The 226,433-nt window shown below is 48.6% G+C and overlaps 3 protein-coding genes and 1 long non-coding RNA gene across 14 annotated transcripts; 3 read left to right on the top strand and 1 right to left on the bottom strand.

Moving 5' to 3' along the window:
• The first annotated feature begins 25,184 nt into the window (after window positions 1–25,184).
• LOC116749479 (retinal rod rhodopsin-sensitive cGMP 3',5'-cyclic phosphodiesterase subunit delta-like) lies at window positions 25,185–25,902 on the top strand. The gene has a single exon (XM_032623867.1). The coding sequence runs from the start codon at window positions 25,272–25,274 to the stop codon at window positions 25,794–25,796; it is 525 nt and encodes a 174-aa protein (XP_032479758.1). The 5' UTR covers window positions 25,185–25,271; the 3' UTR covers window positions 25,797–25,902.
• An 8,201-nt stretch (window positions 25,903–34,103) lies between these two features.
• SPTB (spectrin beta, erythrocytic) lies at window positions 34,104–159,084 on the top strand. Its single transcript, XM_032618660.1, is given in 42 exon segments — window positions 34,104–34,307; window positions 90,664–90,862; window positions 108,440–108,591; window positions 109,865–110,038; window positions 111,028–111,119; window positions 111,518–111,598; window positions 111,896–112,011; window positions 112,384–112,496; window positions 113,321–113,508; window positions 115,303–115,420; window positions 116,517–116,675; window positions 117,593–117,895; window positions 118,828–118,978; window positions 119,590–120,457; window positions 121,517–121,654; window positions 126,275–126,449; window positions 126,451–126,492; window positions 126,494–126,526; window positions 126,528–126,659; window positions 126,661–126,681; window positions 126,683–126,949; window positions 126,951–127,037; window positions 127,499–127,701; window positions 127,792–127,882; window positions 129,582–129,728; window positions 131,097–131,360; window positions 131,726–131,932; window positions 132,374–132,463; window positions 136,020–136,298; window positions 136,876–137,006; window positions 137,957–138,161; window positions 138,412–138,786; window positions 140,187–140,431; window positions 141,536–141,674; window positions 142,141–142,225; window positions 142,989–143,185; window positions 143,496–143,545; window positions 144,051–144,129; window positions 153,614–153,876; window positions 155,912–156,085; window positions 156,302–156,344; window positions 156,489–159,084. Coding segments are annotated over 41 exon segments (6,993 nt in total). The 5' UTR covers window positions 34,104–34,307; window positions 90,664–90,714; the 3' UTR covers window positions 156,657–159,084.
• Window positions 159,085–161,335: 2,251 nt separating this feature from the next.
• On the bottom strand, window positions 161,336–204,069 carry PLEKHG3 (pleckstrin homology and RhoGEF domain containing G3). Of its 11 annotated transcripts, none has more exons than XM_032618689.1 (19): window positions 203,829–204,069; window positions 176,804–177,184; window positions 175,541–175,638; window positions 174,291–174,360; window positions 173,971–174,017; window positions 173,713–173,863; window positions 173,491–173,622; window positions 173,085–173,267; window positions 172,781–172,945; window positions 172,434–172,520; window positions 172,179–172,212; window positions 171,739–171,831; window positions 169,153–169,242; window positions 168,661–168,699; window positions 168,201–168,220; window positions 167,433–167,747; window positions 166,637–166,750; window positions 163,153–164,545; window positions 161,336–162,704 (listed from the first exon to the last, which is right to left on the bottom strand). In XM_032618689.1, exons 2-19 carry the CDS (start codon window positions 177,143–177,145, stop codon window positions 161,965–161,967), a joined length of 4,113 nt encoding a protein of 1,370 aa, XP_032474580.1. In that variant the 5' UTR covers window positions 177,146–177,184; window positions 203,829–204,069; the 3' UTR covers window positions 161,336–161,964. The 11 variants fall into 11 exon arrangements, with proteins under 11 accessions (XP_032474580.1, XP_032474588.1, XP_032474575.1 ...); XM_032618697.1 differs by lacking the exon at window positions 203,829–204,069 and adding an exon at window positions 199,492–199,570; XM_032618684.1 differs by lacking the exon at window positions 203,829–204,069 and adding an exon at window positions 188,246–188,342.
• LOC116746969 lies at window positions 203,566–204,748 on the top strand. The gene is made up of 2 exons (XR_004347934.1): window positions 203,566–203,882; window positions 204,601–204,748. It is a non-coding gene; the product is annotated as an uncharacterized LOC116746969 (long non-coding RNA).
• Window positions 204,749–226,433: the final 21,685 nt, after the last annotated feature.

The raw sequence follows: 226,433 nt of genomic DNA, 5'->3' as shown, positions 1-226,433 counted from the left end.
GTGGACTCTCAACCACTGCGCCACCAGGGAAGCCCTATGACGCACTTTTAATGTGGCAGATTGAACTGAGATGTGTTGTAAGTACATCCTGCACACTAGATTTGGAAGACAGTATAAACAAGGTAAACTATTTCATTAGTAATTTTTATATTGATACATGTTGAAATAATTGTGCTAAAATATATTATTAAAATTAATTTCACCTGTTTCCTTTCTTTAATCTGGCTACCAGAAAATTGAAAATTACACAAATTATATTTCTACTGGATGGGGCTGGTCTATGCAGTTCTCTCTTGATCCACTTTTAAATGTGTCATAATTATTCCAGCAACTTTATTTAATTTTAATTAATTTATTTTTGGCTGTGTTGGTTTTTCTCTAGCTGCGGCGAGCGGGACCTACTCTTTGTCGCAGTGTGTGGGCTTCTCATTGCAATGGCTTCTCTTGTTGCGGAGCACGGGCTGTAGGTGCACGGGCTTCAGTAGTTGTGGTGCGCAGGCTCAGTAGTTGTGGCTCACGGGCTCTAGAGTGCAGGCTTAGTAGTTGTGGCGCACGGGCTTGCTCTGCATGTGGAATCTTCCCGGACCAGGGATTGAACCCGTGTTCCCTGCATTGGCAGGCGGACTCCCAACCACTGCGCCACCAAGGAAGTCCTGTGTCATCTGTTTTTAAAGCCTAATGCAGACTTAATTTTACTAACCACTGTATCTGTTTTATTCAGTTCTATAGACATTTGTTGAGTGCCTTCACTGCAAGGAACGGTGGCAACAACAGAAAGATGAGAAAGACTTTGTCCTACTCTCCAGATCTTCACAATAGAGTCTGAGAGATAAAATTAGCACAAATACCTATAATTACTAGCAGACTGTGTTATAAGAGCACAAAATGGAAAGACTATTTCCAGGTGAGGGATTGGGAAAGAGGAATTTAGGACTTGAAGAATATGTAGGATTTCAAAAAGCAGAGAGTTTTTAGTATACGAATTCCAGGTGGACAAATGCAAGGAGTTTGGATTTTACTCTGCATGTAACAGGGAGCCCCTGAGAGTTTGAGCAGGAGAGTAATAACAGAACTGTGGTTTAGGAGGATTATTTTAGCATTTTATTGGGTTTGCTTGGAACTGGTAGAAATTGGACATGGAAAGGCAGACCCTAACAGGAACCACAAGGGGGAGATATATAGCTTTCTGCCTCATCACTAATAAAAAAACATGTATAATTTTAACAATTAAACAAATAGAAAATTACGCTGCAGTCAAAGATCTCAAAGAGTAGGTTTTGGGCATGAACTGATTTAATTTTCTGAGGCATGAAAGGCAATCTACATATTTACCAGCATCGTTTTTACCTTCCCAGAGTGATATAGTATCTTGTTACTAAAATGAGCAAGTGAATAAAAAGGTCATCTTATTCATAGGCACAAAAATTCAAGAGCTAAAGGCTATCCACCCAGTGAAGTTCTCTGGGTGTCATTCCCAGAAGGGAATGGTATGTGTCATTCCTTCCATTGTCTCGAGGAAAGTGTGAAGTAGGAGTGGTGAAGTAGGAGTGGTATTTACCTGGCCTCACCTGCCTGGGGTGAATGAATTAGCAGCAATCCTGGGTTGACCCTGTGAGCTCACGAGAGCCTGGCTGAAAGCAGGTACAACAGAGCTTCTGAAAGTTCAGGGCTGGCCTTTTTTTTTTTTCAGTTCAGTAGCCAAGTTGTACTTTCTTCCCTTTATGGTTCTCATAGCTATTCAGGTTATAAACTCCGGCTTTTAAATACATGGCATTAAAAAACAAGGGAATAGGATGAAGTGAGAGAGTAGCATTGACATATATACACTACCAAATGTAAGATAGACAGCTAGTGGGAAGCAGCTGCATTGCACAGGGAGATAAGCTTGGTGCTGTGTGACCACCTAGAGGGGTGGGATAAGGAGGGTGAGAGGGAGATGCAAGAGGGAGGGGATATGGAGATATATGTATAAATATAGCTGATTCACTTTGTTATACAGTAGAAACTAACACACCATTGTAAAGCACTTATACTCCAATAAAGATGTTAAAAAAAAAAAAAGCAATGGAATAGCTACTGTTTCATTTTATTCTGTTTTCTTCAGTTCTCCTCACTTTTTTTTTTCACATACAAATGATCATTTCCATATGCAATTTTAATGATTTATGTCAAAATCTCTGATGTAGTAGCCTTTGGGGAAATATTATCCCTCAAATCTTACATGGATTGGGATGGATTTAATAATCAAAATGTAAGAGGGTTTTAGATATGCTTTTATCTTATTCTATTTCTAATGTGTGCCCCAAGAATATAGTAAGACTCAGAGCAGACTTTTGTTCTCTCCTACCTATGTCGACTCTGAGAGGTGAAGGAGTTTGGAATTTTCGGAGAAGCTGAGGGAGTGAAGAAAGGGAAGTCAAGAGGCTTCTATTTTGTCCTGGAGAATGGCCAGCAGAGGGAGGGTTTGCTTCCAGGAAATTCAGGCACAAAATCCACAGGAGTCAAGAAGCTTGGGTAGTTTTGACTTGGAATGGAGAAGGGGTACATAGACGCTTCATGGTATACTTGGGAAATAACATGATGATATAAAGTTAAAATTTTGGGGACTTCCTTGGTGGTCCAATGGTTAAGACTTTGCCTTCCAATGCAGGGGCTGCAGGTTCGATCCCTGGTTGGGGAGCTAAGATCCCACATGCCTCGCAGCCAAAAAACCAAAACATAAAACAGAAGCAATACTGTAACAAATTCAGTAAAGACTTAAAAAAAAGAGGTCCACATTAAAAAAAATAAATAAAGTTAAAATGTTAGATTGCAGTCCTAATTGTATCTTAATAAAAGTAGGACCATAAGCAAGTCTATTTATTGGCTGGGCTTCAATGTTCTCGTCTGTAAAATAAAGAATATAACTACCTTACAGGGTTACTTTATAAAATGATACACAAATGTTTTAGATATATGAGTATATACATATGACTCAAGGGTGCCAAGAAAAAGAACTCTGGCCATAAGCACTAGGTTGTAGAAGAGAGGATATTAAATTAGGAAGAGGGGATTGGTAATGACTAATAGCCTGCCCAATGTGTGAATCTGTGTCTAGCTGAATTGGGTAATATGAGACTGTGTACTTTGACTAATTTGTACAAGGTGGTTTGCGTGCACTTGAAAAGACTGAGGGAACATGTTGGAGAGGACACCGTGGGGGAAGAATTGTGCTGGGGAGGGAAACCACAGGAGATGGGGAGAGAGCAAAAAGCCTCCTCCAGGAAGTTAGAAAGAGCTAGATAGGCTCCTCCAGTCTTAGAAAGTTACCTAAAGGCGCAAAGAGGCAGGAGCCTTCTCTGTAAGTGCTACTTTGGGTTCATACTTAATCAACAATTCCCAACCCTATTGCTGGTTCCTTGTACTTTTTTCTCTTGACAAAATCATCTTTGAGAATTAATGAGAAAGTATATACCAAAGTCTGAGAGAACTGAGGCATATATTTTTTAAAAATTTATTTATTTTTGGCTGCACTGGGTCTTCACTGCTGCACGCAGGCTTTTTCTGGTTGCAGGGAGTGGAGGCTACTCTTTACTGCGGTGTGCGTGCTTCTCATGTGGTGGCTTTTCTTGTTGCAGAGCACTGGCTCTAGACACGCGGGCTCAGTAGTTGTGGCACACGGGCTTAGTTGCTCTGTGGCATGAGGGATCTTCCCAGACCAGGGCTCGAACCCGTGTCCCCTGAATTGGCAGGCGGATTCTTCACCACTGCACCACGAGGCAAGTCCTGTGAGGCATATTATTAAACAACTATGTAAGACAGTGCCAAGAATGTAATAGAATCAATCTCATGTCACTTTAAAAGCTCTGAGATTCCCTATTGCCTTCAGGATAAAGACCAAGTTCCTTACTACAACATTCAAAACCTTTTAAAATTTGGTCCCAGTCTACTTCTCTCACTTCATGTCCTGCTACTTCCCACATCTCCTTTTGCTGTCCATTCTTTGTCGTCACACATTTCCTATTTGTAGCCTCCCCCAACTTTTTTTTTTTGCCGCACTTGTGGGATCCTGACCAGGGATCTAACCCGGGCCCCCACCGTTGGAAGCTCAGAGTCCCTAACCACTGGACCACCAAAGAATTCCCTCCCCAAACTTCTCATGGCCCTACCGTACCAAATTCTTCCAAGTCTCCTTTCGAGCTTTTTGTGTGCTGCTCCCTCTGCCCAGAGTGGCCCTATCTCTGCCTGTTGAAGTTATATTCAGTCTCTCAGACATGGTTCAAACATCACCTCTTCCAAGACTGGCTATTAGTTTCCTATAATCACACTTAATTCATTCTTCTATTATAGAAGGCACAGTCACCACTTGACTCTGAGCTTCTTGAGAATGATGCCTGTTTCCCAGCTCCTAGCATTATGCCTGACAGACAGTGGGTACTCAGTAATGTTTTTTGATTGGTTGCAAAAGCTGAACACACAGTTTCACCCATCCTACCACCTTACTCCCAATTTCATGGCCCAAAGCAGCCACCATTTCACCTGTCTCATTTAGACTTCACTGTGTTCACTCCGGGTCATTTGCTTTCAAAGATTTAAAAACAAATATTTTTTTTAGGAGAAGGAGTTTTTGGTTCAAAAGAAAATTTAATCCAATATCCTCTTCTTCAATTTACTCACCAAGGATTTATTGCTAAGTCATATATACATGCTGTGCCCACCAAAAGGAAGATTCTGCCTAAGGAACAGAAGCCTCAACAAAGAGAACAAACTACCCTAATATCATTCAATTTAACACCTCATTGCCCTCTAGGAAATGATCTGTAAATTTAGAGTTCAGTTTGTCACCTCAGTCCTAGAGATTTAACAATGTCTTTTCTGACTTCAATTGATTCTATACACTACTTTTTCTTTTGTGGGTGATTTGATCCATAATGGTTTGTTGATTTGGGTTGGAGGGAGTAGGTGACTCTCCTACCAATGTGGTTTCTTTGTCCTTTCTCACCAATTCAGTTAATACTTGAGATGCTTACATCAAAGAATCTTCCATCACAAAATTTTACATGGTGCTCAAAATGTAAATACACCTGGAAGAAGTAATATTATAACATTAAAGCTCAGGGATTCAATTTGATTCAATTCATGTAACGTTTGGCGTGCCCGTTCCCTACCTGCTTTCAAGCAGCTTACAATCTGGGGGGAAAGAAATCCCAATTCTAACAATATAGTGTAATAATTGCTCTTAGGGTTGCTATTGGGACCCAGAGAAAGGGCAAGCATTTCAACATGGGAGAGGCTGGAGTGAGAAGGGACACAGTGTCAGCAAAGATTTTCCAGAAGAGTTGATATTTCATCAGGCTTAAGCACTGGTGGACATTAGTGGCTGTTGGGCAGGGTGTTCTCTAGATGGGGGAACAACATGTGCAAAGATACAGAGGAATGGGAAAACAAGTTTGGAAGGCTGGTGTATAAAGTAGGTAACATTCAAGTGAAGGATAAAGTTTTAACCCTTAAGTCAGGGGCGGCTGACTTTATAATTATGCATAACACAGCCTTGGTGGAAGTTAACATGTAATAAAAAAATTCTTTTTCTTATTTCTTGGCCGTGTTCCGTGGCATGCGGGATCTTAGTTCCCTGACCACGGATCAAACCCTCGCCCCCTGCAGTGGAAGTGTGGAGTCTTAACCACTGGCCTGCCAGGGAAGTCCCTGTATTGAATTTTTAAATTGCTTACCATTTTTCCTAATATATATCAGCATCACATTTTCCACCAAAGTGGTTGCGTGAAGACATACATATGTGGATTCACATCCTAGCTCTGGCTCTTATTAGCCCTGTCACATTGAGCAAGGTACTTAACTTCTCTGTGCCTTTTTCCTCATTTGCAAACTGGGAATACATCTACCTCATCTAGTTGCTGAGTGAATTAAAGGAGATAATCTACTTAGCACAGGGTCTGATATATGTACTAAGTATTCAATACATGTTAGCTATATTGATGAAAATGAGTCCAGAGGATCTAATAAAGATATAAGAGCAAGTGGGTAGTAATCAAGGTATCGTAATTAACTAAAGCCCCAGAGAACCCCAGAGGTAGAAGGACTCTCAAGAAGTTATCTAATATAGAACTCTGCATCTAAGAAGATCAATGCTTAAATCAACAGTATTGGGCCCTGCCTGGTATCAAAGGCCCTAAATATATCTGAGGAAAGATGGTGTGGGAGAATAGAATAAACAAAATCTCAAGCAGAAAGAGGGAATGAGAGAGAAAGGGAAAAGGAAGCCAAATGATTGGACAAAGGGGATGAGAAATACATTTCAGTAGCACATCTGCCATTAGCTGCCTATTTCTGGCTTAAATTTTCCAAAACAGATGGTGACTCTATTTGAGATAATGAAATGAAAGGTTTGGGAACTCTAAGAGGTAATATATTCAATACTCCCAGAGAGGTCTAGGTATAAAAATATCCTAAGTAGAAGGAAGAAGGCCATCTCTGGGAATATTTGGGAGTCATCTTTTCCAAAGAGCTCTTCCTCAAACTCTGGAGAACATTTAGAGACTCCCTAGATAGATTACTATGTTTATTAAGACCAATGATGTCAGGAGGGGCTGAGAGATTGCTACCTGATAGAAGGGGAAATGCTAGGACAAAGGCGTACAGATGAAATCTCTCTGAGAACCAAATTTTAGAAAAGTAATCCAGGGCAAACTTCCTTGCATTATTCCGTGTAAAAACAGATAAATGCTGCCTGACGCTGGTCACCTACTTGGCAGGAGGCATTTTAGTAAGCCCCAAACCATCAGTAGTTTGAATGAAATGGTTTTCCTTCCAGGAACTTTTCAATATGCCCCCATACTCCTATGTGATTTTTTTTTTTTTTTTTTTTTTTTTTGCGGTACGCGGGCCTCTCACTGTTGTGGCCTCTCCCGTTGCGGAGCACAGGCTCCGGACGCGCAGGCTCAGCGGCCATGGCTCACGGGCGCAGCCGCTCCGCGGCATGTGGGAATCTTCCCGGACCGGGGCACGAACCCGCGTCCCCTGCATCAGCAGGCGGACTCTCAACCACTGCGCCACCGTGGAAGCCCTCCTCCATGTGATTTGGACTTGATGCTCTTTGGTAATATGACTCTCCATTACATATTTACTCCTGAGAGATGATTCTGTCCTAATTATTTCTTTCCCACGTGTCTTTCATTTTTCAGTTTGTGTTTTAGTTTATTTTTGGAGCCTAAGCTATCATGACTGCCTGCTGCCTTTTCTGTTCTTAGGCCTTCTTCCTTTTCCTCCTTTGGTTATTGGTAGTTTAGCAGGGATGATGCTAAGCGGGAGGCAGATGTTAATTAAGCAAAGCAAGTCAAGCAAATCTAAACTTCCAAATATTTGGTTTCAGGTTAGTCACAGCAGCATTTCTTAGATGTGGTTTTACTTTGATGTGAGTTATATAAAGCCTCTGGTTGGAGCTGTCAGCTTTCTTCTGTGTGGCGTCATGACAGAGCAATGGAAAGAGGATGTTGTCAAGATAGAGGGCAGGGACATTCCTAAGTAACAGGCAACAAGGCAGAATCGTATGACAGAGGCCACGACCTAACCCTCACCAAAATCTTGAGGAAATTTTCCGATGTAAATATATCTTTCTAGGGTCACAGGGAATTTTGGTCTTCCTGCCAGAATCATAATTGGGATGAATTTATAGCTTTTGTCAGTTCACTCCTAGCCCAAGTTTCACTGCTAAATACAGTGAAGACATCATCATGATGAACAAACAATTTTTAGAGTATATTATATGTGAGACACTGGCCAGGCACCAGGTGAACACAGAGGGAGAATACGTGATTTTTACTCAGAGGATTTACTGTCTTGAGGAGATAAGGCATGTACACTTAAATGCATACATTCACTTTAACAAACAAAGAAACGAAAACCTTCCAGACGACAACATACTGAGTGCCAAATGAGTAATATATAAGTAGCTGATCATATGCCTCAGTCTGTCCCAGTTTATGCCTGTTGTTCCAGAGTAATTGTGTCCCCTGTAACTCTCACACATCACAGTTTAGATGGTAAGTTAAATTGTGTATAGACCAGTGGTCTAAGAACTAAGGGGAGGGAGTCATTATCTATGGCTAAGGAACTTGGTGGGGAGTTCATGGAACTGGCAGAACCTGAGCTGGGCCTTGAAGGAAGAGTTAGGGCAGAGGCAAGAAGAGAGCACTCTACAGGAGAATACCAAGAACAAAGGTACCACCATGGATGTGGGAATAAAGACAGCCATGGCCGAGATTCCGGGAATACCATTCACATTATGTTTCTGTGAATGGTGCTCTCTGGGTTGTGCAAGTGTTGGCTCTAAGGATATGTCTTATTTGGGAAGCAATTGGAAGATTGCTGTAGTTGGAGAAGGGAATTTGTGTGAGGTAAGAATAGAAGCAAACAAAACACAGAGTGTGGAGAATATTAAAAGCTAGATCAAGAAATTTAAGTTTTATCCTGTGGTGGGTTGGAACTTAACTGAAGAGTTTTGAGCAGGAAATAATACCTACAACAAAATGGTTTTGGAAGATTAATATTCCCAAGTAACGTGTTCAGTGTACTGAAAGGAGAAGAAAGAAGGAGAAGAACTTGTTTCAGAAGTGTTGGAAACACCCAAGAGAGACGTGATAAGAGTATATAGTGGCGGCAGTAGAAAGGAATATGAGGAGACGGATTTGACAGAGTTTGCAAAGACAGGATTGATAGTGTGTTGGTAACTGGGTAATGATGCAAGGAGAGGGAACAGTCAAGAGTGACTCAAGATTTAGAACCTGAGTACTGAGAAAATGATAGGATCATTGATGAATGTGGCAGAGTTGAGAGAAGTTAGCTTTTTGGGGGATAGAGGAGCTCTCCTCCAGACATGATGAGTTTGAGATATCCATTTGGAAATGTCCAACAGGAAGAATTAGATTGGAACTTAGATAGTGACGGCTAGAGATATGGATTTAGGAACCCTGTGGAGTGTTGAATAATTGAATGAAAAAGTTTTCTCCTTCAAGATCAGAAATAGCAGACAGCCCAAATTATCACTTGGGTTGCAATTATACTTTGTAGAGTAGGAAGGAATACAACTTGTCAAGATTGCAGAATAGAGATCCCAGAGGTGGAAGGAAACAGAACAGTGTGTAGTCAAGAGGACCAAAGGAAAAGAAAGTTTCACACTTGAGAGGTTGATTTACAGAACCAAATGTTGGTCAAGGAGGAGGTCAAGGAGGACTAAGACAGAAAATTCATAGTTTTTGATGGTGAGGATGGTTCTTTGGAATTTATGATTTGATAGTAATTGTGGAAATGGGCTCCATGTTATAAGGGTTAAGGCATGAGAGATGATGATTCAAGAGACATAATAAATGAAGGCTGATCTTGTGAGAAATATGGCAGTAAAGGGAGGAAATAAATATGACAAAAATTCAAGGATAAGCCCGGATTAAGGAAGGATTTTTTAAAAGAATACGATAAGGAATTTATGTTCTGTGTTAGACTGTAGATAGCACTTTATTTGCTTAGAATAAATTCTGATTTTTTAAAACTGCTCATAGTACCTTTCTTCCTCAGAATTCCAAGAAAGAAGCTTACTAGAGCAAGGGAGGAAGAAAATATAGATAGGAAGAGAACTGGTAAGAATTCAACAGTTAGTCATCAACAGGTGATGAAAAATGGACCTAATCTCTTCCACATAGACGGGGCGCCTTTCTTTTCAGGCAGTAACTATATGTATCTGTAGCTGGGGCAGACATTTAAGTTAGGAGAGGATAGCTCTAAAACACCAAGGAGATTTGTTTTGTTTTGTTTTTTGGGAGGTTCTCTAAATCCCCCAATCAACCCCCAGTTAAAAACCTTCAGTGGCCTACAATTTCACAGCCTGACATCCATCCTGCTTTCTACTTCCTCGGCCACCATCCTAGGTCCACAATACTTCTCACCTTGACTGCTATAAATAACCTGTCTCTGTCTCTCCACTCCAGCTTTCCCTAAGCACCGCTGCCAGATTAATTTCCTAAAGCACAGTTCTGATCCTATCTGTGCCTTGCTTAAAAGCCTTCAACAAATTCCCATTGTCAACTGAATTAGTACAGGCTCCTCACCCTGGCTTTTAAAGCCAGCCACAGTAATGGCATTGGCTTACCCTTTCTGTCTTAATATTCACAATTTCCTTATATTCAAATTGATTTACAGCCATGAAAAAGAGGGACTCACTTTGTCTTTCTATCTGGAGTGGCCACGTAAATTTCTCTGTGAAAACAACAGGGGCTTCCCACAGAGAGGAAGGTACAAGAAGGTGTGGGGTCATTTTCCATGTCCTGTTCAATGTGATCTTGCTATCTGAACGCTTCCCAAAATATTGTGTTTGTAATTTGTATAGGGCATTTACCAGAGTCTGCATTACATTAGAGCATTTGTGTGCTTTTCTTATCTCCACCCTACGAGAGTGAATGCAGTCCGAGGACAAAAGTCATATGTCCTCATCTTTGATCCTCTCCAGGGTCTAGTACTATGCCTTGCACTTGGGGCATTCAATACATTAAAAAAAAAAATTCCCTGACTGTACTGAAAAGAGGTCATGGACCCTTAAATAACTCTGGCCTTTGCCCACCACCTCTCAGCATGTCCTTACCTGACGCCATGAAGATGCAAATGTTTTTATTTTTCATGTAGCAACTGCGTGTCCTTTACATGGCTATCATGACATTATATGTTGAATTATAAATAAATTATAATCTTTATAATTTATTAATTATAAACAGAGGAACTTTCTATTGTTTAACCTAGTGTGTACGTCATGTTCAACTTAAGGATTTATGTACATAGCTCTTGATAAATGTTTTAAAATAATTAATTTTAATGATAATCCATTTGTAGAGGGTTGTTTTATAAATCATGTTCTTGTTTAAAATTGAGGTATAATTGACATATAACATTCTATCGTTTCAGGTGTATAACAATGTTTCGATATTGGCATATCACATAAACATATATACAAATATCATATATATTGATATATATTTGTATAACAATATTTGTATATATTGTGAAATGATCACCACAATAAGTCTAGTTAAAATTTGTCACCATAAATAGTTACCAAATTTTTTATTTTTTTTAATTTTTTATTTATTTATTTATTTTTTTTTAAACATCTTTATTGGGGTATAATTGCTTTACAATGGTGTGTTAGTTTCTGCTTTATAACAAAGTGAATCAGCCTATACATATACATATTATTTTTTTATTTATGTATTTAACATCTTTACTGAGTATAATTGCTTTACAATGGTGTGTTAGTTTATGCTTTATAACAAAGTGAATCAGCTATACATATACATTTCAGCTATACATATCCCCATATCTCCTCCCTCTTGCATCTCCCTCCCATCCTCCCTATCCCAACCCCTCCAGGCGGTCACAAAGCACTGGAGCTGATCTCCCTGTGCTATGCGGCTTCTTCCCACTAGCTATCTATTTACATTTGGTAGTGTATATATGTCCTTGCCACTCTCTCACTTTGTCCCAGCTTACCCTTCCCCCACCCCATGTCCTCAAGTCCATTCTCTAAATAGGTCTGTGTCTTTATTCCTGTCCTGCCCTTAGGTTCTTCAGACCCTTTTTTTTTTTAATTCCATATATATGTGTTAGCATATGGTATTTCTTTTTCTCTTTCTGACTTACTTCACTCTGTATGACAGACTCTAGGTCCATCCACCTCACTACAAATAAACTCAATTTTGTTTCTTTTTATGGCTGAGTAATATTCCATTGTACATATGTGCCACATCTTCTTTATCCATTCATCTGTCGATGGACACTTGGGTTGCTTCCATTTCCTGGCTATTATAAATAGAGCTGCAATGAACATTGTGGTACATGACTCTTTTTGAATTATGGATTTCTCAGGGTATATGCCAGTAGTGGGATTGCTGTCGTATGGTAGTTCTATTGTAGTTTTTTTAAGGAACCTCCGTACTGTTCTCCATAGTGGCTGTATCAATTTACATTCCTACCAACAGTGCAAGAGGGTTCCCTCTTCTCCACACCCTCTCCAGCATTTATTGTTTGTAGATTTTTTGACGATGGCCATTCTGACTGGTGTGAGGTGATATCTCATTGTAGTTTTGACTTGCATTTCTCTAATGATTAGTGATGTTGAGCATTCTTTCATGTGTTTGTTGCCAATCTGTATATCTTCTTTAGAGAAATGTATATTTAGGTCTTCTGCCCTTTTTTGGATTGGGTTTTTTGTTTTTCTGATATTGAGCTGCATGAGCTGCTTGTAAATTTTGGAGATTAATCCTTTGTCAGTTGCTTCATCTGCAAATATTTTCTCCCATTCTGAGGGTTGTCTTTTTGTCTTGTTTATGGTTTCCTTTGCTGTGCAAAAGCTTTGAAGTTGGGCTTCCCTGGTGGCGCAGTGGTTGAGAGTCTGCCTTCCGATGCAGGGGGCATGGGTTCGTGCCCCGGTCTGGGAAGATCCCACATGCCGCGGAGCGGCTGGGCCCGTGAGCCATGGCTGCTGAGCCTGAGTGTCCGGAGCCTGTGCTCCACAACGGGAGAGGCCACAACAGTGAGAGGCCTGCGTACCGCAAAAAAAAAAAAAAAGCTTTGAAGTTTCATTAGGTCCCATTTGTTTATTTTTGCTTTTATTTCCATTTCCCTAGGAGGTGAGTCAAAAAGGATCTTGTTGTGATTTATGTCATAGTATTCTGCCTATGTTTTCCTCTAAGAGTTTGATAGTGTCTGGCCTTACATTTAGGTCTTTCATCCGTTTTGAGTTTATTTTTGTGTATGGTGTTAGGGAGTGTTCTAATTTCATTCTTTTACATGTAGCTGTCCAGTTTTCCCAGCACCACTTATTGAAGAGGCTGTCTTTTCTCCATTGTATATCCTTGCCTCCTTTGTCACAGATTAGTTGACCATAGGTGCGTGGGTTTACCTCTGGGCTTTCTATCCTCTTCCATTGATCTATCTTTCTGGTTTTGTGCCAGTACCATACTGTCTTGATTACTGTAGTTTTGTAGTATAGTCTGAAGTCAGGGAGCCTGATTCCTCCAGCTCCATTTTTCTTTCTCAAGATTGCTTTGGCTATTCGGGGTCTCTTGTGTTTCCATACAAATTGTGAAATATTATGTTCTAGTTCTGTGAAAAATGCCATTGGTAGTTTGATATGGATTGCATTGAATCTGTAGATTGCTTTGGGTAGTATAGTCATTTTCACAATGTTGATTCTTCCAATCCAAGAACATGGTATATCTCTCCATCAGTTTGTATCATCTTTAATTACTTTCATCAATGTCTTACAGTTTTCTGCATACAGGTCCTTTGTCTCCTTAGGTAGGTTTATTCCTAGGTATTTTATTCTTTTGTTACAATGGTAGATGGGAGTGTTTCCTTAATTTCTCTTTCAGATTTTTCATCATTAGTGTATAGGAATGCAAGAGATTTCTGTGCATTCATTTTGTATCCTGCTACTTTACCAAATTCATTGATTAGCTCTAGTAGTTTTCTGGTAGCATCTTTAGGATTCTCTCTATATAGTATCATGTCATCTGCAAACAGTGATAGCTTTACTTCTTCTTTTCTGATTTGGATTCCTTTTATTTCTTTTTCTTCTCTGATTGCTGTGGCTAAAACTTCCAAAACTATGTTGAGTAATAGCAGTGAAAGTGGACAACCTTGTCTTGTTCCTAATCTTAGAGGAAATGCTTTCAGTTTTTCACAACTGAGAACGATGTTGGCTGCGGGTTTGTCATATATGGCCTTTATTATGTTGAGGTAAGTTGCCTCTACACTTACCTTCTGGAGGGTTTTTATCATAAATGGGTGTTGAATTTTGTTGAAAGCTTTTTCTGCATCTATTGAGACAATCATATGGTTTTTCTCCTTCAGTTTTTTAATATGGTGTATTACAATGATTGATTGTGTATATTGAAGAATCCTTGCATTCCTGGGGTAAACCTCACTTGATCATGTGTATGATCCTTTAATGTGCTGCTGGATTCTGTTTGCTAGTATTTTGTTGAGAATCTTTGCATCTATGTTCATCAGTGATATTGGTCTGTAGTTTTCTTTCTTTGTGACATCTTTGTCTGGTTTTGGTATCAGGGTGATGGTGGCCTCATAGAATGAGTTTGGGAGTGTTCCTCCCTCTGCTATATTTTGGAAGAGTTTGAGAAGGATAGGTGTTAGCTCTTCTCTAAATGTTTGATAGAATTCGCCTGTGAAGCCATCTGGTCCTAGGCTTTTGTTTGTTGGAAGAATTTTTTTTTTTTTGCGGTACGCGGGCCTCTCACTGCTGTGGCCTCTTCCATTGTGGAGCACAGGCTCCGGACGTGCAGGCTCAGCGGCCATGGCTTACAGGCCCAGCTGCTCTGTGGCATGTGGCGTCTTCCCAGGTTGGGGCACGAACCCGTGTCTCCTGCATCGGCAGGCGGACTCTCAAGCACTGTGCCACCAGGGAAGGCCCCTGTTGGAAGATTTTTAATCACAGTTTCAATTTCAGTGCTTGTGATTGGTCTGTTTATATTTTCTATTTCTTCCTGGCTCAATCTTGGAAGGTTGTGCTTTTCTAAGGATTTGTCCATTTCTTCCAGGTTGTCCATTTTATTGGCATATAGTTGCTTGTAGTAATCTCTCATGATCCTTTGTATTTCTGCCGTGTCAATTGTTACTTCTCCCTTTACATTTCTTATTCTATTGATTTGAGTCTTCTCCCTTTTTTTCTTGATGAGTCTGGCTAATGGTTTATCAATTTTGCTTATCTTCTCAAAGAACCAGATTTAGTTTTATTGATCTTTGCTATTGTTTCCTTCATTTCTTTTTCATTTATTTCTGATCTGATCTTTATGATTTCTTTCCTTCTGCTAACTTTGGGGTTTTTTTGGTTTTTCTTTCTCTTATTGCTTTAGGTGGTTTACTTGAGATGTTTCTTGTTTCTCGAGGTAGGATTGTATTGCTATAAACTTCCCTTTTAGAAGTGCTTTTGCTGCATCCTATAGGTTTTGGGTCATCATGTTTTCATTGTCATTTGTTTCTAGGTATTTTTTGATTTCCTCTTTGACTTCTTCAGTGATCTCTTGGTTATTTAGTAGTGTATTGTTTAGCCTCCATGTGTTTGTATTTTTTACAGATTTTTTCCTATAATTGATATCTAGCCTCATAGCGTTGTGGTTAGAAAAGACACTTGATATGATTTCAATTTTCTTAAATTTACCAAGGCTTGATTTGTGACCCAAGATATGATCTATCCTGGAGAATGTTCCATAAGCACTTGAGAAGAAAGTGTATTCTGTTGTTTTTGGATGGAATGTCCTATAAATATCAATTAAGTCCATCTTGTTTAATGTATCATTTAAAGCTTGTGTTTCCTTATTTATTTTTGGATGATCTGTCCATTTGTGAAAGTGGGGGGTTAAAGTCCCCTACTATGATTGTGTTACTGTCGATTTCCCCTTTTATGGCTGTTAGCATTTGCCTTCTGTATTGAGGTGCTCCTATGTTCTGTGCATATATATTTATAATTGTTATATCTTCTTCTTGGATTGATTCCTTGATCATTATATAGTGTCCTTCTTTGTCTCTTGTAATAGTCTTTATTTTAAAGTCTATTTTGTCTGATATGAGAATTGCTACTCCAGCTTTCTTTTGATTTCCATTTGCATGGAATATCTTTTTTCATTCCCTCACTTTCAGTCTGTATGTGCCCCTAGGTCTGAAGTGGGTTCTCTTATAGACAGCATACATATGGGTCTTGTTCTTGTATCCATTCAGCCAGTCTATGTCTTTTGGTTGGAGCATTTAATACATTTACATTTAAGATAGTTATCAATATGTATGTTCCTATGACCATTTTCTTAATTGTTTTGGGTTTGTTTTTGTAGGTCTTTTCCTTCTCTTGTGTTTCCTGCCTAGAGAAGTTCCCTTAGCATTTGTTGTAAAGCTGGTTTGGGGGTGCTGAATTCTCTTAACTTTGCTTATCTGTAAAGCTTTTGATTTCTCTGTTGAATCTGAATGAGATCCTTGCTGGGTAGAGTATTCTTGGTTGTAGGTTTTTCCATTTCATCACTGTAAATATGTCCTATCCCTCCCTTCTGGCTTGCAGAGTTTCTGCTGATGGATCAGCTGTTAATGTTATGGGGATTCCCATGTTATTTGTTGCTTTTCCCTTGCTTCTTTTAATATGTTTTCTTTGTATTTAATTTTTGATAGTTTGATTAATGTGTGTCTTCGCATGTTTCTTCTTGAATTTATCCTGTATGGGACTCTCTGCACTTCCTGGACTTGATTATCTATTTCCTTTCTCATATTAGGGAAGTTTTCAACTACAACCTCTTCAAATATTTTCTCAGACCCTTTCCTTTTCTCTTCTTCTGGGACCACTATAATTCGAATGTTGGTGCATTTAATGTTGTCCCAGAGGTCTCTGAGGCTGTCCTCAATTCTTTTCATTCTTTTATTATTCTGCTCTGTGGTAGTTATTTCCACTATTTTATCTTCCAAGTCACTTATCCGTTCTTCTGCCTCAGTTATTCTGCTATTGATTCCTTCTAGAGAATTTTAAATTTCATTTATTGTGTTGCTCATCATTGTTTGTTTGCTCTTTAGTTCTTCTAGGTCCTTGTTAAATGTTTCTTGTATTTTCTCCATTCTGTTTCCAAGATTTTGGATCAGCTTTACTATCATTACTCTGAATTATTTTTCAGGTAGACTGCCTATTTCCTCTTCATTTGTTTGGTCTGGTGGGTTTTTACCTTGCTCCTTCATCTGCTGTATGTTTCTTTGTCTTCTCATTTTGCTTAACTTACTGTGTTTGGGTCTCCTTTTTGCAGGCTGCAGGTTTGTAGTTCCCGTTGTTTTTGGTGTCTGCCCTCAGTGGGTAAGGTTGGTTTAGTGTGTTGTGTAGGCTTCCTGGTGGAGGGGACTGGTGCCTGTGTTCTGGTGGATGAGGCTGGATCTTGTCTTTCTGTTGGGCAGGATCATGTCCGTTGGTGTGTTTTGGGGTGTCTGTGACCTTATTATGATTTTAGGCAGCCTCTCTGCTAATGGGTGGGGTTGTGTTCCTGTCTTGCTAGTTGTTTGGCTTAGGGTGTCCAGCACTGTAGCTTGCTGGTCATTGAGTGGAGCTGGGTCTTAGCGTTGAGATGGAAATCTCTGGGAGAACTTTCACTGTTTGATATTATGGAGAGCCAGGAGGTCTCTGGTGGACCAATGTCCTGAACTTGGCTCTCCCACCTCAGAGGCACAGGCCTGACACCTGGCCGGAGCACCAAGACACTGTCAGCCACATGGCCAGATACTTGGGGAGTTTCTTGCCTTTTGGGACGTCTGAGGTCTTCTGCCAGTGTTCAGTAGGTGTTCTGTAGGAGTTGTTCCACATGTAGATGTATTTCTGATGTATTTGTGGGGAGGAAGGTGATCTCCATGTCCTACTCCTCCACCATCTTGAAGGTCTCCCCCAAATGTTTTTCTTGTGATGAGAACTTTTATGATCTACTCTCGGGGCTTCCCTGGTGGCACAGTGTTTAAGAATCCGCCTGCCAATGCAGGGGACACGCGTTTGAGCCCTGGTCCGGGGTGATCCCACATGCCGAGGAACAACTAAGCCTGTGTGCCACAACTACTGAGCCCATGTGCCACAACTACTGAAGCCTGTGTGCCTAGAGCCAATGCTCTGCAACAAGAGAAGCCACCGCAATAAGAAGCCTACACACTGCAACGAAGAGTAGCCCCCACTTGCCACAACTAGAGAAAGCCCACACACAACAATGAAGACCCAAAGCAGCCAAAAGTAAAATAAAAATTAAAAAAGATCTACTCTCTTAGCAACTTTCAAATATGCAAAACAGTATTATTAACTATAGTCACCATGCTGTACATTATATCCCCAGAACTTATTTACTTTATAACTTAAAGTTTGTACCTTTTGATCACGTTCACCCACTTGTCCCACCCCCTACCTCCGCCTCTGGCAGCCAATTTGTTTTCTGTATCTATGATCTTGTTTTTTCTGTTTCTCTGTTTTAAGATTCCACATATGAGATCATACAGTAGTTATCTTCTTTGTCTCACTTATTTCACTTAGCATAATGTCGTCAAGGTCCATCCATATCGTCACAAATGGATTACATTCTTTTTATGGCTGAAAAATATTCCACATTTCTTTTTTTTTTTTCTTGCGATACGCAGGCCTCTCACTGTTGTGGTCTCTCCCGTTGCAGAGCACAGGCTCCGGACGTGCAGGCTCAGCGGCCATGGCTTACAGGCCTAGCCACTCCGCGGCATGTGGGATCTTCCCGGACTGGGGCATGAACCCGTGTCCCCTGCATCGGCAGGCAGACTCTCAACCACTGTGCCACCAGGGAAGCCCTCCACATTTCTTTATCCATTCATCCATTGATGGACACTGTTATGTTGTTTCCATATCTTGGCTATTGTGCGTGGGAGTGCAAATATCTTTTTGAGTTAGTGTTTTCATTTTCTTTGGATAAATATCCAGTGGTACTAAAAAGCAAAATTGCTGGATCATATGGTAGTTCTATTTTTAACTTTTTGAAGAATCTTCATACTGTTTTTCATATGGCTACACCAATTTACATTTCCACCAACAGAGCACAAGTGTTCTCTTTTCTCTACATCCTCACCAACACTTGTTATTTCTTGTCTTTTTGCTAATAACCGTTGTAACAGATGTGAGTGATATCTCATTGTGGTTTTGATTTGCATTTTTCTGATAATTGGTGATGTTGAGCATCTTTTCATGTACGTGTTGGTCATCTGTATGTCTAGGGTTTTTAGACTAGGATGGAACTGTATGTAAAATTATGTATAAAAATGTTCATTTTTCTCTGGGGAGAGGGTCCATAGCTTCCATCAGATACTCACAGGTGTCTATTACAGAGAAAAGAGTAAGAACCACTTTTATGAATTAATATATCTATGGAAATGTTTTTACTTTTTCCCTATTCATTTCTTACAAAAGAATTTTTTTAAGTGTCAGTAGTTGTTCTACAGACAATAGAACCAACACAGATAGAATCACTTAGAATAACTCCTAATGCTTCTTCCAAACCTCTACTGTCCTCACTTATGCTAAGTGTCTTGCTTTGGCTGGATTGAAGTACTGAATAATGCAGTCCCAGACATGGTGTACAAGGACCTCACCATCTGTCACAGACATCTTCCTCTCCTCTCCTTTTAGTATTAGGAGGCTTCTGCTGTTTTCACAAGGAATTTTTACTCTGGCACACACTATCAAAGTTCCCAAATGATCCCTTTTTTCTTATGCCAACACTTCTGGCTCATCCCGCGGTTTTGGTTAAGAGTTTAAGGGGAATAAAACCTCTTCTAACAGGGCCAATCTCAACACGAGATCATTAGCTTTTTCTGATGAACTTTAGAAAAAGGAAGTGGAAAGTAAACATTGAGCTTATTATTAAAAACCTGCTTCTTTAATTTTTTGCAAAAGCTATCTCTCTCTCTTGCTGATTATTAATGACTTTTTTTCTGTATCTTTCTCCTTTCTCTCTTATTTACTTTGGGATTCAATTCCCCCCAGCGACTTAGTTTAGTCATGTTCTCATTAGTGCAACTTCTACTCCAGCAGATTTCGTGGGCTTTCACATCAGTACATTTCCATATGATAAACTCCATTAACAACTCTGAACGTTCAGGAATAAGGAAGCAGTCATTCAGTACCATGGGCTCTACCTCACTTGCCCCTATCCTCTGATCCAACTTTCTTGGCTATCTTGGAGCTTCTTCATCAGATAATTCCATCAGCAGAAAATTAGGGCTGAGCTGTGGCAACAAAACTGATGGCTGAACAGACTCATTTCCTAGCAAGTACTGTCCATATATGTCATCGTTATCAGTAAAAAAAATATTTTTAGACCCAAGGAAGACATAATCCCTTAGAATGTTTTTTAAGCCATTTTTCAAATCGTGGTATAGATTTGTCCTGATAGGCTCATCTTTTTCTTCCAATCTCCAAGGCTTCTCCAGACATGATTAGGAGTATAGCATCATCTGGGTTATGGAATCAAAAAACTAAATGAGCCACAATAGACTATTTAATCTGACATTCTAAGTAATGTTTATCAACCTATACTGTATGTTGGTAGCAACTGGGGAGTCTTAAAAAAATTGACACTTGGGTCTCATCACCGAAGTTTCTGATTTAATTGGTTGGGGGTGGGGTTAGGCAGTGCAGATCTTTAAAAGCTAATATAGTGACAGGCAAAGTTGAGGACCAGCCGTCTAAAGTAATCAACAGGACCAACACAATCAGCTTCAATCAATGAAGCCAAAATAGTGCTATCTGCATGATGTCATAATTCTATTTTAAGACAGTAGAGAGCAGAGTTGACAAATTTATATAGAGATAAACTGTCTTAGGAAATAGCAATTAGTAATGTAATATTTAGGTAATCCAACGTAAACATTGTACTCTGTGGTCATCTTTTGTCACAAAGCTTTCACTTACTGCTAAAGACAGATTACTTTTTGTATGTTGGAATTTACTGGGAAATCCCTTACAGATGCGTGATCAATAGTGTTATTACATAATTTGTGCATTTTTCAGAGTGCAAAGTAACACTATTAATGATTCTGCCAGGACAGGTGTAAACCACGATTGACTTAGGTAAGGTGGGACATATGGTCACCCTATGGTCACCACGTCTTCTGTGGGATCCAGGAGAAGAGCTAGAATCTGAACATGGCTTTACGAATTAAAGTAACCAGTAGTAATTATGTACTTAAGCTGATTATTACAGTCTTCAGTATTATTTTTATGTATGTTCATCTATCACTGTTTAGGCACCTTGGGCAATTGAAAAAGAAACTAAAGACGTGCTTTTAGGTATCAGGAATTATACAGTCTGCTTGGGAAGAGAAGATTAATACCTCAAGCTGCTTTGATAAATAAAATGCAAGAACGTCCTCAAAAATTCTTTCAGTATCAAGGTGATGTGGCCTCATAGAATGAGTTTGGGAGTGTTCCTCCCTCTGCTATATTTTGGAAGAGTTTGAGAAGGATAGGTGGTTAGCTCTTCTCTAAATGTTTGATAGAATTCGCCTGTGAAGCCATCTGGTCCTGGGCTTTTGTTTGTTGGAAGATTTTTAATCACAGTTTCAATTTCAGTGCTTGTGATTGGTCTGTTCATATTTTCTATTTCTTCCTGATTCAGTCTTGGCAGGTTGTGCATTTCTCAGAATTTGTCCATTTCTTCCAGGTTGTCCATTTTATTGGCATAGAGTTGCTTGTAGTAATCGCTCATGATCTTTTGTATTTCTGCAGTGTCAGTTGTTACTTCTCCTTTTTCATTTCTAATTCTATTGATTTGAGTCTGCTTCCTTTTTTTCTTGATGAGTCTGGCTAATGGTTTATCAATTTTGTTTATCTTCTCAAAGAACCAGATGGAGAGATACACCATGTTCTTGGATTGGAAGAATCAACATTGTGAAAATGACTCTACTACCCAAAGCAATCTACAGATTCAATGCAATCCCTATCAAACTACCACTGGCATTTTTCACAGAACTAGAACAAAAAATTTCACAATTTGTATGGAAACACAAAAGACCCCGAATAGCCAAAGCAATCTTGAGAACAAAAAACAGAGCTGGAGGAATCAGGCTCCCTGACTTCAGACTATACTACAAAGCTACAGTAATCAAGACAGTATGGTACTGGCACAAAACCAGAAAGATAGATCAATGGAACAGGATAGAAAGCCCAGAGATAAACCCACGCACATATGGTCACCTTATCTTTGATAAAGGCAGCAGGAATGTACAGTGGAGAAAGGACAGCCTCTTCAATAAGTGGTGCTGGGAAAACTGGACAGGTACATGTAAAAGTATGAGATTAGATCACTCCCTAACACCATACACAAAAATAAGCTCAAAATGGATTAAAGACCTAAATGTAAGGCCAGAAACTATCAAACTCTTATAGGAAAACATAGGCAGAACACTCTATGACATAAATCACAGCAAGATCCTTTTTGACCCACCTCCTAGAGAAATGCAAATAAAAACAAAAATAAACAAATGGGACCTAATGAAACTTCAAAGCTTTTGCACAGCAAAGGAAACCATAAACAAGACGGAAAGACAACCCTCAGTATGGGAGAAAATATTTGCAAATGAAACAACTGACAAAGGATTAATCTCCAAAATTTATAAGCAGCTTATGCAGCTCAATAACAAAAAAACAAACAACCCAATCCAAAAATGGGCAGAAGACTTAAATAGACATTTCTCCAAAGAAGGTATACAGACTGCCAACAAACACATGAAAGAATGCTCAACATCATTAATCATTAGAGAAATGCAAATCAAAACTACAATGAGATATCATCTCACACCAGTCAGAATGGCCACCATCCAAAAATCTAGAAACAATAAATGCTGGAGAGGGTGTGGAGAAAAGGGAACACTCTTGCACTGCTGGTGGGAATGTGAATTGGTACAGCCACTATGGAGAACAGTATGGAGGTTCCTTAAAAAACTACAAATAGAACTACCATATGACCCAGCAATCCCACTACTGGGCATATACCCTGAGAAAACCATAATTCAAAAAGAGTCACGTACCAAAATGTTCATTGCAGCTCTATTTACAATAGCCCAGAGATGGAAACAACCTAAGTGTCCATCATCGGATGAATGGATAAAGAAGATGTGGCACATATATACAATGGAATATTACTCAGACATAAAAAGAAACGAAAAAAAAAAAAAAAAAAGAAACGAAATTGAGCTATCTGTAATGAGGTGGATAGACCTAGAGTCTGTCATACAGAGTGAAGTAAGTCAGAAAGAAGAAGACAAATACTGTATGCTAACACATATATATGGAATTTAAGAAAAAAAATGTCATGAAGAACCTAGGGGTAAGACAGGAATAAAGACACAGACCTACTAGAGAATGGACTTGAGGATATGGGGAGGGGGAAGGGTAAGCTGTGACAAAGCGAGAGAGAGGCATGGACATATATACACTACCAAACGTAAGGTAGATAGCTAGTGGGAAGCAGCCGCATAGCACAGGGAGATCAGTTCTGTGCTTTGTGACCGCCTGGAGGGGTGGGATAGGGAGGGTGGGAGGGAGGGAGATGCAAGAGGGAAGAGATATGGGAACATATGTATATGTATAATTGATTCACTTTGTTATAAAGCAGAAACTAACACACCATTGTAAAGCAATTATACTCCAATAAAGATGTTAAAAAAAAAAAAATTCTTTCAGGGTGACTTCCCGGCAGTCCAGTTTTTAAGACTTAGCGCTTCCACTGCATGGGGCATGGATTTGATCCCTGGTGTAGGAACTAAGATCCCATATGTGCAGCAAAAAGAAGAAAAATCTAATCTGATTAGGACTTAAAAAAAATTCTTTCAAGAAGCAGAATATGATAAATAAAAGAAATAATAAATACATTCATAAAAAATACTATCCTTAATTCTATATAAGCTGTCTTTGACTTAAGGTGATTCCACTTACAGTTTCCCACCATGGTCCCTACATACCTCTAGAACTTACAGCAGGCAAAGACCAGTTGACTTCCTGAGCTGCTTGTGGTCTGAACCTTAGAAATTGTCTTCCTTGTGAGCGTAGCTCCTCTCAGGTGCCCCCTCTAGCTTCTGGATAGTTAAGCTATACAGCCATTGACTCCAAATTGAATCAAGGAATTTAATTTTAGCACAGAAGACACGATGCAATTGGTGACAAGCAAATAACATGGAACTAATAAATTCAAGTTGGCAAGAGAAGGATCCCTCAAGTAGGGTGCATTAGAAGCTTAGCTCTTGGTGAAAGTCTCCTGCTGGGTGTGGCAGCCACACCTCACACTTTTTGAATGACAACTTCAGTGTTGACCTGTATTTAATTTATGATCTCCCACAAGATTTTGTTTTCCTACCTGTTTTCTACTTGGGTCAAAACTGTTAGTTACCATTTTGTATTTAGGAAGCTTATTCTTCCTCCTTTGCTGACTCAGTATGTATGAATCCCTCTTTGATTTAATCTACTTTCTAATAATTTTGCATTTTTTCAAAGTTGAGCGAAAATTGATAAATATCAAGATTGATTAGGCAACCTTAAGAAACTCAAATAAAGCACGAGTAGTAAAGAACACAAAGTTATGGGATTAATCTTGTCATAAGATGGTTAGCCTTGGATTGGGCCAGTCTGATGGCTTGATAAATCTTCCCCTTGTGCGTGGGATGGACTGGTAAGGGAGGGAGCATGGGTCAGGCAAATCCGCCTCCAACACGTGATGACTGAGATGATGGAGAAAAACAGATCAGCTGTGCCCAATTTGTGTAACAAGGGCTGTTTTTTACCTTCATGGCACACATTTATTTCATTATCTGAGTTGTTGATGAAAATATTCAGGCATTGTTTTTTTTTTTGGTTGGTTGGTTTGTTTTTGCGGTACACGGGCCTCCCACTGCTGTGGCCTCTCCCGTTGCGGAGCACAGGCTCCGGACGCGCAGGCTCAGCAGCCATGGCTCACGGGCCCAGTCGCTCTGCTGCACGTGGGATCCTCCCAGACCGGGGCACAAACCTGCATCCCCTGCATCGACAGGCGGACTCTCAACCACTGCGCCACCAGGGAAGCCCTCAGGCATTGTTTTCCTTTAGTTCACTGCTGTTTTGTCCTTGCCCTGGCCCTCTTCTCTACCAAAACTTGCTCGTAGGAAAGGAATTAATATTTGCTGCTTATATTTAACTATATTTCCCCCCAAATGAAATAACTTTGTTGCTTATTATGAAAATGTTCTATACGTATAAATACCCAAACATCATAGAAAAATAGAGAAGGAAGTAAGAATTACTCTTAATCCCACCATCTAGAAATAACTTGAGATTTTTAGGAGTATCCTTCCTTATATAAAATACTTTATTCCTTAGTCAAATGGAAATTATTTGATGGCTACTTTTTAAAAAAAAGCAGTATGTCATGACATCTTTATCAATAAATATAAAACCATATCATCACTTAACTGGCTACATAGAATTTATACGTGTGTGTATACCCACTATACTTGATTTCATCAGTTCCATTGTGATGAACGTTGAACTAATTTCCAATTTTTCCTTTTAAAGAACATTATTGTAACGAACATCTAGTATGTTCTTGCTTTAAGTGTAAAATAATAGAAAGCTAGGAAGGAGAAGGGATCAGGAGCCGGAGCTGAGGGGAAAGAGGCCGGTCCGGGTCTGGACTCTGCCGCTGCTCGCCCGAGGTCTGCAGGCCGGGATGCGGCTCAGTCCTCAGCTCCTGGGCACAGTCTACGAGGCTCCCCCGGGCCAGCGTGGGAGAGCCGCAGGCGGCGGCCGCCGCATCATGTCAACCAAGGGCGAGCGGGCCAGGGAGATCCTGAGGGGCTTCAAACTAAATTGGATGAACCTTCAGGATGCTGAGACAGGGAAGATACTCTGGCAAGGAACAGAACACCTGTCAGGCCCTGGAGTGGAGCATGAAGCCCGTGTTCCCAAGAAAATCCTCGAGTGCAAGGCAGTGTCTCGAGAATTGAACTTCTCTTCAGCGGAGCAAATGGAAAAATTCCGCCTGGAACAAAAAGTTTACTTCAAAGGGCAATGCCTAGAAGAATGGTTCTTTGAGTTTGGCTCTGTGATCCCTAACTCCACATACACCTGGCAATCCCTGATAGAGGCGATGATGCCAGCCAGCGTGCTAACTGGAAATGTTATCATAGAGACAAAGTTTTTTGACGACGATCTTCTTGTAAGCACATCCAGAGTGAGACTTTTCTACGTTTGAGAGAAGAATATGTGTGCATTTCAAGAATTCATTTTTTTAGGGGGAAGGAGGAAACTGTTTACTTTTTTCCTCTATACATTTGATTTTTGACACTTCCACCCCTAATTTCCTCTATGGCAAAACCCACCTGCGGCCACCAGGGGACCAGCTCTGTTTAGGTACCAGATGGCTTTTTTCTCTCAAGCCACCATCTTCAATTGACCAGATTAAACTCCCAATCCCAGGCCAGGGAAGAGGGCATGCCTCAACTCCTTCTTGGAGTAGACACGGGGACAAACACATACCACAAGCTGTTCCCATCACCCTCCCTGCCCTGAAGGCAACACATCTTCCTTTGGCCCCTGGTTTTGGGAAAATTTAAGTTCCTGACCCACGTTTAGTTTTTTCCTACCATTTCTATTTCATACATTCTCATACATTTAACTTGTAAAATAGACTGTGATATTATTGTTACATAGTGAATTAAAACATATGAATTAAAATAATAAAAAAAATAATAGAAAGCTAGAGCTGAAAGAGTCCTTAGAGACTAGCTAGTTCAATGCCATCATTTTGTGGAAGAAAAACAAAGGCATAGAGAGGATAAAGGGGAGTAGAAGCCAGGTCTTTTGACTTTACATCTATTAATCTTTTCAGTCTACCCCACTACCATCTTCCTAAAAAATTGCTTGGCTATTAAAATGCCACTAAGTGGCACTGACTTTTTTTTACTCCAGTAGCCAAAAGCCTGTGCCTTAAAACTTAACTCTTCCCAGGGTTATTTGCATTTTAATATTGGTTGTTAGTTATGCAATAAGTTAAAAGATTTATATATATATAATATATAAAATCTTTAGAATGAGGTCAGGGAATACCTCAAGTACTTGAAATTGTATGTGGCAAGCTCCTACTTCAATTTCTGGCCATATTTGGTAGACGTGAGGAGTGGGAGTTGAGAAATAGGTTTAGGCAGTAGTTGGGGTCTGTAACAGAATACTGATGCTCACCCACAGCTTTGAAACACTTCCAAAAGAAGGGTCTAAAGCTTTGGCTTATTTCAGTTTCTGCTATGGAAGGTCCAGAGCTAGATGCTTAATTAAGTGTATTTTGATGATTAAGATGATGATGGAATAGAACTAGCAGCACTGAGTTGTTACTTGTACACACTCAGCATAATTGGGGGCTAAATTCTTGATCTAATTGTTGACTTAAAAAATTAGTCTATAATGTAGATCATCTACATTAAATATCATGGGATCTGTTAATTTAAAAACCCATGAGAGTGACTTCCCTGGTGGCACAGTGGTTAAGAATCCGCCTGCCAATGCAGAGGACACGGGTTCGAGCCCTGGTCTGGGAAGATCCCACATGCCACATAGCAACTAAACCCTCCTGCCACAACTACTGAGCCCGCACACCACAACTACTGAAGCCCACGCCCCTAGAGCCCATGTACCACAACAAAGACAAGCCACTGCAATGAGAAGCCCGTGCACCACAATGAAGAGTAGCCCCCGTTGTTGCAACTAGAGGAAGTCCGCACGCAGCAACGAAGACCCAACGCAGCCAAAAATAATTAATTTATATAAAAAAAGAAAAACCCACAAGATACTGCTTCCTAGATAAATAACTCTTTCATAAGGAAGGGATTTGGAGTTCTATGTGATTTTTGGACAATTACTTGAACTCTGAGTTTCCTGGTTTCTTTATCTGGCAATAAGGATAATGATAGCAATTTACTTCATGAAATTGAATAAAAATGATTATATGGCATTTGGCAAAAAGAAAATGATAAATCTTTTAAAAATAAAATTTGCCATACACAGAGGAAAATGAAGAATGGTGTTTTTGATAAGAACCAGTTACTCTACAGAATAAATCATGTTTGAATCTCTTGTAGTCTTTAAAGCATTCAAGAAATATTCAACAGAAGTTGAGCAGCTGCAGAAATATCCCACAGAATAGAAAATGAGATGAATTTGCAGAGGTAATGGAATCTTTCATTGCAGTGTCTTTCCAAACTTTATTGAAAATTTCCCAAAGGTTTTGGTTAATACTATGAAAAAAAATTGTAAGTTTGGAAACTGCTAACAAATTAAAGCAATTAACGAGATCATTTATGCTGGCAATAATTATCACATAAACACAAAATTGCTTAATTGGTTGAATTGTTAGCACTCTAGCTGTCATTCCTTGTTAACAAACTCGAGTTTTAAATTATATTTTCTCTCCTTGATTTGAGTTCCTGGCTTGATAAATATTTATAAAAGAAGAGAACAAAGGTTTCAGGTTTAGGCACTTTTGATTATTCATATACAGACTATCCACTCTGTGGAGTACGCAAGACAGAGTGTTAATGGCAACACCAACTCACTGCTTGTAATGCTTTTTGATCCACCTTCCTACGTTCTTAATCCTACGTGCTCAAGGCTTTGGCATACTGGAGCGTGGGGTTTGGAGTCGGGCCACTGCCCCAGGATGAAGTCTGAAAACGGCACTGAGAGGGTGGAGCAAACAGAGACAAAGTCCACAGAGCTGAACCATCACTATTGTATTTGCTGTACCTCATTATGAATGAAACATTGGAAGACGGCAGGTGAACTTGATAGTGGGTGTGAACATAAAACCTACTTAATTGACTTCATTTCTCATCCACAGACAGTAAGTTAGGTATGAATGTGCCAAGGTGGCCAAGGAGCTGGTGAAAGTCAGACACAAATATTGCCAATTATGTCTCCGGGAATGTGAATTTATTTAAATAAATTTACTCAAACATAAATAGGAAAGTGATTCTCCTGAAAAAAAATCACAAATATATATTTTTAAGCCAACTAGAAATGACTTCCAATTACCTACTTCTTTGGTTGGCCTCCAGAACTGCAACTCCCTTTTAGTTTGCATGATTTATTTGTTCATTAATTCACTTATTAACTCATTTACTCGTCAGGCCTTTATTAAGTACATCTTGTGTGTCAGGGGCTGCGCTAAGTGCTGGGAAACTTAAAACTGTATCCCGAAAGCAACAGGGAGCCATTGGATGATTTAAAGTAGTGGAGTGACATGATCAGATTTCTTTTTTAGAAAGTGTACTTTGGCTACTATGTGGAGGAAGAATTGAAGGAGAGTGAAACTGGAGAATGGGACAGCAGTTAGGAGATTTATAAGAAGCAATTCATGTGAGAAAAGATGAGGCCTGGGTTATGGACTGAATTGTGGCCTGCCCTCCAAATTCATATGTTAAAATGCTAGCCCCAAGTACCTCGGAAAGTGACCAGATTTGGAGAGAGAGCCTTTAAAGAGGTAATTAAGGTAAAATGAAATCATGTGGCTGGCCCTAATCCAATATGACTAGTGTCTTCACAAGCGGAGATTAGGACAAAGACACACAAAGGAAAGACCATGTGAAGACAGAGGGAAAATATGGCCACCTATAAGCCAAAGAGAAGGGCCTCAGAAGAAACAACCCTGCCGGTAACTTGATCTCGGGACTTCTAGCCTCCAGAATTGTGAGAAAACTAATTTTGTTGTTTAAGTCACCCAGTCTGTGGTATTTGTCATGGAAGCCCACGCAAACTAATACAGCCTGAACAAGGCAACTGCAGCAGAACATAAGCGCCTTCAGACACCAGTTTATCATCACACCCCAGTATAAGCCTGCTATTACATCTGCACGAGCTCACATCTCTTAGGTAATGGAAAATCTAATCCTGGAAAGCTCAGGCACAGCTATAGAAGGAAAGATGCCCATTTATTCCAAAGGCTGGTTAGTGCTTCCATGCACTGGTGGATGACAGGATGTAAGTCTTGCTCTTCTGCTCCTTTCCATTATCGGTGGATGGAAATTTGAAATTGATGTCACTTGCTCCCTTATAGGGAGGTCAGTTTGGTATTTACACACTCACTGCCAGTTTTCAGATTCCTTGCAAGGACCATTCTGTTTGAGGCATCTGAAGGTGAAGTTTATTCCTTTGTCCTCAATGCCTCTATATTGTAAATGCTGGGCTTTTCAAATGGGTCCTCCTGCTGCTTTGTCTTTGGAAGTTGTGGAGACTGTGGTTCCCCTAGATGTTCCCAGAAATGGAACAGAAATTTCAGTTTAGTTTTATGAAATGCATCTCTTGGTGACAAGGTAAAGATGAAGGGAACTAATGTTTTTTGAGCTCTAGGCACTATTTCAAAGTTTTCTGTTCATAATCATGAGTTCTCGATTTTTCCATTGTTAGCAGACATTTGAATGAAGGGAGCATTGGGTAGGGCTGGGTTTATTTGGTTTGGTATCTCTGTTTTTAAGTAGCTTTCTGATACATGTTCATTTCTACATCACAGTAGTCTTAAAATTTCAAACAAATAACTGGTTCTGTGATTCAGCAAAAATAGTTTGTAGGATTAATTTAATTCAAGGCACAGGAAGCTAGTCTAGTCTCTATTTTTGGTTTATGATTTAATTTTTTCAAGTTCTTGGGTCTTAGAATCAAATCACAAGCTTTAAACTGTACATAAAACTGTAAACTGTATTTTAAAATCTTTATCCTGCTTTAAACTGCTTCTATTGAATCTGAAAATGCATATTTTTCTTCAACTCAGAAATTTTATTCTACTTTCTCCTTATTATCATCTCATCTGCTCTCTCTTTTCTCTCCTTTGGTAACTTCTATTGGAACAGATATTGGAACTTGAGGATCTCACCTCCATGACTTTCAACCATTCTCACAAACTCTCCATCTCCTTGTTTTTTGCCCTGTGTTTGGGGAGAATTTCTGTTTCTACTAATCTGCTCTTAACTTGATCAGTTCTGCTGATCAGCTAATGAATTTTAAACTTCAGAAACTACTTTTTAAATCTCTACGTTTTCTCACTGATTATTTTTCTTGGATACAATATCCTTTCAAATCTTGCTGAATAAAATTAAAATTCATTTAAATTTTATCTTCTGTTTTCTTTATTAACTTAGTTTCCTCTGATATTACTTCTTTGTTAGTTGTGTTTGGTGCTTTTCTTTCGTGGTATTGGTTCCCCTCCGCTGACAAAATCTTTGGTGATTTTGATTGTCCAATCATCTTTTATTTGAGGATCGGCTTGCCTGTCCTGTTAATCATAGCCTGTCTTCAGGAACTGTGAAGGAAGGGCACAACATGCTATCCAGAGAGAGTGAAAGTTCCCTATTACTTCTAGCGGTCAGTGTGTACTTGGGCTCTGCCCCTCTGGTCCCGGGATCCCCACTAACTTTATCCCACAGGCAAACATTTGGTACTTAAGGCCAGCAGGGGAGGGGACTCCTCAATGAATTATTCTATCCTAGGTTCCCCACCCCCCACCTCCTCTTGTATCCTTTGACTCTTGCTTGGAATTTCCCTAAACTATTCCTTCTCCTGAACCTGTTTTGATTTCCTCTAACTTTGTTTTTCTCTAGATCAGGTCCTGCCTCTCTCTTCTATATTTCAGGATGTCCTAAAAATTCCTGGAAAATTGATCACATTTTTTTCTTATTTCCCTGTGCTGTTAGATTTCTATTCTCTTTAAGACATATCTTTTTATGAGATTTAGGATGGAAGAGAAGGTAAATGCATGGGCTCAACCCACCATCTTGACCCAATCTCTACTTATTATTTTCTTTACTATCTCTAATTAATTATCAGATAATACAAGCTCAATGTGAAAAATTCAGAGAATATAGAAATAGAAAATGAAGTTCCTTCTTGTGTCAGATTCCTCTAATGTCCTGACTTATATCCACTTCTCACCTATTGATTTTAGCTGGAGCTGGGTTGACAGTTCTGTGAGGGCTTCCTCTCACTTCCTGGTTAAGTAGAAGCCCCAGTTCCTGGCTGACAGCATCTAGTTTCAAATGCACACCTTCTCTCTGGCCCTAGAACTGCAGATTGCCAGTTAGGAGCTTGCTTGGTAGCTTGGAAGTGTGGGCTGTCAACATGGAATAGGAGGTTAGGGGGGCAGTCCCTTGACCACCCAGGATGAGGACCAATCTCCCACCTTTCTGATAGACAATTCAGGGAGGCTTTATGAACTCTTCTCAGGAAGTCCCTGCAGAATTAATCCCTACTGCCCACAGCAATGACTTCAAATATGAACCCTTATATGAGCTTTTCCTTCTTACCTATTTCACTCTCCCCAGTTTCTCATTCCCATTCCCTGGGATCTGCCATTTTCCTCCCTCCTTATTTGACAATACCCTTTTCCTCTGTACTTCTAAACTTCCTCTCTCCCTCAGTCCTAATTTATCATTTCACTGTAACTCAATTAGCTGTAAAGCATGTGGGGATGCTGTCAGGATAACAGGCTCTGTAGCAAATGAGGTTGTATTGAATTATTTAGATTTCAGCTAAAGTGGAAATAACTAAAGCAGCTGAACAGGTTTGTAAAATCCTGGGGTAATCTGTCCACTGATTTGGTGCTTTTACCATATTAATTTTTTCTCGTCGTTGAAAATTATAAATTTTAAGGCTACAAAGAAATATATGTGTAAACTCTTCAATTCAGAGCCCTAAAGCTAAGGAATTGTCTGTTTCATGTAGTATATAATTATGTAGCTGCAGAGCTGCAATTCTAGGGAATCATGGATTTATTTAATAAGTTTATCCACACAAGGCTTTGTAAAAACACAAATACATAATTTCGCTCCATTTTTTATTTCAAAAATAGAACAAAGACTTCTACTTGAGATATATGATAGTCTCAGCCTTTGAAGTTGGCCTGTTTTTCTTGAGTTTTCCTTGCCAGAATTTGGTTCTTAATTTTTAAATGAAAAAGAGCTTGTTGTTTCTAACTCAGTAAAAAAACAAATGGATTCTTAAATGCTATCAGAAAGGGGGAAGGGTGGCTCACTGCTAATCTAATGGGTTGACCACAAATATTCTTCTATTATCTTCCCTCTATTACTAGTGTGTCTTGGGAAATTGAGCTTAATAAGGGCCCAGACAACAAGGTGGTAGTGTGGAGAGTTCTGTGGCTTTGTAACATCTGTGGAGTTTGCGCCACTTAGCACATCTCAATGTCTAAATGCCCACTCTCAAAAGAGGTGTGACTGCAGCAGGAAGTGAAGTATCTTTGCATATGTTCAATATATAAACTAAGCACGCACATCTGGCACTTAAACACCCTTTTCCTGGTGAATCCTGGAAAGCAGCATAATTATACTCCCAAGCAAATAACTCAGGTGTAAGACTGTTTCGTCGTTAAGAACACCAGGCATCACCAAAGTTAAAACTCTTTTCTCATCTTTGCGCTTTAAATCTCCACTGTCATCTCCAAAACACCTGAGATTACCTGGGCTGATGTCTGGTGAGAAATTGTCTCAGCACGGCTGATGGAGGAAAGAGACGAAAGCTGCAGCAAGGTGTACCACCAAGCCTTACTGAACAATGACCTTGTATAGTAAGAAAGTCAAGAAAGTGGACAGCCTTGCAAGCTGCCGCTTCTGTGTCTCTCTCCCGAGGTGACTTGGAGATGCTTTGTTTTTCCTGTCTGGCACCATCGGTTCTAGTGTTTTCTCTGGCCTACAGCATCCCACCCCACCCAGCGTGCGGAAGCGTCCGCTCGCCTGGAAACCGGGTCTGGCCAGGAGGTGTCGGTGGGCTGGGGTGGCAGCTTGCCTGTTGATTACAGTCCCTGTAACGTGCGAGCCATGGGACTGCAGGCTGCGCCCCGCCAGCATTGCCCGGTCCGCCTGGACCACACCAGGTTTGCAAACAGAAACGGAGACACCGAGCCCTCAGGCTGGGGCCGCGGGTCTCGGGCCCAGTGCCCACCCGAGCCCTCCCAGCGTCTGTTCTTACTACCATCCAGGAGAAGCCCCGGAGGACGCTTTCTAACACAGCAGCCCCCGGGAACAATCTGTCCCTCCCAAATCCGCCGCAGCGGGGGCGCACTGCCGGGGCGCCAGCTTTGCCTACCCTACGGCCTAAGCGTGTCTTTTAATATATTTTAAAAACCTGACTGTATACAGTGGGGACGCAGGGCGGGAAAGACTGGAGGGCTCATGTTCGTGGCCAGACTCGCCGCTCTGGGCGAACGAATTAGGCCGGAGCTGCAAAGCCAAATCCTTTCCCCGCTGCAGGGGACTCGGGGTAGCGCGCGGTGAGGGGCGGTGAGCAGCTATGGGGGCGCTGCGGCCGGCTCTGGCCTCTGGCGGCTCGGGCTCATGCAGTCCGGAGGGGGGCGGAGGCCGGCCCGGGGAGCCGGGCGGAGGCCGGGCAGGTGGCCCCGGGCTTGGAGGCTGATTGGCAGGTGCGGGAGTGGGTGGGGAAGGCGGGGGCTGGGCCTGGCTCTGCGGGAGGCTGCGGCCCCGCCTCCCCGCCCCCGCCGCGGGACTATCTGGTCCCGGCAGCAGCGATGTCCCCCGGCAGGAATGTCCCTCCTCAGATAATGTTATTTATATCTCTGGGCGGGTCCGCGGCTCGGCAGCACCAGGCGCCCGGCGGCCGCTGTGCCAGGAGCCCTGCGCTGCCTTCCTCCCCCTGCGCCGCCGCCGCTGCCACCCCCGGGCTCGGGGTGGCCGCCACTACAGCCCCAGCGCAGGTGAGTCCCGGGAGGGCCCGGCGGCCAGAGGGAGCTGGGTGCGGGTGCGGATGCGCGAGGCAGGGGCGCGCGGCGCGAGCGCAGCGGAGGCGCTGGGCCCCGGGGGCGCGTGACGCACGGGGCCCAGGGGACCGGGTGGGGACCCAGCCCTGGGTGCCGGGCGTAGAGCCCGTGGGAGGCCCTGGCGGCTGCGGCAGCTATCGCCCCGGGGCGCGGGAATCCTCGTGGGTTTCGGCGGCGCTTGGCAAGCTGGGCGCTTGCTTTGGAGAGCCGGATCCTGGAGCGTCGCCCGGGGGCGCTGGGAGGGCGGTGAGGGGAGTGCGTGTTCTGGTCCCGGGCTGCCTCCTCCAGGACCCCGGCGTGGGGACGAAGGGGGTTCTGCCTCAAGCCTGTCGGACCTCCGCGCTGCCCTCTCTGCCGGGTTCCTCAGCCCTGGGGCCGCTCAGATTCTCTTCTGGGGAACTTGTCTGCGCGCTCCCTGGCAGCCCAGCGCCCAGGCAGGGAGGGCAGGGCGGCGGAGGGGCCGGGTCCCCGAGCGTTGGGAACGACGCGGAGTGTGGCCAGGTGCAGCCCCAAGAAGGAGAGATCAGCGTGCCCCAAGCCACCCTCCAAGGACCCCCACCCTTCCTCTCCCAAAGAGTTCCGCTTCTCCAAGCTGCTACGGTCCACTCTACTCTCCCTTGCCTCACGGGTTCCTCTTTCTCCGACAACTTGGCCCTGAGAAATAGCAGAAAGTGGGAGAAATAACAGGAGCTTTAAAACAATCCCCAACTCCCACCAATTCGCCCAGACGTCCAAAGGTGGGGAAGTAGCGGCAGGCTTGAGTACCGTTTCCGTGACAACGAGCCCCAGGTAGGGTCTTGATTTACAGCCTATTAATATCCAAACCACTATTTTCAGTGAGGAATTAGAGGCACCAGGAGTTAATAGTAACACGCTTAAATCACTGAAGGAAAATGAAAAGAAACCACAGTTTTGTATGCATCAGATGGTGGAGGGGGGTTGGTGGGTGGTGGATATATAGTGACAGTGTTTTTGCACCCAGAACTCCTGTGAGGAGAGGCTAGGCTGTCACTTCCAGGTAGCAGGCAGCCTTGCAAAGTCCACAGCCTTGAGTTAGTCACGATCTATACTTGAATTCCTAAGGAAAGTGATTCAGGCAGCTCTTGAATGAGAGGAGTGTGCAAATCAAAAATTTAGGCACCTCTGTACTATCCACTAACCGATTCTTAATTTCAAAGATGGTACCAAATTTTACTCTAGAATTCCTTCCTTGACCACCCTCTGATCCTATGACCTAGGGCAGGTCATTTCCTATTCCAGTATCAGACTTTAACTCTTTTGCTAGGAGCCGTGGGTTCCAGAGTGTCTTAAAAAACTCTTTTTTGGAAGTGCAAAATGTTTAAGTGTACTGAATGCTCAATACCCAACACAGCTAGGCTTGTACTTGCCCAGAGGCTGTGGGCTAGTTAGAAAAAGGAATATTAGGCTCACACTGAAGAGCCCACCAGCGTTGAAACTAACTGACTCCTCAGAAGTGGGTCATTTATACAGAACTTTATCAAATCCTAGCATAAAGTACAGCTGAAAGACATAAGCCCTACATTACAAACACATGGCCTTTAGACCCCCTTAGCTGTTGCCCTTCTCTTTATCGGTGGTCCAGTCACAATGATTGGGGATGAGCCAGTCCTGTTAATCCCAAATTCTCAGAAGACAGTCTGCTCATGGAATTGAAAGCACCCCAAACCTCCCAGGCATCCAGGGATGGGCCTTGTAGCACAGGCGTATCAAGTTTTCCTGAGTGGCTTGCCCAGCTGAGAGCTGGGATACCACTTTTTGCTCTGGTCATTGCTTCTCCCAAGTGTTCTGAAGGTGTCTTTTAGCAAAATACCTGCTAGATGGTTAGCTTCGGAGTAGGTAAAGGTGTGGCAGGAGGCAGACTCTCCTATATGACAAACTAAAAATGACTATTTTAGGCAAACTAGCTGTGAATGAAAGTTTCACATGAAAGTAGAGTCAGAGTCTGATGGTTCTACCACAGTTCTGGAAACAGGCTTGTTTTTGGTAAATAAAAATAACAGTAGCTTGCTTTCTTTCTTTTTCTGTCTTTTACATACCAGTGCCTAGCCCGGTGCCTGGCTGGTGGTACACACTCAGTTAATCTTTGTTGAATGAATGAGGGAACGAGTAAATGAATGCTCAGTGTTTTCTTTATATTGTCCTATTCCGTTGTCACAATAACTCTTCAAGGTAGCTCATATAATCAACATTTTACAAGTGAGGAAACAGGTTCAAGGAGATTAAGTAATTTCCCTCACATCACTCAGTTGATGAGAGGGGAGGCTGGGATTCAAACTCACCTGTTCAGTTCCACCCTCTTTTAAGGTTCAGAAGTCAGCAGGGGATATAGAAGTATAAATTGGAAAGTTTGGTTATAGGATTGTCTCTTAGCTTCACAATCTTTCACTCTCAAGGCCTCAGGTAATAATTCTGCCTATATCAAAGAAGCTTTAAAAATATTGCTAAAGGGCTTCCCGGGTGGCGCAGTGGTTGAGAGTCCGCCTGCCGATGCAGGGGACACGGGTTCGTGCCCCGGTCTGGGAGGATCCCACATGCCGCGGAGCGGCTGGGCCCGTGAGCCATGGCCGCTGAGCCTGCGCGTCCGGAGCCTGTCCTCCGCAATGGGAGAGGCCACAACAGTGAGAGGCCCGCGTAACGCATAAAAAAAAAAAAAAAAAAAAAAAAAAAAAAATATTGCTAAAGGTATTGGACACTTCCTTGCTCAGAGGTATTTACCCGTGCCCATTATGTGCAGGTCATTGTTTCAAGGACAGAACTGTAATTTTGGCAGTAGGCAAAGCATGGATTTTTTGAAAACAGATTTTCCTTTCAGTCGTGGAATTGGCCAGGAGGGCTTGATGATGCATGGGGACAGCGTGATAGGACGGAGGATGACTATAAAAAATTCATGAGGCAAACGTTATTGAACGGGGAAGGGACCTTGGAAGTCATTGAGTCTAGCCTTCCATTTGCGAAGCTACTTGCTTAAAGGTGAGACCTAGCTGTAATTTACCTGGTCAATTACGTGCAGTGGTGGTACGTGCCTTCCATGCTTCTCACCATTCTAGACCATTTCTTTCCTGTCTGTCTCTCAAGGCCAGTATTGGGTTTATTTCCTGAAGTTCTGCCTAATATTAAACCACTGACATTTTCTTTCCTTTGAGGGAGATTGTGAGAGGATATATTTTAATATCCAATACTTTCATCCTAGTGAAATCTTAAAAAGGTATTGGAGATAGGAGAGAAGACATCAGGAGTATTCAACTCTAAACTGTTCCATAACCTCCCCATTGCCTGTTAGGTGTACAGATGTATGCATTTTTACACAACAGGTATCTTGAGACAATACAGATTTTAAGACAAATAATTATGTAGCATTTCTGGAGCAATGGAGAAGGAAAAGACTTTAGGGAATTATTGGGACTGTCAAATACCTGTTTTAATCTAAGCCCAGTCACTAAATTGCTCTTGAAGTATATTATTCCAAGTTTCAAATTCAAAAGCAAAATTATACTCTCCATTCAAGACCTGAAATGGTAGGAAACATAACCAGTGGGAAGTTTAAAGTGATATAAAGTACATTTATTCATAATTTTTTTTAATGAAAAAATAATTTAAAAAATTAATAACCTTGAATTATCAATTGACTTGGGAAGATCAAGAATGAAAATAACTGCTGTGTGGGCTGATGAGAAATTTGACTTTGGAATGAGGACTGGCAGGGAGGTTCAGGGATACTGGGTTCCGAAATCACGTGGCTATATCACTAGTTGAAAATTACTGTGGAAAGAAGTATTTTACCTTAAACGTAGTTTATATTGACTCAGTGTTTTACAGACCGCTGTTTGGTTGCTCCTCTACTTTAGATAAGAAATCTGGGGAGGAAGAGTAAATGCGGTGGTCTGTGTGCTAAGATCATCACGGAGCATTTGCCGGGTTATCACAGAGAGACGGTTTTTCCTCTGACAACCCCAGAGGTGAGGATCACCTGTTTTTAGAGATGGAGATGGTGATCGAGGGAAGGTGTCGGAGGCAGTCAGGAGAGCTCACTGTCGGGTCTGGCTCCACTCACTGAATTGTCAACTCCCCTTGGTAAATATTTAGAAAATTTCATAGCATATTTCCCTTTGTTGCTGTGCTTATTTCTTAACTCACAGTCAAGCAATCCACGTTCTTCCATTTTCCTCTAGCCTTAGCTGACTATCAAACCACCAGGGGATTCGCAGCCTTCCAGCTCACACAGTCTTCGAGGTAGTCATAGACAGAAAATGCTTCTTCAGTGGATTGCTAGCTAGCTTATGACATTCCCAGGCCTCCTTTTCATCTTTCTCTTTCCTTCTCCTGATGGCTGGAGATATTACAAAGCCGTCGTGTCTTCGTACCTCAGCGAGGCCTTTTCAGGCTGTGCCATAATGTTTAATTTCTACATTATACCTGTGGAGACCTGGCCAAGAGTATAATTACAAGGGCAATTAAAATCCAGACATATATCATGTTAGCAGTGGGGGCAAAAGTGGGGCTTCCTTTCTTCCTTTCATTTTTTTTTTTTTTAAATTTTATTTATTTATATTTGACTGTGTTGGGTCTTCGTTTCTGTGCGAGGGCTTTCTCTAGTTGCGGCAAGTGGGGGCCACTCCTCATCGCGGTACGTGGGCCTCTCACTATCGCGGCCTCTCTTGTTGCAGAGCACAGGCTCCAGACGCGCAGGCTCAGTAGTTGTGGCTCATGGGGCCAGCTGCTCCGCTGCATGTGGGATCTTCCCAGACCAGGGCTCGAACCCATGTCCCCTGCGTTGGCAGGCAGATTCTCAACCACTGAGCCACCAGGGAAGCCCTCTTCCTTTCATTTTAATGCTGTAAATTTAGCAACTGAAAAGGTACAGGGTTAGGAAAAAAAAAAAATAGAGTTTGCATTGAACTGGGATCAGATCATCCAGGATATTTATGAAAAGAATAACAGGGCACCTTGACAGCTAAAGAACAATGATTGCTTTGAATTATAGTCAATTCAAGAGTTTCCTCCAGGGGCTTCTCTGGTGGCACAGTGGTTAAGAATCCACCTTAACCAATGCAGGGGACACAGGTTCGAGCCCTGGTCCGGGAAGATCCCACATGCCATGGAGCAACTAAGCCAGTATGCCACAGCTACTGAGCCTGCTCTCTAGAGCCCGCGAGCCACAACTACTGAGCCCGCCTGCCACAACTACTGGAGCCCGTGCTCTGCAACAAGGGAAGCTGCCGCAATGAGAAGCCCGCACACCACAACGAAGAGTAGCCCCCGCTCACCACAACTAGAGAAAGCCCACGTGCAGCAACAAAGACCCAACTCAGCCATAAATAAATAAATAAAAGAGTTTCCTCCAGCATGAAAGGGAGAAACTTGGATAATCCTGAAAATGAATAAGTTGAAAACCATTTCCATTTATACCAGACTTAAATATGGGTGTGTCTCACTAGACAATTCAAAGCACCTCAAATAAAATTAAGCACACCTTAAACACATAACTTACGAGGACTGGAAAGAGGCCACTAGCTTCATTCTGTCCCTCTGCTCAGTTCTTGCCTGTTTCTAGAAGCCTCCTGGGAGTCTTCAATCAGCTTCACCTTCCAGAATATTTCCTCAGGGGTAGAAGAGTAAGAAAAGGCCTATCATAACACTCCAAGCCATAAGTCATAGGGAGCTAGAGCTGGAGAGGCCTGAGAGAGCCATATTCAGAAAGAACAGACACTGGCCACCTACTGTATGCATTACCCTGTTATATGTTGAGGACACACAACATCCGATGGAGACCCACTGGTCCGGTGGGAGAAAGGACTTGCAAACAAGCAGTGATTCAGGGCACCCTGATTTTTCTCAGCGCGCCTGAGAAAAAGTCCACAGGGGGAAGCATCTGATTCAGGCTGGAGAGTGTCTAGGATTTTCCTGATGGAAGAAGGGAGGATGGGTGAGGGTGGGGCCCTAGACACATAGCCTGGCATAGACGTGCAATAGATCATGATTAGATTAGGGAATGAGGAGTAGTTCTCTGTGGTTGGAGTACAGGCCACAGCACAGGAATGAGCTGAAGGTGTGACCCTAAAAATGGTTTGGGTTCGGTTTGTGAAGAAGTTTGAACCATTGAAGGTTCAAGTTGAAATCAGTGAATGTTTTGAGCAGGGGAGGGACCTGATCAGATCCTTGTTTAGACAAAGCTCACCAGCAAAAGAGAAGGGAATGTGAACTAGAGATCAGCCAGTACAAGTTGATGACCACACATGATGTATGGTCCACTTAGTTTTCAGGAGGCCTTTGTAAGTGCATCATCTCATTTTATTCTACAATGACCATGTGAAGAAACAGGGAACATGTCATCATTCCTGCTTTATAGTCCAAGAAACAGGATCAGAAACATACAATGATTTGCCCAAGGTCCCTGAATTTGTAGTAGAACTTGACTTTGACCCAGTTTCCTAGTTCCAAGGCTGGGGCTTTGTCTAGACCTTCTCCATGGAATAATTGAATGTTCTGGGCCTTCTGGGTGAGACAGTGATTGCTTGCTTCCTTCAGCAAAATTTTCAGTCTAAGTTCATTGGTCCTGGAAAAAGGGAGGAGGAAAGTTGTTACCGTATTTACTCTTTAGCCACAAAACCTTAAGGATGGCCCTCCAGCCTGTACACAGATGATGCTGCAAAGTATGACTTAATGTCAAGCATCCATGTGGATTCCCAGCATGCTGTAGATAAGCAATGGACCTACGTGGCTGTCAGTTGATGTTTTGGGGTTTTCATTCTCTTACCCCAAATTTACTGAGCATTGTTATGCATATGCCTCATTTGGGGCTTCAAAAACCTCTTTTTGGCCAGTGATCTTGGGTGCCTTGGTTTGTGCTTACTTCAGTCTTCAACAAATATTTATTGAGCTCTCATTTATTTGCCAGGCATATTCTAGGCCTAGGGGATATAGCAGTGAAGATGGTAAAAAAAAAAAGTCTGACATCATGGAGCACATTCTAGTTGGGTGAGGCGGGTACTAAACAACAACAAATGACAGATGAGTATCTATCATACTTTCAGGTGATACAAAGAAAAAATAGTGCAAAGGAAAGAGAGGGATGTGGTTCTAGAAGTTGATGTAGGATGACTGGGAAAGGCCTCTCTGGGGAGTTTTCATTTGACTAGAGACACAAATGAAGCGAGGTGGGGGAACAGGGACATTTGGGGACGTTTGAATCTCTCAACCTGAATTGGTTGAGATGAAGGCCCAAAGATGGGGTCGCTGCTGTGTCCAAGGACTGGGCAGGAAGCCAGTGTGACTGGCGTGTTGGGAGCCAGTGGGGAGCGCAGGATGTGATGTTGGGGAGGAAACTGGGTCTGGATCATGCAGGCTTTGAGGCCAGGCGACAACTTTGGGTCTTAGCCATATGACAGGAAGTCACAGGAAGTTGTGGGCAGGGGAGTGACTTCTTCAGATTGGCATTTTAGGAGGATCTTTCTGGCTGTCCTGTGGAAGATTGATTGTATGGGACAAGAGTGGAAGCAGGGAGTGGAATGAAAGCTACTGTAAGTGGTCCAGGTAGAGATGGTGGACCAGGGTGAGGGTGGTAGGTTTGGTGACATGCAGCTGGCTTCTGGATAAATCTTTAAGGTAGAGTTGATGGAACTTGGATATAGAAGATGGGAGAAAAAGAATAAGTCAAGGATGATTCAACTGGTTTTGCTCTGAGCTACTAGAAGGATGAAAAAGCCACTTACTGAGATGGGGATATGTCTTATCAAATACACTGTGGGCTACTATTTTTGATTTTTGTTTTCATTGGGGAGTTCATTTGGAATAGACTCAGGCAGATACACCAAAAAGGTGTTTTATTATGAGTGGCTCATCTGTTTGTTTTGAGGTAAAGCCTCAGATGTGGAGTTAGTTCTCTGTGCTTTGTACCATTACTTTTAGGTCATTCTCAGAACATCTCACTATATGTGATAGAGATTAAGATATGGTACAGGGCTTCCCTGGTGGCGCAGTGGTTGAGAGTCCGCCTGCCGATGCAGGGGACGCGGGTTCGTGCCCCGGTCCGGGAGGATCCCACGTGCCGCGGAGCGGCTGGGCCCGTGAGCCGTGGCCGCTGAGCCTGCGCGTCCGGAGCCTGTGCTCCGCAACGGGAGAGGCCACAACAGTGAGAGGCCCGCGTACCGCAAAAAAAAAAGATATGGTACAAACAAGATTGAGATACATGTCAGTCTTTGTAATTAGAAATGTCTTGAATGTGCTGATTAGAGTCCACTTTTTAACACTATCTGGTTGTCATTTTTTTTTTTTTTTTTTATGTGTTACGCGGGCCTCTCACTGCCGTGGCCTCTCCCGTTGCGGAGGACAGGCTCCGGACGCGCAGGCTCAGCGGCCATGGCTCACGGGCCCAGCCGCTCCGCGGCATGTGGGATCTTCCCAGACCGGGGCACGAACCCGTGTCCCCTGCATCGGCAGGCGGACTCTCAACCACTGCGCCACCAGGGAAGCCCTGGTTGTCATTTTTAAAAGAACTTTTAAAATTATAAAATGAATTCATGCACATGGTTGAGAAGTGTATCCACATTGTACAAGGTACACAATGAAAAGTCAAAGTCTTCCTTCCCCTACCTCCAGTCCTACTCCTAAAAAGTTACCGACGTCAGCAGTTTCCTGTGTATCCTCCAAGAAAAATTCAGTGCGTCTATAAGCATATGGCCTGACACATTTTAAAGTCCTAACTTTAACCTAACAAAAGCATGTGTTTGGTTTCATTTTTTGTGACTCAGTGGCCCTCAGGTATATACTTCAATGGGCTGGAATCCAACTTTCTACCAATTAAGGGTCTCCCTCTCCAAAGCCACCGCACATGGGAACATGGTGTTCATCACGCCCCTTCTCATGCGCCTTCTCAGAAACCTACAGTGGTTCCTCTGTGGGTAGAGGCGGAAATCCAAACTCAGAAAATGACTTTTTAAAAGCTATTGTAATCTGGCTCCCATCTCTTTCTACCCTTCTCTCTTACCACTTCCCATCACAAACCCACTACTTGAACCAGGGTCATCTGCTTCTACTTACTGAGTCCTGAACATTTCTCCCAGAGTCTTTTGCATCAGTCTTTCTGGAACACTCCAGCCCCCAGTCATCTCTCCCTTCTCCAAGTCTGTTAAAGGGCTAGTTACAAATACTACTTAATTGAACATAATCATAGACTTCTTTTATTGTCATTTAACTTTTCTTGTGTCTACTATTTGTTCAACTAGACAACTCTTAAGAGCAAGAACTGATTTAAGAATTGCAGTCACAGGTCTTACATAAAGCTCGGCCTAATGCTTTTGCACATAGAAAGAAGTTCAACTAGTAATTTTTGGAATGTGCACTTTGACAGTCATTCCCTAGCGGGGTGATGCTGTTACGCGGGGATTATTTTAATTAAAACTTGTCAGATGATGGCTGCCAAAAAGGCCACCTTCTTAGTGGTTTACAAAGATGTCCATTCCCGGGGAATGGTAACTGGACACTGCTCCTTTGCATAAAGAACTTTCTGATACGCCTGGCCTCAGTCTCTTGTCCCTTCCTCAGATGGCATTGCATCTAAATGTCAGAAACGGGGTGTTTTTATTTGCCTCTAAGTGGTGAAGAACAGGCATTTAATGAGCATGGCAACCATTCGAGTTTTAAAAATTGTTTTAAATTATGATAAGTATATGTAACATAAAAGTTTCCTTTTTAACTATTTGAAGTGCTCAGTTCAGTGGCATAAGTATGTAGCCACATCATCACTGCCATGTCCAGAACTTTTTTTTTTTGCGGTATGCGGGCCTCTCACTGTTGTGGCCTCTCCCGTTGCGGAGCACAGGCTCCAGACGCGCAGGCTCAGCGGCCACGGCTCACGGGCCCAGCCGCTCCGCGGCATGTGGGATCCTCCCGGACTGGGGCATGAACCCGTGTCCCCTGCATCGGCAGGCGGACTCTCAACCACTGCGCCACCAGGGAAGCCCCAGAACATTTTTCATCTTCCAAAACTCAAACTCTGTGCCCACTGAGCACTAACTCCCACTAACACTCCACAGCACCTGGCAACCCCCACTCTACTTCCTATCTCTATGTATCTGACCACTCTAGGTACCTCAGATAAGCAGAATCATATCATATTTGTCTTTAGTGACTGGCTTATTTCACTTAGCATAATGTTTTCAAGGTTCGTCCACGTTGTAGCATGTGTCAGAATTTCCTTCCTTGTTAAGGCTGGATAATATTCCATTGTATGTATTTTTCACATTTTGTTTATCCGTTCATCCATTGATGGGCACCTGGGCTGCTTCCACTCTTGGCTGTTGTGAATAATGATGCTATGAACGTGGATATACAAACATCTCTTCAACATCCTGCTTTCACTTCTTTTGGGTTTATACTCAGAAGGATACTCCATTATATGGCTGGATCTGTCTATTTTTGACTTTTTGAGAAACCAAACCATGCAATTTAAAAATTTCTCCCTGATATTTGTTGTTTTCAAAGGGAAGGGCAAAATCTATTAACATCCTCACCTTGGGGACCAAACTGAACTTGAAAATTGTTCCTTTGAGAACACTATCTTGAGGGGGTAGTTTGTCATCAAAGTTCTTGAATTTGTCCCTGTGTTAGTAACCTATTTTTAAACGGTAGACTTTTAGAGGACAGGCAGGAGATGTTTAATTTGCTTGTAGAACATGTAGCCCAAACTCAGGTGGGAAGAGTGTAAATATTACATGATGATTATTTCAGCCAAAATAACTCCTTGAGCTGGATGACAAGAGTTTGGGTTGCTTCCAGCTCCTTTTCTCTTGCTGTTTGCCCTTGGGCAAAGAACCTTCTTTTTCTGACTTTTTCAGGTGTGTGTGTGTGTGTGTGTGTGTGTGTGTGTGATGGCACCTTAATATTTATTATTATCCTTAAAATTTCTTCACAGATTTCCTTGTAATGACTGGTACTTCATCTTTGTAGCCTGGCCTGACAGCCCTTCTCCTTCTCCAGGTCCTGGGGTACCACCGAGTGCTTCCTCCTGAATATTTTTGAGCACTTTCTCATTCCTTTGTTACAACAAGGATCATCTTGGTTTGCAATTGTCCACTTGCCTTCTAAACCTTTAGGCTGTGCTTCTTGTGATGGGGAACTGGGTCTTACTCTTTTTTTTTTTTTTTTTTAATTAATATTCCCAGCACCTAGAGTCACACTTGGTACGTAGAGGGGAGTGGCTCAAAAATAGTTATTGATTAAAAAAGTAAAGACTAAATGAAACATTATTATAATAATTGCACAATTAGAATAATGAGTTATTATAATAAGTCAACATTTATTATGTGATGGTACTATGCTGAGAGCTTTTATATATATTTGTTATTTCTATTATCCTAATTAGAGAGAGAAAAAAATCAGGCTTAGAGAAGTTTAATTACCCCAAATTACATACCTAGAAGATCAAAGCTGGACTTGAACCCTGGTGTATATTCTAGAGTGCTTGCTTGGACTCATCACGCCTACCATATTTGGCTGGACATCAATATTCCACAGCTCTCAATTCTAAGAGTTTCTTTTGTTCTTTTATCCTGCATCTTTACTGATCTGAAATTAGAGAGGTAATTATTTGTATACCTTTATATGTTGCTTTATATTTTCAATGATTTAACCTAATAGGCTTGAATCCTCTGATTAGCTGTTAATAAATAATTGATGTTCTGAATCCTATTTCCGAAACAGTTCTCTGACATCTGAGGATGAAGGTGCTAATGAGTACTGTACAATATACCCACTGTCATAAGGCAGCTCCCCATATCGCTGTACTAAAACTGCTTTCAAAGGGGTCTGATACTGTCAAATGTGATGGCCTTCATCTAGACCCAAGTCGCAGGTTCCCTGCATTATTTGACTATTAACCACTCTTGCTTTGAAACTATGCCCTCCCTTGGCTTCCTTTTTCTCCTCCCAGCTTGCTTCTTTCTGCTTTTTTTGTTCCTTCCTCGCTACCAGTTTTTAATTGTTGAGGTTGCCAATGCATCTAAATCCTTATCTCTAGCCCCAGTCTCCCGTCTCAGTTCCAGGCTGCTTTAGAGCTGTGTACTAGCTGTCTTCATTTGGTTGTAACAAGAGGTCTCAAACTCACCATGTAGCAATAGGACCTCTTGGCCCCCTTCTTCACCCCCAAACCTGCTCTTCTGCCCTTTCTTACAGCTAGGTTCATGTTGTCACCACCCTCCCAATCAAGAATCTCAGCAACTTTTGTGGTTATTCTTCTTTTCACACTTCCACATCCTGTTGGCTGCCGGCTCCTATACATTTTTTCTCTAAACATGTCAAGTTAGTTCCTTTCTTTCAATTTCCACTGTCCCTATTCGTATCCTATGTTTGAATAACTGACCTTCGGTCTCTCTCTTTCTAACCCATCTTACTCCCGATCTCAGAATTATTTTTAAAAACATGAGTCTGACTGAGTCATTCAACTGCTTTAAAACCCTTTAATCATTCCCCGTTGCCCCCAAATAAACTTTAAACAGGTAGGAAGGGACCTTCACAACCTGTTCCAATCTCCTTTCCAGGCTTCATTCTCTCTCTGTTTACCCCACATTGGATGCTTATGACTGTTTAAACTTGGGGTGCGTTTTCATGCCTCCATGACTTTGCTTCTGTTGTTTTCTAGGGCTGGAATATCTTTTTGCCTTTCCTCAGCCGTGAACTCTTACACAAATGTCCCTAAAGGCCCTGATCAAACATAACTGCTTTGATGCTTTCCCTCTTCCCTAACCCAGGAAGACACTACACGCTCCTCTGAGCTCTTATGCTGTCACTTTTCACGTGGTACCCTGGCTGGCCGCACACAGGCGTGACTCTCCTTCAGATTATGAGTTCCTCGAAGAAGGGACATTTGTCTGGTGCCCACGGGGGAGCTGGTGCCTAACTCGGGGTCTGGCTCATGGGCGGTGCTCAAGAAGTGTTGGTTGAATTGGGTGATAGGGGAAGTTTCAAGAATATTCAACACTGAAAATAATCCCCCACATTCTGACCTATAGACAATTATGAAGAAGGGTTAATGGGAGACACACACTGTTGACGGGTTTGGAGTAGGGAGTGGGGAGGCATGCTTTAGACCTGAGGAGGCTATCTTCCCACCTCTGTATTCCCCAATTGCTTTCCGTTTAGCAGAGGGGAAAGTAACTGCCGACTTTTAACGTACATCATCAGAATATGTCTAGTGCTAGAAAAATTTAGTTATTCATCGAGAATACAGTCACTCCCACCTCATTTTTCAGTGAATGTTTGAGGCTGACCCTCAGAATGCAGCTATGAAAGGCTCTTTGAGTGGGTGTTGTCAGAGCAATATACACGAGATTTGCTTTATAATAGTGAAGAGTTAGAAAAACATTTCAGAAAAAAAGACCCTCAAATTCCTGTAGAGAGGTTTTATTTTTTTCTAGGTGCATTTAACCTTTTTTGTTTGTTTGTTTGTGCTTAAGGCATGTCAAAGTAGAGACTACCTTGTAAAATATTACAGCGCTTGTTTCTTGGTATGTTCTGCCCACTTTTTGCCTTACCCGGACAAGATGTGAGTTTCACCAGTGGCTGGACTCCCAGCATACTGCTGGCTCAGGCCTTTGAGAGTGTTTTGTTTCTTTCAACAAAACTTTCTGTCATGGACACACTCCCACTGCAATCCAACCGCTCTCTTCTTTTGCTGTGTTCTGTGCCCAGTGGTTGATAGGAGCTGGGTTTTAGCTTCCAAAGGCAGTGAGCAGGGCTGCTAGGCCTTTATAAACATGTGCAGGGGTTCTGAGATGAACTGATAAACGGAAGGCCCTCAAAAGGCTGTGGACGGATGTGCCCGGTAAAAAGAGGGGCAGAGGACAAAGTTAGGTCTCATGCGGGGGACCTGAGGGGAAAGAAACAAAGGAAGGGACTCAGGCAAGATAACTGAAGGCCCCAGAGAGTCCTGAGGGGCATAAGGAGGCCAGTGATGAGCACACAGCAGTCTGCAAACTTGATCCAGAGGTGACATTGAGCGTGGGGCCAACTAATAGCAGCTTCTAGAAGATCTAGATAGAATGCCATGGATGCCAGTGGTCACTATCCCATCTCAAGGATTCCTAGTTGCCATTGTAAAGGTTACCAGCAGGCTGACTACTGGTTAAGTGGCCTGGCTGCATGCTTTTTGAGTGAACAAGCCTTTTTATTTTATTTTCAGGAATGATTTACTTTGTATTATGTTAGCTGTGGTCTGGTCTCTGTTTTCCCATTTAAAATCTAGGCTATTGCTGGTGGGGTCAGTGTCTCAGGCTCTTCCTTTCTCTGCAAGGTGGATGTTACATTCTGTACGTGCTTTCTGCAACTGTTGGGAATCTCGATGCCCAGACATTAAAAATCTGAAGCAGGAGAGTCCCTCACGGTGGAAAGTTATCAGAAGAATGGATGTGTTTACAGGCACAGAGAGTGAGACCCTGTGTTAGAACCAAAGCGCACTGCTCTGGGGTAGGAAGTAGGTACCCTCTGCAAGGCAGGGACCCAACACCCGTGAGGACAAACGAGGTCACTTGCATTCAAAGCTGTGTGAAACCACTTTGCCAGGAGACTGGAAAAATACTCGGCCAGCAGCAGGTCGTTGGGTGAGCTGGTGGGTGCGGAGTAGAGCAGGTAAGTCAGTACCGTGCCCTCAGTGTAGCAACTCCATCGGCAGCCCCGGTTTAGCTGCTCTCACTGCTTCTGACCCAGAAAACGCTCAGAAAATGACTGCAGTGAAACACATCTTCAAGGTGAAGCTTTCAGTCCTGGTGGGGGAGGGATGCGGAGTTGATCCCAAGGGTTCAATACTTACCTCGTAAATGTGCTGGGAGTGAGCTTTGTTTATGCTCTGACCCAGCGGAAGTCACTTTACATCTCGCCCGGTTTCCACCAGCAACGAGTGCCTTCTGCTTGTTTTGCATAAGCCTTGCACCTCCTCTGCGGAAGAGGCAGGGAATGAAGTGGGAGCTATAAAACTCCTGGCGTCATAAATCTTTGCAAAAACAGCAGTCTAGTGAGCAGCGTATTTGGCTGGCAAGTAATCATCACAGTCTATACTTGGTTTCTCTGCCTGTGAAATGGTGGGAATGCTTTCTCGTTGAAATGTAAAGGAGGTCAAAATGAAATAGCGTATGCATTTTCCTTTTTAAAAACCTGATGCTTAAATTAAGCATCAAAACAACTCAAAGAGAGATGTCCTATGGGTAAAAGGTACTCTCTGAGCACCTTGCAGACATCATCTTATAACCTAGAAATTTTCTCTGAAGAGTATCTGGTTCAACTCGCCTTTTTATTTTGAACCAATAAGGGAGATCTGCAGAGGGGAGCTGATTTGCCTAAGGTTGCAAAGTTAGTTAGTTGCAGGGCTCCAGGTAGAACCTGGGGCTCTTGATCTATGGCCCAGTCCTACCTCTCTCTCTGCCTCTCCCCCTCATATGTATATATATATATGTTGTGGTTGCTTTTTGTACTATACTACAACTTGCCCTTTTCATTTAATGATGAGACACTTTGGATGTCTATCTATATCAGATTATTAGATTGCCCTCTTTCATTCTTTTTTTTTTTTTTTTGTCTGCGTTGGGTCTTCGTTGCTGCACGCGGGCTTTCTCTAGTTGCAGGACCGGGGGCTACTCTTCGCTGTGGTGCGCGGGCTTCTCATTGCGGTGGCTTCTGTTGTTGCAGAGCACAGGCTTTAGGTGCGCAGGCTTCAGTAGTTGTGGCACGCGGGTTCAGTAGTTGTGGCTCAAGAGCTCTAGAGCTCAGGCTCAGTAGTTGTGGTGCACGGGCTTAGTTGCTCCGTGGCATGTGGGATCTTCCCGGACCAGGGATCAAACCCGTGTCCCCTGCATTGGCGGGCGGATTCTTAACCACTGTGCCACCAGGGAAGCCCCCTCTTTCATTCTTAACAGGTGTATAGTATCTTATGCTCCTTCTGGTTCTCCATGTTGACTTTAATATGTACAAGCAGCACCACGGAGTTTGAATCGTTTTTTTATAATTAATTTTTATTAGAGTATAGTTGCTTTACAATGCTGTTAGTTTCTACTGCAGAGCAAAGTGAATCAGCTATATGTATGCAAATATCCCCTCTTTTTTGGACTTCCTTCCCATTTAGGTCACCACAGAGCACTAAGCAGAGTTCCCTGAGCTATACAGTAGGTCTCATTAGTTTGGAGTTTGAATTCATGTTACTGATGTAAGAATATTTTATATTAGCATCCGGGGAGGGGAACAACTTCTGTCAAGGTCAGATGGTTTGAGAAATCTGAGACCTTGCTTCTGTTTCCTGCTGCTACTTGTGGGCCCCTGTCATATGCCAGGTGCCACGCTTGGGACTTTAAATGCTTTAACTCATTTAATTCTCACAACAGTCCATTGAGTTAGATATAATTCCTATTTTACTGATGAGCGGGTTGAGGCTAGTCAAGCCAGATTTGCTTAAGGTCACACAGTCAATCATGTGCCAGGCTCCAGATTTGAACCCAGATTTGCTTGACTCCAAAACCTTTCTCATTGTCTGAAATCTAGGACACTAGGAAGAACGGTTATGATGGGTTTAAAGCTCAGCGTTTTTCAGATCTTCCAAGTTTTGTTGGTATAGACCCAGCTAAGGGTCCACTACACACACCAGCAATGATATGGAGGACCAAGTAGCAGTGGAGCAGAGAGAGAGTGATGTGAGGAGGAGGGACAAGAGGTGGCTGCACTTCAGGGCACATTATTGTGTGTTATGTGCTAGGCTGCGGGAAACACAGAGGGATTGACTGAGACACAGCTCTCCACTCTTGGGAAGCTTCTGGTTTGGCAATGGGAAAGACTCATGTGGGACTGACTGTATCACAAACTGCCCCAGGGTCTTCAGGAAGCTAAGGTTGGTTTGGGCCAGGGGTCCTGGGAATGCAGACTTCACTGAGCAGCAGCCATCTGAACTGATCCTGGAGACAAGTGCAAGGTTCCCGCTGGCCGAGTAGGGGAGAGGGCATTCCATAGAGCAAACGGGGGCACGTGCGACATAGGAGCCTGGTGTGGCTACAGCAGAGGATGAGTGGGAGGATGTAGTGACCGAGGGGCCCAACAGTTAGGATGGGGCTAGATTGTAGCAGCCTTGAATGCCATGTAAAGAGCTTGTAGTTTATATTTTAGGTCCTGGGGGCACGGTCCAAATATTTGAACAGGGGCGTGACGTGCTGTCAGCTTGTGTTTTAGGACATCCTGCAGAAATGTAACGAAGGGCTCAAGAGGGTCGAAACCAGGGCAGTGGGGATGGAAGGGAAGAGGTGAATCCAAGAGATTCTGTGAAGTCCAAGTATCTGGACTTTATGTGTGAGGTCAGACCCATTGTCGATTTTTGTGGGCCCTGCCACATAAAGGACCAAACGTATTAAAATTTACCAGTATCCAGATGCAACTAGAGATTATCATACTAAGGGAAGTAAGTCAGAAAGAGAAAGACAAATACCATATGATATCACTTATATGTGGAATCTAAAATATGGCACAAATGAACTTATCTACAGGACAGAAACAGACTCATAGACATAGAGAACAGACTTGTGGTTGCCAAGGAGGAGCGGGGGAGGGAGAGGGATGGACTGGGAGTTTGGGGTTGGTAGATGCAAACTATTATATTTAGAACGGATAAACAACAAGGTCCTAATGTATAGCACAGGGAACTATATTCAATATCCTGTGATAAACTGTAATGGAAAAGAATATTAAAAAAAAAGTCTATATGTGTATAACTGAGTCACTTTGCTGTACAGCAGAGCTTGGCACAATGTCGTAAATCAACTATACTTCAATTAAAAAATAAAATAAAATAAAAAATTACCAGTATCGTATTTTAAATATAATGTTTTGCTGTCAAAAATATTTGAAGGGATTTTGGGGGGGTTATATTAGGTTTTTTTTTTTAATTGGAGTATATTTGATGTATAATGTTGTGTTAGCTTCAGATAAAAAGCACAGAGACTCAGTTATACATATATATGTGTGTGTATATGTATATATTCTTTTCCAGGTTCTTTTCACTTATAGGTTATTATACAATATTGCATAGAGTTTCCTGTGCTCTTCAGCAGGTCCTTATTGGTTATCTACTTTATATATAGTAGTGTGTATATTCATCCCTCCCCCTCTGGGAGTTATTCTTAATTTTGGTTTTACAGTGTTAATTTTATACTTTGGCACCAGTCAGTTTTTTTCAAGTCTTAGAGTATATTCGCCAGTCCTTAAAATTCAGTGGCACTAAGGTGGGGGGGAAGGGGAGCTGTTGAATACGACTTAGCATTTTCTAGCTCAGGTGTCTGGGATGTTGGTGTTACTAATTTACTGAGATCTTAAAAGAAGGAGGAGCTCTGAGGGTGGGGAGGAGGTACAAAGCAAGAGTTCAGTTGACCATGTAGAGTGGGAAGTGTTGGCGGCATGTTTCGGTGGAGCTGCTGCAGTGAATCTGGAGACCAGGAGGCGCTGGGGTTGGGAGTGTTGATGTGACAGCCCTCAGTCAGCACAGAAAGGGAGGAGATCACATGAGGGAAGAGAATAGACTTTAACTTTGGGTAATGCCCACATTTAAGGGATGCGCAGAGGAAGAGGACCTAGAGAATGTGATTGCCGTGTAACAACATACTGAGGACGAAGAACCAAGGGAATCCAAAGCCATCCAAATCCAGCTTCAAGAATAGGATGGTTAATAGTGTCTGATGCTGGAGAGGGATGAGAGGAAAGGCTAGGAGGATGCCGTTAGCCTGTAAGAGACTCAAGTAACCTTCAAGAAAGTAGTTTTAGTGGAGGGTCCCATTCAATCATCTGGAGTTAGAGTGAAGCCATGGTGAGGAGGAGAAGGCAGTGAATGCAGACCGCTTTTCTGAGAACGTGATAGAAAATGGGTGGGTTGAGAAAGGTCAAAGGAAGTTTGGCGGGACATGATTTTTGGGCTGAGAGGGTAAGGAGCCCTTGGAAAGGAAGCTGGACTGAGAAAGGATTCGTGGATGGTGGAAGTCTCTGGGAGGCTGGAAAGCACCGAGTAGTAGGGTAGCCGACCAGCCCAGTCACACCTGTGCCCTGACATTGATGCAATTCTACATACGAGGCACCATGATGGGTATTCCAGGGGCATCCCACCCTTCAATGAGGCTGTGAGGTGACTCTAGGCTCCTCAAGAACAGGGACGTTATGTTGACTGCCTGCTCTCGCTGCCTCGATAGTGCCTGGCACAGCACGATGCATCAGTGCGTATTTGTCAGCGCTCTGGTGGACTTAGCGTTCCTGTCCCACAGCATCCTGAAGCAGGTCCGTCCCTTCTCTTTTCTCATGTTCTACAGTGGGACGTATGATGTAGGTGCGGCTCATGTAAGTTTGGAAGCTTGGTTATAAAGCAAACATTCTCACATTCACACTTTACACCTACCTGCGTGCCTCTCCCCTTTTCTCAGTTCCCTGCCATCTCAGGTCCTGTCTCGAAAATGCGGACAAGTTAAGTTTGTACTGGGACTCCTTCTGTGCCTCTCAGTGCTGAATTCTGGGGCACCGGGACTTTCTGTAGAAGCCGGGAAAGAATATATGATGATCCTTTAGGGGAAACAAAGGGGCTCATTCAATGAGTTGGTGAAAGATGAGTCTCCTTTGTTGATGGAGATAAGAGAGGATCTGGTTTCCTGAAAGCTCTCTGGGTGTGAATGCGCTTTCTTTGCTTGGTTCATGTCACTGGGGGATTTCCCTGATGGCCAATGAACAAGAGGGATCTTTGCTAGGAAGCGCTCCTGCCACCCCAAACTCTATTTTGCGGAAAGGCAGAAACCCAAGGATCAGGCCACACTTGCTGTAATTCTCTGAGATTCTAAGAGTATGAAGAGTTTTATTCAATGGGAAGAGTCTGACTTATGTTTCGGCAATTTTACATTTCCTGGTTGAGATGAGCTGGGAGACTTAGCTTCTTTTCAGGATCACTTAATTTTTTTTCCTTTCTGTTTACAATTATAATACAGAATTTTACTAATGTAAAATATTGCAGAAATACAGACCATAGCAAATGAAAGTTCCTCATCATCCACTTTCCTTATCCCCTAGATAATCATTCACTACAATTTGATGCATATTCTGCCAACATTTTTTATACATATGCTAATAAAATATATGGTTGCTATTTATTTTTACAGAAAAGGATTTCTATTATGGATACTATACTATTTGACCGTTTACATTGTTTTACTCATCAGTACACAAGGTCGTCTTTCCACATATGTATACCTGTAGGTTTTCCTCATTGAAAATGGTTCCATTGTATGGAAAAACCGTACTTATTTAAGCAATTTTTAAGTGATGCCGAATTAGGTTGTCTTAATTTTTGTGTGTTTTCATTTTGTTTTGGCTCTAACCAATAATATGGAGCTAGTTTTAGACTGCTGGGAATGGATGGCCTGTTTAAACTAAAGGGGCTAGAAAAATGAGGCCAAGTTTAGTGGGGATGTATAAGGCTGTCTCCTTGATTCCCTCCATTCTCTCCATTCTCAAAGTAGGGCAGGACCTCTCCTGCAGCCCAGGGGAGTCTCCTGTCCCTTCTCCCAGGCAGGACCCAGGCACAGACCTTTTGTTATGAAACGTACTTAGACCAAATCACACTGCCATTTTGTTTTGCTTCTCCCCTTTCCTTCCTTCCTCTCTCCCTCGCGCCTTCCTTCCTCTTTTTAACTCGGTGTCCAGTTGCAGCGTCCCCCCTAGTTCTCCTCTATTCCAGTCACCCATGAGTGTCCGGGCTCTGCATGCCTTCCTCTCCCACAGCGGGCCTCCCACCATTCCTGACTTTGATCTTGTTTTATGCCCTGCTAGTGTTTCCAGTTTCTCTAGACGGTGCCCTTGTTAGTGTCCGCTGGCTTCCCCTGTAGCCTCATATGCAAAATATTTTAAATCTACTGTTCCCCAAGTCACTTGGCCTACCCTTTAAAGGATTTAAATACAGATCAAGCTTAACACAACTGCCCCTTTGCCCCATGTGCCTGGTACTCATCCTCACCCTCTGTTCGCTGTACTGTGAATAGTAAATTTCCATTCCTCGTGAGGTGACTTCATTTCTAGTGGAAACTCCTGCCCTGGGTTGTGGCAGAGCGAGTACATTCTTTGGCTATGGTCTGACCTGGCTTCGAATCCAGGTTTTAACACTTACCTCAGCAGGTAATTTAATCTTTTTGATCTTCATTTTCCTCTTCAGTAAAATGGGGAATAATGATACCCACCTTGCAGAGCAGATAGGGTTGCACTATGGACTGGATAAAAATGTGTGTCAGATGTCTGGCACGTGGTAGGTGAGCAAAAATGATAGCTACTATTGTTATTATAGCTTGGTTTCTCTTTAGTGAATTTGTTAATTTTTAGTGAATCTCATTATGTGTTATAAGGGGTCAAAGAACCAATGCATCCAAGGTCTTACTAGAAACAGATCCTATAGTGATGTAAAATTTTGAACATAAATATTTTTGCCAGTATTCTTGGCAATAGTAAATAAAATAATTAACAAAATAAAAATTTAGGACAAGAATTTAGATATCTCTTTGAAGTTCCTTGTGCTAGAAATCATTTGTCTTTCCCAGAGAACAGCTGTCTCCATTTATCCCAAATGGTTCCCAGAATCTGGAATTTTTTTTTTTTTTCCCCCTCTGAGGTCCAGCAACTTGAGTTAAGGGATGCTCTTTGTGGTTTAATCATTGCCACAAAAGTGCATAAAGAGTTTCTTAACAAAGACTTTGCCAGTTCATTTGGGGGTTTGTCATAGATTAAGAATGGCAGTGGTTTTCTGGTACCCTCAGAAATTGGCTTACTCTAGTTGCTTGCAGAAGGCAAGCTGCATTTTTGGGTTTCATACTCAGCATTCTAGAGTCACTTGGTCTGGAGTCTATTCTTCATCTACTGGTTTCTGGTGCTAATCCCCCAAGGAGAAGCACTGGACCACAAGGACAAAGGTAGGAAATTAAAACACAGACTCAAATTTTCTTCGAGTTCCCAGGGAAAACCAAGCACTTTGTTCCCTGCACGCAGAGGTAGTGAACTGGTCCAAGGTTCCATAGCAGATCAGTAGGAATTACAAGCTTGCTTTTTATCTCTTGGGCCAGCAAGGCTTCTGACCTCTGCCACACTTGGGGTGAGTTGTCCCTCCCCTCATGCCCACTAAGGAACAAATTTTGAGGACTCCTTTTCTTTAGGCAGAGCCCATCTCTTCTGAGGTGTTTGGAACTCCTGTATGGACAGGCATTCCACAAAGCCTGGGAACCTTGCATTGCCCTGGATGGAGGGATTAGAAAACGCAAACTATTCTCTCTGTAAAGTTTGTTCCTGCCGGTCCTTTTGGGGCAGGTTGGCTAGTACAGTCTCTTTCTTTTCAAATGGAAGAAGGCTCTGTGAGTAAGAGAAATGACTTGCCCAGAGCATCCGACAGTTGCCATCAGCAGGACTGAATTTCCCCATCAAAACCTGGCACTTCTTGCTCCCTCGCTGAACCTGGCTGAGACTTGAGGGGCGTCCGCTGAGCTCGCTGAGCAGTGGGCTCAGAGGCAGGTCTGCGGAGCTGACAAAGTTGGTTGGTCTGATGCAGAGGGAAAGAACTTGGCGGTGGGGTCCTCCGTCCCTCCCTCCCTCCCACCGGATCTTTCCTCTTAGGTGGCAGTTGCAGAGAGTCCTGGGGAGGAGGCCCAGGGAGGGCTCCTGACCTGACCTTGTAACCTGAGCTTCAGGAAGCTCCTGTCTCTGGAGGTGAGCTGCCTTGTAAAACAACAGCAGGCCTGTCTGCTTCTGAAGCAAGGTGCCTGGAGAGACAGCCTCCTGGGCTTTCCTGACTTTTGCCTGCTAAAGCCAGTGGAAGCTATGGACCCGGCATTAGCATATTGCTTTTTCTTCCCTCCCCTGAACCAGGCAAGGAGGCTCTGAAGCCAGCTGGGCTGTGTGTGTCCTTGCCATCTGCCAGGCCTCACTCCTCGGGCCAGAGCCTGGGCTTCGGCCAGGGCTTCCACAGCTCTGCCCAGCATCCAGCCCTGCGAGCCTCTTGGTGGCACTGCACAGGTGTCACACTGGGGTCCCGCTCCAGCCCTGTGGGGCAGGGTGGCTGGGAGAAGATGGGAAGAGGTGAGGCAGGGGTGGGAAAGGAAGAGTTCCTGAGTTTTCTCCTCTGCTGGGGTTCACTCACCACAGTCCCTTGGTTGCTTGCTCTGTTGTGTGTGTGTGTGTGTTTTGGGTTTCATGGCCCCAGTGACTACAAGATGAATTGTGTGCAAGGTCCAAGTTTGGAGGCCGCTTACTAAGAAGAGCTTACATTTCTCTTCAGCCAGTTACGTTGTGTCAGAACATAAGGGGCGATGATGTCTTGTGATACTGATACTTGTGATGATGAAGTAATTTAACACAATCTCTTTCTCTCTTTTTCATCTCCCTGAACTATAAAGAATAACTTTTTAGGGGGTTGTTTTCATATTTCATAAAGAATAGTGTTTGCGGGAGGTGGGTCAGGGTCTCTGTGTCAGTGCACCCTTATTGAACCACCCAGACTTTTCTCCTGGGCACTCCCTTGACGGTCGTTCAGTCTGTCGATCAGTCTGTCTGTCTCTCACATGTTCTCTCCTTCTCTTATTGCTTTTTCCAAGCTGCTGCTGCAGCTTTTTTGTTTGATTCATTGCTCCTCAAAGCGTTCCGCTGGTTGGAAAGCCCTTTGCCCGGTTAGTGGCTCATTGGGGCCACCCTTCTCTTCCACGGAGCACATTGATTCCAGGAATCCCTGCTGTCACTTGACCACAGAGTGGTGGTGAGAGGCGCCTGCTTTCTGGCGAGTTGCCGTCAGCGAAGGACCGGGGCCCCAAGGATGATCTCACGCAGGCGCCACTTCCTGAAAGGGGTGATCACGGAGCCAGGCCCATCTAAGGAACGTCAGCAGACCTTCTCAGCCAGCCTCTCTCTGTGCACAGAAAGCTCATTTGTAGGAAAGTTTCTGGGGTGTGGTAGCTCTATTATTTTGTTCACCAGGAAATGATACCAAGTTTCTCAGTTTTCTCCTTACTGAAGGGCAGAACCTTGGCCTGGAATAGGGATTGAGTCTCCCAGCATCCTGGAGGATGGGATGGGCGGGGCGGGGGGGGGCGGTGGGCAATTTGAAGAGCTTTCCTCTCACCCATGTGGCTTTCTGGGCCTGGGCGAGCTAGTGGGAATCCTACAAAATCAGCTGAGGCCTAAGTGATATAGCGAGTCCAGAGTTGGACCCTGTGGTGGAAGAAGAAAAAGCAGTATCCAATCAAGAGTCTGGAAAGTTTTGGCCCAATGATAAGTGCTAAAGTTTGCACTGGGGGAGATCCCAAGCTCTTCTGAGTCGTCAACCCTTCCCTCTCTCTCTTGCTGTTTTCCTAGAGCCTCTAGACACACCCAGGTTTCTCTCATTGGATAACCTGTCCTTTGGCCCTGCATCTCTGTCTGCCCACCCTCAAAACTACATACCCTCCCTCTACAAACATTTTGAAGGAATGCACTATGCTTATGATTTTGCTGTCATTTTTTCCAGTCCCCACTTTCCTGGACTCCCATCCGCATGGCTTTACAGAAACTGTTCTTACTGCGGTCACCAGTTGTGTACCCCAAGGAAGGAGTTCCCCGGGCCCATCCTCAGCTTCCGTTCTGGACACCTGTACTGTCTTTGGGGATAATCTTGCCCATTTTCGGTGTTTCTGCTGCTACCTGTTTATTGCTGATGATTCTAAAATAACTGCAGCCCAGACAATTTCCCTAGGACTTGAACACCCAGCCTCAGGTTACGTGTTTCCACTGGACGTCTCACAGGATGTCTGAGACTCCTACTGCAGGTGTTGCACAAGCCCTTTCCCCATTTGTTGTCTAAGTCTTATTTGTCCCATAACTACCACTGTGAGGGCCACTTGCTCGGAGAAGCCATCCCACGTTTCCCCAGGCTAGGTGAGGCTTCCCTGTCAACCTTTGCCTAGTACTCTGCACTTACCTCTGCAGCATTCTGCAATTTGTAAATTATAGATTAATTATTTGTAAGAATTCATTGGCTATTTGCCTCCTCTACTGGACTGAAAGCACCATGAGGCAGAAAGCCTCTCTATCTTGTTTCATTATCGCATATCCAATACCTAACACCATGGCTAACACAGAATAAGGGCTTGATACGTATTTCTTTCTTATTTATTTATTTTTTGGCTTATTTGTTTATTATTGGGTCTTTGTTGCTGCGTGCAGGCTTTCTCTAGTTGCGGTGAGCGGGGTCTACTCTTCGTTGTGGTGCGTGGGCTTCTCATTGCGGTGGCTTCTCTTGCTTTGTGGAGCACGGGCTCTAGGTGAGTGAGCTTCAGTAGTTGCAGCACGTGGGCTCAGTAGTTGTGGCACATGGGCTTAGTTGCTCTGCGGCATGTGGGATCTCCCCCGACCAGGGCTGGAACCCGTGTCCCCTGCATTGGCAGGCGGATTCTTAACCACTGCACTCCCAGGGAAGCCCCTTGATACGTATTTCTGACCCATTGAAATCTTCACTCCTTGCCCTAAACTTCCTCTTCCTCTTGTGATCACCCTCCTGCTTGATAGACCCACTCTCCACTTAGTCTTTCAAGGTGGAGGAGTCATTCTTGACTCTTTGCTTCTTCTAACTTGTGGTTTCCACTCACCCATCAATATCCTAAATAGCTTTGTAACCTGATCTCTCCTCAGCACCTTGACTACCAAAACCCTAGTTCTTGACCCAAGGCATCTCTTGTCTCAACTGCTGCAGTTAACATCCTAATCACTTTCCCTGCCTGTAATCTTGTCCCTGCCCCTTTAAATCGATCCCTCCATGCACCTACCAAAGGGATCTTTCTAGAAGGCAAATCTAGCCATTCCATCCACTTAGAACCCTTTATTGACTCCCCCGTTACTCAAGTTCCTTAGCATGGCAATAAAGGCCTACAGTGATCGGGCCCTTGTCTGTCTCTCATTCTTCACCAGGCTCCTGGCGGTTTCCCATCAACTCCAGGCTGTTTCTTACTGCTCTCAAGCATGGAGTATGTCTTCCTCTTTCTTGGAATGCCTTTGCCTGCCATGCATGACGCTTCTCCATCTCCCTCAACTGTACCTGGATAACTCCTGTTCCTCCTTAAGGATTCAGCTCTGATCCCTACCCACCCACCCTTGCAGAGGCCTCCTGTACGCTTCTACTGTGCTCCCATAAAGCCTTGGGTATTTCTCTCTCTCCACATTATATTAAGACCTAGCCTGTTTTTATGACTGTCTCACATACTCATCTGCCAGCTCCTGAGGGCAAAAACCAGGTATTAATCATCTTTGTAACCTCCATGCCTAGCAAATTGCCTGGCACATAGCATGCCTTTTAAAGAATGAATGAGCTCAAAACAATGGGATTGAGGAACAGACTACTACTGCTACTGTTAATAGGTATTTTTTTACACTCTTTCTAGGTGCCAAGCATTGTTCTAGGTATTTAACGTATTTGAAGTCCTTAATCTTTACAACCACCTCATATAGTAGATAATGTTAGTATCCTCATTTTATAGATGAAGAAACCAAAGCACAGAGAGGTTACGTTATTTTGTCCACGGTTACACAGCTAATAAGTGGCAGAGCTGGAATTTGAATTCCTGTAGTCTGCTCCAGAGCCCTGGCTCTTAAATCCTGTCCTTGTACTGCCTTTCCACTAGCAGAGATAACATCCATGGACTTTTTAAAACTATGCATCTAACTTGTTGTGTTGCTTGGTGAGTCTGATATGGGTCTCTATCCTTGGAGGGTAAAAAAGAATCCAAAAGGGGCTGACAGGGCAAGTAATGGGTCTCTATGAGCATTTCTTTGAGAAGTGGGAATAGTATGACAGGTAGGTAGACAGGAATCAGACCAGATTGGGCCAGCTTAGACCCACGTTTAACACTTCTATCTCTCATGTCTCAAAGACCACCTTCGACACTCTGGTGCTCTGTCACCCTGTTGAGTGAGGTTGGGAACACATTAAACTCTGCATGGTCAGTACTGCAGAGCAGAGTCTGACAAGAGGAAAGGAAAGGAGGAGAGAGAGAAAGAATGATGGCATCATTGGGAAAGGAGTCATGGAGAGTAGGGAAAGCTGAGGTTCCCGTAAAGTAAATTCATTTGCTTCACAGTTCACACAGACAGGCAACTTAAAGACTGAGAAGAAAATACGAATTGCTGGTGTTCTACCTGTTTGGCTTCCCCCCCAAACTGGTACCTACGTTTAGGGGAGGGGATGCAAGTGCCTTAGCCCAGGTGACAGCGCAGGTCTGGGCTTGTGAGCGGGCCCTGGGTGAGGGGCCTGCAACCTGACGGAGTTTGCCAATGTGTCTATTTTGGTTATTTGGGGGAAATTAAGGGAAAAGTGGGGCTTTTTAAAAACAAAACTGAGGTGGAATCAATTAGTTCTAAAATCCTGCTGGAAAGTTCCAAGGTGGGATTGGAAAGAAATCATCCACAGGTAAATGTGGCCAGGGTCTGGGGCGGCCTTTATCTTGTCACACGTCCTTTGCCCTGCCCTCTTCACAGGTGAGAAAGCAGGAGTCGGCAAACTTTTTCTGTAAATGGCAAAATTTTTCTGTAAACATTTTTTACTTTGGGGGCCACATAAGTCTCTGTCGCATACTTTTGTTTGTTTTACAATCCTTTAAAAATGTACAATCTACTCGGTTCATGCGCTGTACAAAAACAGGCTGAGGCTGTCGTTGGATTTCTCCTGTCTAGCGCGTAACTCAGCTGTAGCTTCAGGCTCTGCCACGGGCAGAGTGAGTGCCCCAGAGATCCCAGGATATGCTAAATAAACTTTGTCTTTGAGTAATGAGCCCTCATGGCAGGAGACGGGTTAATACTCTACACCAGGGGTCTGCAAACTCCACACCGTGGGTCCAATCTAGAACTCAGTTAGGGGTTTCTGGTTATTGGTGAAGGTGTGCAGGAGGGTGTTGACCACAAAGCCCCTCTTCCAGGACCCCTGATGACAAGGGCAACAGAGGTGAGTTTTGGTTAAGGAAAAGGGCAAATGTCTGACTCTACTCTGAGGGTGACTTCGTACTAGGAATGGCCCTCATCTTAATGACTATGATGGGAATCCCTGACATTGGAGCTGGAGAAGGATCTGAAATGAGGAAGGTTCCATTCAGTAGCCAACAATGCAAAATGTTCTGCTCTTAGAGAGGAGATGCACAGATACTGCTCTGTCAAGATTGAGTTAGGTTTAAGTGTCCAAGTTTTAATAAAATGGGGCCCCAAATTCCAATGATATTGTTGCCATTGTCCTTATCTTTTTTCAAGGGACTAAGGTAATTTAAATATTGCTGTGACACTCATTCGTCACTTATAGAGTAGATTTTTAGAATTATTGAGAATGAAGAGAGTAACAGGGCTAACCCCCCTTTTGCCTAATCCCCCACTCAGTGGATGGGGTAACTTTGGTTTCTGTAGTTTTCTTTTTCATGTCAATCTTTGGGTCCATGGCCAACTTATTTGAAGCCGGTAAGAGATATGTATTTGGAATTCAGATTTCTTTTTTATTTTTCTCCTTCTTCCCCTTCCTCTTCCTCTTGCCCTTCCCCTTCCCCTCTCCTTCTCCTCCTCTTTGTTCTTCTTTTTTTTTTTTTTACGAGCTATAACCAAGGACTCAATCATGTGGGAAGAAGTATGGTAGAGCCCTTAAGAGCATGGGTTTAGAATTAACCTGGAATTCAGAATTTAGATTTAGAAACATTATACCGTGTGTGGGGTGGCATCCTATAATTGAGCATGTTATTTTGGCAGCAAAACTTATATTTACATGAAAGCAGATAAATAAAGAATATAAATTAGCTGACTTCAGGGCAGATTTTGCCATCAGATGAATGACAAAATTCTTTCTGCTTTCAGAGCTTTTGGAATTTCAGAATTGTTGTGGATGAGGGATTATGATGCGTGTGATGTCTCTTAAGTAAGACTGGAAGCTTTGGGAGTGCAGGGGGTGTGTCCTGGCATGGTGCATGTACATGGTAGGTACTCATTAAAAGTCAGTTGATTTTCTTATTACCATAAGCATAATGATGTAAGTCAAGAGTGTTGTGCTGCTGTTAAACAACCAGCCCTTATTTATTTTTCTAATTTCAAAATGTATTTTCAAAAATGTTGGAATTCCCCTATAAGCTGTAACTAAACTGAAAGCTGCCCTGGGGGATCATAGATTGAAAAGTAGTAAAGTAAAAGCAATTGGACTCTGTGTGTTGGTGGGTGAGTTGGTGATAGACTGGCTAATTTGTGGAGGTGTCTTGCAGTTTCGTAATTCAGTAACTATAATATGCACAAGAATCGACTTATTAATAGCATTGATGAAAACTGAATATCAGAGAAGGCTTATTGGGCCGTGGCCTTAGCTACTTATCTAAACCATGAACTGAAAATGACTGTGATGTACTAACAATACGGAAAAGTTTTCAACAACAGGAGAGGAGCAATGAGGTCATACGCTCAGAACATCTGGCCAGCTCTTCACACAGGGCTGAGTCTCGTTGGGGAGCTCCTAGTGAGAGAAAAATGGGGGGGGCATTGGAGTGGGTATTAACGAGAGCAAAGAAAATGAATGTGATTTTTAAGGCTCTTCAATTAAAGGTGGAAGGGATTTAGATCATGATATTAGAAAGCAAGCAGAGTGAGAGTGACTTTTCTTTGAATGTGTGTCTATAATCAGATTTCTGTCTCTGTATTGAAGGTAAAATAGGAACCATCATTCGGTTGTTATTTTTTTTAAAGGTAGATTTAAATGGTAGTAAAAGAATTAAAGCAAAGCATAAAACTTATAAATGTGATGGTTGTGAAGCATTAGAAGAGATCATCAAAATGCATCGTGAAAAAAAAAAAAAAAAAGCATCGTGGATGCCTCTATTCTCAGAGCATATTTAAGGGTGGCCTTACTATCTTGATCAGGATCAGTATGAGGACACAGATGAGAGGGATGACAGCACTTTACAGGGAAAGGCGTGTGTGGTCACCTGGTCAGAAATTAGGGAGGAAGTAGAGGTGTAGGTTTATGTGGAGCGCCTCCTTTTGTCTCACCCACTGACAGGGTGGTGTTGAGGGAAATGGGCAGCTTCTTTTCTTTTTTTTCACTTTTTTATAATTGAAGTGTAGTTGATTTACAATGTTGTGTTAGTTTCTGGTGTACAGAGTGATTCAATTATACATATATATATATTCTTTTTTATATTTTTTCCATTATGGTTTATTAAGGATACTGAATATAGTTCTCCGTGCTATACAGTAAGACCTTGTTGTTTATCTATTCTATATATAGTAGTTTGTATTTGCTAATCCCAAACTCCTGATTTGTCCCTCCCCCACCCCCTTTCCCCTTTGATAACCATAAGTTTGTTTTCTATGTCAGTGAGTCTGTTTCTGTTTCGTAGATTAGTTCATTTGTATCATATTTTAGATACCACGTGTAAGTGATATCACATGGTATTTGTCTTTGTCTGACTTACTTCACTTAGTGTGATAATCTCTAGGTCTATCCATGTTGCTGCAAATGGCATTATTTCATTCTTTTTTATGGCTGAGTAATATTCCATTGTATGTATATACCACGTCTTCTTTATCCATTCATCTGTCGATGGACATTTAGGTTGTTTCCATGTCTTGGCTATTGTAAATAGTGCAAAGCAGCTTCTTTTCAAGAGCTGGTCTGTGCTGGCCAACACAGCGGCCAACGGTGGGTGCCTTGTTATGCGTGATCTCCACGGTGAATTTCAAGCGGTTCTAGACTCTGGCTGGAAAAGGAAGGGAATATACTGGTAAGCATTTCCCAACAGCTGGCGCAGTGTCGCATGGTAGTAAATGCTCTCTCTTCAGACTCTGAGTCCTGCGTGCTGTTTTAACTTAGGAGTCCAGTGGTTCCTCCTAGTCCAGGATTTACACTTCTGAGTCGATGTTCTGATTCAAAGCCAGTGTGGCTTGAAGGAGCCAAGCCGCTCTGTCAAGGTAACTGAAGGGTAGATGAATAGGCTTTTCCCTCTCATCCACCCATCCCCCAATGCCCACTGGACCCAGCTTGGAAAAGTCTCCCTAGATGCCCACATGAGGGTCGTCTTAGCCTGAGCTCTGGTCTGTACTTGGAAGAGAGCTGTCTGCAGATATGTTCTGCCCATTCTCCTTCATCTGGATAGACCACACCTTCTTATGTGGCCAGGATTTTGGTCTTTGATGTTTTTTGGGAGAAGACCGGCAGCCATGTTGGGTTCTCTGAACAGGTCTGTTGAATCATTGTTTTCTAGTGAAATTCGATTTCAGTTTCCTGGGGCTCTAAGGACTAAATGCCTATCCAAAAAGTAACTAGGCTTGATGCTGCAAAGCTTGTGGGAAACAGGGGAAATCACACCTTGAGGTGATTCTACACATAGACAAGTGGCTTTTATGGCTGTTAAGACATATGGCGAAGAGGAGCTGCTGATGGATGATGCGCTCCTGGTAGCTGAATGGCCTGCTGCAGACCACCCTGGATCTTGATAGCCATGCTTTCGACGAGTGCTTCTACACACACACATACACGCACTTCCTCTGCCCAGAGGCTGTGGCCAGAGCTCCTGATGTCCTCTTTCACCTTATCAACAAAACTTGAGCAGATTGGAATTTGATTGTTGAGATGACTTCTTTCTTGCTGTCAGCCATCAAGAATGTGAAGGATCAGTGAGACAAAGACCTTTTCCGACAGATATTTAGACCCAATTTAAACATACAGTTCTATCATCTCCTTGTCATTGTCTTATTGTAAGGAGATCATGAGTTCCTTGAAGGCAGGAGACACCGTCTTTCTTTCCCCACAGTAAGCTGTCATGAGCCCTGCAGGTGCTCAATAAATATTAATTGAATTAATCAGCTGCCACAACACAGGTGCACACATTTATCTCCTTTGTGCTTTCATTCTGCTACAAATACAACGTGTGCATTCAGCAACTCTAGGAGCATGGGTTCCCCCCAGCCCTGTATCTGCACGGGTTTTCTGCCGCTGGGCATCATCTAGACCCCTGTAGCCAAACATGTTCTACAAAGCGTGAGGCCCCACCAGTCCTTTTACACACAGCTCGAGTAATACATACACCAGCTTTGAGGGTCTTTACAACTCCCCCTTTTCTCTCCCACCCCCAATGTTTCCTGACCCTTCAAAGGGTTTTAAGGAGAATGAGGTCCACCCCCTACTCCACTTCTGGGACTGAGTTTTTAATTACTGTGTAGGCTTTTGTTCTGTTGTTGCGATCAGGCTTCTCAGTGTAGGGAGAAGGGAATTCCAGTCATCCTGATGCATTATAATCAAATTACTTACCACAAGTCAGGAGTAACAGTTCTCTGCTTTCATTTTGATCACAGCAGGTGATACAGGAACGAAGCATCTCACATTTCACTAGGTGCTTTAGGCTGTGGCTGCAACAGTGCTTTCCGGTGGTGGTTTCTTTTAAGAACCATGCAGCTAGTAAACATTTTATCTCAACTCCATGATCTACCAACTTTATGCATAAAATGCAGTCTGTATTTAAAAAAAATCAGTACTGGCCCCAAATACCTGACCACGAAATATACTTAACAAATAACAAGTACACATTGAAAACCAAAATGATAAACTTTAAAAAGAGTCAAAAATAATTTGACTCAGAAATGAAGGGAGTAGATGAGGCTGTCGCTGAGTCATTATTTCCCAATGTTGGAGACACACGTGGGACCCCCTGACCCCTGAGAAGTGATATTTTCATATTGTCAAAGGCTGTTACCTCTTGGCAAGTCTGATGCTGGATGATCCTGCTGTCTGGTGAAACCAGTCACAAAAGGAACAGAGGACAACCTTCTCATCTCTAGAATCCTATAGTTTGGTAAAACTTTCAGTCTGAGAGCACAACACAATGCTCAGAAAATATTTGTGGAACAAATGAATTATTCAGAGAGCTGCAAGTTTTGTTCTTCTCATTTCCTAGTTGATGGGGAAGAGGAGAGTGGCAGGTATTTTGTAATAGGTTGGCAGTTTCCAAAGACACATGGCCACTTGTGCCCTGTAGTGGGTGTCTGTTCTGTATTTGCGAGCTTTATGCACGTGTTCACAATATATGTACCAACAGGTATACAGAGTTATTGATGTTTGGCAGGCTAAACAGCTACTTCTGTTCAAAGGCAAACGCTTGTCATGTGGATATTTTCTGATAAGGATGCCCACATGCAGTGGGTGTAGCAAGCTGTGTAGGCGCGAAGAGAGATAAGTCAGGAGAGCAGGCCAGTTCTGCAAAGCCCAGATAATGGGCCGAGGCTTAGAGGAGTTCATTTTATAAAAGCAGCCCTGGGCTGGTTCGGATACGGACTACTTTGGATCTTTCGTTTTCCAGTAGTTTTGCATGTCTGTCCGTCCCTCTGTCTCTCTCTTGAACAAGGGAGTATAATATGTAGAGAGAACAATAGCTCAAGGACTCTGGACTTCTGGGTCTCATTTCTGGTGGGGTTAGTGACCTGAAATGCTCAGGCCTTTAGAAACAGCAGCGTCCTCGCCATCTCTACAGTGGCATGCTGTGGTCACAGAGGAAACAGGAGCCAGACGGATTTCTAAACACCAAGGGAAGTCTTAGAGCAGGTGGGATCCCTGGAATGTGGTTTGAATGTATTTTGGTAATGTTTGTATATTTTGGGTAGAAATGGGATGCAGCATCTGGGAGGAGAATAGTAAACCTGACTTATACACATAGGAAGTGTTTATGGGGAGCCCTAGCATCATCTTCACGTTTCTTTTCAACTGAAGCCCTGCTAAGTGTTCATATGGATTACTGGACTGTTGACACAGTTAAAACTTACCATTAGCAGCAATTCATCCAAAAGTTATGCTGTCAGACCAGGTGTAGGTTGGACTTCGCCCCTTGCTTCTCACGGTAGTGTGACGCGGGGACGTTCCTAAACTTCTGTAAGCTTCACTTTCTTCCTTTATAAGATGGAGAAAGTGAAAAGCACTCACAGCTCATTTCATTATCAGTACACTCCTGTGTATGCCAGGCACTTAGTATATGCGTCCCGTGTGCTGAGTCCTCGCTGAATACGCTTGTCCTATTTTTGTTATTGTTGCTGTTCTGTGATGATATTCTACAGACGTTTGTTATTGGAGATGCACATTTCTATTGTGTGTTGGGACCTGTTCCCTTCACGTGAGTAGCCAGAGGTCTGGCTGCCTGAAGTGCCGGGAAAGGGTGTGGATGGGAATAGATGTGGACAGTTCACAACTGAGGGCATTCATTCACTGGTAATCAAGGGTAACTGTAAAAATAAAGGAAGTTCGGGTCATCTAGCCCATAATTTTTACACGGGGACTCCTGCTAAGCAGCTCTTGGGAAGCACAGCTGTCACACATGCGTGTGAGGACGGTCTACTCAGCTTAGGGGCACCATTCTGAGGATGGATAGACTGCTACTGTTGGCTCTCCACTGCAACCTGTTTCGTTGGATTTTCTAAAGGCCTGGAGTACAGCACTTTTATAATTAAAAACAATCTACTAAAACATATTAGGTTGGCTACAAGGAAATACATCCAATTAAGAGTGGTCCCGTCTAGGCTGTTCTGGTTTAGTAAGCTGGTTGCTGGTGGTAGTAGAATGGTTCAGGCCAAGGCACAGGAGCTGATGCTAAGAGAGGAAGGTTAATGTTCATGCTCCCCAAGCCTGCTGACTGACCTGGGGTGGGGAAGCTGCCAAGGTGAGGCAGGCATCGTTCCCCTCTATGCAAACCCACTCTTCTCTCAGAGCTCAGCTCTTCGGGCTGGTTTGACAGCTGATGGCCTTTATCCAGAGAAGGCAGCTTGCGCAAGCCAGAAACCTGTACTAACTCTCAACAGAGTGTCACTCCCATCCCTTTTTCTAGCATGAGAAGTAGGGATTGTGATGGAATGAGGGCATTGTGATGGGGCCATGACCAAGTAGAAATGAGAAAGTAAGGAAGTTACTGCTGGGTTTGTTGTGAAGAATTGTGGCAAATATTCAAGCACTAATTCTATTTTCCCCCAGTGGACTAAAGACATCTTTCTCCTTTCATTGGAGGGAAAGAGGGGGTGTCACATGACAGATCTTGAGTGGCGACAGCATGGCTGCTCTGCATCCTTCCCGTAGCATCTCTTCTGTAGATGAGTCTCTGACAGCATGGGAGATGGCTGCTTCCTCATGTCTGCTCCTGGCACCATAAAAACCTCAAGAAGTGCAAAAGTATAGACAGCTTGTTTTTTTTTTTTTTTTTTTTGCGGTACGCGGACCTCTCACTGTTGTGGCCTCTCCCATTGCAGAGCACAGGCTCCGGACGCGCAGGCTCAGCGACCATGGCTCACGGGCCCAGCCGCTCCACGGCATGTGGGATCTTCCCGGACCGGGGCACGAACCCATGTCCCCTGCACCAGCAGGTGGACCCTCAACCACTGCGCCACCAGGGAAGCCCTAGACAGCTTGTTTTAATCAGAAATCTGTCATCCAACATTTAGAGGACAGATTCCCAAAAAGGGAGAGATGGCCAATCCCTGAGTAGATGCTGTGTAAACACTGGATAACATTTCTGATGATTAAAGAAACCCTCAACTTCTGCATATCCCCAGCTTTTAAGTGCCATAAACAGAGGAGGGGGGAAGAATAGTTGCTGTTTTATTACTGGAGAAACTGAGGTACAAAGAGGGGCAACAGTTCATTCTTCTGAGTTGTGGGAGCAGCCACAGACCTGGTGCAATATTTAGTGGCCCACACGTATTCAGGGCTGCACTCCGTGCCAGGCATTCTGTGAAGGACTCTTAAATACATCATCTTATCTGATCCAAACATCAGTGCTGTGAGGTGATGACTGGTTCTTTTTGTATATATCATATCACACGATACAGATACTTTATTTTTTTAATTTATTTATTTTTGGCTGCATTGGATCTTTGTTGCTGCATGCGGGCTTTCTGTAGTTGCAGCGAGCGGGGGCTACTCTTCATTGCGGTGCACAGCCTTCTCATTGCGGTGGCTTCTCTTGTTGCGGAGCATGGGCTCTAGGTTCGTGGGCTTCAGTAGTTGTGGCTCACGGGCTCTAGAGCGCAGGCTCAGTAGTTGTGGCACATGGGCTTAGTCGCTCCGCAGCACGTGGGATCGTCCCGGACCAGGGATTGAACCTGTGTCCCCTGCATTGGCAGGCGGATTCTTAACACGGGGCCACCAGGGAAGCCCCGGTGATGACTATTAACTCCACCTTATATATAGATGAAGAAATGGAGGCTTAAAGAGTTTGAAGAAATGGAGGCTTAAAGAGTTTAAAGAAATGGCCCAAGGCCACACAGCTAGTGAGTGGCTAAGGCCAGAGTCACCCCGGGGCTGTCTAACTCCAGATGCCCCCAACCACTGCATGGCACTGCCTGGTTCATGTCCGCAGGTCAAAGTCGCCTTAGTCTACTATTTCTGGCACTAAATCTCTGGTTCTCTCTGGAAGCCTTTGCTGAATGGTCGAGTATTGCTACCATGTACTTGAGAATGTCGAGGCATGGCAAGCTTTCTGGAGTTGCCTGCAGACTGTTTTAGCGATGATCACTCACTTCTCCACACTCTTCAGATGACCTACCGTGGCTTACGTGTCCACCACCCTGGCCACACACACACGCCTCCCCGGGAACGGCAGGCACTTGGCACCTCTGGCTGCCCTGGCCCCGGCCAAGCTATTTGGTGTCAGGCCTCTTTAAGAGAGGAATGTGGTAGCAGTTCCTTTGCAAGCAGCTCAGTCTGATTACAGGGTGAGGCTCTGACATGCTGTCCAGTTCTGGGTAGCCCATTTCCAGTGCTCAGAACCCGGGGTACCGTGGCCTCGGGTGCTTTCAGGTGATAACATTTGCTGCACTCTTTAATAGATAGGCAGAGAGTGTTATCAAACTGTGGCACCTTGGAAAACCTGCAGAAACCCTCCTCTGGTTCCACACATTGGGGTTTCCCTTCTTCTGAAAATAGATGTGTGTTGTGTTAAAGAGGGACCCTAAAAATAGAGTGTGGCTTCAGTGAAGAGCTGGGGGGTTAAACACAGACATTTCCCTTCTGACACTGCCACTTGTTTGTGCTGGGAAAGTTACCCCACCTTGCTTTCCTATCCTCTCGGTGTCTGCGACGACTCTGGGGGAAAAGGTGCTTGGAGATCCTCAGAGGAAATGTGGGTCTGATGCCTGCTAGAGACCCAGTGTATTTGTGTTCTGCAATCTCAGGGTTGGATTAACTGTGACCTTAAAGGGCCTCTTGGCCTCCCAATGTAGATCATCTTTCTTTCCTGTTGCCTTTCTTGATGTTCTTGTTGCCTGGTGTTGAGCTGAATGTGGACGAATCTGTCCCAGATGATTTAAAAACTGTTTATAGGCACCCTGCTCCTTTGATCTCTCATTCCTCCCTGCATAGGGCTCAGGTCAGGCAGGGCTGTGATCACAGTGGTTAAGGGCAGGGGCTCTGAGCCTGACTGCCTGAGGTTGAATCCTGACTCCATCACTTACTGGCCAATGGATGGGGCAAATCACCGAACTCTCTAAGCCTCAGTGTCCTCACCTTTAAAATGGGGATAATAAGAGCTATACACAAACGGACGGGGCTTCCCTGGTGACACAGTGGTTGAGAGTCCGCCTGCCGATGCAGGGGACACGGGTTCTTGCCCTGGTCCGGGAAGATCCCACATGCCGCAGAGCGGCTGGGCCCGTGAGCCATGGCCGCTGAGCCTGCGGGTCTGGAGCCTGTGCTCCACAACGGGAGAGGCCACAACAGTGAGTGGCTCGCGTACCGCAAAAAAAAAAACAAAAACAACAGACCTAAGTAAACTTAAAATCTTTTGCACAGCAAAAGAAACCATTGACAAAACAAAAAGGCAACCTACTGAATGGGAGAAAATTTTGCAAGTGACATGACTGGTAAGGGATTAATATCCAACATATATAAACAGCTCATACAACTCAACATACAAAAAGCAAACAACTCAATTAAAAATTGGGCAGAAGACCTGAATAGACATTTTTCCAAAGAGGACATGCAGATGGCCAACAGGCACATGAAAAGATGCTCAACGTTGCTAATCATCAGGGAAATGCAAATCAAAACCACAGTGAGATATCACCTCACACCTGTCAGAATGGCCATCATCAAAAAACACAAGTAACAAATGTTGGTGAGGATGTGGAAAAAAGGGAACCCTCCTACACTGTTGCTGGGAGTGTAAATTGGTACAGCCACTGTGGAAAACAGTATAGATGTTTCTCAAAAAACTAAAAATATGACCCAGCAGTTCCACTCCTGGGTATATATCCAAAAGAAATAAAAACACTAATTTGAAAAGATACATGTACCCCAATGTTCATAGCAGCATTATTTACAGTTGCCAAGATGTAGGCAACCTAGGTGTCCATCAACAGGTGAATGGGTAAAGAAGATGTGGTGTGTCTACACAATAGACTACTACTCAGCCATAAAAAATGAATGGAATTTTGCCATTTGCAACAACATGGATGACCTTGGAGGGTATTGTGCTAAGTGAAATAAGTCAGACAGAGGTTGACAAATACTGTATGATATCACTTATATGTGGAATCTTAAAAATACAGCAAACTAGTGAATATAACAAAAAAGAAACAGAGATAGAGAGCAAACCTAGTGGTTACCAGTGGGGAGAGGGAAGGGGGAGGGGCAATATAGGGGGAGGGAAGTGAGAGGTACAAACTATTAGTTATAAAATAAACTACAAGGATATATTGTACAACACGGGGAATATAGCCAATATTTTATAATAACTATAAATGGAGTATAACCTTTAAAAACTGTGAATCACTATATTGTATACCTGTAACTTATATAATATTGTATACCAACTATGCTTCAATCAGAAAAAGGAGTGGCTGCCTCAAAGGGTTGTTCTGAGGATTTCATGTGATGGTGTTTATAAGGTGCAGTGTGCCATAAATTCTCAGTAAATATTTTTGATGATAACTGCTTAATAGCTGGAGAAATTTACTCCCTAGTATCCAGATGAGAAAACTAGAACTCGGAAAGGAGAAAGAAGTTTCTCCAGTTTTGCCAATGAGAAATGTTTGAATAACCTGCATGACTGTAAGATCCTTGAGGACAGGGACCATCTCATTATGAATACATATATAGTATCCATTCAGGAAATATTTGGTTAAATTAATTTCTGCTCATAATGGCACTGTCTCATTATTTTTTTAAGTTAGCAATGAACAAAAAGGATTGAGATAGCAGCAGCAAAATGCAGAAGCCATTTACATCTCCGTGGTATTGTTTCTTCCCCAGAGAAATGTGATCGCTAGCCTAGTGGTTGGCATGTAGACAGGCTCCAGAGCAAGGAGCTCAATGTGTGCCAGATAAACTCTCACACGTGTGAAGGAATGACGGATAAGAGGCTCAGCCAGATAAGGCATGTGAACAGGTGTCCTCCTTCAGGTCACAAGAAAGCTTCTTGGAATAGCTTCAGAGTTCTTTGGGGGAGCTGATCCCCTCCAAGAGTAATTTGCCCTATAAGGTCTGGGGTCGCGTCTTAAATAATTTCAGGGTTACGTATATGACCATGCATTCGAAGCAGTCCATATTATCTTGTAACTTTCAAGGCTTTTGGGTTTTTTAGTATTTATAAAAGATACTTTGAGACTTTTAAACCTTGAGTTTAAATGAATGCCACAGAAAGTCTCCCCTCTGCTGGCTCTCATTCCACATGCAGGAAAGACTCAAATAAGCATTTTAGCCTTGTAGGGTGTTCTCAGGGGCCAGAACGGCTAGAAGTAACCCATTCTCTTGGAGAGATCCGAAGGTGGAAATGGCACCATTAGCAGTCACTCTCAATATCATGAGAAGGAAGAGCTTTTCTTCTAGATGGGTGTACCATCTGGGAACAGAGAGTGAACTGAACTCTCAGAAGACCTGAGTTTAAGCCTTAGCTTTGCCACCCAAGTGTTGGGCAAGGAACTTGATCTCAAAGTCTTAGTTTGTTTAACTGAAACTGCGATTAATAGTATCTCCCCCACTCCTACCCTGTCTCCCAGGTTGTTAGAAGGATCAAAGATAAATTATGTGAGAAAACTTTCTGATAAACACTGTTTACCTGGACAATAAAATCACCACTTCCTGTCAACAGCACCCAACTCAAATGGCATCTCTTCCGTGAAGCCTTCCCTGGTTTCTCCAACATTCAGTATTCTCTCCTGTTTCTGAATTCCTGTGATATTTTATTTATGTCTCTCTCTTCACACTTACCTAATTCTATCTTGTTGTATCATTACTTATATCCACGTCTTAGGCAACCTGAGGGCAGAATCTCCTCCATTATAGTACCTTGCTGGAGAAAACCCTCTCATTATTTTAAAATAAATTGTAATAATTATTCTATATCACTATTGTGAAAGCAGTTCATAACAATGCACCTGTACATAGTAGATACTCAATAAGTATTTGTTTTTAGTCTTTTTATTTATGTTTATGTTTTTAGTTTCAGTATTTTGTTTTTAAATTTATTGAGGAATAATTTGCATACAGTAAAATTTACACTTTTCAGTGTACGTTACTATAGGTGTTGACAAATACACACAGTGGTATAACCATCACCACAATCACCCTCCAAAATTCCCTCATGCCCCTTTGTTGTCAGCCCCTTTCTTCAACCCTAACCATTGTCAACCACGGGTTTGTTTTCTGTCCTTATAGGTTTGCCTTTTCCAAAACTTCGTGTAAACTGAATCATACACTATGCAACTTTTTGTGTAAAGCTTCTTTCACTTAGCATAATGCGTTTGTGATTCATTCATGTTGTGTCTAATTTATCAGTTCTTTTTTTCATCACTGAGTAGTATTTCATTGCGTGGAGGTACCACAGTTGGTTTATCCATTCACCAGTTAATAAACAGGTTGTTTCTAATTTGGGATCATCATGAGTAAAGCTGCTATACACATTTACATTTTGTGTGAACCTAAGTTTTTAGTTCTCTAGGGTAAAGATACCCAGGAGTAGGATTGCTGGGTCATATGGTAAACGCATGTTTAATTTTGTAAGAAACTGCCGAATTCTTTTCCAGAGTGGCTGTACTATTTTGCATTCCCACCAGCAATGTTTGAGAGTTCTAGTTGCTCTGCATCCTGACCAGCACTTGTCAGTTTTTTTAAAAGCCATTCTAATAGGCATGTAGTGATATCTTATTGTAGTTTTAATTTGCATTTCCCTAATGATGAATGAAATTGAGCTCTTCATGTGCTTATTTGCCATCTGTGTATCTTTTGATGAAACATCTGTATAAAATTTTTGCTCGGGCTTCCCTGGTGGTGCAGTGGTTAAGAATCCGCCTGCCAATGCAAGGGACACGGGTTCTAGCCCTGGTCCAGGAAGATCCCACATGCCGCGGAGCAACTAAGCCCGTGCACCACAACTACTGAGCCTGCACTCTAGAGCCTGCGAGCCACAACTACTGAGCCCCTGTGCCACAACTACTGAAGCCCGCATGCCTAGAGCCTGTGCTCTGCAACAAGAGAAACCACCACAATGAGAAGCCCACACACTGCAACGAAGAGTAGCCCCCGCTCACTGCAACTAGAGAAAGCCCGCGCACAGCAACAAAGACCCAACACAGCCAAAGATAAATAAATAAATTTATTTAAAAAAAAAAAAGCTTTTGCTCATTTTTAATTGAGGCTTTTTTAAATTAATGAGTTTTTTCCTTTTTTAAAAAATTAATGAGTTTTGAGTGTTCTTTATATATTCTAGATATAAGTCCTTTATCAGACAAGTGTTTTACAAGTATTTTCTCCCAGTCTGTAGCTTGTATTTTAAATATCTTTCAAAGAGCAGACATTTTTATTTTTGGTGGTCAGATTAATCAATTTTTTCTTTTATAATACTCAATCTTCTATGGATCATACTTTCGGTGCTGTATCTAAAATATTTTGCTTAACCCAACTTTACAAAGATTTTCTTCTGTTTTTTTTTCCTAGAAGTTTCAGGTTTTACATTTAGGTCTATAATCCATTTTAGCTTAAATTCTGTATGTGGTGTAAGGTATAGGTAGAGGTTCACTTTATTTTTCATTTGATGTCTAGTTGTGCAGTACCCATTTGTTGAAAAAACCAACCCTTTCTCTGTTACATTGTTTTTGCATCTTTGACAATAATTGTTTGACTATATATATATATGTCAGTCTATTTCTGGACTTTAGTCCATTGATCTGTGTGTCTGTCCTTTTGCCATACTATGCTATCATGATGGCTGTAGCTTTGTGGTTAAGTCTTGAAATCAGGTAATGTGAATCCTCCAGTTTTGTTCTTTTTACAAAATGGTTTTGCTCTTCTATTTTCTTTGTATTTCAATAGAAAATTTAGAATCAACTTGTTGATTTCTAAAAAAAGAAAAGCCCTGTGGGTATTTTGATTGGCATTGCACTGAATTTGTAGATCAGTTTCAGGAAAATTGACATCTTAATAATATTGAATCTTCCATTCCATGGGCATGGTATATCTCTCCATTTATTAGACTTTCAAATTCTTTCATCAGTGTTTTGTAGTTTTCAGCCTACTGATCTTGACACATATTTTGTTCTATTTATATCTAAATGTTTCATGAGTTTTGCGGGGGGTGCTTTGTTTAATAAAAAATTGTTGAATTAATGAATAAACAGTGCCAACCTACTTGTGAATGCTTGTCTTGATTCTGTAGTCAAGATACAGGGTACTAGAATAATGTTGGAAAATTCATCAAAGTCCTTGGTTATGGTCAGGCCAGCAGGGAGGCTAAGAGGTCTGAGTGTAACTCTAGAAGGCAGGAAATAGGGCCTCATTCTGCACCCTTCTTGCCACATTCTTTAACTTTGGACAGTTCCTTCTCCCACCCAGGGTTTACCTCCTAGCACAGGTTGCACATAAGTTAAGGCTATACTTTTCAGGGGCTCTCTAGGCAAAGTTGGCTTTCCCTGTAGGTGCCATACACAGTTCCCTCCCTCACACAATTTGAACATGCTGAGTAACCTGTCTGACCAACCATTTCCCACCTATTTGTCTGGTTTGGGTCCTACACTGTCTCTTTCGTATCCGTCCTTTGAATAAGGTGATCTATTTCTGTAAGGTGCTTATTAAGATGTGTTCCCTGGGAGAGATACTCTGCCCCTTGGGAAAGTAGATACATCCGTTTCAGCCAATTAACATGTACTAAAATCGAGTCCCTGCAATGTGCAGAGACCTCTGAGGTGAAAATGGCATCCTTCCCTTTGAGGAGTTGACTATGATAGGGAATTAGGTTGTCAAAGTCAATTTTGTTTTGAAGTAAGGATGGAAGTAGGTCTGAAGGAGGAGTCCCACTTGGGTCATTCAACTCAGTGGAGGAACCTGGCATCAAGGGAGGTTGAGAGAGCTTGGATGCTTGAGGCAGGGGTGAAAGGGAAAGACATTTGCAGAAGGGGCAATGGGGTAATGACAGTAGACTCCTTCTACTGTGTGCTTTCCTTTTTGCTGTGAGAGTGTGTGTACTGAGCAGACCCACAAACTAAGAAATACTGCATTTTCTTTGTAAATAACTATACCTTGGGGTTATAGGGTACTCTATGGTTTATACATCATTTTCATATAACTTCCTATAATCTGTACACAGCTTTATGTGGTAAGTGGTGGGTGTGTTGATTTCGGTATCCTAACTGCTCTAATAAGGAACTGTCAAATAAATTTTATTTCTGGCTCACATCATAGATGAGTCAATGGGTATAAATTGAGGGGGAGACTTTGTTCCCCACAGTCATCCAGGAAATCAGGTTCCTCTCATCTTGGCCCTTTAGGTCCTAGGAGTTTAGGGGAAAGAATGAGGAATTATGGGAAAGATTTTTATGACTAAGGCCTCGAAGTGGTGTCCCTTGTGCTCATTCAATCACACAGCCACACCTAACCAGAGGGATGACTGGAAGATGCCTGCAAGCTGCGTGTAAAAAGAGTAGAATTCGGACATTGGTAGGCCCTATCCTGTGCCGTGGAAGCACAGGGTATTTCCCTCATTTTACAGGTGGAGAAACTGAGGTACAGAGTGGTTGAGTGACTTATAGAAGAGCACACGACTACTAAGTTAAGTACAGGAGTTAGGATTTCAACCCAGGTCTGCTGTTTTGATAGAACAGGGACAATAATACTAATAGCAATAATAACAGGAATAATATCTAATAGTTTGTGAGTATAGGTGTGTGTTAAACGGGGCAATGTATATAACGCTCTTAGTAAATTCCAGGTTCCCTTCCTAGCCTTGGGCTTTGCTCACAGTTGTGTAAAGAGCCAAGTCTTTTTCCTGAGGACCGTGGGCGGCAGAGTGACTGCATGAGCCAGCAGCTGGTGCGTCCCCATCAGCAGAGTCCAGGGAAGGAGGCTGAAATGGATTCTAGTGGCCGAGGGGTGCTCTCTGAGCAGACTGGGAGGTTGCGCACAGGCAGACCGGCTCTGCCAAACCTGGAAAGGCTGCATTTGCCTTTGCTGCGAGACTGGAGCCTTGCAGGCAGCTTCCTGTATGTGTCCAGAGGACAGCCCCACTGCGCCGGGCTCATGCCCTGGCCAAAGGTGGGAAAATCCTCCAGCCAGCGCCCGTCCCCTCAGGAGTCCTTGTGGGCCTGAGCAACTTTTAAAAGATTAATTTTAACTGAATTATTTTAAAAGCTCTAACATGAATGAATGCTGAATTGGCACCCATAACATATATTATTTATAGGTTCAACTTTTAAAATAGATCTCTTTGTGTAGCGGAGCTGTACAGATAGAAACCGTTCTATGAGTGATGTTTCTGTGACACTTCTCAGCTAAGTGGAGTGGGGCTTCCCTGTCTAGAAGAGTTCTGGGTGAGAACGGCTGCTTTCATCAATGTTTCTGGTGAGAAAATTGAGGTGTGGGTTGAGTCGGAGCTGCTCTGAAAGGTTTCAAGATTGGTTTGTAGGCGTTGGGCCCTGTTGCCACTGCCTGTTCTTTTGCCACCACAGTCCAGCAAAAGAGGAAGAGACGGCGGCAATGTGAGATTAAGGCATAAGGACAACAGCGACACTGTCAGGGCATCGATGACCAGCTGGCATCCACAGCACTCCTGCTACGGGCCATGTTTCAAGCCCCTTCACCACCTTGACCTCCAAATTGGCCTCCAAATAGTGTGTCCTCTGCAGGAGCTGCTCTTGTCCTCTTCAGGGCAGCACTCTGCATTTCTCAGTTCTCACCCATTTGTTCAGTATTTTTTAATCCCCATTTCGTGTACCTGGCATTATGCTGGGCAATTGGGACCAAAAAAATGATTAAGGATGTCCCTGGCTTCAAGTAGCTTATGGTCTATTGAGAAAGACAGAAAAATAGATTATTCTCCTATATCGTGGCTAAGTGCTTTGATGACAATGAGCACTGAGTGTGATGGGAGCCTGGAAGAAGTGCTCCCACCTCCCACTGCTGCAGGGGATGGGGGTGAAGATGGGGAGCTTTCTCGAAGAAAGCAAAGGCTAAGACGAGTTCTGAAGGATAAGAAATTATTCTGAAAAAGAGGGAGTGTGTTCCAGGCTTAGGGAACAGCATGTGCAAAGAGCGTGTCCAGAGAGAGCTGGGGACCTGAATAGAGTTCGTTACGGCTGGAAAGTAGGGTTGCGGAAGTAGGGAGGGTTGGATAGAATAGTGTTCAGGGAGGGGATAGATCACAAAGGGCTCTGACTCTGATTTATGATGGGTTTTAAACTTTCTTCTGAGATAGAGAGGAGCTATTAAAGTATAGAAGTGACCTCATATTTATATTCTAAGATGATCTTTCTGGCCACAGTGTAGAGGATAGGTCAGGATGGTAGGCAAAAGAGCAAATATGGGTGCAAAGAAATCAGCAGGAAGCCACTAGACTTGAGATGACAGTGGTGAGAAGTGAAGGGGAGCAGTGGAGACAGAGAAGAATGGAGATTTGAGAGATATCGAGGGGACTGAGTTGATGAGATACTGGGTTCTATCACCCCAGGTTTGGGTTTGGGCCATTGGGATATTAGTGGACTAGGAACATGGCAGGAAGGACTGGGACTGGGTTGGTGATAGAGTCAACTGGGAATAATGCTGAGTGTAAGAGGCCTGTGGGCCTTCCAGGTGGATGTTCAGAAGGCAGTTGGATGTGATGGATGGGAGTTGTAGAGAGGTCATGCAAGGTGAAGGTCACGAAGTCATTCACGCGAGGTGGTCATTCAGGTCATGGGAGTGCAGGAGATTGTCTAGAAACAGCGAGTAGACAGAGGAAGAATGGAAGGGGCCCAGGACAGAACTCTGGGGAACATCACCATTCAAGGGACAGGTAGAGGAAGAGTAGCCCCCAGAGCAGGCCAAGGAGAAAGGCCAGAGAGTTAAAGGAGAACAAGGAGCATGTCCTGGAAGACAAAGGAAGTGGTTTCAGGAAATGTTGGAATGGCTAACAGAGCTTAAGGCTTCTGAGGAGTCAAGATAAGACCTGAAAAGCATCTGTTGTTTTAAGGAACAAGGAAGGGAGCTGTCAGTGAATAGCTTCAAGAATAGTTCAAGAATAGCCTCATGAACTAATAGGGAAGCCAACTTTCAGTGCAGTAAGGAGTGAGTTGTTATGGGATGAGGAAGTTCTCATGAATATGGTTAAATACACTGTATCTATTTTTACTTTAGGAGCAGAGGCCTCATCATACCTCTCAGTTCATCGTCATCACTTTCTAGGCAGGGCATCTCCCATGGTTGGTTGGTTGGTTTCCTTTTATCTCCATTTCCCTTTTCCATTTCCCTAAGTCCACCTAGAGACAACCATTTTCATGTGGTTAAGAGTTTTTCTTTTGTTTATATCCTTATAATATGTATACTGTTTTATGTGCATATGTTTTGAAATTATTCAGTGGTGTGTTATAGATCTCACTCTGTTTCTTTATTTTCTCCACTATTTTTTAAGATCCTCCAGTGCTGCCATGTGTCCTGCATGTGTCCATTCACCACATTTTACTGTCCATCTCCCAGCAATGGACACACAGGTTATCTTCACCTCCCCACCACCACAGTCAATGCTGCAGTGAACTTCCTTGCATATGTCCCCTTTTTGACTTGTGTGAGAATTTCTTTGGTCTGTATGCCTACGAACAGGGTTGTAGATACGTAACCTGCCTGAGAACTGCAGACTGCCTTCCAGAATGGCTGGGCCACTCCATACTCCCACCAGTAGTACACAAGGTATCTGTGCTGCACACCACCATCTACACCTCGTGTTACCCAGCTTGATAATGTTTGCCTCTGATGTCTCCTTATTTTAATCAGCACTTGTTGGTTAGCTAATGAACTTGAGTATCTCTTTTTAGGGTCTTAACCTTTTGGATTTCCTCTTCTGTAAATCACCTGTTCTTATTCTTGGCAACTTTGTCAAGAAATTTGGCTTTGAAAGGGAGTAAAGAGGGGATGGAAAGGAGGAGTTTAACTTAAGATGAGAAAGACTTGAACATATTAAAATGAAGATGGAAGGGAGAAGAAGCTAAAGATTCATCTTCTTCCCAGGATTGGAAGGATGGCCAGAAGGAAGGGTAGTGAGGATCTGGCCCCACCCAGCAATAAACATGAGACTGGGCGAGGGAGCAGGACTGAGGAGGGAGAGTCGGTGCACAGACCATCAGCAGCTTTCCCTGAGCCCACCGTGACTGCCCCCTCCACTTGCTGGTCATAGAAGCAGTGGAGGATCCATGGAGTTGAATAGGAGGGGTAAGGTGACCTCCTTCCTATTCTAGGAAAATGTTATATTGTGTTTCTAAATGTTTGAAAGTTATATTTGTTTTAAATTGCAAAGAGAGGTGCCTAAATTTCAGCATACAGGATGTGGCACAAATAAAGTTGTAGAGGCACATGGCACAAAGGTGGGGGGTGCAGGACACGTGGACCCTCTTGGTTGGAGCAGAGATGGCATAAGAGAGAGTATGAGCTCAGCACCAACTGGTGTAGGACCCTGGATTAGACTGTGCGTTAGAGAGTTGCTGAAAGCTATGGAGTAGAGGCGAGTCATTAATGAGGAGGGCTGTGTAGGATGGATTGAAGAGGCCCAAAACAGACAAAGTTGGACCATTACCCAAGTCCAGGCGGGAAACGGTAAGGGCCTGGAGTGAAGTGGAAGCCTTAGAACGTAAGGGAGCGATGGATGGAAGACACTTTACAGAGGCTTAATGACTGGCCGTGGTGATGAATCAATATTGAATAAGTGCTCAATGCACATAAGTGGGCTATGTGAATGAGTACTGCATGGATCAAGGAATAAGGTGGGATAGAGGCTCCAGAGTTTGAGCTTAGGTCTCTACGAGGAGGAGAATATTTTCTGAGCACCTGTATGTCCCAAGCACAGTGCTAGGCACTGGAATACAATAATGAATAAGACAGGCTTGCAGCTGCCTGCAAGGAACCTCTACAGTCTAGGCAGGGAGGGGCAAAAACAAAAGTAAACCAACAGATGTATGAGTAATTGCAATTATGATGAGGGCTATGAAGGGGTCAAGCAAAGTGCCCAGACTGAGGATGACAAAGGACTTAGCTTAGATGTGGTACTTGGGGGGGACTTCCACAGGAAGTGATACCTAAGAGGAGACTTGAGGAAGGAGAGGAGCCAGACATGCAAAGATGCTCCAGGAAGTGTTCCAGGCCAAGGCACAGTGTGCACAAGAGCCGGGGTGGGGTGAGGAGGGGGCGGCCTGGGGCGTGGATGCTGGTTGAGAACTGAAAGGAGACTTGCAGGATGCACGTAGGGCATGTGGTGAAGGATGAGCTTCGGACTGGGAGGAAGAAGCCAGACCATACTAGGCGCTAGGGCCATGGTACATAACCTCAAAGCCATGATCACACCTAACATAATTGACTATAATTCCTGGTCATTATCCACTATTGAGTCTATAATTCAGATACCACTGGTTGTCTAACAAATGTGTTTTGGTGTTGTTTGATTCAAATTCCAAACAAAATACATGTTACATTCGCTATTATATCTCCTAAGTCTCTTTTCATCTACAGCAGTCCCTACCCTCTGCCTCTTTTTCAGTCTGTTTGTTTTAATGCCGTTGACTTGTTGAAAAAGTGGAGTCGGTTGTCTGCAAAAAGACCCGCCTTCCAGGTCTGCCTCTTTGCTTCCTCATGTTGTCATTTAACTTGTCTATCAATCTCCTATAATTCCTGTAAATGGGAACTTAGCTCTACAGACTCGATCAGATTGAGGTTCAACTTTTTTGGCAAGAATGTCATAGGCCATGATGTCCTTCATATTGCATCATATCTGGAGACACACAGTATTTCATTGTCTTATTCTTAGTGATGCTAAAACTCATCAGTGAATTCAGGTGTTGGGAACTTGATTCCATTGTATAATTCTCCATCAATCTATTATCTAATGGTTTTATTTTTTGATTATCTTTTCTGAATCAATTGTTTCATGAGAAATATCTCACCTTTTATTTCAAATTAATTATTTCAACCTATTCTTTTTTTAGAATTTTATTTTATTGAAGTATAGTTGATTTACAATGTTGTGTTAGTTTCTGGTGTACAGCGAAGTGATTCCATTATGCATATACATTCTTTTTCATATTCTTTTCCATTATGGTTTATTACAGGATATTGAATACAGTTCTCTGTGTTATACAGTAGGACCTTGTTGTTTATCTATTTTATATATAGTAGTTTGTATTTGCTAATCCCAAACTCTTAATTTACCCTCCCCCACCCCTTTCCCCTTTGATAACCATAAGTTTGTTTTCTATGTCAGTGAGTCTGTTTCTGTTTTGTAGGTAAGTTCATTTGTGTCATATTTTAGACTCCACATATAAGTGATATCATATATTTGTCTTTCTCTGTCTAACTTACTTCACTTAGTATGATAATCTCTAGGTCCATCCATGTTGCTGCAAATGGCATTATTTCATTCTTTTTTATGGCTGGGTAATATTCCATTGTGTATATGTACCACATCTTCTTTATCCATTCATCTGTCGATGGACAGTTAGGCTGTTTCCATGCCTTGGCTATTGTGAATAGTGCATGCATCTTTTTGAATTATAGCTTTGTCCGGATATATGCCCAGGAGTGGGATTGCTGGATCATATGGCAACTCTATTTTTAGTATTTTGAGGAACTTCCATACTGTTCTCCATAGTGGCTGCACCAATTTACATTCCCAGCAGCAGTGTAGGAAGATTCCCTTTTCTCCACATGCTCTCCAGCATTTGTTATTTGTAGACTTTTTAATGATGGCCATTCTGACTGGTGTGAGGTGATACCTCATTGTAGTTTTGATTTGCATTTCTCTAATAATTAGTGATGTTGAGCATCTTTTCATGCGCCTGTTGGCCATCTGTATGTCTTCTTTGGAGAAATGTCTATTTAGGTCTTTTGTCCATTTTTTGATTGGGTTGTTTGTTTTTTTTGTTGTTGAGTTGTATGAGCTGTTTGTATATTTTGAAAATTAAGCCCTTGTCAGTTGCATCATTTGCAAATATTTTCTCCCAGTTCATAGGTGTTTCAGCCTATTCTTGACCACTTCGAATGTTGAGGCCACACTACCTCCCTGTGCAGTTTTCATCAGAGAAGAGAGAGGTAACTGTGGGTGTTCTAGAAAAGTCTTCTTGGAAGAACAGAAATTGGGCATTCAGCTTTTCAATTCAACTATCATAGAATTACTACTTATTTTGGGGGAGGAGGCCAGCGACTATCTTGAAAGAAATGAGTCAGGAGGGATAAGAAGTAGGACTGGGTTGTAATAGCTTTCTGTACGTGTAGCTATGGAGCCCAAGAATCCCAATAGAAGATAATCTTTGAAAATTACATATATTAAGAGGACCGTCTCTCCCCTCTCCTTTAATCATTCCCAGTGGACATTTGCCTCTGTGTTGGACGTGAGGTGCTGATAGGTGGTGTTAAGATAGAAGGCTGATGGGCCAATCCCTATATCAGAGCTGAGCAGCACCTGTTCCCCATTCAAATCCCTGTAAGAACTGTCGGGGCCATGATCCCTCCCCTCCTCCCCCATCCAAGCAGCTGCAGCATGACCGAAGCCATTTCTTAGTAGTAGATTTTTCCATGATGAGGGCGGACGAGTTGTGACATGTGGGCCTGAAGTCCCTGCCTGGTGACAGAAACTGGAGCAGAAGGATTAAAATGACCAAAGAGCAGTGGACTAGAACGACCAGGGTGTTGCAGATGTACAGGCATCCTTGATGGTGGCAACCATGGATAGGAATCTTGAGGCTTTAAGAACCCCCAAACCACACCCTCCTAATGATGGACTGGAAGCCAGGCTGGGTCAGAATGGGAACGGTAGAGTGTGGGGAAGCAGAATGTGCTCTGGGGAGAGGCAGCAGCTTGGCCCAGGCACTGCCGGTGATGTCCATCTCCTGGAAAGTTCACCCACAGGTGGTATGCTTGCCCGGGACTCATTGTCACCCTATGGTCCTGAAGCTCTCCTACTCTGCTGTGCTGGGAGCCGTGTGCTCAGTCTTAGCCGTAATGAGACTGAGCCGTAATTTCTAGGTGGAGACGTCTGCTAGATGGATGGAGGTGCCAGGCTGGAGACGGGGGATGGGGAGGAAGTTGGGGCTGGCTATAGATTTAGAGTACCCTGCACTGGGCAGCTCACTGGTTCTCCTGATGTTTTAGTGAATGTTTAACTATTCTTTAAGTGGCTGTGAATATGCAATGAGATTATGATCAAAGGGAGTAGAAGAACGTTCTGTTTTGGTAAAAGCATTGGCAGAAAATTTCCAGGGAAACTTCAGGATTTAATCTTTTGACCTGGGTTGCCATAGTACCAAAACATGTTAAAAGCAGGTTTGGGGTAGCACAAAGGGGCAGAACAAAATAGGAAGCAAGTGAGGGGGTCAAACCTTACAACTAAAGAGAAAATAAAGATAGAGAAGGTCTAAATTCTCGGTTTAAGGAAGACTGTATTTAAGCTATTGCAGTAGCCTGCACCGGTGACCCTGCTAAGGAAACACAGCATCAGCCTGTATTTCCCCCATTTCTCACTCCTGGACTTTGTTGCTGCTCACGTTTGTGTGGTACAGGAAAGAGGGGATAGGGTTGGGAGGGAAAGAAAAGAACATCCGTCCTCTGCTGCTCAGCGCTATGGGAAGGGCTGAAGTGAGCTCTACCTAGGACTCTGGCAGCACCCTGCAGGCGGGGAAAGGAGCTGCCACGGCGGCCACCTCCTGGGTTCCTACCCGCCCTGGGAATGGACTGAGCATAGCACGTGGGCTTGAAATTCTGAAGCCTAACACCTGATCTCAGAAGCAGACGGGGCCCTGGGCACATGAGCGGAGGGCAGAGCTGTGGGTTGCATCAGTGATGTTGTGAAATCCATTTCCCAGGCAGGCGCTCCTTCTGCAAGTGAGTGCGCTGTGCGATCACATGAGCTTTTCAGCACTGAGCTGTGGGCAAGTCTTCTAGGCACCCATCCCACTCAAAGTGTAACCTGGGGTCGGGGGCGGCAGAAGCTCGCCGTGTGAGGCTAAGCCTCGGACTGTGCTTTTGGAGACGGGCCTGACCTGCTGCTGAACAGGCAGGTTGATGGACAGGGAAGGTGGGCTCTCCTGGGCACGGAGTCCCACAGACCACAGAAGACCCACCTACAGTCTGACGAGGGTCTGGTGGGTTGTGAGAAGGGCTTCTAGGGGGCTTCAGGGTGAACTGGGGAGTAAATGGACATGGAACTTCTTCTTATACCTTTTTTCCTGGGTGGGCTGGCAGGGAAGAGAAGTGCAATTTGGGGCCTATTTTTAGCCATGGAACTGCTGTCTGCCATACTCATGGAGGGCCAGTCTGTCTGCATAGATGACTTATATCCTTAAAAACGTGACTGAATCACCTTGGCTCCAAGTTCCCCTCCAATATCAACTTAAATGTCATTTCCATGACCCCCCCATTTGGTTAGGTGTCCCCACCATGTGTCCCCAGCCTATGCTGTTCTTTTCAGTCATGGTGGTTTCTTTTTTTTTTTTTTTTTTTATAAATTTATTTATTCATTTATTTATTTTTGGCTGTGTTGGGTCTTCGTTTCTGTGCAAGGGCTTTCTCTAGTTGTGGCAAGCGGGGGCCACTCTTCATCACGGTGCGCGGGCCTCTCACTGTCGCGGCCTCTCTTGCTGCGGAGCACAGGCTCCAGACGCGCAGAGCTCAGTATTTGTAGCTCACGGGCCCAGCTGCTCCGTGGCACGTGGGATCTTCCCAGACCAGGGCTTGAACCCGTGTCCCCTGCATTGGTAGGCAGACTCTCAACCACTGCGCCACCAGGGAAGCCCATGGTGGTTTCTTTATTGCCATGCCTTTGAAGGGCCATTGTGACAATTATGGGTGACCCTGGGTTGAACCTGGTTTTAGGCATATTTTGTTTTGTTTTATTTTCCTGGAATAACCATCTGTAGCTTTCCTGTTTTCTTATTTTCTTCTCTTCTGCCTCTCACACCTGATTCTCCCCTTGCCGCTGAGCACACTGGCCCAGCCCCCAGCCCCTTGGCCCTGATGGGATGCCATCTGGGCAGGCTGCTGGGGTGGGCATGGTTGGAGGAGGGGGCAGGAGGAAGAGGGCCTCTCTTTAGTTTCTGAATCTCTTTCCTTGGTGTTTGTCTTCGGGGACCTGACCCTTCTAAAAAAAAAAAAAAGAAAATCACCTCGCGTTGTGTGTTCAGACGCGCACGTGTGCTTTTTTTCACGTTCCGGCACAGCCGCTGCCCGGCTGCAGCCTCCTCCGAGCTGCAGTCGCAGGCGGCACGGGCGTTTTTAAGCAGGGTGACTTGCTGTCGAGTGGCTGCTCGTCTGCTCCCGGGGCCATCAGTCTTGTCTTGAACGCCCGGTCCTGCTGGTCTGCCCGCTCAGGCTCATCTTTCTGGGGCAGACTTATTTACGGAGCCGCGGCAAAGGTAATCTCACTCCCTGGGCCCCGCGGCCTGGGCCCCTCTCAGCCACGCTTAAAAATAGCCTGAGACGAGAAGGAGAGCCAGGGTCTGGTTACCTCCTGCACGCACGATCCGATCTCACCTCGCCGTCTGCATCTGGCAGCTCGGCCCTGCTCAGGGGCCAGCGGTCAGCCCGTCAGCCCCTCCCCACTCACAGCTCCAAGCTGGTGGTGGTTTCCCTTAAGGGGAAGTAGGGAAGGGCGTGGTGGAGGGGGGAGGGCCCTCCCAGCCACCTCTGCGGGGCCAGCCGAGTGGGACATCTCAGCCCTGGAAGCAGCGCGTCTGTGCAAGACGACAGGCTGTCAGAAGGGACGAGGGTGTGCTGGGTCCCAGGCCTGGAATCACGCGGGTACCCGGTGGGGTGATGGCTGGCTCCCCTGCCTTCCCCCACCCCGCCCCTGCCTGCCGCATGAGTAGCAAACACCTTGGCCAAGCCCTGGAAGCCGGGGAGTGCCCTCTGACCCCGTGTGCCATGTTCGTTCCCCACCTGCTTTCGTAAAGTGGCCTCTTCCCAGTCTGGCCTCTTCCCGGCTGCAGCAGTGATTCCCGAGATGACCTTGGGGAGGCCTCATCCTAGGAGGCCTTGGTTTCCTCCCTTATGCAGTTAGGGTGGATAATTCTGGCTCCTCCTGTCTTACCACAAAGGCCTGTGGTGGGATTGATTCATCAGATGGGGGGAAAAGAGCCTGAAGTGATTCAGTCTGAAAAATAAGGGCTCTGCGGCTGCAGTCACGCTTGGATTGGTGAACTGGCTTCACTTCTTCCTCAAGCGTGTGCCTGCTTGGGTGGTGAGTGTGTGTGCTGGACTGAGTGCGTGTGTGATGTGCATGTGTATGCACGCGCTCCGGGAGAGAGTGGCTTACCTCACAGCTCACTCGCTGTCGACACTTGTCATTTGTCTGCCTCACATCCTGCCCTACTCCCACCCCTTTTGTTCTCTTGGATAGGAAGGCTCTGGGCTCCCTGTTCTGTGTCGCAGACTTGATCTTGGAGTCCTGTAAGCTCCCTGGGGAGAGGACTGAAGGGCAGATACAGGGGAGGAAGTTAAGACTGAAGGGAAGCCAGTCTTTTTCCAAAGGCCCAGGACATTGAGGACCCAGCCCGGCCTCTCTAGCCTCCTGTCCCGCTTTTCTCTCTGACCTTGCCCTCACCTCCAGTTATATCGTAAGGTTCCTAAGTTTTGCCATGCCCTTTCTTGCCTTCAGAACAGTGCACCTGCTCGTTATTCCTTTTGTTTGGACCCGTTCCTTTCCACCTCTCCCTTTATAGGATGCTTCCAAGCTTCCTCTAGGAATCAGCTCAAACTCTCCTCCCCGGATACCCAGCCTCTAGCACGAGTCCCTCACGCTCCCTCATCCTTTCCTAGTTGTGGCACAGCATCACACCTTACTGTAACTGCTTCTTCAATCCTCTGTCTTGCTGCCAGAGTAGAAGCTCCACAAGGACAGGGCCCTTCCTGTCTTACTCATAATTGCCTGGCACAGTGCCTGCCACCTCGTAGGGACTTGGCGCATCTTTGAAATAATCATGAATGAATGAGCATCGTGAATGAATGACAGGCAAGTGAGGAACCCAGTGCTCCCGATGCCCATGTTCATGGCACAGATGAACACACACAGCTCCGCTGTCGGTGGGATCCCCTCACCACCGCACACCACCATCATGCCTGGGATGCAACAGGAGAGCTTGTCCAAGCACCTGGGCGTACTTCAGAGAAAGCAAAACCAAGGGCCCAGCTTTCTGAATGTTTGCTGCAGGGAAAGAACTCGGAGGGTTCTTGGGCAGCCACTGGGAGGAGTTAACTTTCCCCAGTACAGCTGCCGGGGCTGGTGGCACCAGTGGCATCTTAAAGCTCATGCTCTCCTCTCTCCCCACTGATTCATGTTTGAGTCAGACTCAGCCAACTCCCAGCTTCTCCCCTCTCCTGCCCTGTCCCCACCTCCCCGCCAGGTTGGGTCCTGGCCCCAGTCCACAGGATGGAGCTGCTATTCCCAGCTCGTCCATGCCATGCCAGCCTCTGACTCCCAGGAGAGCCAGCCCCCTCGGTGGCCGCGGCAGCGGGTTTGGAGGCAGCGGGCCTGCCTGCAACTGACGTCTCCACCTGCTGGCTGTCCTGACCCTCGCTGCCTGCAGCTCTCTGTCCCCGCCGCCACTGCCGCCGTTACCATTGCTGCTGCTGCTGCCGCGTTATTTTATACCTGACAACCTGGAGACCCTGGGTAGGAAGCATGGCCAGGCAGAGGGCACCGTGTGCTGCTCCCGCAGGATCTACTCCTGTTGGACGCTCCAAATAAGTTTCCCCTGAGACAAAGTCCAAGGGGGTGGGCACTAACCCTCTGACTATGTTGCTGTCCGCCCCCAGGGACCCTTCCATGAAGACTGAGGCAGGCGTAGCTGCTGAGAGCCTGCTGACATGACATCGGCCACGGAGGTTGAAAACGTGGGCAACCAGCCACCGTACAGCCGGATCAATGCGCGCTGGGATGCCCCGGACGATGAGCTGGATAATGACAACAGCTCAGCCAGGCTCTTTGAGAGGTCCCGGATCAAGGCCTTGGCAGGTACTCTTTGGGGCCGTGGCGGTTAGGGGAGCCGCTCGCCTAATCCCGAGGTTCACTGCCCTTCCCGCCTGTGGTGAATCCTCTGTGTGCGTTGGCGTGAGCCCTAGCAGGGCGGTGATGGAGACATGGCTGCGTGGCTCAGAGGCCAGGGCCCCTCGGGAGGGAGCACAGATCAGGCAGCCTTTCCTCCCACATGTCCCCCACTTCCTCCCAGATGTGAGGTGCTGCAGGTGGGCCCTTGGCCTCAACCTCTGTCCTGAATGACCTGTGTCCAAAGTCAGAAGTAAAAGAAAGTCTGGGCGAAAGAGTGTGTGAGGGACGGGACAGCCGGGCAGGGGTGCGTGGACCTCATTATGTACCTCGATCCCCTGCCTGGTCCTGGCTAGAGGAACTGTCGTCATCTTCTCTGTGGCCCCGAAAGGAAAGGGTGATTCGATAGGAAACTGAGAACAGATAACGTCTTCCCCACACTGCCTCAGAAAGGAGGATTTTCTGGACTAAACCTCTTATCAAACTGGAATTAGATTTTTTTTTAATAAATTTATTTATTTTTGGCTGCGTTGGGTCTTCGTTGCTGCGCGTGGGCTTTCTCTACTTGCGGCGCGCGGGCTTCTCGCTATGGTGGCTTCTCTCATGGAGCACACACAGGCTCTAGAGCGCAGGCTCAGTAGTTGTGGCGCAAGGGCTTAGTTGCTCCACGGCATGTGGGATCTTCCCGGAGCAGGGTTCGAACCCGTGTCCCCTGCATTGGCAGGCGGATTCTTAACCACTGCGCCACTAGGGAAGTCCCTGGAATTAGATTTTTACTTAGCAGGTTCATAATAGATTTGTGTGTGTGTGTCTGAGAGAGAGAGGGAGAAAGACAGAGAGAGAGGGAGAAAGACAGAGAGAGAGGGAGAAAGACAGAGAGAGAGGGAGAGAGAGGGGGAATCTTTAATCTCTAGTGGAAATGGCTTCTCCTCCCCCTGCTGGCTGAGATCTGATTCTTGGGATTTTTCCCCCCTCCAACCCCTGTGACCATTGCCTCCATGGAGCCTTGCCCAGGGTAGCTATGTTCTGACCCTAAGTCCTTGACCAATAAAGGGAGTTTGGGTTACATGGGGCGGTGTATGGGTCTAAACTAGGAAAGGGGTTGGATTCCTTCACCTGCTCTACCAGTGATCGGCCCAGATCAGACTCGTTTCCCCCATCATTGATTGTTCCATCTTCTGCCTTGTTTGAAGGGCACAGCTTTCCCATAAGCACTCTCTGGGATGATTCTCCCACTGCCCCTCGCTCATGGCCCTCTCTGAGGTTCCTTGTGGCCCTCTCTGAGGTTCCTTCCACCTTCTCTCCCTCCACTCTGTTCCCAGGTGCCTGGGTCTCCAACTGACCTTGAGTCATGAGCAGGGCCCCTCTGAGGCCATGATGACATTTCACCCCAGGAGTGTCTGGGTTTCCCATCCCTGTAAAAGGGATGGGGTAGCTCATTCCCTTGTCACGGTGGAGAATCTTTTCAGGTCTCAGCCGTCATCCTTTTGGTCCTTGCTCTTTGCAGGAAACTCCCTTTCTTCTTCCTTCATCTCCTCCTCACCTTCCCTTACCCCACAAAATCCTTCCTTGGTTTTCCTAGGGGATGTATAATGGCACCAACCCCAATGTAATTTTAACCTCTTAAAATAACCAAACTTGGAACCCTTGCCTTTGCCAGTCTGGTGACCTTCTTTGTGTCTCATGCTGGCTGGGTCTGGCTGCAGTGGCCCTGGGATACAGCTGGAGGGAGAGCGGTACTGTGTTCCATAAAGTTTGCCAAAGAACAGCTTGAGGAGTGGGGCTGTCTTTCGTGTTTCATGGGTAACCTGTTTTTTAAGAAATCGAGGTAAATTCCATTTTAACAATTATCAATCACATTCCTACTATGTGTAAAGCTAAACCCCTACCCAGACATGAATGTGGAGAGGAGGGGAGCACAGAGTTGGATTCAACCTTGTACCTGTCCCTGAGGAGTTTATGATCTATTAGGGAAATGAACAATGTTCATCATTAATTAGCATGAGTAGAATTAGAGAAGAACTGTGGGAAAGACACATAATTAAATAGCAATGAGAGAACAAAGGGGGAGATGCAGGGAGCATCAGGGACTTGTCTATGGAAGAGGTGGCCCTGGAGCCGGAGATGGAAGGGTGTGTGTGGTTCTAACAGGCCGATGGGCTAAGAGTTGGTCCAGTTGGCGGGTCTGTGTGGTAGCCTGGCCTGAGTGATGCGCAGCCTGGGAACTGGTGGAACTGGGTTGAGCAGGAAAGGGCCTCCATCAGCCTTGCCTGTTCCTCACCACGAGTGTGCATCTCATCTATCAAAGCATCTGAAAGCCCCCCAGAAGGAGAGGAACCGCAGAGTGTAGAGCTGCATGCCTGCATCTTAGTCATTTAGAACATCTGGCTAACAAGTAAACATGCAAGTTTGGGGTCCATTCAGGATTTTTTAAAACAAAGAAAACCCTAACCAGTTTACTGAATTTCCTTTCCTGAGAGCCCACTCTGAGTGACCTGTGGGAGGAACTAAAGCTTTGAGAAGGTCCAAAGTAGAGTGGTTGGGTAGGCAGAGCAGAGAAAGGGAGCGTCAGTCTCCCACACCCACCTCCCCACTGGTTTTAACTTCTTGACGTTTTTCTCTTCAGTGCCGTCTTTGGGGCTGCCTTGGCAGTCTAGGCGGGGTCAGCGTTTCCAAAGGGGCTTAGGAGGCAGAGGCTGCCTTTGGTCCCTATTATTCCAGCGTGCTCTGAGGCCACTCCCCCACTCCCAGAAGTACTACGGCAAGGAAGGCGTGCAGCCCTGTATTTCTTAGAAGATGGCGGTGATCTGCTTTGTACGTATACATGGCAGTGTTGGCGATGTTGGCCTGGTCTTTCCCATCTCAAATCGAAGGTCCTGGGGTGAGGAGGAAAATGTCACAAGACCCAGATTGAGATCCTGGTTCCACTGCTAATGCTACTGCCATGGAGGACAGTTCAGTCAATCTCCTGGGTTTTTCTTTTTATAAATTTATTTTATTTTTGGCTGCGTTGGGTCTTCGTTGCTGAATGCGGACTTTCTCTAGTTGCTGCTAGCCGGGGCTACTCTTCGTTGCGGTGCGCGGGCTTCTCATTGCGGTGGCTTCTCTTGTTGGGAGCACTGGCTCTAGGCACGTGGGCTTCAGTAGTTGTGGCACAGGGGCTCAGTAGTTGTGGCTCACGGGCTTAGTTGTTCCGCGGCATGTGGGATCTTCCTGGGCCAGGGCTCAAACCCATGTCCCCTGCATTGGCAGGTGGATTCTTAACCACTGCGCCAACAGGGAAGCCCTCAATCTCCTGTTTTACACAATGAAGACAGTAGTATTTTCCCAAGGTAGTTGTGAAGATCAAGTAAGATAAGGTTTATGAAAGTTATTTTATCAATAATATGCTAGGTGAATGTTAGTATTTATAGGAAATCTTCTTAGGAATGGTATCTTTCTTTTTGTTTTCTTTTTTTTTTTTTTTTTTTTGGCCTTGCAGCTTGTGGGATCTCAGTCCCCCCACCAGGGATCGAACCTGGGCCCTTGGCTGTGGAAGCGCTGAGTCCTAACCACTGGACCGCCAGGGAACTCCCAGGAATAGTATCTTTCTGTCCCTTCTCTTCTCCCAACTTCAGATATTCAAGTTCATCAGCTCAGTCAATGTCCCAGTTACCTTGGCCTGTTCCAGGGCCAGTTTCTTCCCTCTTAACCCCCACCCTCCTTCATCTTAGAAGGCTTGGGTTGGAAAAAAGAGCCAGGGACCAGCGAAATTAGGCTAATGCTTGCACTTCGAGCTCTTGGCTTGGTCCCCAGGGACCCAGGGGCCATGGGGATGAAGCCCACTGCTGTGCAGATCTTTCTCCAAAGGCATCCAGCCTAGACCCCAGGTGTGTGTCTGCCATCAGCTGGGTGACAGGAAGGCCCAAGAAACCAGAGGACGGTGAGGCCCTGTGAGATGCTCTTCCTAGTGTGGCAGCTCCTCTTGGTCCCTCTCTGCTTAGTGACCTGTGGTTAGCAGACTTGCATTAGGTTAGCTGGACTCCATCTATTCTGCCTCTTAAGTCGTCTTCCTCTCAGCTCCAAAGGAAGCACTCCCTATTCAGCCTTTCAGACCATTCACGGCTCTTCCACCCAGGGCCGAAATAAACAAGCCATCTGGTTATTCTGCCTGGAAACTGCCACGTTGGTATACAAATACCTGACTCCTCTCCAGAATGAATTACTCTGGGTTCGAAACTGGATCAGCCTGACTAAAGTGAAAGGGGAGGTGGGTAAGAAGACACTGCAGGAGGCTCCTGGATGGGGATGGATTTGACCTTGGCATGCCAAGGGGAGAGTTGGGGGCCCAGCAGGAATATTTGCAGGTAGGTCCCTGGGCAGATGTTGCGCTCAGTGTCAGCCTCTAAAGCTGACAGCGCTTCCTGAGGTTCAGCGGTGGCTAAGTCCTGAGCCTTCTTCCTGAACGGGAGGCCATTCTCTGCTTCGATGACTGCCTCTGGCCCCCTCCTACTTTTCAGACTTTCTTTGAAAGTTAGAGGAAGGGGAGCAGCTGGAAAGCCCAAGTTCCTATCCCTCCAAGAGGTTCCAGCCTTCGCGTTTCAGTAAAAAAAAAAAAAAAGCTCCCAGTGTCTCCTCGAGCCATCCTCATCGTCACTCACCCCGTTTCCTGTCCTTCACACTGGGCGCCATTAGGCAAACATTTGTGGGTCTGAATGAGGGATGAAGCACCGCAGGCTGCGGGGAATTTTCGGCCAGAGCGCCTGCCCTTTGTGCCCTCTTTCCTCATCCCAGAGGAGGCCTCTGCCTGCACACACCCTCGCACCTGGTTGTGTACCCCTGTGATTTGGGTGAGGATGCTGCCTCGGGGCAGATGTGGCCACACTGGGCGGGGATGGTGGTGGTGGTGGTGGAGGGTTTGGAGGAAGGCAACAGAAAGATGCCCTGAAAAGAGAAACCTTGTGCGTTAGCCTCCATCGCACATCCCCTGACTGCCTTATGCATGCACACAGCTCAGCCTCCCCGCATCCCAAGTGCTGCCCGCTGCGTGATTTCCAGCTCACTGATGCAGAGGCATCTGGAAGATTGCAGTGCAGAGAGCAGGCTGGGGCCTCCTGAGGAGGCTGTGAGGAGGGGAGGACCCGACACGTCCTTTCTCCCCTTATTTGGCTCATTGAACAATTACTAAGGGACAGACTACACAGAGCCTCCCTTTTAAGACAAAATGCACAAAATTATGTAGCCCACTCTGCTTGTGCCTTTAAATCAGAATCCAAGTCATGTTTCAAACTAGAGACGTGCTTCCTTTCCACATTCTCTCTTTGTAGCCTTCTTACTAGAAATGAGGTGAGGCCAGAGGTGAGGTTGCTTTAGGACATTTCAGAGAACGCAACAGGGCAGCGGGTGCACTGCAGGCCGTGTCCCTGTACCCTGAAGCACATGGTTGCTGCCACTCTGCACCTTGAATGTCTTCCAGACGCACTGTGCCCAGGCCCCAAGGTTAAGTTCTGCGACCGGCAGGCATTCCATCAGAGCTTTAGGACAGTGGTCCTCAGACCTGGCACTCCCTGCCCACCGGCCTGGACCCTCCGGAAACTCCCCAGAGAGGGTGGTATGGGCTTCTTCCTGACTCTGGTGGCAAAAAGTGACGCTTAGTCTCACCCCACCTGCACCAGGATTACTCTGAGCCCAGGTGCCCCAGTTGTGTGAGAAGGGCTTTGTGTCTAAAGGGTGAATGATTTCTTTCAGAGAGCAGGATTCCATCACAGTTGTGCCAGGAGGGGTCAGCAGCTTCTTGGCAGCCTGTTAAGTTGACAGTTTCAAAAACAGCTGCTGGAGACCAAGGCATCAGGTGTGCCTGGCCCAAATGTCTCTCTTAAGCTACTTATGAGAACAAAGATGGTGTCATTAACGAGAAATTTCTAAAATGTTTTCTTCTCGGATTTCAAAACATGGAGTGGAATTCTATTTAGAGACTAGATATTGGGGAAGTGTACTATTCACAGAAATATCTTTAATCATCGGCAATCATTTTAATGTGCTGTCAGAAGAAAAAAATAATTGGCTCAGCAGCTCTTGGAGGTCAGCCGTTGTGAGTTCTCCTTCTTCCCCTGAGACAGGCCACCGTGCAGAGAAACCTGCCAGTTACCTGTGTAGACCAACCTACGAGGGAGGCCAGTGTGCCACCTGCACTGTGTGGTCGGGGGCAGTTTCCCCTGCCCAGGACATAACACTTCCTCCCATTGTCCCCTCTTGATAAAAGCTGTTCCTCCTCTTCGAGAATGCTTTGCAGAACCACAACTGTTCCCCTGTTCTGGGTGACTGCTATCTATCATCATGAAGATGCTTTATCAAATATTAATACACCGAGGTTAATAACGAGACTCTGTTCCCTCCCCATGCGGTGCAGTCTGAGTGAGCCATGTTAATAGCCTCCTCCATCTTTGGGACATTCCTATGGGCTGTCAGCTTCATTCCCAAGGGCAGGTTCTGATACCAGGCCTGGACTGTGCTTTTGGCTCCTGGGAACAGCCAGCACTCCCTCCCTTCTCCCCCCATGGGGTCCCCCCTGCGTGCTGCTTGGCTGAAGAGATGCCAAGAATGTCATTTTCAGAGCATCTGTGGCAATTGTTCATTTTCCCTTTTTATCATGTCACTGAGAAAGAATGACAGGGAGGCTGGTAGCAGCTTAGTCTCTGGGAGAATTTTGCCTCCAAACCCTTTGGCCTTCAGACTCTGGAAACTGGATCAACCAGGGCACCTTGTTCTACAGTCTAGTGAGAAATAGATCAGATAATCACACATGTGTCTTTGTACATATAGACATGTATGTCATGACAAACGATGATAAATGCTATTAACTGGGAACTGTGCGTTTATAACATAACCCACAGCTTATAACTCACCCAAGGATGAGTAGGGGCTTGTTTTAGTGAGAGTGTGGACTGGTGCGTGGAGACAGGAGGGGCAGACAGGAGCCACATCACGGGGGCCTTAAAGGCCATGGGTATCTTGGCCAAGCAGCAGGCAACTCAAAAGCGGTGGCTGAGGAGTTTAATGAGGGGATTATTTGCAAAGGAGTGGCAGAGTTGAAGGGTCAAAGGGTGGGAGCCTTTAGCAGGGAGAGCTATAGGGTCTCAGGACAGGGGCCGTGGCCTTTAGTAAAGGGCTGGATGGATGGCACTGCTCCCAACCCATAAAAGTGCTTTTCACAAAGAAGTGACATGGTTATGTTTAGCTTTGAAAGATCACTCTGGCCTCAATGGGGAGAACAGGTTGCGGAGAGGCTGAACAGAAGTCCAGGAAAGAGAAGGTGGCAATGAGGGTCAGCTTGGTGGCCACAGGGAGCAGAAAGTGGTCCATCCCCACCACGTCATTCTTCTGTCCTCCTGCGGCTATCATGGAGTTTCCCCAGTGAGGTGACCTCGGCCAACTTACTGTTCTGCTCCTCCGGGCCTCAGTTTCCTCACCTGTAACACAAGGGGCTTGACGCGGGAGGTCTTCCCAGCTTATAGACTGGGAAGAAGCTCCCTTGAGGTAGCGCTGACCACATGCTTTTACCCTGAACCGAGGAGCTTCGGTTCCTGGCTTTGGGGAAGGGAATTGATCCTTTTCAGTAAATCAGTGGGTTCTCCAGAAATTCTCTCTGTTTATTAAAGGCTAGGCTGAGGGTGGGTTCCTGGACCATCTTGACTTCTGCAGCCTTGTGTTCTCAGCGAGGGTCATCTCTCCATGCAGCCACCACCTGTGTGCATGACAGCAGTGCTTGGTGTTTACACAGCTGCTTAGCGTTCTAGGTGCTTTTTAACCAGATGATCTCACTGACCCTTCAGCCACTCTGAAGTAGGCAAGGTATAGCTATCACCATCCCCTTTATAGATGAGGGAGGTCACGTGGCAGGAAGTGCCAGGACAAGACTGGAATCCCGGGGTGCTAAAATCAGCCCTGTGCCGTTGAGGCTACAGCACTTGAGCTTTCTTGAATGTCCCTCAGACCTGCATGATCTCCCCCTCCACACCCCACCTGATACATCGGAATGGGAAAGTTTTGCTTTCACCAGCAGCCTCTAGAGGCTCTTTGATCAAAACCCTGAACTCATTTTTCCTTCTGTCTTACAGCCTCCAAATGCTGTCACCTGCCAGGGCTAGCTGACCCTTGTTCTGTGATGCTGTCCAGATCAGCTCCTATCATTTCATTTCCATAGTTCACATGTTAGTGGGGCCACGACACCTCAAACAGACTTCTGCAGCCACCTCCAAGCTGGTTTCCTGGGCTCCAGCCTCTCCCCCGTCCAACCCCATTTGTGCAGGGCACTTAGAATCTTTATCCTCCAACAAATTTTTAGTGAAATGTCACTTTATCTGGCTCTTCTTTTCCCAGAGTATAAAGTCCAGATTCCCTAGATTGTCCTTTGACTGCTTTGCTCTGATGCATTAACTGCTTTTCTCCCTCACCCCCAAAACATGTACCCGCATACCTACATGCACACACAAATACACATTTGCCAGTTTCCACCAGAGGCTTTGAACAAGACCCCCTCTCCTTCCCTGCCATTCTAAAACCATTATCATTTTCAAGCCCCAGATCAAAACTAGCCTTCTTCAAAAAAAATTTTTTTAATTTAAACTGTTCTATGATAACTTCTCTTTTCCTATAATATATAAAAACTATTTTTTTAAAAACTAGGCTGATTGCTTTTGTATCTTTAAGCATTTTAATATACAAGGGTATATATTTAGTGTAGAAAAGGTTAGAAAAGCAGGTAAAAAAGAGAAAACTAGAGACATTGTTAATATCCCGTATAGATATTGTAATGCCTATGGATATGTGACTGTGCATGTATATGTATAAATATGAACATTATCTATAATCTTAGAATGTTTTTCACTGAGCAATATATTATGCATATTTTTTCATGTCTGTAAACGTGCAGGTTATAATTTTCATGGCTGTATAGTCTTCCTTTGTATTAATGTACCCAGATCTAGTTAACCAGCATCTTAGTGTCCAACTCCGATCGCTTTTAGAGTCAGTCTTGTGTGCTTCATTCTTACACATCAAAGAGTATGTATATATTCAAATATGCATTTGCATATGTAGTAGGCATCTTAAAGTTCTCTCTTAGAATCAACCCTAGTTGGATCTTAAATCCTTATGGGCAGGAGAACTATGTTCTTGCTGTTCGCAATACCAGTGTAATGAAAGTTGATTGGTTGAAAGAAAAATTCCTCTCCAAACTAAACAGGAAGAGTAGAATTTGTGCCAGCATCATCATTTATGATGTGTCCCTGAGGGTCTGCCCCATGCTAGGCTTTATAATGGATTGGCATCTGTATCATTGAGGTTTGTCACAAGTTCATGGGAGTTAAAGTATCCCTTGCTCAGGTTCCCTAAGCTCTTGGCTTCCTGACATGAGAAGGAGGGAAATCCCAAGTTGTAAACCTGCAAAGGGCTCAACATTAAATGCTTGTTTCCAGGCCCAGGCTAGTGGTCCATGGCCTCCCATGGTGCCTTTTCTCCCACTTGCCTTTCTGACCACCTAGCTTTACTGATACCTTAAAGCCATGTGCTGGTAAAAATACAGACTTGCTCAAGAAGGATACCTATTAGATTTTCATCAGTCATTTATTCCTCGGGGTTTGAGTTTTATACCCTATTTTTCTTCATGAAATCTGTCGTTTCTTACTATAAAAGTAATTCATGTTCATTGCAGATATTTTAGTGAACATAGATAAGCAAAAAAATGTCACCCACAGTCTTAATACCCAGCTATAACATAGCCCAACATTAGCTTTTTTCTATGCATCTATGCATATAGGTTTGCAATATTGGGTTCATATTATGCATGTGGTTTTATAATCTGAATTTTCCCTCAAAATGTATTATAATATCCTTTCTTGCCACTGAAAGGTCTTCTCCCACCTTCTTCATATATAGGCTGCTATTCTCTACTTTTGAGAGCAGATTTTTAACAGAGAAAAGAGGGAGAGGCATGAAACAGTCAAGGAATTTTACAGGAAGCCGTGGCAGGAATAAATAGATGGTCCTAGAACTGGGTGACTGTTTCCAAAGATAAGATATTTCAGCTTTACCATTTAGCTCAAGAACAGCCAATGGGTAAAAGGCTCTTATTTTTATAACAGCCCCACTGGGGACATTTAATGACAAACTTCCAGGATGTCCATGGCTTCAGGAAGTAGAGCAGGTACCAGAGTGGGCGGGGCCAGCAGCTACTGTGCTACTGGCAAGAATGGTGGAGGGAAGTTGAAGGAAGAACCAAGAGGAAGTCTGGAGAAGTGTAACATAAGAGAAGGAAAGAGCCTTGACCCTAAGGGGAGGTGTGCGCTTTGATACCCTTGTAGGGAATATTCTAGAGGGCAAGTCCTTAGAGTGGCTGTGTGGCCACAGTGGGGCAGAGTGTACCTCGCTGCCCTCAAGACCCACAGACCTCACTCCCAGGCTCTGTCCCAGGGCGGGGAGGGTATCACAGGAGTGTTCTCAGCTCATAAACCTTCTCCCTCTCCCTCCCACCTCTCTCGTGAGCTCAGGTGGTTGACTACGTTTATGAATTTTGTCTGGTGAAAAGTCCCTGACACAGGGGTGCACAAAGGAACTAAACTATCTTGGAGAAGGGGGTGAGAAAAAGTTTAATATTTTCTTTAGAAAAAGAAAAGTGTGGGACTTCCCTGGCGGTCCATTAGCTAGGACTCTGCGCTTCCACTGCAAGGAATCCAGATTCAATCCCCGGTCGGTCGGGGAACTAAGATCCCGCAAGCTGTGCAGCGCAGCCAAAAAAAAAATGATGATTGTTAATATATTTCCATGTGTTCTACAAACAGATAAAGCCTTGGAAAACTGGCTCATTTAAAAAAAAGAAAAGAAAAGTGTATTTCTGTATTGAATAAGTAATATAGACACCCAGTAGGTAAAACTCAAAAGATACAAAAGGGCAAATAATAAGTTTCATTCCCATCTCAGTCCTCCAGACCCAGTTCTTTTCCCACAGCCAGTGTTACCAGTTTTTCATGTATCTTTCCAGGAATGTTTTATGCATATATTAGCAAGTGGTCTATATTGTTTTTCTCAGCTTTTTTTTTTCACCATGCATTGTCCCTTATTGTTCTTTTTTCCCCACCCAATGTATCTTTTTTTTTTTTTTTGGGCTGCATTGGGTCTTCGTTGCTGCGCACGAGCTTTCTCTAGTTGTGGCAAGCGGGGGCTACTCTTTGTTGCGGTGTGTGGGCTTCTCATTGCAGTGGCTTCTCTTGTTGCATAGCACAGGCTCTAGGCCCGTGGGCTTCAGTAGTTGCAGCACGTGGGCTCAGTAGTTGTGGCTTGCAGGCTGTAGAGGACAGGTTCAGTAGTTGTGGCACACGGGCTTAGTTGCTCCACGGCATATGGGATTTTCCCGGACCAGGGCTTGACCCGTGTCCCCTGCATTCTTAACGACTGCGCCACCAGGAAAGTCCCCCCACCCAATGTATCTTGAAGATTGTTTTATATTAGTACACAAGTAGCCTTCTCATTCTTTTTACAGATATAGTATTCCATTGTATGGACATATAATTTTAACTTAACCAGTCCTCTATTGGTGGACATTTAGGCTGTTTCCAATCTCCTGCTATTTCCAAAAATGCAGTGAATAAACTCGTATGTAGATCATTTTGTAAATGTATGTCTATCTGAAGGATAAATTCCTAGAAGTGGAATTACTGGGTCCAAAAGTACATATAGTTGTAATTCTGATCCGTCTTGCCAAATTGCCTTTTATACCCTCTCCAGCAACGTGTGAATGTTTTTTCCCCTGCATCCTTGCCAATGTGTTATTTTATCACACTTTTGGATCTTTGTGCATCTGATAAGTGAAACGTAGCGTCTTGATGTACTTTCATTTCGCTTTTGGACCTTTAGTATCAAAATTTTAAAACATGCAAGAAAGTAGAGAAAAAGTACAAAGAATCATCACCTTGATTTAACTGTTAATATTTGGCCATATTTGCTTGTCCATTTTGGGGTAGAGGTATTTTTAAAGTAAATTGAAGATTTATCATGACGTTTTACTAGAATACTTAATTTATCAGAATACTTTAGTATGAATATCTGAATAGCAAGCGCATTTCCCACCTAGCTATAATTCTGTTATTACACCTAATATAATTAAGAATTCCATAATATAATTTAATACCCACTTAATATTCAAATTTTCCCAGTTGTCTCAAAGATGTCTTTTATGATTAGTTTGTTCAAACTAATTAAGGACTGTATATTAAGTTTGTGTGTATGTGTATACTTGTAATTTGTACTTCTATTATAAATAGCTTGGACAACTTTTTATACATTTAAGAGACTTTTATAATTTTTTTCTATTAACTCTTTGTTCACATTCTTAGTCCATTTTGCTATTGGATTATTGGTCTTTTCCTCATTAATCGGTACATGTTCTTTACATACTAGGTAAGTTAGCCCTTTGTGATATGAGTTACAGATAATTTTCCTTGCTTGTTTGACTTTGCTTATGGTATTTTATCTCACACAGAACTTTTTTTGATGCAGTTGAACTTTGAATCTTTTATTTTATTTTATGGCTTTTGGATTTTGTTTCAGAGTTAGAAGGCCCTTCTCTACACTAACATTATAAAATACATTCTATCATGATTGATTTTGGTATTTTTATGGTTTTATTTTTTACATTTCTGTTTTTGACCACAGTGAAATTTATCCTGGAGCGTGAGATATGAATTTAACTTAATTTTTCCTGGATGGTCATCTAGTTTGGTCAACACCCTGTACCCAATAATCCATCTTTCCCCTTCATATTTGACATGCCACCTTTATCAGATATTAAATGCCTATATATACTTGGGACTATTTCTCTTCCATTGATGTGTCTATATATTCATATGCTAGTACCACACAGTTTCATCATTATAACTTTTTACTATACTTTAATATTTGTTAGAAAAAACACCTGGGAACGTGGGTTACCCTTTATTACTCTTCTTTTCTGAAACTTTCCTAGCTATTTTATTTTATTTTATTTATTTAATAAATTTACTTATTTTATTTATTTTTGGCTGTGTTGGGTCTTCGTTGCTGTGCACTGGCTTTCTCTAGTTGCAGCGGGTGGGGGCTACTCTTTGTTGCAGTGTGCGGGCTTTTCATTGCAGTGGCTTCTCTTGTTGTGGAGCATGGGCTCTAGGTGCGCAGGCTTCAGTAGTTGCAGCACGCAGGCTCAGTAGTTGCAGCGCACGGGCTTTGTTGCTCTGTGGCATGTGGGATCTTCTCAGACCAGGGCTCGAACCCATATCCCCTGCATTGGCAGGCAGATTCTCAACCACTGTGCCAGCAGGGAAGCCTGTTTTTGTTTATTTTTATAATGAGTTTTCTAATCATTTGTCTATTTCCCCCCCAAATTTAAATTATATAAATATTTTAAAAATAATATTAAATATATAACTTTAGGGTAAATTGACATCTTTATAATACTGAGTTTTCCTATTCAAGAATTGGGTGTGATTTTTCCAATTGTTCAAATCTTTGGTGCGCCTTGGGAGACTTTATAGATTTATATGGATTTTACACAATTGTTTTAAAATTTAAGCTGAAATATTTTGTCTTTTTATCATCACTGGGGGTTTTCCAAATTCCTATTTCAGGAAAGGATCCTGCCACCCCTTTAGTGTCTCCTTTTACCTCTAGAATTAAATCTAAACTTCTTAGCTTTTCCTTCAAGGCTTTCCACATCCGATATAAAACCTATTTTCCACATGTTTTCTTCTTACCTGTAGCTAGTCAGCAACCCCTGAACAAGCTCCATCCTTTTATGCATTCCATCTTGTGGCTCCTCTCCTTCCCCTTCTGCCTGTGCAAAGTGGTTTTCTTCACGAGCCCCGCCTTGAGTGTCCCAATTGGAAATGACCTCTCTCCTCTTTCACCCCTGACCATTTATTGTATGTGCCATTTATCTGGTAACTAATCCAATATTACCTTGCGACAGCCTTTGTATTATTAAATGAACTGCCCTTTATCTCTTGTGTGGTTGCAAAACTATTTGTGGGTCTGTGTCTCGTTTCCTCAACTAGATTGTGAGGCCCTTGGGGAGAGTGAGCCTGCCTCGTGCTCCCTGCAGCATCTGGGCCCTATAGGCAGTAACGGTAGTAGCAGCAATGATAACAGTGATAGTTAATGTTTACCTCAAGCTTGCTTTCTGTGTGCTGGCTACTGTTTGAAGTGCTTTCCGTGTATGAACTCATTAGTGGGTAAACACTTGAGTTTTGCTGGGTTTATCTGACCTTAAATTAAACCTTTGAAGGGGCGACATAAAAGAAAGGGCACTTGGTCACAATATCCAGACAGTGACTCTAGCTAGCTGGTCAGAGAGGAAGGGGAGTTTTGTAGGGAAGAAGGAGGCTGGCCACAGCGGAGGAAGGAAAGGGGAGAGGAACAGGCAGCAATGGAGAGGCCCCGAGCTTGATGGTTGCAGAGATGTGAGTATTTTCTGAGGTTCTGGTAGCTTTGATTCAGGCCGTGCTGGTGGACTTGCCCGCTTCCCCTTCACTGGCAGGGTTAGGGCTCTGGAAATAAGGCCTGGCCCATGGCAGGGCCTTGCTGAGGCCTCTTTTCCATGGCGGTTCCCTGAAGGATGGCCCAGGTCTCCTGGGGACAGCAGGCCCAATGCTCAGCTGCCTCCGCGGCCTGTCCACACACTCCGGGCCTCCCACCTCTCCTGCACTCAGAAGGCTCCACTGAGTGCCTGCTGGGAGTGGATGCACTGAGCGAGCCGATGCAGAGCAGCCAGGGCTATGAGCTGATGGAAATTAATCCCCACCCCTGGGCCTTCCTCTCCTTATGACCACCATGAGCCTCACAGAATCTTTCCCCCGTCTCAACACTGCAGACTGTTTTAGGGTACTGGGGTTCCTGGGCAATTGCACCCCAGCCTTCAAGTAAAATGCAGCCAGGAGGCCTCCTACCTGAGCTCTAAACCTGCAGCTCCAGCATTTTGGGACCCAGGGAGCATTATTTGTGTGTTGAGAACTGGAGAGATCTAAGGGTGATTTACATCTGCACCGATGTGTGTGCCAGCCCAGCAGCCTAGAATTAAATTCCACAGCCCAGCTCTTCCTTACACTTTGCTGAGGTCTCAGCACCCACATAATGAACTCTTTAGATTCTTAAAGACAAGAAAAGGAGGTGGGAAGAAAGGACTTTGACTTTTTGAGATACTTACCTCTAAAGGGGCAACAAATTTCAGCCCCTTAGACAAAGCTCCACCACCAGTTGGAAGGGTTAGCCTCTTACAGCACAGATCCGGTCTCTAGGGAGAGCATCGTGGGACTGAGGCTGGCTCTGTTGAATCTAAACATGCTCCAGCATAAATGCAATTGCTTTCCGTCCAATATCTCATCAGAACTTTAGTTACATTTTGCTGAAGCAGTCCTTGAAATCCGGGAAGTGGTCCAACAGAGTAAGGGGGCTTTTCCCCCTGAAACGTTGCCCAGAGGCCCAGAACAAACAAGTGGCATTTTAATTTTATATTTATTACAGATTTTTATAGTCACTAGTAGTATTTTTGCTCTTCTTGGAAGTCTTATTTAGATGACTTTCATAGAATTCTTTACATGTGACTCCAGCACTCATCATATTTATAACGGAGTTTGCGTCAAGGATGGGGGCGCCTTCCTGTCCTTGGCTGCCTCCCCCTCCACCCAGAGCCTGGCACCTAACAGCTGTACAGTGAACAATTGCTGAATGAATGAATAAGCGAATAAAGGGTCTGAGTTCCTAACACCAAAATAGCCATGAAGTAGGAAGGAATTTGATGCTGTGAGCCTCAGAAACTGCCAGGCTTGTACCCTCGAGGCCATGCTGGCTGGGCTCCTCTTTTTGTTGTTATTAAGTCAGACATTTAATAATTTAAGAAGCCAACCCTTCCACAGTTTGGGCTCAGCTGAGCAGACATTTAGCCTGTTCCCACGGCACCTACAGTTTCCCCTGGCTGGACAGCTCGGAGTCTGCCCTGGCTGTGACCAACCTGAACACACTCTCCCCAGGGACCCTCCATGGCCCCCCCCCCCAAGGACCAGGCCCATGACCACATGGCCTGGTCATCTCCTGCCTAGAATCCTCCGCAAGAGTGCCCAGAAGCAGGTTGCCACAGACCGTTCACTAAAGCAAACTTCTCTTCCTGTTTCTATCTTTTCTGCCCCTCTTCTCTCTCTCTTTCACCCTGTCCCCATTCTTTCTGCTATCCCAGCCTCTGTCCTCTCTCCAGCATCTTGATCAAGCTTCCCAGCCCTAACCATATAGGTACCAGCATTTATTTTACAGTACCCTGTATATATTTTAACAGAGGTGTTAAAAGGTAGCCCAGGCCTTCCCTGGTGGTGCAGTGGTTGAGAGTCCGCCTGCCGATGCAGGGGACACGGGTTCGTGCCCTGGTCCGGGAGGATCCCACGTGCCGCGGAGCGGCTGGGCCTGTGAGCCATGGCCGCTGAGCCTGCGCGTCCAGAGCCTGTGCTCCGCAACGGGAGAGGCCACAGCAGTGAGAGGCCCGCGTACCGCAAAAAAAAAAAAAAAAAAAGGTTTGGGCTGAGGCTGATTTAGGCTGGGGGTGGCGTGTCAGCTTCCCGGGTCTGAAGATGGAAAATCCTGCCTGCCACTCTGCGGGAGCGAAGGAGAGCTTAGTGCCATGCACAGCCCCCAGCCCAAGCCCCCACTACCCTTCACCCTACATGGATCACACATTCCACATGATCTCACTGTTGCCATGCACATCTTTCTCCTCCACCTGCCAGCAGCTCCTTGAGGGCAGGCAGTTTGTTCTTTTATGTATCAGCAGGCCTGGCGTAGGAGCTGAATAAACCTCTGCATGGTAAGCTACAGTGCAGCTCTGGAGACCTACTGTGTGCCAGACTCCAGGACTTGGGGATTTAGAAGTGAACAAGACAGACAGATTTTGCTGGGCTCAAGGAGCCTGCAGTCTTGCAGGAAAGACAGACTTTCAACTAATCTGAATATAAGGAGAGAGAAATGAGAAATGCAGATGCAGGGGTCAGGGCACACAAGGAGAGACAGAACCTAGGCGAGAGGTCACAAAATCTTCCCGGAGAAGCACTGTTTCCACTGACTCCTAAAGGATGACTAGGAGTTAGGTGAATGGGGTGAGGGCTGGAGCGTCCGAGAGAGAGCATTCTAGGCAGAGGGAATATTTGTTGGCTGGGTGGACGGGTGAACTTGGCATTGAATTCTGAGCTCGCTGGCCCAGTGGTCCAGAGCATTCAGATGCGCACAGGGAAGCAGGTGACTGGATTAGGGGTATGTTGATACAGTGGTGGTGGAAGTTACCTCTTCATTGCCCCAGTCATGGCACGTGGACCTGTGAAGCCAAAAGGCTACGCTCTGGTCAGAAATGCTCCTCAGAAGGGGATGGAATAGATACATCAACCTCCTCTGCCAGGGATGGGGCAACTCTGGGGTTAAGGTGAAAAACCCTTCAGCCCCATGTCACATTGCAAATGGACCCTGCCAACCTCAGGCACCTCACCCAAGGCTCTTCTCCCCACCCAGATGAGCGGGAAGTCGTTCAGAAGAAAACCTTCACAAAATGGGTGAACTCGCACCTGGCGCGCGTGTCCTGCCGCATCACTGACCTCTACAAGGACCTGCGGGATGGGAGGATGCTCATCAGGCTGTTGGAAGTGCTCTCTGGAGAGATGCTGGTAAAGCCCCTTTCCCCAGGCCCTGTGGCTGGTACTCTGTCCCCTCTTCAGGACAGACATGGTCTGGGGGCCTCTCCAGTTCTCATGGCCTTCCAAGATTTCTCCCTGTTCTTTTGGGAGGTTTCAGTACTAATGATGTGAGGTGTCCGTGTGGCTGACTGGGTTCTCTGAACGTGTTCATCTAAATATGTCCCAGCATAAATGCCTGGCTTTCCATCTAATATATCATCAAAACTTTTGTTAATTTTGCTGAAGCATTTCAGAATTTCTTGCCTCCTTCTGGCCACTCCCACCCCTTCATGCTCCTCCCAGAAGACGTGCAGAGGTCTTGACTGTCTCCTCTTGGCATCTGGTTATCTGTGACTGGCCTGCAGTGGGCCCACCCTCAGCCTCCTTGCGCAGGCTAAGACATATCCCATTACCCAGCTGGAAAAATTTGCCTCCTTCCTGGAACGAGGAGGAAAGTGTGAAAGATATTTTCCTGTGTATCCATCACTCTAACAAATGGAAATTTATCACAGGCCCTCTTAGTTGTAACCCACCCGGTGGTAACGTTGCCCCTGCAGGAGAACCAGATCAAGGCTCATGTTTTGCTCAGTTACTTCCATTATGACCTTGGGCCTATCAGGCAGGACCTTCTTTGCCTCATTTCCCCCATGTGTAAACCAATACCTGTACCTGATGTAGTAGCCTAAGACCTCAGGGTTTAAATGAAAGGTACCACATTCATCAGTTGCCTTTTCAACTCCAGGCTGAAGTTGAAGAATGCCTCTTACCCCACTAGAGAGAGTTACCACTAAGAAACCTTCAGGTGGTGCAGTTACTCATCAATGGCGGTCCCCTTGAGCTTTGGCTGAGGCCGTTTGGGGGTGGGGAGGGAGGAGGTTGGATGGCAGAATGGACCCATTATCAGTCACCACACTAAAAGCCACTCTTATCACCAATCAGCAGTAAACAGTTCCTAGAACTGTGCCTAGCACATAGTAAGTGCTCAACGAACTACCTGTTGTGTTACTATATTTGAATGCCACTTATCACCCACTCAGAAGCCTTTGTTTAGACCCAGGAACAGTACTGATGCAGGACACTTGCAGAGCTCTGGGTGCTCAAGAGAGGGAGCCTCAGAACTTTGCCGAAAGGATGGGGTTGAAAAGTGTCAAGGAGTGAGCATGGGAGTTGGAGTTTGGCATGGAGGGTGGATGCTGATGACCGGAGTTGGTCCAGGCGTGACCATGAGGTTCTTCCATGCCCACGGGGCAATGCTGTCCCTCAGCCAAAGCCCACGAAGGGGAAGATGCGCATCCACTGCCTGGAGAATGTGGACAAGGCCCTGCAGTTCCTGAAGGAGCAGCGTGTGCACCTGGAGAACATGGGCTCCCACGACATCGTGGACGGCAACCACCGCCTGGTCCTGGGCCTCATCTGGACCATCATCCTCCGCTTCCAGGTGGGTTCCTGGGGGGCAGAGGGGGTGGAGGGAGCATCCCTGGGCCAGACTGGGTTTGGGAATCTTATAAAATGGTGAATAAGTGCAAGTGTTTGCACGTTCTGGGAGGCTAGAAGCCCGTCCTGTGGGACAATGCTTGTAGGAAGGAGAAACCATCCTGTGCATCACCAAGTTGCTGAAGCTCAGGACGAGCTGTTCAGTCAGTAGCGTAGTCTTTTGAGAGAGAGGATAGAAATTAGTAGCTGGGCTGAGATCTGGCTTGGAAGACCTACTTTCATCCCCTTCCCCCGACATGTGTCACTTTTTGGTTTTTAAATAGTTTGATTCAGAAATTACAAGAGTGTAGAAGATCTGCTTTTATGTTTTTCACTCAGAAGCTTTTCTCTTCCCACCCTGAAATTCAAGGTTGCTTATTTGTAAGGAATTTAGAAAGCACGAGGGGAGGAAAGCAGAGCCTTCCACCTGCTGGTCTGGGGACAGAAAGAACCTAGTTGGAGGAGGGAAGGGCAGGGAGAAGGAAGATAACACACAACTCCCGGCCTGAAGATCTCACCCAAGTGGTCTTGGGTGTCCAATCTCACTCTCTGAGGGTGTGTACGATGAAACGGTATTAACAGCAGAATTAGGGAGGATGAAAAGGCAAGAGGAGCTGCTATCATCAAAATACAGTACCTTCCAACGTTCATGCCGTTCCATGGCCCAGGTGGCATCGTACCTCCTGAGGAGGAATGAGGGCATCCTGCTGTTTATTCTTGGCCTCCCCTTAGAGTTTCAAGTTGGAGCGGTCTCCTCTGACGTGGAGAAGCTGACCAAGGCAGGGAAACAGGCCTCCAGGACCCGGGGCCTCAGGCTGCAGGGCAGCTGCGGGGCTGGTGACCGGATGGATGGCTACAGAGGAGGAAGGACGGAGGAGGCCTTCCAGGGAGAGCAGGGAGACTCTGGGCCAGATGCAAATCTAAGTCTTCCCTCTCTTGTTCCTGTGCCCACAGATTCAGGACATCGTTGTCCAAACTCAGGAAGGTCGTGAGACACGCTCAGCCAAGGACGCATTGCTGTTATGGTGTCAGATGAAGACGGCAGGGTATGCCCTGGGGACCAGCCACTACCACGTTCCTCACCACCCCCTGTGCCTCCCAAACATTGCCGTCCCCAAGGGATATAGACGCCATCACCCAGAACTACATCCATTTGGGCATAGTTGATGCACAGTCTATCCGGACCTGATTCTTACAGGCCCGGAATACAGGATTCTATCCCCAAATTGCCTGGGTCAGACCATGGAGTCTGTTGGGGGCGAGAGTCTCTTGGGCCCACCTGATGAGGGAGCCTCTTTGTGTGACTTAACGGCTGCCCTCTTGTTGAAGGGGCTCAAGAAGGGTCCAGTCCACTCCTCTCCTGAGGTGTTGGCCCTGGGTTCACACACTTGTAGGGACCCCAGAAGAATCTGTTTCTTAGCTCTTAATCTTTTCTTGGATGCAGCTACCCCCATGTCAATGTCACCAACTTCACCTCCAGCTGGAAGGATGGCCTAGCCTTTAACGCCCTGATCCACAAGCACCGGTAAGAGGGGGAGCGGAGCAGGAACCCCTGTGGGAGCCAGGGAGCCCTGGGGGGATTGGGACACCTTGCACTTAACATGTAGGCGTCACAGGAATGGTACAGCCGTGACGCCTTCTCCTCTCACCCTCGGCATCCTGCCTCCCTTAAATCCCCCTTCCTCACACAGCTCCCTCCTCTGTTCCATCTCCTCCTCTCACTTCTCCTGCTCAGCCACCTGCCTGCATCTGCCCAGGGGCTTTGCCCTTTTGGTGGGGATGCCGTGCCCCCTGCCCTCTAACAGTCTGGTTTCGTCCCCAGGCCCGACCTGATTGATTTTGATAAGCTGAAGGACTCCAACGCCCGGCACAACCTGGAGCACGCGTTCGACGTGGCTGAGCGACAGCTGGGCATCATCCCGCTCCTCGACCCTGAAGGTGAGCCAGCGCCCACGAGACCGTCAGGGCGCCTGGAGGAGTGTGGGCCGTGCTGGGAGAGCCGTGGGCACGGTGGCCGGGCCAGGGCTCCGCTCCGGCCTGCTCTTCAGACCCAGGCTGGTTCCTGACACCTCCCCTGCCTGATTGGGAGCCCACTGTAGTCTTTCCATCCTTGTCCCCTCTTTCATTCTTTGTGGTCCTAATATGGATTACATCCTCTCACTAAAATCGCAGGCGATTCCTCTTCCACTCTTGCCTGTCACTTGGTGCCTATAGTTGGACTTCGTGCTGGAGACACAGGGAGATGAACCCCCTGAGCTTGACATTTCCAACTTCCAATTGGTCCTGAGAGCCCACCCTTTCCCCTTGCAGATGTCTTCACAGAAAACCCTGACGAGAAATCCATCATCACCTACGTGGTGGCGTTTTACCACTACTTCTCCAAGATGAAGGTGCTGGCAGTGGAGGGCAAGCGCGTTGGCAAGGTACTGAGCTGCTGTGTAACCAGAGTGTCACCATTTCCTCACTTGCCACACACAGGTCTTGACTGAGATGCTCCCTTTCTACCCTAAGAGCTTTGTGCCTGGACCCCAGCTGTGGGAGAGGGTGCAGATCACCCCCCACCAACTTCCTCTGAAGCCAAGCATTGCCAGGTTAATGGCTCCCAAGCTGAATTCCAACACAGGTTGATGGTCTGTCCCAAACAAGGTCATAGCCCGTAGCTCTGAGCCGACCTTCCACCTGCAGACCCATGTCTCGTGAGCATTCCCACAGGAACAAAACAGGCTCTTTACTTGTTAGTTTATTGTGATTTCATGCCTCTTAGGCTCCGCAGCCTACTGTACAGGGAAGCCACCCCACTGTCCGGACCCTCGTGCCGGAGTCCTTTCCCCGGCTGGGTCTTTTGCCCATCCAGGGCAGGGACCATTTCTCATTCATCTTCGTGCACTGGTGTTTAGCAAAGACAATGCCAGGAAGCCTTCGATGCCTAGTACCCACTCTTAAATAAACAGGACCTTGGTCTCTCTGGCGGCTGGATTGGAAAGCACAGACAGCTTTCCAGTCTTTTACAGGGTTGGGGACGGGGGAGCTGCTCCCGTTCCGAGCACAGCCAGGTCCCTCCTGACATTGCTGGCGCACTTCCAGTCCGGCCCCCTGCTCAGCAGTGGTCTTGGGCTCAGGGAACAAACCCAACGTAAACGCTCCAGGGCTCGCAAGGAGGAGGACCACCTCGATTGTGGTCCCGGTCGGCATCCTCATTGGCGTCCTCGCCCTTCTGACAAGGATGAGTCACAAGGTGATTCCTTAGGTAATTGACCACGCCATTGAGACCGAGAAGATGATTGAAAAGTACAGCGGGCTGGCCTCAGACCTGCTCACCTGGATCGAGCAGACCATCACTGTCCTGAACAGCCGCAAGTTCGCCAACTCCCTGACCGGTGTCCAGCAGCAGCTGCAGGCCTTCAGTACCTACCGCACCGTGGAGAAGCCGCCCAAGTAAGGGCCTGGGCACTCGGGAGGGCGGGCATCACGGCCGAGAAACCACCTCCAGAAGGTTGGAGGGCCTGGAGAAGGAATCCGGGAGGCGGCTCCTGGAGGTTAGAGAGCTGTCCATCTGTCACCTTCTTCATCCTGTTTTGTCTCCCTGCTCCCAAGCCGTCAGCCTACAGGCAGTGGGCATTGAGTAACCCCTGACTCATAGCCAAAGAAATACTTTCCCAGATCCCTGAAGGGGAGCAGCAGTGAAATCTCAGACTTCAGGGTATCTTTAAAGAATGTGCTGGAAAGTTCCTCTCTCTTCTGTGCACTGAGCTGCGGGTTTGTTCTTTGGTAATGACCTCTGCATCCACAGCCCCAGAGCTCTCCACGTGAGGCCTTGTTGATCATCAAGCACATCCTTCTTTCTCTCCCATCTGTCACTGCTCATCCATTAGCAGAGCACTCAGTCTGCCTCTCGGGACCTCTGCTTCACTCCAGCATGTGCAGGACCTACGTGCACCTATACACATGCAAACACAACTGTGCACACACGTGCACGCACACACCCGCACAGACACGGGGCAGTCCAGCTCGCCCACCCTTAGCTTGGCCAGCTCCCCAGAAACAGATTTCTAGCTCATCGGTGGTACCCTCTGCCTCGTTCCTCCCCCGCTCATTCATTCATGACTGGCACGCAGGGAAAGGCGAGACACGGAGTCTAGGATGTACTATAAACAAGTATCTGATTTCTGGCCTGACACTAACCCACTTTTAAAGTCCTAAATCCAATACAGATAACATGCCCCGTGAGTCTACCAGGCACTGCACACAGGGGTAGCATCTCCTGGCTGCGTAGACAGTGCTCAAGGCCACAGCCCTCCTGCAGGGCCTGTGAGCAGATAGGTGGATTAGGCTGGCCTCAGGGTGGGGACCTTGCTTACCAGCTGATCTTTGACTACTGCGTGATGGAGGTAGAAGTCGGTAAATACTTGGCTACGGGCAGAAATGGGAAAGTACCCAGTTACCTGGAGCTTGGACCCTGGGTTCCAGAAATCCATCCTGCTGCGGGTTCTCATCTCCTACACCTAACGTCCTCCCGGAGCCTAGCCTTTCCTCCCGTCTCAGAAGCATCTGGGCTTTTGCATTGTTGTCAGGAGAGCTGACTTATTAGTACTCAGGTGAAAGTTGCTCTCGGTGCGATATGTTCTTACATGGATAATGCTGCTTCCACGTAAGAACATACATGGTTTTATTGACTCACTCAGCAAAAAACTGAGTAAAGAGCTAGTCAAAAGCCTTCAACTGTTTGCAGAACAGGGAAGAGTTTCTTTGTATGGATTAGTAAAACTTGATACCTATAGGAATTACCAGAGCAGTCCAGTTAGCCATTCCTCCGTGGAAGCAAATGACAAGCAGATGCTACAGTAGTTGTTTTCTCTGGTTTATGTTGCAAAGACTCAACCCCTATTAGATCTCAGCTGGCGAGTATGATAGATTGATAGATCTTTTAACAGGTAAGTAAACCTATGTAGATCCTCTTTACTTTTTTAAGAGAAATGTGTTTTGCTGTCCAAGCTCCAAGATGCCAGGGTTCCATGTTCTCTTAAAAAAGAACAACTGGCTGGGACTCCCCTGGTGGTCCAGTGGTTAAGACTCCACGCTTCCAGTGCAGAGGACGCGGGTTTGATCCTTGGTCGGGGAACTAAGATGCCACATGCCTCATGGCTGACCAGAAAATTAGGAAAAAAAAAAAAAAAAAAACTGGCTGTGGGAATCTCGACACTCATCTCCCTACCTCTTTTTTCTTGACAGGTTTCAGGAGAAGGGGAATCTAGAAGTCCTACTTTTTACCATCCAGTCACGGATGAGAGCCAACAATCAGAAAGTGTACACGCCCCATGATGGGAAACTCGTGTCCGACATCAACCGGGTACAGCAACGTTTTCCATTTCACGTTGCCAGTGTGTTGATTGAGTTCCTGATAAGGGCACAGGGAATGGTCCCTGGACAGGGTTAAACCAAGCCACTTTCTGTGGTGTTATTAATGACACACCTGGCTATTGAGGGTGCTATCTGAGCTTAGCCCTGAGAGGTCAGACTCCACCCACCAAGCATCCATTCAGCCCCCTGTTCAGGGGTGGAGGGAGGGGCAAGATAGGTGAAGGGGAGGTACTAAATAAATAAGAAAGATAAATAAGATACAAGGATTTAATGCACAGCACAGGGAATATAGCCCATATTTTATAACAACTTTAAATGGAGTATAATCTATAAAAATATTGAATCATGTTATACACCTGAAACTAATACAATATTGTAGGTCAACTATACTTCAATTTAAAAAATTAAAAAAGAAAAAGAGGCAGTAGCTGCACATTTCCAGCTCAAAGCTGCCGTAAGAATGGGGATGCAGCAGGCTTGCCAGTGGGTTGAGTGAGCTCCTCATAAGGGCACATGTAATGGTCCCAGGACAGGGTTAAGCCAAGCCACTTCCTGTGGTGTTATTAACGACACACCTGGCTGTTGAGGGTGCTAAGTCTAGCCCTGAGAGGTCAGACTCTACCCACTGTCCACCGGTTCAGCTCCCTGTTCAGATGCCCAGAGTCCATTTTTCAGAGCCAGTTTTATAGCCTATTCTCTATAGAACCTTGAGGTTTTTTGGAGAATATTGACTACTTTTAACGGAAGGGAAATGCCTTGTGACATTTCGGAGGTTTGGAGACCTACCACCACCTGGAAGTTCCAGTGGAATGGAGGTGGCCATTTAGCCAACAGGAATTTACTGAGCACCCACAGAGGCAAATAATACTGTACTAAACCAAGAGTCTGAGGCACATTTGGGAGAAGAGGGAACTGGGCGGTCATGACCAGTGCCCTCTGAATCTTTCATCTGCCCAGACAGGAAAGCCGAAAGGCTGTCACTGAGCTTTAATCTAGGCTCTGCCTAGATTCCAAAAATCGCTCAGTGTTGGGTGAAAGAGTCGGGACCCTCAAATCCCAAGAGCTCTCCTCTGCCCCTCGTGCAGGCCTGGGAAAGCCTGGAGGAAGCTGAGTACCGGCGGGAGCTGGCTCTGAGGGAGGAGCTCATCCGGCAGGAGAAGCTAGAGCAGTTGGCCCGGCGCTTTGACCGAAAGGCTGCCATGAGAGAGACGTGGCTCAATGAAAACCAGCGGCTTGTGGCCCAGGTAAAGGGGGCCGCACTTGGGGTTGCAGGAGAGGGGGAGCTTTCCAGAGCCCCCAGTAGACAGCAGGGCTGGAGCCCACGCTGGTCGCTCGGTGGCGGCAGCAGGATAAGCCTCTCCACAGGTCTTGCAGCCCTGCTCCCTGTGACTGGGCGGATCAAGATTCACATCTGAAAAGGAACTCTCCCAGGTTGACAAAGCCTCATTTTTAGGAAAGAGCCACACAGTCCAAAAATGGGCCCCAAAGTTGTCTCACGTGAGCCAGTGGCGTCACCTAGAGCCAGAGTTCAGGCTGACATTTCAGTGGTCCTCCGGGGATGTGATGAAAGCAGTGCACCTCGTACGTGTCGGACATGCCCCTTGGACTCTGTCCTCTGGGGCTGTGTCACATTTCACTAGCTGAAAACTGACCCCGGGACTGATTCTCCATGAGAGCATCTGTTCCTTCCCACTTGGAGCTTGGAATCAAATTTCCCCTTTCATCCAGAAAGCAAGCATTCTGAGAGAATTGGAGAGTGTGCATGTACCCCAGATGGCATGGGGGTAAACCATCTGTGTACAGCTGCATGGATTCCTAGTGAGAAGCCCCTTCCTGCCCAGAATCGGGCAGGTCTGCACAAGGCAGGGTGGTGAGTGCTAGCAGGTGGTGAAAGAGCTCTGTTAGTAATATTCACCCAGTGTTACCCACAAGGATGGCACAGTGGGTAAAATCACAAGCTTCTTGTAAAGGTTCTTGTGAGACACTTAGTCTTTGGAGTTTGGCTCTGATAAGATAGGCTGAAAAAGATGGCAGAAGTAACTCGTTGGGAAAGGGCTTTCCTGTCTGGCAGTTGTTCCGGAGGGACCCGCTGTTTCTCTGCGTTTGGGGACCAGCCAGGGGGAGCCTGATTGAGCTGCCTGTTTTCTTCCCTGGGGGACAGGATAATTTCGGGTACGACCTGGCAGCTGTGGAGGCCGCCAAGAAGAAGCATGAGGCCATTGAGACAGACACAGCTGCCTACGAGGAGCGGGTGAGGGCCCTGGAGGACCTGGCCCAGGAGCTGGAGCGGGAGAATTACCACGACCAGAAGCGCATCACGGCCCGCAAGGACAACGTCCTGCGCCTGTGGAACTACCTGCAGGAGCTGCTGCAGTCCCGGCGCCAGAGGCTTGAGAAGACGCTGGCCCTGCAGAAGCTCTTCCAGGACATGCTGCACAGCATCGACTGGATGGACGAGATCAAGGTGGGTTCAGGCACCCCCATCCCCCGCCCCCGTGTCCGCCTGGGGCTTCAGCACCCGCCCTGCAATGGGAGTGTGCTTCCATAGGCACCTCCCAGCCCCACCTCCCTGAGTCAGAGTGGAGAATCCGAGGCAGCACAGCACCGGGCTGCATCCGCCTCTCAACGGCTTAGCTCACACTGCTCCAGCCCAGATCTTCTGTATTCCCCGTGATCGAGAAATCTGGGGTTCATGGTAGCGCAGGTGCCAACCTGCAGGGCCTAGAAGACGCAGACATCCATCAGGAGCCTGGAGAATCAGGCTCTGGGTAATCACGATTTGACTCTGGTGGGAACCCAGACCTGCCGGCACAGAGCCACCAAGAAGTCTGTCTCCTCTCCCTCTACCGCAGTGGCTGTCAGACTGACCACGGAGCTTTCTAAAAATACACATGCCCAAGCCCCAAGTCAGGGACACACATAGGAGATTGAGTGTAGGGCTTGAGCTCCTGAAAGGTGCTCCCTGAATGATTTTTTTTTTTTTTTTTTTTTTTTTTTTTGCGGTACGCGGGCCTCTCACTGTTGTGGCCTCTCCCGTTGCGGAGCACAGGCTCCGGACACGCAGGCTCAGCGGCCATGGCTCACGGGACCAACCGCTCCGCGGCACGTGGGATCCTCCCGGACTGGGGCACAAAACCATGTCCCCTGCATCGGCAGGCGGACTCTCAACCACTGCGCCACCAGGGAAGCCCTCCCTGAATGATTTTAATGGGCACCCCCGGTGGGAACTCCTGCTCTGTAGCTTCTTTCCCACTGAGCAGCAGCCGTTTTCCAGCTGCATCTGACTCATCCTGGCCTCAGCACGCCACGGACGCTCCCTTCAGAGGGGTCTTCTCCTAGCATGTGGGTGTCTTCACCTCTCCTCGCTCCCTCTACCTTATTTGTCCTCTTTGCCAGGCTCACCTCTTGTCTGCCGAGTTCGGGAAGCACTTGTTGGAGGTCGAGGACTTGCTCCAAAAACACAAGTTGATGGAGGCTGACATCGCCATCCAAGGGGACAAAGTGAAGGCGATCACCACAGCCACTCTTCAGTTCGCTGAGGAGCCAGGTGAGGCCACAGGTGTTCTCCTGTTGAGGCCTCTGGCTCAGCACTCCAGCACCCCAGCTTGGATAAATCTAGTTGTACAATTCTGCCTCTTTCATCAACTAATGGTGCAAGAAAGAAGTTTGAGGGATAGCAAAATCCTTCAGAGGGCAGGCAACTGCTTTGCCCATCTATAATCAGAAGGATTTATAAGAACCAAGAAGGCATGCTCCGTCTTTCATTCTCTCTGCTAGTTCAAGTTATGGCAGAGACAATTTAGGTTTACAGCTTCTGGTCTCAGATAGGTGACCCCCCACTGCCTCTTTGAAGAATCATCTTGAAATTTGTGCCTGGTTCTTCTTAAAAATAATTTTACATTGTGCATTTCTAGTGAGAGTTGACCCAACTTTTAACCTCTCTTATTCCTGAATTTTTTGTGGGAATTCATTAAAAAGAACTAATTAAAAGCCCGTCCTCTAAGCAACTGGGAACTGGGACCCCCCGCATCCAATCCCAAAGCCCCAGTGAGATGGCAGGTTCTAGACGACATGGTCCTAGCCTGGCACCTGATCTGAAGGTTGCCCTTCAGATGAAGCCCTTACCCTTTTTGTCCTCCCTCCTCCCATTCCTCCCAGGGTACCAGCCTTGCGACCCCCAGGTCATCCAGGACCGTGTCAGCCACCTGGAGCAGTGCTTCGAGGAGCTGAGCAACACGGCAGCCGGACGCAAGGCCCAGCTGGAGCAGTCCAAGCGGCTCTGGAAGTTCTTCTGGGAGATGGATGAGACCGAGAGCTGGATCAAAGAGAAGGAGCAGATTTACTCCTCCCTGGACTATGGCAAGGACCTGACCAGTGTGCTCATCCTACAGCGCAAGCACAAGGCCTTCGAGGATGAGCTGCGCGGGCTGGACGCCCACCTGGACCAGACCTTCCAGGAGGCTGAGGGCATGGTTGCACGCAAGGAGTTTGGGCACCCGCAGATCGAGGCCCAGATCAAGGAGGTGTCTGCCCAGTGGAACCAGCTGAAGGAGCTGGCTGCCTTCCGCAAGAAGAACCTCCAGGACGCTGAGAACTTCTTTCAGTTCCAGGGCGATGCGGACGATCTGAAGGCCTGGCTGCAAGACGCCCACCGGCTGCTCTCGGGAGATGTGGGGCAGGATGAAGGGGCCACACAGGCCCTGGGCAAGAAGCACAAGGACTTTCTGGAGGAGCTAGAGGAGAACCGCGTGGTGTTGGAGCATCTGGAAAAGCAGGCCAAGGGGTTCCCCCAAGAGTTTCGGGATTCCCCAGATGTGACCAACCGGCTGCAGGCCCTCCGGGATCTCCACGTGCAGGTGGTGGCCCAAGCGGACATGCGTCGGCAGAGGCTGCAGGATGCCCTGGACCTGTACACGGTGTTTGGGGAGACGGATGCCTGTGAACTGTGGATGGGCGAGAAGGGGAAGTGGCTGGCCCAGATGGACATCCCAGACACGCTGGAGGACCTGGAGGTCGTGCAGCACAGGTCAGGGCCGGCCCTTCCCTCTCGCCTCCCCCTACGCGGTCTGTGCTCCTAGTGCTGGAACAGCCTCCAGATCCACAAGGGTCTCTGAGAGGCCATAGGACGCCCTTGATCACAGAGGCCAGGCACTGAGAGTCACGAGTTCTAATCTGCCTCTGTGGCGCTTGGTACTTCACCCCCTGGGACCTTCCTCAAAATAAGACAAAGGGGCTCTTTCTGGTCCAGGTGTTTGATGACTTTTCAGCTACAGCAGCCTTTGTTCAAATGAATGGTAGATGGAACCCCTGACATATAACACAGTGGAAAGTGGAGTGGTTGTGGTGAAGGGGGCGCGAGAGGCTGGATCCCACAAGCTCTAGCTTTCTTTGGCAGTCCCTAAACCACAGAACCCCGAGGGGCCACAGAGACCAGTTTGTAAATCACCAGTCTGCAAGGCCACTCTCGTTTCCATTATTGGGATTCCATCGGCACTCTGGCATGGGAGGGCGTGCCCCCAGTCTGTGCGGCATCCCATCATCCTGAGTACAGAATCCAAGGAGTTGAGGAAAAGAAGTCACTCCTCGATCATGCCAAGGTGGTCCCACGCTGATGCTGGAGGGACCTGGGCTCTTATCTCAGAAGAGTCAGCTTTCATAACCACACGGCGCCCCTCCCTCAGCAGCTCTGCCTTCTCCTACCAGGGATGGAGCACCTGGCTGGGGAGGTATCCTTCAGGTCCAGGTGTCAAGGCAGTGGAATTAGGGTCCATGAGCATCAGCTGGGGCAGTGGAGGCGTGGCATGTAGTCTCTGTGGCGATTAACACCTCCTACACCTCATTTTCCCATAAACCTCTCTGTTTAGCCAATTGTCTTATAAGTAACCAGTTTTCTCCCAGCCTGACCCAGGAAATGCTAAACCATGAAACTGGACCCATGAACCAGAAAATAGGGTGTGTCAGCACACCTTTCTCCCCTCTTACCTGGTCAATGTATTTAGGAGGTGGAAGGAGAAAGCAAGAGCTACACGTTCTGGAGACTGGCCACTGCTGCCTTACCAATCCTCCTTTTCTCTGTCCACATCAGGTTTGATATACTGGACCAGGAGATGAAGACTTTGATGGCTCAGATTGATGGCGTGAACCTTGCTGCCAACAGCCTGTTAGAGAGTAGCCACCCACGCAGTGGGGAAGTGAAGAAGTGCCAGGACCATCTGAATACCAGGTGGGGTATGGGTAGGGCTTGGGGCTAAGGGCTTCTTTTCCCGACACCTGACAGAGCCTTGGGGGTGTGGCCCAGTAGTCAGGATGCCTGCTGTGCACTGCCAGGTTTGTACCCTCAGAGCTCTTGCCTCACTCAGCCAGAGTCTCCTTCAGACACTGGAGCTTTAGCAGTAAGGAGGAGAGACCTGTGTGGTGACCAGCCCAGGGAGGGAGAGAGACCTGTTCACAGAGCTGCGAATGCTGTGCCTGGGGCAGGCATGTGCTGAGTGATGGAGCGAATGTCCTGAGTGCATCCATAGTTAGAATCAGGCCATGTGGTACTCATGTCGCATTTCCCTGGACGTTCTTAGGCAGGGAAGATTGCTTTCTGAGAGCTCTTAAGTACTGTCCATTAAAAAAAGCTCCTGCTGGCACCAAAATGTAGCATTGGTAATGAGACTGGCTTGAATGAAGAGGAGAATTAGCAGCAAGCCTTGAGCACGCTTCGTGGCCAGAACAAAAAACAGGCCCTAAGGAGCCTTTGGAGAGGGGCTGCTTTCAGTACAGGGTGCAATTTCCACGAGTTCCTTGAGGACCTCTGAGGACAGAGCACGCACCTGTGTCCTGTTTGTTACCCTGGGTCCTACACGCACAATGGGACGTGTTCGCCATCTCCCCACTACCCCGGTCCCTCTCCCCACACGTGTGCCTGAGCCCTGCTCTGCCCGAGGCAACCTGGGAGGTGGGGTTAGGGAAGACTCAGCTGTAAAGGAAAGGAGCAGCACAGTCGGGGCTTAAGAGGAGGCAAGGGGTGACTTTGGAGCCACTATTATCTGAGCATCCAAAGAAAGGGACTGTAGTTCAGGAGGGTCCTCCGTAATCTGAGGTTTATGCAGAGGAGGGGCACGCCTCCTTGTTCTTCTTTTAGGTTTGGAGGTAACGGGACGCATGTGCATGCATGTGCGCGACACACAGGAAGAGCTTGTCAGCTGCTTTGTTGAGTTTATGGTCAGAGAATGATCTTACAGACCTCTAAGCCATACACCACCCTAAGTGTAATACACCAAGGATACTTATCCTCAGGTGAGAGAGAACCTGAGGTGTGAAAAGGTAAAATGGTTTTCCATGACATCTGAGTGTTGAAAGGTACCTGAGCCATGTACCCCAGACAGCCTGCATCCTGCACAAACATTCCAAGCATAGGGAGCTCGCCCCGTCCCCGTGGAGCACACCCCATTTGGGAGCAGCTCCTTTTGGGTAGAAAAGGTTGATCTCATCATGGAGTGGAAATCTGGCCTCCTTGAAAATCGGGCTCTGCCCGTTAGAGATAACAGGAACTTACCCTGATTCTTCTTCCACATGATAGCTTCTTCAGGTTTTTTTTGTGTGTGTGTGGTACGCGCGCCTCTCACTGTTTGTGGCCTCTCCCGTTGCGGAGCACAGGCTCCGGACGCGCAGGCTCAGCGGCCATGCTCACGGAGCCCAGCCGCTCCGTGGCATGTGGGATCTTCCCGGACGCAGGGGCACGAACCCGTGTCCCCTGCATCGGCAGGCGGACCCTCAACCACTGTGCCACCAGGGAAGACCTCTTCAAGTATTTTTAGAGACAGTTGTCATTCTTCACCCCATCCACCGTCCTGCCTCCAGTCGCTGCTGTTCTCTCTACAGAGTGCATTCTCCTCCAACTACGTAGTCTAAATCATGCTTGTTTTTAGGCCAGTCCAGGTTCCTCTCCTTCCCAGTTTCCAGGATGAAAAAGTATCTTTCCCTCCCTTGACTGGCTTAAAGCTTCACATTCTACCTTGTATTATAATTTTGTCCTGAAGAACTTTTCTACTAGACTGTAAGCGAATGAAGAGCAGTATCTTTATATATTGTCCACAGTGCTCTGAGCACCAAGCATTTTGCTGTCTGAGGTTCCCTCTGTTCAGAATATTCTTTTCCCCAATATCCACTTGCCTTAGTCCCTCGCTCAGATCCTCAGCTCACGTGTCACCTTCTTGGAGCAGCCCTCCTGTCCACGCCATTCAAAGTATCACTACCTCCTTCCCATCCAGCTCCTCTGCCTCGATCCTGTTATCTTGCTTTCGTTTTTTCCATTGTACTTGTCACCACCTGATGGATTAAACACTTATTTGTCTCTGCCCACTCGAATGAGAGCACTTTGCTTTGTTTGTTGCTACATGCCCAGAGCCTTGAACGGGGCCTGACACAAGGCACTTGGTAGTTGTGTGATGTAAACACAGTGAATGAGTGACCGGGACAAAACTGAAAATCTCTTCTGTCAGGCTCGGCACATATGAGTCATTCAAACACTTACTGAATGTGTGATTATCTCCCACCGCATGCATTCTAGTGGACCAACATTTTCTTAACAATCTTGGGCCCAGGACCAAACCTGGACTCCTGACATGGTCTGGCCAGTGCTGCCTAGAGCAGTTCTATCAACTGCCTCCCTTTTGGAGATGGTGCAGTGGAGAGGAAGGTGGGTTTAGGAGGTAGACTAGACCCAAAGCTCACCCTGTCCCCTGTGTGGGCTCTGCCTGGTGGCTGCAGTGAGGCCACACCAGGAAAAGTCTGGAAAATCACCACGGAGTCACTTGCCCAGGGCACCGCCAGACCCTCTCCTGTGGCTTCTGGACGGAGCTGGGAGATCTCACAGCCCTGGAGTGCCTCACTATCCTTTCACAGTGGTTTCAGACCACCTTGGAGGAAATCTTCTGCTCCCTTCCCTTGAGGTCCAGCCTCAGCAGTATCTGTGCACCAGGCACAGAACTACCCAGAGTTGAGGGACTTCACGTCTGGACTCTCCCTCCTCTCTTTCCTGGAATTCCCAATCCTTCCTCTGGGCTCTTTTTGCTCGCTCTCTCTCTCTCTCTCTCTCTCTCTCTCTCGGAATTCCCGATCCTTCCTGGCCCATCTCCCACCTCTGTTTGCAGGCCTGTCTTCCACCCCCAGACTAGCGGCACGGTCACCCTGGGAACGCCCACAGCGTGCTCTGCCCAGCCCATCTGCCTCCTGCCTCCACCTCCATCCCCCGGTGCTGGGACCACAAAGATGAGCGAGCTACTCAGGGCCCCATCCTTAAATAGATCACTCCCGTGGAGGCACTGGAGGTTTGCCCATTGAAATACAGCTCAGATGACCACCATGAGATTGCTATTATCCCTCCTCACAGCTCCCTTAGTCCTCTCTGCCTGGTATGCGCTATGTACGTAGTATTTTATACTATCGTTTTTTGGTGAGTTTGTCTTAATTTCTCTCTAACCCATACACCCCGTGGAGCAAAGTCTAGCTATGACTGTATCCTCCCAAAGTCTAACATAATGCTTATACATTGTGGATATTCAAGAGAGTTTAGGCTCAATTAGCGAATGTGTGTTCAGCATACTATCGCGTGCATCTAGATTATGGTGATGCAGGATGAGTAAACCTGGGTCCACGGGAGGTGTCCCTGGTGGTCGGGGCCAGGCTAATGGGCAGCTCTTCAGAAGAAGCTTACTGTGGCTGCAGACCAACCCAGGACATCTGCCCAACATCTGCACCCTCCCCAGTTTCATTCCAGACCTGCACACTGAAGGTTAAGATGATGTTTTAATTATAATCCCAGCTCTCCTTCCCCTTCCTCTTCCTTTCCTTCTCTTCACCAGGACTCTTTTTATTTTAGAACCATGGTGGCTTTCTTAGGCCCTGGGCACTTGGAACTTGGTCTTAGGCTTTCCTCTGGGGAAGCTGGGACCCTGTGTCCTAAAGCATTCTTGAGGTTGATAATGGGAGGTTTCTAATTATTTTCATGACAGGTGTACCTCGGAGATATCGTGGGTTCAGTTGCAGATCACCCCAATAAAGCAACTATCAAAATAAAGAGAGTCACACAAATGTGGGGGCTTTCCCAGTGCATATAAACGTTGTTTACAGTATACTGTAGTCTGTTAAGTGTTGCAAAAGCATCATGCCTAGAAAAACAACGTACATACCTTAATTTAAAATACTTTATCACTAAAACATGCTAATCATAGGAGCTTTCAAGGAGTCATAATCTTTTTGCAATAGTAACATCAAAGATCACCGCCCACAAGTCACCATACAAATATAATAATGCAAAAGTTTGATATTGCAATAACTACCAAAAAGTAGTACAGAGACATGAAGTGAGCAAATGTTGTTGGAAAAATGCCAGGGATGGATTTTTCAGCAGAGGGTCACCACAGACCTTCAATTTGTAAAAAACAAAAACAAAAAAACCCTGTAGTATCTGTGAAGCACAGTAAAGCGGAGCACGATAAAACAAGGTATGCTTGTATTTTTCAAACTCTGGGGAAACTGTACGTTTGCCTGAAATTCAACTACATATAGAGCTTACATACAGAGCACCGTGTTCCTTTACTGATGGTTGGAATAACATCACAGCTCACCTCCCGCTGATGGAAAGCTCTGATTGGCAGTTATGTTGTCTTGAGTAAAATTGGATAAACATATTTTACTCATGACAGTTTGTTGGATAGATGACTTGTTTCAGCGTGCAAGGCCTATCAGGAGAGACTCTGGAAGGGAAATCTGGTGTGCCTTCTAAATGTGGAAGGGACACCCTGTGGGAAGCGTTAAGGAAGACGGTGTCTCTGTCCCCCGTCTCCCTCGGCAGGTGGCAGGAATTCCAGACCATGGTGTTGGAACGGCGGGAGGCTGTGGACTCGGCCCTCCGGGTGCACAGCTACTGTGTGGATTGCGAGGAGACCAGCAAGTGGGTGATGGACAAGACAAAGGTGGTGGAGTCCACAAAGGACCTGGGCCGGGACCTGACAGGCGTCATCGCCATCACAGCGCAAGCTGTCGGGGCTGGAGCGTGACGTGGCCGCCATCCATGACCCGCGTGGGTGCCCTGCGGCAGGAGTCCGCAGCAGCTGATGGAGTCACACCCTGAGCTGAAGAAGGACATTGGCCAGCGGCAGGCGTATGTGGAGGAGCTGTGGCAGGCCCTGCAGGAAGCCCTGAAGAGCCAGGAGGCCTCGCTGGGGGAAGCCAGCCCTGCTGCAGGCCTTCCTGCAGGAACCTGGATGCCTTCCAGGCCTGGCTGTCCACGGCCCAGAAGGACGTGGCCTCCAAGGACATGCCTGAGTCCCTCCCAGAGGCCGAGCAGCTCCTGCAGCAGCATGCGGCCATCAAGGACGACATTGACAGGCACCAGAATAGCTACCAGCAGGTCAAGGCATCCGGAGAGAAGGTGATCCATGGCCAGACGGACCCAGAGTACCTGCTCCTGGGCCAGCGGCTGGATGGCCTGGATAAGGGCTGGGATGCCCTGCACCGCATGTGGGAGGAGCCGCAGCCATGCCCTCTGCCCAGTGCCTCGCTTCCAGGAGTTCCAGAAGGACGCCAAGCAGGCTGAAGCCATCCTCAGCAACCAGGTAGGGCGAGGCATTCAGGGGCCAGGGGCCAGGGGGCATCTCTCAGGGCAATAGGGAATTTATGTCGTAAGTCTGCAGCAGGGCTCAGGGACCAAATTATGCTTTTTTTTGGACTCTCTCTAGCCACTAGTTCAGAGGACAGTTCCTCTTCATTCCTTATCACGTGCCCTTTCCAGCCCCGTGTCACAGACTACGTCTTGTTCTTGGGCCAGTTAGAGGCTAGTAAAGTGAATTTTTCCCTGGGTGGCTACCCTTCCGTGTGGCTTTAGGCGTCCTGTTGATCAGGTGCCCCCGAGTGGGGGTGGGGGAACCAGACCCAGGGAGCTCCTTCCTTCCACAGCTCCAGGGGGTGCCATTCATGCCGTCACCTGCATGGTTGCACATGGTGGGCCTGCCTGGCGGGTGCCCTCCCCGCCTCCTCAGCTTGTCTTCATGCCTGTTCTGGAAACTTGCTTCAACAGGAATATACTCTGGCTCACTTGGAGCCCCCAGACTCCCTAGAAGCTGCAGAGGCCAGGATCCGGAAGTTTGAGGAATTCTTGGTGTCTATGGAGAACAACCGGGATAAGGTTTTGAGTCCTGTGGACTCTGGAAACAAGCTGGTAGCTGAAGGAAACCTCTACTCAGACAAGATCAAGGAGAAGGTGCAGCTGATTGAGGACAGGTACCCTCCACCCCTAGGGTCACGGGGCCCGGTAGGGTGGTGGTACAGCTCTCAGCACCATCGTGACTGTGGCTCTGGCTTCCCTTCCAGGCACAGGAAAAATGACGAGAAGGCCCAGGAGGCCTCAGTCCTTCTGAGAGACAACCTGGAGCTCCAGAACTTCCTGCAGAACTGCAAGGAGGTGAGGCTCCAGCCAGGCTGGCCACTTTGCAGGAGATTCCTTCTAGAAGCAGAGCGTCCTAGAGGTGGGAAGTCCTTTCTAGACTCAGGAGTCCTAGATTCCATAAGTGGGGAGCTCTGGGCACTTGACAGCTTAAGTCCTTCATCCTCTAGAATCTTTGGTTCCACAATTTCTTTTTCAAATCTGTAAGATGGCTTCTAATTTGTCAAGTCCAGGGCAGGCTTTCTCAAAAGTGACCTGAGGACTATCTGTATTAAGAGTCACCTAGGGCCCTGGTCAGGGTCGTCCTGAAAGTTCATGTGACCTGTGCATTCATACAGGGCCCCGTGCTTTCAAGGGCCCCATGTTTAGTTTAATGCTCTCCTGTTGCCATCTTGAAACTTTTTTTTTTTTTTTTTTTTTTTTTGCGGCACGCCGGGGCCCCTCACTGCCGTGGTCCCTCCCGCCGCGGGAGCACAGGCTCCGGACGCCAGCGGCCATGGCTCACGGGCCCAGCCGCTCCTGCGGCATGTGGGATCCTCCCGCACCGGGGCACGAACCCGGGTCCCCTGCATCAGCAGGCGGACTCTCAACCACTGCGCCACCAGGGAAGCCCGAAACTTTTTTTTTTTAATAGTTTTCCTTTAGCAGATTCTACTTTCAAAAAAAAAATTTGTTTTACATCTTTCTTGGAGTATAATTGCTTTACAATGTTGTGTTAGTTTCTGCTGTATAACAAAGTGAATCAGCTATATGTATACATGTATCCCCATATCCCCTCCCTCTCGCACCTCCCTCCCACCCTCCCTATCCCACCCCTCTAGTGGTCACAAAGCACTGAGAAATTCTTAATAATTTTGAATATTTCCATTTTGCACCAGGCCCTGCAAATTATGGAGCCAGTCTTGGCTCTGGTTAGATGCAGACTCCTGGGCCCCACTTGGGCCCAGATGAACCAGAACTTAGGGGGTGAAAAAGAGCAGCATTCTCAACCAACCTTCTGGTTGGAGAACTGCTGACTCAGAAGCTCCTCGCTCAGCCTGGGGAGAGCTGTACGGGAGGGTCTTTAACCTGCACTCCTAGGTCCTTCCGTGAACAGTCCTTCCATGTGGAATGGGGCTTCCCCTGACTTCTTTCTTGCTTCCGTCCTCATACCCTTTCCTCTCAACCCAAATGACTTTGTTTTCACCCACCTCTGCCCTTGGTACCAGCCAGGCTTGTTATGGTGCCAGGACATCTTGGAAACATCAGAGGCTCATCACAGTCCTTCCTTCATTGGTAATTATAGGATCTGCCTTGGCTTCTTCCTCAGAGAACATTTTCTCCGTGTTTATTAATGATTTCTCCCCCTACTGCCAAAGGGTTGATTTTTGATTTATACATCCATTCAGTAAACACTTGTTGAGTTCCTGCAGTAGGCCAGGCCCTGTCCTCGGTCCTGGAAATGGGAGAGAAGTATAAATATACCTGGTGTCGTACTGCACACACTCTAGAGGGGAAGACACAGTAGTGCCTGTATTTTAACGCTGAGACAACGCGGGTTAAGTTTCCTGTGCTGGGAGTTAGGGATCCAGAGTTGGAGGGGAGTACTCTGCTGTGCGCATACTTCCTCCCCTTGGTCCTCTTCTTCCGCAGCCAGAGCTAGGCGGCAGTCCTGCCCTGGGCCCCTGGCCAAAGAAGGACACTCGGGGACCATTGAACCCACTCTTTCTGCCCACAGCTCACTCTCTGGATCAATGACAAGCTGCTGACATCCCAGGATGTCTCCTATGATGAAGCTCGAAACCTTCACAACAAATGGCTGAAGCACCAGGCGTTCGTGGCAGAGCTGGCTTCCCACCAGGGGTGGCTAGAGAACATTGATGCAGTGAGTAGAGCGAGCATTTGGGCTCTCTGCTCCGGGTGCTTCCCTGAGCAGCGCTTCACACAGGGCATGGACACTGGCCTGCAGCTTGCTGGACGGTGTAGAACCTGAGCATGAAAAACTTCTCCAAATAGTAGTTAGACCTTCAGAGCTCCTGATATGTCCAGTCTTATAAAACCCGGTCAGAATGGGTGCCTCCTCTGGGTCACCTGAGTCTGGGGACAGTCCTGGACACTGAGGACACAGAGTCAGAGCCTCAGCCTTCAGTGCTAGGACGGCAGTAACCTCTGTCTGCCTTCCATCATCCACGCCAGGGCCCCGCGCTGTCCTGCCCAGGGGCAGGGGAATATGTGAGATGAGCAGAATGGGCCAGGGACTACTGACCCTCACTGTTTGGATGGGCAAACCACCAGGGAGTGGTCATTCGTACCAAGGGTCCCCCCTGTAACCAGCTTGCCCAGGGGCCCAAGTCAGAATGTGGCCGGAGTTAGATCTGGGAATAGGAAGGGAGGTACCTCTGCCCCTCCCTGCTGTGGCTATCTGGAAAAAGCGGGCCTAGGGCCACACAAGGCTGTGTCCATCGTGGCTAAGGGTGCAGGCTCCGAGCCAGGCTGTCTGACTTCTCAACCTCCCTGCGCCTCAGTTTCTTCATCTGTAAAATGAGGATAATAACGGTACCCACCCGAGGGAGTTGTGAGCATTAAAGCACTTAGAATATTACTTGGCAATTATTAGGCACTCAATAAATATTAACTATTATTAGCAAGTAGGTATTCCTAGGCCCAAATCATCTGTAACCTTCCGAAAAAGATACATTTATGTGGGTGAAAACCAGACAAGGCAAACTCAGCAACTAAAAGATACCACTGAAGGTCAGTGCACAGCTTCTGGCAAGACAATTAAGAGAGGGTGAAGGATTTCCCTGGCAGTCCAGTGGTTAGGACTCTGCCCTTTCACTGCTGAGGGCCCAGGGTCAATCCCTGGTCTAGGAGCTAAGATCCCGCAAACTGCGCGGCACGATAGATAAACAAACAAACAAACTCACAGAGAGGTTTCCATGGTGGTTGTACCTGGGTGGATCTTGAATCTTTTTTTTTTTTAAATAACTAAAAAAAAGTTTAGTACTAGCTGGGTCTTGTCTGCAGCTCCCTATGCTACAGTCTCCCTGAGTCATTTGCCCCAGACACGCTCCCCTGTCCCACCTTCTACTGCAAATAACTCTGGGGGTGCAGAGTCTTTCAGCCGAGCCTCACCTGAGTTCTAGGCAGATCCTTTGCCTCACTGACCTCCCCTCGGTTAGCCCTTTGCAACCACCTGGAACAAGGCGGCTCTCCAAGGTCAGAGGGTGAACTCTCCTGCTTCCCCACACAGGAAGGAAAGCAGCTGATGGAGGAGAAGCCCCAGTTTGCGGCCCTGGTGTCCCAGAGGCTGGAAGCCTTGCACCGGCTCTGGGATGAGCTTCAGGCCACCACACAGGAGACGACCCAGCACCTCTCAGCCGCCAGGAGCTCTGACCTGCGTTCGCAGACCCAGGCCGACCTCAACAAGTGGATCAGGGCCATGGAGGACCAGCTGCGGTCGGACGACCTGGGCAAGGACCTGACCAGCGTCAACAGGATGCTGGCTAAGCTGAAGGCAAGTGAGCAGGTTGTAGACTGAGGGGGTCTTGGAAGCAAATCTGCAACCTGAAAGGGAGTACCCTCCTGTGCCCTTAGCTGGGCTGGCTTTTATCAGGTCTCCCGGTTCACAGCCCAGCTCCTACCCTTTTGCAATGGGTGAGACAGGGAGGGATCCAGACGGGGTAATAAAAGTGTGTGTGAGAAGTATAGGACAGACGCTCAGAGGGGCAAAAGATGAGGTGGGGGCAATCCAAGGAGACTTCTTAGGGGAGGCTGAGCTCAAACCAGGCCTTTGAGGATGGGTGGGATTTGCATGATGAAGTGGACGAGGGGTTGCCCGGGTGCCAGGGCTGGTGCCGACGCTGTCCCCTTGTGTCCCAGCGTGTGGAGGACCAAGTGAACGTGCGGAAGGTGGAACTGGAGGAGCTGTTTGCCCAGATGCCCTCGCTGGGAGAGGAGGCGGGGCATGAAGACTTGAGCATCGAGAAGCGGTTCCTGGACCTTCTGGAGCCCTTGGGGAGGAGGAAGAAGCAGCTGGAATCATCCAGAGCCAGGCTGCAGATCAGCCGGGACTTAGAGGATGAGACGGTGGGTGGGCCGCAGCTCCCCCCTCCCCCAGCGGCTGAGCCGGCAGCGGTCACCGGGATAGCTGGCGGCTGCCCGGGGCAGTTCTTGGTAGCAGACGTCTGGTCATCTCACCGCCTTGTCTCAGAGGGTGGTCGTGATGACTACATGAAACGTCAGTGTAAGCCAGTGCCTTTTGAATGGTAGCTCGCTCATGGACTTTGGGGCCAGGCAGACCTGGGTTCGAGATCCAGCTACGTTGCCTTCCCTCCAAGTGACCAGGAGCAAGTTATTTGGAACCTCAGTTCAAAATAGCAAAATGCCCCCATTTTACAAAACCCTGTTGGGGTGTTGGGAAGAGCTGGGCAGACACAGTAAGCAGAGCTCTGTCTGGCCCGCGGTGAGTGATGGGGAAAGGGTGGCTGTGATTGTTGTCAGCTGTCCCCCGCCTTCTGGTCTCCGCAGCTCTGGGTGGAGGAGAGGCTGCCTCTGGCCCAGTCGACCGACCATGGCACGAACCTGCAAACTGTGCAGCTGTTCATGAAGAAGAACCAGGTGAGTCCTGCCACCTCGTCAGTCCCACCCACCCCGCGGAGGAAGCCCCAGCCCTGATCTGCACAAGGTCCCCAGCAGCACATAACAGATTATTGTTCTTTTTTTTTTTTTATAATTTATTTATTTTTGGCTGTGTTGGGTCTTCGTTGCGGTGCGCAGGCTTCTCATCGCGGTGGCTTCTCTCGTCGAGCACGGGCTCTAGGCGTGCGGGCTTCAGTAGTTGTGGCACATGGGCTTAGTTGCTCCACGGCATGTGGGATCTTCCTGGACCAGGGCTCGAACCCGTGTCCCCTGCATTGGCAGGCGGATTCTTAACCACTGCACCACCAGGGAAGCCCCAGGTTATTGTTGTTGTTGATAGCTACAGGGTCCCCAGTCTGTGTTTGTACTCTCACAGCCGAAGGAGCAGCTCTGATGATGGCAGAGAGAATTCTGGGAGGACCACAGAGTGGGGCAGAGGTGAATGGGGCAGGGGGGTCCAGGTGCTTTGGGATTTGGGGCCATTCAGACCCATCAGGGCACAGGTGCGTGCAGGACCTGGAGGCCCTGGCCTGGGGTTTCATGTGCTTTACAGCTTCTGTATCCCGTGACCTCCCTGAGAGGAGGCTCTTAGCTCCTGGCGTCTCTCCCATCACTGCCTTGTCCCTCTTCCAGGGCTAAGCTTGGCCTATTGAGTCTCCTCGGGATAAGTGGCCCCTGTTCTCTAGACACATGAGCATACTTGTGGGGCTGCAACGCCACAAAGAAGCTGCTAAACTTGGACTCTGAGCCATTGGAGGAAACCTCCGTTGGCTGTTCTGCTCTCCCAGGCTGGATTGGGAATCTCTGCAGCCCTGGTCAGAATCCTGGAAGTGAGCAGATGCACTTCCTCTGTGTCAGGGCTGCAGGGGAAGCCTGCGTCCTCCAGGAAGGCCAGCTGCATGGGGTCATGGTCTGGCCGCGTGGTCTAGCCAGTAGCTGGCCGTACCCCTGCTCTTGGGCAGAGAGTCCCTCCTGCCTGGTCTGCTCTCTGCTTCAGGAAGTGGCGGCAGCCACAGTCTTGAGCAAGGAGCATCTAGGAACTTATCCCAGAGAAGAGCAGTGTGTCCCAGAGTGCCAGTCGAGTCGGTACTGCAGCTCATTGGGGAAGGAAGGTCATGGCAGACAGTACGTCCTTCTCCCCAGATATCAGCAGCCAACATCTGCTCACAGAACCCAGCAACTGTGCAAAGGCCTGAATGAATTATATTCAAAGACGTTCCTTAAAAGCTCCCTCGAACGCTTTGCTTCTAGTTGGCATGATCAAATCACAGAGGTTCCGGTGGCAACACGTAGGGACCTGAATTAGAAGGTGGTGGAGGCGGGGCTTCTGCTAACATCACACCCTCCAGTTAAAGTGGGGAAGACTGCTAGAAGACTATTCTCGGGGCCTCAGTTTCCTCAACTATAAATTGAGCCAACTCTAGTCCTTCCAGTACTCAAGACTTTAGCCTCAATAAGTGTTATTGCCAATGATTTTCAACTCCCCTGGCTGAAGGTTGCTATTTCAGGAGAAGGGCAAGACTAATATGGATGGGGTTCCCCTTAACAAGAAGGGAAAGATAATCTCGTGGGAGAGCATGGCTGCCCCAGTAAAGACTATTTTAGGCTAAAGCCAAAATCCCATTTTATCATTTCTTCTGCAGTGGTCAGTGTGCGTCAGGCTCACCCGGAGGGCTTTTTAAAACACAGTTGACCAGGCTCCACCCTAGATTTACTGCGTCAGACTCTGGAGCAGAGCCTGATAATTTGCATTTCTATCAAGATCCTAGGCGATGCTGCTGCTGCTTGGCCTGGAACCCCACTTTGAGAACCACCACTTTAATGGCTGTCATTGCAACTAGAACAGAACCTGCAAGGTGCCGCACGAAGGGTTCTCAACTCTGGCTGCACATTAGAATCACCCGGGGGAACCTGAGAACCTATGAGTACCCAGGTCCCACCTCAGATCAATTAATAAGGACCTCTGGGGATGGGGCCCTGGCTGTGTCTGTTTTCCCCGATGATTCAACCTGCAGCCAGGGTTAAAAAGCAGTCTCCTGCCTGGTCTGGCCCCTGCCTCCTCCCGAATCTCCTCCCTTATCACTTTCGCCCTCCTTCACAGTATTCTAGCTTGCCTGACCCTTTGGACCGTCCAGGCTTGCTTCCACCCCAGGGACTTTCTTGGCACTCACTCTTCCCTCCTGCCAGCAACACTCATCCCCCAGATCTTTGTGGGGTTGCTCTCTCCTCATCATTCATATCTTACTCAGATGTCAACTGCACAGAAAACCCTTCCTGACTCCCCCAGTTAAAGTGGCCACCACCACGCCTTGGAAGACAATCCTCATCTCGGTGGTGTCTGTTCCTCGTGGTACCTGTTACGTGCATTCATTCATTTATTTACACGCTTACCATCTCCTCTTCTAGAGTGTAAGCTTTATGAGGGCAGGGGTTTTGTTTATCTTGTTCCCATATCGTCCCTAGAACCTAGAACACGGCCTGATACATCAGAAATAATAACTGTGGGTTGAATGAATGAAGTCAGGGAAGGAGATGTTCTAAGTAAGCATACTGCACAGGAGCCTGGAAAGGAATTGCTTAAAAGGAGAGAAAGAAATACCTTCGTAGGATATAAGATCTCAGGGAAAGTAAAGAGGCAAGCGGAGCTGACATCACGGGTCGTTTGACTACAATTGCAGAGACCACGGGAAATTGTCAGAATCGAGATTCTGAGCATCAGGTGTAAAGATGCATTTCGGCAAGTTAGGTGACTTGTGGGTATTGCTAGTTCTATGTGTTTTAAATGCTGACAGTCATAGCACAGCCTGTGTGTACTTCTCTTACCCGCCGCCCTCTAGACAGTTTTCGAGGCCATGGGAAATTGTAAAAAGGGAGGAGATGGGGGGTAAGGAGCCAAAAGCCCACATGCAAGGAGCAGCCGGGCTGGGGCCTCTAGGACCCAGAAAGCGAGTGACAACATGTCACGGCCCCCTGAAGATGAAGGTGACCCATCACCAGAGTGGGAAGAAAATGCCATCTTGGTGACCAAAGGCAGGAAATACTGAAACGGGAAAACAAAACGAAATCCTAAACTCTGACCAAGGGGCAACTGTCAACTATTGTTTTATACAGCATAAAAAAGCTGCTAAAATCAGATCTCAGAAGGCCATTTAAGAATCATTTTCCTCTCCTCCACCACGTACAGCTAAGAAATCAAGCTCTGCTGAGACAGGAGGTGGAGGGAGCCCTCAAGAGCACATGTGGCTCCGAGAGAGCCATGTTCAAATCCCACTCCGTCACTCGCTGTCCACAGTCACCTAACGGCTGTGCGCTGGTGTCCAGTGCTAACCTCAGGTGGTCATGGTGGGGGCCAGAGGAGGATGAGGTGGCAGGCCCAGCACCGTGCTGGGCACCTGGTCACTAGCAGTCTTTATGGCCACATCTGCTCCGCTCAAGCTTCCCCGAGGGGTTCAGGGTGAGAGGTGCCAGGGTGTGACCCTGGGCTGCCCTGCACGGTGGGAAGACCAGCCCCCGAGCCCTTCCCCTCTGGCCGCAGACGCTGCAGAACGAGATCCTGGGCCACGCGCCGCGGGTGGAGGATGTGCTGCACAGGGGGCAGCAGCTGGTGGCCGCGGCCGAGATCGACTGCCGAGACGTGGAGGAGTGCCTGGGGCATCTGCAGGTCTCGTGGGACACACTGCGGGAGACGGCGGCCAGGCGGCTGCAGCGCCTGCGGGACGCCAGCGAGGCGCAGCAGTACTACCTGGACGCGGGCGAGGCCGAGGCCTGGATCAGTGAGCAGGAGTTCTACGTCTTCTCCGACGAGACCCCCCAGGTCAGCTCGGGCAGGGTGCCAGGCTGGGTGTCAAGACCAGCCCAGAGGAAGAGCTGGGTGGAGGTGGGCAGTCAGTGGGGAACCTGTAAGGCCAGGTGTGTGAGGAGTGAGGGCAGGGAGAGGGTGTACGAGGTACCCTGCTTCTCAGGACGCCCCTCCTCTCAAGAACATACAGCGCACGTACTGCAGCCGGGCGCCCTGTTTGCCAATTAGATTTGCTCTAACCCAAGGGTTCTTCACCTTTTTTGTGCCATGGATTCTGTGCAGATGAACTGCTGCGGGAGTGGGTGAGAGGTGAGGGGGGGTCTCTAAAAGCTGGGGTGATACAGGAAGTTTCCATGGGGATAGAGGTTGGATCTGGGCCAGGAAGGGTGGATGTCAGACGAGAATTGAGGGTGACGAACGGAAGGTAGGGTGTGGGTGTTGCCGGGCAATGGGAGGGGAGGGGAGGGGACCGTGGGCAGTTCTCCTATGGGTGTCCCGCGAGCCTGGCCCTCCCCCATCTCGGGCACCTCCAGGAGCTGGGCTGTAAGCTGGGCCAGGTGAGCGCGTGCCCTGATGGTCCGCTGCCTCCTAGGATGAAGAGGGCGCCATCGTGATGTTGAAGCGGCACTTACGGCAGCAACGCACTGTAGAGGAGTACGGGAGGAGCATCAAGCAGCTGGCCGGCCGGGCCCAGAGCCTGCTGTCTTCAGGCCACCCCGAGGGGTGCGTGTGCCTCCTGGGACGACTGTGCCTGTGCCTCCAGAGCCCCGGCATCAGGCCAGGGGTCCCGCCAACCAGGATCCCTTCAGGTCCAAGGCGGAGAACAGGAACAGTTTTCCCGAAAACTGTGGGTTTGAGAAAAATGCCTTCTGGCCTGCAGATTGGCCCAATTCCCTGTTATGTTGTAGTTTTGTGTAACTTCACACAGGGCTGACTGAGGCCTGGTTTGCAAAGAGATTAGGAAATGGAACAGCAAAACTACCCTCTTGGTGAACAGAGAGCTCCAGTCTTCTCAGGAGTTAGCCTTCAGCATCTTTCAGCATAGCTTAAATTTGCTTTTCTTTTTGTGGTCCAGGAGGTACCTCAGGATCTCACAGTGTCTCAGCGAAATCATTATACACCCATCTACACTGTTCAGTTGTGTGGGTTTTGCATAAATGGGAGCCCACTGGGCCAGACACCTCGGGCCACCCCCAGTCACGGCCCTGTTCTCAGTCACCTTCAGGGCACGCACAGCAGCTGCCTCAGCATCTCCCAAGGAGCCCCAGGGATCGAGCCCCTGGAATGGCATGCCCCTCCCGGAAGAGCTGAGCAGGGTCTGCTGCTGGTGGAGCCAGGCTCAGCCAGCCCACGCCTCAGCCTCCCTGGAAGAATAGCGGAAGAGTTCTCCATTTGAACGTGTCTCTCTGAGCTTCCCAGAGTCAGGGGCAGGGGCGGGAGGCACCCCCTCTAGGGGAACACATTTCACTATCCCCTGAAGCATCACGGTCTAAGGGACGGTTCCTTCTCTCCCCAACTCTTCCCCGTGCAAAGCCGCTCTGCCGTTTCTCTGAAGCTGTGCTCCGCCACTCGTCCCTGCCTCGGGCCTGGGGAGGAGGAGGCTGGCTCCTCTGGTCTGGCTGCTCTGGGTTCTCTGTTGCCGTCTCTGAGGGCTTTCTTGTTTTGAATTCCAGGGAACAGATCATCAGACTTCAGGGGCAGGTGGACAAGCAGTACGCGGGGCTGAAGGACATGGCAGAGGAGCGCAGGCGGAAGCTGGAGAACATGTACCACCTGTTCCAGCTGAAGCGGGAGGTGGAAGACCTGGAGCAGTGGATCACGGAGAAGGAGCTGGTGGCCTCCTCCCCAGAAATGGGGCAAGACTTTGACCACGTGACTGTGAGTACCCATGGCCACCGCTTGCTTTGTCTCCCTCTAGTGCAGTAGACCTAGTAGCTGTCGTGCCAGACACATACACACACCCGCCAGGTGCAAAGTGCCGCGAGCTCAGGTGCCCTGGGGAAGACGTGAGAGCCCAGCTCCAGGCAGTGGCAGGTGCCGCTGGGAGAGTCGGCAGCTAGTGTGATGACACCACCGCACCCCTGAGCCCTGGTAACCGGTAACCGCTTTTCTGTCTACCCCCGTCCAGCTGCTCCGGGACAAGTTCCGGGACTTTGCCCGGGAGACCGGGGCGACTGGACAGGAGCGGGTGGACAACGTGAATGCCATCATCGAGCGGCTCATCGACGTGGGCCACGCAGAGGCGGCCACCATCGCCGAGTGGAAGGACGGGCTGAACGAGATGTGGGCGGACCTGCTGGAGCTCATTGACACGCGCATGCAGCTGCTGGCCGCCTCCTATGACCTGCAGCGCTACTTCTACACTGGCGCCGAGATCCTGGGCCTCATTGACGAGAAGCACCGCGAGCTGCCTGAGGATGTGGGGCTGGACGCCAGCACCGCCGAGTCCTTCCATCGCGTGCACACAGCCTTCGAGCGGGAGCTCCACCTGCTGGGTGTGCAGGTGCCTCTCACCCCTGGCCGCCCCTCCGCGCCTTCGCCATGACTAGCTTCCCTGGGGCGCAGTGTCAGCTCCTCTCCTGGCTTCTAGAGGGGAGACTTCGCGAACAGGCATCTCCTTAGAGAAGCAACAGCTCCGGGCAGGAAGCAGAGGCTTTCAGATGTTCTTTAGCTTCAGAACTAGTTCTTTAAACTGAACCTTTCCCAAAACCCGATGCAAAAATACCTTCAAATGCAATTTCTCTGGTTGTCAAAGTGTTACAGTATCATTAGTGAACATACATGTAGCACTTTTCTAGTACCAGGTACTGTTCTAAGCAATCTATGTGGTCACTGAATCCTCAGCCTCCCTCTGAGGAAGGGAATAATGTTATCTGCCTTTTCTAGATGAGGAAAGCAGGCACAGAAGGGTAACTAAGTTGTCCAGAAACATGCAGCTAAGCAGTGGAGCCACAATGCAGATCCAGTCTGATAGCAGACTGGCTATTCAGATAGCAGTCTGGCTATAGACTCCACACCCTTAGCCACTGAGCTGTTCAGCCTTTCCCCATGGGAGCTGGAGGGGGGCCCAAGACCAGCCTAGACTCCCTCCTCTCATCATGGGTTGCCCCCTGAGGTACCTCCACAGGCCCCTAGGGTTCTGCAGAGTTCAGCACGATGGATAGGGTGAGGGCAAGGGGCTCAGCTGTGGCGAATCACCGGGCCTCCAGTGGAGCAGGGAGAGCTGGGCCAGCTGTGCAGTCCTGCACCGACCCAGCAGGGTTTTGGGAAAGAACACCAAAGTAGGTTGGGCCCCTGGTTCACCAAGAAGGGGACAGCCTCAAGATCTGTCCTCCAGCTGGAGGTGCTTTGCGGGTACTGGAGCCCTTGTGGCAGGTACAGCCCCAACGAGGTCTCAGGAATGAGGCTTCACTGCCCTGGGGCCGGCCTCAAACAGGGGATGGCACCATGCAGAATGGTTAGGAACAGCGAGTTGAGAGCACGCCTCCAATCCCAGTTGCACCCTCTCTGAGCGTGAGTGACCTCGGGCCAGTCACTTAGCCTCCCTGTGCCTCAGTTTCCTCATCTCAAAAACAGGGATAATAATAGTACCTCTTTGACGGTGTTGTTGTAAAGATGAAGAGAGTAACAAAGAGTGTGTAGAGCAGTGCCTGGTACATAATTATTCTCATAATCATACATCAAAGGGCACAGAGCCCCTCTCACTCCCAAATCCTCATCAGAGCCCAAGGGATGCTTTGGGTCAGCAGAGGTGCCAAAGCCTTCTCTCCAGCACCCAGTGGGTGGATCCTGCTTCCAGCACTGTCCTCGGGAGGGAGACTGAGAGGAGGCAGACACCCTTGCCCATCCCAGGCCCGAGTCGTGTCTGCCTGGAAAACAATGTTCAGTTTTGCCCCATCACAGGTACAGCAGTTCCAGGACGTGGCCACCCGCCTGCAGACAGCGTACGCTGGAGAGAAGGCAGACACCATCCAGAACAAGGAACAGGAGGTGTCTGCTGCATGGCAGGCGCTGCTCGATGCCTGCGCGGGGCGCCGCACCCAGCTGGTGGACACAGCGGACAAATTCCGCTTCTTCAGCATGGTCCGAGACCTCCTCTCCTGGATGGACAGCATCATCCGGCAGATCGAGACCCAGGAGAAGCCCAGGTGAGGGCAGCGTCCTCAAGGCAGCCCCGCTCCCAGCCCACTTTGTCCCAGAGGCTGGCAGAGCAGGGCGCTGCTCCAAGGGTCTGCCCCGGAGGGACGTCCTGGACTGTGGGTGCGCAAGAATCCCCAAGGGGCACCTGAGGCTGGGTCCAGGGAGAATCTGAGTGGCTCAGCTGCCACCGGGAGAACCGACTATTCCAGAGTAAGGGGAATCCTGAGAGTGCCGAGAAAGACATCTGTCGTTCAGATTCTACGGTGGGGGCAGGGGCCGTGATGGTCAGTGAACATGAGCAGTTTACACATTCAGAGCTGGGCAGGTCCAGAAGTGGTCCTGCTCTTCCCCCCAGCACGGGAATATGGGGGCCATTTCCCTAAAACTCAGGAAAGGAGCTCATTGCGCATGAGAGGTGGGGGCAGGCACATGAGCAGTCGTCCGGGATCAGAGCTCTCTACACGCTTTGTGCCCACCTCTGTCCCTCTGCCCCTAGGGCGCCTGTCCCGGTGGTCAAGCTTTTATATTTAACATCGTTATTGAGCTATAATCCACATACCATACAATTCAGCCATTTAAAATGTACCATTCAATGTTTCGCATAGTCACAGTTGTACAGCCGTCACCACAGCATGTTTAGAACATTTTCATCACCCCAAAAAGAAACCCTGTACCCCTTAGCAGTCATCACCCCCCGCTCCTCTGGCGACACTAATCTGTCCCTATATTTGCCTGTTGTAGACTTTTCATATGAGTGGATCATATAATATGTGGTCCTTTGTGACTGGTTTCTTTCACTTACCACAATCTTTCCAAGGTTCATCCATGTATCAGTACCTCATTCCTTTTTATTGCCAAATTTAACATTCCCGGGCTTTTTTTATGGTCACTGCACCCCCGTCCATGTCCTGACCACTGAGCAAGGGAGGACACTAGGGCATCAGTGTTCCTGCTGGGGCTGGGCAGCTGGCAGGGGACTTCCTGGCTGTCCAGAGAGAGAGGAGAGAGTCAGACTCCCGGGCAGGTAGGGGTCCCCCTCTGATCGGGACTTGGTGTCAGATGGGCCAGAGTCACCCAGAGTTTCCTTTTTCACCAAACACCCGCCCCTGCAGGGACGTCTCCTCGGTGGAACTGCTCATGAAGTATCACAAGGGCATTCTGGCGGAGATGGAAACCCGAAGCAAGAACTTCAGCGCCTGCCTGGAGCTCGGCGAGTCCCTGCTGCAGCGGCAACACCAAGCCTCGGATGAGGTGTGAGGGGAAGGCGGGACAGAGACGGGCCCTCCCTGTCCTTGCCTTCGCTCCTGCTGGGCCAGACAGCTTCCTGGGAGGGAACCCATGGGCCGTGGTTTCTCTGAGGAGGCTTTCCTGGGGGGGACTGGGGCTGTGTGTAGGCCCGGGGATTATAGCTCCACCAAAACCTATTCGAGGAACTGGCCGCTACTCTGTAGGGAGAGTGGTCTCATAACCCACCTAACCCTCACATGTGTGTGTGCTTTGGTCTTGGTGACACCCACTTCCTGGGTGAGGCCCGTGGTAACCTCAGAGAGGTTAAGTAATTTACCCAAGGCTGCACAGCTGGCAAGTGGCAGGGCCAAGACTTGAAGCCAGGTCGGTGTGACAAAGCCCAGCAGGCTGTGCAGGGCCCCTCCGCACACCACCTCAGACAGTGGGAAGGGTTACCAAAGCCTGAGCCATCTTCCCTTCCTCCCCACAGATCAGGGAGAAACTGCAGCAGGTGGTGTCCAGGAGGAAGGAGATGAAGGAGAAGTGGAAGGCCCGCCAGGAGCAGCTCCACATGTGTGAGTGCAGCCTGGGAGCCAGGGAACCTGGGGGGAGGGGCCGGGGAGGGATGATGGCACGACGTGGTGGATTTCCCCCCCTGCTGGAGAAGAGCCTCCACAGCACCACTCACCAGCAAAGTTCAGGGCCGAGGGCCTTGGGGGAGAAGACCCAGCAGACACGCTGCTGGAAGCCTGCCTCTGACCAGCCAGCACCTGTTCCCTGTCCACCCTCTGCCCCACCTGTCCCGAGGCCGGTGTCCCCGTAGAGCTGTGGCCTCTCCAGGGGTCAGCGTAAGGCTCTAGCACATCCCAAAGGTTTGATCTGAGGCGTGTGGGGCACAGAAAGAACTGTTCTCCGCAGCTGGAAACAGGAGAGGTAGGGAAATTCCACCACCCAGGTAGGAGCTGCAAGCCACAAAGACCTGGACTCTCCCGTGGCTGCTTGTGCACGACTGTGTGAGTGAGACAGCCAGGGGCCGGGAAGGGAACACTCAAGACTGTTCTCAAAGGGCGATGTCAAAACCATTTTGTTTTGGAGTTTGTTCTAGTTCATGTGTTTTTCAAATACCGCTATCGGTGATGAGGTAGGGGCCCAGCACGGGGATGGAGCAGCCTCGGGCAGCAGGTCGCCACTGAGCAGGGTGTCCACGCGGTTCAGGGACACCTGTGTGGGCCTCGGCCTGCCCGCCAGCTCCGCCTCTGTCTGTGAGGGGCCCCGGGGTCCCGGCAGGGTCGGACCGCTGGGTGCTAACAGACCCCTGGGCTGTGTTGTCCGTGGCAGGGTTGGAAGTGTGCCAGTTCTCTCGGGACGCCTCAGTGGCTGAAGCATGGCTGATCGCCCAGGAGCCCTACCTGGCCAGCCGGGACTTTGGACACACGGTGGACAGCGTGGAAAAGCTCATCAAGAGGCATGAGGCTTTTGAGAAATCCACGGCAGGCTGGGCAGAGCGCTTCGCCGCCCTGGAGAAGCCCACCACGGTGAGCCGGGAGGCTCGGGGCGGTGGGCAGCCACGCTTTGGGGGGGTCCTCAAGTCAAGAAGTCTTCGGCGGTTACTGGGGACCTGCGGACAGTGTAAAGGCCGGGCAAGGCGGGAGAGTGGGAAGGAAATAGGAGTGGGAGAAAGTGCTGACTTTTGAACCCCAAAGACAAAAGGGGCTAATTCCAAAAGGAAGGAACACCAGGTGTGTCGGGTATAGGGAGCCTCTTTGGAGGAAGGTTGTCTGAGAGCAGGCTCCCCTCTGTGGCTGCTCTGACCCGACACCCACCCCCGGCCTTTGCCCCCCCTAGCTTGAGCTCAAAGAACACCAGACCCTGGAGAGAACTGACGAGGAGACTGGGTGAGTGCGGGGACTTGGCTGGAGCCCTCTGCTGAGAGGGGTGGAGGAGGGAGAGGGGAAGGGTCCTTCTAATCAGAAACTGCCCCCTGATGCCTTGACAATCCACATGTGACCTCTCACATCTGGGCCACTAGTCAGAGAAATACAGAGTGTCTGGAGCTTAAAGACAGAGAAGAGCTTTCATTCTCCCCCAGTCCTGGGTGGCCTGAAGGCCTCGTGCAGGAAGGAAATGGGTGGAGAGCAGTGGCTGCTGCACCATTGCCCCCCTGCTCTGGGAACCGGCTGAACACGTGTCCCAGAGGCCGTGCTGCACGGAGCCATGGCATTTCTGAAGCCTTGCCTAACCTTTCAGGCTGAGGCAGATTGAGCAGCTCCTTGCTAAGTGTCTGCCAGGCTGCTGACTTGGCTTGTGTTCTCTGGGGACGGGGTGGGAAGCCAGGCCTTGGAGGTAGTCTCTGGCCTCTGAGAGGTGTTTGTTTCTAAAGCGGGACTATGTCTTCCATAGGCCTCAAGAAGAGGAAGGCGAGACAGCAGGGGAGGCTCCCCGAGGTCCCCACCGAGCAGCCACCGAGAGAACGTCCCCGGTCAGTTCCCTGTCCCATTTGTCTAGTTCCTGGGAGTCGTTGCTGCCAGAGCCCCCTCATCCCGACTAGGCTCAGCTGGGGCAGGAGGCCAGGATGGGCACACACTGCCCCTACCCCCCAGACTCCTTCAATCAGTCTTCCTTGTTTACTTAGCTTTTCCTAATTCCTAGAATAATTCCCCTTCTCCCTTCAACCAAGAAAAGACTGACATGCCAGCCCACTGACATGACTCTCTTAGTTTGGTTTTATCTGGTCTAATAAATTTTATTATATAAATACATTACCATCTACATCAGGAGGAACAGTTTATACAGGCAGGAATGATTCCTTTGTATACGCTGTCCTTTTACCCATTTTCCCTCTAACACCATCCTTAACTCTACCCTCTACACCCACACACACACACACACAAATATACTCACAAACGGACCATTTGGTCTTCCTGCCCTGGCCATGGCATTTGAAGCAGTGAAGTGGGCATACCCACCCTCTAGCAGGTTCCTTCCTCCTAAGCAGAGCCCCTCCCCCCTTTGCACCTTCCTGGCCTGAGGCTTGTGGGTCAGTGAGTTGGAGATAGAGCTAGCTCTGTGGCAAGAACAGACTTGACGGAGCCCTTCAGGAGGGAGGGAGAGCCCCAGGGCTTCTGGGTCACAGGCCTCCAATTTGTAGAAAAAGAGGACGCCTGGGGGAGGTGAGGGAGGGACGCAAACACTCCCACTGCCAGAGGCCTGGCAGATGGCTTCAGGACCTGGCCTGGAATAGATCCTTTAGCTAAAAGGACCCAGGAGGTCTATGCAGGAAGTCTGGGAGGCTGTGATCCAGGTTTTGGGGAAATGTGCTGGGAGCAGCTGACTGAAAAGAAAGCAAGAATCCAGCATGTGCCTTGCATGGCTTTGCCACTGCATGTCCACCACCTCTCCAGGTGCCCAGGTGAGCTTGCCTGAACCTTTAGGAGTTCTTGGTGGAAATTTCTGGTACACCAGCCACCCCAGAAAAATGCACAACACTGAGCATTTCCTGTGCAGAATCCCTGTCAGGTCTATATTTCAGCCCTTCCCACCCTCTGAGACAGACACAGACACAGACACACACACACACACACACACACACACCACACTCACACTCTGAGCTCCCTCTGACACCTCCAGCCGGCCAGAGGTGTCCTGAGCTGCACCAGACCTTCATGTCCAGCAGAGGGCACTCCTGGGCTCCCACTGGTGGGTCTCTCCCAGGACTTCCCTCTGAAGATCCCATCGGCGCATGTGGGAGTCTCTGGTGGACTTTTTCTCAGGAACAGCCTCCACTGGAAGGAGAGAGAACTCTGGGGGCTGGCATGGACTGTGGACACGGGGGCTGAGACTGTTCCTGCCACCTGCGCTTCAGCTGTGCGTCCCTGTGTGTCTGTGCACGGTGGTGGCCTGGGTCTACGGGTTCCTTTGTGACCACTTGTGCGGTCCATCCATTGTCTGTGTCGTGTACGTCATGTGCATCAGAGCCTCCTCCGTCCACCGCCTGAATGTCGCTGGATGTGGGGGGAGTATAACCTGCTTGGACCTGAGCGTCTCTGGAAGGAGGGAGTGAGCCCACATTTGAGACCCTTCCCAGAGAGCCAGCCACCCCGCCAGATGGGGAAACTGGCCTGTGCCCGGTACCAGGAAGAAACTGGATGGCGAATCAAATGAACACCAGGGCTGAGGCCTCATGGAAACAGATTTCCTGCTGCTGCTTCTTTCCGAGCCCTTTGCTGAGTTTTCACGAGGATCCATGGGACTCCGAGGGAGAGTGGGATACCCCATTGGTCTTTGATATGAGAAGAGAGGAGAATGGGTCACATGCAGGGTTCAAAACCTTTCCAGAAACCTCAGGCCTCTCCCAGGAAGGCGGCTGTCCGCTGAGCCTTCTCTCTGGGGTAGGCCTGGGTCCAGTGGCTCTCCTGCTGTCCCATGTGTGGTCTGGTGTCGGTGCCCTATAGGATAGATCCGTGCTGTGTGTGGTCTGGTGTCGGTGCCCTATAGCTCTGTACGCTGTGGCTTCACGTGAAACCCATCACTAGTGCATGCCGGCTTCCTGCATGGGAGTGGACCAGGCACCTGAATCCCTGAGTAGACTGCTGCACAGCACACGGTGGCCACCCTGCCAGCCCCGCCTGGTCCTCCGCTTCCCGGGTGTGTGCACGCACACATGTATGCACACGCAGGGACTGGAGTACCATTCCACGCATTCAGCGTTTCCATTGCCTCTATCACCTCTTACCTTTCCACATTAGAGCACGTTCTAATAAAAACAAAAAGAAAGAAAAAAACCCCCATTATACGGGTAAGTGTGTAAGAGTGCATGAGGCCAGGCAGAAGACACAAGGTTTCACAAATGGCAAAATTCCTGGAGTGGAAGTCAGGACATTGGGTTCTAGTCCTTAACTGTAGAGACTTCGTGCTTGATTTTAGGCAAACCCCCTAATCCTCCTGGGTCTCCCTGCCCTCATAAAGCTCTGTCTGTGGGATTACAGAAAGTCCAGAACATTCCTGTATGTGAACAATGCACCTAGATAAAGGGAGAGTTGGGAGAGACGGGTTTCCCCACTTTTGTCTCGTTCTCAACTCTGAGGAACCTGGTTCTGTGGTCAGGTGCCAGCTGGTGTGAGGCTGGAGATGAGAAAGAGATGGCAAGGGGCCAGGGTGTTTCCTGTTTGGGGACGAGAGGAAGCCAGGGTTGGACCTCTGCTCCTGCCAAGGCCAGTGCCCTGAAGGTGGTCCCCGGGCAGCGGGCTGAGCCGTCCCCCTTCCTCCCACCCCCCCCCACCCTCCACCTTCTGTGTCCCCCCTCCATCCTGGGTGCGGCTCTGGGGAGGGCTTGAGGGTCCTGCTAAGAGTCCTCATCTTCTAGGCTCTGAGTGCCCCAGAATCCTCAGTGTACCATTTGCGATGAGATGCTGATTGCTAAGATGCTGAGGTTGATTTCCTGGAGAAGCAGTGGTATTGCAGAGGATCCGAGTCAACCCAGGCTTAGGGGGCCCCAGCCAACGGCTGCGGAACCTCTTCTGTGCACTGTGCCTGTTTCCCGGCCGTGGGTGGGAAGGAGGCCCTGCTCTAGGAACTCTCCCAATGGGGCTGCTGTGATGACGAGAGGGATACCCCTGAGAGGGATTGGTGCTGCGAGGGGCTATGACAAGAAAGAGTCTGCCTTCGGGGTTCCCTGTTTGGGGCAGTCGTGCCCCATCTGCCTCCAAGCCTCAAGGCTACATTCCTCTGTGGTGCAGGGATTCTGGGGTTAGGCCGCTCCGGAGAGCAGCTGCCTGGGTACCTGTCATTATCAGGCCTTCATCAGGTTGTCAGGGAAAACTCTTACCCAAGTGCAGCTCACAGACGTCACTCTTCCCATGACCTTCCAAGACCGCCTGCAGCTGGCTTCCCCAAGAGGACTGGGCATCTCCTTCCAGCGTCTTAGAGGTTGACGTGGCTTCAGGGAAATAACCGGCACTTGAGAACGTGAGGGATGGTGCCCCAGGGCTGAACAGGCACTGGGTTGCAGCAGGTCACCTTTTAGCCAGTGGCTGGCTGGCTCCAGCTGCTGTCACTCCCTTGGCAACTCCCCACAGCAGCAGCCTCCCCAGCAGGCAGCCTAGGGCTCTAATCAGCGGCCAGAGGCCTGGCTCTGACGTTCTTGGAGGGAAGGGATTTGGGTGTGGAGGCAGCAGCTGTGTTTCTTCTTGCCTGAGCGAGCTTTCCCCATCCTCCCTCCACTCCCCCTGTGAGGCTGAACTGAGCTGCTGATTCAGGCGTTTTACAGTGAAGGCAAATGGTGTGTTTGTCCATAATGAGCAGACCCAGCCTGGAAAGAACGTCAGTTTTCCCGTGAACCTGGGCGTGTCTGTCTCCCCAGGATGCCTGAATCAGCGTGGCAGGGCTGTGTCTGCCTACAGTCTGGCACCGCGCCCTGGCACTCCAGGCTCCGTGGAGAAGCTGGCTCTCCAGGCTCTTTGTGGACATCTGTCCGCTGCTCGGTGCGCCCAGCTCTCTGTACTATGGTCGGACGTGATCTTCCTGGCCCCGCTGCTCAAAGGCAACTCCTATGTTCATCTTCCAATCTGTGTTTTAGAGCATCCCCGATACTGATGAACCCAGGATGGGACTCAGTTAACATTGTAGGCATCTCAGAAATGAGGCTTGAAGCTGCCGACTGCTGGGTGTCAGATCTGGATGGGGGAGTCAGTGTCTTCTCTTTTGAGACTTTCTGAGCGCCTGGCTCAGAGTCACCAAGGCATCAAGGCAGCCGCCAGCACCTCCAGGGCAGGGTGCCCACACTGGTGGTGGGAATGGCAAAGACAGCTCCTGAGGAAGAGTCGTTCTCTCCCCCGGGATGGCCGTGGACCAGGTCTCCCCTCCCTGTCCAAGGGGACCCTGCACACTCCCCTCTCCTTCCCCTGTCACTTTATGTGGTGGCCTTCTGCTCTGTGTCCCCTCCTGTTGTCTTCCCTGGTTCCCAGTGGTCATCTCAGACAGACAGCTGGCCCCTGGGACACAATGCTGAGCCCCTCCGCTGCCCATCCCACTCCTCACGAGAGCCCCTCACCATCCCTGCCACCAACCCGGTGGACCCCTCGCTGCTCCAGCCTCAGCTCCTCCCATGCTCTTTCCTCTGTTCAGCAACAACGTCTCTGTTCTCCCTTTAGGCATCTGTCTCTGTTCACCCTAAGTTCCCATCTCTTCATCTCTTTGGCTGCTCTCAACTCAACCCACCATCTCTTTTTCTCCTCTTGCAAACAACTGTCTTCTGAACAACCTTCCCAACCTGTCTGCTGACAGCCTTCTCACCTAGAGGATGAGAGCCCAGACCTCAGACACTGGGGGAGGGAAAAAGTTCTCGGCTGCAGAAGTGGCCAGCTTCCCCCACCCCACCGTCTCACAGGGCTATTTGGTTGCCTAAGGTATTCAACAATAGATCTTGTCTGGCCTCAAGCCCCTCTTCTGGCCCTTTCCAAGGTGACCATGACACGACCACACTGCCTCAACCAATCAGCCACGTGTCTTACATAAGCCAGACTCATTCCCCTTTAGACCATGAGCCCCATCGGATAGGCTCTTTTCTCTGGAGCAATAGTGCCACCGTCTTCTCTTGCAGCAGGATTTAGTAGGAAGAGCACAAGGTCTGGGACCAGAGAGACTTGCATCCTCAGACTTCCACTCACTAGCTGTGTGACTGTGGGCTAGTTACTCATTTTCCCTGACCCTCAGTTTCCCTCATCTGTAAAATAGGGGCAGTGATACTTGCCTCGCAGAAAGGGTGTGAGGATACAAAAAGAGAATATGGGTAGAACACCAAGTAGGTGATTGTGTTCATTTTTCCCTTCATTTTTTTCTCACTGCAGTCCTTCATCTCTTAAGAGAAACATCCTCCATATGAATTCTAACAACCATTGCCAACACCCTCCCAAACCAATCTTCCTGGAGTGCCTTCCCTGGAAGCACCCTACATACACACTCTAGGCTCAGTCCTTATTGTGAGGTAGGCAGGTAAGACCATTGCACGGCTAAAGTCAAAATCTCTGGGGTGCATCCTCTTGCCCTCATTCTCACTTACCAGCATTTCCTTTAGAGAGAAGCTCCCTTGTGTTTCCTTGTTTGTCGATGTGTCTGGGTTCACTGAGCATCTTCTAGAAATCTCCCAAAGACCCTGTGGTCGCACCCCTGGTTATTTTTCTCCCTGGAGCTGGAGTTAGTTGTCTGTGTGCTGTCCCCCTCTGCCACCTGCTGGCTTGGCCTGGAAGTACACCTTCAACACCTTTAGTCCAGGTAAGAAATGTACCCATGCTGCCCCTCTTCCCTTCATCTTCTTGAACCTCCTCTGGGGAAGAGACATCTGCCTGCTTCCCCCCAAGTCAGTTTCCTAACAAGGCAGGACCCTAAAAAGTCAAGCTTACAAGACTCTGCAAATACTCTGATGTGGCCATCCCCAGCCCATCAGGGGCTCAGGCCTCTCCCTGTTTGACTACAATCCTGTGGGATCCTAAAAGGCTCTATCTGTGCCCTTTCCTCCCCTGATGTTCCCACCAGCATCCAGTGCTGCCTGTCCCCTACCCTCCTCTGACATCGTGATCCCAGCAGCCAGCGCACCCACCCACCTGTCACCCAGACCTTCAAATCAGAGAACAGACGCTCCATGCTTATTCCAGGCCCCATCCCTGGGCCATTCTCCCTCCTTCTGTTACACCCACTTATGGTCTAAACTCTCCAGCAGCCCCAACCTGACGCCCAGAGTTTCTTCCAAGTAGCTGGATCCTCTTTTTTTCCGTGTCCCCCAGCTCCTCTGAGCGATTGCTCTAGGCTGGGTTACCTCTCAGCAGAGTAGGTGTAATCTCTGCACCTTCCTGATGACCCAAGGGCTAAAGCAGCTGGCCTTCTGCCTTATATCACGGAGGATCATCTTAGCTATCCAGGGCCTTTTGGCAGAACCTACCTGTCCCTACAGCCAACGAGTAGCCAGCATCCCCTTCTGGTGCTCTGCTGTCCACAGATCTCTCTGCCTGTCGGGCAAGGCACAATCTCTATCAGAGCGTGGTATGGTTCCAGGGGCAGCAGGAGAACCGCCCCTCAACCCCCAGCTCTCTTAGAAGATGGTGCAAAGCATATTCACCCCTGGGGCCTATAACAGGAGGGCCCTTTTGCCCAAACCACGCCCCCATCTTTCTCCTGTGTGTCCCTTCCCCTAACCCAGGAGGGAGAGAAGCCCTGCCAGCCCTGGGCCTGGGAGGAGCAGCTGCCACCAGACCCCTCCACCTCCCACCCTCATTCTCGACTCCTTCTCCTCAGGCCTTGGCCTTCAGGGGAGAGGGGACAGGGTGTGTTTTAAATTTTCTCCACATGAACAGTCAAGAGAACAGAAGAAATCTTTGCATACATTGGAAAACCCCCATTTCCCAAAGCCCACCCATGACCTGGCCATTTAACTTTTGGTCACACTGGCCGTGGCCTCTGACTGGCCCTGCCAGGGAACATGGGTCAGGCATCCATTAGGAAGAAACAGAAGAAAGGTGAGATTAAATTGGGACGCAGTCCTGGAAAAATCATCTCTATTTTCAGAGGAGAGTTCCCGAAAGGAAGGAGCATGGAAATGAAAAGTATAGGAAGAAAATATGGACACACAGGGCTCTAGTAAAACCAGTCCCAGGAGGGAAGAGGCTGGGTGAGAGGGGTGAACATGGTTGTGAGGGTCTGCTGGGTTTTCCTCCCAGCATCGGCCACACATCTTCCCCGAGGCCCCCAGAGCAGGTGTGGGGAGGGCCTGGCCCATCACCAGGAGGAACAGCACAGCCAGCTGGAGAGATAGAGGATGAAAGGCTTCACTACCTCCCCAACAGTTATGCCCAAGTCAGAGGGTTGGCCTGACTGGGTCCATAGAAGGACCCCAAACGCAGGCTCCCAAATCCAACCCTGCCACTCCTGCCCTTCCTCCCTGCTGGAGGAGGATCCAAGCAGGGCTTTAGAGCCTTCAGATCCTTGTGGTCAATTCTGGCTCACTGCTGACACTCAAAGATATAAATACTGCCAGATGCATAAAGATGGGCATGGCCCAGCCACAACTCTCAAGAGACTCTAAGACAGGAAAAGATGAGAGCCCTACAGATGTGGTAAAAACTCAGGCCTGTCCAATTCTGGAGTGCATGCTCTTAATTGCCTCTGGTATCTATTAGCTGTGTGACCTTGGGTAAGTCACTTAACCTCTCTGAGCACAGGTTTTCTCATAGATTGAAGGTGTTAGACTAGGGTAGTGTTTTCAAACTTTTCCAGCCATATTATCCTTTCTTTAAATGAAATCTTAGGGAGCCCCAACCTGTTTATTGAACAGCCCTAATTTGATGGGATACAGCCATGACCAGCTTTACCTTTCTTCCAACCACTGCCTTCAGACATCTCCGTTGAGCCTCCGCTTCCCATTCCTTAGTGCCAGCTCAGGCAGACCTTGGTCACTTTTAGCTGTTAAAAAGTCTAACCAGTCTGTTTCAGTTTGAAGCTTCAATCTGATGTCCAGTATGGTGCCCATATCTCTCATTCTCCATTTCTCTATTTTGGCTTCGACCCAAGGTCTGAAGGACCCACGATGGGGAGCACAGGGTCTGCTGTTTCCTAGCTCCTCCCCAACACTCTCCTGGGTCTCCATCTTCAGTTGGGACAGGGAGTAGAAAAGGGGGCAGTGTCTCTTTACTGCCTGGGTTGGCTCTGGTCCTCTTGGGCTGTCAGTGCCCTTGGTCCTTCAGGTGTCCAGATACCACCTGCTTGGGGGCCTACAAGACCCTTCCCACGTGGTGCTGTAAGGTCTCCAGCAGTCAGGCCTTTGAGACAGGCTTCTGGCCAGATGTCTCAAGCTAGCGTGGCCTTCCTTGGTGCTGGGCACATAGGAGACCCACCCATTCTTGCCCCAGCCGGCATTCTTGTGCTGCACTCGGAGGCTGGCTGCCCCTTGCTGCCGCAATCTGTCCTGCCCTCTCTCCTGGTGCAGTGGCACAAAGGCCTCTGCATAAGGGTGTACCCAGCTGCGGAATAAGAGGTCTGCTTCCCCTTCTCATGGGCACCTGACATACCAGCACGAGGCTCCACTGGAGGCCCCTCCCTTGGCTTGGGCAGGGGCTGGGAGGATCCTGTCCTCTACGGGGAGGAGCAGGGAGGTAAAAGCCGCGGACTTTCCCTGGAGCAGTGACTCCTTACCCCTGCAGCACATTCTCTAAGTGCATGAAAAGCTGATTAAGAAATTCCCGTGTGCTGACCCCACTCCAGGCTAGTTAACTCAGCATCCTGAGGATGGGTCCCAGCATCCTTTGTTAACGCTTCCCGAGGTGACTGTAAAAGGCAGCCAGGGTTAGGAACCACTGCCCTACTCCAACAAATCCCCACCAAATGACAGAGGCAGGACCTGGGGAGCAGGTCACCGTCCTGCCCCATGACCCGGGAAGGTCTGGGTCTCCCTTTAAAAGGTGGTGGGGGAGGCTTAGGGCCTGGTGCCCTTAACTTTGGGGTTTTAGACACAAGTGGAAAGTAACAGAAGGGTTCCCATACCACATCCTACCACAAATATTCTTCTGTCCTGTCTTAGCAGCAGAACCCTTTCTTCATTTGAAGTCTTGCCAGAGCCCCACGGATGACTCAGTAGGAGCTGGAGTATCTGTCTGAAGCAGGGGTGGGCCCTAGAGCCGGGCAGCATCGGAAACCCCATGGATGAGCCCCTTCAGCTCAGTCTAAGAACCTTCTGTTCCTATGTTAGATTGGAGAGGGGGAAAGTGAGAATGGAGCCAGAGACATAGGCACAGGCTAGGGAAGCAGGCCAGGTGGAAACCCACAGCAGGTTGAGGGAGGGCCAGGGTGGGCCAGGAAGGGCACAGGAGAGAGGAACCAGACTCAGGTGGGGCCTGCTGACCTCCCAGTTCTGCCGAGAGTAGCCACCCCTGGCTCTGAACCCCCAGCAAGGTGTGCTCCTCCCATATGCCCCTGAGCAGGGGGAAGAAGAGAGGCAGTGGCCCCAGGACCTGCAGCCGCCACTGCCACCAGGGCCGCACAAGGAAGGGCAGGAGGAGAAATCCAGCACAGATGAGAAGCCCACCACAGAGCCCCTCTTTAAGGTCCTGGACACGCCTCTGAGCGAGGGTGAAGAGCCTACAACGCTGCCGGCCCAGGTGGACCACGGGCACAGCGTGCAGATGGAGGGCTACTTGGGCCGCAAGCATGACCTGGAGGGGCCCAACAAGAAGGCGTCCAACAGGTGTGTGGGGGAGGGCCGTGGGGTAGGAGGGGTGGGCAGCTCCCAGGGACTTCAACAGAGCAACATGGGTATGCTTGTGGGCGAGGATGCCCTCTGCCTCTAGTCTGAGAGCTCCTGGGCATTCTCTGGGACAGCCCGGGGGCTGCTTGGCATGATGGGAAAAGCCTGTCTTCCATTGTGGTCCTGAGTTCAAATCCTATGACCTGGTACTAGTTACTCAGCCTCTCGCTTGTAAAATGGGGATGACGGGGGCAGCCCGCCTCTTCAGTGCAGATGCCATGCCTGGCGCGGAGCAGGAACTCGGTGAACGCTAGCTGTTATTATCCCAGGGCGGGGTAACAGGTAGGCCTTAGCACTAACAACACATCCTTGACCAAGCCCCACTTTTTACCCAATCTGGGCCCCAGTTTCCCCAGCTATAAAATAGGAGAGGAGAAAGAGTTGCTATGGTCCCTCCTAGCAACCATATGACTCTGAGGAATTCATTCAGAGGCTGTGTCGTTTCCTGACCCTGAGGCAGTCATGTCCTTGGGTGTGGTCTACCCAGGGATGCCTAGACCCAAGGTCTCTGGAGGCTCCTGCCTTCAGGTAGCAGTCCAGGGTCCCAGAGAAACAAGGCAGCATCAAGAGGCTGAAGCCAGCCACATTCCCAGGGCCCACTGGCAGCGTACAGAGAGAGCCTAGCCTGGGGGACATGCCAAAGTTAATTCAAATTCCAAAAATCAATTGGGGGGCCCAGCCAACCTGAAGAGGTTTACTGCTTATATGGAAAGCCTGCAGGGAAAGGGAAACTAGCATTTATAAAGTACCTACTGTGTGCCAGGCATTATGTTAGGACTGATAATAGCTTCTCAAACCTCCTATGATATTGTGGTTTCCATTCTCCAGATGGAGAAACAGTCTCAGAGAGGTTAAATCATTTGTCCATTTACTCCAAGACCAGCTCCTCCTTTGCAACTGCCTTCCTTGGGCTACAAGCTCCGAGAAGGTGGTGAGGGCCAGAGGAAAGATCCCTGAGCTGGTGTCAGAAATCTGGGCTTTGTGGAATGGCTCTGCAGCCAGCTTTGTACAGGTCAGGTTCTCTCTTTGACCTTCCAGTCCTTCCTCCCTACGTGCCCTGCTAGTTCTCCACTTTTCTGCCTTCTAAAGGGACGGAGGAGGAAAGGAGGAAGAGGAGGAAGAAAAGCTTAATGTTTCTCAGTACTCATTACTGTGAAAGGGCAACATGTTCCCCATTTGTCAGGGAAGGAGCTCAGGTGAGCCCACACATGAGCCCATGAGCCTGCTGTTCTCACCAAACATTTCAGCTGAGATGAGCCTTGATTTACACCAATACATTTCTTTAAAAAGTGCTAGTACAGGATACCAGGCATATATCATCAACAAAACAAAATATCACTACCAGCAAAACAAAACCCTGCTCTGTTCACGTTACAGTTCTGTAGTGAGACTCAAATATGCTGGTGGCTATGGAAATGCTTTGAAAAGTTGTTTATACTATTGGTCTTAGACTCAATAATTCTACTTCTAGAAATATATCTCAAGGTAAGATCAGAGTTACAGGCAAGGATGTTTATCATACTGCTATTTAAATCATGGATAAAATTTCCAGTATTAAAAGGTCCATCAATAAAGAGATTATTTATATATGTGATAGGATACCATATAACTATTCAAAGTTATTTTCAAGAAATATTTGAGAATCCAAATATTTGAGGATGGGGAAATACTCATGATATAGTGTTAAACTTAAAAGCAGGACATAAAATTGAATATACAGTATCATCCAATTTTAGCCATATATGTGAACAGAAAAAAGACTAGAAGGAAATACATCAAATGTTAATAATAGTTAACTTTTGGTAGTGGAATTACGTGCAGATGATTTTTATTTGCAATTTTTTAAACAGTAAAATGTATTACTATTGATCAGGGTAAAATTGGTATAATTCAGAAAAATGGTAAAGCTATGGGAACTGATTATAGAGATGCTGTATCAGGACTGTAGGTGACCTGCCTCTCTGTACCCTCACAGGTCCTGGAACAACCTGTACTGTGTGCTCAGGAATAGCGAGCTGACTTTCTACAAGGATGCCAAGAACCTGGCCCTGGGGGTGCCCTACCATGGGGAGGAGCCCCTGGCCCTGAGACATGCCATCTGTGAGATTGCTGCCAGCTACAAGAAGAAGAAGCACGTCTTCAAGCTGAGGTGAGGCCCCGCCTGTCCACTACCCCTTCCCTGGTTTGGCATAAGTGGCTGGACAGGGGCCCACTCTTTGGGACCAGCTTCAGAACTGAGCTGCCCTTCAGGGATTTTTCAAGTCAGAGAGGCTGGTGGTACTGATTTTTGCTGTCATGGGGAAGCTCAGGGGGCTGAGGGATCAGATACAGAGGTGGCCACGCAGGAAACCCTCTGTCCTCCTAGGCTGAGCAATGGCAGTGAGTGGCTTTTCCACGGCAAGGATGAGGTAAGTGCAGGGCTGCCTCGCCCAGACCCCCACCAACAAAGGGGCAGGTGGAAGGGACGCATGCCACTTGACCTCAAGGCTCACTCAGGAGGGGCTGTCCTAGAGGCACCGTCCTTGTGGGGCCCTGACCCTCCTGCCCTGTAGGAGGAGATGCTGTCCTGGCTGCAGGGCGTGAGCACCGCCATCAACGAGTCCCAGAGCATCCGTGTCAAGGCACAGAGCCTGCCCCTACCCTCCATCACCGGCCCCGACGCCAGCCTCGGCAAGAAAGACAAGGAGAAGAGATTCAGCTTCTTCCCCAAAAAGAAGTAGCCTCTCGGGCACCCCGCGGGTGAAGCCAGTGCGTCGGGCCTAGCGACGAGCGGGGACGAGTGCTTCCCTCCTCAGCCGGGTCTTCCGGCTGCCCACGGCCTGGCCGCCGCTGCCTGCCGCCTGCCTGCCCCGAGTCGCCGGCCGGGCCCCAGGCCCCGGGCCCCGCTGCACTGCAATAGCTGCCTTCGCGCCACCACCCGGCCCGGCCCGGCCCACGCCTGCCTCCGCGCCCTCTGCCCGCAGCCCCGGCGCCCCGCACACGGCGAGCGCGGGCTCCAGGGACGGAGCTCCCAGCTCCGCCGGCCCTCGGGGCCTCCGGAGCTGGGGTCAGGAGACGGTTTTCGAGGCCCACGCCCTCCTCTCCCCGCCCCCCTCCCGGGCTGAGGGGCGCCAGCCTGTCCCAACCCCCCTCAAACATAAGCTGGAGAAGAAGGCTGATGGGGTTCCTCAGACGCTGCCCACTCCCAAAGCAAGTCTTGCTTGGGGTCACCTCCTGCTAAGTCGCAGCCAGAGAAAGGGAAAGGGAAAGGGAAGAGGACACCGGAAATGCCCGACCTGCCCCTTAGGGGCGTGAGGAAGGAGGCTTCAGGTAGCTCTGGGCCAGGGGCTACTGGGGACTGACGGGACACGACAGCCTCCTCCCCGCTGGGCTTCCTCAGAACGGGGACTCTCACCTCAGGGGCCACCGCATCCCCTCCTCGCTCCTCCTCCCACCGAAAGTGGGGGGCACCCTGCAAGATCGATGGGTCCTAAGTGCAAAGGGGCTCCCGCGGCCTCCAGCAGCCCTTGCTGCCACCCCCGATGGTGGCAGGGAGGACCAGGAAGCTCTCAAGCCAGCCCTCTTTTAAAACTACAGTTGCAGTTTAGGGCTCAGCCCAGAAGGAGGTAGATAGGTCTCCACACTGCCTAAGGCGCTGCCTCTCCACCCTGGGGTCCTCCTGCACTCCCAGCAGCTGCCAAACCAGCAACATCCCACTCGGACGCAGGGCCCTTAAGGGAGACAGCACAGGTCCCCAGGTACAGGATAGACACGGCAATGCCTGGAGTAGAGTATCCCAAAGCCAAATATCCCATGTGTTCTGTCTGCAGCTGGTACCACCTGAGGGTGCTGGCTGGACCGACAGCAAATTTCATGACCCGTCACCCTGGGGCGGCAAATGTGGCCACACCTGTGTATTTATTACGACCCACGTAACAACCCCAGACGGCTGGACAAATGCCGGGGCCAAAGCCATTAAGGTGTGGCGGGCACCCTTGCTTAGCTCCTCTGGAAGGTCCCGGCCTTAAGTCAGGGGGCCACATGGGTATCTACCCCACAATCCCAAGCACAGCCAAAAGGGGCCCTGCAACCTCTATCCCCAGGGATAGCTTTCCCTGTGCTGCTGAGGTCAGACTTCCAGACGGAAGAGACCACTAGTTCCACAGGGATTTTTCTCCGCCACACTCTGAAAGCAATACAGCTCCAGCCCAGCATCTTAACTGGGGTTAGGTCCAAAAGAGGGGTTAAGTTGCAGGCAGCAGGCATTTCCCCTGGGTAGACCAGAAAGGTCCCTGGGGCCAGCAGTTACTGTTTCCATCACCTTCCCCATGGGAAGGAGCCTTAGACACACTGAGATGATCCCCCGGAAGCGGGTGAACCTCAGGCAGAAATCACAGGCATAGGCATCCAGAGTCACTAGGCCTTCCCAGGAGCCCTTAGTGCTCGAGATCAATACCACCATGTCAAGGGAAGGCGATGTCAGCAGACGAGAACCACAGGAGGGACGTTCTCTGCTGGAGCCTGACAGGTGGTCCCACTTCTGGAGCCAGGGTCTTCATTTGGCCTCTATGCACCTAACCCTATGGCTCTCTGTGCATCCACAGGGGACCTAATCTATACCACCCACCAGCCTCCTTTGATACCTAGGGAAACCAAGGCAGGAGGCAGTGAGGTGATGACACTCACCTGGCAATAAAGAAGGCCTCTGGTGCATCTGAGGGCATGTCCTGCTCCAGGGCAGATAGTGGCAAGAGTCTCCCTCAACTGTTCCCATGGGCCAGTCTTCAGGGCGCCAAGAGACTAGGGGCCACCCTCTCCCCTCCACGTGTGCCAAAGCAGCACCTGAAGTGAAGAATTTCAGCAAGCAACTCCACAGTCCCAAGAAAGAAAGGGCCTCCAGGAAAAGCTAGGATTTCACCGCCCCTGGGCCCCCAGACTGGGCAAGGGCAGCAGCCGGCTGCACGTGACCCACCATCTACTGCCAGCTCCCCACGCATCCCTCCCCCACGCCACACAGGCCCCGAGACATGCAACTCACCGGACTGAGACTGCAGGGGCCCAGCTCTGGGACTCTGTGCCACGTGGGGGGCTAAGCTCCTGGTGCCCTGGCAAGGTTTCTTTTTTCCCTCCTTACGTTTTCTATTTTGTAGTTCTTTTTTTTTGCGGTACGCGGGCCTCTCACTGTTGTGGAGCACAGGCTCCGGACGCGCAGGCTCAGCGGCCATGGCTCACGGGCCCAGCCGCTCCGCGACATGTGGGTGGGATCTTCCCAGACCGGGGCACGAACCCGTGTCCCCTGCATCGGCAGGCGGACTCTCAACCACTGCACCACCAGGGAAGCCCTGTAGTTCTTTTCTTTAACAGTATCCCCAAACAGCTCCAGTCTACACCAGCAAACCAGGATTCCTCCCCAGGGCAGTTTAGAGGAAGCTCCTTCTGGGCATGGTCAGGTGGTCCTCCTTCCCTCTCTCCTTCCCCTTTGTCCCCTGGCCTCAACTGACTGTGGCTGAGGGAGGTAAGGAGGGTCCTCGAGCTTCCTCCCCTCCACTAGCACCCATAACAGGAGGTCTGGGGCAGGGGCGGCAGGGGCTCGGCTTCCCCGCCACCCCACTCCTTCTTCCTGCCTATCGGAGAGCAAAGAGAGTCCCCAAGGCTGGCCCTGGATCGCCGTCCTCCCTTCAGTAGGAGGGGGCAGAGATCCAGAGGACCCCATGGCTCGGTCCCTTGGACAAGTAAGCTCAGGGAGGATGCAAGGGAGGAGGTGGCTGCAGAGGACTGCCACCCTGCTGGGCACAGACCACGCAATCTGGGGCTGGCCCTGGGGCCGGCTGGGCCTTGGCCTCCACCTGCTCAAATGTGCTTCCACCAACCAGAGGAAACCCATTTACTAGTTTTTCTAATAAATCAATAATGCTCCATATTTCCGTTTCTTATTTGACTCACCTATTTCCCTTTGAACTGGACCAAAGCGGGCTGGTGGATTGAGCAAGGCAGAATCTGTGAACACAGGACCGCCGTGGAGACAAGAGGCACAGCCAGACCCTGGCCCGTCCTTGGAGTCTTATGGGAACAACTCTGCTGGCACCTACGTTCTGTGCTTCACTTGAGACCCTGAGAAAAGCTCGCTGCAGGCCCTTCCCCATGGAGCTCAGGACAGAGATCTGAAAATCAGAATCCACACACCTGGGGTTCATCTCCGGAGGCACAGTTTCAATTGGTCTGGGTGGGTGAAACCTAGATATCAGCATTTTTCAAAAAGTTCCCTCCCCTGATGATTCCAGTGGGCAGCCAGTCAGAACCACTGAGCTGGTCCAGGGTTCCCAGGTATAACCTAGAGGGCTGTGTAAGGATCACCTGGGGAAGGTGCTGACTACTACTCCCCAGGCCTCACCTCCTGAAGAGTGTGAGTCAGAGGATTTGAGAAGCAACAACTCATCCATCTTGTTTAATTTACAGAGGAGGAAAAAGCGTTGAGTTTAGGTGACCCGGCTAGTTAAACGCAGGGCTGGATCTCCTGACTCTCACTCTAGTGTGTGGCTACTCGTCACCGTCAGAGGCTTGTCTAGTAGAAGCCAGCTCTCTCAGCGACTGTGCAAGTGCCCACAGACCATTCTGACCAGCTGGCAGAACATGGGCCAGCCCTGCTCTGCTTCTGCTCAGTAAAGGCCTCCACTTGCCTCTGATATTCCCTTGACCTCATCAGACTCAGCAGACCCATCTTCAGGCTGAGTCCGTCCTCCTAGGTCAGAAGACCTGCAAGACAGCTCTACCACCTGGCCCTGCAGCCCCACTCCTCCCAGGCCCCAGCCAGAAGAAACAGGGCGAAACAAGGCTGGTCCACCCAGGGAAAAAAAGGCAGAAAACCCAGTCAGAAGTAGGGGGCATACCTACGCCTTTTGAATCAAAGACACTTTTGAGAATAAGATGAAGGATGAGGCTCCATCCCAGAAAAAATGCATCTGTGCCCCTCACCCAATACTGCCAGCCACTTCAGATATTTCTAGGCTCCAAGTTGAGAATCCTTGCCCCCTAGGATGTCTCCTGGGAACTAGCAAGGGAGAGAAGAATAAGAGGCACCAGATGTGGAAATACCTGCCTGTTAGAAAAATGTTCCACCCCTTTCAGTCCAACTTTGGCACCTGGGGAAAAGAGCTAAAGGCTGGCACGGTGCCCCCTGACATTACCCCAGACAGGACGCCAGGCTGCAGGTAGACAGAAGCCCGTGGGAACAGAAGCAGCAGAACAAGTCCCCTCCCACACATCCTGCTGCCCCAGCCTCTCCCGCCAGCACCTGGGGCCTTGTGCTTGGTGAGCACCTGTGGAAGCAACACGCCCACGTCCCGCTTCCCCCGAGACAGGCCTGGGCACGATCGCCTCTCCCCAGCCCGGCCAGACACCAGTAAGGAGACCACTCAACAGGTTGGTTGGTCAGCAGTGGTTATTACACCATTGGCAAATAACAAAATGTGTGTACATTAGTGACAACCACGGGGCCAGCAGGACAACCCACAGAAGTACCTGAACAGAGTCCACGACGTTCTTCCCAGGAGGGAAATCAACAACAGAACACACACTCACACACACACGCGCGAGCACACCAACATACCACAGGGTAGAAAGCAATAAATTATGGGCCTCGTTCCTGCCCAGATCCTAAGAAAAGGCACAGTTAAAGAACAAAGCCTCCCCAGGCCACACTCCTGTGTGTCCCCTGGGTGGGCCCTCAGTCTGGCAGCGGCCAGGCAACACTGGAGGCCTGAGCAGGGCTCGCTCTCCCTGGGAAGAGATGAGCTTAACTATCTGGCCTCTTACTAGAGAAGAACTACATACAAGGGAAGCGGCCACACTGGCCTCGGAGGGCAAAGGGGCTCGCAAGTCACTGGCGCGCCCACGGCAGGTGAAGGCCCTTGCCCGGTGCCCCAGGGCGCTCTCCCAGGGGCAGCCTTTCTGAGGGCCCCGGGTGAGCACGGTGAACCCAGGCTGTGATCGAGGATGCCACCGTTCCTCCCCGTCCCTTGGCACAGCTGCTCCCTCCCCCAGGACTCAGTGTCAACCCATGGAGTTCAAGGCCTGGAATTTCTCCCGCAGGCTCCTCACTCTGCCCTGCTGGCTTGGGTCTGCCAGGTCCCTGGGACCCTCTTCTTTAGGCCGATACTCTGCACACTCCTGGAACTCCGGGCCCTGCCCCGCCTGGGCTGCTGGTGAGCTCGGTCCCCGCCCGCTGGCTGCCTCCAGTCCCGCGTTGGGGCCGGACAGGGGCCCCTTCTCCATGATGACCATCCGCCGGCTGTCCTCCAGTGTGAGGTCTGCGGTGACGTACAGGGCCTCCCCTCCACCCGGCGCGCCTGGAGGTGACCCCGCCAGAGGCTGAGGCTGGACGACCCCTGGGCCTGCCGGAGCCCTCCTGGCGTTCAGGCTGCAGCAGCGGCCCACCTTCCCCGACAGGGGCGGCTGCGGCTGCATCATGTTCTCTGGCAGCGAGTGGCTCCGGTTGACGGGCAGGTTGTGCGGCCGGCTGCCCTTGGCCTGGAGCGCCTCGTCCTGGGAGGCGTATTTGGAGCAGAGCTCTCGCACGTCGGGCCAGTTGAAAGTCTCGGTGTCCAAGGGGCTGAGGGGGCTTCGGGGGATGTGCCAGGCCCCAGGCGAGGTGGTCCTCGGGCTGGTGGCCGAGGGGCTGAAGGAAAAACGCCGCGGAGATACCTCCCTGGCAGAGCCGGACTTGGGCGGGCTGTGTTCCTGGGCCGTGGGCTGCTCGTGGTTGAAGAGAGACAGCACTGGTTTCCTCTTACCTGTGAGGAGACAGTGAGCCGCCTGAACCCCTGTGCAGGAGGGAGCAAGAGGACATGAGGGCTCTGGACTGACCTCAAACTCCCCTTCCAGGCGAGGCTGGTTGCTGGGGGTTTGCGTGTGATGCGAGAGAAACCTCACTGACCATCCACGGCGCCCTTACCAAAGGGAAATGGGAAGAATGAAGAAAAGGGGGTGGGGTGGGGTCAGAGGTCAAAGGAAGAGACGAGAGCTTCTGCTCTCCTGGAAAACAGAGGCCTGTGGCCACAGGCCCTCTGCTCCACAGAAGGAGCTTGGCCTTGAGTGTTAGACCCGCTCCAGGACTCGCCCCAGCCCTCTTTTTGGTAGAGGTCCCTTAGGGGGGTCACTTTCCCAGAATCCAGCTGGCTCCTAAAATGTGCTTCCATCCCAGGCTTGCAGGCAGGGCCCTCCGCCCCACCCCCTTCATACCTCTGCCAGCAGATGGTGCTCCAGCCTCCGGCTGTAGGTGGGGGGTGGTAAGAGCCACCTTTTCCCACGGCTGCGGTGGCCTGGCCGTCACCGACTTGCTCTTGATCCGGAGGCTGTACTGGCGAGCCAGCTGGTAGACCTTGCTCTTGACTCGCTCGCTCACGTGGCTGTCCATCACGTGGGAGAGCTGCAGGATGCGGGGGTGTAGCGGGGTCACCAGCTCCCCCTGGGTGCCGCTGCTCAGCTCCTTCACCAGCTCCTTCAGCTCCCGGGCCAGGTGGGCCGGGCTGGGGGGCTCAGTGGGGGAGGCACGCTCTGGCGAGGCAGCAGCCGACTCCTCAGTGATGGCCCCCAGCTCACGGTCCTCCAGGATGAAGAGGGGCTCGTGCAGGTCAAAGCTATTGGCCTGGCCTTGGCCTGGTCCCTTCGCAGGGCTGCCCTCAGTAGACTCCACTTCCTCCCAGATCTTCACAATTTCCGAAGACGGGCGGAACTCAGCATCTGTGATGGGAGCTGGGTCCCCAGCACAAGCCTGGCCTGGTCCTGGGTAGTCAAAGAGGGCCCACGAGGCTGCCCGCGAACCCACCTGTCTCTTATGCCCCAGCGGAGCCACTGGCTCCGGGTCTGGCCTGGGAAGGCTGTTGATTCTGGAGACTGAGTTTCTCACCAATCCTTTGGGGATGAAGGAGAGGCTCTCCCGGCGCCGGACACTGAAGCCTGCATCGTGGTGCTCTGCACTTTCATAGTAGCTCTTGATTTTGTCCAACAACAGCCGGTCTCGGGAAGAAAGCTTCGATTCCTTCGTGCAGGAAGGCCTGTCTGGCTCCGCTGGGCAGCCTGGGCTCTGGGTCTCTGTCCCGTTGACAGAAGGGTCGCTCTCTGCGGCCACCCCCATACTGATGTCCGCTTCTGGAGGGAGCTGAGAGCCCAGGGTGTCTGTGGTGCTCCCACGTCGGGCCAGGCCCTTCTCACTGTCCTCTAGGCTGACCACACTGCTGCTCCGGCTGGTCAGCCTCGGGGTCCCGAAGCCGCTGGACTTGCCGTCCTCCAGCGCCAGGCTGCTCCGCCGAGAGAAGCTGCTGACGAACCGCTCGGCAATGACGCTGGCCTGGTCCAGCACAGAGGGAGGCAGGAGGCTCTCGGGCTCGTGGGCGGCCCCCATCTCCTCCTCCTCGTCCTCACTGCTCAGGACCTTAGGGTCCTCGGTGCTGTCGGCCACGATGAAGTCCACCATGTCACCCGGGGGGTCCAGTCCCAGCAGCAGCTGGTGGGTGTCAAGCTGCATTTCTAGGACTTCTGGAGCCTCTGTGTCTGAGGGCATCTCCTCGGTCCTGGGACCTTCCATGGCAGCAGACACCTCCTGCTCTGTCCCAGACTCAGGGTCTGGCTCAACCTGGGAGAGCACAAAGAGCCCATATGAGCCAAAAACCTCCCTCATGTGACCCGGGGGGATGTGGGGACAGCACAGCCTGCTCAAAGCCTAGTGAGAGGGGCTGTGGTTTAGGACTGCAGGCAATCAGAATAAGCATGACTCAGGAGTGGGCAGCAGGCCCTTAGGGAGAGGATGTCCCTTAGTCACCCTGCAGCTGGGGTGCGGGGCCCACATTCTCAAACCCAAGAAAAATTCTAGGAACACAGATGGGGTAAAGTGGTGGCACCTCTCAGTGGCAGCCTGCCTGCAAAGTACAGGGACAAGGTGGGAACATGCAGCATGGGGTCAGAGCCACGGCACCAGGACTCCCCTGCCTGAGGGGAGGCGGCTCCCCTCATGGGGGCTGTTCTGGGTTGAAACCCGGGCCTAAACAACTTCCCTGAGGGGCCAGGGTCTCCCGTGTGGATCAGGATCCAGAGGGCAGTAGAACCACGTGCTGGAATCCTGCCAGAGGGTAAAGACGGGGATGTGGCTCCTGCCAGCCAGCCTCCGCCCCTGTGCAGGACTCTGCATGTGTGCAGCAGATGGCAAGGAAGGGAGCAAAGTTGGCAGCTCTCTCTTGACCACCTTGAAGGTCATTTGAATCATAAAACCAGCCAGTACAGGCAGCTTTCCAGAGGAATCTTTAAGGAGAACACAGGATAACACTCTATAACCTGAGGAATCAGACCCAATTCCAATCGTTCTAGTCTAGAACCTGCACAGTGGGACCCAGGAGCCAGGCCTGTAATGTCCAACACAATGGCTGCCAGCCACACGTGACTCCTGAGCATCTGAAATGTAGCCAGTCCACGCTGCAAAAACCTCATACCAAAGAGTGCAGCATACCTCATTAACAGCTTTTTAACACACTACATGTTGACATGATAGTAGTTTGGAAAAACTGGGTTAAATAATTCTTTAATGTGACTATTAGAATATTTAAAAGTACACATGAGGGGACTTCCCTGGTGGCGCAGTGGTTAGGAATCCACCTGCCAATGCAGGGAACATGGGTTCCAGCCCTGGTCCAGGAAGATCCCACATGCTGCGGAACAACTAAGCCCGTGGGCCACAACTACTGAGCCTGCGCTCTAGAGCCCAGGAGCCACAACTCCTGAAGCCCGCGCACCTAGAGCCCGTGCTCCGCAACAAGAGAAGCCACCGCTACGAGAGGCCCACGCACTGCAACGAAGAGTAGCCCCTGCTCGCCACAACTAGAGAAAGCCCGCGCACAGCAACGAAGACCCAACGCAGCCAAAATAAGTAAATAAAATTTTTAAATAAATAAAAATTTTATAAATAAAGAAAATTACACAAGGCTCACATTCTATTGTCACCGGACAGCACCATTCTGAACTCTTTTCCAATGTCACCCAGGCTTCTCAAGGTCCTGGCTGTGAGGCCCACCCCGGGTTTGTCTAAGCCTCATGAACTTTTCCTTGGAACTCTGCGAGAGCGAAGGACTCCATTCCACATAACCCCCAGATAGCGTGGGGTGGCGGGAAAAAGAGTGCAGGCTTCTGGGTCACAGACCCAAGGCTAATCTGAGCTCTGTCCCTTAGAAGCTGCGCAATGCCAGGCACGTCACCCTAACCTGAGTCTTGTTCTCCCTGGTAGAGCTGGCTCAGGAAACAGAAGGAAGAAACAAAACATCAGGCACGCAGGAGGTGCCCAGTAGATATCGACACCTTACTCCTTTGCCAGGTGGGACAGGCATGATTTAAGTGTCTGGCACACTAGCAGGGCAGGGCTTTATGCTCTATGCAAGGAGCCCTGGCCAAGGGGACCTATAATCTGGTCACTTCCAATAACTGTGCCCCTTGGCCAGAGACTGCATCTGCCCAAAGGAAGAGGCACCTTTTCTAATTCAGAGTAAGAGGCTGTCGGTCGCCAAGCCGCATGCCCACAGGCCAGACAGGCTTCCTGAGGGCCTGAGAGTCCTAGGGAGTGGGATTCCCTGTCCCCGTGGGCCCAGCGGGACAGCCCATGCCTGAAAGCCCCATCTGCAGAGCTGGAGATCTGGGCTCAGGCGCCTCTTCACTATCCCCCTTCCGCCTGCTGGCCACTCACCTCCGGCAGGGAAGACACAGACTCAAAGCTCAGGCACTTCTCAGCGGTGGTTGGAGATCGGCTGCTGGGCCTTCGGCAGCTCTTGGGGTCTTCGGGCTCCCTGCGCCCCTTCCCCTGCAGCAAGCAGAGGGTAGTCGTCAGCTCCCAGGACAACGGGGAGCTGGTCCCTTCTGCATCCCAACCCTGGCAGTATCTCCTGAGCCCCAAAGGGGCTGGGCTGCGTTGAGATCCAGTGTTGAACCTGAGCCATTCCAGAGTCAGCCTGAACTGCCAGGTCTGGGGACTCAGAAATTCCTGCCAGGGGCTTCCCTGGTGGCGCAGTGGTTGTGAGTCTGCCTGCCGATGCAGGGGACACGGGTTCGTGCCCCGGTCCAGGAGGATCCCACATGCCACAGAGCGGCTGGGCCCGTGAGCTATGGCCGCTGAGCCTGCGTGTCCGGAGCCTGTGCTCCGCAACGGGAGAGGTCGCAACAGTGAGAGGCCTGCGTACCGCCAAAAAAAAAAGAAATCCCTGCCAGGCATGCGGCTCCCTGTGTGCTGGCCTCTCCCCCTCCCCCCACCGCGCCCCATTAGTCATGCCCATTGAGTAGCATGCTGGTTAGCACCCAGTGTTGGAACAACGAATGCCAGGGGCTCACCAGGGCGTGACAGTGAGCAAGGTGTTAAGAAGTGCTGATGGCAGGAAGGAAGGAACAAGGACGGAGGGATGAGAAGGGCAGGGGAGGGGACTCTTGGACGGGCATGCGCGTGCCAGGGGGCATGCAAGGAGGAGGGGGAGATCGAAGAGACACCTCACCATAGCGCCCCGGGAGAAAAGTAAAGCGTTGGCCCGATAGTGCCAGCAGTGGAGGGCGGCCAGCAGGGAGCTGGCAAAGTCGGCTACCTGCTCCGCCACTGCCAGGCTCTCCTCCTCCTCCTCCTCCTCCTCGCCTGGGGGCTCTGGCCCAGCCCCCTGCTCGCAGCCTTCATGCCCTGCCAGGTCCTTCAGGGAGACCTGAAAGGCCTGTTCTTCCTCCTCCTCCTCCCGGGCAGCCCCTTCAGCCTCCGACTGCAGGCCCCGAGCACAGGGGGGCTGTTCAAAGTCCAGGAGCATGCCAACACTGCCCGCATGCTGTTCAGAGCACAAGGCCCCCTCGTGACAGGCCTCGGGGCAGCCCCCCTCCTCCTGCAGCAGCTGGGGCTGGGGAGGCTTCACAGAGAAAGCCACATCTAGACCCCCCACCCCTGGTCTCCACTAGGCTCCCACGTGAAGCAGGGGGTTCTCGAGGTGGGAAGCTGGGACTGGGGTCTGCTCAGGAACTCAGGATCCAGAGAGGCCTGCCTGCCCCAGGGAGAGGGCAAAATGAGAGGATCCCGGCCGGGCCGGCCACCACCAGGGTGCCACTCCAGGAAAAGGGTACAGAAGGGTCCCCTGGGCAAGGGCCACGGCTTATTCATCTCCGTGACCCTCATGACAGAGCCTGGCGCACAGCAGGTGCTCGACAGGTGTTTGTTGAGTGAAGGAAGATGATGGGGGCTGACCTGGGCTGTCCCCCAAGGCTGTCCCGTGTGCCCCTGGCCTTACCTTCATTCCTGCTGCTCTGGCTGCTCCGCCACCACCGGGTCCCGGCACAGCGGTGAGGGGGAGGGGGAGCGGAGATCAGTAACCCGGAGAAAGAGCCCCCTCACAGAGGCCTGAGGCCCAGAGCCCCTGGGTGAGAGCGCGTCAGGGGCTCTGCTCCCAGAACCTTCACCAGGTCTCCCGGGCTTTCAAAGGAATGACTGACAGACCGGGAGCCGAGGGTGCAGAATGGCACGGTCACTCGCTCCTGCTGTCACCCAAGGGCAGAGAGACAGGGTGCAAGGTGTGCAGGGGGAGCCCGGACAGCAAGGGGTGAGGCCCACTTCCAGGGCAGAACGAGGCAGAATCCCCTCTGAACTGTCCGCGACGCCCACACCCTGCTGGTCGCCAGCTTCACCCTCCCACCCCCGCCCTAGAGCGCACCTTAAAGGGGGTGGTGCCTGTCCACCCCTCACTCACTCACCTTTCTTGCTGTGTTGCCTGAGCAGATGTCTGGATGGCTCTGATGAGGAAAGCGAACGGGCAGTCAGAGCAGGCCTGAAGCAGCCCGGCCTGGCCCTGGTCCCACGCTCACAGCGCCACACACCCATCATCAGCTCAAAGTCCACTCCAGCGGGGCCCCCCACAGCCCAAGGGCCTGAAGGAGGCTGCCCTCGCGACCAGCCCACAGGGAGACAGGGCCCGGGCCGCTGCCCCCACCCGCCTGGGGACTCTGCTGTGACCCACAGCCAAGAAGCAGCCCCGCCCCCCATCCTTGCGTTAGCACACAGCCCGGGGCCCTCAGCTCCAGGGCCACAGCCCCCTGCTGCCCCCTTCAGAATGACGAGCCTCTCTTGAGGGCCCTGGCTCCACCGCAAGCCCCACCTTCCTTCCCTGCACGGAGCACATCAGCGCCTTAGCTACACCCAACGCCAAGCCCCTTCACAGCACCCCAGCTGGAAAGCAGAGGTCGCACCCGACTTTCTATGGCCCTTAAGGCCTGGCACCGTGAAGCCTCGCTGCCTGCTGGGGAGTGTTGCCCGGTTGTACAGGAGCTGACCAGGCTCTGAGGACAGAATACAAAACACATCCATTAGGCTGATGGTGTCAGCACCTCACAACCCACCTTTTTTGGGGACAGACCTGAGATAGGGAGGCATGTCTCAAGGAACCTGTCTACAGAACCTTGCCCTTAGCCCATATTGCCCTTGACGAACTGGCATTCAGTGGGAGGCCCACTATAAACTTGGAGCCACAAGGAAAGTCTATTGAGGTCTCTCAGCTGTTCCTGGACAGGAGAGCAAACTGAAGAACTTTTTTCTAAATGTGCATGGGCACACACATACCTACACTCTATCTGCACCGAGGTAAGTAGATATCCAATTGTTTTTAGAGTGAGAAATACAAAATGCTCTTCTCTTTCACTTTAAAACTTGTAATCAAGAATATTTAATAAGCGGACTTCCCTGGTGGCACAGTGGCTAAGAATCCGCCTGCCAATGTAGGGGACACGGGTTCGAGCCCTGGTCCGGGAAGAGCTCACATGCCACGGAGCAACTAAGCCCGTGCACCACAGCTACTGAGCCCACGCGCCTAGAGCCCGTGCTCTCCAACGAGAAGCCGTGAAAAGCCCGCGCACCACAACGAAGAGTAGCCCCCGCTCGCCACAACTAGAGAAAGCCCGCGTGCAGCAACAAAGACCCAACGCAGCCAATAAATAAATAAACAAAAGAATATTTAATAGGTGACAAATAATGACAACACCACCTTACTTATCCATATAGTGTACTTATCTGTCCATCCCAGCTCTCTGGAAGTAGGAAGCAGAAAAGGTCCAGAGGCAGTCAGAGTAGATGGCTGAGAGCAGGCCCTAAAGCACTTCCACTGGCCTGTATCCTCCCTCTCATCCACTCACTGGCCTGCTTTTACACACGCTTCCCGCACATTAAATCGATTAATTTCTAACAGAAGAGGGAAGAAGGAAGGGCTACTAAAGAAAAGCATGCCAAGACTGATAAGGAGAACTCTTCAGTGTAAAGATGGACACAACACCTCAATGCCAGCTGTCTCTATGGCAATCCACAGCCCCGCCTCCCCCCAAGGCCCCAGAGAACGGAGCTGTTCACACGCCACAAAGATGCTGCTACACTGACCCCAGAAAGGGAAAAGTTCGACTGTGTGGGCCTCCTCTATTTTATAAGGCTCAAGCGTATGAAGCATGTTTTAGAAAGATGTCTGTTTCATAACGATTAAAACTAAAACATGAAAACAAACAAAACCCAACTCTTAGCGTTTACAGGCTAAAATCTCAGCCTTGTGGAAACCTGAGCTCTGAAACGGATCATTTCCTGAGTGCCTTGCTTGCTGCAGTTTGGAAGCTGACGTTATGACAGGTAGTGTTACTATTACCACCATCACCACAGTCACTCACTGACTACCTCCACGTGTCAGAAGCTTCCAGTTCAAAGCTATGGCAAGTTAAGGGGGAATGTTGGACAGGAGAATTATAGGAGAAGAAAGGAAAGGGGGGAATTCCCTGGCAGTCCAGGGGTTAGGACTCCGTGCTTTCACTGCCAAGGGCCTGGGTTTGATCCCTGGTCGGGGAACTAAGATCCTGCAAGCCAACTTGGGGCTTCTAACACATGGCACCGTAGAACTTTTGCAACCATGGCAAGTTTGCCTAGGGTTCGAGATCCATCAGCAGTAATACCAAACAAAACAAAAACACAAAAGCTTTCCAAAGACCGCTCAGCTCCACCCTCCAGAAGACCAAAGCCCGAACATCAATCCACACAGCTGCTCTGAGGACCCGTGAGTCATGCCAATCAAACCCAACTCACTGCGGGGATCCCAGTCAGGACACATCTCCCATCACTCCTGAATCTTTCTCTCTAGGGGTCTCTGAGATGGTTCTCACCCCAACTCCCACCTCATGTGTAAGTTTGACAAGTGCCTGGCTGAAGCCAAATCCATCCCTGGGCCTCGACTGAAGGCGAGGGTAAAAACCGAGGCAGAAAACACACACGTTCACCACTACAAGAGCCGAGAATAAAAGCAAGGTTTTCTCTTTTCAACAGACGGTTCACTCCAATACCTCCAAGTACACAGCAGCAAGCCATCATGTGAAAGAAAACCCAGGAAAGCAGAACTTTTCCCTGAGACCCAAAGTAAATATTTCCTGTCTGGATTTGGTGCCACTTGAAATCTAACTCATTTTCCCCACGTCCTGCCTCTGCTCTGTTCCAGAACTGGGCTGGGGACCATCCATGACGTCTGCGCGTTACTCTGGCTGACTCCCAGTATTCTAAGGTTTTGATCGCAGAGGAGCTAAGAAGGGGGGCCTTGGAAAAGGAGGGCTGTCCAGCCCTGGGTAGGCAGGAAGGGCCCAGAGGGGCCTGGTGGAAGGCAGGATGCTACAGACACACCCCATTTACCCTCCTTCCTGCCCTTTCCCAGGATTTCCGGAGGGTGAGAGCCAGCCCCAAATGCTGCTGCAGAAGGTTCCCCGCATGGTCAAGGGTCCTGGAAAGAAGCCTCTCTGCCCGCACAGCCCCTGCCTTACCAGACTGCCGGCGCCCCTGGTGCACATGGGTGAACGCCTCATCCTGGGAGGCCTTCTTCAGGCGCTCTGGGCTGTGGCGGTACCGATTGGGATCTGCACCCAAGAGAGACAACCAGGCCTTTGGGATACCATCAGCCTTGGCGTGGACTCTGCCCATTCCTGACCACAACTCTGCTGCCCAGCCGAGCTCCAGGAGCCACAAGACTCCAGAGCTCCCCCCTCTTCCATTTTCCGTCCTCTTCCATCCAGGAGCACGAGGCACAGAGTCCCAGCCACCAGCAGCACTGAGCCCTAGTCTTGCAGTAGACCCCCAGTCCTGACAGAAGGAGCCTCCCCACCCTCCCTGCTCTCTGGAATGTAAGTATCAGGCAAAGCTTCCTCAGGTCTGACCTAGAGATGTGCACCATTAGGGACAAGGCAGGCAGAAAGGGTACACTTACAATAGGAATCCATTTCCAAGATGGCTTCTTTGGCCTGGAAGGGAAAGGAAACCCACCTCGTTGCTACCCTGGTACGTGCCGTTTTCTCCCTCGGCCCAAAGACTTACTCTTGCTGCACCGAGGACAGTGGCATCCGCTGAACTGATCCCCACTGTCCAGCGGGGCCAACGTCCAGAAGGTGAGGCCCCAGTGGACCCTGGAGCTGGTTCTGAGGGACCCTCTCCCTGTACCCCATCAGGAGCCCTGGGAACTCACCTTCTGGGGGATGGTGGTATGGTGGTTCTCCAGGATGAGCCTCTTGATGTGGTGAGTCCAGCTCCGTTTCTCCTCCACAGTTTTGGCCTGGGAGGACCCGAGGGAGAGGGTGCGGGGGTTATCATGACAGGCCTGAAGCCAACCAGCGTGCGCTGGGCTTCTGCCGAGGAGGGCAGAGGCCAAAGAGGGCCTGTGCTGGGGGCTCTGTGAGGTTACCTTGACTCCTCAGCACAAGCCTGAGAGGTGCCCACAACGACCTCTCCCTTCCAGAGGGAGGCTCTGAGGCTCGCGCCGCAGCGCGAGGGGGCGGGTTCTGTGCCCAGCCCGCGCCCCAGCCCGCCCCTCACCTGGATGTTGTACTGCTGTTTGCTGTGCTTGTAGTGTGTGACGGTGAAGCACGGGGATTCTCTGGTGCTCTCAATCAGCATCAGGGAGGAGCACTGGGGCAGAGGGAGAGGGCAGTCAAGCACGAGGCGGGGAGCTGACCTGGGGCCCCAGCCCCTCAAGACCATCTGGGGAGGCAGGGAGAGTAATCTTTAAGGGTGGAGCTGCGTCCACACCAACCCGGGGCCCGGTGAAGGCGACACGGAGTGGAGCCCGGCCGTCGGGACGGTGGGAAGGGGGCAGGGGAGATGGCGGTGGCCTCGTTACCGGGATGTGACCCTTGTAGACAAAGTGATCTCCCCGCTTCTTGGTGATGAGCAGTGCTTTGTCAAAGAGGAAAAAGGTCTTCTCGTTGCGCACACGGTGCACGCGGAACGTGCCCTCCAGGACGAGCTCCCCGTAGGTGGTCAGGTCTGGCCCCTTCCAGTTGATGAGCAGAGACTGAATCTCCTGCAGCAGCGAATCCCCGACCCCCAGGGTCAGGGTGCCCGAGACCCTGCTGGGAACCACACAGGGCCCCGGGAGCCACCGCCTGGGTTCTGCAGAGACACACTGCACCAAGGGCTCCCCCCAGAGAAGCCCATCCTCCCCGACACCACCCCTCAGCTCGCATTCCCTCTTCCAAACCCCGCCCCACCCCTGCCTGTCCCTCCAGATACCGGCCCCAGAGCACCTGGAGCCGGACTGCGTGCTCATGTCTCCTCTTCATGTCGTTGATGTACCAGGCCACGCAAGTCATGGTGTCAATGGCATCCTCTACCACCTCAAAGCCGTCCTCTTCTTCATCAAAATGTTTGGCGATTTCCTGGGCGGGAGACAGGGGCTTAGGTAGCCCAGGCTCGAGGGCCCTGCCCCTCCCTCAGGCCCTGTGTACTCGGGAGCACCCTGGGGTTACCTGGAGTAGCAGGTGGTACTTGAGGATGCGCTGGACTGGCTTCAGGAGGTAGGAACCCAAGGGCAGTGAGTGCTGCAGCAGCTCCTGCCGGTCCCGAAAGAACTTGGCCTGCTGCTTGTCCTGCATGCACTCGGTGAGGGCAGCCACTGAGCTGGGAGTGGAGGAAGGGGCCGTCACCAGGGAAGGCCTGCGTGGGGAGGTGGGGTGCTCTGGACTCGCCAAATGGCTCTGCTTCCCCTCTCCACCCTAATTACTCACTTGGGGTAGTTGTTGCAATACTGGGTGTAGATATCAAACTCTTGGCTCTAAAGAAAGACCAAAATTAGTAATTTCAGGGAGATTCCCGTTTGACTATAAACCTGGGTGTATCACACACATGCAACTGGCCCCCAGAGCACACTCTCCCCGGGCATCTGCAGATCCATCTCTGTACCCATCTGTCTCGGACATGCCATCCACCCAGCAGCCCGTGGCTCCACCCCAAATGCCCTTCCTCTCTGAGGCCGGGCACTCAGCACTTCCCCTGGAGAGAGGCCCCCAGCAAGGCAGGATGGAGGCAAGGACCCCGCTCTTCTTACCCTTTCCACAAAGCAGCTGGCCACAGCCACCGGGTCACTATTGCAGCTGTCCAGGTCTCTGAGTAGCTGGCTGGGTAAGGGGAGAAGGGTCATCAGACACCGGACCGCCCGCAGCCTCCAGTCACCACTACACTCCCTCCCCACCCTCCTGGTGCCCACACACACGCCAGCCCTGGTGTCAGCGAGCCCTGCCCGGGGCAGCCAACACAGAAAGTATCCAGCACCACTGCAAAGGTGGGGGACGAAAAAGAGCCATGCGTTCCACAAGCAGGAGAGGGAGAAGGGACACCAGTACCCACCTTGGGAGGGGACACAGCTCCTCTGCAGGCAGGGGTCAAACACACAAAAGCAGACATTAAAGGGGGAAGGAGAGAGGGGGAACTCGCAAAGAAACCAAGGCCCCCAGTTCAGAAGGATGCAGGAAAGCGGAGAGACAGGGTGAGTCTCCCAGCACTGCTTGTTCTTAAATGGGGGCTCTAGAGGAAACCTCAGTGCTCCCCCTGCCTTCCCCTCCTGTGCTCCTCTTTGCCCAACCCCCCCCACCCCACCCCCCCACCTAAGTCTCGCCTCCGTCTGCCCTCCCAGCTTGACCAGCAGGAAGTCCCTCTGCCCATCTTAAGGCGCCTGGGGTAAGGTTCCTCCTGTCCTGTCAATGCTGTCCCCACAAGCTCTGCTCCTCCGGACCAGTGCCCTCTCTCTGGAGAGTCTGGGGGCCCCGGGAGCCACTCATGTGTGATCTTCGTGGAGCCCCTTTGCCCTGAAGCAGCCCCTCACCAGGCCTCGCTCGGCCTCCCTCATCCCGCTTTGCCCGGCTTGTGTGTTCCCCTAATGGGTCAGATCACCTCCAGGGAGCCCCGACTTCCCACGGAATCAGTGGGAAGGAGGAGGAAGAGATCTGCACTGGGCGACCAAGATGAGAAGGACAAAGGGGCCACGAACGGACAGGGGAGAGCACATCACGTGCAAGGGTTCAGCAGTCCCCTGAGGGGCGCTGGCCCAGGCTGGACCCAACATGAACACAGCCTCAAATGAGCACATCAGCCCCAGGGCACACGGTCCCACAGGCCCCCTCTCCTGCAGGGAGCTAACTATACCACTGTACAGGGATAGACCACCCTTCCCCACCCTCAGGGATCAGACCCTGGCCCACGTGTCACAGCCCACGAGACCAGGGACATCCGGGGCTCCTCCCTAGGCCCTGAGATGGGCCTCACAGGCAGAACATGGTGCGTGTCAGGCCCGCTCCATACCTGTTCAGTGCATAGATGCTTTCTATGTTCCCAAAAAGGGCACTGACTTGCTCCGGGTTCAGCAGCCCAGGCGTGTCAATGATCTTCAAGAGGTAGTCCTGCGTGGAGTGAGGCGTCAGGGCCCAGCCCCCCCAGGCACGATCCTGTCCCTGCCCGTCTTCCCTCTTCTCCCCCAGCCACACCTCATTTCTGTACTGCATGTTACAGCTATGACACAATTTCACAGACATCACCTACTGTACTGGGTTGGATAATTCCCCCTCAAAATTAATATCCACTTGGAACCTCAGAATGTGACCTTATTTGGAAATAGGGTCTTTGCAGATGTAACGATTAAGGACCTTGAGATGATACCATACTGGATTTAGGGTGGGCCCTAAATTCAGTGACTGGTGTCCTTATAAGAGGACACAGAGAGACACAGAGAAAGCCATGTGAAGACGGAGGTGGAAACCGGGGTGATACATCTGCAGGCCAAGGAACACCAAGGGTTGCCAGCAACCTCCAGGAGCTAGGAGAGCCCTGGCACGCACTCCCCCCCTCAGAGCTTCCGGAAGGAACCAACCCTGCCAGCATCTTGATTTTTGACTTCTGGCCTCATAAACTAGGACAGGATAAACTAATGTGCCTTAAGCCCCAGTTTGTGGTTGTCTGCTAGGCAGGCCTAGGAAATGAATACACCTCCCTCTGAAGGGCAGAGAGCTCCCTCACACGTTCACCTCGCCCAGTGTGAAGCACCCGTACATGGCCCTGCGAAGCCCCGCATCTTCAATTTATGGATGAGGAACCTGAGGCTGGGCGCTGTGGGGGTGGTTTACGCAGGTGCCCAAGACCCCATAAGCAGGAAACAACAGGGCAGGAATCTGGGCGCGGGCCGGGTGGGGTCCAGAGCCAGTTTCTTCACTGCGGTTCAGTCTCCGCTAGGCACAGTTGTCCCCGCTCCCTATCAGGGGTGCCTACGCCCCGAGCATCTGCAGGAAGTTCTGCTGGCCCAAGCTACTGATCGGACCCCAAGTCATAAGGCAGCGTGAGCAGCCAGTGGCTTCCCGGGGCCAGAGCCGTGAGGCCTCCCCACTACGCCATGGGAAGCAGCTCCTGGAGACAAACATGTCAGGGACAACTTTCCTTCCCTGGGTGGAAGTGGGTTTATGCGCGAGAGCTGGGCCACCCGAAGCCAGAGGCCAGCCCCAGCCCCAGAGGAGAGGGGGATCCCCTCCCAACCTTAGCTCCAAAGCCCCGCCGGGGGCGAGGGGTGAGCCTCACCTCAACGATGCTGCGCAGGTCCTGCACGTACGTGCGCTCCGTTTCCACGATTTCCCGCACTACTCGACCCACGTAGCTGAGCTTGTGCGCAGGCGCCACCGACGCCCGGCTGTTGAAAGGGGACAGGGAGCCCCTCACGCTCAGCCAGCTGCTGGAGTTGTTGTTGGGGAGACGCCGGCCGCGCGGGGAGCCGGCCCCGTTCTCGGCCGAAGCCTCGGAGCCGCTGGGCTCCTCCATGGCCCCGCGGCTGTCACGGGAGGAGCCTGACGAGGAGGTGGTGGAGGTCAGGCTCACGGGCCGCTCCTGGCTGCCATCTTGGTGGAGCGAGGCAGAGACGGGCATCCTTGCATTGCTGCCTGGTGGGGGCGCTCCAGGGAGGTTCTGCGCGGGACAGACAAAGGGCAAACCTCTGGAATCCTTGCAGAAACAGAAAGTAAAAGGGTGGCTGCCAGGGGCTGGGGGAGGAGGGAATGGGGAGTTACTGTTCAATGGATACAGAGTTTCAGTTTTGCAAGATAATCAAAGTTCTACGGATGGCTGGAGGCGATGGATGCACAACGATGGGAACACTTAAAAATGAGAATTTTATGTTATGTGTATTTTACCACAATTATAAAAGCAACAGCTCGGAATCTCAAGGAGGCCCCTGCCTTCAGACTGTATGAGCATCTGCAAGGATGCCCAAGTGACATTCCTGCCTGACTGCAACAGCTTCACCTCCATCTTTCCCACGGTGGACCACATCCAGTAACAATAAAGGGCTCAGAAAGCTGAGGCCCCAGAAAAGCAGAGAGGGCATCTCTGCCAGAGCAACGGTCCAGGGTGCCTTGTGATGGAATCTGAAGCCCAGTGCCTCCGCTCCAGCAAAGTACCGAGCTTCCCAGAGCCTCAGCTTCGGCCGTGCCCCCGAAGATGCAGTGACCTGCTGGATGTACAGCTCTGAGCCTGATGCCCAGCACAGAGCAACGGCTCCATAAACCATCAAAACAGTGATAATAATGGCAGTTGTCAAAAAGCACTTCCCAAGTGTCCACCTGTCAAGGATCCGGCTCTTAACAATCGACGTGCCAGAGGCTAAGATGCTCCCCTGGATCGCAGAATCTCTGGGGCCACCAGCGGCTTCACCATGAACCTGAAACCTTCTGGATACTGACGGAGAAGGCAGAGGAGATGATACAAAGGCTGAACCCACATTACCCCCCCTGCCCCCAGCTCCAGCCCCCTGTACAGGTCCCTGACTCACCCTGGCTCCAGGGGCACAGGAAATTCCCCAGGGCTGAGCCACCGGTGAGTCTCCCTAAGTTCCCTTCAGCACAGCTAGATCTAGATCAGGGCAGCACAGCAAGCAGGAAACGGTTCCCAGGTGAGGCAAACATAGCCTCAGGTGGACTTTATTCCCTAAGCAGATGGTGTGGCTCACAGGCAGGCCAGCCTGGAGCAGCAAGTCTGTGGAGGTGGGGTGGTGGCTGTGGGCTTTGGGAAGGTCAAGGACACTCCAGCCCCATCCCAGAGCACCAGAGCTCACCAACACCACTTTCCAGAATGTTCATTTGATTGCTGTTTCCATAGGAAAAATGTTCTAGAGCATCCCTCTCACCGCTACTGCCCCAAAGACTTCCACCTCTAGTTCTAAGGATCAGAAGCTACTAGATCACAGGCTAGAGCTATGAGGAGAAGGGTCTAGAAGTTACCATCACTCTGGCAGCCTTGAATTTGCCCCCTGGTTTTCTGTGCCTGTGCCCCAACCTGGAACCAGTGTCCCTACCTGTGCCAGCGCCCTTGGGCTCTGGCTTTGGCAAATGTTCTCTCTGCCTGGCCATTACTTCCTCCCTATCCACCCCACACCATACGGCGGCCCCCCAACCTGTGTCACTTATACCAACCCTTGGGTCCCAGAAGCCACCCCCATACATCCCCAGAAACCAAACCTGGGGGCCCCTTCTATGTACTCTTACAGCACCCCAGGGGTACCCCTATTGTAGCACTCTCTGCGTAAGACCCCCTGCCCTAGGCTGTAAGTGACCTAAGGGCAGGGGCCTTAAAAGGTGATCAGGCAAGTGGAGGATGTACAACTACTGAGCTAAAGTCTGGAGCGTTGAGACCTGTTTGCCATGCACGCTAGCCCAGCAAGGACCCTCTCAAGCACAGCAATTTCTCACTGCATGTCTCAGCTGGGGGACGGGGTCACCTCCGAGGTGCTCTGTGTGAGCCTCTCATTTTGCAGATGAGGACACAGTGGCGGCACTGGGGCCAGTCCAGAGTGCTCCCTCCCTCCAGGTGCAATGAAAGGATTAATTAACAGGATCATCTTGGTGAAACTGAGCATCTCAGAGGAGAGCCCGTTGGGAAATGCAGCACCACTGCTTTCTCCTACCTCCTCAAAAGAGCCTTTAAGATTAACCAGCTAGTCATTTCTACCCACCTGTGGCGTGTCATTTCAGTACAAAGAGAGACAAAGACCCAAACTCCGCCCCAGCCCTTAACCCCAGCCCTGTGGGACTCTGGTGTCCTTCAAGTCACGTGCACTGTCAGTCACACCACAGCCCCTCCACCCCTTCTCCCCCTCAGCCCCCCAGGCCTGTCAATCCCAACTAGAACAACGGGGTAGGGACTTACGACCTAAGACCTTTCCCAGATCAAACCTGGGATCAGTCAGCCCCTATGGGGATGCTAAACCGAAAAGGCCCAAGTCCCTAATGGATTTCACAGCTGGTCAGGTCACGGCCTTAAAGTGAAGGATTAGTCACAGCCACACACCCCACACACACACATACTCTCAGGGAGATTTATCTCTAAAGGGTACCTTCTGAGGGTCACTCTTTAGGGGCCCCGTTGCCATAGGGTGCAACATAAGCACACTTCAAAAGCCCAGGAACTAAAACATCTTTTCTATTTGGAGAACTTTTCTCTGGTTGCACACAGACATCTGCCTGCAAACCAAGATCATGTTTTCAAAGTAGTGCCCATGCCCAAATCCTCCTGGGGTTAAAAGAAAGCATAATGACTAACAGCTAAAAATGTTCCAAGTGCTGTAGACATTAACAAGACCTTTTCATCTCATAACATTTCTATGAGGTCAGTACTATTATTATCCCCATTTTACAGATGCAGAAACTGAGGCCACAGAAGAAGCATGCGGTAGAGCCTGGATTTGGACTCAGGCTTCAGTGTGCATGCTCTCCTGCCCCTGCCCGCTGCTGGCTGCCTCCCTGATGGATTTCACACCAGCTAGAACCACAGCAAAGGATTAGTCACAGCCCTGGATGCCATGGCTTTGCCTCAGCATAAGCCACGGGGGACATATTAAGACATAAAGGTCAGGGCTTTTAACGTGACATTTCACTTACCCCACAAAGGCCAATGGAGGTTAAAAAAAAAGAGAGAGAGAGAGTTAAGATTCCTTAAGGCTATTTCTAGACCTCCTACTATGTGACATTTGCCCATTTACCCTTTCCTTGGAACAACGTAGAAAAATACAGATTCCAGGTCAAAGGACTACAGGTCATGGAGAGGGGAAGAAGCACGAGGGCATAGGGATCGGACTGTAACTGCTCGGATGATAAGAGAAGCCCTACAGTGACCAGGAGACCTAGGATCATGAAGCTCGCTCTGTCTCTCTCTCTCTCTCTCTCTCTCTCTCTCTCTCTCTCTCTCTCTCTCTCTCTCTGGAAAAGAACACAGAGACCCAGAAAGGGAGGGATGAACAGCAAATGGGGCAGTGAGAGCAGACAAGGCAGAGTCCAAGTGGGACTGTTAGCAGACACCATTATATAGAGAGGGAAAAGGGACATCACACCTAATGTGAGTGCACTCTGGTCCTAAAAGCCCAATCCAACCATTACTGTGTGTGTAGTTCAGGCTCCCACAGAGACGGCGGAAGCACCGGCCCACGTGTTCCTGGGCGGAGGCAATCTTTCCTTCCTCTCCACGGAGCATCACCCCATATGGTAAGATTCACCCCAAAGCCAAGATTAGAACTCAGGTCTTCAAACTCATCTTGGAAGACACCGTCCGCTGGGGCAGTGCGCACGGAGAGAAAGTTAACAGACAGCAGTCAGATGTCCACGCCCACCCCGTTCCGTCACACTAGTCTCCAGTTCCCTAAGTATCGCTCCGCAGTGACCTCTTCCATCTTTCAACACAAATCAATCCAGTCAATCATCAGTCAGTGAGTCAGTCTTCTAGAAAACTCTGTATCTCCCACACCTGGGAAGCTCTCTTTGAAAGGGTCCTGTAAGACCTTTCTGATGGTCCCAATAAGCTGCTCAAACACGCACCTTTAAGCGTCGGGGCACAGGAGAGGAAGGGAGATCAATTTCCTTCTTTTTTTCAATAACTTTTTCTAAGTTTAATCCACACCCTTCCTCCACCCACACCTCTCCAGGTTATTGGCTCCACCAACGGGGACCTTCCCTGAACATCCCCGGGCAGGAACGCAAGCAGGCTGCAGCAGGCCCCTTGGATTCCCAGCACAGCTGACCGGGGCCAAGTCCCACATCCTCCTCTGCCCCGCGAGGACTCAGCACCGTGCCCCCGATCTGACCTAGCCTCCTGCCTCCAACAGAAAAAAGTGACCATCCAAACCCCACCATAGCCCCCATGTTCTGTCTTCAGGCCTCTTGTCACTAAGGCAGTAGGACCCTGCTCCCTGAGCTCACCCCCAGCTTGAGAAAGAACGGTCCCAGAGGGGAACTCACCTGGAACCTTCGGAGAACCTCTGCTTCTCTGGTCCTAGGGAGTCCCCCGGACTCAGCAACACTCCCTTCCGGCCCTCCCTCGGGGGCTAGTGGGCTGAGAAGGCAGGAGACCGGGAGGAGGCTGTGCAGGCTGGCGCTCTGGAGACGCCCCAGAAAACATTTTGGTTTGGAGAGGCTGGGTCCAGGTGCGGAGGCGGCTGACGTCATCCTTTCACCTACCACGCTTTGCCCCACACCCGAGAGGCGGAGCGCCACACCTGCTCTGGAGGCGGGCGGGGACCGAGAGAGGGGTCTCCCCCAAAGGCAGCTGCTCCAAAGTCCAGGGAATCACCGGGTACCGGCAAGCGGGCCAAGTCCTTCCCTGCTCGGGGGGCTGCATGCTGCGTGGCCCTCCTTCCTGACCTTCTTTCATCTCCCAACTACCGACACCTGCTAGATAGTCCAAAGGCTCTCCAAACAGGGGCAGCCACAGGCCTCTGGCTTTCCCCCTAACCCCTCAACTGCACTGTCAGGATGTGCTCAGAGAGCGTACCAGAAGGAAGCAACAGAGAAAAGCTACAGCTTTTCCAGACAAACAAGGCGGGAGCAATGTGAACTTCCACAGAGATCTCACCCTGAGATCCTGTGCCCAGCTGTGCTCTACACACACACACACACACACACACACACACACACACACACACACACACACACACAGAGACACACATGCATCCAGCTCAGCACCACTCCAGACACACTGCTGCCCAGCGCTGTCCCCACAGAAGCTGGGCTCTCTGGGGTCTGTTCCTACGGCTCCCCCGGCCAGCAGATGATGAGTAGAGCTGGCTGAGGTCATACCAGCTGAGGACACCTCTCACCACACCATCGAGGCTTTCCTGGGGATGGGGAGGATCCCTGAGAGGGTCTGGCCTTTGCCCTCTCCTTCTGACCCTCCTGTCCCTGCCCAGAGACTCAGAGGCCCTAAGCACCCTAAGGGAGGGCAAGGGAAGGCTCCCTAGGGACTGACTGTGTTCAGTGTGAGCAACGTGACTGCCACAGAGGCTGTGCGAAGTGTGACCAGGGTTTCTGGGCCACCCAAACCCAGGCCAGCTGGCTCAAATTCATTTTCCCTCGTGAATTCCTTTTCCCACCACCCAGGAATAGCAGGGGCCACCAAGTGTGGCTGAGCCAGCTGCTAGGAAGGAAAGGCTCTGGTTGCCAATGGAGCCTTCCCACCTGAATTCTGGGAGGGGGTCTGGACACACAGACTGAAGTCCAAAAAACTCCCTCGGCCTAGCCTTGGAAGGAAAGGAAAGCCCCTGGCATCTCGTTTCAGTGGGAGGACCACTCACCCACACCTCGCTGTCCCCACCACCCACAAGCTCAACAGCTGCTCATGTTGCTTCTCAAACCTGGAAGGTGTCCTAGACATTCTCTCCCTACACAAATTTGGTCAAATCATCTCCCTCAGAAAGGCCTCCCCAACCATCACCAACCCATCCGACACACACACCATTGCAGACTGAATAATGCTTCTCCCCCAAGAATATGCACATCCTAATTCCTGGATATAAGGAGCCTATGCACGTTACCTTATATGGCAAATGAGACTTTGCAGATGTGATCAAGTTAAGGATCTTGAGATGGGGAAGATTGTCCTAGATTACGTGGGTAGGTCTGATGTAATCACAAGGGTCCTTATGAGAGGGAGGCAGCAGGAGTCAGAAGCTGATGTGACAGCAAAAGCAGAGGGACAGAGAGTGAGAAGTTGGTAGATGCTAGGCTGCTGGCTTTGTAGATGGAGAAAAGGGACCCCAAGTCAAAGGATCTAGGCATCCTCAGGAAGCTGGAAAGGACAAGAGAACAGATTTTCCCCTGGAACCTCCAGAAGGAACATAGCCATGCAGACCCAGACTGACGTCTGACCTCTAGAACTATAAGATAATAAATGTGTGCTGTTTTAAGCCACTAAGTTTGCAGTTTGTTACAGCAGCCATGGGACGCTAATACACATGCACTTCTTTGAACTCTAATGAACCTGGGTATCACATAAAGCACTGGTCCTTGGGGGCTCTTATGTGCAGGTTTTCCTTCCAGACGAGATAATAAAACCCAGTGGGCTGGGCCTTCTTTCACCCCCAGAAGGCAATGCACACACTAGATGCTCAATAAATTCCTACAGGATTGTGCCTAGAGCACTTCACCACTCCCACAGTCAGGTGAAAGATAAACAGTAGTCAAAGTCAAGACCTGAGCCAGTTCCTCCTAGTCTAATGAGTTTCCACATCAGTCACTGCCAGCAAGTTTCCGATCCACCAAGAGGCACGCAGGAGCAGTGACCGCTCGTTCAGCCCAGCAGTCCCGTACCCTAGGCCCCAGACAAGGGACTGGAGCAGGGGTACCGCTGCCCTGCCATGCCACATATTAAATGACCAGCCACAAAAACTGGGAGAAGGGGAAAGTGGCCAAGGGACCACTTTACAGTTTGGAGAAGGGACTACAATAAAGTGATGGCCCTACAGATGCCCCAGGAAAAGCAGTCCACCAGGAGGTTTCACAGAAACACGTACCGAAGGCAAATGAGAATAATTACTGTTGATTAGAAATTGCTTTTGCTCTCAGCCAGGGTAGGTCAGCTTGCTCCCAGCACAACTTGTAACTAAGAAGGAAAACGACACAGACAGAATGTCCCCAGAAGATGGAGGAGCTAAAGACTGTGCTAGAAATCAGACAGCTCCAGTGTTCCCAGAGACCCTACCTCTCTCATCTCTAGGTCAAAAAGGCTCACAGGACCACCCCTCCTTATCAGCAAAATTCAGGGACCCAACGCTAAAAATTAGCCATCTAGTTGCCCCCCCTATGCCCACTGTAGGGGCTGCTTGTTTGGAGTCCTCTCGGCTTGAACCACACTTTCAAGAGTTGCAGCATTTACTGTTGCAACAGGTTCAAAGGCATTGGAGAATCTCAGCTGGAAGCAAGTGGGAACAGAGGGGCCCACTAGATCTGAGTTTGAGTACGTAGGAGTCCAGAGCAGAGGTTAAACGCACTAAACGGATTCACAGGCATTGCAGTCAGGCAATGTGGTTTGAACCTCAGCTCCTCCGTTTTGCTGGCTGTGTGTGGCCTTGGGCAGGTCACTTGACCCGACCAAGCTTCAAGTTCCTCACCTGTAAAATGAGCACAGCAGTACTACCAACCTCACTGGTCTCCAAGATTGAGATGATACAAGTAGAGCAATTTGTACAACTGACACACAGTAAACCCTCCATAAATGGTAGCAATGAGGATGATGGATGAATTACTATTTGCTCCACAGCACCAGGACAAGAGATTTTTCTGATGTGTGCCTAGAAAAGTTGACCTACATCTCAAATCAATAGTAAAGATATGGGTTAAACCTGGTGAACCAGCATGACCTAACCCTCCCCTCCCCACTCACCTCACCAATCATCCATCATCTATGATCCCAACATACATTCGGACCATGATATTATAAGGGCAAACATAAAGCAATTCGGCTGGAAAGGAAAAAGTCTGATATCTATGCCCCACAGAAGGTCAAACCAGAAGATGAAGTATGAATGAGTCACAGTCCTTTGCTGTAGCAGGCAGGGCACATTCCTCAGGGTTCCACAGGTAGAGACCGGCATGTTCAGCTAGGAGAGGAACAAAGCCATGGGGCACAACAGGCCTGAGGAGGAACAGAATTGAAGGTGATGTGAGGCGGCAAAAGCACAAAGAAGTGATCAGTAGAAACCATCCTTGACACTGGTCCTTGGGTTTTAAAGAAAAAACACAATCCATCTCCAGGGTGGACATATGGGAGAGCCATAAGGTACTGGGGAAAGCCCCATTTCCTAAGTCACAGGGAATATCAAAGAGGGGAAAGCCGCAGAATGTGTATGAACAGCCCTGGGACTCCAGCCGGCACAGCTCAAAACCAGTGCTAGCTCTGCTCCTAACTCGCTGGACGACAGGGAGCAGGGCAGTGAGCCACCTGTGCCACAGGGTCTGCCGCTCATTTAGGGATTAACACTGCTGGCCCGTCCCAAGTCATGAGCTTCAGAATTCACTGAACCATATATTCAAGCATCTACTTTGCACAAGGACATTGCAGCCTTGTGGGTGACACAAAGATGAATCACCCACAGAGCCCGCTCCCAAGAGCTGATATTCTACCAGGAGAAACGAGACAAGCACATCAATAACAAAAGAAAGCAGGGACTTCCCTGTTGGTCCAGTGGTTAAGACTCTGTGCTTCCACTGCAGGGGGCACGGGGTTCGATCCACGGTTGGGGAACTAAGATCCCACATAATAATAACAAAAGGAAGTAGAGGGTGGTGTTGGAGCCACGTGGGAGGTCAAGACAGCCTCCAGTCTGGGAATCGCTCAGCACTTCCAAGCATGATGCTAGGCCCTAGGGATATTGAAAGGAAAAAGACACTGCCCCTCTGTCTTTGAGGAAGAGAATTCTAGAAGGAAACATAGTCATATCTGGGGAATTCCCTGGCAGTCCAGTGGTTAGGACTCTGCACTCTCACTGCCCAGCTTCAATCCCTGGTCAGGGAACTAAAATCCCACAAGCCACACAGTACCAAAAAAAGTAATAATAACAAAATCATAATTTAAAAACTAGTTATATCAACAGATTATCCACAAAGCAGTGCCTCAAGTGCTGGTACGGGAGTACACGTAAACTCTGCTGACAGAAGCGGGAGTAGCAAATGCGGCCTGGGGGACCCGGCAGCTTTAAAGGAGGTGAGGTTTTAGCTGAGTCTTGACTGATGAGTAAGCTTCTGCCGGGTGAAGAACAGCTCTGAGGGCATCTGGTGCAAGGGTGGCAGCATGGGACAGTGGAGTCCCGAAAGGACCTGGACCGCTCGAGGATCTGGGGCGTCTGGCAGCAAGTGGCGAGGCTGGAAGGTAGGCCGAGGACAGACCGAAGGAACTGTGGGGAAGGGCACACCCAGGCCAGGCCTGGAAGAACCATCACCGAGACTCCAGGAGACAAGGTGTGAGAAACTGCCCTAAAAAGGTACAGACCGCCAGGTGGGGCTATGGCCTCAGGGATCTATACAGCCAGAGTGTTCATGAAGAATCCCGAGGCCCAGGAAGGTGCTGACTGTTTACAGAGAGCTTCAAGGAGGAAAGAGACAGTCAGGGAACATATGCTAGAAAGAAGTATGACACCTATCCCAACCCCTGTGAAGGGGGAAGAAACGAGGCCCCCAATAAATGTGGAGATATGAACCTACACATAAATGCAATGCTCCTAAAAACAGGGGGAGAACACCAAGTCTAGGAACTGAGATACCAGGGCTTAACCAGAAGGGAATCTCCCACTGTGATTCTATAACAGCAGCTCCCAGCTGGCCTGGGGGAGCAGTCAGTATACATCTTACCACCTGAGGGTTTTTCCCTTCCCCAAAGTCTCACTTTCCCTCCCCAAGCAAATTAGAATTAGGGAGGCTCCCCCAAACGCACCTTGGTCTCCAATTCCAAGCAAGAGCACCCAGACCCGGAAAAGTACGTAAATGTGAGCAGCCCCCTTTTAGTGAACTGCTACCATCAGTCATGCACCCTGGTCCTCCCTGGCCCTCGGGCACAACAGCAAGAGAAGAGCTCCGACCAACACCTCCTCTTTGCCCTGGATGCTGACCTTGGGCCTGGCACCCGACCCAGACATGTTAGGAAAGTGGATTTTCCAAGTCAGAGCTTATAGTCTCACACAAGGTCAATTCTCAAAGGCAGCCAGCCCTTTGGAGAGCAGGGCCTCCTGCACCACCCTGTCCCCCAGGGATCCCTATCCCACTGCAGGAGAGAGGGAGAGGAGAGGGCCCCTCTCCACACCACAGCACCTGCCCCCACCCCCCAGGTCCCTGCCTTCCCTTCTAAGGGGCCTCAACCAGGGAGGCCCGGATGAGAAAACTCATCCAACCAGTTCCCTGGTGGGAGGAGAGCAGCTTTCTCCCTCAGCTGAGAGGTTACACAGACCAGACTTCAGACAGGGGGGGCAGCTGTCTCCAAACCCCAGATTCTGGGACGAGCGGGTACACACATGGCATGGCGTGGCATGGCCCAGGCAGCAGAGTCCTGCTCCTGGAAAATCAAGGCCTTGACTCAGGGTTGAAAGTCAAGCCAAAGCAGAGTGGCAATCTGCCCCCTGACCTCCCTGCTCCTGCAGCCCAGAGCTCTGCAAGTGGTGGGCACCGCCCCGGCCTGGGCACCAGGGAAAAGACAGGGTGGGTGGGGAAGAACTTCCTTTCACCTGCTCCACTGCCACCCCTTGATTTTATCCAAAATAACCACCCTCTGTGGATTCTGAGAAAAGGAAACTTCAGGAAGAAATGGGAGATCAACTCTGCTTTTCCCAGTACGTGCTGGGTCCCTCTAGGAACAGCCCCGTTCTCTCATCACACAACTCCGAGGGTTCAGAGATCAGAAGCCCCTCAGAAGCCCCTCCGAAGCCCCTCGCAGAACCACTTGCAATCGCCTCTAAGAGGAACACAGGATTATCTTGCTCTTACCTGGCCTCGATGGACAAATGCACTGGAAGAAGCCAGGACAGGACTAAAAAGAGACCAACTCTCCTACACCCATCCTTAGTTTCTGAAGCCCCAAGGGAGACATTTACCTTTTGCCCCAAAGCCTGTGGCCAGCCAGATTTTTCACAAGACAGTTTGGCAAGACTTGGAGGCCTGGAGTTGGGATAGTCCTGGTCATGCCCCACGTACACCCCCTGGCCTGGCCCAGCCCGGCACCTACCGCTTTTCTCAAAAGGGCTCCCATCCGAGCACCAGGAGAGCCGCGTGGGGCCGGGGAGCTCCATTCTCCCTAAGCACCAGGAGCCAAGCAGTTAACAGGCTTGGGGCGAGCAGAGAGCTGCCACCAACAGCCTTGGGAATTAAAGTGCCCGCCGCCTCCTGCAAAACCTCTTCAATAAACGTCCTATTCAGAATCGGTTGCGCGTGTGGGTCATACTTTCTGCATTTCTTTCATTCCTGACTCCTGGGGGGCCCCTAACAGAGGAAATGGAGCTTCCCACCCCAACTCAGCAGGTCCCTGGCTGGGTGAGGACCCAGGTCACAGCCGGGCAGGTGAGAGCCGCCAGCCGTTGAGCACATGCAAATATCTATAGCAATTAAAGTCAGGGGACATTAACTGCAGGAAGTCAAATACTGAAGACACTTGAACAAAGCCAGATCATTCAGCAGCACGACAATGACCCATTTATGCAGCTCCTCCCTCACCCCAGGACCTCAGAGCCTGAGGATATTAACCCTTACAACAGCCAGGGGCAGAGGGGGGAGGGGCGGCAGGCAAGGATTGGGTATTATTTCCCCGTTTTACAGATCAGGAAACTGAGGCACAAGTGGCTCCCAAGGTGCCGGACTGGAATAATATCTACTAGTATTTTATTAGAGTGTAGCAGGCATTGTGCTAATAAACACATTCTCTAGGAACTCTCCTTACCATAACCATATGAGGCAGAGCCATTTACTCACTCACCGAAAGCTGTGCAGCAAGGCAAGTGGGAAAGCCAGGGTTTGCTGGAATTCCAGTGCTTGTCACCATTCCCCAACCCCAAAACCAATGGGGCCAAGAGATACAGCCAAAGACGAATGGAAAGGTGCCATCCTTAGCCCACATCATGGGAACGCCCACAGGCACTTTCTGCCCTTTTACAAGTAACACTACGCTCAGACCAAGTTCCTACAGCATGGGGCAACCTCAGAAGGAGGCCAAAATGGAGTCACCTGGGAATTCGTAACTTGCCCATAGATCCCTCCAGAAACCACTTATGTGACGGCATGTGACCCAGGGGCCAGCACGCAGATTGCCTTCTCTACCGAAAGCTATAGCAGAAGCGCTAATCTACACAGCAGACTCACTGAGTGGGCAAGCGTCCTAACCTATTTTCTGTGTGTGATGTCTTCTTAACTCAATCACAGCCTCCTAAAGGTAAGGACCAGATCTTCCCAGGGTTTTGTGCATTTTCTTCCCCCAGGGCTTCTGGCACTCAAATCCCTATTACTGATTGATTTTAGCAGCTGTGGAACTCATGCCAGAAGAAGGCTGAAGCACACAGGATGGATTGTATTTTCTGGGCTCTTATAATGGGAGAAGAAGACATCTCCAGTGGAAGTCCAGAAAAAGGTTTGGGGATGAAGAGGCAAACTGTTCACCTCTGCTGCCTGGTCAGACTCAGCCCAGCTGAAAGTTGCAGCATCGGGGCTCAGATGACTTCCATCTAAAAACAGGACTACTCAAACTCACTCAAATTTATGGACAGTATAAACCACATGCCAGTTGCTGGGGACGTAGCAGTGAATAAGACAAATCCTTACTGGGGACTTCCCCAGCAGTCCAGTGGTTAAGACTCTGGTGCTTCCAATGCAGAGGGCACGGGTTCAATTCCTGGTTAGGGAACTAGGATCCCACATGCCACGTGGGGTGGCCAAAAAAAAAAAAAAAAAAAGACAAATCCTTACATTCCAATATGGAGGAAGGTCACAAAAGATAGACAAATAGCTAATATATTTCTGAATAGCGATGCGTTAACAGTGATAAGATAAAACAGAAGAAAGGCAGTAGAACTGGGGGGGTTGGAGACATTCAGGGAGGCCTGGGAAGGCTCTGAAAAGGTGACTCTTAGGCAGAGATCTGTATGACAGGAAGCAGCCAGACATGCAAAGTTCCTCTGCCAGTCTTTTCCTCTACCCCACCTCAGCCACTCACCCACACATTTGATATGTCCTAGACCTCATCATCACAATAAGTGCAGACTTCCAAAATACCTTGCTTTTAAGCATCCCACTCTTTGCAACCCAATGAAGAGGAGATCAGTATAAAATTACAAACCACACAATAAAACAAACCATGACAAGCGAGTCAGAAGATGGAAAAAACTGGTACTCCAAAAGCTAGAAATAAAAGAAAAATCTGAAAAAGACTTTGAAAAAGTACTGAATGGAAATAAAATACAGTTGACCTTTGAACAACACGGGGCTTAGGGGCACCAACCCCTCACACAGTAGAAAATCCGCATATAACTTTACAGTCAGCCCTCTGTATCCACAGTTCTGCATCCGTGGATTCAACAAGCTGCAGATTGTGTAGTATTGTACATATTTATTGAAAAAGATCCACATATAAGTGGACCCACGCAGTTGAAACCCAGATTTTCCACAGGTGAATTGTATACCATATTGACATTTCAAACCCAATAGGTACGTTCAACAGAAAATCAAATACAGCTAAAGAAAGAATTAGTGAAATGGAAAAAAAAAACTGAAGAAATTATCCTGAAGTAGATGCAAAGAATAAGAAAATATAAACATTAAGAGACAGAGGTCCAAAAAAAAAAAACCAAAGAGACAGAGGTCCATAGAGTTCTATAGGAAGAAAAAGGAAAGAATAGGGGAGAGGCAATTTTCAAAGACAGAATGTATATGAATTTTCCAGAACTGAACATAAAACATTTGTCCTCATATTGAAAGCACGACTAAGTTAAATTTAAAAGAAGTTCACATTTAGACACATCATCCGTAGTATAAACGCAAAACATCAAAGATAAAAAAGAACTTCTTAAAGGATTATAAGGAAATACCATGAACAACTCTATGCCAATGAATTAGATAAGTTAGATGAAATTCCTAGACAAATCCTTAGAATGTCATAAGCCAATGACTGACTCGGGAAGAAACAGAAAATCTGAAGAGACCTGTTAATAAGTAAAGAGACTGAATTAATAATTTTTAAACTTCCAATAAAGAAAAGCTCAGGACTAGATGGCTTCACTAGTGAATTTACCAAACATTTAAAGAATTAATAGCAATTCTTCACAAACTCCTCCAAAAAACAGTAGAGAAAGGGACACTTAACCCATTCTATGAGGCCTGTTATCAAGACCAAACAAGATATCACAAGAAAAAAAACCAGCTACAGTCCAACATCCCTTATAAGTGTGGCTGTAAAAATCCTCAACAAAATACTAACAAACTGAATCCAGCAACATATAAAAAGGAGCATACACTATGACCATGTGAATTTATCCCAGAAATACAAGGTTGGGTTAACATCCAAAAATCAATTAATATAATTTTAAATATTAATAGAATAAAATATAAAAACCACCTGATCACCTCAATAGACCCAGAAAAAACATTTGACAAAATCTGACACCCTTCCATGATAAAAACACCACACAAACTAGGAACAGAAGGGAACATCCCCAGTCTTACAAAGAACATATACAAAAAACCACACAGGTGTTTCATCTTAATGGAGAAAGAAGGAATGCTTTCCCCCTAAGATTAGGAATAAGACAAGAATGTCCCCTCATGATACTTCTATTCAACACTGTACTGGATTCTAGCCATGAAAATTAGGCAAGAAAAAGAAATAAAAGACATTCAGATTGAAAAAAAAGAAGTAAAACTATCTCTATTCACAAATGACATGATCTTATATATAGCAAATCCTAAGGAATCCACTAACAAAATGATTAGAACTAATGAAAGAGTCCAGTAAGATGGCAGGATACAAGATCAATACACAAAAAATCATTTCTACTCCTATATACTAGTAGTGCACAATCCAAAAAATGCAATTAAGGGGAATTCCCTGGCAGTCCAGTAGTTGGGACTCCACGCTTTCACTGCCAAGGGAGCAGGTTCAATCCCTGGTTGGGGAACTAGGATCCTGCAAACTGCATGGTACAGCCCACCCCACCCCCCAAATGCAATTAAGAAACAAAACAATCCCATTTATAACATCAGCAAAAGCATTAAAAACTTTGGAATATATTTAACAAGAGGAGTGTTAAGACTTGTATACTGGAAACTATTGAAAGAAACTAAAGACCTGAATAAATGGAAGGACATCCCATGTTCATGGATCAGAACACTTAACATTCTTAAAGTTAGCAAAATGATCTACAGACTCAATCCAATCTCTTTCAAAATTCTAGCTGGTATTTTTGTAGAAATTGACAAGCTAATCATAAAATTTGTATGGAAAAGCAAGGGAGCCAGAAAAACAATCTTGAAAAAGAACAAAGTTGGAAGACTCACAGTTCCCAATTTCAAAACCGACTACAGGGCTTCCCTGGTGGCGCAGTGGTTGAGAGTCCGCCTGCCGATGCAGGGGACACGGGTTCGGGCCCCGGTCCGGGAAGATCCCACATGCCGCGGAGCGGCTGGGCCCGTGAGCCATGGCCGCTGAGCCTGCGTGTCCGGAGCCTGTGCTCCGCAATGGGAGAAGCCACAACAGTGAGAGGTCCGTGTAACACACACACACACACACACACACACACACACACACACACACAAAGAGTACAAAGCTATAGTTACCAAGGCATAAAGATACACATATAGATTAATGCAACAGAATTGAGAGTACAGAAATAAAACCTCACATTTACAGTCAATTGATTTTCATTAAGGGTACCAAAACCATTCAATAGGAAAACAATCGTCTTTTCAACAAATGGTGCTAGGACAACTGTATATTCACATGCAAAAGAATGAATTTGGATATCTAGTTCATACCATACACAAAAATTAAGTCAGGGCTTCCCTGGTGGCGCAGTGGTTGAGAGTCTGCCTGCCGATGCAGGGGACACAGGTTCGTGCCCTGGTCCGGGAAGATCCCACGTGCCGTGGAGCGGCTGGGCCCGTGAGCCATGGCCGCTGAGCCTGCGCGTCCGGAGCCTGTGCTCCACAACAGGAGAGGCCACAACAGTGAGAGGCCCGGGTACCGTAAAAAAAAAAAAAAAAATTAAGTCAAAATGAATCATAGGGGCTTCCCTGGTGGCGCAGTGGTTGAGAGTCCGCCTGCCGATGCAGGGGACACGGGTTCGTGCCCCGGTCTGGGAGGATCCCACATGCCGCGGAGCGGCTGGGCCCGTGAGCCATGGCCGCTGAGCCTGCGCGTCCGGAGCCTGTCCTCCGCAACGGGAGAGGCCACAACAGTGAGAGGCCCGCGTAACGCATAAAAAAAAAAAAAAAAAAAAAAAAAATGAATCATAGACCTGAATATAAGAGCTAAAACTATAAAACTCTTAGAAGAAAATATAGGGGTAAATTTTTGTGAACTTGGATGAGCAATGGTTTCTCAGATACAACAGCAAAAGCACAAGCAACAAAACAAAACAAAAATAGATAATTGGACTTCATCAAAATTTAAAACTTGTGTTTCAAAGGGCACTATAAAGAAAGTGGACTAGATCATTTCACAATGTATACGAATATTGATTGAATCATTAAGTTGTACACCTGAAACCAATAATGACATATCAATTACACCTCGATTTTTTTAAATTTTTAAATTAAAATTTTTAAAAGAGAGAAAAAGGAAAGTGAAAAGACAAACCACAGAATGGGAGAAAATGTTTGTAAATCTGATAATAGACTTGTATCCAGACTATATAAAGAACCCTTACAACAATAAAAAAAAAAAATTTTTTTAATCGGCAAAATTTGAATAGATATTTCTCCAAAAAACATATACAAATGGCCAATAAGCACAAGAAAAGATGCTCAATATCATTAATCATTAGGGAAATGCAAACCAAGACCACAACTAAATCTACTTCCTACTCACTCTAGGATGGTTAAAATTAAAACCATGTTCAATAACAAGTAATGGTGAGGATGAGGAGAAATTAGAACCCTTGCTCATTGCTGGTAAGAATGTACAATAGGGCTTCCCTGGTGGCGCAGTGGTTGAGAGTCCGCCTGCCGATGCAGGGGACACCGGTTCGTGCCCCGGTCCGGGAAGATCCCACATGCCGCAGAGCGGCTGGGCCCATGAGCCATGGCCGCTGAGTCTGCGCTCCGCAAAGGGAGAGGCCACAACAGTGAGAGGCTGGCATACCGCAAAAAAAAAAAAAGAATGTAAAATAGTGTAGCCTATTTGGAAAACAATTTAGCAATTCCTCAAAAAGTTAACTTGTAAATAATCATCTCCCCATAGGTCATATAGAAGCTAGGGGATCTATATGCTGCGTACAAAAAGTTGTACACAACTGTTCATAGCAGCATTATTTATAATACCAAAAAGTGGAAACAGCTAGAATGTCCATCAACTGATGAATGGATAAACAAAATGTAGTATACCCATACAATGGAATATTATTTGGCAATAAAAAATAATGAAGAACTGATAACATGCCACAACACGGATGACTCGAAAACATTACATTAAATGAAAAAGGCTGGTCAATACAGCTACATATTGTATGAACTCATTACATAAAATGTCCAGAATAGGCAAATCTAGAGAGATAAAAGTAGATTAGTGATTGCCTGGGGCTAGGGGATGGAGGAAATAGGAAATGATTACTAAAGATACAGGGCTTCTTATAGGGGTAATAAAAATGGTTTAAGATTACATAGTGGAGAGAATTCCCTGGTGGTCCAGGGGTTAGGACTCGGAGCTCTCACCCAGGTTTGATCCCCGGTTGGGGAACAAGGATCCCACAAGCCAAGCAACAGGGCCCCCCGGCCAAAAAAAAAAAGATGCGGGGATAGCGGGGGTGGTTGCACAACTCTGAATATATACTAAAAACCACTCTACATGGGTGAATTTAAGATATGTGAAATATATCTCAATAAAGTTATCAATCAAATCTTAACAGTAACAAGTCAGCAGGAAAAGCATAGACTGTTCAATAACAAGTACTGGAAAAACTGGCTATTGCTCTGGAAAAAATAAAATCAGTTCCATCTTACAGGGTTGAGTGGTTCTCAACCTTGGCTGGACATAAAAGTCACCTGGGGCATTTCATAGCCACGCCTAGGCTCCACCCTGAGATATTTTAATTTTATTGGTCTGATCTGAAATGAGGCTCAGACAATCGTACTTTCTTAAAAAGCTCCTCATGAGGCTTTACTATGTAGCCAGAGTTGAGAACCATTGTCACATAAAAGAAATACATTCCAGATGAATTTAAAATGTAAGTGTGGAAGCAAAATTTAAAAAGAAAATAGACTAAATATGTTTCTGTAAAATCAGAGTAGGAAAAGATTTCTTGAATAAGATGCAGAAAGTATGAAGAAAAGACTGGCAAATCTGGCCACATTAAAATTAAAACTTCCCTATGAAAAATGACATTAATAAAGTTAAGACAATCCAGAGCTATATGTAATGAATATAACCTACAAAAGATTATTTATTATCATTTATTTAGCATACCTACATATATATATATATATATATATATATATATATATATATACACTTTTTAACTCCTAAAAATCAACAAGAAAAAGAAAATGGCAATTAAAACTCTGAAAAAGTACCAAGAACCTCTAACTTGTCACAGGGTGGGGAGCTGGGAGCAAGGGAACAGATGTTGGAGACTTTTCACTGTATTACCTTTCAAGGTTTGAATCATATGGATACATTACCTGGTTAAAAATTATTTTTTTAACGTAAAGGGCAAAGCCTCACAGAATAATAAACGTGGCTAGCCAATAAACACGAAAAGTGCTCATCCCTATCTTTAATCAAAAGCGCTTATTTAAAAAAACAATTTATAAATTAATTTTAAAATACCGTTTTACATCTACCAGATTGCAAGAACACAATCCCATGTTTCTGGTAAGAACAATCTCATGTTTCTGGTAAGAACATAAATTGGTTACAAATCGCTCAGGGACATTATTTGACCGTATCTTGAAAAGCAAAATTTATAACCCAGTAATCCCACCACTGGTACATATGGTAGAGAAGACTGGCACATGGATGATAAATACAGTTATTACTTATAGTGGTGAGAAAATGGAATCAACCTAAATGTCTGTCCATAAGGGAACTGTAATATGCAATAGAAACCATATAATAGTTCACCGAATAAACTAGATTTAAATATTTCAACATGGGTAAATCTAGACAACAATGTTCATTCAACATGATGCTATACAAGTCAAAATTAAAACGACATGAAACTATAAATTACTTACAGACAACAGTAAAAAGTATAAAAACATTCATAGAAATGATAAACACCATATTCAAGAGAATGTTACTTCTGGGGCGGGAGGGAGGGAAGAGAAAGCTATCAGGAAGAAAAAGAAAGCTTCAGTTGCATCTGTAACATTCTATCTCTATAATAAATGAGAAGTAAATAGGATAAAATTACTATCTGCCAGATCTGGATGGTGGGAACATGGGGGTAGGGGTTCCTACACAGGGGCGGGCCCCGCCACCCTGGAGACAGACTGGAACAACCGGCACCGAGACTGCACAGCACAGCATCTTTCAGCAGCGTCCAGAACCAAAACAAAGGAACAAAAGCTCCTGACGGAAAGAGGCCTGGGATTTTTGAAATTGCAGCTCCTCCCTATCATTTTCTGGCCTCAGCAAGTGTTGTGTGGCACCCGGGTAGGTGCTTAAAATGTAAATGTATTAAAGGCGTTCTTGTTTCCACTGAGGCAAGCGTCCTTTAGGATAACTGGCAGTCTGCTATGGGTGGAGCTGAATTAAGTTTGGGCCCATCCTGGCTCCACAGTAACACAGTAAAACCTTGACTAGCCGGAACCCCTGAAGAGAGTTGTCCAAGAGCCATGTTTTCAAGAGTGTGCCCGGTTTCCAGTCTGGGGTAGAGTTCAGTGTACGTGCTCCAGAGTCATTTAGAAGTTCAGACCTCATCCCTGCCAAGGCTTAGCTGAGAGAACTCAGAAAAGTTACCTACCTTGTGTGGGTGGACTCAGTTTCCTTATCTGTAGTTGAGGGCACCACCACTTATTTTTTGCCTTGTTGAGAGGACCAGTGATATTACCTAAGTGTCAACACTTTTAAAACTTTTAGTCTATCTGACTGGGACATCTTTTAAAAACATGTTACACGCTTCCTTCCCTGCCTTCCTAAACAGTCAAGGGAATATCATTTAACCTTTTCTTGCTGACTCAGGGTCACAATTACCAGCAAAGCATCAATTATCAAAATAATGATCCCCCCAAGGGCCAAGGCGTGACAAGCCATTCCCCCTAAATAAATGACCCCCGGCTCTTATGCTCGTGCTTGCTTTGCATAGTGTCTTGATCTCTGTCCACTCTCAGTTGCACTGTGGTCATTTTTCCTCTCTATGCTGGTCTCTTTACTCTCTCCTTTGCTGCTTCCTTTCAGTTGTGGGCTTGGAAATAGGATGACACAACTCCTATATAAGAGTTAAACAGGGCTTCCCTGGTGGCACAGTGGTTAAGAATCCACCCGTCAAGGCAGGTGACACAGGTTCGGGCCCTGGTCCAGGAAGATCCCACATGCCACGGAGCAACTAAGCCCGTGCGCCACAACTACTGAGCCCACGCGCCACAGGTACTGAAGCCCATGCGCCTAGCGCCCATGCTCCGCAACGAGAAGCCCGCGCACCACAACGAAGAGTAGCCCCCACTCACCGCAACTAGAGAAAGCCCGTGCTCAGCAACAAAGATCCAAGGCAGCCAAAAATAAATAAATAAAATAAATTTATTTTTTTTAAAAAAAGAGTTAAACAGGGTCTTAGGGAGCTGGTGTGAAAAAAGTGCAGGAACTTGAGTCCTGGCTGATCTGGAGACCTTCTTGGCTCCGTGCAGATAAGCAAGGCTACTGGGTGGCCATGTCCTGAATAGGGTAGGAGAGGTGTTATGGGATATTATAGGACATATTATGGGATGAACTATATTCTAGACTATAAGCACACCCTACCATCCACTTTGGACACAACATTCATGGGGGCAAACTCTCAGCAGGCCCAGGAGGACTGGTCCCAGTGACCCCAGGCACCCTTTCACTTGCCCAGGCTGGAGGAATACAGAGCTGCCTACCCCTGGGCCAGAGCAGCTGACCACAGGTTCAACTTCTTAGAATGTTATACTCGATCCTAGATACTTCCAGACAGGATTAGAACATTTGTGAAGAGCATGAAAATTTCTCTAATTCCTAAAGGTTCATCACACAGTAGGGTTTTACTTATTCAACAAATATTTATTGAATCCTACTATGCATCAAGCACTGGGGATGTAGCGGCGCACAGGATAGAGACCACAAGAATACTGGTTCTCTTTTCCTTTCAATAAACACTTGACATTTATCGGTCAAGAACCTCTGATTTATGTGCAGACACACACATACACACACACACACACACACACACACACACACACACACACACAGCCTTGTGGCCTGGAGAGTAAAGGATATGACTTTTTAAGAGCTTCCAGTACCTGTAGAACCCATCTTCCCTCCCGAGATCCCATTACCATAGTGAAATAGACTTCACTCCTGTAGCACCTCTCCCTCCAGTCTCAGCCAAACTCCAGCAACAATCAGAGCAACCCCTAGTACCCTCAAACTCTATCTCCCAAAAGGCTACATGCAGTTACCATTATGCCCATCTGTACCTCATTCAGGTCCTGTGGTTGGCCCAGAGTCTGCTCAGCACGAAACAGAATTTGAGAGTCCTTAAAAATCCACTCCTTGAGCTTAAGCCAGGAGGGCTCCCTCCCCAAAGGCCAGCAAGAGAACTATAAAAAGCCCCATTCTCCCTTGGCTGGCATTCCCAGATGGCAACAGCCCACCAAGGGCTAGGCTTGACCCCCACCACTGACTTCTTCCTCTAACTCCATGGAACAAAAACTGGAGCAGATGAGATCACCGAGCCCAGATTGCCCTCAGGGTGGGACCCCAGCACAAGTTCATCATGCCCTGTTGATTACACTTTACACTGTTCTCCATGCAATGTGGGAACAAAGATGACTCAGAGTCCCTGCCTTCAGAGAGCTGCTAATCAAAATAAGAACAGAGCAGAGACCCTGTTGACAAAGCCAGCCTATATCCCAGACAGCCAGCACCCAGAGGGATGCCGGCATCTCTGGATGTACCTCCTCCTTCTGATCACAGGTTCGTTGACCCTACCCAGTTTTCATTCCCCTCTGACTTGAGGTCACCCAACATCATAAAAATGCCTGAGGCTGTTTGGACCTTCCCAACCACTTCCTCTGAAGCCATATTATATCTAGCTTTACCTGGTTTCCTCTAGGCACCAGGAAGCTCCTTCACCACAGGGCCCGCTGGGCTGTCCAGCTCCTGCTGGATGGTGACAGGGCTCTTAGAGGGAGTGGTCTGGCTGATGACCACTCCCCCAGGACCCGCCCTCCACCACCCACCCGTTTCCTGAGCCAGGGCCAGGCCCCCAGGAAACCGCTCACCGCAGCTTTTGACCGCAGGCTTTGCGATCAGGTCCCTCCCTTTAAGGTCCTGGTTCCAGCAGAGAGGGGAAGAGACTCCTCAGAAAGCCTGGGTGGAAGCAGTGCAGAGCTGAGCAAGTCCAGCCAGACTCTGAGCACTCACAGTGCCTGTCCATTCTGTTACTCTGCTCCATGGTGGACACTTCTTGAAACTTTTTCTGGGGCTGCCTCTAGGCCTTCATCAGAATCCTCTTGCACCTTTGCAGGCTCTCCTAAAACAGCTCCACCCATCTGCCCAGCTTTCCCCTGCCCCTCCCTCGTTTTCACCATCCCTTTCTCTCCCTCTCTGGGCGTAATTTATCTACAGGACGTTGGGGGAGGAGCAGATAGTCTTCCCAGCTGTGAGACAGAGAGGCCAGGAACGAAGGTGTGATTCATCAGGGCTGCTTGGAAGCAAGGGGAATTCCAGAGCAAGGGAGAAGAATCACGGCTGCCCCCAGTTCACCCTGTCAGCAGGGGAAGCAGCACACACACCTGGGAGACCCACATCCTCAACCCCCGAGAATCTAGGATATGGCTGCAAAGTCCCACCAACTAGAAAGTCTGCACTAACTAGGGTTTCGATTTTCACCTGCCTCTAATTCCCCACTTGCCTAATTCTTCAAACGGAAAGCTTTTCATTTAGCAATGGCATTAAATATCTTGGGCTACCCCTGCAGAATTTGGTTGGAGAAATAACAAAATAAAAGACTATCACTTACTGATGACCTCTATAGGTTCTGCTAAGCCTTTAACACACGTTAGCTCATTGTTCAGTCTCACAAAACTGTATGTGGTAGGTATGATGACTAACTCCATTTTACTGGTGAGAAACACAGGCTCAAAGGAGTTTAGCACCGCAGGGCTAGTAAGCTGTCAAGCCCTGCAGTGAGTTGCATGAACTGGGTTACAAAAGGAAACCAGAGGGGCTTCCCTGGTGGCCCAGTGGTTGAGAGTCCGCCTGCCGATGCAGGGGACATGGGTTCGTGCCCCGGTCCGGTAAGATCCCACATGCCGCAGAGCGGCTAGGCCCGTGAGCCATGGCCACTGAGCCTGTGCGTCTGGAGCCTGTGCTCCGCAATGGGAGAGGCCACAACAGCGAGAGGCCCGCGTACCGCAGGAAAAAAAAAAAAAAAGAAAAGGAAACCAGAGATGAAGGGAAACTCCTCCTTCAGGTATTATCAAATAGCCCCTCCTCGGGATGCGCCCCAGACCACCCCATCTAAAATGCCATCTCACCCCCTCCATGACAATTCACATCCACCTTCCCTATCATGTTGCTCTGCTTATCATTAACTTGCTTTCCACTATCTGTCTTGCTTATTGACAGCTTCCCCCCACCAGAAGCCAGCTCCATGAAGTCAATGACTATCATATATTTTGTTCACTGCTGTGTCCTCTGCGTCCAGCATTCATATATAGTAGATGCCAAAAAAACTGTTGAATGAATGAATGAATCCTTTAAAATAGAACTAAGAAGTGTGAGTGTAGGAAGAAAAAGAGCATGATCCATCCATTCAGGGGAGGAAAGAGAAAAGATGGTGAGAGAATCTGGCCAGGGGCAAGTTGGGGTCTCCAGATGGGACCTACAAGAGGAAATGAAGGTCTGCCAGGTCCCCTGTGGACTCCAGCAAAGCCTTCCTGCTGGCAGTAGTGATTTCCAGCTGCCAGGGCCCCAACCTGAGGGCTTCTGCTGGGGAGGGCGGGCTTGCAACCCTGAAACAAAGGCCTATGGACATGCAGCTGGCCAGAGAGGCAGGACTGAGCAGCGGCCTGGGCCAGAGTGGCAGCCTGGGATGGGGAGAGGGGGGCAAATGAGGAGCTGAAGACAGCCCTCAGTGCAGCTGCAAAGGCAGCACCCTCCCAATGCCCAGAGTCCCCTCAACCCTCAACACAACAGGGAATAGCTAGTTGGTCTCCCGATTAACCCTCCAAAGTCAGTGCTCAGCCTGGGCTTGTAGCAACCCCCAGACTTGGAACCAGAGCCTTCACAAGGTTTTGAGAGGAGAGTGGAGGTGAAGGGGCAAGCCATACATCTGGAACACAGCTCCTTTTCCCCTCCTGCCCTGGCCATCCCTCAGGCCATGGCCTTTGGTCACCTCCAGGGTAAACACAGTGACCCTGGGAGAGCTGTGGATTTGGTAAGGCAAATGTTTACCCTGGAGCTATTACAGGCCAGGGGTGTAAACATCCACCATTGGCTCCTGGTATCTACCGTCTCCTTGTGGCACACATGGGACATATCCAGTAAATTGTAAAGCTCTTGAGGGCCCCTCCTAGCCACAGTGAGCCCCTCATTTTGTATAGGAGTTTATGCAGCACTTTCCACGTATGTGGCTTCCTTTGATCCTTACCACAGCCTCTGTGAAGAAAAGCAGGCAAGTCCCCAACTCTACTCATGTGGAAGCTGAGTCAGAAAAAAGTATGTGACTTGCTCAGGTCACGTTGGGAAAAGCATGGATTAGACCACGAGGAAATCTGAGTTCTGGTCCCTGTTTGGCCAACAGGAGCCAGGCTCCAGTCACGTCACATCTCTGGGCTCTGATGCCTGCATGTGTAAATGGCCTAGGCACCCGGGAGGTGCCTTCCAGCCCAAATGACTCTAGAAATCCGATGCCATATACAGTTGAGCCAGGACTAAAGCGGAGGCAAAATCCTGTGCTGGGCTCCCATGCCAGTGCTCTTCCCACTCTCCCCAGTGTGCCACTTCTAATAAAATGCAGTAGAAAAGCCCAAGGCAGCTCTTAAGCAAACCACTTCCTCTGCTTCTAGGACTTGGTTTACCCCACGCAGACTCCCTGCCCCATCCCCAGAGCAAGACATCCAGGGATCTAAGGGGTTGCCCAGCCTTCTGGGAAAGGAGTGGGGGCAGCAGAGACAGAGGAGTATTAACAGCAGGAGATGAGATGAGGCATCCCAGGCCCACAGGGAAGAGGGTGAACAACAGAGGGAAGGGGTACACCTTTTTTGGGTTCTTACTCCCTAGGTTTTCTGCTGGAAATGGTTAGGGTGAAGTCATTCCCAGCTACGTCACTCAGGATTCCATTCCCAGTCCAGCAAAGGCAGGCTAGAAAGGCACTTGCCTTAAGGGAGGCCGGCAATGTGCTCAGTGGGGAGCCCTCAGGGCTGTCATTACTCTCCCTCATTATTTCTTTGAGCAAGGTTGGTGTGACTGAGCTGCGTGCAGAGGCAGGGCTGAGGAGACTCTGGGAACCCCCAGTCCAGGGTTCCCTGTAGGACGATACAATCCGGATCGCCTCCTGGGGGCCCCAGAACAGGAGATAGGCAAGTGACTTCCGAGGGTGAAACTCTTACAGTGGCCGCTATAACACCGCCCCACCCCCCAGGCCACACCCCTCCAGCCTCCCACCATTACGTTTCCCACTCCGTTCTTTCTTTTGTTTTAAAAAGCAGCTCCAAAGAGTAAAAGTAGCTACCTAAAAACGTCTTGAAATTTTCGAGTTTGCACGCCTCCTCCTAGCGTTCCAAACCAAAGGGCTGCGAATAAGGAGAAAATCAACCAAACCGGTTTTGGGAGTGGGTGAGGTCGAGGGAGGCAGTGGCAGGCAGTGGCTTCTGTGCTTTCGGCTCCCCGACACCCCATTGCTGGCACCCACTCTAATCCCTCCAGGACGCGTGAGATTCCCAGAGCGAGTACTGTGTGACACCAACCCGGAACAGGCTGCTGGCGCCTTTGGGCTCCCGGGACCAGAGGCTCGGGTCCTTCCCCAGAAGAGTCCACCCCTCCCGGGCCCACAGTCCCAGGCAAGGACCAGCCCTCGGGCAAAAGCGCGCGCAGTGGGCGCGGGTGGGCGCCGCCTCGAGGGCTTCCCGGGTTTCAAACTGCGCCTCTTGGAAGTCACGGGGCGCATTCGCTCCTTTCGTTTCCGGGGTGGGGGCTAAAGGACAGAAAAATGTCTCCTTACACGAGCCTCTCGCGCTCCAGCCCTCGGCCTGGAGGGTCGCCCTGGGAGGAGCCCACGCGGCCCCGGGCCCCTCTCTGCCGCGCCGAGTCCTCACCCCGCAGGGGGCTGGGGCGGGTGCCCGGGAGGGCAAGGGCTTCAAAACCACTCCGGGCACTGCCGCTCGGCCCGCTGCGCCCGCAGAGGACGCGGGGAGAACCGACGGACACTCACCGAGCAGCGGCCGCCCGGCTGGATCCAGAACGCACGGCGCGCGAAGCCACCCAGGTGCCGCCGCAACGCGGGCGCGAGTTTGAATGTCGCTCCGGGAAGGGGCCGAGGCTGCCGGCCGCTCCCGCCCACGGCCAGCCCCTTGGCGGCCGGGGCGCGGCCAGCTGCTAGCGCGGCCCCCGGGGACCCCAGCCCGCGCGCGCCTTCCAGCGCCCGGCAGGAAGTCGGGGCCGAGCAGAGCGGCAGCAGCCGCGGGAGGGGACAGGGAGGGCGGACCAGGAATTTTTCCAGTGGGTGGAGACTCGGGCCAGCGACTGGAATCCCGCGATTGGCGGCTCGGCGGGGGACGGGGGCAACCTCGCGGCGCTGCGAGCTGGAACCCGGGGTAAAGGCTGCGGCGGCGGGAGGGGGTCTTGCGCGCCGCTAATGATTAACGCCCGCGGGTGGGGCTAGCGCGCGGCCCCGGCAGTGTCCTCCCGGCCGAACGCTAGCCGCCCCCGAGCAACCTAGATGCGCTAAGACACAAAGACGCACGGGGTGGGGGGGGGACACACAGTGGTGTCACAGACCTGATATCACTGCCTCCCAAGAGGTCACCGGACGGCCAAAACAGCCCCCATTGTACGGACAGGAAAGGGGGCTTCCAAGTGAGTCCTTAGTTGGGATCGGACTTGGGAGTCCTGATCCTACCAGAGCAGGTCACCTCGGCTTTTCTGAGCCAGAAACTCACGTCTTGAATTCCTCACCGAAATTCGCTTCCCGTGACCCTTTACAGATATAAATCCAAACCTCCGAGAAGCTGACAAGAAAGAGATGAAGAAGCCGATAACTTGGAGGGAGTCCACCACAAGACTGTTAGGTGGAAAAAGCAAGAGGCAGAAACCCGTGTAAATAAAGGACCCATTTTGGTAAAACGAAGAGAACCTGTCTCCTGTTTTTATGTCTGTATGTAATCATGTGGGCATCGAAAGGTGCATACCTGGAAAGTGAGGGGCTGAGGACGCGACAGGGACACTCAATAAGGATCGGCTGCGTTTTGAGCAAGAGCATAAACTTTAAAACCCGAAGTAATTCATCAATAAATGTGCTGAAAAAAAGATGCTGTCCCAGCACAGGACAGGGGAAGAGAAGCCCAGGATGGGAGGAGGGATGGGACACTGACTTCAGAACCACTGGGTATACTTGACATCCAGTAGAGGTAAGTGCGTCTAGTAAACGCCTAATATTCACGTTAAAAAACAAAATAAGCAAAAAAAAAAAAAAAAGCCAAAAAGGAAAAGAAAAAAAGTTACTCCAGGCAAATGCAAGTCCTAGGTGATTTACAGGGAGGGGAGGGGCGTGAGCGGAAGGAAATGGCTTTCAGGTGACTTTGAAACTGGATCATGGCGGAGGGTGGGGTGAAGACAGCGGGGCTCCCCTGGCTACCCGCGGCGGGGGAAAGTGGTAGGCGCTGGGCCGGATCGCCCGGGAAGCTAGACGCACATTCCTCAGAGAGGGAGGGTCGCACATTCCTCAGGGAGGGAGAGCCTCCTCCAACCTAGCAGAGCACTGCCCTCGCCGACTGCGAAGGTGAAAGAGATTGCGAAGGCGGGTGCGGGGTGGAGGGGGTCGGAGGTAAACAGCAGCCACGGGCTCTGCCAGATACAGCCCGCCAGGCTCCGGACTGGGGGGTGCGGAAAGTGAGAAGCCCCTGTCTCCTCCTGCCTTCCAGAGACAGTTCAGCCTCAGGCTTCTGCCTTTCTTTAATCCTGCTTTCTTCTCTGATCACCCAAATCCTATCAATCCCTTCCTGCCCATCTCAAATTCCAGCTTCCAAAGAAGGCCTCTGATTTAACTAAGCCATCGGTGAGCAGCACCCCTCAGCCAGGGCAGGTAATCGCGTTACTGACAGTAATAGTAACTAATTTAGTGAATGCTTACCATTTGTAGGGCTCCTGCTATGCTATTTACAAACACTGTCTCCATCCTCACCTCCGCCTTGTGAGCTAGTGTTAACGGAAATCAGGTTCATCTGCTGGCCGCTGGAAAGCCAATACTCCAGAGACAAGTGTTGGTTGGAAAGGAAATGTTGCTTTATTCAAGAGGCTGGCAACCTGGGGAGATGGCACGCTCCTGCCCAAAAACCAACGCTAGAGATTCTGCTCGCCCAGGAAAGTTTTTAAAGGGAGAATCATCAGGGGAGGGGGTCAGATTCTTTCTTACCTTCCACTGTGTGCAGACTTTCTTCTGATTGGTTGGTGATGAGGTAACAGGGCAGTGTTCCAGGAATCTTGTGCTCAGCCTGAAGTTACCATCCTCCACCTGGATGGGAGCCTTAGTTCCTGCAGAAGAACTCAAAAATATTGTTATGTGTGTTCCTTGAGTTGGAAACCGGACCCTGCCCCATGGCTGCACTATTGTTTCTTGAATGCTTCTCCTGTGTTTCTGCACTCCCTTCCCTGATCAGCAACTCTTTCAATCTGCCCTTTGGAACTCAAGGAAGATCCAGGACGCTGCATGAAGCCTATTTCCTGCAAACAAGAAATGGAGAACACGGAAAGGATTTGTACCCAGGAGGGCCCCACAGGGTCCGTTTCCCTAGTAAGTATCCTTATCCCCATTTTACAGATGGGATAACTGAGGATAAGAAGGATCTAGCCACTTGGCCAAGATCATATAACCAGAAAAAGCTGAGCCTGACAAGGTCCCAGATAGGCCCAACATTTGAGGGCTTACTATGTGCTGGCCATTATTCCAAGTCCTTTGTATGAACAATTGCAGTCACAGAAGAAGAAAATGAGGCAAAGTCACACAGCTAGTGTATGGTAGATCTCAGATTCATAATAGGGGAATGCTTCTCTTCACCATTATCTATTCTGCTTTCTTTTTGACACTTGTTATTCAGTTCACGGCTTGATTATAATATCTTGCTCTGTTTCTACTTGTTTTAACGTGTATCTTATTTCCTAAAAAGAGTGTAATCTTTCCTTGTGGCAGGAGTCATATAGGATGTACTTAGCAGAGCAATGCTGAACTCAAATGAAATAACCCAAACAGTTTGTGAGAAATTACACCATCTCACTCCTAAGAATAAAACTCTGTCTGGGCCCAGGAGCTCTAGGCCGAAGCCACTCCACAGTGCAGAGCCTCTCCTTCCGCCCTTTGCTTTAGCGGCCTCACCCTCTCTTCTATTAAGTCATTTATTGTTATAATAACACCTTGTGCCTCAGTAATGTCTTTAATCCAAGATCTCAAAAGTATTCTAACTCATCTTCAAAGTACCCCCACTGAGTTGGGGAGATGGACAAATTTTCCCCCATTTTATGGGTGAGAAAACCAAGACAACACAGAGCTGAAATGACTCACTATGGAAATCAATGGCAGGGTTTCTTCTCCCAGCCCTTCCCCTCCTCCTTCCGAACTCTTGGCTGCCAACATTTGCATGAAAATTTCAAATCCCAGAGACAAAGGCCATTGAGTTTTCACAATAAAGGACATTTCCAAACTGTCATCTCAGCTCTTCTATTGTGGTAGACCTCAGGAGAGGGAGGGGAATGTAAACACGGTGAAGGTCCCCTGGGGCTCTGTGCTTCCAGCCCAGAGAAGGAGCAAGAGCTAGCTGGCTGGGTGGGGAATGAAATCCCAAACTTGGAGGAAATCCCTGTCAAAGGCAACCTCAAAGTCAACCTGTAAACCACCGCCAAACTTAGAGGTCTCAAAGCTTCCAGAGTTTCAAGGTGCATTTTATTTTCTTTTATTTTTATTTATTTATTTTTTTTGCGGTACGCGGGCCTCTCACTGTTGTGGCCTCTCCCGTCGCGGAGCACAGGCTCCGGACGCGCAGGCTCAGCGGCCATGGCTCACGGGCCCAGCCGCTCCACGACATGTGGGATTTTCCCGGACCGGGGCCCGAACCCGTGTCCCCTGCATCGGCAGGCGGACTCTCAACCACTGCGCCACCAGGGAAGCCCCACGGTGCATTTTAGCAACACTTCCCAAAGTGTGAGTCACAAGCCACAACAACAACAAAACAGATAAATTGGACATCAGCAAAACATAAAATTGTTATGCCTCAAAGGACATCAAGAAAGTGAAAAACTGCAAAGGATGGGAGAAAGATTTTGCAATCATATATCTGATAAAAGACTGCATCTAGAATATGTAAAGAATTCCTACAGCTCAATAATAAAAAGGCAAATAGCCCCAATTGTAAAATGGGCAAAGGACCTAAACAGACATTTCTCCAAAGAAGATATACAAATGGCCAATAAGCACATGAAAAGATAATGTCATTAGCCATCATGGAAATGCAAATCAGAAAAACAGTGAAATATCACTTCATACTTTTTAGGATAGCTAAAATCAAAAGCACATAATAAGGGTTAAGGAAGATGTGGAGAAATTAGAATTCTTATACACTGTTTGTGAATGTAAAATGGTGCAGCCACTTTGGAAAACAGTCTGGCAGTTCCTCAAAAGGTTAAACTTGGAGTTACCATATGACCCAACAATTCTACTCCTTAGGTATGTACCCAAGAGGAATGAAGACATCTGTCCACACAAAACCTTGTGCACAAATGTTCATAGCAGCATTATTCATAATATCCAAAAGGTAGAAACAACCCAAATGCCCATCAACTGATGAATGGATAAATGAAATGTATATCCATACAATGGAACATTATTCAGTCATAAAAATGAATGGGGGCTTCCCTGGTGGCGCAGTGGTTGAGAGTCTGCCTGCCAGTGCAGGGGACACGGGTTTGAGCCCTGGTCTGGGAAGATCCCACATGCCGCGGAGCAGCTGGGCCCGTGAGCCACAACTACTGAGCCTGCACGTCTGGAGCCTGTGCTCCGCAACGCAACAAGAGAGGCCGCAACAGTGAGAGGCCCGCGCACTGCGATGAAGAGTGGCCCCCGCTTGCCGCAACTAGAGAAAGCCCTCGCACAGAAACGAAGACCCAACACAGCCAAAAGTAAAATAAAATAAAATAAATAAATAAATAAAAGAAATGCATTTCCATTAAAATAAATAAATACTAAAAATATTTAATATACTAAGAATCATTGAATTGTATACTTTAAATGGGTGAATTATGTGGTATATGAAATATATCTCACTAAATTTGTTAATTCTTCTTTACATGTGCCATTAATACATGTTCCAGAGTTACCCAGGCTCCCTAAAATCAAAACCTATCAGAATCCTACCAGAATCTTCGGCAGGCAGGACCCAACTCTGCATTTCCCCAGAGCCCACTGAATGAAGTTCACTGTGCCTTACAAGACAGTGATTCAAAGCCATGTGGCCCCCAGGCTTCCTGAAATGAGTAGAATGGAGAGTCTGTAACTAACTCTGAAAGGGCAGTGGCCTGGGCAAGGGGTAGTGGGGGGATGGGAGTTGCTTCCTGAAGTTCTTTATCAATAACTTCTTTCCCTCAGTCTGGACTCCTTAAGTGTCAGAAAAATCTGACATCGGAAAGGGGAAGAAAGTATGGGGCAAGGGAGAGGAAGGCTTGTCCCCGCCTTACTACATTCACGCTCGTAACCACTGCTATGGGGAGCTCTCGAAAGGAATGAGCTGTTTATTTGAGTTTGTGTCTGCAAGAGAAACATTTGCCAATCACCTGTGGTGTTTCAAGAACCCTGGAGTGCACGTGAACCATTTCTGGAGATCACTTATGTTCACCTTTGTTATCAGTAGATAAAGGAGCTGTAAGTCAGCATTTACAACACCTGAGACCTGAGAGCTGGAACTAAGACATCAGCCTTTGATGAACTGGGGGTGATTTATACACAGACATGCTATTCCTTCTCTGTCCCAAAGGCCAGAAGTTTTTCTATTTGCATCACATCACTACCTGTAGGTGAATGAAGTGTAAACATGGAAGTCAAGCTTTAGCCAGTCTAATGTTAAAGTGAAAGATTTTCTGAGGTGGGTCAAGAAACTATTAGCTGAGATGGTGTTTTGAGTTGTCTGAGTACTTCCATTTATCAATGTGGTTAATGTCCTAGAAGACTTGCCACTTCTACCTGAGATTTTTCAGACCTGGGTGTTCATAAAAATCACCTGGAAAGTTTCCGACTCAGAAACAGACCCAAGGAATCTGCATTTTTTTAACAAGCAAGTGAGTCAGATGCAAGAGAGATCCATTGACCACACTTTAAAAAACATTGGTCTGAATTCTGCTTTGTGTCTTTTCCCCTCCTGGTGCTTCCTCTTCCTCCCCTGAAACACAGGACTCAAGATAAAAACCCTGCAATCCCTCCCTGTGCTCCAAATATAAAAGGGTATGGCTTTTAAGACTTTATGATGTTGGAATAAATCAGGCTATTATATTTAATCAGATGAAAGAGTTCCACCTTGATTCCATGTGAAATGTTTAATCTTCAACACCTTGGTGACAAGCAGGGCGGGGCGCACCCACCAAGTACTATACTGTAACTTTCAGAAAGCAAATTAATAAGAGCTTGATTAGGAGGTCATTGCCCAGTTACTCGCAGATGGAGGCAGTTCTTCCTGACTAATTTTGGTTGTTGATGTTTTCCTCCTAGACAGGGCCCTATGGGTTCCCTGGCTTCTCTGTCTTATCCAAAGAGGACAGAGCAGCTGTGCCAAGGCAACAGTGGAGCCCAGATCTGCATACCCTTCCTCTGGTTTCTGTGCCAGACCATACAGGAAACATGGGTTATTTATAACCAGATTAGGACAAATGGGACCAGGTCCACCTAGTTTCCTAAACCACTGGCATCTCCTCCAGAGGCAATGAAGAATCGACCCAAGGGTGGATGGAATAACTTTGTTTCTCCACCTGAGCAGTGACCAGGCTCCCAGACCCCACTTGGTCCTATCCTAGTATTGGCTGCCAGGCACTCCCATCAGAATCTCAGATCCCTTCATAAGCAGTGCTTTGTGGAGATCAGCCTTGCCTGCTCTCTTTTTTACTTTCCTGCTATATAACTGCCTTCCTATCAGTCTTAAAGGATTTCCAGGGTTTTTACCAATCCTGAAAATCTTGGATTCTACCATCTTAAGGAGCCCCATACTGGATCATTCAGCTACAACAACCTCTCTTTTCCCTTCACCTCCAAGCTTGTCTAGGGAGAGAAACCTGGCTTCATAACTCTTGATTCTATGATCCAAATACCCTTATCTCAGGCCTGTGGGTGTCCTCAGCCTGTGATTGTTATGGGAATAACATAATGCCAGGTGTAGTCAACCATCCTTTGAGGATTGCCCAACAACCCTTTGAGGCAGGTAATAGTTCTCTCCCATTTTACAGATGAGAACATTGAGGCTCAGAGAGGTCAAGTCCCAGGTCCCAGGTCATGTGGTCCTTAATGGCAGACGTAGGACATATTCCCAGGCCCCTCTGTCCTAAACTCACCCTCTTAACCACCATCAGGCTACCAAATACACCACCCCAGCTCCCAAGGAGTCACTAGACCCAAGCAGAGAAGGTGGAAGCAACTTAAGCAAATTAAACCCAAGATAAGAAATGCAGACTTCCCTGGTGGCACAGTGATTAAGAATCTGCCTGCCAATGCAGGGCACACGGGTTTGAGCCCTGGTCTGGGAAGACCTCACATGCCGCGGAGCAACTAAGCCCGTGCTCCACAACTACTGAAGCCCGCGCACCTAGAACCGGTCCTCCGCAACAGGAGAAGCCACAGCAATGAGAAGCCCGCGCACCACAACGAAGAGTAGCCCCTGCTCGCTGCAACTAGAGAAAGCCCGTGTGCAACAACGAACACCGAACACAGACAAAAATAAATAAATAAATAAATAAATTTATAAAATTAAAAAGAAAAAAAGAAATGCCCCCACCCTGTTTTGCCCAACCAAAGCAGTATGAATTGCCTTACAATTCACCAGAAAGCCTCTAGACTCATAAGTGAGTTACAGACTTGTTCCAGGGGCTGGAAAATTGAATGATGGGAGGAAAAGGAGGAATGCATTCAGGGTCATAAAGCAGAGGTGGGGGCAGGGGGGGAGGCAAAAAGTCTCTAAATACTTATGACGTGACGTCTCAAGCTAGCCGGCTATAAAAGGTGAGGCAGGGCCTTTGCCTGGCAACCACAGGCTTTTAAGCCCTAATCATAGCTCTGCTGCCTGTTCCCAAGGAATGGTCCCGCTGCTAAAACTCCAGAACATCCTGTCCTGTCTGCCCCGGAGAGAGACAGAGGGAGGAAAACTGAGTTTTACCAAGTGCTGCTGAAGGAGTGAAGAGTTCGTCTCCTTCCTGCTGGGCTCAGTGACTCCTGCAGAATTGACCTCAGAACTTTTCTCAGCCCCAGCTGTCCTGCATGCCACCCCTCCTCCCTAAATCTCACAGGTCCTACTACAGTGCTGTCCTTCCCCCGGCTCACCTGCATCCCTGTGGCCCCAGAGAAGGGTACCTTCCCAGACATCCAGACCAAGAATGAGGGCTTCTCAGTCCCTCTGGAAGCAGGATGGTTAAGAGCAACTGACTTTTGGGTCAACAGACCTGAATGCTAACTCTGCTTCTTAGGCGAGCCATGTAACCTCTCTGTGCCTTAGTTTCCTCATCTGAAAATAGTGAGTAGTAGTTCCTATCTCATGGGGTGTTACTCAGGAATAAGTGAGAAAATATCTGTAAGGTACTTAGCACAGTTCCTAGTCTACAGAAAGGGGTAACTAATAATGTTATTTTTATTTCTGCTTCTAGGTGTTAGGTTCCCAAGCCCCACACCTCAATATCCTACTTTCCCTAATGCCACATCATGTCAAAGAATCTTACAACTGGAAGAGACCCTAGAAGTCACCTAATATAAGTATTTTCTCCTCTAGGCAATTCTCGCACATATATATCTCTAAGAATGAGATAATATCAGTAAAGTACTTAGCATGTGCCTGGGATATAATAAATGCTTGGTAAATGTTTGGGTTTGTGAGAGTTAATTTTATATGTCAACTTGACTAGATCACAGGATGCCCAGACATCTGGTTAAATGTTGTTTTTGGTTATCTGTGAGGATATTTCCAGAAGAGATTAACATCTGAACTGGTGGACTGAGTAAAGTGTATTGCCCTCCCCAATGTGGGGCCTGCATAGAACAAAAAGGTGAAGGAAGTTTGAATTCTCTCTCTGCCTGACTGCTGACCTAGGACATTGATCATCTCCTATCCTCGGCACTCCTGGGTCTTAGGCCTTCAGACTTGGACTGGAACCTACAGCACTGGTGCTCTGGCTCTCAGGCCTTCCAACCACACCACCAGCTTTCCTGGGTCTCCAGCTTGGAGATGGCAGATCATGGGATTTCTCAGCCTCCATAATTGCATAAGCCAACACCTTATATTAAATCTTTTCATGTATATGTCCATCTCCATCCTATTGGTTCTGTTTGTGTGGAGTACCCTGACTAATACAGATTTTGTTGTTGTTTATTTGTTTGTGTAGGTAGGTATTTACTGAGTATCCACTCATCTATCCATCCATCCAATAGTCACTTATTCGCTGTCCTGGTTGCTGGGAGATGTACACTTAGAATAAGATATAGCATTGCCCCAGGAGGGAAACGTATAACCAAATCAAAAAGAGGAAGAGGGCTTCCCTGGTGGCGCAGTGGTTGAGAGTCCGCCTGCCGATGCAGGGGACACGGGTTCCCGCAAAAAAAAAAAAAAAAAAAAGAGGAAGAGCCAGAAAACAATTAGAGAACAGTTGAGGGCCTAACTGTGCAGTATTTTCTATGCTCTCAGATGTGACTATTATCACACCTGAAGGGAGGAAAGAGATTCCCTCCCTTTTTAGGAATGACTCAGAATGCATATATTCAAATAGTGTTAGCTTTCAAAGAATGAGGATATATGCTTACATTAAAGATCTTCTCATCACTCAAAAGACCTTTAAATTATTATATTAGCTTCAGTGTTGAAAAATCCCAGGCTTTAAAGGTTGGGGTAGGATGTTTGGGATATAGTCAAATGCCATTTGGACCTAGGTCTGGTGGAAAATATAATCTCCAGCTGCATTAAAATAGATCCAGAATGAGGAATGACTATGGAGTGAAAACACTGGTTTCTCCCACGTGGCTCCTGCCCCATCTCTGAAGACATTTCCAAAGAGGAGCTGATTCTGATCTGAGCCTTTTCCCACCCCACACCCACCCTTCTAGCCTACACTCCTCCCCCAGGAAGTTCAGAGGAATCTGAGGCACAGGGACATTTCTCTTCTCCACTCTCCCAGGGGACCTAGGAGACTTCCCCTGGAAGGTCTCAGCCATCAGCAAAGATCTGCATCCTCACCTCTTCTCCATTCTCTTCCTGTTCCTCCTTTTCTTTTATCCCCACTCACTCTAGCTTTGCTAGAGGAATGTAACCCACTGTCATCCTGGACACAAGTGGAGTTTATTTCCCACTGAGGAGAGTTGCATACAGACCAGACTCTTGTGGCTCTCACAATTGTATCCACAAGTTTCTAATCCACAAATATTCACTGAGGTGCAATTATGTGCCAGGCCTTATGCTGGATCCTGTCAGGGACACAAAAGCATCAGACCCATCTCTGACTTTGACCAGGTGAGAGAGAATGACCAACTGCAAACATATAACAGTAAAATCTTTAAAGTACCATTCTAGACAATGAAAGCAGACATTAGTATAAGACGGTTCACGGTTCTTTGATAATGACAATTAATACTAGAAGCCAGAGGGTAGAGGCTGAGGTGGTCAGGGAAGCCTTCTTAGAAGATGTGGGCTCTAATAAGGTCTTCGGAGATAAGGAGGACTGTGGGAAGCTGAAGAGGAAAGGAAATATCAAGGGCAGAAGACAGTGCTGGGAAGCAAAGCCTATGGTCAAGATTGGTCTGTGTGTGACCCTGGTGTATGTGTGACCCACCTCTGGTTCATTTGTTATTTCAGTCTTGTCATTCCTCGCAGGTGTCATGGCGAGGACCTGACCTTGGTCTTCCAGCAGATGCAGGTGCTTCCTCCTCCCAAATATTTGGACCTAATGACTCTGTATTAGGTAGGTGGGTTTTTTTTTTTTTTTTTTGGTTGCAAGTGACAGAGACTCAACACAAGCTAACTCCAGTAGAAAATTGTCTTTTATGTTGTCTTCAGCTTTAATTGTCTCTTATTAACTGGAAAGTCCAGGTATGGAAGTACATTAGTTTGCAAAATATCGAGGCACAGTTGGCTCTAATAATATTGCAGGGCTCTGTTGTCTCTCCCTTTTCCTACTCTACTGGTATCCACTTCACAGGTTGGCTCTCATTGGGAGGCAGGAAAGCTGGCTGCTATCAACCCTAGATCCATATTCTCTGAGCTTATCAACCCCAGTGGAACGAGAGGAAGTATTCCCTCCTAGGCCTCTTCTTGGCCTCTTGTCAGGGTCCCTGACAAAGCAGGTAGAAGAGGTTCACTGATGGAGTCCCAAACCTGGCTGTCATGTGGGGAATATGTGGTGCTGAGGGGTGGATCTGAAAGGCAAAAAGGACAACCTTGGACAGATATGGGGAAGAAGGCAATGCTGTGTTGCATTATTCTGGAAAAACCTCATCCCCTATTACTTCCCAGATAGACACATGCCCCCACTTCCTTCCAACCCTAATGGCCAGACTCTTTTCACAGGGAGACAAATGATTAATTGCCAGGAGAGCTCACCTACAGACAACAGGTGTCTATCAGAGGACACTGCAGCAGGGTTAGTAACTGGATAAACACCCAAGGAGGTGTGGTGTTTTAGGAAAGAGATCTGGATCAGAAGACCAGGTTAGTCAGGAACACCCTCATACCCTGGAAAATTCATGAAAAGGATTTGGTGGCGAGTAGAACAGAATCCCTGCTGCAGGCCAGAACTCACTTAAAGGGTTTGGGTGGCAGCTTTCAGGACCGTAGGTGCCACACTCAGGAAGAGCAAGATTTCAGAGCCCAAGGCTGCCTTGGACTCAATACTGAGTGGGGGACTGAGGGCATTTCCATGCTGCCCATTCTCTGCTTTTAAATTCTCAATAGGCAACATTCTCTGGGGGCCCCAGTTTAAGGAAGCAGCAGCTTCCAATCACTCCAGATCAGAATCAGAGAGGAGAAAAGAGAGGAGGCTTAGTGCAGCCTGTCAACAGAGCTTTCTGTGATGATGGAAACGTTTTATGTCTGGAGTGTCCATCACGATAGCCACTGGCAATGTGGTTAATGCAACTGAGGAACTGAATTTTTTTAATTTTATTTAATTGAAATGAATTTGAATTTCAATAGCCACATGTGGCTAGAGGCTACGTATTAGACCAGAAGCCTTAGAGAACATCCTTCCTTCACCCACCTCCAGGGCTTGGAAGAGAAGAGGCAGGATAAATTGGAACAGAACATCCCAATCGACGATCTACGTCAGGAAAAGCAGATGGTGTAGAATGGGAAACAGGGAAGACCCCTTGTGTCAACTTCTTTCCTAGACACAGACATCAGCTGCCTGAACTCTTGCAACTGTCACCCAGCCTCCCCGTCTGAGAGCCACTGCTTCGGAAAAGGACCTCACAAAAGGTCATCTGAGGCTACCAGGTGGCCCCAACACCACAGTCCACTGAGGAAGGAAATTACTTCCACGCCTCCCAGTAGCCCCATAGGGAACTCCCTGCCTCCACCCCATGATTTTGGAGACCCCGTACCCCACACCCCACACACTTCTCCCACTGTAGGAAGTATCTCATGCCCTGCCGAGGACCCCAGCTCACATGTCCATTAATGGCGAGGTCCCTGCGGGATTTCAGTTCCACACGTGTTGACTGAGTGCCTCCCAAATCATCAGAGAAAAAGCTGAACTTAAATAATTTCCTGTCCAAGAACAATCTGTCACCTAACACAGTGGGAAACCATCCAAGCTAGCCAGCACTAGTGACATGGCTCCACCCACAGCCTCCAGTCCAGAAAGGGATCTGCTCTCCCAGGACGGTCAAGGGACTAGGTGAATGGGTCCTGATAATACCCCAGGAGAGCCCTCAACCAGCCCTGCAAATTTACATCAAGACACAGGCCTAAGACTCAAAGAAAAAAAGTGAGCTTGTGGGAAAGTAAGATAATTAATCAAATGCTTTTGCATTGAACTCAGATCACAGCTGCTCACAGGCACCAGAAGACAGACTAGGGCACTGGGTAGATATGGGTGGGGCTGGGAGAACACCAACAGTGAGAAGTACTGTAGAGGTGGATGGGTGGCAAACAGGACTATGTGCCAGGCTGATGCCAACTTGGCGCCTTTCCATGTACCTTTCATGCCATTCATGCTTCCTCTAGCTTATAGACCACCTCAACAAGTCGAGCTTTGACCAACTCCTTAGCTGTCAGGAGAGTGAAGGCAGGAACCCAAGAGTGCATGCCCTGGGCTTGCTCTAGTCCAAGAGGGACTTAAACAATTTATGGGTCTTCTCTGACCATAGTTTCTGCATCTAGTTGGGGTATCCTCTTTTAGAAATAAATCAAGCTCACACATCCATCCATGTTCATTGCAGCGTTATCTGCAGTATCTAAAAGGTGGAAGCAACTCAAGGGTTCATCCACAGATGATAGATGAAGAAAATGTGATACACACATACAATGGAATATTAGTCAGCCTTAAAAATGAGGGAAACCCCGTCACATATTACAGCATGGATGAAATTTGAGGACATTATGCTAAGTGAAATAAGACAGATATTGTATGATTTCACTTATATGAGATATCTGAAGTAGTCAAGTTCATAAAAACAGAAAAAATGGTGGTTGCTGGGGGTTGGGGGGAGGGGAAATGAGGAGCTGTTGTACAATAGGTATAGAGTTTCAGTTTCACAAGAGGAAAGTGTTCTAGAGGTCTATTGTACAACATCGTGAATATAATTAACACTATTGAGCTGTAAACTTAAAAATGGTTAAGATGGTAGGTTTTGTCATGTGTTTCTACCACAATCAAAAATTTACAATTATTAATTAATTAAGCTTTTCCTATATTCTCTTATCATTCATTATCATCATCATTCATGCCCTTTACAGAAAAGGTGGAAAATTGAGAAAGAATTTCTTGTAAGTTTTGTGAAAGTAAAACCTGCACATCATTTTAATGTGGTATGATAGGGGTTATAGGGAATAGTGACACTTCCCTGCCCTACTCTGGTCTTCCTTTCCAGAGACAGCTGGCTTTACACTTCTCTGCTTTTAGATGGGCATCACCCTACCGCCAAGGAATCTATTGCTCAACTTTGATTCTCAACCTCAGATGTCTCTGACTACTGCCTAAGAAAGATGAGGATTTAGCCCACTACCCAACCGCCACCCTTCTCCCCAATCCTCTTGTTTTTAGTCATGACAATTTTCAGTTATTCTACCGGTTATCTTTGTAACTTTAAACAATGTACTTAAAGCTCCCTTGACTGCTGGTCAGGTCCATTTTCAATAGTCTCCTAGCTCCTTAAAATGAGTTTACTAGGGCCCTTACCTATCTTTCCACCAAGATGTCCCCTTCCACCTCCAACTTATGTCACTTGTACTCCTATGCACCGCAACGAAAGATCCCGCATGCCTCAACAAAGAGATCCCATGTGCCACAACTCAGACCTTATGCAGCCAAAAAAATAAAGAAAATAAATTAATTTTTTAAAAAAAGACTTTTTGGTTGTAGAAATGAGAGCCTGTGAAAGAGGAGTGACCCACGTGCCAGGAAAAGTAGCTTTTATCGTCCATTTGACAATATTTGCTGTGTTAATGGATACACTCACACCTGTGGGAAATGATGTCTGTACAAGATTCTTCACTGCAGGTTTGTTTGAAATAGGAAAAGGTTGGAAACAACCTAAATGTCTCGTCCATTGAGAACTGGTTAAATAAATGATGGTACCTCCACATAATGTAATTCAATGCAGCCATAAAACAGTGGGGAAGCCCTTTATGTACTGATATGGAACATTCTCCAAGATATATTGTTAAGTGAGAAAAGTGAGGTCCAGAACAATGATTCTGTGGTTATGTGGAAGGAGGCTAAGTGGTTCGGAAATAGGATGAGAGGGGGACTTGGATGTATATCCTTTTCTGCCTTTTGAATTTTGAATCATGTGACTTACTTATTTTTAAATGTAAATACAACTGAATTTTGAAATAAATAATAACAAATGCTTCTTTTATGCCAGGCTATATCTTTCTAATTCATTTTCTAGTTTTAGCACAACTCTGTGAAATGCAGACCATTATCCCCACTTTCCAAATAAGAAAATTGAGACTCAGAGAAATAAGTACTCAGTCCACACAGCCGTGAAATGGTGGAGCTGGGATTTAACCCAAAAGTCCAGCAGACTTCTAGGTTTGATCTGAAGGCTGAACCTCTCTTTCTGTCTCAGTTTTCTTTCTTCCAGTAAGACCAGTGGGTGCTTAATCCCAGGGGACCCATTTATAAGCAGACACTAAGGAGCCAACTCAAGGAAGCCCCTGCTCAGGGCGTAGCAGAGCCCTTAGCAGGGAGGTTCTAGGAGAATGTATGAGGCCGTGTGTGTAGGTGAGTGTGTGAGTGTGTGTGAGAGAAAGTACAGGTGTGTGTGAATGTGTGGGCATATGTGAAGATGTGCACGTATGTGAGTATGCAAGCCTGTGTGAGAGTGTGTGTGCACATGTGGGTAAGTGTGTCTGGGTGTGTGTGAACATGTGTGAGCTTGTGTGGGTGGGTGTGAGCATGTGTGTGTGTAGCTGTGCAAAGCGTGTGTGAGTGTGTTCACTGTGGCCTGGGAGGCCTGACAGGAGGAAACCAATCACGGAGCGGGGTGAGACACTGAGGAGACAGAAAATGGAACAGGAGCCTCCACGGGACGTGGGAGGAGGGGAGGACTAGGGTTGAAGGCTGGGGCGGCCGGGGGAGAGCTTGGGGAGGAGCTCGGGGAGAAGGCTCATGGGCTAGAAGAGCCCCTGTGGGCTGAAAGCCTGCAGAGACAGCATTCCCCAGGCCAGGGGCCCAGGAAGCACCTACCCCCAGCTGGGGCCTCCCCTTGCCCCACCTATACCTGATGAGTGGGGGCTTCTTACCTGAGACTCAGCAGGAACAGGAACTAACCAGGTGGGAAAACTTGGGTGGAGGTGGAGGTACAGATGGAAGAATTCACATCACAGCTCGCAAGCTGGCCAGCTGCCTCCCTTTGCCCTCGGTGCTCCATAAATAATCGCTTCTGGGCCAAATGCTAGAGCTCAGAGATGGGCCCCTGCCTCTGCCCCTCGACTACAGGGAGACTGGAAGCCAAGGGAAGGGAGGCAAAGGGGGATGAGTCTGAGAGGTGTTGGTGGGGAAATGGGGCATGTTTTCAGAACAGATCTGCTGGACTCAGAGGGCTGAGTGTCTGCACTGCTGGCTGTCTCCTGTCCATCCTGCTGCGGCACCTGGCGCCCTCCATGCCGTGCCTTGGCTGGATGTGCCCCTCTCTCCATGGGATCCAGATATTAATGTGGCAGTCCAGCCACTGTCCTGACTATCAACTGAAAAAAAAAAATGCAATTCTCAACTTTTAGGTTGTGCATTTTCTTTAGTCGACATGACAATTGCCATCTATGTGTGTGTGTGTGTGTGTATGTGTACGTGTGTATGTGTACACCGTGTGACCAAGGTGAAAGTGGTCCTAGAAACAGGCTTCTCTTGCCCGTGGAGCTGAGGGAAGCATTACCTCCTCTGAAGAAAGTCTGAACGACCAAGGTACTGAGCAGGGAAAGACACTGTTATGAATTGAATTGTGTCCTTCCAAAAGATATTGAAGTCCTAACCTCCTGTACCTGTGAATGTGACTTTATTTGGAAACAAAGTCTTTTTTTTTTAACTATTTATTTATTTTTGACTGCGTTGCATCTTCGTTGCTGTGCACGGGCTTTCTCTAGTTGTGGCAAGTGGGGGCTACTCTTCATTGCAGTGTGCGGGCTTCTGATTGCGGTGGCTTCTCTTGTTGTGGAGCATGGGCTCTAGGTGCACGGGCTTCAGTAGCTGCAGCACTTGGGCTCAGCGGTTGTGGCTCGCGGGCTCTAGAGCGCAGGCTCAGTAGTTGTGGCGCATGGGCTTAGTTGCTCCACAGCAGGTGGGATCTTCCCAGACCAGGGCTGAACCCGTGTCCCCTGCATTGGCAGGCAGATTCTTAACCACTGTGCCACCAGGGAAGCCCTGGAAACAAGGTCTTTGCAGATGGTCAAATAAAAATGATGTCATTAAGGTGGGCCCTAACCTAACACAACTGGTGTCCTAACAATAAGAGAAAATTTGCATGCAGAGACAGACACACACACAAGGAGGACACCAGGTGAAGATGAAGGTAGATATTGGGCTGATGCATCTCCAAGCCACGGAGCACCAGAGGTTGCCAGCAAGCCACCAGGAGCTGGGGGAGAGGAGGGGAGCAGAGTCTCCCTCACAGCCCTCAGAAGGAGCCAACCCTATCGGTACCTTGATCTCCGACTTCTAGCCTCCACAACTGTGAGACAATAAATGTCCGTTGTTCTAGGCCACCTAGTTTTTGGAGCCCTGGGAAACAAATCCAGGCACTGTAACAATAGTCTATTGCTCGTGCTTGAACTCAGAGCTGAGCTTCACTCCCAGGGGCACCACATACTAGCTTTGCCACCTTGGGCAAATCACTCCAGTCCCCTGAGCCTCCTGTTCTCACACTTCACGTGGGACTGGAAAGAGCACGGCCTCCCGGGGCTGTCATGAGGATATGGGTTTGGCCCCGTGCCTGGCACATGTTGATGGCTTAGTAAACTGTGGCTGCTACTGCTATTAAGAACACACTTGTTTTCGGGGTCTTTGTCAAAATTCCTGATGACAAAGTGATCTCCAACCTGCATAAAGTGCAAACATGAGAAGCCAGAAAAGGAAAACAGAAGAGAAAGTCACATTTGTGGGGGCCTGTGGTACCAGGCACGATGCTATGTGCTTTCCCAGAAGTAAGAGCATCACAGACTTGGGAGTGTGAGACATAGTCTGGCAAAGGATCTACGGGAGAGGATGGAGGGCAAGGGACAAGTCTGATCTGGGAGGCAAGGCAGGAGCCTCAAGAGGAAGGGACTCCCCAGGCCCTGAGTGCCGCGCGCCCCCTCCCTGGAGCCTCTGGCCAGCTGGCTGGCGTGGGCAGGCGCCTGGTGGGGGATGTACAGACCACAAACATCACCCCAGCGGGGCCCGAGTCACCCGACCGCAATAATACGCCTTTCTGCCCTGGCGGAGAGAGAGGGCATTGTGTGTGCCGGCTGTGGCCTGAGACCCGAGACCATCTCGCCCCTCAGAAAGGCGGGATTGTCTAGGGCAACCTCCGTGGCCCAGGGCAGCCGGCCTGCACGTCACAACAAACCCAGAGCAAGTGAAGGGACAGCCACTGTCTAAGGACAGGGAGACTTTGAGACTCCAGGCTTTGAGACCCCAAAGAGCCAGGAGAGAGAAGGAAGCAGGAACTTTGGGACAAGCTGGATAATTCAGAGCTAAGGGATCATTTCAAAGGCCCCAGGATAGAGCATCCCCAAATCTACATTACATCCAGAACAACTGTAAGGAAAATCAGTGGTTTAAGAGCAAGTGTGTGGGGTCAGTGTCTGGGTTCAAATTCCAACTGGGATGTTTTCTGGCTGAGCGACTTGGGGCAAAATTATAGATGAGGCATAGCTTCCCTCACTCCAGAGACAAGGGGTTGTAAAGATTAAATGGATTGATGTCTGGTCCCTTGGTAAACACTCAAGAAATATCAGCTATTACAATGATTATTAATCTATATTGTTCCAAATGAGATCAGAAGTGCAAAACGCTTAGCACAGAGCCTGGTACCTAGTACAGAGATGCTTGATTAATGCTAGCCCACACTCTGCATCCCTGACTTCTCTGCATCCCCAGTTTTTGAGGGCTGGCAGGGTGGCCTCTTTTCTTTAGAGACATCCTTTCTCCAGCAGCAAAGGTGTTCAGGGAACCTGCCTAGAATCGCTCTGGGCAAATGATCCTATTCACTTCCTCCCCAGGGATGGGCCCCAGCCAGCCTGCAGGCAGCTTCTCTTCTGCAGGTGGGACCCCACAGCCAAGTGCTGAGAGGCTGCCCTCCTTCGCCTGCCTCTGCTTTGCGTCCCGGTGAATCCGTCTCCTGTGTTCTGCCTGAGCCTCCCCCTGGCCCAGTTCTCGGCCATTATCTTTCCTCTACCTCGCGTCCAGGCATCCGGAAGAGCCAACACTCTCACCTCCATCAGCAACCGAACAAGCTTCCAAAGGCTCAGCCAGCCAGGCGTGGTGCTCCCCGACTCACGGCTCAGGACCCTCCCTGCAGGAATTTCCAGGGAAAGTGCCTCCTGGGCTTGTGCCCAGTTCTGACTGAGGCCCGGCTGAGGGCCCCTCCTCACCCCTCCCCCACAGACACCCAGGGCTTTCTAGTCCCATTATGCCATGGAAACTATGCACACGGCCTGCCCCGTTCACATGGCCTTGGAAGAAAAAAATAACAGAGTCTTCTCCGTCTGCCAATACCCACAGTCCTAGCAGGCCTGAACTACCAAAGCAGGCCTCTCATGTGAAACAGGTCCCCGCAAAAATCTCAGGAGGACTTGTCTGGGGGTGCCCTTGAGTCACGCCCCTTCCCCCAGCCCACAGCCATCTGCCTCTCTCCTCAGAGATCTGGAGAGCTCGCTGGCCAGGGATAAGTGGCCTTATATGGCGGTTTCCTTCTTTTATTTATTTATTTATTTGGCTGCGTTGGGTCTTAGTTGTGGCTCACAGGACTTTCATTGCTGTGCGCGGGGCTCTCTAGTTGTGGCTTGCAGGCTCTAGAGCGCACAGGCTTAGTTGCCCCACGGCCCGTGGGATCTTAGTTCCCCGACCTGGGATCGAACCCTTGTTCCCTGCATTGGAAGGCAGATTCTTAACCACTGGACCACCAGGGAAGTCCCCTCCTTCTCAGAACAAATCTCATCTCCTTCTCCAGTATCTTCCTGAGACCTGAGAGCCCTATTCTGATTCTCCTCCTGCCGGCTCCCTCCCTGTGGGATGGAGACAACAGGACATGTCCATTCAGAGTCCCACCCCAGCACACTTTCTAGACCTCTGGTAGCCGCTAGCCACGTGTGACAATTTAAAAGTTACTTGATAACAATTTTTCAATTGGAAAATTCCGTTCCTGGGACTTCCCTGGTGGTGCAGTGGTTAAGAATCCGCCTGCCAATGCAGGGGACATGGGTTCCAGCCCTGGTCCGGGAAGATCCCACATGCCGCAGAGCAACTAAGCCCGTGCGCCACAACTACTGAACCTGCGCTCTAGAGACTGTGAGCCACAACTACTCAGCCCGCGCGCCACAACTACTGAAGCCCGTGCACCTAGAGCCCGTGCTCTGCAGCAAGAGAAACCACCACAATAGGAAGCCCGCACACCGCAACGAAGAGTAGCCCCCGCTCAGCACAACTAGAGAGAAAGCCAGCGCACAGCAACAAAGACCCAACGTGGCCAAAAATAAATAAATAAAATTTTAAAGATAAATACATAAATTAAAACTTTTTTTAAAATAAATAATTCCGTTCCTCAGGTACACTAGCCACATTTCAAGTGCTCAGTTGCCACCCGAGCTAGTGACTGCCGTATTGGACGGTACAGATACAGAGCATTTCCAACTTCACAGAATGCTCTATTTTATAGCACTGCTCTGTACCAGGCTCTTGAATCCCCTGGTCCAAAGGCCGCCAGCCCCAGTCTCCCAATTTATCCCTCTCCCCTTGCCCCCCTGGTAATCATAGTTTGTTTTCTACATCTGTAACTCCATTTCTGTTTTGTAAATAAGTCCTTTGTACCATTTTTTTAGATTCCACATAAAAGCGGTATCATATGATATTTGTCTTTCTCTGTCTGACATACTTCACTCAGTATGACAATCTCTAGGTCCATACTACTATACATAAAATAAGTAACTAATAAGAACCTACTGTATAGCACAGGGAACTCTACTCAATACTCTGTAATGGCGTATAGGGGAAAACAATCTAAAAAAGAGTGGATATATGTATATGTGTAGCTGATTCACTTTGCTGTGCACCTGAAACTAACACAACATTGTAAATCAACTATTCTGTAATAAAAAATTAAAAAAAAAAGGCCACCAGCCAATTTGGGCATGTGATGACATCTTCCCTGGGTCTGGCCTCCCTAGAAGAGTCACCTGCGTGCTCATGAAGCCTCTCAAGGTTCAGGAAGAGCTGAGGTAGGAAGGCGGGGGGGGGGGGGGGGGGGGTTGGTGGCGTGAGGGCCAGACTGGCTCTCCCTGTGTGGCCACATTCCCATGCAGGATCCAAGGATGCCAGGAGCTCTAACTTCAAAGCTGGCCTTCTGGGTCTGGTCGTTATGAAGGAATACCTTTCCAGGTAGAAAGATAGAGCACATTTTATTTAACTGTTAAACTTTTAAAATCTTAACTTTATTGAGAGGTAATTCCCATACTATACAAATCACCCACTGAAAGTGTACAATTCAATGGTTTCTAGTAGCTTCACAGATGTGTGCAGCCTTCACCACAATCATTTTTAGACATTTTCATTATCTCAAAAAGAAACTTTGTATATTTTAGGTACCCACCCCCTCCCCCAACTGTTAAATGTTTAATATGTAGGCATATGGCAGGTGCCCTCCACTGGCCTGCAAACGTGAGGGTAGGTTATCCCTTTCTCACCTCTATGGTCAGCTCCCTGAGGACAGAGGCCAGATGTGACACCTGTGTGCCCCACCTCCACACCATACCTGCCACACAATAGGGCCCGAAATATCTGCTGTCTTCCTTGTTATTGTTACAATGCTTTTCTGTGGGCTTGAGAGAAGTCCAGTGATCACAGGCAGGATGGGGAGGGGTCTGGAAATCATGTTACGTGAGGAACCATGAGGGTGTTGAGCCTGGAGAAGCTGTAGAGATGGAGTGGGTAGAATAACTGCTCAAACCAACCATCACACAGAAGAGAGGCTAGGAGCATTGGGTCAAAATTCCAGAAGCCACATTTCCAGCCAGCGGCGGGCTGAGCCATGGCATGTGCAGGTGGAAAGGGAGTGAGCGCTCTGTCACAGAGCACATTCACGCAGGGCCTGGAAGACCACCTGCCTGGGGTGCCGTAGCACGGCCTCCTGCTTCAGATAAGAGCAGGCCCAGAAGAGTTCTACGGTCTCTTCCGTTTCTGGGATGCTGGGCCTGGAACTGTCACAGGGCGGAGGGATTTCTGAGAGACACAGAAGCCAGACCCGCAGACCTTTGCTGTCTTTGTTTTCAACATCTCAGGAGCAGCAGCAGGAATCAGGCTCCTTCTCTTCTGAATTCAGGTTCTAGTCCCTGTCCCACCGGCCTCCCTCCACTGCCTCCAGGAGTGCGAATGGAGCCTGGGGCTGAGCTTCCCTGTCAGGGCCCAGGGCTGTGTCCGCAAGGGAAAGGTGACTGGGTTGGCACGCAGAGTTGAGAGTCTAGCAGGTGAGCTGAGACTAATAAACCCAAGAGACAACAGGTACAAACAGGTCTCGGGGAGGTTTCGGGAGCTGGGGCCCAGGCCGCAGAACTGAACAAAGCACCCTGTGTGGAGCTGGGCAGGAGACCACACTGTCCTGACCTGGGAGCAGGGACTTCGGCCCAAGACTGGGCTTGCACCTGTTGTGGTGGGGATGCGGGAGAGCAGACTCCCTATATCTGGGCCGGGG

The sequence above is a fragment of the Phocoena sinus genome, chromosome 2 (genome assembly GCF_008692025.1).
Source record: "Phocoena sinus isolate mPhoSin1 chromosome 2, mPhoSin1.pri, whole genome shotgun sequence".
In the NCBI taxonomy this organism is placed as follows: Eukaryota; Metazoa; Chordata; class Mammalia; order Artiodactyla; family Phocoenidae; genus Phocoena; species Phocoena sinus.
This window is presented reverse-complemented; position numbering and strand designations above follow the sequence as displayed.

What these genes read in the sequence shown, in the direction of transcription:
- LOC116749479 (XM_032623867.1), top strand. Translation starts at nt 25,272, where the DNA reads ATGCGGCTCAGTCCTCAGCTCCTGGGCACAGTCTACGAGGCTCCCCCG.
- PLEKHG3 (XM_032618684.1), bottom strand. Translation starts at nt 188,269, where the DNA reads ATGGGAGCCCTTTTGAGAAAAGCG. An exon ending in GAGCCCTTTTGAGAAAAGCG is followed by an intron (nt 177,185 to 188,245) that starts GTAGGTGCCGGG and finishes TGTCCCGCGCAG; the next exon opens with AACCTCCCTGGAGCGCCCCC. An exon ending in CCAGCTGCTTTGTGGAAAGG is followed by an intron (nt 174,018 to 174,290) that starts GTAAGAAGAGCG and finishes GTCTTTCTTTAG; the next exon opens with AGCCAAGAGTTTGATATCTA.